Below are 288,358 nucleotides of genomic sequence, written 5' to 3'. Positions count from 1 at the left end.
ATAGAAAACAGGATTGAAAGAAAATAAATTTAGATGATGTATGTTTCTTGAGTGCAAATTTTATAAAGAAATGGGATAAATAAAAGTACTAACAGTAGAAATAGGAAAATACATAAATATATAGGAAGTCTTAAAGAAAACAATAAACTTATCAAGTGTACATGAACTCAAGCAAATTAGGCCCTAAGAAGAGCTTCTGCAAATTTCAAATGACTGAAATCATTCAAAGTAATTTTTCCTGGGATGCCTGGGTGGCTCAGTTGGTTGTGTCACACTTTGACTCAGGTCATCATCTTGTAGTTTATGAGTTCCAGTCCTGCATCAGGTTCTGTGCTGGGGGTGCAGAGCCTGCTTGGGATTCTCTCTCTCTCACTCTTTCTGCCCCTCCCCGACTTGTGTGTTCTCTCCCTCTTTCTCTCTCAAAATAAATATATTAATTAAAGAAATAATAAATAAAACAAAGTAATTTTTCCTGACTGTTATAGAATTAAATTGGAAAACAGTAATAAAAAGATATATATATATATATATATATATATATATATAGAGAGAGAGAGAGAGAGAGAGAGAGAGAGAGAGTCTGATTGCCTGAAATTCAAATAATTAAACAACTTTAAGTAATGTATAATTTGCAAGGACAGCAAAATTTGGGAAATAAATAATAATAAATTGGCATGTCAAAACTGGATATATGCTGCTAAAGTGGTACCCAAAAGACTATTTAGAGGAAAAACAAGAAACAGACTCTTAACTATAAAGAACAAACTAATGGCTACCAGAGGGGAGGTGGGTAGTGAGATGAGTTAAATAGGTGATGGGTATTAAGGAGGGCACTTGTGAGGAGCATCAGATGTAGGCAAGTGTCGAATCACCAAATTCTACACCTGCACAATATGTTAACTAACTGGAATTTAAATAAAAGCTTGAGGGCAAAAAGGCACATATATGAATAAAAAGTCTTAAAAATCAATGATTTCAGCTTATAACCAAATACAACCAAGAAATGTAGAGGTCAACATTCATGGCAACGGAAGACATGCCTCCTTTAACAACTAAAATTTGACATCCATTCCCAAACAAAAGTGCCTCTTTGGAAGTGGATTACAGCATCATAGACCAAAGGACCTGGGAGGAGTATCACCCACCTGTACAATGGGTAACAGGCAGACAGACCTCTGTATAGACTGTGGTACCAGCTCCTCTTGGACAGGTCTGGGAACACACGGAGAAGGCTTACTTGGGCAATCACCCATGGACTAGAGCTCTGTAGAAGGCCAGGTTTTCAGGTATACATGTATGTGAGTTTGGATGCATTAAAGTGGGTAAGAGGGGCTTTACCAGCATCACTGTTCTTCCCAAGGTAGCACATTTTTTAGCAGGAGGCCAGAGATCTCTACCACAGAGGAAAGACAGTAAGTATGTGTCTGGCTTCTCCAGCTACTTAGGATCCTGCTAAAGACACTTAGATGGCATCTTCTTCCAAGAGAAGGCTTCTTTGTTTACATTGAAAATCTTTTGTTTATTGTAACCATCTTCATTGATTATCTAGATCTTCTGGACAATATGCTGCATCAGTACTTGCTACTTCACCTTGCACTTTAATGTTATGGAAATGGTTTCTTTCCTTAAATCTCACAAACCAACCTCTGCTAGCTTCAAAGTTTTCTCCTGAAGCTTCCTCACCTCTCTCAGCCTGCACAGAATAACAGTTACGGCCTTGCTCTGGATTAGGCTTTGGTTTAAAGGAATGTTGGGCCTGGTTTGATCTTTAATAAAGACCACTCAAACTTTCTCCATATCAGCAATAAGGCTTTTTTTTTTTTGACTTTTAATCATTTGTGTGTTCACTGGGGTTGAATTTTTAATTCCCTTTAAGAATTTTTCCTTTGCAATCACAACTTGGCTAATTGATGCAAGAGGCTTAGCTGTGACCTATCTCATCTTTCAACACGCCTTCCTTATTAAGCTTAATCATTTCTAGCTTTTGACTTAAAGTGAGATACGTGTGACTCTTCCTATTACTTGAAAACTTACAGGCTGTTGTAGAGTTATTAATTGGCCTAATTTCAGCATTGTGTCTTGGGGAATAGGAAAGCTTGAAGAGAGGAAGAGATATGGTTTTGGTACTCAGTAGAGCAATCAGAACACACACATTTATTGATTAAGTTTCTGCTTTATATGGGCATGGTTCAGGACACCCAATTACAATAGTAACATCAAAGATAACTGTTCACGGATCATCATAACAAGTAAAATAATAATAAAACAGTTTGAAATATTGTGAGAATTACCAAATGTGGCACAGAGACACAGTGAGCAAATGCTGTTGGAGAAATGCCCTGATAGACTTCCTCAACACAGAGTTGCCACAAACCTTCAATTTCTTAAAAAAAAAAAAAGAAAAAAAAAATCTGCAAAGCTCAATAAAGCAAAGCATGGCAAAATGAGGTATTCCTGTATTGAACAATTTATGATGAATTTACATCTTAAAAATAACTTGATCTTGTCTTTGAAGAAAAATTCAGAGAATTTTGAGGGGATAGGCAACTTCTTTGAAAAACACAAATTATTAAAATTACTGAAGAAAAACTCTGTAGATATATATCTGTTAAATTAATTAGTAATATTCCTGTGGTTATTTTCTCAAATCTATCCCATATAATATATCAAATTTACTGCCATAATGTTGGTTCATATTTTTATTATCCTTTTAAATTCTGTAATCTATATAGTGACAACCCTTCTTTTTTTCTGATGTTGATAAATGGTCTTCTCTTCCTCTCTTAGTTGCATTCAAAGATTGCTATGGCTTCTTGATGAATTTACATTTTTGTCATCATTAAATGTCTGTCTCTATCACTAATGAAACATAATTTTTTTGATATTAATATCACCAGTCCTCCTTTTAATTAATGCCCACCTGATATACCTTATTCTGTCCTTTAACTTTTAATCCATCTTTCTCTTGTTATATAAAGTGCATTTCCTATAGACAGAATACAATTAATTCTTTTAAAAAATACAGTCTGACAACCTCTGCCTTATATTTGGTGTGTTTAACCTACTTATATTTAATGTAGTCACCAACACGGTTGGATTTGAATATAATCTCTTACTATTTGTTTTTGTCCCTTCCCCCTGCCTATTTCTTTTTTCTCCTTTCCTTGTCTTCTTTTCGATTAATTGACATTTCAAAGAAGAATCAAATTTTGTCTAGTCACATGGTGTTCCATTCTTTTTTGGACCAGCTATTTGCATTTTGAATCAGATTCTCCCCAAAATGCTTCTTGGAATCCCTCTTCTTTGATACTATGGAATTACTGCCTAAGCAAAAAGCTAGTCCCCACTTAAATATCGTGCTCATACAAAATTTTCAACAATTGCCTGAGGGGTTCAGCACTTCAAATTTTTGGACATAACTTGAGAAAGGAGGTCAGAATTTTGAAAAACTTTTATTATACAAGGTCTTATATGTTCCCACTGATATTTCATTGCTCATTCATATTCCTTTTATAATACCTTTTAAGTCATAAACAAAATATCAAAACTGTAATTTAAGACATTATTACAATTTATGACATACTTTTAGTAAGTCTTTAAAAGTCTTTAATAATATCCAAATGACTAAGTTTGTATATGTTAAATTTATGTTGTAAGTAACTTTAAGGAACATTTGAATGCTATAGAGTACATTGTACTCTAAAAAATAAAAGGCATTCAGATGAATCATAGCTCAATTGAAGAACACTTAAATTTTGACTTGGGTAATAAATAAACATGATTTAAAGGAATCAAGTCGCTCTTATAGTAGAACACATAATGTTTGGTGTGTTGGAATTTGATGGTTATGAATGTATTTTTTAGTCCCAAAAGACTATTATTAGTTACATTTCTTTTTTAAAAAAAGTAATGCTACAGATGAAACAATTATGCAGCATGATAGGACTCAGTTTATAGCTGTCAGCCCTTTCTTTACATTAGGTTCGTTACAGCTCTTTACTAGTCCTGTTTTTTTTTTATTCTATTCATTTTGCTCATATTCTTGCTCTCTTAGACCTGTAAGAATTATGTAATTTTATTTGAAGAATGGTTATTATTATTTGTCTCATAAGGTGTCTTGGTGCCTTGAGGAAGCTCACTGCTTGTATGAGGCTCCAGGGTTGTGTGTTGATAGATACCAAGGTTAGTAATATAGTGAAAGAAAGACAGTGTAGACCTCTATTTCAGAGATATTTAGGAGCACCTGGGTGGCTCAGTTGGTTAAGCTTCCAACTTCGGCTTAGGTCATGATCTCATGTTTTGTGAGTTGGAGACCTGCATCAGGCTCTCTGCTGCCAGGACAGAGCCTGCTTCCGAGCCTCTGTCACCCTCTCTATCTCTGCCCCTTCCCTTCTCTCTCTCTCTCTCTCTCTCTCTCTCTCTCAAAAATAAGTAAACATTATTTTTTTAAAAAAGAAAGAAATATTTAGGTTTACATATCCAATATGTAATTAAAGTTAAATCATTGAATATCTTTTATATTTAGTCTCTTCATTGTTTTAAGTTTATTTATTTTGAGAGAGAGAGAGAGACAGCTTGAGTGGGAGAGAGGTAGAAAGAGAGGGAGAGAGAAAATCCCAAGCTCCATGCTGTAACCACAGAGGCCCGACACAGGGCTCAATCTAGACACGACCTGAGCCAAAATCAAGAATCAGATGCTTAACTGACTGAGCCACCCAGGCATCCCAAGTCCCTTCATTTTTGAATCAGTTTTACATCACACCACCTCAAAGAGATTTGGTTAAATTTGATGATGTAACCCACATCAAGTGGGTTGACAACAAGTACAAGTACAACAAAGCTACCGTTTTTATAGGTCTTCAATAAATTACAGCTACTTTTATATTTTATTGATACAAAATATTTATTTTTCGTATTTTAGAATATCTCAAACTGCGATGGCTATTATAACTGATGTTTACGGAGCACCTTGAAATTATACTATTGATATTAAATACACTAAAAAGGTCAAGATTATCAGCATGTGCTAATGTTTAATGTCATATCATTCTAAATATTCTGTCAGAAATTTCAAAAGAATTCTTGTAATGAAGTAAAAGTTTGGAGAAGATTGTATTAATTAAATAGACAGTTTCTTATTTAGTGGTACATAAAATAATAGTGTGAATTATATTTTATGGCAACCTCAGGTGAAATACAGTGCTACTAATAGCAATTATACTACAATGTGCAAAATACCCCTCCTTCTGTCAGAAAATACTATTCTTAGTAAGTAGTTAGTGGAAACCAACTATATCTGATAGTATGCTGAACCTTGACTGCCAGTTTATCATAGTGGCTACAGCCAGATAATCTGTACTGAAATCCCCCATCTTCTGTTGTATAGTTGTGTGACCTTGAGCATAATACTTAACCTCTGTGCCTCAGTTCTTGGTCTGTTAGAAATTGGATAATAATTTTACTGACCATAAAGCGTTATGATAAGATTAAATAAAATAAACCTATGTGAAGCACTAGGAATAGTTAGTATCTCATATTAACTGCATAACAAATGTTGGTTGTTATATATGTCATCCATTAGGGTGGAGATTTTAAATGCACAGTTAGTTCCTACTAAACTTTACTCTCTGTCTATATTAGATAAAACTCTGATACCTTGATATTATCTTTGAGAAATGAAGCTTTATACTTTTATTTTGCTGCTGGTGCTTGGTCCATATTAGTTGAATTACGTGTCATTCTCCAGTACAGTGGAATCAAAATGAGGCATGTGGCTGGATAAAAAGATAATTTTGTACTAGACAAAAAATATTTGGTTAGCGCTTGAATATTTTACTAGCATGTCTTTGAATCTATACTCTTTAAAAGATGCATGTAATTGGATAAAAATTATACTCTTCTTCATTAATTAAAGGCGACACGTTGGGATTTCTTTTGGATAAAATATGTTATAGGGATTATATCAGGAAAAGAGAATTGAATATGTGCTCCATTTCTGTAAATATTCTCTTTTAAGTTTTACTTTTTAAGGGGAAATGACTATACGAAACAGGTGGGTTTTATACTGATGTTTCTTTATTTTATCCATAGGGCAGTAAAAGAGACAAATCTGACTTAGGCTATTATTTCTGAAATGGAAAGGAATAATACATATTTTTGACTTATAAAATAAGCAAAGACCATGAATTTTAAGAAAATTTTGAAGGAAATTTTTCTTGTCATACTCATTTTAGTAGTTAAACATGTATCCATAAACAATAAGGAATAATATAGTTTAATGAAAATAAGTATTGTATCCTGGTTGAAAGGACTGTCAGACTATCCCTGTTTTTGTAAATCCAACTAGACAATGAAAGTACAACATTGTGTCATAGCCATTTTGACAGTACTGTTGTAATGTGCTAGATATTTTGACTAAGCCCTTTTAATAATGTAAAACACAGTATTTTAATACCAAATAGTCAGTACAACAGGCATCTTTGACACATTGTCCCTGAGACTTGCTCTTTCCTGAATTTTAATCCATGCAATGAGCCAGGGAAGTTAGGTTATAATATAAATGGGTATATTATATAAAATTGCAGAAATGTAGAAAATATTTTGTATTAGTTTTACATGTAAATGTATATTTTAATATAAGCAAGAAAGAGAAATATGTATGCATATTTACACATGTGCAAATGTAGTAATTATAATTGTTGACTTAATCCAAACACATTGGTCAGGGATGGGGTTTAGGGAAATTATTTGCATGGGCACCAGCAATAGAACAAATGTATTCCAGCCATTTCCTCCCATGCTTGTATTTGTCCAATTTAGATTCAGAATTCTAGGGAAATGATCTGGTAATTCTAACTTGAGTCTCCCATGACATCTAGTTTATAGAATCACAAATGCTATATACTGTAGATAAGAGTCAATGCCCCAGAGTTAATTGGGGTTGTTATAGGAAGAGGAAATAGATATTAAGTAAGAAAACAAACAAGTAACAACAATAGCAAAATACCAAGTTTCTCAGCTTTGCCCACAAATTTAAAAGCATAAATAAAATGAGTGATAGATACAACAAATCTAGCCAAAATAAAAATAAATAGAAACCCACCACCATAATCAGCAGCTAAAAGACTAATAATCATATAATACACAAAGGCTTTTACAATTCAGAAAAGCAAACAAATGAATAACCAATAAGAAATGTAAAAAAAGATGATCTTCAAAATTAAGACATTATGTGGTTCTTTTGTATTTTTTCTGAGCCAATGACCTCACTTCTTATTTCAATAAAAAAGTAAGGCCGTAAATGGTTCATTACCTCAACATCTTATAACCAAAGCATTAAACTTTTCTACATCCCACTGACCCTTTATTCCTTTTGTCCTTTTTTTTTTCTTTTTTGAGAGAGAGAAAGAGTGAGCACACATGTGTGTGTGGGAGGGGGAGAAGCAGAAGGAGAGAGGGAGAGAGACAGACAGAGAGAGAGAGAATCTTAAGCAGGCTCCATGCCCAGTGGAGACAGGCCCATTCTCAGGACCCTGATATCATGACCTGAGCATAAATTAAGAGTCGGACACTTAACCGACTGAGCCACCCAGGCACCCCTCTTTTGTCCATTTAAATGTCCTATCTAATGGAAGGTAACTCCCATGCAATTTTAATTCTATTTATATATATAGAAATTCAAAGATTGTTATTTGTCATTTACTATAAAAATAGTCCTTTCAAGAGTAACTTGAATCTTTTATTTTCAAATACTGTACCCTTCTAATCTTTCATATTACCAGTTTTCAGATATTATTTTGTTTTTTTAGTAAGTTTTATTGCTTTAGTATTATAACTTCAAATATAATGATGTTGTAACAAGTTAAACAATACAGAATGTATAAAAATGAAAAAACAATAATCTTTCTCTTACTTCCCCCAATACCACTCCTTAGACTATGCTTATTTACATATAATATTTAGATATAAATGTTATTACATACATTATAAAAGTTATGTATATGCAGATATGTTTTGTTAGACAGTTTAAAAAAAAAGTATGTTATGTATTCATTCATAATTTCTCCATACTTATCCAGAAAAAATACACATATATGTATATACATATGTGTGTTTCTGTGATTGTATGCAAAGAAAGAGAGACAGAGGAATGTGGGAGAGAGATAGAGAGAGAGAGAGAGAAAGGGAGAGAGAGATTTTCTTTTTTAAAGATACTGGAGGGAGTCCAGCCAGTTGAGCATCTGACTCTTGCTTTTGGCTCAGGTCATGATCTTGCAATTCATGGGTTTAAGCCCCACATCAGGCTCTGCACTGATAACACGGAGCCTGCTTGGGATTCTCTCTCTTCCTCTCTCTCTACCCCTCCCACTGCTTGTGTGCGTGCTCTCTCTCTCTCTCAAAATAAATAAATAAAACTCTTATAAAGAGATTGTAAAATACTATACTGATTATTTTGCAATATTTTAAACTTGATATATCATAGATCTCTTTCTGATCTAATGCTTGCTGATCTAATTTGATCCTTTAAATCATAGCTTAATGTAGAAAGATGATACTAAACCATAAAATACATATTCTTTCCCTGTGATAAACTTGAAGTTGTCAATAATTTTTTTGTTGTTTTGTTTTGACAAAACAAATATTGCTGCAATAAATATTGTTCCCATATATCTTGATAAATATTGCTTTTATTTTGGTAGGGAATAGGCTTCAAAGTATAATTATGGAATAAAAGCTTAAGTACACTTAAAATTTAGATAGTAATGATCTGAAAATTTTATAAATATTTATAATTTACTTCCTTAACAGAAATGAGTATGTATAACCATTTCCCCACATCTTTGCAATCAAAGTATTTCAACAACTTTTTTTATTAAGTTCATCCAATAGTTGAAAATACCTCACTGCAATAATATCTCACTAGCAGACAATGCTAGTTATATCTGTTCTAAAACCTCTCATTTTCTAATATATTAAGCCTACAATTGCCACCATTAAAGATTAAAGTTGTCTACCTTAAAATTAGAATTCAGGAGTAGGGACCTGGGTGGCCCAGTTGGTTAAACATCTGACTCTTGATTTAGGCTCAGGTCATGATTTCACAGATCCTGAGATTGAGCCCCATGTCCTGGCTCTGTGCTTACAGAATGGAACCTGCTTGGGATTCTCTGCCCTGACCCCTCATAAACTAAATAAATACACTTTTTAAAAAAGGATTCAGGAGTATATTTCACTTTCCTGAACTCATTTACTAAAATCAACACCCAATTATATGGGTGTAAAAGCAGTTTCTTCCTTGATTTTCAGTAGAGGGAATTGTTCAGCAGTTGAATGGATTGTTAAGGAATTACTTGCATATGATAGAGACCAGAGACAATATTTAAAGGGAAAAAACTTGGGGACAATAAGAGAAAATTCAGGCAGGTGGTAAAATCCTTATAGGTGTATCCTACATACACATTAGTAGGTCAATAGAAATTATGGGGTCATGGAAGGAGTCACTGATCACATTACCCAAAGCTTTTTTTTGGATATCCTTTGCAATATCAGAAAGAAAAAATAAAGAATTAAGGCAGGTAATGGTGTAGTGATGTATGGCAGAAGAGAGTGAAGGCTCAGCTATTGAAATTGTGGATTTAGGTACAGATTCTAGGCCTTAGAAAGACTTAGAGAAACAAGATAGTATCTCAACTAAGGTACTATGGTCTGAATGACTGTGCCTCACCCCGATCCCCTAAATTTTTATGTTGAAAACCTAATCCCCAAGGTGATGGTATTAGGAGTTTGGGCTTTGGGAAATGATTAGGTCATGGTGGTAGAGCTCTCATGAATGGCATCAGTGACCTTATAAAAGAGGCTCCAGAGAACTAGCTCATCCATTCTGCTGTGTGAATGTATGAGAAGTCTTTGATCTGGAAAGGTACCCTCACCCAACAATGCTGGTACCCTGATCTTGGACTTCCAGCCTCTAGAATTGTGAGAAATAAATTTGTTTTGTTTATAAGCTATCTAGTCTGTGGTATTTCATTATAGCAGCCCAAGACATAAGGCAATTTCATATTTAGAAAGAAATGAAACAGAAAACCTCCTGTTGATTCAAAAGCAAAATTTCAAGGCCTGGCCATTAATAACAAGGGAAACATTCAATTTCTGCTCTGAAGTTAAAGACAAGAAGCTTATTGTCAATCTGGGTATGCCAACTAAATAATTACATTCTGCATTAAATATAGAATGAGTGTTCCTTATGCTTCTTAACAAAACCATCCTGTTCCCCATGAGTACACTTAAAATAATTTAAAAATAGCATAAGTACCAAAGAAATTAATTTAAATGGGTTATTCAGACAGTGCCATCTGCTGATATAATAATGAGAAATTCAGATTAAGAGGAAAGCGTATAAGATTCATTGACTTTTCTGATATATGAAAGTTTATAACATATTCCCTAGAAAGTCAGTAAACATTAGGGAATATATCTGTTCTACAATTGAGATTCTCAAACAAATCTATTTGGGGAAAGTTTCATTTTGAGTAAAAAAATCACATCTTGGAGAAAGTATCATTTTGAGTGAAAGGAAACCACATTTTCCCACTACAATATCATTTTCCTCTCTCACCGTAGACACAACATCTTCTGAAATTATTATCTTCAATCTTTTATTTCATTAATATTTCTATGTGTACCTTAAACTATCATGATTTCCATAAGGTAACAAGAAAGAAGAGAATAAAAATAATTCCAACATGCAATGTAATGTAGCATTTAATTGGAAAGATGAGTCAGACAAATATGAAATGGGAAGGAAATGGTAATTTAGAGATTAAAAAGTAAAATATAAGTGCCAACTGAATTTAAAGTGGATGTGTATAAAATCAATCAGAGAGCTTCACATCCCAGCACGCATATGAATTCCTAAAGAGGATAAGGGAATCCCAGGAGTTAATGTGGCATAGTTAATAAGTAAAATGATACACAAACCTAGAAAGGCCCCAGCCAATCTCATGATAAATCTCTGAAGCCAACATATACAGATGCTACTCTCCATTGATCAACTCAAATCCTATTGATAGACCAAAGAATTACGTATCTATGAAATGTATATGTCCTCATTTATATTTGGCCAACTAATCCTTAAAATTCCACAATTTTTTACACTTTGATATCAGCCTTTACTTAGTGTTAAATTACCAATATTTCAAGAAGATAAAACACTGTGGCAGTTATTTCTACCTCACATGGATAAATTAAACAGAATGTGAATTTTGTCAGAGGAGAGTAGAGAGTACATAAAGGTGATAGACATGGGAGGTGTATTTGTAGCCAAAATTGCTTTGAATACTGAGTTTATTTTTTTTAAAGCTAAAAGGACATGCTTTAGGAAATGAAATAAACCCCATAGGTATCTATATTGACTAAAGTCCAGCTCATTCATAAATTTAAGAATATTTATTTATTTATTGTTTTTTTTACAAGATTCATTTATTAATTATCATACATATCACACAAGGCCTTTTCAGTTTTTACACCATTCCCATTGAAACGAGTACATTACTTTGTAACAAATACATGATTTTAAAAAACAAAACCACCTCAGTAGAGATGCCTCAGCCTTGGTTGATGGATGACCATGCACTAATCAGGCAGGAGCCTCAAAAACCCACATGTTTAAAAAAAAAGTCTGGAAATTAAGCAAACATTCCTGACACCAATTAGAGGATGATTTCCTGGTTAAAGCCCCTAAAAAACAAATAAATAATTGTTATACTTTCTTTATATAGTTCTCCACTTTTGCTGCAAAACAGAAATTTGGGCACATGGCCAGATTACTAACACATTACAATACTTTCCCTGATGATGAGTGATGTTGACCATCTTTTCATGTATCTGTTGGCCATCTGGATGTCTTTGGAAAAGTGTCTATTCATGTCTTCTGCCCATTTCTTCACTGGATTCTTCATTATTTGGGGTGTTGAGTTTGGTAAATTCTTTATAGATTTTGGATACTAACCCTTTATCCGATATGTCATTTACAGATATCTTTTCCCATCCCATCGATTGCCTTTTAGTTTTGTTGATTGTTTCCCTTACAGTGCAGAAGCTTTTTAGCTTGATGAGGTCTCAATCATTCATTTTTGCTTTTAATTCCCTTGACTTTGGAGATGTGTCGAGCAAGAAGTTGCTGCAGCTGAGGTCAAAGGTTGTTGCCTGTTTTCTCCTCTAAGGTTGATGGTTTCCTGTCTCACATTTAGGTCTTTCATCCATTCTGAGTTTATTTTTGTGTATGGTGTAAGAAAGTGATCTAGTTTCATTCTTCTGCATGTGGCTGTCCAGTTCTATGAATTTTTAAATAAGATTCATGGAGTAGAACATGAATGAACAATTTGTGTAATTGTGATTAAATATATGTTCTAGAAAGAGATTTCTCATTCTCCATCCACTGACTCAGGGTTTCTGATAAAGGAAGATTAATAACCACTGGTTAGAGGTTATTCAAGAATCAAAATATTACATGCATTTTATTAAAAAATATAAAGCCTTAAATGTGAAACACTATCAAAGTATATTTTTAAATGTTAAAATATAGCACTTTATACAAATATAAAATGAACACTTCTAATACATTTATCACCTCATTATTGAGAGAACCAATATTGGTGAAAGGAGTATTAGATGGAGCAGAAGTTGTAGATTTCATCCAAAAACACATTTCTAGTTGGAGGCAGATGTGGTCAATGTACTACCAGCAAACACAACAATAATCTACAAAATCGTTTTCCTACCTGACAAAAATTATATTTTTGCAGGACTAGATGTACAAGTAACTATGCAAACTCATGAATGAGAGTATTCAAGTAATAATAAACACTAAAGTGAGACTAAATCTTATTCCCCTAGATAATTAAGTAGATATTTTAAATAATGCTTAGATAGAAAAATCAAGAATGCACAGTATGAGACTAGAAGTACTTGTTGTATTCTCTTGTGCATTATTTGCAGGTTTGGGGAAGTTTCTATTAACAACAACATTTTCTTTGATTCTTCTTAATAAAAACTATACCCTGATTGGACAGTGTGTAGTCTGAACAAAGTTTGCCATGTGCATTATGTTTAGGAGCATAGCTTATTTCATTGATTTTAAATGAAATTACTTTCACACTATAAAATTGTCTTCTTCAGGTTTATCTGCTTATATATTTATATTCAGCATATTTCATCCACAGTCAGCAAACTATGACCCAATTGGCCACCTGTATTTATAAATAAAGTTTTATTGGAACACAGCCATCACCGTTCATTTACATATTGTCTATAATGCCTTGGAGGAGTCAAGAGTAGATTCCAATAGTTGCAACAGAAATTGTGGGCATGCATGCCTAAAAGATGTGTCATCAAGGTCTTGGGAAAACATTCACCAATCCCTAAAAGAACAGATATATGAGACTTTATATTAAAACTTGGAACCTATTCAGTTAAAAAAATAAAGCAGTACTTAAAACTTTCTACCAAAACTGTGAGGGAAATAGAAAGCAATTCAGAACTTTTGGGAAGAAGGAAACTTGTCGACTCTTTAAAGAGAAACTTTCAGGTTATTTCATATAGATTCTCATAGAATATATGATCATGGGGTTATTTGGGCTCAGGTTCGATTCTAAATTATACAGTTTAAGATACTCAATTATTTGGGTATTCTATTTAAACAGTTCTCTGAGAAGAAAACCCAGGTTTTATTCTTGATTCATTTTTCTTGTTCTATAGCTACCCTCTAAAATCAGATCAAAAATCTAAAACATAGTTGTGTCACTTAGAGCTTTCTGAACTTCAGCAAACTATTCACTTTTTTAAAAATTTCAGTTTACTAAACTACTTATTATGAATTAGATGTCTATATAAAGCATTACTGTGATGTTCAAAATTTTAAAGTGCTTATATAGTGAATCACAAGAAAAAATGGTTAATGCTTGTTATTCATGGTTTTTTTTTTAATTTTTGTCAAATGTGGGGCGTCTGGGTGGCTCAGTTGGTTAAGCGTCTGAGTATGGCTAAGGTCATGATCTCACGGTTCGTGAGTTCGAGCCCTGTGTCCAGCTCTGTACTGACAGGTTGGAGCCTAGAGCCTGTTTCGGATTCTGTCTGTCTCTCTCTCTCTCTCTCTTTCTCTCTCTCTCTCTCTCTCTCTCTCTCTCTCTCTCTCTCTCTCTGCCCCTCCCTGGATCACACGGTCTCTCTCTCAAAAATAAATAAACATTAAAAAAATTAATTTTTGTCAAATGTGAATACTATGATTCCTATTATAAACATATTTTAAATGTCTTAAAGTTATCTGAATCTTAAATCTCATAAATACTTCTTTACATAAAGGATTCACCTTGTTTGCTTGGGTTACTATAATTTTTTAAAAACTTTAATCCTGTAGTATTTTTTAAATATCTACTACATATTATTATCTATTCTCTACTCTGCAGACATAATATTTTTAAATACATATTTCTTGCATAATGCCTTAACATATTTGCCTAATGGTCTTCATTTAATTCTTATTGTTCATAAGATAGTATCCAAAGTATTGAATATTCTTATAAAGCTGCTCAATTATATAAATTATATCTCAAATACCTATTTCTAAATCTCTAGGAGTTGCTTCCTACAGCTCTCAAAGTTCCACTTAGTATAATCAGCCCAGGTTCCTTTTCAAATCCATGGCATTTACAAAGTTACTAAAAACCATGTGAGTTTCTATAACTTGAGTTTTTGCTTTGTGAAAAGGTATGAACTGTGAGAATCCAGGTAAATCTGGAAGCCTGGGTCTCTGTTCTTTTTCTCCCTTATGGTGTCATGTCCAGCTTTGTCCCATCTTGAGCCTCAAGGTCTTTTAAGCAATGAGTCTAATTCTAAGCAGTTAAATGACTAGAGAATCACATTCATTATCAACCATTTTCAGGGGTCATATCTCTATCATAGTTAATAAATTCTAGTACAATATACTTTACTAGATTTTATACCATGACAAATGGAACCATTTCTGGAGGAATATGAACTAAATAAATTTTGATCTAACAAATGTTGAATTTTTTTGGTTTGACAGTGACAGGGATCAGATAGCCAACAGACAAAATAAAAGTTTTAAAAATCACTTTGATGCTGCTACAAACAAATGTAGGGACTTTTTTGATGCATTCCCTCTCCCTCATTCGCTACATCTAATTAATCACCAGTCCTTCTCGAGTTGTCCTCCAATCTACATCAACTCTCCTCAGTTCTTCCTATCCCCAATGCTATCATCTGTACTACTATCCCTAACTGGTTGGGCCTTCCCATCTCCACTTGGGCTCTTCTTTAAACAGCTATTTACAAAAGAAAAAACAGCAATTGTTTTTGTTTAAAGTGCAGATCCAAATATATGATTCTCCTTAAAACCTTCCAATGGTCCTCAGTGATACATGTGACAAAACCCAATAAACCTGGGTTTATTAATATACATTTATATTTATATATAATCAGGTACCCTATGTCTATTTTATTATGTGGTACAAACTAGATTAACAATTATGATCCATATAATTAGTGTGTATTGCAAGCTTTACAAATGATTGTTAATCGTAAGTGGCTTGTATGTAATTTTCAGATTAAGATTATGATGTTATTATTTTTAATAAGAAATATGTATTGGTCTCTGCCCATGGCTGCTGACACAGGGTTCTTGAAAACTCTGTATTTTCTTAAGTGATAAGAACATGAGGAGCATTTCTTGGTCTAATATGTGGTCTTTGACCCATCCCTGGAACAGGCCTCCTGAAACCCTTATAATTTCCTGGGTGATAGGAATGTCTTTTATCCTGATGAGGTGATTCTTGGTGGGCTCCTAGATGGCTCCTGGATGAGGCTGGTCACTGGAAAGAACAAGCCACGACTGAATTTTTTTTTAGTTTATTTATTTATTTTGAGAGAGAGGGAGAGACAGAGTGGGGGAAGGGCAGAGAAAGAGGGAGAGACAGAGACAGAGAGAGAGAGAGTGGGATTACCAAGCAGGGTCCTCACTGTTAGCGCAGAGCCTGATGTGGGGCTTGAACTCACAAACTGTAAGGTTATGACCTGAGTCAAAATCCAGGGTTGGACCCTGTACTGACTGAGCCACCCAGATGCCCCGCACTATTGGAATTTTTAACCACATACCCCCAATTCTTAAGAAGGGAGAAAATCTGAAAATGGGGCTAAAGATTGATCATGCCTACATGAGGAAGCTTCCATAAAATCCCAAAAGTATAGGGTTTAGAAAGCTTCCACATAGGTGAACACATCTATACCAGGGAGGTGAAACAACCTGACTGGGAAAGAATATCCCATGCTCAGGACCCTCCCAGACCTCCCCTATTATCTCTTCATCTTTATCCTTTATCATGTCCTTTAATAAATTAGTAGATGTAAGTAAATATTTCCCTGAGTGCTGTGAACCACGCTAACAAGTTCATTGAACCTGAGTATGGGAACCTCCATGATAACCTCCAGTGTGTAGCCAAATTGGACAGAAGTTGTGTGTAACCTGGAGATGTAATTTGAGATTGGCATTGGAAGTAGGGCAGGAGCAGTCTTGAGTGAGTCCTTAACCTGTGAGATCTGACACTATCCCCAGGTAGCTGGTGTCAGAACTGAGATTGTAAGATACCCAGCTGGTGTCACAAAGAAAACCTCTGCACATTTGGTGACTCTAAGTGTCAGAGTGAAGTGCTCTCTGTGAGTATGCTTCTACTTTGAGTAGTAAAGGAGATGCATAGGAAAAAAACACACAGTAGGGAAAACTGGGTTTTTCCCTATACAGGAGGTGTAAAAGTAAGCTTTTCTAATTTAAAGACATGGTAATAATCCACAAAAGTAATTTAGACACTATGTGAAAGGGATATTGTGACATTTAAATTTTTATTATTTCCCAAAAATAAATGTAATGAAAACTGTCAACATTATATATCCAAAAACTGATTTTATCATCCTTGTGGAAAAAAATCTAATTATGAATAATCAATTAAAAAACATTCTCTCAATATAGTTTCTACCCAGATGTGAACAATTGGAGATATATATCTATCTCTGAAACACTGTTGCTTTAAGACTGTATGAGTGTTTAAAATTTGCAAATTTCTAACTGTACATATTGCTCAAATATGCATGATTTTGAGAATAAAAATAACATTTTTTTTAGTTTTAATGATTGCATATGTTCAGTGAAATGGTCTGCCTTTTAATCCCACTTTTATTAAGTGAAATAGGTTCTAGGTCACAGCAAATTACCGGGACAATATCAAAATCAATTAAAAAATTCACATAAATGAGTATCAAATTTCCTTTCGCATGGATGTCAAGTGGATGATGAGCACTAAACAAGTGAAAACCCCCTTTTAAATTATATCACATCATAGGTAGGTCTTAAAATTAATGCTCTTGCAGGGGAAACAAATCTCATTAATTTCTCAGGCTTATTGATAAACAAGGGTCATACAAAGGACAATAAAGCCAATTTAGAGTCATTGTGGCATCCACAATTGTAACAAAGATATATTTTTACCTGGGGAGATATTAAATGACTTAAAACATGTAAAGCGTTAGAGCACTTAATAAGCACCTAGTAGTTGTTAACGACTTTCAGTAGTAATATTCTAGATATGCTCTTTCTGTTCCTCTTAGTACTCTATTAGTGGATTTCTATTAAAACTTTTGTCAGTAAAAGCCACAAAGAAACATTTCTTTATCCTGTACAGAGAAAGAGTAGCTATTTTAGCAACTAGGGTGGCAGTCTTAGCATTCTTGGAGATAGTTCAAGTTTTTTTTAATATTAAAAAATATTTTAAAAAATTTAATGTTTAGTTATTTTTGAGAGAGAGAGAGAGAGATGCAGAGCATGAGCAGGGGAGGGGCAGAGAGAGAGGGAGACACAGACTCAAAGGCAGCTCCAGGCTCTGTGCTGTAAGCACAAAGCCTGATGCAGGGCTCAAACTCATGAACCCTGAGATCATGACCTGAGCCAAAGTCAGATGCTTAACTGACTGAGTCACCCAGGTGCCCCGAGATAATTCAAATTTCTGTGGTTAGAATTGATAGTATGCTCTAGGGAACTTTTGAAAGTTAAAGAAAACTATGCAAAAGTACAAAAAAGTTTACTTGTGAAGAAATGAGCAGTGTGTAGAGTGACTTCAACAGATTCTTTCTTCAAATCTATGAACTTCCTTCTTCCTTTTTAATAACACTGTTAAAAACAAGACAATAGGCCTAAAATGGAGTCACTTATGTTAGGCCTCATGTCACCAAACTGAGACTTAATACTTAGTGTTTTGGCCTCTCCCAGGAATGAATCTTAAACAGCCAATCAGGAATTACCTCCTCAGTACTAGTGAGGTAATCTGCCTGATATAGGGACCATTAATGCCCCAAAGGAAGGTGACCTTGTCAAACAATTTGTTTTTTGCTAGTATGACTTCCTTGTCTCACTCCCTTCTGCCTGTAAAAGCTTTTCATTTTGTATAGCTCCTCAGAGTTCCTTTCTATCAGCTAGACGGGATGCTGCTGGAGTCATGAATTGTTGAATAAAGCCAATAACATCTTTACAATTTACTCAGTTGAACTTTGTTTTTCAACATTTCTTATACCAAGATTATTAGGCTCACAGCAGGCTGCAACTCTGTCTGCCTAATGCCTCCCATGTGTTCAGTTGAGTTTAATTAGTGCCTTTGAGTGGTAATGGTACTTTGTAAGGTAAAAAAAAAAAAAAAAAAAAAAAAAGTAAAAAGTTGCTAAATCAATCCCTGGTGTTTTGTAAAGTAACTATATTATCAGACCATGGAAAGGAAATCAAACTACAGTAGTCCCCCCCTTATCTTTGGGGGATACATTCCAAGACCACCGGTGGTTGCCTGAAATGACAGATAGTACTGAAACCTATATATATATACCTATATAGGTATACCTATATATACATATATATGTGTGTATATATATATATATTCCCCCTATACATACATGCCTATGATAAAGTTTAATACATCAGGCATAGTAAAATATTAACAACAGCTAACAATAAAATAGAACAATTTTAACTATACTGTAATAAAAGTTATGTTAGGGGCACCTGGGTGGCTCAGTCAGTTGAGCATCCAACTTCTTCTCAGGTCATGATCTCCTGGTTTGTGACTTCAAGACCCACATTGGGCTCTCGCTGCTGTCAGTGCAGAGCCTGTTTTGGATCCTCTGTCCCCCTCTGTCTCTGCCCCTCCCCCACTCATACTCTCGTGCGCTCTCTCTCAAAAATATTTATTTTAAAAGAAATAAAATTTATTTGAATATGGCCTCTCTCAAAATATCTTATTGCACTATGCCTGCCATTCTTATTGTGATGATATAAGATGATAAAATGCCTGTGCGATCAGATGAATGGGATGAATGATGTACCTTCTACTGATGTGATTGACCTTCTGATGATGTCAGGAGGATTATCTGCTTCCAGACCACTGTTGACCCCAGGTAACTGAACGTGTGGAAAGTGAAACCATGGATCAAGGAGGACTACTGTAGTTACACAAAATAATGAAATGTTTTTCAAAGAGATTGTTATTTGAAAGAGACAGTATTCGTAAATGTAAAGAGCCACGCCATTGCCATCATGAGACTTATTCACTTATTCTTTCTACACATATTGACTGTGCACCTAAAAAAATGTGCCTCTCATCATTTCAGTGAACTTATAAACAAGGAGAAGAGATGAAATTTGTACATAAATAACCCATAAATGTACCATAAATGGTACTAAAATAACAATTGTATAACCAAGATAAGATAATAAAATAGCACCTGATTATATACAAATAAAATTAAAACTTTAATTTTCATATTAAAAAACTAAATGTACTTTGAAAAAACATCTAAAATGAAAATTATTTATTTATTTATTTATTTAATTTTTTAAAATTTGCTTAGAGAGAGAGAGCACACACAAGTAGGGGAAGGGAAGAGGGAGAGAGAGAATGCCAAGCAGGCTCCATGCTCAGTGTGGAGCCTGATGTGGGACTCAATCTCACAATGTTGAGATCAGGAATAAAGAGTCAGACGCTTAATGGATTGAGCCACCCAGGCATCCCCAAAATAAAAATAATTTATAAGAAAAAATTACTGCTCACAAAATAATGCATATACCCATTATCCAGAAATAACCTCTGTTAATGAAATGTCAAATTAATTCACATATATTCTTCTATGTATATTTGTATGTATTTTAGAAGAAGCCATAACAAATATGTGTATCTATTATATAATTATGTGTCATAAGTACATATTTTATATAAATAGAAAACTGGGATTTTGTCATGTGTTATTTAAAATAGTAATTAATTTTCCTTTTATTTTCTGTATTTGCTAGCTAACATTGTAGTAAATACCAAATATTTCCTGTGTTTTTAGCCTTGTCAGGAATTTTGTAAATGTATACCCAATGTGGATTTCATCAGTAGAATGTGAAAATATTTGATGCTCTACATTCTTGTCAAACGGGGTGATATTATGCATACAGACATGGAGATTACAAACATATGTAAAAATTGTAGTACATGTACATGTAGAAACAGATTAAATATAAATATAAAAATTTCAAAATCAGTTTCAATAATAATAAAATACAGAAACATAAATAAGGATATGTAAATACATGTATTAATGCTTTATACAGGCTATGAGTTTATGTTTTAAATGAGCAATGACATATTTTCATTGTTTCAGATATATTTTTTGATGTTTTGAACACTTTGGTGATGTTTATTCTGCTATAGATGCATTAGTCTTCTATTGCTGCATAACAAATTAACACAAAGTCAGCATATTAAGTTAACATACATTTATTATATCACAGTTTTTGTGAGTCCATCATCCAGGCATGGGTTAGTTGGGTACCCTTCTCACCAGACTGAAATCAAGGTTCATCGGGTGAAATCAAGGTGCATGCCTTTCTGAAGTTTTGGGTCCTCTTCTAAGCTCATGTAGTTGTCAGAATTCAGTTAGATGAAGTTGTAAGACAGGCATGCTGTGTTTTTCAAGCTTATAGCAAGGGTTACTGTTAACTCCAAAAGGCTGCTCCCAGTCCTTCCCATGTCTTCACAGGACTTGTCACAATATAGGATTTCCTTCTTCAAAGTGAGCAAAGCAATCCATCTCCAGTTAGCCAAGATAGAATCTCAGGAGTGATTATTCCAACACATTTGTTTTATAACCTAATTAAGGGCATGGCTACCACATTACCTTTGACAAATTCCTTTGGTTAGAAGCAGTGACAGGTTTAGCCATCACCCAACGGGAGGGGATTACATAAGAACATGACTCCTTTGGAGCCATCTTGAATTCTGCCTACCACAATGGCTGACATAATGATGTATTTTATGTCTATTTTGCCTAGGTTTCTGTTTTGGTTTATAATAATTTCAGAAAATATAATTATACACTTTTATTATTTTATTTAATTTTCATCCTGGCATTTGTTTTAGGATTTATTATGTTTTGGTTTTTTTTTTTTACTTCCAGACACTTACTGATTTTTTTCTTTATAGGTTTTACTTTTGGTGTTATGTTTAGAAAGTTTATTTCCCACCCATATATATTTAACCATTCAATTTTTACATATTAACATAATTTGCAATATTATTGCTTCTTTATGTATGTCTGTGTGATAATATCTGTCATCTAACATCCTATGGCTCTAAGATGTGGTAAGTTCTCTCACATAGGATGCTAGCACAGATAGAAAAAAAAAAAACAGAAAATAATAGCCACATGGTAGCTTTAAACACAACTATAACAATAATGACACTACATGTAAATGGTTAAAAGTAGAGTTTGTCAGGCTTGATTTTAAAAAGAAGCAAGACCCAACTATATGCTGTCTGTAAGAAATCCACTTTTCATATAAGGGCGTTGATAGCTTTAATGTATAAGAATTGAAAAATATGTACCATTCTCACTCTAGTCAAAAGAAAAAGTGGCTACATTAATTTCAGAAAAAGTAGATAAGAAAATGATATTACCAGGAATAAAGAAGCTCATTTCATAATATTAATAGGCCATTTCATCCAGATGGCATAGCAATCCTATGTTTATGTATGCATAATAAGGCTTAAAAATACTTGAAATTAGAGGCACCTGGGTAGCTCAGTTGGTTAAGCATTCCACTCCTGATTTCACTTCAGGTCATGATCTCAGAGTTGTGAAATCAAGCCCCTCAGCAAGCTCCATGCTCAGCATGGAGCCTGCATAAGATTCTCTCTCTCTCTCTCTCTCTCTCTCTCTCTCTCTCTCTCTCTCTCTCTCAAAATAAATAAATAATAAATAAATAAATAAATAAATAAATAAATAAATAAATAAAATAAAAAACCAAAACTTGAAATTAAAACTGAAGGAAGAAATAGATAAATCCACAACACTTCTGACTCAATAATTGACACAAGTAGAAAATTAGAAAGAATATAGAGCACTTGAACAACACTAATAACCAAATTGGTATTTATAGAACATTGCACCTAACAGATAGACAAATAGATATTCTTTTCAAGTTTACATAAAAAAATTTAATAAGACAGACTATATCCTGGACCATGAAACAAATATTTTTTACTATAAATAGTTTTTATTTTAACTACAGTTACTTAACATATACCATGGGACAAATATTGATATATATTTAAACACTGAAATCAGTCATAGTATGTGTTCTGAGGGTAAAATAATTGCATTTTAAATAAAAGACAGAATGATACTTGGGGAATTCCCAAATATTTGAAAACTAAAAAGCACATGCATAGGGAATTAGCTTTCATCAGGACACCATGAGGGAATGCAATGAGCCTCTTCCCAGTAAAACTGGTAGGAACTATTTAAAAAGATCAAATCGAAAAAGTCTTCTAGAAATTATCTTTGGGTAATCAACAAATGAAAAACAAATATTTTCAAAACCATTTATGAAAATTCAGTAGGAGTGGCAAGATTCTGTGGTATTTGAACCAAGACCACTCAGGATATTATTGAAAATAAAAGAGCAACCAGCTGCAATCTGTAGAGTTTAGGAGGTATGGTAAGGAAAAGAGAAGAGAGTCCTACTAGTAACAGTGCCATCCCATGGCAACTCTGGAATGCTTAAAGCTGCACCTCCCAGAGGAATATCAGAGTCTAAATATTGTGATGGGGAAATAGTCAGTAGCTAAGCAAATAAACAAACAAATGTGACAACATGATCCAAAAGGGCAGGGAAGTCTCAAGTCACTGCAATACATTATATAAAGAATCTAATTAGAAAAATATGCATGAAAAGAAATAGAAAAATATTATTCATATACTTGGGTGGAGGGAGTGAGGAAGGCAACAAAAATTACCTGTCAGAAGGACCAGATGTCAGCTTTATCTGAAAAATAAGTACTTTAAAGTAGCCATAATAAACATGCTCACAGAGCTAAAAGATAGCATGATTTAAGAAGTAAAGGAAGATATGATACCGATGTCACATCAAATAAAGAATATCAACAAATAGTAATTGTGAATAAGAATCAATTGGAAATTCTGGAGTTGAAAGGTACCATAACTGAAGAAACTTAGGAGAAAGACCTAATAGTAGATTTGAGCTGGCAGAAGAAAGAACATGCAAACCCAAGGCTAGTGAATAGAGATTATGAAAGTTGAAGGAAAAAAGAGAGAAAAGAATGAAGGAAAACTGAAGTGGAGCATGAGAGAAATGTGGGACACCATTAAGTGTGCCAACACAGGCTTATTGAAAATACCAGAAGGTAACCTTCCTCTTTAAGGTGTCAGATGGAAAAAGAGCAAACCAAACCTAATGCAAGCAGAAGGAAACAATAGTAGAATTTAGAATGGAAATTAATTGAGCATAGAAAAGCAATAGAGAAAATTAAAGGAACCAAAAGCCGATTCTATAAAAGACCAACAAAACTGACAAACATTTAGCTACATTGACCAAAGAAAAAAGACTCAAATTTCTAGAATCTAAAATGAAATAGGAGACATTGCCCCTGATTCTACAGATATGTAAAGGCTCATAATGGAATCTATGGACAACTGTATGCCATGAAATTAGATCACTTAGAAAAGGACAAATTCCTAAACAAGACACAAATTATGATAGCTGACTTGTGAAAAAATTGACAATCCTGATAGACCTATAAAATGTGAAAAAAATGAATCAGTAATCAAAAAACTACACACATAACAAAAGAAGAAAGAAAGAAAAGAAAGAAAAGAAAGAAAGAAAGAAAGAAAGAAAGAAAGAAAGAAAGAAAAGAAAGAAAGAAAAAGAGACGAATCATAACACAGACTCTAAACTACAGAGAACAAACAAGTGGTTACCAGAGGGGAGGTGGGTGGGAGGATGTGGGAAATAGGTGAAGGGTATTAAGGAGTACGCTTCTTTTGATGAGCATGAGTAATTGTTGAATCACTATATTGTACACCTGAATATAACATGATATGTTAACTACACTGAAATTAAAAATAAAAAATGAAAAACTACGCACAAAGAAAAACCCAGATTTGGATGGGTTCACCACTGGATTCTATCAAACATTTAAGAACTAATATCAATTCTTCACAAGCTCTTCCAATAAAAAAATACTTCCCTACTCATTCTGTGAGGCCAGTGTTACCCGGATACCAAAACTAACAAAGAAAAATTGTTCGACACACATTTAATGGAATATTTTTCAGCAATAAAAAAAGAACAAACAATGGATGCATAAAACAATATGTATGAATTTCTGAACCAAATTTTACAAAGATAAAGTAGCCAAATAAAAATGAATACAGACTATATGACTCCATCTAGATAAAATCCTAAAAAATAGAAACATATATGCAGCGATAGAACAGATCAACATTCCTGCGGAAAGAATGTAGAGAGGAATGCATTGCAAAGGACACAAAGGACCTTTTGAGAGTGATAGAAATAACTACTATCTGTGACAATAATTTCACAACTGTATGTGCATGTCAAACTCATCTATTTGCACAATTTAAATACGTCTCCCATTCTGTGGGTTATCTATTCAATATCTTTATGATTTATAGTACATTAGTAACAAAGAAAGAAACTACAGATATTTGTAATCTAATGGAAGAAGAGAAAAAAAAATGTTTGCTGTTACTTAAAATTCCAGAACAGAGGTGACACTGTTTTTACAAAGAAAAAAAGAGAGAGAGAGAGAAGAGAATACCAAATGGTAGGAAGTATCACAGCTATAGCATAAAGGTTTTTCTATGCTTGTTGTTGCAATCCAAAGTTACCTAGGGACATTTACTTCCCTTACACTATAGATAGCCTTTTATATATAGTATTATCTTCCTAATGTTCAAACTTGTACAAGCACATCAATCTGCTTTTTCTTGTATTAATATCAATTCTTTAAATCCACTGTAATATGACCAGCCTTCTTTACTGCTTTCCCCTTTTATAAATCTTCCACATGTGTATTTCTCCTTGACATGATTCATATGATAAGATATCCATTTGCAGGGTTTGGCCACAATTCAACCATATTTTTTAATCATTATAGAATTGCCTCTAGCACCAATACAGATTTTTCCTAACAGTTTCCAATGCATATTTTGAAGAAAGTTGAGAAGGTGACATCAACTAAGCAAGTTCCAGGTTTAACTTGATGTTGAAATAACTTATTGCAATAAAATTCAAACTCTACCTCTAATTTATACATCAGATCAAACAGTCTCAGGTTGTGCTTAAGATCTATAGACCACTTAGGATGTCCTAAAATAGCAGGTTTAACTATTGTAAATTAAGATCTTCTTTGGCTTGTAACCGCAGGGCCTCTCAATGACTTAGTCCATATTCATTACTTTCTGTTGCAAAAGAAGCAAAAGCAATTTACTAACAGTTGAAACATGTTAATATGCTTTTAAATTTCTTCGACTCCAAAGGAAAAATAATGGAGCTAAAGAAAATTGTTATTTTGATTTCAGTGCATAGAAGAGGAGATAGTGTTCTTTTGAAGCTGTACAATGGTGCCAGAAGATTGAAGCAAAATCTATTACAATATCAGCAGGGTATAGACATAATATTTTATGGATTTATTATTTGAGCTGCCAAGAAAGAAGTTGCTTATAGGTATCTATTATATTTGGAACATTCTTAAGTTGGAAAAATAACCAAGATATTAATTTTCACCAAAGATAGTTTTATCATATCCATTTTCACTATAGCAGTGAAATGTAATTTCATTTTTAGGCTAGGAAAAAATTGTCAATGTGGTGGAGAAGGTTTGTGATGACATGGGGGAAAAAAAGTCAAGAGCATTGGCTTTCAGCCTACTTTTTTTTTTTTTTACTAAACTTTAAACTTTGGATGGCTATTTAAATTGGCTTAGAATAACTTTTTACAATAGTACAACTGGGACATTGGACTCGATAATTTTTATAGTCCCTTTTAGCACTCATAATCAGCGAGACTCATTGTCACAAAGGGCAGATTTAACATGATATCTCCCTCCGGGATCATGATGTGAATCTGTTAAATACAAATGGTAACAACATATGTGCATCTATTTAAGAATCTTGTAACCAGCTGTTGCTGATCCATTGTCCTAGTACTTCCTAACTATGGCCAAATGTATGTTCCCAACTGAAAGTCCAAATCAGCTTTTCTGAAATTGAATCTTACTGCTTAAAAAGTGTAGATATTCTTTAGGCAGGCTCTGGTAAATTTTATGGTGATACTATCTTCTTGATGCTTGCAAATGTTTGTATTCACATGTTTCCTTATTGTTACAACTCCCCTACGATTGTTGTTCACTGTAGAGAGCAAGATGGAGTCACTCATGTCAAGCAGTGACTCATGTGGAGCAGTGATGTACCCAGGCAAGAGTGTTGCAGCTAAGTCCAGATATCGCCAAAAACAACACAGTCTGATAACACCCACAACTGATAGCAAGCAGAATGACAGGAGACCTGCAAAGGTCCAAGAAGGATTAAACCTCTTTAAAAAGGGAGAACTTTTGCAGCAAACTGTCAAAGTCTCCAGACACTGAACCTTTCACATCTGATAGCATCAAAAAGGCAAACGCCACAGAAGGCTCTGCCTGATTGATCTCTGAACAGAACAGAGATCCTCCCCTGCTGAAACATTAAAAAGCAGCATGGGCTGAGAGCTGACCCGGACCAGACTGAGTCTACATCTCAACTAACTCAAGAACTGACTTCACATTAGGTTCATTAACTTCTTACCCTTTGTTGTTTTTTGTTTGTTGTGTGACTGTTTTGTGCTTTGCTTTTGTGGCATGTATGAAGCCAGGTTAAACGCATAGTATAATGTCATTGAGCTTGGACTCCTGAACCTACCTTAACCTTGCTTTATGATTGAATAAAGCGGACACTGTGGAAAGACACAACTTAAGTGTGTGCCTTCATAGCATGCTTGCGGCACTCACTTGGCTTATGATTGCTTGTCTTAGATCTGGCAGTGTCCATTCCCTAAATTTCTCCTGTGGCTTCCTGATGCCAGTTTGTCACGTTAATGTTACTTACTGGTCTCTTGGACACGGATATTGCACTTGCCCTGCTCTTTGCTCGTCATTCCCGTCTTAGATTCTTGTAGTATGCTATGCCTTTTAATCGCATCCCCAGAAAAACTCAGTAAAAAGAAGTCATTTTGCAAAGGACCAACCAACTAAGAGCCACTTGATTTTTAGAAGAGTTGATATAAAATCAAAATGAGACTGTCAGAGACTCCATTTTGCAATTGAAGGAGAACAGATGCATCAGCCAAGGAAAATAGTGATGGAAATAATCAAGAAAATAAATGATCTGGCTTTGAGACACACAAATTAATCAGATTGTATGGTCTGATAGTGACTGAGTTTTGGCAATAATCAAAATTATAAAATTAAGTAAAGCAAGATTAATGAAACTTCATGTTCCTTTAAAGTAAATCATGTTAAATTTATACTGGTTTGTTTCCTTCAATTCATCATTCATCCTATCTACTAAATTTTCTCTTGAAATTATTTTTATGGAATCATACTTTGTTTTAAAGTATTTTCTTTGAGTTTTATCCCCTGCATCATTTGTGCTTCTCCTTTTGTTGGAAAGAATTTAGTTTGTGAATATAATGCTGGCTTGAAACACTCTTTTCAAATCCTAACCTTTCATTACAGCTTTTAATGAATATAATTTCATGCAAAGTTCAGTACATTTTTAGAACTTCTTATTGGTTAAGTTGAATGATTTGAAAAATTCTGCAGATATTTCTTGAAGGAATATTTCAAAAAGATTGGCACTTAGATGGAACACAATGTATTTCTAGAATATATCTTAAATTTGAAAAACACATCATTGTAGAAATCATAAAACTATCATATTTGATAAGCTTCCTATTGTATGTGGCTGTTAATTATTGCAATATCTCATTACTTCATCTCAAATGGTAAAACAGCAAAGCCTTAGGAGACAATTTTTTTTCTGTATTTCCATATCTTTTAATGTTCGTTATTGTTAAAAGTTAGTAATTCTTTGTGGGATTTTCTCTTCACACTAAAATCTTGAGTTCAATAATCTCCTTTTTTTTTTTTTTTTTTAACTACACTGGAATCCAAAAAGTTTATCTGGTATCATCTCCACTCTCCTTTCCACTCAGCATTAGGAGGAGATTCAGAATTTCACACTCAGTAGAAAAACTAAGCAATGTCTATTGGAATGGTGCCACACTTTATTCTTAAGTGTTGCCTGTCATACCGAAAATAAGCGAACAAGGCACTAATCTCCAAAGACATCTAAATATATTCATCATGTCACATTTGAAGATTTATGAATTGTGGTACCAAGTAATAAAAATCCAGGAACCAATCTTGCTAACTGTATGAAAGAAGTTTGACGTATTGATCTGATTTGGAGCTAATAGATATATATTCAAACAGGCTGAGGGTCCAAATAGCAAAATTCTAGATCAACTTGTGATGGAGAGAGGTGAGTGCATCTTTCTGCCACTGTAGGTTGCTCAGAGCAAAGCAGCACCTGTGTTTTATTTTATTTGCTTGTTCCTTTTTTTTCTTTTTTCTTTTTTTTTTTTTTGCTTCCCTTACTAGCAGAGCAATTGGGGCAGCCAGGGCAGCAGATGAAATGGCATCTAGGGGTAGGGAAAAAGAGTTCTGTCATTATCATACTGTGATCAAATCTGTTTTTAAATTATGCTCAGATGCAGTGTTTAAGTTTTATTCCACGGGTAACTTTTAGTAAACTGGTTATCATTTTTTCTCCAAATATTATCTTTCCCCAGATGGGCCTGCAGTAATCTTGGGGACTCTCACTTGTTGTGAGCCCTCTCAAACTTAACGATACAGTTGTCTTAGTTATACAGAATGGAAGGCCACACGCAGAGGAAACGCAAGCAATCTGACTACTTTGTGAGCTGTATCCATAGTCACTAAACATGCACACGTAAATTGCTCTACTTCTATTTGCCTTAATTTCCTCAACAGCGTGGAGGAGGTAATAATAGTTTCAACTTTATAGAGTTGTTGAATAATTAAATGAACGATTGAGGTAAAGAGCCTAGCAGTGGACACATAGGAAATTACCCATGACTGCTATTTTGGGCTAACGGTTATCATCCTTAGTTATTGTATTAGTCACAATATGGTAATATTGATAGACTAGACGCTCAGGATATAACACTGAATAAGAATACTCTTGTCCCTTTGGAAATGCAGTCATGTAGGAGAGTTAGACGCAGTATTTTATGCAAAAGATGCTTATAGAGAAGGTTGAAAGAATGTGAATGAAGAAGTTAATCCTACTCAATGAAAACAAGCATACTTTTGAAAAGAAAGTGATATTTGGTATGTGATTCCAAAGTATGTAAAGCAAAGAGGAAATTAGGAGCAAAGTCTTGAGAGCACTAGAGTGTGTATTATTTGAGGGAATATTGAATAATTTAAAGTTCAGAGTGTAAGTTTTATGGAGTTGAATCTGGGGGTGCTGATTGATTTATAATTGAGCCATAAGGAAGCAATAATCTATTAAACATTCTTAAGTAATCATCAAACTGTTTACACTACTGTTAAAGACATCATGACTGGAATTTGTATGCACACTTTACAAATATTATTTTTAATCCTCAACAACCAAACAACACAACATGAGGTACATTATCTTTAACAATACCATAAATCATCTCTGTATAAAGAAAAGAAGAGAGGGGTGCCTGGATGGCTTAATTAGTTAAGCGTCTGACTCTTTTTTCAGTTCAGGTCATGATCTCACAGTTCGTGAGATCCACCTGGTATTGGATTGGGTTTATGAGCTCAAGACCATAGCTGGGCTCATGCTGACAGTGTGGATGGAGCCTGCTTGGAATTCTCTCTCTCTCTCTCTCTCTCTCTCTCTCTCTCTCTCTCTCTCCGCCTCTCCTTCTGTGCGCACTCTTTCAAAAGAAATAAATAAGCTTTAAAAAAAGAAGAAAAGAAAAGAAGAGAGATATTTGTCAGGAATGTAATTTAATTTTTTCCAAATTAAAGTAAAAGAGCTTTGCCGAGAGTGGATGACCCTTAAGGTGTCTTAATTAAGACACAGGATAAGACTATGTGGCAACTGTACATTTTATTATGAAAGGGAGCAGAATTTGCCACCCCAAAATATGCCTTTTTGGCATAAGGATTATCTTGAGCAGATTATTTTTAAGAAACAGATATAGGAAAAGCTCTGAAAACCTGATAGATGTTATCCGTTCCTTAAGAAACATTTACATTTATAAAGGAAATCTCCAATCGCAAGGGTGCCTCCTTCTCTGTACCAGGAAGAGAAGGATGACTAAATCTCCAGAAACTCTTATCAACGGAGAAAGCTCGAGGACTTAAATCTGCATAACAACCATACACTTGTTTACTCTACTTTGCCAGAAAGTCTCTCATAACTGGCACCACCAAACCCAAAATCTTGTCTTTTGCTAGTGATGGTATTTAAGGTGATGGCTTGGGCCATTTCAGAGAGTTACTCAGTTTTCCTGGTTATCTCCCATATATGCAGGAGTTATAAGTGTTGTTGGGTTTCTGTGGGTTTTTTTCCCCCTTCTATTAATGTCATGTATTATAGGAATGTCTCAGCCAAGAACTTAGAAGGGTAGAGAGAAAATTATTTTTCCTGTCCTACACTTACTCTTAAAATAGTATTTGAGACCTATTTTTAAAGTACTTGAAAATAATTATTTTCACTTCATAATACTGATTCTGTTTTTCTCAAGTTCACAAAAAAGTCTGTATCTAAAAAAACTCTAATATTGTGACTATAATTATTTCTATGTACAATGGTAAATGTTGAGTTTTAATTTAGAATTCCAGTTGTAAATGTCTCTTCTGCGACTGACAATGTTTTTTTCACCTAAGATGTTGCATGTGCCTCTCCCATTTATCCCAATTGCTCATGAAACTCTCTGACTCATGCACTGTTCTCATATTTTTTCCACTGACACTTCACCACCTTATTTCCATTCTCCTGTATCATGTTGGACTTACTGTGCCCCACTTAGATGATTTACATCCTCTTTGCTCCTACAAATACATATTTTATCACAGGTTTTTACTTTTTTCCTTTTGTTCTTTAATATTTATATGGTGACATTCATATGTCATTTGTAGTCAGGTTTTCATTTCTGTTCTTGTACAGATAAAAACTCAAATTTACCTGCTAGACTTGCTATTGTAAAGATAGAGTTTTATAGCTCTACAAGGTTCGTTGATACTTATTCGATGCATAAACATTTATTGTAGTTCCATTGACAAAAAATAAGTCACTTGACTATTGGGTATAAGCATGGTAGTGGTGAATTGAAAATTTAAACCACTTATTAACACGTAGTGATAAATAAATCACCTCTTATATCAGACTGTAAAAAGTACTTTATTATGAAATAACATCCAAAAATGCTAACACATTTTAGCAGAAAATAACATGGAGACAACAAATAACAAGGACAACATATTTCTTGCCCTTGATATTTTGACAACTCACAAAAAAAATATATATGAATAGATATGTTACCATAAAAGTAAGAGTCCCTGCAAAAAATGACTTCACTGGGGAATAGCAGAGAGTTATAATCCAGGACAAGAATGCTATGGCAAAACTGTAGGCAAGTCTGGAGAACAAAGGACAAAAATGCTCTTTTACAGAGGAAAAGGGGGTTAGTTGGGAGGGTGGTTATACACAAAAAAAGCCATTGGAGTAAAAAGGGAGTTGAAAGTATAGTGGCTTTTCTTTGGATGAGTTATGAGCCTCTCATTCATTGAGCTATTGGTGGGGGAAGAGGAAAATCATTTTTCTTTCTGCTGGTGTAGTAAAGTAGTATCTAAAGTAGTATAGATTTGCAAGGTGGGTCTCTTCTTTTGGGGGCTGCAGTTGATGACAGCTGGTAGGGCATGAGAGCTCCACCTGCTGGCCTCCGGATTCCATTCTAAATGTGGTTTCCTTTTTTTAGTTTTCACAGATAAATACATATATAAATTTTTATTGTTTAAAATCCTAAAATCTGTTTATACCACGATTATTACTAGTTCTAATGGCAGACACTTAACTCATTTAAATTTAGAGATCAACTTTTTCTACACTTCAGTGTTTTGTTTTTGTTTATTATATTTCAATTTTTTTATTTGTTAATACTTTTTCTCTCATTTCATCTTTTTCACACTGGAGGTTTATTTTAGAGAGTAAGTTTAAATGATACTAATGTAAAAATCTTGTTTAATCTAAGCATACCTTTTTTTCTTTTTGTTAATTTCAAATTTTTGGTTTTACCACTCCGTTGTATTCATAGGGCAATTTTTATGATTGTTAGTTTTCATCTAACTCCTTATTAGACTTGATACTGAAAGATAACAAATCTATGCATACAAATGGGCTCCTGATCTCTATCTCTATTTTTTTAATAATAAAGTATACTTTAAATTAAAAAAAATGTGCACAGACTGACAAATTCCAGATATTTGAGAAATTAATGACCCATAAAATGAATCTACAAGTCTCAGCAGTAGAGATTAGAGGACAAATCATCAAGATTGAGAATGTTGTCTCACTAACTTTTCCCTTCTAACATTAGAAATAAAAATCTCCATTGGTTTGAGGTAGGAAGTCCAGAGTTTTTGAACCAGGTTGCCTCACTTAACTTATTGGTTGTCTTCATTCATACAATTTTCTTGAGGTCCCCCAGAATTGTTCCTCTTTCAGTCTCCACTTAAGGTGTGATGCCACTTCCTGCTAATACCACCTTCTCTGGAATAACTTTAAAAAATTAAATAAAAACACTTTCATACAAGTATGAAATATATTTTATTATAGAGAGTAAATTAAAAGTACTAAAGAAAAATGAAAACAACATGATTAAGATTCAACCAGATTTTTTCCAATATTATTCATTACAGTCATTACAGTCAACTAGAAATATTTTTGGTATTCATCACTTAAGAATTCATAGGACTATAATTTGAAATGAATATGAGCACAACTGCAGAAGCAAAAAATAGCACGATGTCTCAATTTAAAATATATTCTCTTTATTTCTTAAAATTTTCATGAATGTTTTCTACTAAATATCATTTTTAAAATGCTATAAATACTGGAAAAAATAACCCATCCTGTTGTCCCTTTGCTAGTATTCTATACCAATACAATATGATCTCCATTATAATAACCTACTTTATGAAGATTAAATGCTTTTGCAATTCAAACATGGTAAAATTGGCTTAAAGCAAAATCAAACACTAGTTTGCTGGTTCAGAATTTGAATAGTGGAATGAGAAATCTCTCTTATATTGCTATTGTGCACTGGTCAGCTAAGAAGTAATTGCTTTTTATAAGGCAAATTTGCTTTTACTTTTCTAAGGTAATGAAATGAACCTGAAACATTTCCTTTGAAATCAAAGTCACTATCCCTGAAATGTCACCAGACAAATTCCATCATATAGTTTCAGCAAACACATAATGAGAAAGTTGGGCCTGGAGTTGATTGACAGAATTCTATTAGAAAGCCTTCTCATTCATTCTTCTATAATTATCTGTGTTGTAAATCAATACTGATTTCATTTCTTCATATTTGTGTGCTGCTGTGATGGAGGAAAACCCAAATCATACGTGTTTCTGGGAGACATAGCTAACACAGACATGTTCTGATGGGTTAAGATGCCCCCAACTAGAATCCTGCCCTGTCTGTGATATAGTATATAAATGCAAAATGATCCAGTGTGACAAATAGTATTTTAAAAGCCCTTAACAACAACAACAACAACAACAACAACAACAAAAACAAAGCAAAACAAAAGCATATAATTATTAAATGTATAAGAGAAAAACAATTGTTTAGCAGTATTAATTTATATATAAAGCCAAAAATAGGAGCTTCTTTCTAAATGAAATATGATAGCTCACATTGGTCACATTCTTGACTTTTTAAAGATAAACTGTAATAGATAATACATCCATGTATGTGCTGAATATAAGTGTGTAAATTGCAGTATATTAAAGTGTTTAGTGGGATTAGGATTATCTATAATGTAAATTTAGCCATAACAGATGATGGGTAGGATTGAATAGTTCAAGATCAAATAAAAGATAATAGATCAGAATAGATAAACAAGAAATTTTTGGATATATTCTGTATTAAAATATTCATGTGAAGTGGTACCTAGACAATTCTTCATTTCATTTTCTGAAAAGTAGATAGTTTATGATAGTTGTATTACACAGATTTTTTTCAAAAATGTAAACACCATAAGGATGCTTTAATTTATACAGCTTTTCAGCATATGATTTTGAAATAATTTCTTTACCTGAGAAGAAGTTACTACATATAATGATTAAATGGGCTGGTAAGCAATTTTCTCTTAGTTCTTTGTAATGTCTCAACCTTGGTGAACTATTTTGTAAAAGCATGATGTTAGTATCAAACATCTATGTGAATGGAATAGAAAAAGTTAGCATAATTGAAAAGATAGTAAAAAAACACATAACATCAGGCAGTGCAAATACTTTTTAGCTAATGTCAAATCATTACTCCAGTCACATTTTATACACTTATTGAATTTTCTATTACCTAATGTTACACACAACTAAAGGCATATGGTAATGTAGACATCTCTGAATACTCAGTTAGCTACAAGGATTCAATCTCTATAAATTTCATATAATTTGGCCTGATCCCAGGACCTGTGGTAATGGAATGTTCTACTTTATTGATTTAATTCACACTTTGAGATATGAATTCTTCCTTTTCTTCCAGCTTAAAACTGAGCAAGACATACTTCTGTTTCATACTTCCAAACATGATGTTTATAATCACATGATTTATAGCTGTAAACACTTTATATCAATAATTATTTTTAAGTTTTAAATGTATGCAGCCCCGTAGAAATAATCAAAGGATCATTTTCCCTAAGTAACTGCTCACTTATAGAAATTTCCTCAAAATGCATATGTACCTAATATACTATTATCTATAATACCAATTTGTTCTTCAAAGTGTGTATTTACATGGAATAAACACTGTAGTGTAAGGAAAGAGTCCTGGTAGGAAAACTGACATAGGAGAGCATGACATTAACTGTGTGATGTAATATACATCTAGTTCATGTAACTTCACTGAATCAGTTTATTTATACTTAAAATATAATAATAAGATTAGCAATAGCCTCAATTCCTTTATTAATCTAAGTTGCCATCACTTTCATTTGATATGTATTCTCAGCTGATATGTTTAGGTGAATTTTTACATTTCCCAAAACAAATTATTCAGTTACCCTGTATCATCTTTCTAGTTACAAGTCTACACTGAAAAACTAATGTATATAATTGGAAAGGTCTGTGGCTACATAATGAAACAAATTAGCAAGGACATGGTTTGTACATGATCTATGCAGACATTTTGAAGATCTGACTTCAAAACGACTTTTCAGCTTGAATGAGGCAATCAAACTTAGCCCTAAAAATTAATGAAAACATCCATTGTTCGGCCAATTTCTATTAATTGCTTATATAAAATACACATAAAATAATACCACCTGTCCCAGACTGCAATGTGCCTGAAAGTGTAAAATGCTTGATTTCAAATGTAATCTGAAATTTCATAGATGGGAAAGTGCTTAATATATTCTCGAATAAAATTAGATGCTTTTCTATGAGAAGCAAATTTCTAGACAGCTCAGTCATTTTTTTTCAGGTCAATTGTATTATTTAGCCGCTGATTCCCATTAACAAAAGGGACACTCACTCAGCATGTTGAGTGCTCTCTCTAAAAGGTCATTTTGTGATGACTATAAAAGTATCATCTATATATGCTCAGGTAAATTGTTGAAAGGAATAACACCACTTAAAACACTTGATTCTCAATTTTGTTTTCAAGTGAGATCAGTCGGTAAGATTTTCCAATATGTGATCTGAGCTCTGCTATGCTAAGTTGATATTTAAAAAACAAAGGTAGTTAGACTACCTGCATGGAAGAAAGCTAAAGTAAAAGTCGGTTTATTTCTAATTGCAATCTCTAATCTATTACACCTGCTTTCAGTGTATAAGGGGCTCTGCAAAGATCAATTAATTGCCATGAAGTCCTGATATAGCAGGGCCGGATTGACCCAGGAAAAAAAGCAAACATTAGCCTAAAGACTTTTTTGAGTGAAAAATTAGATTTCTGTAATCTGAGAGCACTTTCCACGGTCTTCATTAGATGTCTTCTCTGTAGAAAAGTTGTGTATTTTGACTCTAAGTCAGGGTGTTCAGGATTTTAATATTTATTTAAGAATCATAATTAGGTATTCAAAAGTATTTTTTAGCCCAATTCAGGTGAATATTCATATAGTTTTAGAATTTGTACTTTGATTCTTTGCTAAGAGAAAAAATAATTTTTTCATATTAGAAATAGAAAAAAATGATAACTATACTTGCAGACATCTTAATAAAATTTATTCAGAATACATTAAACAGATTTATCTCTCTGTGTATTTATGAATATAATAGATACCACTAGTGTATTTCTAGAGTCTAGTCAGCTTTATAATTGAGGTATCTATTTGAAATAAGATGTGTGAAATAAAATGCATAATAAGTGCTAAAATTGTTTAATTTATAGTTATAATAGTTTTTTTTCTTTAGTGATGGATTGAAATTAATTATGCTAAATATGACTTTTGAGAATGATTCAAAACTTACTCCAAATGTAAATAAATTCATTGTGATTCAATATTAAATATATTTGTTGTGGCATTTGAATAAGTCAAATTTTTTTTATCATATTTTTATCACAAAAGATTTTGCAATAGTAAATAATTCAGTAAAAAATATGCATAAAGAATGAGGGCAAAACATTGTTGAGAAATAGATGGTTAAAATAATTTTTTACTTTGTTTATCAAAAAAATTTACCAGGAGCCACTGTTTAATTGGTTTGGATGGTTTGATAGTAGAAAAATTCCTTTTTATTTTACAATTTGTTTCAAAGAATGATTCTGTACATTAGGTATTTTTCCCATTTTTTCCTTTCAGAACAGAGTCTATCAAATAAAAACATTAATATCTGAAATTTTTTAATGCATTTACTGAAATTGTAAATGGCAGTAGTGAGAAAAGTGAGATAATAAAGCAATCACATTATGTGCACTACCCATTGCCCATCTTTAGGCTGCAGGGAACAGCTAGAGCAAAGAGCTCTCACTCTGAATCCCTTAATAGTTATTCTGGGAAGTGACTGTTGAGCAGAACCTAGGTGCCAGAGCTGGATGCACTTATAAGCATTACTCCATTCCATGGCCCAGAAAAAGAGATGCTAGCTCCTACAGAGCCCACATGGGAGAGAAATATTGCCTCCATGCTGGAGGATGGTGGAGCCTACCCATGAGGGGATGACTGTAGATAAGTCTACAGATCTGTGAACGCTGAAGGGAGTCTGAGTTAGTATATATAAGTTTTTGAGGGCTACTGTAACAGAAGACCATAAATTTGGAGGCTTAAAACAACAGAAACATATTCACTCACAGTTTTGGAGGCTGGAAATCTGAAATCAAGGTGTGGGCAGGATTGGCTCTTTCTTTGGGGCTCAAAGGAGAATCTGTTTCATGCCTCTCTCCTAGTTGTGTTGGTTGCTAGACAACTTTGGCATTACTTGGTGTTGTGTGTGACTGGACCAGCCCTTGTAGTTCTTACTGTGATTGCAAGCTGCCTTCAGTAATCACCACCAGGAAACTTTGATAAAAAAAAAATGTATATTACTTACAAGTCCTGGAAATTAAGTGGCACACCAGGGGCCACACAGCCAGGTTGCAGGATGAGACAGAGAGAGTAAGTGAGCACAGGCCTGGAGTTCTACACTTATTGGGGTCAAGGATGGGGTTCTAGGGTTTCGTGGACTCACTCTGTATTGGTGAATTTAAAACATAAGAGTGGAAATTTAAAGCACAGGAAGAGAAAACAAATCAAGTTGCCCAAAAGGTGAGAGTTATCCAAATCAACCAAGAGCTTTAAAACAAAGAAGGCTGGTTGGGAGTGGGGTGGGGAAGGCTGGCTCTTTATCTGGTCCTTTGTTTGGCAATGTGTTTATACAATAGCGATCTCTGAAGTGCATGCCTTGCAATCAAAGTTTGAGTCAGGTACTTGCTTTACAAAAAAGAAAAACAAATCTCAGGGCTTACACTACACTTGATAGTGGCCACAAAACTCCTTGCTCTTCCTCTGTTGTCACATGTTCTCCCTGTGTGTCTGTTTCTGTGTCCAAATTTACCTCCTCTTGTAAAGAAAGTAGTCATTGGATTAGGGTCATCCTTAATCCCTAATGCAATATGACCTCAGTTTAACTTGATCCCATCCACAAAGACCCTATTTCCAAATAAGATCACATTCATGATTCTGGGGATTGGGGCTTCAGCATGTCTTTTGGGGATACAAAATTCAACTCATAATAGTCATCAAGGAGAAGATAGCCAGTGCTCTCCAGGGGCATTACATGAACGAAACAAAGAGCATTGTGTTCATAGCTACAGACTACAACATTAGAAACCAAAAGAGATTTCAGTAATGAGGCAGACAAGAAATGTGGCCTGGACCACACCATTTGAGGACAACAACACAGTCTAAGACCCAGAACAAAATATAGATCCAGGCAGGAGGTCCAATGCTTATTATAGCTAGGGGGTTGTTTTGAAGAAAAATAATACAAGATTGTGATTCTAAGATTAGAAATAAATGCAAATATTTATTTAGAAAGAAAATTTCAAAATTACAGTAAATAATTTTCAAAAGGCTGAAAATACTACAAACATCACAGAATCCAGAAAGATAACATAACAGAAAACATACCTCTATAACATTTATCTGCATATTATAGCTTCATACTCCTTGATCTTCTATTAATAATCAATGTAAATATTTTACAGAAAGGATAAGATGGTAAATTATCTTTTCTGTAGAAGAGGTAATCAAAATTTTACTTTTTATTTGTGATGATTTAGAAAATCATTGTGACAAGAATATTACTGATAATATCATTTCAATATTCAGAACTGCTATCAAATGTGAGAAACATTTCTTTCATATATGTACTATAGGAATTCAGAATATTGTTAAGTTATCTTTTTCTAGTAATTAAGTTTAAACACACTTGCGTTGGTTATAAATATCAGTCATTTTGGTTATTGTCACTATTGGTTACATGTCGCTATTCTATAGGGCGTGGTATAGAGGACACTAGATTTTTCTAGAAGCTTTTCCTACACAGAGATGCCTAACCGTACTTTAACTGCACACAGACTTGACAGAAGAGCAGATATAATTTGCTATATCTAAACAAAATGTATCTTCAATGTAACCTGCTCTTAGTGAATCCTCATTTTCTACAGCCCTTCCCAAAGAGATGTGTGATGTAAAGAAAGTTGGAGAATAAAAATTAAGCAGCCTTAACAAGTTGCAGCTAAAATATCTTACTTTTGAACATTTTATAAAACTGTATGTCCATGTGAATATGAATGCTCTAAGGCATATTGGAGGGCTTTAGAAGTGGTTCACACAGGGAATCTGAGACATAAGTTATATCAGTTCATGGTAAATCTGCCTCTGACAAAAGCTTCTTTTTCAAGATGTTAAATATGACATATGTGGTACACTGTCACATATTTTTAGTCTTAGGAAAGAGAGGACCTTTTAGAGAGTCTGAGCAATTTCAAATGGAACTGTTTAGATTCAGATGTAAGCTTTACAGAAGGTGGAAAAATTTAATACATTTTCTACTCTAGGCAAATCAGCTTTAGACAGTATAATATTACATCTCCTCTAGAAACACACAAAAAGTAACAGTTAAATAAATAAATAAATAAATAAATAAATAAATATCTTATTGAAAAAAAGATCTGTTAATCTTACATAATGCAAAGGATATGATGTAAAAAAATGCTAAATAAAAATAATATAATCCAAGTATATAGTAACCAACCCAAAAAAGAACATGAAGGTAATGAGCTTCAAGAATAATTATTGAATGAGAAATTGAAGTATATTTCAGGTGTACCAAAAATATGGAGGCAAGTGTTCTTTATATCAATAAGAATATATTAAGTCCAGCTGATAATGTAAGAGGAAAAAGAAAACAAGGAAATTACAGCCCAAATATAAAACATAGTAAAAATAATGGGAGAATTAGAACAACTGGTAAATGATTAGAAAGAATCATACATACGGAAATATTATTTCACATACCACAAGAGTTGGGACATGATACTAAAGAAAAAAATAATAATGAAAACATTTAGGCTAGATAGCTAAAATGGTTTATATATTTAATATATATAAGATACTGTTCAATAGCTTACCAATTTTGGATACTGTATAGACAAAGCATAGGAATCTCAGTGTAATAAAAGAAAACAGAGATCACCATATTGAAAAAGCCTAAATAGAGAAGAAAATGTTATGGTGTAGGGAGGGGCAGAGTGACAGAGCATAAGGTAAGATAGTAAATCTTTTTTACTGCAAAGTAAATCATATTCATAAAATATTGACTAAGTTTTATAAAGCAATAACACATGTTTAAATTTATTATTTAAGGACACAAAAGTAACCAGAGAGAAACCAAAAATAAACTTGTGATTATATTTGCAGAAGGGTTTGGGAAAGAATGGTTAATAGGTGAGAGTGGTTGATAGGAAGGAGTAGGGCCCAGGAGATTTACATTTGCATTGTCTTATTTTGCTTTTCTAGAATCTTTATCTACAAGGATGAATGATTTTGATAAATAAATGTGTATGCTCTCTGTGTGTATAACTTTGAAAACAAACTACAACATTCTGTAAGCATTGTTAACACAAAATGTACAAAATTATTAGAAATCAACTTTACCATTAGTTTCTGAAAGTGTTACAGTATTTAAAAATACAGTTTCAATTTTCAGTAGAATAAAAAAGGTTAATGAGCTTTAAAAATGACTAAGGCATAAAATATAATCTGAATTTTCCTTAAACTTCATTACTTGAGATTTCCCATAGTGATCCATGAATGGGGTTATTACTAGGTTTTTTTTGTTTTTGTTTTTGTTTTTTTAAATTCAAGTTAGTTAACATATAGTGGAGTATTGGCTTCAGGAGTAAAATTTAGTGATTCATCATTCACATATAACACCCAGTGCTCATCCCAGCGAGTGGCCTCCTTAATGCCCAACACCCATTAGCCCATCTCCCCACCCACCTCCCCTCCAGTACCCCTCAGTTTGTTCTCTGTATTAAAGACTGTCTTATGGTTTGCCTTCTCTTCCCTTATACTCATCTGTTTTGTGTCTTAAATTACACATATAAGTGAAATCATGATATTTATGAAATCATGATTTTCTCAGACTGATTTATTTCACTTAGCATAATACACTCTAGTTCCATCCACACTGTTGCAAATGGAAAGATTTCATTCTTTTTGATCACTGAGTAATATTCCATTGTTTATAGATACCACATCTTCTTTACCTTTTCATCACTCAGTGGACATTTGGGCTTTTCCAATAATTTGGCTGTTGTTGATAGTGCTGCGATAAACATAGGGGTGCATGTGCCCCTTTGAATCACCATTTTTGTATCCTTTGGATAAATTTCAGTAGTGCAATTGCTGGGTCATAGGGTAGTTGATAGGGATTGCATTCAATGTGTAGATTGCTTTGGGCAGTAGAGATATTTTAACAATATTTGTTCTTCCAATCCCTGAGCATGGAGTGTTTTTTCCATTTCTTTGTGTCTTCAATTTCTTTCATACACTTTCTATAGTTTTCAGCACACAGATCTTTTAGCTCTTTGGTTCCTAGGTTTCCTATAGTTTTCAGTGCAATTGTAAATGGGATTGATTCCCTGAGTTCTCTCTCTGCTACTTTATTATTGGTGTATAGAAATGCAACCAGTTTCTGTACATTGATTTTATATCCTGTGACTTTGCTCAATTCATGTATCAGTTTTAGCAGTTTTTTGGTGGAGACTTTTGGGTTTTCCATGTAGAGTATCATATTGTCTACAAAGAGTGAAAGTTTGACATCTTCTTTGCTCATTTGTATATCCAGGGCTTGGCACATTAGGAGGTGTTTGTGGAGTGTGTTGTGTGCACTCTGATATTGGTATTTTGGCTGCTCTATCCCACTGGTAAGTCCTCTGCAAAGCTCCTCTTTGCTTATAGTGGTGGAGTGTTTGGACCTTCAACCAGGTGTGCTTTGATTTGTTCACTGAAGTAACTCTGGAAAAAAAAAGGAAAGGTTCAGAATTGGGGAGGCTGATACCATACCAGGAGATAAATGAAAGAGGAGAAAAGACCAAGCAGAGAGTTAAAAGAACTATAAAGCTTAATCCAGAGAAAGAGAAATGACAATAAAGAAGACAAAGATATAGAAAAGATGTAAAAAGTATAGACTAAAAATGCCTGATTAAACAAACAAGATAGTAGCAAATTGAATTCAACAGTATATTAAAAAGAATTACTCACCATAATCAAGTGGGATTCATTCCTGGGCTCCAGGGCTGGTTCAATATTTGCAAATCAATCAATGTTATACATCACATTAATAAAAGAAAGAATAAGAACCATATGATCCTTTCAATAGATGTAGAAAAAGCATTTCACAAAATACAGCCTCCATTCTTAATAAAAACTCTCAAAGGGGCGCCTGAATGGCTAAGTTGGTTAACCGTCCGACTTTGGCTCAGGTCATGATCTCGCGGTTTGTGAGTGCGAGCGTCGCATCGGGCTCTGTGCTGACAGCTCAGAGCTTGGAGCCTGCTTTGGATTCTGTGTCTCCCTCTCTCTCTGCCCTTCCACTGCTCATGCTCTGTCTTTCTCTGTCTCAAAAATAAATAAAACATTTAAAAAATTTTTTTAAAAAAACCCTCAAGAAAGTCAGGATAAAAGGAGCATACCTTAACATCATAAAGCCATATTTGAAAGGCCCACAGCTGATATCATCCTTAATGGGGAAAAACAGAGAGCTTTCCTCCTCAGATCAAGAACATGACAGGGATGTCCACTCTCACCACTGTTGTTTAACATAGAGTTGGAAATCCTACCCTCAACAATCAGATATCAAAATGAAATAAAAGGCATCCAAATTGGCAAAGAAGAAGTCAAACTTTCATTCTTCACAGATGACATGATACTCTACATGGAAAACCCAAAGACTCCACCTGTATTTTCTAGAGTGGATACAGGAATTACGTGAAGTCACCGAATATAAAATCAATGTACAGAAATTGGTCGCATTTCTATACACAAATAATGAAGCAACAGAAAGAGATATTAGGGAATTGATCCAATTACAACTGTATCAGAAATTATAAAATGTCTAGGAATAAATCCAATCAAAGATGTAAATATCTGTACCCTGAAAACTATAAAAAGCTTATGAAAGAAATTGAAGAAGACACAAAGAAATGGAAAAACATCCCATGCTCATGGACTGGAAGAACAAATATTGTTAAAGTATCTAAGGGTGCCTTGATGGCTCAGTCAGTTGAGCATCTGATTTTGGCTCAGGTCATGATCTCATGGTTCTTGGATTTGAGCCCTGCATCAGGCTCTGTGCTGACAACTTAGAGCCTGGAGCTTGCTTTGCATTCTGTGTCCCCCCCCCTCCCGCCCCTGCCCAGCTTGTGCTTTCTCTCTCTCTCTCTCTCTCTCTCAAAAATAAATAAACCTAATTTTTTTTTAAATACAAATAAATAAAATGTCAATAGTACCTAAAGCAATCTACACAGTCAGTGCAATCCCAATTAAAATAGCACCAGCATTCTTCACAGAACTAGAGCAAACAATCCCAAAATTTGTATGGAACCACAAAAGACCCTGAATAACCAATGTAATGTTGAAAAAGAAAACGAAAGCTGGAGCCATCACAAACCCAGACTTTAACCTGTATTACAAAGCTATAATCATCAAGTAAGTATTGTTTTGGCACAAAAACAGACACATAGATCAATGGAAAGGAATAGGGAGCACAGAAATGGACCCACAAATATATGGCCAACTAATTTTGACAGAGCAGCAAAAAGTATCCAATGGAAAAAAGACAGTCTCTTTAGCAAATCGTGCTGAAAGAACTGGACAGAAACATGCAAAAGAATGAAACTGGACCACTTTCTTACACCATACACAAAAATAAATTCAAAATGGTTAAAAGATCTAAATGTGAGACAGGAAACCATCAAAACCCTAGAGGAGAAAACAGGTGGTAACCTCTTTGACCTTGGTCACAGCAACTTCTTACTTGACATATCTCTGAAGTAAAGGGAAATAAAATAAAAAATGAACTATTTGGACCTTATCAAGATAAAGTCTTCTGCAAAGCAAAGGAAACAATCAACCAAACTAAAAGGCAACCAGCAGAATGGGGGAAAATATTTGCAAATGACAAATCAGATAAAGGGTTAGTATCCATAATCTATAAAGAACTTACCAAGTTCAACACCCGTACAACAAAAAATCCAGTGAAGAAAATCTATGGGCAGAAGACATGAATAGACACTTTTCCAAAGAAGACATCCAAATGGCCAACAGACACATGAAAAGATGATCAACATCGCTCACCATCAGGGAAATACAAATTAAAAGCATGATGAGATATCACTTCACACCAGTCAGAGTGACTAAAATTAGCAATTCAGGAAACAACAGATTTGGCAAGGATGTGGAGAAAGGGGAATCCTCTTGCACTATTGGTGGGAATGCAAACTAGTGAAGCCACTCTGGAAAACAGTGTGGAGGTTCCTCAAAAAATTAAATATAGAATTACTCCATGACCAAGCAATTATACTATTAGGAATTTATCCAAAGGATACAGGACTGCTGATTCAAAGGGGCATATGCACCCCAATGTTTAGAGCAGCACTATCAACAATAGCCAAATTATTAGATGAGCCCAAATGTCCATCAACTGATGAATGGACTAAGAAGATGTGGTATATATATACAATGGACTACTACTCAGTGATGAAAAAGAATGAAATCTTGCCATTTGCAACAATGTGGATGGAACTGGAGGATATTATGCTAAGAGAAATAAGTTGGTCAGAGAAAGGCAGATATCACATGGTTTCACTCATACATGGAATTCGAGAAACTTAACAGATGATCATAGGGGAAGGGAAGGAAAAATAAGAACAGAGAAGGAGACAAACCATAAGAGACTCTTAAATGCAGAGAACAAGCTGGGGGTTGATGGGATTGGTGTAGTGTGGAAAACGGGTGATGGGAATTAAAGAGGGCACTTGTTGGGATCAGCACTGGGTGTTATATGTAAGTGATGAATCACTGATTCTAATCCTGAAGCCAAAGCTACACTGATGTTAACTTGGGAATAATAATAATAAAAAAAAAAAAAGTGGAAAAAGAGAAAGGAAAAAAAATGGTTTAAAGTTTTTAAATGAAAATAGCATAAAAGAAAATAAAGAAAACAAAATAGAATAAAAAAATTGTTCTTCCTGTATCCAAGAAAGAAAAAGAAAGGAAAAAATGAAAGCAACATAAATAAAAACAGAAGCAAAGAAAATGAATGATAAAATAAATGAAACCTGAATGAAGCTAGATTTGATTTCCCCTAGAAATGAAACTTTGCAGCACACTATGGTGCATGGGTTATTTCTAAAAGTATCATTAACTGAGAAAAGTCTGAGCTAGTCATTGTTTATGGAATCATATATATAACATTTTTGGTGGTGCTGGTTTGAAATCAAAGCTAATAATTTAAATCTGTTAATGCTTAATGCCTCTGATGCTCATGGCATAGAAATTTGTTTAGAAATTAATTTAACACATAAATTTGATAATAAATTTCCACCCAAAGAGTTTCACAAATAATTCATATTTCTGAGATATTTGTATTTCTTTGTATGCATTGCCCTATGTGTTAAAATGACTGCATATATTTTTAAATATCAGAAACCTTCTATAATTTCAGTAATATATTCTAGTAAGATTAAGATCAACCATGAGTAACAAAGACTCAAAATAACAGCCACTTAAATAAACAGAGAAATTTATTTCTCTATTACATGAAAATCTAGTGGAAGCTTTCATGAAAGTTATTACACAGAAACTTACAATTGGAAAAATTCTATCAGTGAGGGAAAGAAAATGAGCAAGCTGGATTAAAATAAAACAAAATTTTGTTGGAAACATTGATGAGAAATCAGGCATCCAACATTTAAAAACTCAAGTTCGTGGGGCACCTGGGTGGCTCAGTCGGTTGGGTGTCCAACTTCAGCTCACGTCATGATCTAGCAGTTTGTGGCTTCGAGCCCCACGTGGGGCTCTGTGTTGGTGGTTGGAAGCTGGAGCCCGCTTCAGATATGGGTCTCCCCCTCTCTCTGCCCCTCCCATGCTCATGCTCTGTCTCTCTCAGTCTCAATAATAAATAAATGTTAAAAAAAAAATCAAGTTCTTGGAGAGAATGGAGAACACTGAGATGACCCAACATCAGAAGCCACTTTTCCTAATATATTTGTTAATTGAATATATGAGTCACAGATATCAAGCAGAGAGCAGTGGATAAGAGTTTGAGGCAGTATCACTTGACCAGAGAGATAAATATTAGATACTTTTTTAAACCCGAGGGGATTTTTTAGTTATATTTTCTTAAATTTTTTTTAATGTTTATTTATTTTTGAGAGAGAGACAGAGTGTGAGTGGGGGAGGAGCGGAGAGAGAGGGAGACACAGAATCTGAAGCAGGCTCCAGGCTCTGAGCTGTCAGCACAGAGCCCGACCCTGGGCTTGAACTCACAAACCGCGAGATCATGACCTGAGCTGAAGTCGGACGCTTACAGACTGAGCCACCCAGGCGCCCCTCTAGTTATCTTTTCTTAATTGAGATATAATTGACATAATAGTTTCAGTTGTAAAACATAATTGATATATGGATATTTGCAGAATGATCACTACAATAAATCTAGTTAATATCCATATAGTTATTTTTAAGTTATTAATTTACACTGTGGCCAGAGAATATACCTTTAATTCTTTCAATCATGTCATAATAGCTGAGGTTTGATTTATGAAGAATAAAGTTATATATATTATATTCATATTTTATATCATAAATATATATGATATAATAATATATAGTTGTTCCTTGTGTACTTGATAGATGAGGCTTCTGTTAGTTTATATATTTTAATCATGTCATGTATTATTCACATTTTTATATACCTACTGATTTTCCTGTTTTTAGAATAATTAAGAGACATTTTAATTTCTTTTCTATGATTATGGACTTATGTAGCTTCATTTTTTTAATTTTGGCAATTTTGCTTCATATCTGTTGATACCTAATTTTTGTATGCATATGAGTTCAATTTGTATATTCCTGTTGCATTGGACCTTCATTGTACTAACACATTTTCCAGGTTTTGTCTAGCCATGCTAGCCTCTAAATCTACTTTGTCTAACATGACTCTAGCTACAGCAGCTTTCTTTTGGATACTACTAGCATGCTTAATATTTTTCTATATTTCTACAGTCTTTCTCTTACCTTAATTTTCAGTTAAGCCCCTTGAGAACAGCATACATTAGGTTTTATGTACTTAGCTTTTTAGTTACATTTTAAAATTTTATATATTTAAAAAAATTTAATGTTTATTTTTTTTATTTTTGAGAGAGAGAGAGAGCGACAGAGACAAAGTGTGAGCAAGGGAGGGGCAGAGAGAGAGAGAGCCAAAGCAGGCTCCAGGCTCTGAGCTGACAGCAAAGAGCCTGAAGTGGGACTTGAACCTATGGACGGCAAGCGAGATCATGACCTGAGCTGAAGTCAGATGCTTAACTGACTGAGCCACCCAGGTGCCTCCAAATTATATATATATAATTATCATTACTGATTTGAGTTGACAAGTTTCCTTTTTTTTTGTTTTCTATTTCACACCTTCTACCTTAATATCACTTTTTCTTTCCTTTTTAAGCTTCTTTTGAATTAGTTGAATAATTATCTATATATTCCTTTATCAACTTACTATGTGTACATGTTTTTACTTTCTTTTTGGTATTTATTCTACAAATCATAAGAAGGATGCTTAATTTTGGGGGGAGGGGGTCAGGAATAGAATTTAGTGATTCATCACTTACATATAACACGCCATGCTCTTCCCAGCAAGTGTCCTCCTTAATGTCCATCACCCATTTAGCCCATCCCCCCACCCAATACCCCACCAGCAACCCTCTGTTTGTTGTCTGTATTTAAGAGTCTCTTATGGTTTGTCTCCCTCTCTGTTTTTATATTATTTTTGCTTCCCTTCCCTTATGTTCATCTGTTTTGTATCTTAAATTCCACATATGAGTGAAATCATGTGATATTTGTCTTTCTCTGACTGACGTATTTCACTTAATATAATACACCCTAGTTCCAGTCACATTGTTTCAAATGACAAGATTTCATTCTTTTTGATCACCAAGTAATATTACAGTATGTGTGTGTTTATATATATATATATATATATATATATATATATATATATATCACATCTTCTTTATCCATTCATCAGTCGATCGACATATTTGGGCTTTTTCCATACTCTGGCTATTGTTGATAGTATTGTTGGGGTACGTGTGCCCCTTTGAAACAGCACACCTGTATCCCTTGGATAAATACCTAGTAGTGCAATTTCTGGGTCATAAGCCAGTTCTATTTTTAATTTTTTGAGGAAACTCCATACTGTTTTCCAGAGTGGCTGCACCCCTTTGCATTCCCACCAGCAGTGCAAAAAAGATCCTCTTTCTCTACATCCTAGTCAACATCTGTTGTTGCCTGAGTTGTTAATGTTAGCCATTCTGACAGGTGTGAGGTGGTATTTATTGTGGTTTTGATTTGTATTTCCCTGATGATGAGTGATGTTGAGCGTTTTCTTATGTGTCTGTTAGCCATCTGGATGTCTTCTTTGGAGAAGTGTCTCTTTATGTCTTTTGCCAATTTCTTCACTGGATTATTTGTTTTTTGGGTGTTGAGTTTGATAAGTTCTTCATAGATTTTGGATACTAACCCTTCATCTGATATATGTCATTTGCAATCTTCTCCCATTCTGCCAGTTGCCTTTTAGCTTTGCCAGTATCCTTTTAGTTTTCCTTCGCTGTGAAGAAGCTTTTTATCTTGATGAGGTCCCAAAAGTTCATTTTTGTTTTTGTTTCCCTTGCCTCTGGAGACATGTCAAGTAAGAAGTCGCTCTGGCCGAGGTCAAGGGAGTTCTTGCCTGTTTCCTCCTCTAGGATTTTGATGGCTTCCTGTTTTAAATTCAGGTCTTTCATCCATTTTGAATTTATATTTGTGTATAGTGTAAAAAATGGCCCAGTTTCATTCTTCTGCATGTTGCTGTTCAGTTTTCCCAATACCATTTGCTGAAGAGACTTTTTTCCATTGGATATTCTTTTTTTTTTTTTTTTTTTTTTTATTTTTGGGACAGAGAGAGACAGAGCATGAACGGGGGAGGGGCAGAGAGAGAGGGAGACACAGAATCGGAAACAGGCTCCAGGCTCCGAGCCATCAGCCCAGAGCCTGACGCGGGGCTCGAACTCAGGGACCGCGAGATCGTGACCTGGCTGAAGTCGGACGCTTAACCGACTGCGCCACCCAGGCGCCCCCCATTGGATATTCTTAAGAAGCATTCTTAATTTATAACATCTACTAGATATTATAACTTCAACATTTCTAACACCTAAACATAGCCTAATAAACTGCTTAAGAAACAAAGTAAAAAGATCTTCTAAGAAACCAGAGAAAAAAAACACCTGCCAGGAGCAAAAATAAGGATGATAATTAATTTTTAGCAAATATTAAGTAAGCCAGAGGAAGCAATAAGATTTATTTAAGTGCTGAAAGAAAAGCTAAAATATCAATCTAGAATTTTATGCCATGTCAAAGTATTCTTAAAAATTTGAGACAAAATAAATGCAAGGGAAAAAATACTAAGGAAAACTGATAGCAACTGTGTCACACACATAAAAAAACAAAATTAAAAGAAAATTGGAAAGAAAAAAATTCTTAAAGCAGAGGAATGTAAAAAGTAATTAGAAGCATTACAAAGAGTAAATAAGTTTGAGTAACTGTTAAGTAGACAAAAACCAGTAATGTCTAATGTAATTTAAAACATGCAGGTTCAAAATCATGAGAGAAATTTAAACATCTGAAAGGACATTAATTCAATTCGATTCTACTAACATCCTAGTATTGTTTTAGAAGTGGTAAAAGTAGTAATTTAAGTAAGAATGTAGTAACTCAAGGATGTATACTGTAATTTCCAGGGTAACCACTAAGAGTATGGGTGCGTGTGTACACACTCCCACACACACCCCACACATGCACACAATGAAAGTTAAGACAAGGGAAAATAGAATAATAAAAATATTTTTTTAATCCATAAGGAGACAACAAAGAATACTAGAGAACCTAAAGAGGGAAATAGCAAGACTATACTATAAATTGAGAAATGTTAGTTAAAATGTACTGAAGTAATAATATCAGGAACAACAAGTAGGATATATACATAGTTCTTAGAGATATTGAAAATCACAATAGGAAGATATGTTGAGGGGCACCCAGGTGGCTCAGTAGGCTAAGTGTCCAACTTCGGCTCAGGTCATGATCTCATGATTCGTGGGTTTGAGCCCCGCGTTGGGCTCCGTGCTGTCAGGTCAGAGCCTGGAGCCTGCTTTGGATTCTATGTCTGCCTCTCTCTGTCTGTGCCTCCCCATCTCGTGCTCTCTCTCTCTCTCTCTCTCTCTCTCTGTCTCTCTCTCAAAAATAAAATAAAACATTTAAAAAAAGAAAAAAAAAGATCTTGAAAATCCTTATGGCAATATATTTGATTATTAAATAATCAGATACATTTCCAGGAAAAAAAAGATTATAGGTGATATGAATATTTAGTTCTATTAGAGAATTTAAGTCTGCATATAAAAGCAGGTTGTCAAAGAAATCTCCAGGCCTAAATGGTCTCATTGTAATTTTTCCCCAAACACTGAAGAAAGAAACTATACATAAATTCTATGGGAAAATAGAAAATGTGAGAAAAGTTAACTCATTCTATGAGACCATTATCACACTGGCAACAACAGTTTTACAAGGACATTAAGAGAAAGAAATACAAGCCAATCTTTATCTTAAATTTAGAGGAGGTCAAAGTACTAAGTGAACTGTTATAAGCAAATCTCATATTGTAAAGGAATTAACATTGTGCCTTGACCATATGGGTTGTTTCAGGTTCACATGGTTGCTTTAACATTAGAATATCAAGCAATGTATTTCACCATATTGACAGTTTTAAGGGAAGAAACCATTTTAGTAGATGCAAAAAAAAGCGTTTGACAAAAAAGAAAAACATATTAAAACAACTTTTTTCTCAGCAAACCAGGAAGAATAGGGAACATCCTTAATCTGATAAAGAGGTTCTGCAAAGCAAAACAAAAAAGTAAACAAACAAAACCTTACAGAAATTACATGCTGGTTACATATGTGTGTTCATTTGTGAAAATTTCATACATTTAGTTTTTGATTGATCGTGTTGTTGTGAAAGATAAGGGGCAATTTTACAATGACATAGCTGAACATACTTTCTATTCCTTCTTTAAAAATTTTGTATACCAGAGGCACCTAAAGGTAGGCTACTCCATAAATACTGAGGTCCTAGGCAGCCTGTTATTGTGACAGCATATTTTATAAAAAACCATAAATAACACTGCCGGCAGCATATCAGAGACAATTATCCTGTACCATCGGCCCCATTGTTTTGATTTAGTGGGGTCTTATAAGCAAAAGCAATACTTACTTGTCACATCTAACTGCAGGAGTCTAATATGTTTGAAATTTTTCTCAGGGTTCATTATGTTTGGTTTTCTTTCTATTATTTTAATGCTTGTTTTGTGTTTTGAAGGTGTACACAGAAAGTCTTAGGAATTTTCTGCCTTTCATGAATATAAGAAAGGTGTGGAAGGTGCTAACTAGTATATATAATCTGATCTTTCTGATCTTTTTTTGGAGGAGAGTGGAGTCTGGGAAGATATAAGAGTTTCATATACATCTTATATGTATATGTATTCATGTACATTTGTATATATTGTATCCATGATTTAATATCTCTAAAAAAGTTTGCATTTTAAATATCCAGCCCTACCCCCAAATTTTGCTTATAGATAAAGGACAATTTTTCAACCCAATTCCATGCTCACCATTTATATTTGTTCAATTCCTTCTCTTCAGCCCCTAATATGTTGTATGTGTTAAAGCAACACAAGTTTCTAATCTGTGTTTGCCAAGTTCACAATACATACTTTTTTTATGATGAGGGAATAAGAAAGAGTTTAAAAATCAAATGATAGAAGTAAAATAAAGTTTTATATACAGAATTTAAACATATATTTTCCTCACATTATACTTTGACTATTGTTTACCAGAAGTCCCTAAACACATGCCATGCTGCATGGAAGCATATGGTTCAATGCAAGTTCCTGAGCTCTTTCTGGATCTAGATGGTCAAAGTTTAAAGAAAAAAAGGCTTATTTTCTGCGAGAGAATGAATTTTTCTTATTTATAATTTAAGTGATTCCTTTGTTCCTACTTCTAAAATAAAACTTATGTCATACTTAAGTTTTATTATGTAGCTTCTACATGAATTATGCAACTAAATTTCAAATATGTCAAAAAAAACTAGTAATTGTTATTTTTACATGAGTGCCATAATGCCTGCAAGTGCCAATATGAGCCTACATTCCTAAAATAGTCTTCAGATAGAAATTTTAATATATGTCTGTAATCTTTAGCACTAAAACTAAAGCTATTATCTTTCCTGGTGGTCATTTTCTTTCTACATTCCTTCCTTTTCCCCTCTTTCCCTTTCTCCTCCCTCCCTTCTTCCTCTCCTTCATACTGGTAAATGAAGAACATGCTTGCAAGTTAGGTTAGAAAATCTTTGTTCATTGATCTATATTGTACTCCATTCAATACATACTCTGTATTAGGCCTTGAAATGGGTGCAAAGGTAAATCAGGTTCTCTGCCTCACGAAACCTATGATCTATAAAGGGCGTAGTAATCTGCAAGTTCAGTGGAAGGTAATAGATTCAATGGGCCATAAAATAGAATAAAGGCTGTTCAAAGAGGAAAAGGTTTCTTCTAAAGAGGACATCAGAAAAGTTTCAATGAAAGTGGTATTGGAGCTGAGCCTTAAATAATTGATATGGAAAGGGATAATGGTTTTAGGTACATAAGAAAAAATAGTGTAATAGTGCATATAAAATCATTGAGAGATATCTGTAAGTGTACAAGTTATGAATAAAAGGTCACCATGAAGTGCTAAATTTGTTTTAAAAATTATTTAGTTTTGTAAAAATTGAATACTTTTTATGGTTTCACAGGTGTATACATATGTCAAAACTTATCAGATTCTACCTTTTAAATACTTGCAGTTTATGTCAAGTGTGCCTCTACAAGCTGGAAATTTGTAAAGCATAAAATGTCCTTCCACCTCAAAATTTTAATATTTAAAGACGACAAGTTTAATGTGGGCTTATTCTATTGCACTCCACAGAGAATCAAAAGCAAAAACCTGATTTTTTTTGTTTATGAATATAAAAGTTGACTATATCTTAGCCTTAGGTACTGTGTTTCAGTTTACTGAACTGATAGATATAATAATACAGGATATTTTTAACTGTTGGTATTTATTAATAAACGGTTTATTCCTTACTGTCTTTCCATTTTGCATTTGCTGTACACACTTCAAGTGACATATTTCAATAACATAAGATTTTCCCAGAGGAATTTTCTTCCACATTCAGTGTGTTGATGACATCAGTGACTCTTCTAAGTGATTTCTATGTTATATTCATTGTGATTTCTCTGTAAACAAAATTGAAGCACTTACTCATAGGATGAATTTCAAGATTTTCAAGCCTCCACTTTATTGATATTTTCCTTTTGGTGGTGACATTTATATTCTAGGAGTTAGAAGGAAAAGATGCTGAGAAATGCTTATTCTAGGCAACTTGTAAATTGAGATATATCTCACCTCCATGATCAAGAGGTTTTTCCTCTGTCACTAACTTCAAGTCTATGATACTCTTGCCTCCTTTGCCAGACCCTGAGTTCTGAATTAATCCGCTTGTCCAGTGATCAGAATTCCCTCAAACTTCACTCTGCTACCTCAAAGGGTCATTGTGAGGGGGAATGAATTTCATTTATGATGATGACAGTCAGCTATTATAAGCATCTTTTCCTACATTGCCCATCCTTACAAGCATCATGTGTGGTCATTACTTTAATGAGCCTTATTTTATTTTATTTTATTTTATTTTATTTTATTTTACTTTACTTTACTTTACTTTATTTTATTTTATTTTATTTTTTATTAAAGTTTATTTGTTTTGAGAGAGAGAAACAGAGCACATGAGCAGGGAAGGGGCAGAGAAGGAAAGAGAGAGAATCCTAAGCAGGCTCCACACTGCCAGCACAGAGTCTGATGTGAGGCTTAAATTCACAAACCATGAGATCATGATCTGAACCAAAGTCAAGAGCCAGATGCTCAACCGACTAAGCCACCCAGGCGCCCCAACTGTCATTTTATAAGTAAGGAAATTAAGGCACCCAGAGAACTTAGGTAAGTTTCCCAAGGTCACAAAACACATAAAATGCAGAAGTGAGATTCAAAAAGTCTAGTCTTATACTTGATCATGGTTTATACTATCTTTCAGTAAATTTGAAAAATATAAATCAATATATGAGTTAACTAATATAGTCTCCTACACATATTATAATGCTTTAACACCCAGATAAATCTAAAATTTTCCAGAAGTTTAATTAGTAGCCCTGTTAATTAGAACTTTTAAATATTATGGCAATAACAATGGAGAAAATTGTTTTGTTATGTTACATCTTTGGTTTTGGGACATGCTTCTGTTGACCACATAAATCTAAAACAGCCTACTCAGCTGACAATCGGCTTACCTATAACTCTGATACACTTCTTCCACTTTTCTTCTTAAAAATAGTTATGAAAAGAAAATCATTTACTTACTATATAATACATTTTAATCAAACAGGAAATAAATATTGTGATAATAATTGCTATTATTATTATAAAGAATACATCATCACCAGCCTCTCATGACATTACTCCACCTCTAATACCAATTTGTACAGAGTCTCTACTTCCTGTAAAACATCATGAAATGCTCATTACAAACCAAACATCCTAGCATTTATCTTTGGCATTAATATCTATCTCAATGTAAACAGATAAGGAATTTGAAGCTTATACCTTTTAAGGAAATTTTAATGTCACACAAGGATTTGGGTTCATTAGAAGAAAATAACTGGCCATTAGAAAAATTAAAAATTTCAGCACTTTTCAGGGCAGCTGGGTGGCTCAGTCAGTTAAGCGTGTGACTTCGGCTCAAGTCATGATCTCGGGTCCGTGAGTTCAAGCCCCATGTCAGGCTGTGTGCTTATAGCTCAGAGCCTGGAGCTGCTTTGGATTCTGTGTCTTCCTTTCTTTCTGCCCCTTCTGCACTCATGCTCTCTCTCTCTTTCTCTCTCAAAAATAAATAAACATTAAAAAATTTAAAGAAAAATTTCATCACTTTTCATGTGCCTGTTGGCCATTTATATGTCTTCTTTGGAGAAATGTATATTTAGTTCATTTGCCCATTTTGTAATCAAATTATTTACCTTTTGTTTATTAAGTCATCACACTTACTACCAGGGAAATGCAAATCAAAACCACAATGAGATGTCATTTCATACCTGTTAGGATGGCTATCACCAAAATATTTGGTGATGATGTGGAGAAAAAGGAATCCACATCCTGATGGTGGGGATGTAAATCAGTAAAACCACTATAGAAAACAGTATGAAAATTCTTCAAAAAATTAAAAATACAACTCCCATTTGATCCAGCAACTCCACTTCTGGGTATACAGCCAAATGAATTCAAATCAGGATCTTGAAGAGATATCTTCACTCCCATATTCATTACAGCATTATGCACAATAGATAAGACACAGAAGGAACCTAAATGTCCATTTATGGATGATTGGATGAATAAAATGTGGAATACACATACAATGGAATATTACACAGTCTTTCAAAAGAAGGAAAGCCTGCCATTTGTGATAACATGAATGAACCTGGAAGACAGTATGTTAGTGAAATAAACCAATCACAGAAGGACAAGTAATACATGACACCCCTTTTATGAGGAATCTAAAATAGTAAAATTCCTAGTGGCAGAAAGTAGAATGGTGATTTCCAGGGGCTAGGAGAAGGGTGAAATGAGAAAGTATTAGTCATAGGATTCAAAGTTTCAGTTATGCAAGGTGAAGTCCTAGAGATCTACTATACAGCATAGCGCCTTCAGTTAACAATATTGTATTGCATACTTAAAAATTTGCTGAAAGAGTAGATCTCATGTTAAGTGTTCTTATCCTATAATAATTGTAATAGTATTATTAATATATTATTATATAACATTATTATATTAATATATAATTATTATTATAAATAAAAAGGATTGGAAGAAAATTTTGGTGATGATGGATCTGTTCATGTTAGATTGTAGTGATGTGTTCATATCATTTTGAACATACGTTTGTTTATATAAACAAAATCTATTTGTGATTGTTATTTATTTGTTATTTTAATTTAATAAATACATACATTTGTTTATGTCAATAAAAAGAGTCCTCATGGTTATGGATTTAGAAATTTAACATCTAACTCATATATTGTCACAATGTGTAAATATATAGAAGTAGTTATATAAAGAAACTGGAAACTAAATTATTAATGCATAATTTTCATATAGAATGAGAGCACTTACTTATCAATAAGCCACAGTTAAGTGGCACATTATTTGTCATTTCCTTATATTTCAAATACCAATTGTTAATAGTAAGATGAATCAACACTTTGATCTCAGTTACACATTATTTTAAAAACTGCTTTTCACCTGAAGCCAAGACTGGTTACACAGTATTTGGAAAAAGAGACTAGAAAGTCATATTTTGCTTTTTTAAAAAAAAGTGACAACCTGTGGTACAGAACTGTAACATTTCTATAGTAGCAAACTCTATTAGGTGGTTTATATGCTTCTCAAGTACGGTAGGTAAAAGCATGGTCCTTTGCCTGTTGCTGAATTTGGCATTCTTAGGAAGTTTTCTGCTACTGATAATTAATGTTTCTAATAAAATCAATGTTTTGCTAACTGTAGTTTGGTGACAACATCAGGACCTTGAAGGGATAAGAAGGAAAAGAAACGAGGAGGAATATAACAAAGAGGAAGAAGTGGAAGGGGAGGAGAAGGAGGCACTTGTTAGAGGAAGAAGAGGAAGCAAAGAGGAGGAAAAAGATGTAGAAAGTAAATGATGTAATACTAAAAGTTGACTAGGACAAATAGCAAAGTGACTCATGTGCAAGTACCAAAGTAATACTGGGCAATGCACTTTCAGAATGAAAATAAATGATAATCTGTAAAATGTATTGAACTGTGATGTAAAATTTAACTTTAGTTACCTGAATATCTGATATCTACCTAATAAATTTTATTTATATAAGATAAAATAAATAATATAATAATGAAATTTATGACATGATCCTTCTCTAAGAGAGATCCAATGTCAAATTGGGGAACCAGAAACACACACAAAAAATAATAATGTTATAACTGACTTCCCTTAGTCATATACATTGGTTCATAACCTCTTTGTGAGCTTCCTGGATATAATCTGAAAGCAGTCCCCATTCATGGAGGATAAGGAGAGAGGGAAGAAAGAAGCAGATCACTCCAGATTTGTAGGTGGCAGTTTTATTGAACAAGGGAACTTATTTACCAGGCTTATCTTTGCAAGCTGCCAAATGAGTAGTTTTCTACACCAGCCCACCAAATCTTAAAAGTGGATTTAGTCACAAATACTGTCCAGATCTTCTCAACATCACATTGTTTTCTCAAGTCTGCATCCTTGAAAGTGGCTCCCACTGTAGGAATGGTGGACACCATACATTCCAAGAACAGAGGTTGGAGTAAGGAGCCTTGATTGCTCAGGTCCAACTCGAGTGTCAACTTGTGGTCATGTCTTCTTGATGACCTCCTCCAATAATACACAACAGCAAATCCTGTCAGTGAAGTGCAGTCCATTTGCAACCATGCTATTCCATTTCACCACTGACATCTCATTTCAGATTCATTACTATTTGCTGGAATGTCAAAGCTAAGAGTGATCTCCCTGCTTCCGCACTTGTCTATTCACAGTCTTTTCACTGTGTTGCAACTGGAATAGAACTGTCCTGTCATTGCTTTGAATCCCCTTCTCTGCAAAACTCCAAAGTCTTTACCATGTCCTCTAAGCAGTGATCTGAACTACTTCTCAACTTTGTAGCCTTCCTCTTTCATGTGCTCCAGTCACAGAAACCTTTTGTTCCTTTAATAACCCAGGCATGTCTTTACCTCACAGTCTTTGCACCTATTTTTTCCTCTACCTAAAATATTCTTAATTTTTTAAAAATTTTTATTTATTTTTGAGACAGAGAGTGAGACAGAGCATGAGCAGGGAGAAGGGCAGAGACAAAGGAAGACACAGAATCTGAAGCAGGCTCCAGGCTCTGAGCTGTCAGCACAGAGCCCAATGCGGGGTCGAACCACGAACCGTGAGAACATGACCTGAGCCAAAGTCGGACACTTAACTGACTGAGCCACCCAGGTGCCCCATAAAATATTCTTAGTGCAGCTATCTACAAGAGTCTCTCCTTCATGCCACTTGGTTCATCTATTTCTACATTTACAGTTGAGGGAAACAGATCAAGTAACATACCAAATGACAAAAAGTATGTATGACAATGTGTGACACAAGTTAGATGAAAACTTAACTTTCCCAGACAAGTAAATAATCCAGTATAACAACTTGCATCATAATATGTTAATTGATATTTATTTCAAGGTCATTTTGTAGTTTGAATTTACATAGAAGTTTATTTTATGGTCTCATTTCTGTAATTGTTGCATATCAGCTTAATTTTGATTCTACAGATAATAATATTTAATGAATGGACAAAATCATAGAGATTAGACCAATTTATTCCAAATTTTAAAATCTACTCTAAATCAATTCCTATAAATACCATAGAGTTCACGAAAGCCATCAATGATGGGAAAATCACTACTTCATGAAGCGTTTTTTTTTGTCTTTTGCAGTCTTTTTGTTGAAGCCCTGATGCAAAATTCTTCCTTATATTGAGGTGAAATCTAAATTCCTGAATTTTCTTCTTTCTTGTTTTTGTTGTGGAAGTGTAACTTTCCTTGCTTTCAATTAAAGCAGTGTGTGTATTTTGCAAATTTTGTTTAAAACCTAATTTTACTAATAATTTTTACATAACTAAAGATCAACACGGCTGTTATGGCCAATTTCTGTAATGACTATAAGATTAATTTCAGATCTATTTATTAGTTCTCCCTTTCAGATATTGCTCACACATAATATCAAATTATATTATGAATTCTCCAATCTCTAAAATTTTGCCCCTCTGCAAATCTTCTGGAAGGTGAGATGCCGTAGGCAACAAGTTGTCTATGCTCAAGACATTCAGGAGCAACCCAATCAGCCTTCAGCTGACCTCAAGTCATTCCAAGTCAGTCTATCCCTAGATTATTGTGACTGGGAGTCAATTTATTCTTGTATGCCACTGAGGATTTGCGATTAATTAAACAGCACTGTGTGCAATATATACCTAATACAAATAGTTAAAAAGTTTAATTGGTAAATAAATTTTCACATGATGTACTCTAAAATATGATGTTAAAACTAGAATAGAACACAGGTAACATTTATGTACAGGAATTATTTCAAAGCCTTTCATGCTTTAATTTATTCAATGGATATTTATTACCAGACAGTAGAGATGCCAAGATGTTGCCAACATATGTGTGCCAGGACAAGCCATGGGAAATAGATTTAATCATTTCTTCATCAAAAAAAATTATCAAATTTGTTTTGCCTAAGCATCAAAATGGGTGCTTGTTAAAAATTGGGAATATAATAACCAATTTTCAGACTCAAATTTTTGTGTGCAGTTTAAAAACTTCTCTGGCAAAGTGTACTCCAGCTGATTCTAGTATATTTTGTTTTCAGATTACACTTTGAGAAACACAGATTATAAAATGTACAAATGGACCTAAAAGTTAAAAAAGATCAATGGTGGAGCTCTAAGGAAGACAAATACTTAAAATATAGGAAGAAAAATAGGCCAAAAAAAATTGAAGAGGACTAGTCTTAACATTATTGTTCAAATGTTACCTTTCAATTAGGCCTTCCCTGGCACTTTATCAAAAATTTCAACCATCAAGTCTCTCTCTGAGACACTTTCTAGCCCTCATTTCTACCTTATTTAAAAAATTTGGTTGTCATAAATTTCTGATATGATATTATTTAGTTCAAATAGTATATTTAACAATATATTTTTCTTGGGTTATTACTGTGTTCTGTGAGAGCAGGTATTTTCTCTACTCAGTGCATTATCTCCAGTACCCAGAACAGAATCTGGCACAAATTAGACTCTCATTATTTAATTGTTGAGTAATTATGAGTTAGAAGGAAAAGCAGTGTTTTGTCTAGAAGATCTTTGTCGTTCCACAGCTAATAGCCTTTGCACCCAATTGTCATCAAAGCAAACCTTCATATAGATGGGCGTCTTCTCAAAAAGAAGCTATGGAATAAAGAGAGAAGAAATAACAAGAAATAATGAGTTACACACCTAGATGGTTTGCTGCCTGTTAAATTGGTGTATCTGGAGAGCAAATTCATGAATGTTTTTGGACATTTTAAATATAGGTATTTTGGAAGGCTGAATTCCAAAATGGACTAACTTTCGTCCCTTAATCCCTGGAATGTGGCTATAATAAGATGTCATATTTGTAATATTTCCAATGTAATTAAAATTAATAACCATTTGACTTTGAGTAACTAAACATGGAGATTCTTCAGATGAGTCTAGTCTAATTACATGAGATCTTAAGTCAGACAGGTTTTTCCTTTTGGTTGCAGAATAGGAAGTCAGAGAAAACTGAAGCATGGTAAGAATTTGACACCGCACTGTTATTTTGAAGATTTGGGAATCCATGTGAGAAGACATGACCCTAAAGATTTATACAGCAATGAGAACATGTGGATACTTTTTTTTTAATTACATTTTTAAAATACAACAAAACTCTTGGAAAAAGTAAAAGAGAGCTAAAAATCCATAAATCCAAGAAATTGAGACACTTCCCAAAGTAAGTTGACAATATTTAGTCATTTTTCCCTGGAGACATTTTCAAATTGTGGGCAAGCATAGAGAATCTGGATTGCAAATATCAAAGAAGAAACAAAACTTTTTAGGAGTTTGATAAAGCTGATAATCTAGAAATTGAGGGGACACAAAGAAATGGCTGGCTTCACAGGAGACTGAGAAAGTAGAAAACAAATCTTCAAAAAGGCAGAGTGAAATCACATCCAGTCTTGTGATACTTATGAACCCAAGACTTGACAGAGTGGGCACTTATTTTAAAAACATTGTCAGCAAGACATGTGCACAGTTGTGAAGCCACAGGACCAAGGGAAGACTGTAGAATAGGGGATAATCTTTCGATGAGAATTGAATCTCTTGTAATCTTTTGGGGTAAAGGATATTCACTTGGAAAGCTCTCAATCAAAAGCTTGTGAGAGGCATTTTTACAAAAAAAGACAAACCAGAGTTATACAAAGTCTTATCAAGACTACAACAAAGGCCAACTCATCCTAATTTCTGATTGGGTTTAGGTGATTAGCTACTCAGGTATATGTCTTAAGGAGGAAAGGTAAACTTTATTAAGTGTAATATAGTATTATCTAGAACCTCTAGAATTATGTCATTGCACTGACTGGTAGAAAAAACTTCTAAACAAGGTATGAATAAGAGAAAATATGACTAACAATCAAGGAAAAGGGCAGAGAACAGTTGTACTCACACCAAAGATCCATATAGTAGAATTAAAAAATAAGTACTTAAAAATTACTATGATAATATGTTAAAGAACCTAGTGAAAACATAGATGAAAAGTTCATGAAATTTACTAAAGTATTAGAACCTCTCAAAAATAAAAAAGAATCAGTTGACACTGCAAAAAGAAAACAAAATCTGATATCTGAAATTATGAATAGTGGATAGTTTTAAATGGACACATTAGAATAAAGTGTCAGTTACCTAGGAGAAGGTCCACAAAATACACAAACTGAAGCAGTAAGAAAAAAAAAAAGTAAAATAGAACAGAGCATAAGAGATATTTTGGACACTCTTCAAAGGTCTACTATAATTACAATCAAAGTCTTGGAAGGAGTATTCAAAAGAATAATGGCTAAGAAGTTTTTTAAATGGTAAGACTCACAGGTACAAGAAATCTAATTACACCTTAAGCAGTATATACAAAAAGAAAGTTTAACGAGGCACTTCACAGTAAATCTGCTGCAAAGCAAAGAATAAAAAAGTAAATCCTAAAAGTCAGACAGAGGAAGAAAGATACCTTCCCTTCAAAGAACAATGAGCCATAAGAATGACAGCTGTCTTCTCACCACTAATGATGGAAGTCAGAAAGCAGTGGAATGACATCTTTGTATTTCCAAAGAAAAAGTACTGTCAACCTAGAATTCTATAACAAGTGAATATATTCTTATCCTTCAAAAATAAAAGTGAAATAAAGATGTTTGCAGACAAAGACTGAGGGAAGCTGTCAATAATAGGGATATAGTTAAAAATAAAAGTTTAAATTAAAGCCAGTTCTTCAGGCAGGAAAAAAACCTATCTAAAATGTGAACATAGAAATAGAGAATGGAATTAAAATACACCGACAAAAAGGTAAATAAATGAGTGAATAAAAATTGTAAGCACCCATAATGTAATATATATATAAACCTATAAAAATATTTATGCACAAATTACAAATTAGTCAAGTGAATGATGGAATAGTAAAAAACTTTTCAAACCAAAAAAATTTGAAATAAAACAAAAAGAGAGCACTATTATAGATACAATGGGATAAGAAGAAAACAAAGAGCTGGATGATATACTTAACACAACTTCACAATAATTGCATTAAATGTAATAAATATTCTAATTATAATATTAAAAATGAGATATTGTGTCACAGAAATTACAAAAGAAAAAACAAGATATAAATATATGCCGTGTGGAAGTATGTCAATAAGACATAGATGGGTTAGAAGTAAAAGATTAAAAACATATATGCTATGCAATTTCTTATTATAAAAGAATTGTTTTAATGTTTATTTGAGAGAGAGAGAGACAGAGACATAGTGTGAGTGGGGGACGGGCAGAGAGAGGAAGACACAGAATCTGAAGCAGGTTCCAGGCTCCACACTGTCAGCACAGAGCCGGATGCAGAGCTCGAACTCAGGAACTGAGAGATCATGACCTGACCTGAAGTTGGCGCTTAACCAACTGAGCCACCCAGGCACCCCACAATTTCTTATTATAGAAAGCTAGGGTATCTGTATTATTACCTACATATTTAGGAAAAGAATGGCAACAGATAAAAATATTTTATGATGATAAAAGTCAACCAGAATATTTAACAACCAAAAACAGTATGCATATATATAACTAATTATAAAACTTCAAAATATGTTATATATAAATACATATATATTATGTATATATTTACTGTATAGATATCATTATACATAATATCTCCAAAAATATTATGTGTATTATGTGTGTGTGTGTGTGTGTGTGTGTGTGTGTGTGTGTGTATACACATATATATATATCCAAAATGATTTGGGGCGCCTGGGTGGCTCAGTCAGTTAAGCATCCGACTTCAGCTCAGGTCATGATCTCGCGGTCTGTGAGTTCAAGCCCGGCGTCAGGCTCTGTGCTGACTGCTCAGAGCCTGGAGCCTGTTTCAGATTCTGTGTCTCCCTCTCTCTGACCCTCCCCCGTTCATGCTCTGTCTCTCTCTGTCTCAAAAATAAGTAAACGTTAAAAAAAAAAATTAAAAAAAAACAAAAAAAAACAAAAATGATCTGAGATATAAGTAAAAGCTAAAATTTGAAACTTACACACATGGAATCAAATCATTACAATCTTTGGAAGATCATTTTAGGACTCAAAAATAATTAACCAAATATGAAAAAGAATAAAAATTAAACTTTATCTAAGTTTTCTGCTTTTCAGAAGGCATCATTAAGAAAATACAAAGGCTAAAGTCAGGCTGGGAGAAAATTAGCAATCCATTTATTTAATAGACAAATAATATGTATCTAGAATATCTAAAAAACTCTTAAAACTTAATAGCAAGAAGATAACCTGAACAAAGCATTTATAAAAAGAAATTATATACATGTCAATAAATACATAAAAAGATATTTGACATAATTAGGAACATGTTATTTAAACGAAACTGAGATTCTACTCCATTCAAATATGGTTGAATTAAAAATAAATAAATAAAGCTACATATACCAATTGTTGGTGGGGACATGAAACAATAGAATGTCTCATAAAATGTGGATGGGGATGCAAAATTTTAACAACCTCTGAGTAAATTGGTAGTCATTTTTGAAGTTAAATGTAAAGTTACTATATGCACCATTATTCTACTCTTAGATAATTCCCCAAAAGAAATGCTAATGTGTTCATACACAAAGTACTTGTGTAAAAAAGTTCATATTAACTCTACTGGATAATCATTAAAACAAAAAGGTGAATGAATAAGCAAATTGTGGTATATCCATACAATAGGATTCTACTCTGAGTTAAGAAATAACAAACTACATATAGTTTCACTCTTATGTGGATCCTGAGAAACTTAACAGAAACCCATGGGGGAGGGGAAGGAAAAAAAAAAAAAAGAGGTTAGAGTGGGAGAGAGCCAAAGCATAAGAGACTCTTAAAAACTGAGAACAAACTGAGGGTTGATGGGGGGGTGGGAGGGAGGGGAGGGTGGGAGGTGGGTATTGAGGAGGGCACCTTTTGGGATGAGCACTGGGTGTTGTATGGAAGCCAATTAGACAATAAATTTCATATATTGAAAAAAAAGAAATAACAAACTAATTTACATAACAATACAACTGCATCTCAAAACTTATGCTTTGTAAAAGAAGCCAGACACAAAATAATTGAAGCTGCAAGTTTCTATTTATCTGGCAATCAAGAAAAGACCAAACAAAGTTATAGTAACATGAAGTAGATTATTTCCTAGTGCCAGAGGTTATAAGAAGTTGATTGCAAAAAGGCACGATGGTACTTTCTTGGGATGAAGAAAGTGTTTTACATCTTAATTTGGTGATAGTCCTGAGTGTATACATTTTTTAGAACTCATGAGACCTATATTGAAAATGAATGCATTTTAAAATGTAAATTATATCTCAATAAAGCAGATTTTTTACAAAAGACAACAGATGTGTTAAATAGGAAATAATAAACTGGCAGCGAAATGAAATATCAATTATTTAATAAATGGGATGGATTTAATACAAGTAAAAGGTTAAAATATTTATTTGTATTTTGCTTATTAAACATAGACTTTAAATAGACAGTAATATGACAAAAAGAACCTCAACACATTTAAAATAATTTAAATCATGCAGACTTAAAGACACTTTACAAAGGAGTATATTCACATGGCCAGTAAACATATGAAAATGTTCTCAGTGTCATTAATCACTAGGGTAATACAAATTAAAAACTATAATAGATAACATCCCACATTCACCAGAATAAAAATACAAAAAAAAAAAAAAGTAAGTTTAGGTGAGGATGAGAGGAAACTGGAACTTTCACACACATCTGGCTGAACTGTGATTTGAACAACCATTTTAATCATATGCTGAGAGGTATACATATAAAGGCTAAACATGAGACTCCTCAATCATCCAGTGTATTCGTTTTTATTGCTTCTATAAAATACTGCCACAAATTTAGCAGCTTTAAATAACACAAATATATTATCTTACAATTCTGTAGGTTAGAATCCATGTCAGATCTCAATCAAGGTGTTGGCAGTGCACAGTTCCTTTCTGGAGGATCTAGAGGAGAATCATTTCCTTGTGCTTTTCAGTTTCTACAAACTGTCATTTGTTGGCTTTTGGACTCCTATATTCATCTTCAAAGTCAGCGAGTTTACATTCCACTTTACGGTTCTTCTGTAATCACATTTCTCTTTCACTTGGAACTCAGCCAAGAAAAGTTCTCATATCTTAGCAATTCTTGTGAATAAATTGGGCACATCTGGATAATCCAGGATAATCTCCCCATATTAAGATCTTTAATTTAATCATATTTGCAAAATTATTTGCTATTTAAGGTAACATATAGTTCCAAGGTAACAAAGGTTCCAAGGATTAAGATGTGGACATCTTTAGGGGGGCATTATTCTAACACATCCATTAACAAATCCAATGCTAGTTAGGTTTAGCGTTGGATCGAAGACTAGCAAAGAGCATACATGTGTTAATTGAAAGACCTAAGTACTCGAATGTTGAGAATGACACTGTGTAATACCTAAATAACAAACTACTCAAATGCCTATCAGAAAACAATGTATCAAAAATTGTATTATATTCAATGGAATATAATGTAGAGTAGAATATTATGCTGGAATAATATAGAACAATAATAGAAAACATCCATAACTATGCACAAACATATGGATGAGTTTGAGAGACATAATGTTGAGCCAAAGGAGTTAGACACAAAAGAGAATCTAGGCATCATTTAATTTAAAGTACAAAAACAGATAAATATAATTTATACTCTGAGTGGGCAGAATAGGAATTATCTAAGAAGTGATACAGTATAAATGAGGGTCTGTGCTGTTAATAATATTGTTTCTTGCTATGGATGTGGATTTAACAGGTATGTGCAATTTGTGAAGTTTCAGAGAGTTGTTCACTACTTTGTACAGTATATTATAGTTAAAGAAAATGTTTACAGTTTTTTTTAAATCACATATTGTTTAGATCAGTTTTCAGCACAAATAATAATCTATGTCATTTATTAAGCTCTTATATGAACTGCTATAGTAAGTACTTCTATTTCTCAAACCAACTGTGCAATTTTGGTGTTACTGTTATTTTTCTGTGAGTTTAAGTAACATGACCAATGTAAAATAGACAGTGGTTGAGGTCAATTAAAAACCTTACAAATTTGGTTTCCAAAGTCAATGGGTAGGTATATAGATCTTGAATGTATTTATTTAAATATTGTAATTACTATAAATCTAAAATTTTCATAGATTATATAGATATAAGTATCTATATCTGTCTCTATCTATCTATATATCTATGTGTATTCATATATCAGAATGGCTAGAAATGTGAAAGTTCTCTAAGGTCAATTACTCTTACAAAGTATGATAACAGAATAATCACCCTGAAAGATGTCCATGCTCTAATCCCCAGAGCCTCTAATATGTTTTGTTACATGACAAGGTGGGGGAGAGATTAATGTTGCAAATGAAATTAAGATTGCTAATCAACTGACGTTAAAATAAAAAGATTATCCTGGAATACTTGTGTGGGCCCAATGTAATCACAAAGTCCTTTAATGTGGAAGAAGAAGGCAGAAGGAAATAACAGGGTCAGATGTAAGGATGCTACATTGCTCTCTTAAAGAGGGGGCCAGTAGTTGGAAAGGGTAAGGAAACAGAATCTCCCCTACAGCTTCCAGGAAGAACACAGCTCTGTCTATACCTCGATTAGCCCAGCAAGACCCATTTCAGACTTTGGATGGCCATATATGTAAGATTATGAATTAATGTTGTTTTAAGCCATGAAATGTGTAATAATGTGTTATAGTAGCAATAAGAAACTACTGCACTAAGTTCATACTCTAATTTGAAGTGGATGCTTTACTGCCATTACCCTAGTTATCTGCCTGCTTCCATCCAGTTACCCTAATTACCTGCATGCTTCCATATGGCTGTTCTCTCTGGAAAGGAAAGTTCACAATTCATAGAATTTTGGAGAATCCCTCAATTAAATATTTGAAACAATGTCAACAATAGTGATTTTCTGTGGCATGTGACTTACTGAAGAAGGCAGTCAATTGTCTCTAATATTAGACACAATTAGTTCTGTTGGAGCTTGGGCTGCATGAAGAGAAGAACCCTACGTTGTGAAAAAGATCTAAAATTGCAGAAAGTGGAGTTGGTAATCAATTGACTGAAACAAGTGCCATAGAACACTTATAGCAACAGAAGAAAATTCAAAGAAATATTTCTATAAATAGGGTATAATATTCAGTAAATGTTCTGTACTCTGAATAGCAGAACCCTCAAATTATTTCCAATCTAAAGTTGTAAACTTGTTAAATATACAGTATAATGCAAACTTTGCACACTTGGATAATATAGCTAAATGATTCATAGATGAATAAAGTATAGTCAAAATGTTCGGCTGTTCATTAAACATTAAAAATTTTTTTGTTTTTTTTTTTTGTTTTTTGTTTTAGACTAGAGAATTGGTCAAATTGGAACAAGAAAGTGTAGACATTACCTGCAGGAAACAGCTCCACTCCAGGTGTAGCAACTCTGAGAAGCATTGGCAATATTGGAGGTAGGTACAAAAACCTTGAGCAGTCAACATTTAACTATTGCTGTAATCAACCTAAACAAGAAGTCAGCCATGGAAAAGGGACTGAAATTGTAGATTCTGGAAAACCCACATGAATAATATAGCTTGATCTTATGGTCTGGAAAAAAAGTGAAAGGTAATGTTTCAAACTGAAATACCCTACTATAGAATGCATAATTTCAGAGGGGAAGAAGAACTATTAATATGTAGAGCAGTCATAAAATATATCGGGAAGAAAATGGCTTATTTAGCTCTATGCTATGATACTATTTAGATTCCCAGTGGTAGGTGAAGAAGTGCAATCTGTCTGAAAGTTACAATGTCCAGATGTGACCTTCACAAATTTAATTTCTTTTATTCTTCTGAGGAACTGTCTTAAATTTTTAACTGCCCTACTTGTCAGCACCACCTGCCTGTACATTGTTAGCCCCCAGAAGATTCATTTCACTGATCACTTCAGAAACATAGTCTTTTTCATTGAAAGGGAACATACTTTTTCCCCAAAGGGACAATGGTAGTCATATCTCATCATTTATCTGAATAGTAGGTAAAGCTTAACCAATTCTAACACTGGGCTGCATCAGTTTAATATAAATAAAGAAAGATTTAAACATGTACTCCACAGAAAAAAATTAATAAGAAACATATATGAAGACTTGGATTGCAAAGCTAGGATATTCAAATTAATAGAAACACCTTATAACTTGAACAAAAATGGCAGAAACGAGGAAGAATATAATGTTCAAGTTACAATTTATGTGAAGCAGAAACGTAATTCTTGAGCTGACAAGGTTAATTAGGACTTTATTATTATATCCTATATCTATATTACCTATATCTATCTATAGTCTAAATTAAACTGAAGTGAAATGATCATATCTAGTTATGGGAATATCATTATTGAAGTAATTTACTTCTATGTTGTTACTGAGTCAAGCATATATTAAACCCCTCTTTCACTTATTTATGAAAATGAATAAACATAATGTTTTAGTATGTCTTCAATGGTAATGCTTCTATTTTTCAGTTTTCACAACTCATAAGGAAACTGAGGGGAGGAATACCACAGAGGGTGAGGCTGAGGGAAATTTTTTTCCATAGCAATATTTCTTTTCAATTTGAGAACAAAATAAAGTAGAAAACTATCCTCTTTTGAAGAAGTAATTTATGTAAGGATTTAAAAGGGTAATCAATGAAAATGTTGTTGGGTGAATCAAGGAGACCTTGGGCCCTAAGGCCTCAATCCAGCCCCTTCAGAGATGTTGCCAGAGGTTCTTGGTCTTGCCAGAAGAAAGAATTCAAGGGCAGACACAACACAGTTGATAAGCAGTACAACCAGGAAAATTTATTAAAGTAAAAGTACACTCTGGAGATGTGAGAGTGGGTGACCTCAAAGGGGAACGGAGCCCACTGGGGTTTGGGCTTCTATTTTTTTATTGACAGTTGTTGACAAAGGGGTGAAATTTTCATTTCTTGAGGCAACGATTTCTTGGAAGCAGGGTGTGTCTTCCAGGAATGTGGGTTATGCGCTTTTCCTTCCTTATTTGGTGAGGGTTTTCCCGTCATGGCACCTTCAGAGAGGAGATTTTTGTATGTTAATATAGTATAATGAAGGAATAATATGAACTTTGGCCTACTGTATCAGCCATCTTGGGCCTGTCTCCTTTGATGGTGTTTCTTGTGGTTTTGTTTGGAGTGTTGCCAGGACAGGCCCCTGACTTCCTTACAGTTGGCCATGATTTCCTTTTTTGCTGGAGTCCAGGCATCTTGTTAGAACCTAACTGCCAGAACTTTAACAAAAATATGGATTTTCTAACAGATTCTTATATTTTGCTCTATGAGATGAAAAAGATTCATTCTTGATATCTAAATATCTCTATATAGATAGAGATATATTTCTGTTAATTACTAGAGGAAGTTTAAGTATCAATGTCTCAAATGCTAAAGCAACAATTGCAATTAGAACCTATCAGTATCAACTACCTCAATGTAAAATAAAGAAGCAGATAAATCCAACACCAAAGACATACGGACAAGGTTGCATTCATGGAACATTGAACATGGAAAATCTAAATTTTAATTGCATGCTGAATAAGCTACCCTTTCTGCAACTGAGGAAGAAATAAGAAAATTTTGAGAAATGTTCTGAATTAGAATGTGAGATCAGAGTAGAGGCTTTATCCTGGGGCAGGAAGCAGGCTGTAAAAGCTATGATAAGAAAGAAATTGGTGGAGTTTGCTTCACTTCTTTCCATCCATTGCCGTGGGAAAATGAGTTACATCCCATATTAGCAGTAACTCAAGTCTCCAGTGCTAGTGTATTCCAGAGTAAAATCAGGGCTGTAAGAAAGCCCTGGAAACATGAAAAGCTGATAAAAACATTGGGGCTGGCTAGATGAAGATATGTGATTCTCTTCCCTCTCCAAACCTCAGAGCCTTGTGAATTACAACCTATGAAGTGTTTCCCCCTAAACTGTGTATCCTTTGAAAACAAAGATCTGATTTGAGGAGTTATTTTCCAGAATTTCAAGTGATAAACTATTCTGATTTCAGGATGGGGGTTGGGATGGGGGGGTGGATCTCCATTCAAGGGTTCATATATAGTGTCCTACGTCTTGAGTTTTTCAAGCTGACCCGGACTGCAGTCTGGCCTATCCCCAGTACTCAAAAATCTCATCAACATAATCCATGCTTTCCCTTAAACTTCTTGTAAAGCTGTAAAGCTGCTAAGGCCAACACATTATGTTCTTAGAAGGTCTATTGTTTAAGAGAAGCGATTTGTAGGACATATCCTTGAGATCCTGAGGGGAACATTTTTCTAACAGAATAGTTCCCTGAGGAACCATCTTATGCCTTTCTGACATTTTATAAAGTCCCATTCTGCACTTCACCTTTGCTCTAAAGCCTTTTCTTAATTTGAAAACATGGGAAGACCTGGAAATGTGAAACTTAATTTTATTTTTGAACTCTATAAATACTGTTTTTCTATTTCTTATAAATTTTACTTAAAAATGGAATAATTAAATTTCAGCTCATCTCTCTCATCTATCATTTTATCATAGCCAGTGAAAAATTTCAAGTGGTGATTTAAACATTCTACCTTGAAATATTTGCTGAATCATTAGTCATATTTTCTATTTTTCAGGTGATATGGTTTATTTTTCTATAGTTCCTAACAATTCCCTATTAGCATGCTCTTCATATTCTTTTAAGCTTCTATTGATCTCTTCTTTAAAAAAAAAATAATGTTTATTTTTTATTTTTGAGAGACAGACAGAGAGAGCACGAGTGGAGGAGAGGCAGAGAGAGAGGGAGACACAGAATCTGAAGCAGGCTCCAGGCTCTGAGCTGTCAGCACAGAGCCCAGTGCAGGGCTCCAACTCACAAGCTGTGAGACCATGACCTGAGCTGAAGTGGGACTGAACCACCCAGGCACCACCCCCACCTCTGATCTCTTCTTTACTAACACCAAGCTTCTGCTAAATGACTTCCTGAGGTTCTTTTCACTTTTGCTAGCACTCTCCAAATATTGCTTGTTTCACCCAACCACCTGGTCCTTAAAAAACTTCCACATCCAGGTACAACAAAAACCACTCTCAAACTCAGAGGCACACATTTTTTTGTCTCCTAAATATGTATTTTGGCAGGGCTTAGCAAAGAATATTTCATTTCCACTAAACTCATCACAAGATGACAAATTAAATATATGATTATAATTGTAGATCCTTGTGCAAAATGTTTTCCCCTTGCTTATCTATCAGTTTTGTTTCATGTATCGTAAAGCTCCTTGTTATATGTTTGACCATTTAGGATTGTTACGTCCCTCTAGATGAATTGATCCCCTTATCATTAGGATAGAACTTCCTTTATCTCAGGTAAATAAATGTCTCTTCTCTGAAATCTGCTTGAATATTAGCATACTAACTCCAACTTTACCTTTGAAGTAGGTAGGTCTTTATATTTAAATCTTCCTTTTTTATTTAATTGGGGTGCTTAGACTGCTTCCATTTAATGTGATTACTGACATGGTTAGGTACAAATCTATCATTTGCTGAAATCTCTTCTTTGTTCCACTTTTTCTTTTTTTCTGCCTTCTTTGGAAATAATTTAGTATTTTTATGATTCCATTTAGTTTTTTTTTTTGTGGCATATTAGTTATAATCCTTTTTTTTTTAAATGTTGTAGTTTCTCTAGAGATTATAGCATTCATCATTGAGCTAACAGTTCAGTTCTAACCAATAGGATACCATTTTAAGATAGTATCAATAGTGAACTTTGCAAGTGTATGTTTTGATTTCTCACTTCCTGATATTTATGGGTTTTTTTGGGAGGGGGGTTATTAACTTTATATGTAAATATTGCCTAAACTCCACAGTGAATTGTTATTTTTATGTATTATTTTATTTTGAATAATATATTGCCTAAAATAGATTTAAGTAATAAAAAAAATTATACATTTACCAAAGTAGATAGTATTTCTGATGCTCTGCTTTTTTTTTGTGCAAAACCATTTTTGCATCTGGTGATATTTTCTTTCTTCCTACTGGATTTCCTATACTTTCTTTTATAATGTGAGTCTTCCAGGAATGAATCTTTTACTTTTTGTATGTTACAAAACACCTTCTTAAAATTATTTAGTTTTGAAATATATTTTCACTGGGAATAGATTTAGGCTGGCAAAATTTTTTTTTTCCTTACAGATATTTAAAGTTGTTGATTTGCTCTCTTCTCATTTGCATCCTTTTTGATGAGAAAGCTGTTGTCATCCTTATCTTTATTCCTTTGTATGTAATGTGTCTTTTGCTCTGGCTGCTTTAATATTTTCTACCTATCACTGGATTTGAGTGATAGATATGATGGTGTTTTCTTCATGCTTCTTGTGTTTAGGGATCATTGTAGTTCTTAGATTTGTGTTTGTCATTTTCATCAGTTTTGGGAAATATTTTCCTGTTATATTTGCAAATGTTAGCCCCTGTCACATGTCAGGGACTTGAATTACATGTTTTAGGCCACTTGAAATTGCCCCACAGCTCAGTGATGCTTTTTATTTTTTTACTCATTTTTAAATCTCCATTTATCATTTTGGATAACCTCTATTGGTATGTATTTAAATGCACTAATCTTTTATCCTGTAATGTCTAAGCTGCCATTAAGCCCATCAAGTTCATGTTTCATGTCAGATTAGGTAGCTTCATATCCAGAAATTTGATTTGAATCTTTTTTTATATCTTTCTTGTCTTAACATATTCGATCATTTCTCTAACTTTTTGTACACATAAATATAGTTATACTTAGTGTTTTAAAATGTTCGACTGCTAGTTCTATTATCTGCGTTATTTCTGAGTCAGTTTACCCTAATGACGTTTATCTTCATTCTGGCTTTGTAATGCTTTTTTGGGAAGCAAGCTATTTTTTATTGGATTCCATACATTGTGATTTTACCTTGATGAATGCTGGGTATATTTGTATTCATATAAATGTTCTTGAGCAGTAATTCAGTATTATTGTAAATGTTGTTGGATACAGTTAGTTTGATCCTTTTGGGTCCGGCTTTAAAAAACAACTATAAGTAAAACTAGACTAATTACTCTCCACTAGTGATGTGAAGCCTTTATGAGGACTACATTTACTCTTGACTCCATGAATTATGAAATATTCCAGCCTGACTGATAGAAATAGTCACCATGCTCAACCCCATGTGAGTGCTGAGCTCTGTTTCCTCTAATCCTCTCATTTGGTTCTTTCACTGGATTTGGGCAATTTCTTCATACATATGCATAGATCAACACTCTGCTGAATGATCAGAGGGAATGGTCCAGTCCACAGATCTCTGGAGTTCTCTGTGCAGGTCTCTCCTCCCTGGCACTCTGCCCTGAAAATAGTAGCTGCCTGGCTTTCCTCAGACTCTCCACCTCTTCAACTCAGACAGTTTGCTGGGTTTTGCCTGAGTTCCTTTTCCCTGTGCATTTCCTGGAAATTCTCTTCAGGTAGGAACCCAAGGCAATAATAGATCTGGAATTTTTGTCTTGTGTTTCTCAGGAATCACTGCCCTTTGTTGCCTGATGTTCAGTGTTTTGCAGACCGTCATTTTATATATATTATCTGCTTTCCTCTTGTTTCAGGTGGGAGAATAAACCTGTCCCCTTTTACTCCCTTTTGGTTGATTAACCTCAAGTCTTCTCTCAAAAATAACTCAAGATAAAACAGAAAAGCAAAGAGCTGGTCTCAAACCTATAAACCTGGTCTATTTCAGTAACTGCTATATCTCTGTTTCTCTCAAATTCTTGGATTCTTCAGTCATTTTCACTGCTTTTTCACTTTCTTCATATCCATGGCCATCACTCCATTGACTTCATTATTTCCAAGGTCATCAGAGATACCATTATTGCTAAACAAAATTAAACATAAACATTAATCTGACCTCACCTCACTTGAGCTCTTTGCAATAACTGAAACAATTGGCCAGTTCTTTTTTTTTTTTAATTTTTTTTAATGTTTATTTATGTTGAGACACAGAAAGAGCATGAGCAAAGGAGGGGCAGAGAGAGAGGGAGACACAGAATCCAAAGCAGGCTCCAGGCTCTGAGCTGTCAGCACAGAGCCCGATGCATGGCTCAAAATCATGAACTGTGATATCATGACCTGAGCTGAAGTCAGCCACTTAACTGACTGAGCCACCCAGGTGTCCCTGGCCAAGTCTTTAAAATATCATATCCCTTGACACTCTTTCTACTTCCTTGAACATTCCATGGTAACTTTTGTGAATCTTTATGAACTTATCTGTCTTTACTGAAATGTTGGCAGTCTTCAGATTCTTCATTAGATCTTCATTTTCCCTCACACTTTACAGTGAACACTGGAATTCATCCACTTACCTTAAAATGATGATTTTCAAATTTGTTTATCTGCCATCCTTGTTTCTAATTTGTTGCTTCTGCTGTAACAACTACAAATCTGAGAAATAGCAATTATTCTTACCTTCTTCTTTTTCTACCCATTTATAGAAAATAACCAAGTCTGAAAATCTGTCAAATTAGTCCATGAATCCCATGTAGCTTCTAAAATCCACTATTATTTCTTAAATTGCTTGAGAGAGATCTTCCTAATTAATTTCCTTGCCTCCAGTTTTATATTTCTTAAACTTATCCTCTACATTGTAGTCAGAGTTATCTTTCTTTAACAGCTGTTTGATCATTTCACTACCCTGCTGAAAACCATTCAATGTGTCCCTGTTGCTTTTAGATAAATACCCAAATCATTATATCTGGCCTAAAAATTTTTTACATGGTATGAACATTCCTCATGTTTTCATCATATCTCATCAGTGACCTCTCTTTTCAATCTATATTCACCAAATTTAGTGACTTCAGACATGCTTTATCTCATTTTCATTCTCCTGCACTTATTTTTGATGTGCCTGAAATACTTTCCACTGCCTCATCCTGTCATCTTTCATCTTGCAAATATCCATTCATTTTTCATGTTGCATATTCCTCCTCGAGGCAATCCTCACGGATGCCCAAAAAACAATTAGCTGACTTTCCATATATTCATGTAATATATTTGGCCTCATATATCATATTTTGTATCATTTGATTAATTGCCTTTTCTTCCCTGTTTTGCTTCAGTAAAGATAGACACTCTACTTATTTTATTTGCTCCTTTAAATATACCACATGATACAGTACCTACCACAAAGATAACCCTCAATAAATGTTTTTGTTTATCAAAAAGTGTTGAGCATCTACTGTAAGTCAAATATTTGTTGTAAGCACTTATGTTACTTCGAAGACAAAAATCGCTGCTTTTATGGAATTCATATTCTATCTGGCTACACAGACGATGAAAAAGAAGCATAATAAATGGATACTGTTATATTAGGCCATAATATTATAAACATTACAATGGAAAAATAAAACAAACCAAAATTTAGAGCATGGAATGATCAGGGAAAGACAATGGGTGAGGGAAGGAGCAATTCCACAGAATTCTCACTGAAAAGGTGAAAATCAACAAATAATTGAAGGAGATAAGGTATTTATCTACATATTGTACCAGGGAGAAAATATAAGTAGAAAACAAACCCTTAAATAAAGTGTGACTGCTGTATTTGAAAAATAGGAAGGGACTCATAGTGGTTGGATGAGAGATAGCAAGAGAGGAAATCAGAAAAGTAAGAGATCACATAATTTAAGGACTTTAACTTTTACTCTGAGTGAAATGGGAAACAATGGCAGAATTCTCAACTGAGAAGCTTACTTATACATAGCTTAGACATGATCTTACTTATGTGTAAAAAGAACTCCTCTGACATTTGTGTTGAACAGGAACTTCAGGGCAGGCTGAGTGGCTCAGCTGATTAAACACCTGACTCTTGATTTTGACTCAGGTCATGATCTCACATTTCATGAGATCAAGTCCTGAATCAGGCTCTGCGCTAAAAGTGAGCCTGCTTGGGTTTCTCTCTCTCCCTCTCTCTCTGCCTCTCCCCCACCACCCTCAAAATAAATAAATAAACTTAAAAAAAAAAAAAAGAACATGAACTTCATAGATATAAAAGTAAATATATGTTTTCATCTTTGAAGGTATATTAAGTTTCTATTGTAACAAATTAATACAAACAGTGTCTTAAAACAACACAAATTTATTCTGTTACAGTTCTGGAGGTTAAAAATTCTAAATCAGTTTCACTGGGCTAAGATCAATGTATTATAAGGACTGCATTCTTTCTGAAGGCTCTAGGGGAGAATCTATTTCTTATCTTTTCCAGCTTCTAGAGTCTGGCTATATTTCTTGGTTTGTAGCCCCTTTACAAGCAACGGCATCACTCTGACCTCTGCTTCCATTATTACATCTCTTTCTGTGACCCTGACCCTCCTATTCCCTCTTATAACCCTTGTGATTACATTGGACTTCCCCACATAATCCAGGATGATCTCTCCATCTCAAGATCCTTAATTTAATAAGGTATTCAAAGTCTTTTCTGCCATGAAGGTAACAAAAGAACAGATTTGGGGGATTAGGAAGTTGATGTCTTTGGGGAGGGGTATTATTTTCCCTACCACAGAAGGCTAGCATAGTTATCTAGGAAAGAGTTTGCTAATAGGACCAGAGCTGGAGAAATAGATGCAGTAGAAAGACGGATGCCTAGGTGTAGAAATAGAAATAGAAATATAGTTTTTATTCAAGTATAGCAAACATCTGGTAAAGTAGGTCATCTTAAGTATATATTCGATGAATTTTAATACATATAAACATCTACTTAACACCTCTTAGATTGTGTTGTAAAACATTTCCAGAATTTCACAAAGCCCTTTCATTCCTTCTTCCAGTAAACCACTCCCCTCAAAACAATCACGACACTATTTTGTCATCTATTGACACAGATTAATTTTCCCTATTTCGATATGTATGTAGGCTAAACCATACAGTTTATATTATTTTGTGTCATTTTTATTTATTTACTTATTTATTTATTTATTTTTATTTTATTTTTAATATAATTTATTGTCAAATTGGCTTACATACAACACCCAGTGTTCATCCCAGCATTTTGTGTCATTTTTAAATTTTAAAATTATATCTGGAAGGTTCATCCATGTCATTGCTAAATAATATTACACTGCATAAATATAGGATCATTTCTTAATTTATTAATGATATTCAGACTTGGGCTTTTATGACTAATTATGGTATGAACATTCCTGCATGGGTCTTGTGGTGAATAGAAACTGAAAACATTTCCCACACCATAAAAATCAATTCCACATGGATTATAGACCTAAAAAGAATAAATATTCTACAAGTAAACAGGGGAATATCATTACCACATATAGAAAGGTTTTTAAGCAAGAAACAAAAATTAATAATCATAAACAAAAGACTGGATAAATTGGTTATATTTCATAATTAAAGTCAACAAGATTTCATGACAAAGGGAACATGGATTGTGAAAGAGAGAATCAGATTTGTTCCTAGGTTAGGTTTGAGTAACCGGAAGGCAGATTCAGACAGACAATTTGAACTAAGGTTTTGGAGATGGGAAGCCACTTAATTTTGGACATATTGAATTAGATAATCTATTAGATACACAAGTGGAGATATCAGATAGACAACTTGACATCTGACTATGGGGTTTATAAGAGTTGTCTCAACTATAGACCTAACTTTGGACAAGAGAATGTGCAAAATCACCAAGATGGTGTGTAGAGATAGACAGGAGGAAAAAAAAAAAAAATCAAGGGACTTACTTAAATCCAAGATATTCCAATGTAAAAAGGCCTAAGGGGGAAGGAGGAGACAAAATCAAAAAAGATCAGTAAAATAAGACCAACTAGTCCTCCAAGGTAAGAGAAGAAATTTAACATTGTTGAAGGAGTGATAAAATGTTGTTTTGTGCTCAAAAAGCTAAATCTGACAGTGTGTGGATTGTGGTTATGCTTATAAAAATAGTTGCAGTGGAGAGGTGGCAGCAAAATCCTGTTAGGGAATCTTGATTGGAAAACGAGACTAAAAGAATTAAAGACATTAGTATAATCGGTGGAAGTAATGAAATGGGGTGTTATTTGGTGGCAAAAGTGTGCTCAGAGAAGTTTTGTCTTTGTTTTAGCTGGGGGTTAACTGGAATTAACTAGTGTTATGATTTTGCCAGAGAACTACAACAAAAGTGAAAGGTGGCCACGTTGTCAAAAGTGTATGGAAGGGAATTATTTTAATTACTGAACACGGAATTTAAACTAGGTAAGTAAGGGGGTGAGGATGTCAAAGGATATGGCATAACGAAAAGAAGATAGGGCTTTGGATAACAGAACTAGTGTGGTGGGAGAAATGTTAGGTTTGTGAAGTGGGTGAATTGTAAAGATAGGAGACGGTTATCAGGAGTGAGATGTAGATTATGAAATGATTGAGATCTTTGGAAAGAAAAGGCCTAGCTTTATGAGCATAGAACTATAAGGCTGATGTAGAGTACTGGATCATTGGAGGAGGGGGGTGTAAGAAACAAGAATCTAGGATATGGAAACTTTATCTACACTGTGCCTTTGGAAAGTACCCAGCACTTTTATGAGAGTAGTGTTGGAGAGAGTGACAATGAGGACCTAAAAATCCCTGAATAATAAGGACAAATGATCCAAGTGTTAGTTAGTTAGTAAGAACAGTTAGGCATAGTTACTTATATCATCTAATGATATGCGATTCAAAACTGGATAATTTAGAAATAAAGAAAGAACAACATTCAGAAAGCAAAAATGAGCTAACAGGACACTTACTACACCTGATGCCCACTGTAACAAGTGATACAGGAAGAGGAAACAGCCATATCTTCAGGGGGCTTCAGGGGACAAAACATCCTGATAGAAGATACAGATAGAGGGGGGCAGGTTTTTAACAGACCTGGCAAATTAAGGGGGAATTCAGAGAAGAAATCACTAATTAGCATAGAGAGCAAGATTAAAGTTTGAGTGTGCAGTGAATGCAGGGGACAGAATCAGGATGTACTGGGCTTCAAAGGGATAGGATGGGAGCACGAGAAGCAAAAGATGACCTGGGATTCAGGGACTTGCTACATTCATTGTTAAAATCAAGGAATAAGATCATGATGATCTTAGTCCTGATGGATTCAAGGAAAATAGCAGTGAAGATACTGACTGAAGATACTTAGCTTTGGAATTGGTGGTGGCAGTAGGAACATGAAGACTCATGCACATTGTCACCTGTACTCCTCTCTCACTGTTACTCTTCAGCCCTAATCATGGGTGGGGGGAAATGAATGACTTAGTTGCTAAGAAAATTTATCTTTAAAAAGGAAAACCTACACAATATTTCAAAATCAGATGGAATGTAATTTCATACAGGGGAAGTTGGATATTCTAAAAGACCAGTGGCTTTTAGGCTATTGCAGCATGGATATTATTACCTCCCTTTTAATGTAAGAAAAGGTTTGTACTAGTGTATCCTTGGAAACCTCTGTGAACAGGCATTTCAGGGATGGCAGTCAGCTTAACAAGCCACAGTGGTACACAGGCAATTCTTAAGAGAAAAGATTTCTAGTTGAGAGAGGTCAGCTCTGTTTCCTACGGGCACATACTTCTTGATTCCTAGTGGGGAATATAATCTCTCCTTCTCTGAATCCATAATACAACTGTCTAGGGTGAAGGAGAAACAATGCTGTAATACCTTAAGACCAACCAGGAACATAACCAATGAAGAAGTGATGGATGAACTGCAGAATTCTTTCTAAATGATGCTTTGGAGATGAGCTTTTCTGTCACCTTTTACAAGCTATTATTTAAAAGAGAACATGTAAATATGTGATTTTTTGTTATAGTAATATAAAGAATAAATAAAATGAGAATGTGGTGATGGAAGAAATGTTACCATGATTTTGAAGACTGGAAAGTGACAAACCTCATCACAGATTAAATCACAAAGAAACAGAAACTAGAAGAAAGATAACTGAGATGAAATGATTGGCCACAAGCAGTGTTAGTCAAGGAAACAAAGAAAAAAGAATGTCTATATATGAAACTGTCAGACTGAATGGAAACATTATTATTGGTTTCCAACTTTTGTGTAAGTGTGGAGCAAAATGCCAAAGTCAAAGCAACCAGCCAATTATGGAGTTAGTGAACTTGAAAGGGGAAACAATTTTGAAAAAGTTTTTTCTAAGGAGGATCTTGAAAAGTTATCATTTACCAGCATAAAAATATCTTCAGGGCAATTATCAAGAGAGTGGGTAGATATCATTACAAAAAGGAAAAGGTTAGAGAGTTGAGATAAACTTGTTATCTTTGTGTTATTACTCTTTGTTATTTGTAAGAGTGTTACATCCCTGGAGCAGAAAAAACAATTTAAATATTAACAAGTAGAACATTCATCAAAAAATTCTGGTAATGGAAGAAATAACCCCAAACTAAGACACAGCAAGGGCAATTGAAACTATATTATACATTTGTAAGAAACCTTTATGTTTTTTCCAGTCAAAATAATGATACATGTTATGGTAAATTTTGGGAAAAAATAAATGAATATTATATCTTAAGTATACTAATTTAGGAAATTACAGATTTTGGAATCACATGAGAATACTGATGTTTATCACAGGACAGCTTACACAGCACTCAGAGATTATTTTTAAACAGTAAAGAATATGCATTAACTGTTTTGCTACTGGAACTGTTTAAGGTTCTCTAAGAATATAAATATTACTAAAAATGTATTATTACTATCATAAAAGACATGTGCAGCTCCAAACTAAGCTATGCTAAATCTTAGAAAATGAGTACAGTTATTGAAAAATTAAATTAAGGGTGCCTGAGTGGCTTAGTAAGGTAGGCATCCGACTCTTGATTTCCGCTCAAGTGACGATCCCATGGTTTGTAAGATCAAGCCCTGCCTTGGCTGTGGGGCAGCGTGGGGCCTGCTTGGGACTCTCTCTCTCTCTCTCTCTCTCTCTCTCTCTGCCCCTCCCCTGCTTGCCTGTGCATACAGTCTCCCTCTCAAAATAAATAAACATTAAAAACAAAATAAAGCTTAAATTAAAATTTTGTGGGGGTGCGTGGATGGCTCAGTCAGTTAAGCATCCAGCTTGGGCTCAGGTCAAGATCTCACCATTTGTGAGTTGGAGCCCTGTGTTGGGCTCTGTGCTGACAGCCTGGAGCCTGGAATCTACTTCTGGTTCTGTGCTTCCCTCTCTCTGCCCCTCCCCAGCTCATGCTCTGTCTCTCTCTGTCTCTCAAAAATAAAAAGAAAATTAAAAAAACATTAAATTAAAATTTTGTGCATAAAATGAAAGTTAACTGGGAGATCTTCACATGAACAAGCCTGGGGCAATGGCTTACACGGCATAGGCAACATAACAGGGAGAGGCCCAGAAAGAAAAAAAAAAAAAAAGTATATTGTGGGAATTGTTGTGTGGTTCAATACTTAGAGTACATAGCATAAAAGAAGTACTTTGGAATAAAGTGCACTGTATTTTTACTTCAATCCTAATTATTCTCTTTTTTTCAGAGTCATTATACTGCTGTGTGTTCTTCAGAAAACCATTCACTGCATTCATCAAATGTATTTACCTATTTAAAATAATCAAATATACATTGACCTATTTAATATCTAAGAATGATATAGTAATTAATTGAGGTAAAGTTCTCACATGTAATAAATTAATTGTATGTATAGAGTAGAATATTATACTGCAGTGAAAATGTATAATGATATCTCTATGTGTTAATATGAGTAATTGTCAGGAATATAATCCCATGGAAATAAAAAACATGTGGCAAAAGGATAGATTCACAATAGACCCTTCGGTATGAAAAACACAAAATAATAATGTATGGATTACAAAGACATATGTAAATAAAACTATAATAAAGAGGAAAAACATAAAAACAAAATTCAGGGTAGTGGTTGTCTCTGTAGAGGGGGAAGAAGATGATAGGATCAAGAAAGACAAAAAGGGATATAAATTTATTATAATGCTCCATTTCTTGAGCTGGATATTGCATAAATAAATATGTGTTAATTTCAATGTAATTAATTTCATTGTAAATTCAGTGTAATTATGTCTTACACAAATTTTGTGAATGTGATTTTGTATGCACTTACATGTAATAAAAATAATTTAAAATTAGGTGAATGACTTCATAAATACTGATAGAATAAATAAAATAAACAGTTCACAAAATTATTGTATGAAAATATCCAGTATAAAATATAGGGATGGAATGTTTTCAAAGACTGAATGGCAGATCTGGAGCAATAGGATAGTAGATTAAACTTAGATTTTTGTAAGGTTAAATATCAGTAGGAACCTACTTTCTATTAAGTGTTACTATTCTTTTTTTTTTTTCTTTTTGGTAAAGCTTGATTCTTCTTGTATATACTATGTTTGGTAGTATTATCCCAGACCACTTAAAAACTTGTGGCTTTAAGAGAAGCTTAGAACTAATTACAGGACTTTTGTAAATCATCTGTCTAGAAATAACTAAAACTTGTCATTAGGTGTAGAAGGATTATCTGATGCTACTGTCATAAACTTTAGTGCTAGCTCTATTTCAGACACTATAAACAGAATCTTGAGGAAGTCAATCTCTCTTAATTTTTTAAAATATTCCATTCAATATTCAATGAGTTTATTACAGAAGATCTCATCAAAGCTTTTCTCTAGCTTAAAGATTCTATGTATTTCTGACCTTCTAGGGTATTAAGGATTGAAACTGCCTCTTTGGGGACCACCTTAATTTTTAATTACTGTACTGATACTACTCTGAGACAGAATGCTGTTATGCTTTTATCTGCATCACTCACTGAGAAAATGCAGTGTTAAATAATGATGCACGTTTTAATAACTCATTGAATAATGGCGCTAGTAACTCAGGAAGTTGTATAAATGAGAGAAACAGTAACAAGTCTCTGTAATACAAGGGCCAAAATGAGGTATCTTTGATAATTCATTGTCCTGCTATATTCATATTCAGTTTAGAATTATGGTCTCACACCATTATATATGCATCTATAATTTATTATTAAGAAAATATGATGGGTAAGGTTAATAAATGTCCATAAGAATGTTGGAAATGCAATTAAATTATCTTCATTTTGTATATTTAGTCTGTTTTAGACTTGAAATGTATTGTCTATATCTTCTGTTTACAGCTTTTTTCTTGGAAAATGCAGATTAACATGTAAATGAAATTTATTATACAAAGCAAAAAAAAATCATAGCTTCATTACTCTAAGAGAAAACAAAATTAAGCTACATAATTTTAGACTTTTATAATATGCATCCACAATTACACGAGAGAAAACCCAGAAACCTATAGGTATTAGAATAAATAAAAATACTACTTGGTTTATACTTATATCTATAATTTCTCCACTTGTAGGTAAATGTTAGGTAAAGTATATGTTCTTTTAATGTTTATTATTGTTCCATTAGTTTTTTTAATTGAAATTTTCTATATTTCAAAAGAAAAATGATTCAAATTTCCAAAATGAGCCTATATTAGCAGAAATAAATATTTAATTTAATTTAAAAATGTTGTCATTATTAGGGGCACCTGGGTGGCTCAGTCGATTGAATGTCCAACTTCGGCTCAGGTCATGATCTCACGGTTTGTGGGTTCGAGCCCCACACTGGGCTCTGTGCTGACAGCTCGGAGCCTGGAGCCTGCCTCTGTTTCTGTGTCTCTCTCTCTCTCTGCCCCTCCCCTACTCGTGCTGTCTCTCCCTGTCTCTCAAAAATAAATAAGTAAAGTTGAAAAAAAAAAAAAAGGAATCACTGGATCACTGGGACATCTCTCAGGGATTCCCATGTCTGTTCTCAACTGTGAATGGGAAATTACAGCAACCACAGTCTGAGAAGGGCACATGATTCTATGAGTCAGTCCCCAGGCAAAGCACTTTGTACTAGTGAAAGTAAGGATTGATGTACAAAGTAGAGGTATTAGTGAAGACGGGAAGTAATCTAGGAAAAGTGGTAGAGGAGGGAGGTATTGAATATCAGTTTTAGCCTTGAGGACTACTACAGCAAACTGTAGTACAGCTTTTCTCTCCAACCTCCTTTTGACATTTTACAAAATGTATTTTGAAGAGCCCTCTGGAAAAATTTGTGACAGGTTGGAGCAAATGGAAGGTGAGATGAGAGTGGACTGTAATAAATATCAGTGTTCTCCCAAATCCTCTCACTGAAGCTGCTCTTGTGTCACAATCCACCCCATCCCTGCTGCCTTTCATTTCCATTGGGAGCAATTGCAGCTCTTTGTTGGAGCACTGTCTTCGGGCTGCTGGAAACTGCTTCCCTTGCACCTAGGAAAGACACAAAAGTACCTAGGGCTTTGCAAACACCTGGGCATTCCTAGACGAATTCCTGACAGATGGGCGAGTATGAAGACTCCAGTCCCTTTGCCTCAGGTCAGGACAACTCTGAGTTCTTGTTCTGGGCTACACTCCTTGTGATAAAGGCTGAAGTTTCCATCTGTGAGACTTTGCTGAAGAGAAACCCCATTCTTTGATTCATCCATTTTACTGAGGTGTTCCCCTCTTCCCCTAAAGGTTTCCGTAGAGGATATTTCTATTAGAAAGCATGTGCCTATGAGATCTTTTCTTGAGATTCCCTTAGATTACTCCAGTAAGTAAGGCATTAATCTGCCCAAGCCCAAATGTAAATAGTTTCTTCCTCTTTCTAACCAACAACGATCTGAAGCCCGTTAAAACTAATTGCCCCTCCAGATTAATGTGGATGCTATAACATATCTAGTGTGATATTTTAATTCATAATAAGAAATATATATTAGGTCTTCATCTCTTTTTCTGGTACAGAGCTCCTAAAACCCCAATAATTTCCTGAGAGGAGACCAACAAAAGTGTCTTTTGTTATGTTAATGAGGTGACCTTTGACCTCACCGAGGATGGAGGGCTGGTTGCCAGGAGAATCAATCATTTGATCAGAGGGTTAGAACTTTCAGTCCCACCCTTCTAACCTCTGAGGAGGGGAGACTTTGGAGGTTGAATCAAGTGCCAATGGCCAATGGTTTAATCCATCGTGACTCTGTAATGAAGTCTCCCTAAAAACCTCAAAGAAGGGTTTCAGAGAGCTTCTGGGCTGTGAACACAAGGACATTCCAGGAGAGTGACACACCTGGGAGAGGTCAAGAAAGCTCTGCATCCTCTTCTCTTGCCTTGCCCTTTGCATCTCTTCCATCTGGCTTCTCCTAAGTTACACCCTTTATAAACCAGTGGCCTAGGAAGTAAAATGTTTCTCTTGAGTTCTGTGAGCTGTCTTAGCAAAATGATCAGTCAGTAAGAGAGGGCCATGGAAACCTCTGATTCATAGCCAGTCAGAAGTACAGATAACAACCTAAACTTGTGAGTGACTAGCTTTGAAGTTCAAAGAGGGGATTGTTGGAACTTCTAATCTACAGATGATTGGGCTTGTGGCTGATGTCCCAAGTGGCAAGGGGGTGCGGTGAGGGCAGTCTTGTAGAACTGAATCCTTAACCTCTGGAATCTGATGCTATTTCAGGGTGTCAGACAGAGTCAGAAATGACTTGAATTCTGGGACGCCTAGCTGGTACCAGGACCATTGTTTGTTGGTCCCTTCCACAAACTGGAATCTTGATACTTTATCTACATTTAATCTTTTTTTTTTTTTTTTTTTTTTTGAGAAACACAGAGTCTGAGTCGGGGAGGGGGAGAGAGAGAGAGAGAGAGAGAGAGAGACCCAAGCCGACTCTGAACTGTGTGGAACCAAGTGGGGCTTGATCCCATGAACCATGAGATCATGACTTGAACTGAAATGAAGAGTCATATGCTCAACTGACTGAGCCACCCAGACGCTACAATTTAATCTTATTTTAACCTATAAATGCATTATTAACCTTGGATCTTAGTCAATATTGTTTTTTAAATAATTTATACACATTTACTGTTATATGCTGCATTCTGGATAATTTATTAAAACATAATTTCCAGTTACTTATATGCTTTCTGACTTTGTTGTTATAGCTGCTAACTAATTAGAGTATAACTTACATTAGAAAAAGTAAACAAAACAAAACAAAAAACCCTAAGCATGCAGCTCAATAAATTATTACAAAGTGAATAAAAAGACACAACTAACAACTAGGTTGAAACACGTAACTTTGCCTCACTAAGAAGTCCTTTTCCTTCCCCTTCCCATATACTCACCTTCTTCCTCCCCATCTTTAATACTATTTCAAAATGACTATTTTGAAGTTGTATAAAAAAAAAAATTGAATCTTACAAAATATTTTTGTATCAGGCTTTTTTCAGTGAAAATATTTATGAGATTTATCCACATTTTAGCTTGTATCTGTGGTTTATTATTTTTATTGCTATATAATATTTCCCATGTGTAAGTATACCCTCATTTACCTGTCCTACAACACATTTTACTATTGATGGGATTTATTTTCAGAATTTCTGTATTATAGATAAGCATTGTACCCATCTTTTGCTGCAAGGGGTAGACATTTCTTTTGAGCAAAGATCTAAGAGCAAAGGTTTGCTGGGTCCAAAAGCAGATATTGACAAATAATTTTCTGAAGTCATTGTGTTAGGTAGACACTAGACCTGAGCAGTGGAAGGAATGCTGGAGGCAGAGTCCCAAGTCCTTGAAGGGGAATTATAGAGACATGAGCTGGAGGCAAAGACAGTGATAGATAAGCTGTACATTAAAAACCCCTGGGCACAACATCCCAAACTTAAGGCTTCCAAGACCTTGGGGCTGACAGATCCAGAGCCATAACTATGGAGCTTGTCTTCTCCTCCTCCACCTCTGCCCGAGGGCAAACCCTATACTCATTACATTATAATACGTTTGCATTGCAGTTATAGCCCCCTTCCCCCACCAGAGAGAAAGGCTGCCTTGATGGTTCCAGTACAAACTTTATAGGTTTGTGGGAGTAGTTCACCCAAATGATTGGAAGCAACCTCCATTAGAGACCACCCCAGTGTACTTCCCAGCTCTTCCCATCCCAGAGAAACCCATTAATATCGAATTCCAAAACAATCTAGGGGCCGGTTCCACCTCTGGGAACCTACCCATTCTCCAACCTTGAGAGTGTACTTTAACAAACTGCTTTGTGCTTGCTACTTTCCTTCTGACTGTCTTTATTCCAGCATGGATCTCCATGGAAATCTTATAAATCATCTCCTGGGGAATCCAAGGACTGAGAACTCCACTGGTAACAACTGTACCGATTTATACCCTTTGCTAGTGGTTATTGAGCATTCTTTTGTCTTTCAGATACTTGAGAACACTGGCATTGTCAGTCAGCCTTTTGAGTGTTTGTCATCTAGTCTCATTTGTAATAGTGTCCCATGTGGTTATAGTTTGCATTTCCCCAATGATGACACTAAGTCACATTTTTGTATGTTTACTAGCTATTTGGACATCCTCTGCAAAAGGTCTATTTAGTTTTCTTGACATTTTCCATTGCATTATCTGTCCTTTTGTTTTGTTTTCTTTTACTGAAGGCTCTTGTCATTTATAATATTACAAATATGTTCTTACATTCTTTGGCTTCCCTTTTCACACTGTAATTGATGCCTTTTAAGCAAGAATTCTTAATTTTAACTCTAGAAGGTTTATTGGTTTTATCTCTAATGTTTATATCTGTAATCAACCTGGAACATTGTAAAACATGAGTATGCAACTAACCCCTCATCATGGTTTGAGGAGATCATTTTTCCTCCAGTTTGCAATGATATATTTTCCTTAAGCCTAGAGATTAGATATGTGTCATTCTGTTTTTGTATACTCCACTTCATCCACTGGTCTATACTTCTACCTTTAGCCCTATAATCACAATAACTTACACACTGTATATCTGTACTCTTGGTAACTGTTGAATAACTCCAACTTAGTTTACTTTTCAAGAGCATTGTGACTATCATTGATTCTTTGTATTTCCTTATACATTTCAGCTTGTTAAGCTACCTGTTGTAATTTTTATGTCAGTGAATCAATAAGTTAATTTGCAGAGAAATAACACTTTAAAAATTGAGTCCCCAAATCTAGGAGAATGATATATACTTCCATTTGTATTTCTTCTCCAATATTATTCAATATATATTTTTTCCATATAGAGGTCTTATACATTTATCATAATATTTACTCCTAGATATTTAATAATTTTGATATTATTATAAATAACATCATGTATATGGCTTCATTTTTAAAATGTGTATTCTGATTCCATTTAGTTTTTGTTTAAAAATATATATACAAACAATTTCCAGGTTATTTCCAAATTTATTTGGTAGTTTATTATCTCCTGTTTGCAAACTCACTTTCTAGTTTTAAACATGACAACATATTTATTCAATATTTTGTGGCAGACTATTTCAAGACCTAACGCCTTTTCCTGATGTGTTTTGTTGATTGTCACAGACAGTGCCTTATTTATGTGTGAGGTGTGTTTTTTGTTTTGTTTTTTGTTTTTGTTTTTGTTTTTTTAATTTAAAATTGTGATCTCATTTTTTCCAGGAACTTTATCTGTGGGGACACTTTGAAATCCAGGTTGAACCTTGGTTCTTTCAGAAAGTATTTGCTTATGCTTTGTTTCAATCACCTGCAAGCACTATAATAAATTTAAAACAAATTTTGCAGTTTGGTGTCTTTGAAACACTCATTCACATATAGGATAACTTCATTAATTTTCTAACATGACTCAAAATTTTATGTTTTTCTTAGGTATTTACTAATATACTATTTATTAAAATGTGCATTTTCTGCATGAACAGCTTTGATAATTCTTTTTCATGATTTCTAGATTAATTAGATCAAAGATAGTTCATATTGTCAATTCTATTACATGGATACCAGCAGTTCACGGAAATGTGATTTTTATAAACTGCTAATTTAATGCGTTAAATGCTTTATTTAGCATTGTAATCTTACATTTCCTTAATTAATAAGATGGTTAAAAGTTTCCCATATGTTCATTTGCTCAGTGTATTTCCTCTTTGGTGGATTTTGTATTACCTTTAACATTATATTTATTGTGCCCTTTTAAGAGTTGCTTTTGTAAATTAAGATGTCATTATAGAGTGGCTTTTTCACAGGTTGCTGTAGCAATAAATGACTACCACTGCACTATGATATCAGACTTTCCCTTGAAAGCCTAAGCTAACTTTTATTTTAAATTACTTTTTCATCTTTTAATATTTTATTGCACTTTTAAATCTTGAATATTAAATGTCAAGCCTTAAAAATTTAGGAACAATATGTATTTCACTTTTCAAAGTTGAGCCTATTTTTAAAGGATTTTTTAAGGTAAAAAGATGTTTTGTGGCTACAAACTGATCTTAAGAGTCCAAAAAAATAATCTGACTGTGAATTTTAACTCTATCATTTAACAGCTTTTAAAATTATAAGTTGTGCAAGAGAAACAAAAGCAAAAAAAAAAAAAAAAAGGCAAAATTTGGTGAGACTACACCAAAATAAAAAGCTTTTGGACAGCAAAGGAAACCATCAACAAAACAAAAAAGCAACTGGCTGAAAAGGAGAATATAACTTCAAATGATATATCTGATAATGGATTAATATACAAAGTATATAAAGAACTTACACAACTCAACACCCAAAATACAAATAATCCAATTACAGTCAGAGGACCATAATACACAATTTTCCAAAGAAGACATACAAATGGCCAAGAGACACTTGAAAAATGCTCAACATCACTAATCATCAGGGAAATTCCTATCAAACTCAAAAGAAGATATCACCTCACACCTGTCAGAATGGCTAGAATAACAAAGATAAGAAATAACAAGTATTGGCAAGATATGGGAGGACAAATACCTTCATACACTGATGTTGGGAATGTAACTGGTTAATTGGTGTAACCACTATGGAAAACAGTATATAGACTCCTCAAAAAATTAAAAATAGAAATACCATATCATCCAGTAATTCTTCTACTGAGAATTTACCCAAGGGAAATGAAAATACTAATTTGAAAGAAATAATGCATCCTTATTTTTATTGTAGCATTATTTACAATAGCCAAGATATGGAAGTAGCCAAAATGCTCATAAATAGATGAATGGATAAAGAAGAATGTGATATATATATACACACACACACACTATATATTCCATTATAATGGAATACATATATATATACTATATATATATACATTATATATATATATACTATATATAGTATACTATACTATATATATACATTATATATATATAGTATACTATATATAGTATACTATACTATATATAGTATACTATATATATATATAGTATATATAGTACTATATAGTATATAGTATACTATACTATATATATAGTATATAGTATACTATATATATATACTATATATATAGTAGTATAATGTATAGTATACTATAGTATACTATATACTATACATAGTATATAGTATACTATATATATATAATGGAATATTAATCAGCTTAAAAAAGAACGAGTTCTTGCCATTTGTGACAACATGGAAGATCTAGAGGGTATTATGCTAAGTGAAATAAGTCACAGAGAGAAAGATAATCCCATATGATTCCACTTACATGTGCAATCTAAGAAATAAAACAAATCAACAACAAAGAAAAAAAAGAAACAGACTTATAAATACAGAGAATAAACTGCTGGTTTCCAGATTGGTGACGGGTAGGGAGATGGAAAAAATAGATAAAGGGAATTAAAAGGTAGAAACTTTGAGTTATAAAATAAATAAATCATGGAGATGATAAGTCCAGCATAGGGAATATAGTCAGTAATAAGTTTAATAACCTGGCATGGTGACCAATGGTAATGAACACTGGGTAATGTATAGAATTGCTGAATCAGTATGTTGTACACCTGAAACTAATATAATTTTTAGTGTCAATTACACTTTAATAATAAAAAATAAACAAAGCAGAGGGAAGTAAGATTAATAGATTAAAAAATTATAGGTCACTCTAACCTTTAGTTTCTATTTTTACAACTGTGTAATAATGTGTTCAAGCATTTGTTTAACAAATTTTTACTGAGTAGTGGCTATGTGCCAAGCACTGTTATAAGCTCATAGAGTGAATGAAATACACAAAAATGTATGTAATTTATATTTATGTTTTATTTATTTAACATTTTATTTGTATTATATTTATAATATAGAATTTATATTAGCCCTAAAAAGTAAATTAACAGATTATGATGCAATATGTAAATAATAACAATGTTGTGAAGAAAAACAATGCAGAGAAAATAAAGAGAAATTTATGGAAGCTACTTTTTTGGTTGGACAATCAGAAAAAGCCTCTCTGAGGAAGTGATGCTTGAGCAGCTCTCTAAACAAAGTGGACACTGAGCTGTACATACAGCCATTAGAAAATTAGTTTAGTGGAGGAGAAAGGGAAACAGCAAGTGTAAATTCCCTGAGGTGGAAGTATGATTATCATGTATGAGAAAAAGCAAGAAAACTAGCAGTTGACAAAAGTGATTAAGGATGGTAAGCATGCTTAGAGCTGAGAAAGGGCAGACCCTGGTTTAATGAGGCCTAACAATTAAATAATTTGGGGCAGTTCTCTTAAGAATTGCAAAAAAAAATTATAAGAACAAATTACATAAGAAAGTGAATATTGGGACACCTGGGTGGCTCAATTGGTTGAGCATTCAATCTTGATTTCGGCTCAGGTCATGATCTGAGGGTTGTGGGATTGAGCTCTTCATCACTGCACTGAGTATGGAACCTGCTTGGGATGCGTCCTCTGTCTCTCTCTCTCTCTCTCTCTCTCTCTCTCTCTCTCCCTCCCTCGGCATCCTTCCTCTACTGGCACTCTCAAAAACAAACAAACAAATAAACAAACAAATTTAAAAGCAAAGTAAATATTTAATTAGATTGAAAAATATTCTAGATTTAAAAACTCATAATACCACAAATGTTTTTCCATATAACACAAATAAACATAGCTTTGTGCTCTGTGGCATCCTCAAGATGTTTTAGGATTTTTCATATATTTATCCAGTCTGTAAGCCCGTCAAATGTAAGTAATATCTTTCTTGTTGAAAAAAATTGCCATCCAAACAATATATTCAAACGTGGTTTTGAAAAAATGCTAGTGAAGAGCTGATATACTTGACTATTATTATTAAAAATCATGCATTTGGGGCGCCTGGCTGACTCAGTCAGTTGGGCTTCCAAATTTGGCTCAAGTCATGATCTTGCAGTTCATTAGTTCAAGCCTAGCGTTGGGCTCTGTGCTGACAGCTCAGAGCCTGGAGCCTGCTTCGGATTCTGTGTCTCCCTCTCTCTGCCCCTCCCCCACTCATATTCACTCTCTCTCTTTCTCTCTCTCAAAAATAAATGAAACATTAAAAAAACAAAAAAATTAAAATCATGCGTTTAAACATAGCTGTTTGGTTTGGCTCTCTGTAAATATAAGTGGGATAATATGTTAAAAATACTGGCTTTCCATGAAATCATTGCTTTTTTAAATAGTCATGATAAAAGAATTGTTATACACCTCAAAGGATACATAGAATTAAGTTCTTCACCTTCACATGTACTCTTGATCAGCCAGTTAATATCTGTCTTTATATTAATTTTCATCTTCAGTCTGCTTATAATTTTCCAGTTTGGGTGCATCCTGATCATTTGCTTTTCTGCTGTTCATTATCATTTCATTATCTGTAGTTTCTTGACTATAATGATGTTTTCCTTTACCTTTGTAATTTTGAACATGAGATTTTTTTAGTTCCATTGCTTTATAAAAAGAGACACTTTTGATATTTAGAAGTTTTTGATAACTTTTTTTGCCTGTTTATGCTTTTAGTTTCTATTTGGATAATTCCTTCCATTCACATTCAAATTTTGGTATAAATGATAATTATGAAACATACAAAAATTTATATTAAGACATGATCAAGAGCATTTAAAATTTTGACTACATAACGTTGAATTGTGTGATCAAATTCCTATTACACTATATACTTGACTTAATTGATAGTTATTGGAGTTTTATCACTTGTACACTTGTTTCTCAGTCAGTTTCCTCATATTAGCAAGGTAGCATGCCATATTATTGGAACGGCCAAATTTTATCGAGAGAATTGGTGAGTCAAATATTCCAAAAATTCCAAAAATTCCCATGGCCATTCCATCACTACCAGCAGGGAAAATTGTTTGGAGGGAAAGTCAGAGAAGAAAAGACGGTAGTCCTAACTTTCTACTCTTAAAATATCTCTCTTTTGCCAAATTATTTTTTAAAAGACATTAAAATGTTAAAATGCACTGCTGGAGACCCACACAACACTGGCAGGAGGTTGTACAAGTGAGGAAACCCATAGCTTACGCTTCGGTAACTTCCCAGAAAATTGGCATATAGCAATAATTGGAAGACAAACTCAGTGGTCAAGTTATATTAGGTCAGGTAGGAAATGTTAAGAGTCTGGGGTTGTTTTTAAGATTAAATTATGCAACACTCGGAATGTTTAGAGAAATTTCAAGCAAGTGCTTAACACATGAAAACAGTCAAATGATTACCATAATCATTATTATTAGACCACAAATAAACTAATATAACTATTTTAACATGCTTTCTAGAATATACTCACACACATACACACTTATGAACATCTATATAATTACATATTCAGTTATATAAAGTTTAAAGTGTCTTTTATTTCTCTCTCTCATATATATGTGTACACACACACACACACACACACAATATGTAACATGCCATCTGTGCATACTGCCAACTTCTCCTATCTTCACAGGGCAGAAAGAGGTAAGAATCAAGCTCTCTAGTAACTTTTATAAGGGCACTAATCTCATTCACTAGGGCTCTACTCTTATAACTTCATCTAATCCTAATTACCACCATAAGGCCCCACCTGTTAATATCATCACAGTGGTGGTAGGATTTTGACATGAACTTTGGGGAGATGCATTTAGTCCAGACAGGTAACTTGCCCTCTCAGCATGCTGTAGCTTAACTCCAAATAATCATTTCTTTTTTCACATATTTATATTTCTAACATATCTGTATTGTCTTAGAATTGAGAAAATGCTTAAAGAAGGGGCAGGGATCTGAGAAAAGCCTTCTCATAGCACAAAGAATTCTTCAACCTGACTTACGTGATGAGTTGATAATATACACATAATTCTCTTAGTGTCGTAAGTGTAAATTGATGCCCATATAGCATATAATCACATTTTGTGCCTTTCCACATTTGGATTTTTGGAAACAATGAAATTTTAATATTCTTAGAAGAAAGATTAGACTATAAATCAAAGTCAAAATGATTTTCTGGTTTATGTCCTGTTGTGTGGGAGGGAACTGAAAGTTATTTAGAAACTGTCTAGGTCTCTAATTACATTGTTTTTGCACAATTTTTAAATTAATCAAATTTTCCACTTGGATAGAGTTTGAATAGAATTTTTTTTTATTAACATCTAACAAAAACAGAAAAATAACATAACAAAAGGGAGATACGGACTTTGGAAAACAAATGTTGAAAACAATTTAAGCCTAATTGTGAAATGAAGAAAGCCAATTTTCCTATAAATGACTATTTTCTCTATATTTCTACTTTATAACTACTGTGTTATGAGAATAAATATGTTATTTCAGAGGAAATACAAGTCTGAAAGCAAGTTTGGGTTTTAGTGTCCATGTAGGGAAAGATAACATATTTCAAGCTCACATGAACTGAGACTAATAAATTCAGAATCCTTAGTGAAAGGATGCCTGAAAAACTTGGCCTATTATCTCCAATAGGAGATATGTAAGATTGTCACAGTCAAAGCTCTGAATAGGAAAAAATATCTCATAGGAAATCAGGACTTCAAACTTAATCCTAATATAATTCTGAAGTAAAAAAAAATGTCATGATCTCTGAAACAGAGGATACCCAAATTCCTCCATAATAATATATAACAAGTGATTTTTATAGTGATTTTTCTGGAGCCCAGATCAGATAAAAAACATAAACAAAAATTTCAAAATTAAGTTTTTTATAATTAAGAACCCATGATAGGCACTCTTTCATACACATTAGCATAGAAACAGAAACATAGATATAACAAAATCTGAGTAAAGTGATTTATTATATGCTATTAAATTTAAAATGTTTAAGTTAGATATGCAATTGAATTTTACTTGAACTTCCTGGAAGCTATTGCAAAAGTTCAGGGTGAGGAAAAAAAATGGCCAATAAACTAAAATTACATGATCATCATAGAAGCACAACTGGTATAGGATTTTTAAATAATATATTTGGTATATGTCTATTATATTTGATAAATTATATTTGATATATGATAATGTCACAGGTATTACAAAAGACAAGACTAGAATTTATACAAATGATCAATTATTCAAAATAGCTTCAATAATAAGACTATAACTGTGTTTCTATTATGGTCTTATTGATTCAAAATAATTTTGGATTTTATATTTTTCCAATAAGTTTGTAAACCATTTTATTTGTTATCGTTAAAGTCTTTATTTTACCATTGTCAAATACTTTTTAATGTTCATTCCTTTCTTATATTTCTGTCTGAAAAATAAAAGCATTTTGTTTGACTGCAAGTTTAATATAAATAATATTTTTTGCCTTTTTCTAGGAGCTGCTTTACTTTTTGTATGCTCCAAAGATTTCTTGAGATTAAAAATGAGTGAAATTGATTTAGAAGAACATACATTCAAAATAAATGAAAAGTCATACATCAAAGAGTGATTCGTTAACATTCTTCTTATAGCTTTAGGCATTAAATCATCATCTTCATGTCCAGTTACCTTATATTAACAACTAAATTTGAAGGAAATGCAGGTGCTTCTTCAGAAAAATATTGTCCTAAGATTTTCATTTGGATATGGACATCATCTTCATGATGTGGGTGGTAAAGTCCAAAAACACGTTGAGTTAGCTATATGTTCATCAAACCTTTCTTGGAAAACTGTAGTAAAAGGTTTTAGTCTCCTATGTGTACTCTCTTTAGGCAGAATGGCTCAGCCTCTATTTTGCATACGTAATTTGCATACCCAATTTACAGTTTCCTACCTTTTCTACTTATCATGGCGACTGGCTGTTTGGTGATTTTGTGCACATTAACAAAACCACAAATGGCTAGCACATCAAGTTCTCGGGCATGAACTCACATGATGCCTCTCAAACCATGAACTCCCACAGTGAGCTGATACTAGGCACTAATGGCCAATTACAGTGTATTATAGCTTATTTTACTGTGCGCCTCACTGAAAGGGAGGTGTTAATTAGTTCTAAGCATCTGAAAAGTGCTCAGAAAAGAGATAATCATAAATTATTGTGAGTTGTCTATCATATTTAGCCATATGTAAAAGATCATTTTTTTCATTATGTAAATATCTCATGACAGAAGCTGAAAACATAAAAAGGAAATTTAAAAAACCCATTTCATTCTTTTTCTCCAGTTTTAAGCAATTTTATTATAGTATGTGTCTTTATTCAGTTGCCTTCATGTTTCATGTTTTTATTCCTTGGTATTGTTTGACCTTAGAGCTGTGGGTTTGTAGTTTTCACGAATTTGGGGAAAATTTTGACCATATTTCCTCAAATATTTCCTGCTCTTCCCCTCTTTGGGACCCACATTATATGTATCTTTAAAGTTGTCTTACATTTAACTGATGCTCTCTTCTTTCTCTTTCCAGTCTTTTCTACCCCTCTGTTTCATTTTATGTACTTTCTACTTCTATGTCTTCAATTTCATTAATTTTCCATCTATTTTTTAATCCTCACTTGTTTCTCTATAGTCTATCTTTCATCTCAGTCACTAATTTCCATATCCAGAAGTTTCATGTGTCTAATATTTAATTTTTTATTTAATACATGTAGTCTTTCCTGTACCTTGTTGAATACAAGGAATAGAGTTGTAATAGCTAATTGAATGCCATTTTTTCTAATACTATCATATATGTTATTTCAGAGTCACTTTCCACCAATTGACATTTCTCTTCATAATGGATCACATTTTATGCTACTTTGCATTGCAGGTAATTTTTTGATCAGTTGTCACTCAATAAGAATATGTTGGTGATGGTTCTTTTGTATCCATATTTACTTTATGCATATTTTTATCGGTAATTTGTCTATGTGTATTATTGAGATTTGTTATTGGATGAAGTTAATTCATAACAGCTTGATAATTCTGATTTTGCTTCAGGTTTTGTTTAAAGGAACTAGAGAAGCATTTATTTTAGATCTAATTGTGCCCATTCTTGAAACAACAGAATCAGGGCCATGAACAGATATAAACTTTGGAGATCCTTCTTATTCATTTAGGTCCCAGACCCACCTTTCCCTATTAGCCCTTAGAAGTTCCCTCATAGGCATGGGTTGACCAGTATTCAGTTGAAGACTTGACCAGGATCCTCTGCATATCTTCAGAGCTTTCTCTTTGTGCATCTCTCTCTAGACTGCTACACTGCCCTGCAAAACTTAGCCACTTCAGACTTTCTGGACTTCCAGCTCCATACTCTCAACTCAACAGTCTCCAAGTTCCGCTCAGCTTCTCCCTTTATTCTCAGTGGCCTGAAAACTCTCTGAAGGTAATAAACAGACAATTATACATTTTGCTACATTTGATTCCCATCTGTCTGGGAACACTATTCTTTATGTGACAACAATGTTAAATAACTTGAAACTATTGTTTCACATGTTTAGTCTGTTTTTAAAAAATATTTCAACCATAAGCACAAATTCAGATTCTGTTATTTCATCCTGGCTAGAAGCGACAGCTTTTCCCATCATATTATAAGATAAGTAGTAATAATAAATAAAAATATAGGAGTGCCTGGACAGATCAGTCAGTTGAGCAGATGACTCTTAATTTTGGCTCAAGTTATGGTCTCAGGGTGGTGGGATTGAGCCCCACATTGGGCTTCACGCTAGAAATAGAGCTTGCATGGGATTCTCTCTCTCTTTCTCTCTCTCTTCCTTTTCCCCTCCTCTGCTCTCTATTTCTCTCTCTCTCTCTCTCTCTCTCTCTGTAAAATAAAATAAAATAAAAATAAAATAAAATAAAATAAAATAAAATAAAATAAAATAAAATAATAAAGAGTTCTCACCCAGATGGCAATGTAGGAGCCTCCTGAACCTACCTTCTCACATAGACACACTGAATCAATAGCTACATATAATCATTGCTCCTTGTGAAAGAAATCCAGAAAATCAAGGAATCATTTCCAGAAAATCAAGGAAAATGAAGAAACAGAGGAACATATTCTGAATGAAACAATAAGAAATAAAAAAGAACTTAATAAAACAGAACTAAGTGATTTATCTATTAAAGAGTTCAAAATAATGATCATAAAGATGCTCACTGAGATTGGGAGAAATGAATGAGCAAAGTGAGAATTTCAACAAAGATAGAAAATATAAGAAAATACCAAATGGATATCACAGAGCTAAAAATTGCAATAACTGCACTGAGAAATTTAATAGAGGGATTGAGTAGTAGACTAGATGAAGCAAATACAAGGATCAGCAAACTTAAGGATAAGGCAGGCAAAATCATCCAATCAGAACAAAAAGGAAAAGAATGACAAAGAGGATAGCTTGAGATGGGATAACCAATATTCACATAATAGAAGTCTCAGAAGTAAAAGAGAAAGAGAAAGGGGTAGAAAGCTTATTTGAAGTAATAATGGGTGAAAACTTTCCTAAAATATAAAATATGGCAGAGTAGAATAAAAATGTAGAGCTTTAAAATGAATTCAAAATTATCATCTTAAAATAGACTGTAATCACTCTAAGACATTTTATGTAAGAATCCTGGTAACCAAAAAACAAAAACCAATAATAGATTGACAAAAGAAAAAGAGAAAGGAATCTAAGCATACCATTACAGAAACCCATCAAATCATAATGGAAGAGAGGAAGAAAGGAATAAAGGGATTATAAAACAGCCAGAAAACAATGAACTAAATGGCAATATTAAGTCTATACCAATCAACAATTACCTTATATGTAAATGGATTAATTCTCCAATAGAAAGATATAGAGTGGCCGAATGGATGAAAAAGCAGAATGCAAGTATATGCAGCCGATAAGAGACTCACTTCAGCTTTAAAGACATAGACTGAAAGGGAAGGGTAGAAAAAATATATTGTGTGGAAATGGAAGCTAAAATAAAGCTGAGATAGCTATACTTATTTCAGAGAAAATATACTTTAAGACAAAGACTGTAATAAGAGACAAATCCTCAAATAATGATAAAGAGGTCAATACAACAAGAAGATGTAACATTTGGAAATATTTATGCACCAAACCTAGAAGCACCTAGGTATTAAGAGAATATACCTGAATACAGTAAAGACCGTATATAAAAAGCCCACAGCTAACAGTGGAAATCTGAAAGCTTTTCCTTCAAGAACAGGAACAAGGCAAGGATGCCTGCCCTTGCTTCTTATTCAACATAGTATTATAAATCCTAGCAAGAGAAATTAAGCAGGGGAAAAAAGGCATCCAAATCAGAAAGGAAAGAGTAAAATTGTCTTTATTTGCAGATAATGTATTATATACCAAAAGCCCTAAAGAGTTCACCAAATAATATTAAGACTAATAAATAATTGCATTAATGTTGCAGGATACAAAATCAGTAAATATATATATATATATACATATATATATATATATACATATATATATATGTATATATATATATATATATACATATATATATACTGATATAGTATGTATTTTTATACACCAACAATGAACTGTTACAAAGAGAAATTAAGAAAACAATCTCATTTACAATAGAATCAAAAACAATAAAATAGTAATAAATTTGGCCAAGGAGTGAAAGATTTGTACACTAAAAAGTGTAAGATAATGATGAAAGAAATTGAAGATAAAAATAAGTGGAAAGATATTCCATGATTATAGATTGGAAGAATTAGTGTTGCTAAATTGTCTATATTACCTAAAGCAATCTACAGGCTCAATGCAGTCTCTGTCAAAATCCTAAGTGTATTTTTCACAGAAATAGAAAAAAACAATTATAAAATCTTTATGGAACCACAAAAGACAGTGGCCAAAATAATCCTGAAAAAGAAGGATGAAAGAAAAAATAGTCTCTTCAATAAATGCTGTTGGGAAAACTAGAGAGCCACATGCAAAAGAATGAAACTGGGCCTTTATTTTAGACAACAAACAAAAATCAACTCAAAATGGATTAAAGATTTAAATGAAAGATATGAAACTATAAAATTTCTACAAGAAAGCATAGGAAAAAACTTCAGGATGTTGGTTTGAAGATGATCTCTTGTCTATGACACCAAAAACACAAGCAACAAAAGCAAAATTAGACAAGTGGAACTATATCAAACTAAAAGGCTTATGCACAGCATAGGAAAAATCAGAGAGTAAAAAGGCAACCCACAGAAAGGGAGAAAACATTTGCAAACTAAATATCTGATAACGGAATAATATACAAAATGTATAAGGAATTCATACAACTCAATAGAGGAAAAAAACAAATAACCTGATTAAAAAATGGCATAGGAGGGGTGCCTGGGTGGCTCAGTTGGTTAAGCGTCCAACTTAAGTTCAAGTCATGGCCTGGCAGTTTGAGAGTTTGAGCTTCACATCAGGCTCCACACTAGCAGTGTGGAGCCTGTTTGAGATTCTCTCTCTCTCTCTCTCTCTCTCTCTCTCTCTCTCTCTCTCTCAAATAAATAAATATAATTTTATATAAGAAAAATAGCACAGGACATGTCTCCAAAGAAGGCATACAAATGCCCAATAGATATATGGATAGATGCTCAATATCAATAATTATCAGGGAAATGCAGATCGAAACCATAACGAGTTACCACCTATACCTGTTAGAATGTTAGAATGACTATTAAAAAAATGAAAGATGGTGAGAATGTGAAGAAATTAGAGTGCGATAAAATGTAAAATGGTGCAGCTGCCGTGGGAAATAGTATGTAGGTTCCTCAAAAAGTTAAAAATAGAGCTTCTGAGTATATACCCTAAAGAACTGAAATTTGATCCTGAAGGGTTATCTGCACCCCTATGTTCATAGTAGCATTATCACTACTAAGATATGGAAACAACTCGTGTTTATTAACAAACAAAAATATAAAGAAAATGTAGGATACACATAAAATGAAATGTCAATCAGCCTTAAAAAAGAACAAAATTCTGCCATTTGTGGCAATATCCCGATTTTTGCATTACTGTGGTTTGCGCCACTGTAACTGTCAGTTAAAATCAAGATTAAACATCTTGAAATAGGAAACCATGTCTAGAAACACTTTTGTGCTTTTTTTCTGTGTGCTTTTCCTTAACATAAATTCAAATATATTAGTAAGGGTCAAATTATCTCCATCTATTGAGCAGAATTATTCACGGATACACCTGCTCATTTAACCACATGTAGATGTGATTTTTAAGATGAAACCTAATTAAATATTTCTTACTTTTAAAACCAAGAAAATGCAATAGCACATCCCTGAAGGACCAGGGATAACAAATGGAAATTTCTAAAAACCTACTTACTGAGATACAATGGGCACATGTGCCAAGAGTCTAAGCCATTATTATTAAAATATCTATTACAACAAAAAGATCTTATATTCTCTGGAAGCAAAGAATGTACCGGAAGATAAAGTATTTAACAGTTATCTTTATTATTTTTAGGCAGATTCTGATAATTATTTTGCTGATGAAAGATGCATTTTTTTTAATTTTTTTTATTTTTTTGCTAATTCGGGTCAATGGCATATATGGAGAGTTGTGATTGATCTAACCTCGTATTCCTTGTTGGCCCATATCTGGTATCTCACACTGACATACAAATCCCAGACCATCTGGCTACTAGCAGAACAGGTCAGAGGTCAAGGACTGTTTTAGCATAGGATAGTATGCCAGCTGCCTTGTCACAGTCTTTTATTGTTATTTTCATCTCTGTTATATGAAGGTGTCATTTCCTGTTGCCTTGGAACCTTTGAGATACAACAGTCTTTGTTTCATAAAATTGAATCAATTGAATAAAACTGACCTTTTCAAATGTTGCACGAGAGTAAAATAGTGCAATTAGAAAATAGATATAATGTATGTAAAGAATGATGATGATATATTAACATTCCTTGGTTAACTATAGTAATTCTCCAAACATCATTTTTAAAAATTATACTTTTCAAAAATACTTTTAAAGAGATTATTCTTTATCCAGCAAAATATTAAAGAGTAAACAACTTACCAAAGGACAAGACTCTTTCAGATACATTCGTGGCTATGAACGACAAAAAAAAAAAAAAAAAAAAAAGTAACTTTGTGCATGGGAAGATGTCAAACTTAAAAAGATGAAGCTTAAATTAAACTCTGGTCAGTAGTAAGGATTACTGATTTTTAAAAATTACAAATTTTGGGGTGCCTTGGTAGCTCAGTCAGTTAAGCATCCAACTCTTGATTTTGGCTCAAGTCATGATCTCACAGTTCATGAGTTTGAGCCATGTGTAGGGCTCTGGGCTGATAGCACAGAACCTGCTGGGAATTTCACTCTCCCTCTCTCTCTGCCCCTCTCTGGTCTCTCTCTCTCAAAAATAAATAAGTAAAAATAAATTAAAAAAAATAAAATTACAAATTTTATGCTAATTGCAATGCAAATGGATTATGTATTATAATGTAAGCATATTATTTTCTACAGAACAAAATTAGGTTTATTAAAATTGTTAAATTGCAGTGTTGCCATATATATGAATAGGAAATCAGTTTCATAATCAAATATAACCAGACACATTTTAAGGGATTTTAACATTTTAGCTCATTTAAATATTATTGCTTATTTAAATGTCATTTCTTTTGAGACTTTTTTATTGAATTAAATACATGACATCATGTATCTAGCCACATTCTAAAGTGACATATTAATGCTATATATAAATATATATGTAATATCAATGATTAATGAGTAATTTTATAGTTGTCTTTCAAACTTTTCATAAAACATTGCATTATAATGTAATACATGTATCTTTTGTAAAGGAGTATTAAAAAATACCGATAGGTTCCAAAATCATTCTGCTTTTGTCATTAATCTAATTTATTCACATAGTTAATATACTTCTACCTTGTGTCACATACTGTTCTACATTATTAGGATCCTTAAGTCAATAAACACACCAAAAATTCATGGATAGTAGAGTAGGTTCTTTTTGATATACGAAATTTATAATAGTCAACAGGTTGATTTCAGTGGAAAGGAATAAATGGATATAAAAAAATAAAAGGAAAAACAATTTATCATTCTATTATAAAAATAAGTGAAGATTTGAACACAATTGAACCTAAAAAGAAGTAATTTAAAAGGGTGACAACTTTTAAGAACACAGCTGCAAAGAAATAAAAATTAGGTATATTAGCTGATTTAAAAGAAAATGAATGATTTTTAAATATTATCACAGTCTCTACATATCATAAATATATATCCATACACATAAAATTTTATATAATATCTGTAGTCTCAAAACAATGTATGCAAATAATATTGTTACAAATTGAATCACATATAAAATGTTTGACAAGACTCATTGTTCTAAGTAGAGTGGTGGCAAATCTTTCTCCCTCACTCACTCCTTTCTTTCCTTTTAAGTTTCGGGGCACCTGCGTGGCTCAGCCAGTTGAGCATCCAGCATCCTACTTTGACGCAGGTTGTGATCTCATAGTTTCAGGAGTTTGGGCCCTGCATCTGGCTCGCTGCTGTCAGCACGGAGCCTGCTTAGGATCCTCTGTCCCCCTCTCTCTCAGCCCCTCCCTGCTTGCACACTCTCTTTCTCAAAAATAAAATAACATTTAAAAATAAGTAAGTACATTTTATATCCATGTCTTATGATACTATCTCTGTGTTTAAGTATCCTAATTTGGGGGCACCTGGCTGGCTCAGTTGGTAGTATGACTCTTAATCTTAGGGTTGTGAATTCAAGCCCCATATTGGGTGTAGAGATTACTTTAAAAAAATCCTCATTTGTCAAAGAAATTTTCCTCTGTAAGTTTAATTAATGTAGCTAATGTACAGAGTTGTTTTTTTTTTTTAATATAAGTATGGTGCATTATACTTTTCAATGCTCTTTTAGATCTGCTTTCTTCATTTCCAAAACTACTGTTCAAAGAAAGATGGTATGTCATGGGATCTTATTTTAACTCCAGGCCGACTTTGGGTATTTGAGTTTCACAATTAATATTGCCAGTACTGCCATTATTCTACCATTCTCTGAACATTAATTTCATATTTAAACTTGGCTAGACTAGGCTACCCAATGTTGTCAAACATTAGTCTAGATATTGCTGTAAAGGTATGGTTTAGATGTGATTACCATTTATAATCAGTTGACTTGAAGCACATCAGATTACTCTTCATAATGTGAATGGGTCATTTCAAGACCTTAAGAGCAACACTGAGGTTTTCTGAAAAGGAAGGAATTGTACCTCAAATACACACCATAGAAATTCCTTAAACTGACCCTCTTTCTTTTTCTCTCTCTCTTTCTCTGCCCTCCCTCCAATTCAGTCTGTTTTTCTGGAGAACCTTGACCTAATGGAGATGCCAAAGAATAGAATAAGAGTGTAAATCCTGATCCTACTTTTTAATGTATGAGTTGGCTTGCATTTAACAAATTCTTTCTGCCTTTATGCGTTTTTAAAATTTGTGAAAGTGATGTTTTGACCATTAAATAAGATAATCAAGCGATGTTCTTAACATGGCACCTACTACTCAAAAATTGTTCAATAATTTTTATTTCATTATTATCTTTATCATAATACTACTGGGTGTAAAATGATAGAAACTAAGTAAATATTCCTAATTTACTATTTTCTAGAAATAATTTAGCTGAAACTCACAGAATGTAGACACTCTAACATACACAGTCCTGTTTTCCACTAATGTTAAATCCCAGTTGGATAACAGACAATGTACATTTTTTTGACAATGTTCATTTTAAAGAGTTATCAAAGTAAACTGCCTATTAATCCTCAATTTAAGAATTTAAAACTATTTAGAAACAAGATTTTCCAGCTCATGACATTTTAACAGGTCTCAGTGGGTGGATAAATGAAGAAGGAAGGAAGTCTGTTTGTTCCTGGCCAAATATTTTCCAAAGAATATAGTTACAGTAAAAGTTGTTTAAAATTACTCAATCTACATTAATTTAACGGAGCCTCCTCCTGTGCTTGATGACATATTAACATATTTTAATCTTTCCCATACTTTGCTTATAAGAGGCTAAGTCATCTTCAAACTATTAGAATTTACCTTGCAAACATGTATTTCTTTATTTTAATAAGATTTTAAGTAACCATAAAAGTAGGTTGGACATAACCACCATTTCTAAAATGAATCTGAACTTGATAATTTAGTCTAATATACTTTTTTAAGGATGGAAAGTAGAGTGGGGGAAGCCTAGTTCGTAATTAGTTCTGTATCTACTACAGCAGATGGACCACACTGTGATCTATTTCGGAGTCATAAATCTCTATGACTCTTCTGCTGATGTTAAAGCAAGGCCTATTTGGCAGATTATAAGGCTCTTCCAAAAGATATGAGTGAAATTTTCTTGCTTGCTTGATCACAGATCAGTGGAAATGAGCACAGTATGTTCCATGGTATAATTTACCAAATAAGGCTGCCTATTTTAATTTTATTTTTTCAAGACCAGATTGAGATTATTATGAGCATCTGAGCCAGCACCAGCCAGTTGTGTTATAATGTTTAAAATATGTTTTCATGTTTACTATAATTTTATAAAAGAAAATTAAGCTTGTGAGATAAGAATGGGAGCTCACGGAAAATATGTTAGCAATGTGTCTATATTAGGAATGTGATTAATTTTAAATTATGTATAACATTTTGGACAATGCAGCAAGAGACATGCAGTTTCATCTCTGCTCCTTACTGTGACACCTTGGGTAGGCTCCTCATCTGAGCTTCCTGTTCATCTATAAAATAAAGAGTTATTGTCACCAAATCTGTTCATTATTTTTAAAAACACTCACTTATTCTGAAATTACATAAAATGATAATAACAACAAAACAGTAACAACAGCAACAGCTTGTGTTACTGATCAGCTGCCCACTGTCAACTACTCCACCTGGAACCACTCATATGTTAGCTCACCTTGATCTTACCAACAACCCTAACTGGATATAATGCTCATTTTATAGATTAGGAAGGCCATGTATTATTTTTCTATACACTTAAAGAGTGTTTCTAGTATTGAGGCTATTCTTCATGTCCCACAGATATTTTTTACGTAGAATGATAAATTTCAAATTCTCTTTTGTGCCCCATACCTGAGACCACATTATATTTGGTCAAGTCTCCTAAGGCTCCTTCTTGCTGTAAAGTTTTCACTAACTTTCCTTGTTTTTGATGATTTTCATAGTTTTGGTGGATACTGGTCAGGTATGTTGTAAAATGTTCCTCATTTCGGATTTGTATGATCTTTTTTTCTCATGTTACCCTGGGGATATGTGTTTTGGGGAGATGGACCATAAAAGATAAGTGCTAGATATATTTTATTTTAAAATGTCATTCTTTTTTAATAGTATTAAGGGTATATAATATCAAAATATATACAGGATCTGATTGTGGTAAACTAATCAAAGAAGATCTAATATGTGGATATATATTGTGAATTTTTTTTAGCTTGCTTGGCTAGAGATTTATCAATTTTATTGATCTTTGTAAATAATCTGCTTTTGGTTTGTTGATTTTCTTAATTGTTTTCCTGTTTTTAATTTCATTGATTATCTGTTCTGAATTTTATTGTACCTCTTAGGCTTATTTAACCTTACTCTTTCTGATTTTTTTTTCTTTTTCTAATTTCTTAAGGTGGAAGTTTAAGAAGTTTAAGTTGATAATTTTAGATCTTTCTTATTTTTTAATATATGCATATGATGTAAATTTTTCTCTCAAGTACTGTTTTAGTGCACCTCACAAATTTCAATGACTTGCATTTTCATGTTAATTTAGGTGGAAATTTTTGTTTTATTTATAAGTGTGGTGTTTTATTTCAAATATTTGCAAATATATCAGCTATCATTCAGTTCTTTATTTATTTATTCCGTTATCTGGGAACTTACTTTTTCTATGATTTCCCTTCTTCTAGATTGTTACAGTGTGTTTTAGATCCTAGAACGTGGTACATCCTGAAGAATGTTCCATGTGAGCTTGAGAAGAACATGTATTCTGTTGTTGGATGGAGTATTCTATAATTGTCGATTAGATCACATTGATTGGTAGTGCTGTCTAGGTCCTTGCTGATTTTCCACCTGCTTAATCTATCAATTTTTTACAGAAGGATGTTGAAGTCTCCAAATAATAGTGGATTTGTCTATTTCCCTTTTTTGTTGTATTTTGACATTCTTTTAGGTGCATACACATTAAGGTTTATTATGTCTTCATAAAAATACAAAAAAACAAAACAAAACCTGGTCCATCTTCATCACTAATAATTTCTCTTGTTCTGAAGTCTGCTTGGATTGAAATTAATGCAGTTATTTCTGTTCAGTTCAGGTTAGTGTTTTGTTTCTTTCCCCCATATTTTTCTGCCCTCTCTGATTTTATTTAATTATTTTTGCCTTCTCTGATTTTATTATTTTATTTTTTTAAATGTTCATCTTGAGAGAGACAGAGAGAGCACGTGCATGCAAGCAGGGGAGGGAAACAGAGAGAAAGAGAAAGAATCCCAAGCAGGCTTCACTGAAGCCTGATGTGGGGATTGATCGCACAACCATAAGAACATGACCTGAGCTGAAATCCAGAGTCCAACGCTTAACCAACTGAGCTACCTGGGTGTCCTGACTTGTCTGATTTTAAACGAATACTTTACATGGTTTCATTTTATCTGCTCTCTAATGTATTGTTATACTTGAAAAAAAACCAAAAAACTAGTGCTTGTTGAAGAATTTGCAATATACACTTTTAACTAATTCAAGTCCATAACTGAATGACTCCATACCCCTTCATTTACAGTGTAGGTACCTTATGACATAGTATTCCTGGTCCATCCTTCCAGTATTTTGTAACATTGCTGTCATTTCACTTATCCTTATGTTATAATCACACAATACACTCTTGCTATTATGACTCAAACAAATAGTCACCATTTTGGTCAATTCAAAAAAAGAAAAAAAGTATTTTACCATCATATATTCCTTCTCTAATTCTCTTTCTTTTTGTAGATCAATGTTTTGATCCATTTCATTTTCTTTCTTCCCTTTGGAACCCCTTTTAACATTTCTTGGGATGAGCTCTTTCAGTTTTCATTTTCTGAGAAATTTCTTATTTTTTATTCACTTTTGAAGGATAGTGTCACTGGACGAAGAACACTAAGTTGATTAACTTTTTCCTTTTATTTTTAAAATATTTTTATATTTTGGACTGTTTCCTTTTAACATATTAAATATTTCACTTGTTTTTTTTTTCTTGCTTTTATGGTTTCTAAGGAGAAGTATACTGTAATTCTATAGGTAGGGTGATTCTCCCCCCAATGTTTGTCTTTAATATTTTTTTTTCTTTTTCTTTACTTTTCTCTTCAAATATGATAAGCTGATTTTGTTTGTTTATTTGTTTTTGGTATTTATTGGTTCTGATATCCATTAAGCTTCTGGGATCTGTGATATAGTGTTGGTCATTAATTTGGAAAGATCTCGGCCATTATTACTTTCAATATTTCTTCTGCTCCATTCTTTTTTTCTTCCTGTTCTCATATTCCAATTATGCATATGTGACAACTTTTAACATTGTCCCACCATTCTTGGATGTTTAGTGTTTTCTTTTTCACAGGGGAGGGTAAGAGAGAGGGGGAGGCACAGACTCTGAAGCAGGCTCCAGGCTCTGGGCTGTCAGCACAGAGTCCAATATGGGGCTTGAACTCAACGAGCCATGAAATCATGACCTGAGCTGAAGTCAAATGCTCAACCAACTGAGCAACCCAGAAAAGTTTTTTTTTTTTCTTTTTTACATTCTTTTTATTCATTCATTGAATTTCAGTTTGGGATGTTCCTATTGACTGAACTTCAAGCTCCCTGATCCTATAATTGGTCATGTCCTTGAAAGGCATTCTTCATTTCTATCATGGTGTTTATGAGTTCTAGCATTTCTTTTGACTTTTTTAAGAGTTTCAGACTTTCTGCTTGTGTTACCTATCTGTTGCTATATGCTATATATTTTTTCCATTAGATATTTTAAATATTAATCATAGTTTTAAATTCTCCTTTTAATTCCAAAATCATTGCCGTATGTGAGTTTGGTCTAATGCTTATTTTGATTCTTCAGACTGTGTTTAACTTGCCTTTTGAAATGCTTAGTAATCTTTTATTGAAAGTTATGCATGTTGTCTTGGATAATAGGCACTGAGTCAAGTAGATGTTAAGTGTGAGGATATATATTAATCTTGATATGAGTTGGGCTATATTTAATGTTTACTGTGGCTACAGGTTACAGAGGCTTCTAATCTTTGTTTTTGTCTCCCCTCTTGACTTTGTGTTTCTCAAAGTACTCCTTCTCAGAGAAATTCTGTCTTAAACCTCTTTCAGCTATCATATTGAAAGTCTGTTCTTACAATTGTAAAGTCTGGGACAGGGGAAATGTTCCATAATCCTCCAATTAAATCTCATAATTTAGTCATCCTGTGTGTGAGGCCTGTGACCCCACAAGTGTTTCTCTAATGTTATAGACTCTACTCTTCTTCATTTGCGATGTTCCTAATAGGTTTCTCCTATTCCCTGAACTTTGCTACATGTCCTTTGCGCTTTAATGAATCAGGAAGTCAAGATCAGGTTGGAGTGGATGAATGCTCTTCTCCCATCTAGGATAAAACTAAAGCTTTGATTCAGTTCTTTCTCTGGAAAGTAGAACTTTGTCATGGAAAGTGATCTAGGCATATTTAACATTGATTTCTCTTCTCATTCTCCTGCCAGAGCAAGGATATATTTCTTGGACCTTCATCATTAGAAGATAGAATTCCTTTTTATTATTTTCCATTCATCTATTGTTAAGGCAGGTGTAATTTGCTTACTCAATATTTTGACTTGGGCAAAGTATCTCTACTTGGGCCTGTGAAATTTAGTTCTCAGTGTTACTATAATTAGTCTAATTTAGATTTTATCTGACATAAATACATGAGAAAATTTCACCCACAATACAGAAGAAAGAATCCACCATAGTTCTACATTTATAACAAAGAGGTATCAACTAAACATAAAGGAAATGCAAACAAATTAATTAGAATAAACTCTTTTCTCTGTACTCCATGATGTTTTCCTAAGTCAAGTTTATAATGGCAACTATAATACAAGCAATGGTATTTTTTTTCCTATATATGCTTTAGATACACTTTTGATACATGCTATTGGTCTTTCTGAAAAACTAGAAAAGCATCTATCTACCAACTATCTATCTATCTGTATCTGTGTATATGTGTGAATATATATGCATATAAATGTACATATATATGTATACACAATATATATGTATACACACATACACACATATTTATATCTATCTATCTTACATATGTACTTAGTTTAAAAGCAAATTTCCTAGTTTGTCATTCTTCTAGGAATTTTATATTTCATTTAAGGAATAATGTCTCCATTTGAAGATAAATGTACTTAATTAAATTTTTAAAAGAGAAATGGGAAACATTCCTTTAAAAAATGTTTATTTATTTAGTTTTGAGAGATAAAGAGAAAACGTGAGCAGTGGAGGGGCAGACAGAGAGGAGACAGAGAATCCCAAGCAGGTTCCATGATGTCAGCCCAGAACCTGATGTGGGCTCTAACTCATGCACTGTGAGATCATGAACTGGGCCTAAATCAAGAGTCAGATGCTTAACTTACTGAGCTACCAGGCACCCCAACATTCCCTTTTAAATGTAAATCTAACACAGAATTATTTCCATTCCCTTGATATTTTAAAAAAGACTTAAATGGATGAAAACTTTTGATTTATTGTTTTGCTTGTACAAATTTAAAAAGAAAAAAAAAGACTGATAGATAAAATTGGACAGGTCTCTGCTATTGTCTAAACATAGTTTTTGTGTGAACATAACTGAGTCTTATCTGTAATCTAAAATTTTAAAAGAGTATACATACATTTATATGGCATATAATGCCACTAGTCATAGTTATTCCTTCTTTCAAATTTAGATTTTTTATTAATAACCTGGTAAAATTGAACTGGCTGTAAAACATGAAACTTCGGCTGGTCTCACACATATAGGTAACTGTATTAGTTATCTATTGCTCTAGAATAGTATTAATGCAAACTTAGCAACTAAAAACATACATTATTATCACAACTTCTGTAGGTCAGAAATATGAGGTCCTCTACCTCAGAGTTTATCACAAGGTTGCAAATAGGTGTCAACCAGGATTGGGTCTCATCTGACACTCATGTGGGGACAGGATCTGCTTCTACCCTCATGAAGTTGTTGGCAGGATTCATTCTCTGTTGACCTGAAAACCACTGAGGTGGACAGAAGCCACTTTTACCTCCTTGCTACCTAGGACTATGCATTTGGCAGCTTACTTCTTTAAAGCTAGACAGTGAGACACTCAACAGAGGATTGGCTAGCAAAAACTTAAAATCTTATGTAATGCAATCTCAGAAATGATATTTCATCACTTTTTTGTATTTTCTGGAAAGAAGAAATTCACAAGCCTCACCCATATTCAAGGGGGAGTGAATTATGTAAACCCATGAATATCAGAATATGGGATAGTTTGAGACCATCTTAGAGCTTGCTTACTAGAGTACCTTAGCAAATGCAGTTAAATCATTGCCAGTCCAGAAAAGTCTAAGTAAATCATTTTTTACTAGAAATACTTCAGGAGACTAAGGAAAAAATTGTACCTGTTTTGTGCCAACCTTACATTTGCATTAATAACTTTTCCTGCTAATCTCTAATATCTTTGAGTGAGATTTTTTATTCCAAATTAATTCCTCTAAGTGAAGAAAATCATTGTAGATAAACTATTTTTCACTAAGCTAATATTATATACTAAGTCCTATTCTAATTGTTGAACATATAATGGTTAAATAGACACATAAAGAACAAAAAGATAGATGTTCAAGATATTTAGATCAAAAAATATTAATTATTCTGCCTAAGCTCTTTTGTATTATAAGTAAATAAGAGCTACTCAAGTTATATCAAGAAGATTTTTTGGATTGTTCCAGATAGGGAAACTATCAGAAATGAAGGAAATAATAAAAATAGCTGTTCTCTCATTCTCTTTTATAGAAAATCCTTTTTATCTTCAAAAATTCTTTTTTTCTTCTAAGTTCTTCTTATTATTCATGGATTCTCCTTCTGTCTCGTATGATCATCATAGCTTTCCAGGCCCTGATTTTCCCCTAATATGTATAAACACATATATTTAATTGATAAGTTATAGTAGCAGAGATCTCTCACAAGTACTGTAACTTAGAGATAAGAGAATTTTGTTTTAATTCCCCCATATTGTTTACATAAACATGTTACACACCTCATAGAATTATACAATTTCTGATTTATTATTATTTTATATTAGTAATTGGCTACCTTCTGCTTCACTGTGCAATTCATTTTAAGTACCAATTTATTTACTTTGCCTGATTGCTTTCCTTTCATCTTTTTATACCCATACTAATTATTATTTTAAATGCACACAAATAATTGTATTTCTAAAATTAATAGAAAGCATTCTACTTATACATTCTCTGAGATGATCATCAATGATAAACTCTGTCATTATTGCACCGTATTGAAAGTAGAGCTTCTATAGAAATATTCATTCACTTTAATTAATTTTATTTAATGATTTATATTCAGCTCTTGTAGCAAAAATATAATTCTATTTTTTTTAGCTTAGAAGGCTCTCAACAGCACTTCAATTTTCACCCCTCATTTTATTCAGTTCATCCATAAATAAAAACTCCAGAAATGCAATCCTAATTTGAGACTGAAGTAAGATCATCTGTCAAAATATTTTTGTTTTTAAGGAGTTTATTTTATTTGACTTCAAAACAATTCTCTGAATAAATCTGTATATTTCCTGTGAGCTTTTTTATTTCCTGTTTTTTCCTATTTTTTTCCTATTTTTTTCCTATTTTTTATTTATTTTTATCTCTCTGCCCCTCCCCTGCTCATGCTCTGTCTCTATCTCAAAAATAAATATTAATTTTTTTAAAAAAAGAACAGAATTCTGACACGCGAAAACATATTTTTCTAAAATTTTATGTGTAACCATGTAGTTTTGAAGTCAGATTATAAGCCTTTTATGCTGGTCTAATATGTTGGTCTGCCCTTTATGTTGGTCTCATAAAAGACACCATATGTCTAATTAGTTGTATGATAAATATTTGTTTTAAAAACTACACACTCAACCACTAACTTAAAATATATAAATATTTTTAACGGGGCAAAAATCAAGATAAAATATACTAATCTTTTGCTAACTGCATTACCTTTTTAACAACTTTCAATGAACCTTACATTTAGACATGAAATCAGTATATTATTATACTCCTTGTGATATATCTAATTGTTTTAGTGAAATATTTTTGCAAATCAGTAATCCTTTGTTGGAATTTTCACAATGAAGACCTACAGTTACATAAGAAAAATGTTAATTTGAATAAATAAACCCTGTGAAAATATAATGGTTACTGAATTGGACTTGATCATTAAGGAGGGTCAGCAAGGAATCTGGGTTCGCAGATGATATTTTAATTTCTTATTTCATTCAAAACACCACTGCTGGTTACATATAGTTAGTTTTGCATGTGGGCCATTCTTTAGGTGTTGGATGTGGAATATGGCCGGGTAATATGATGCAGCAAGTAGCATTATGTAAGCAAGGTTAACTTTCTCAGGTAGAGTTTGAGCTGGAAGAAGCTCTCAAGGTAAAACTTCTCACTGTCTCACAACAGTACACAGATAGAAGCCATTTCTTGATTGGAGCAGCAAAACCACATAGAAAGGAAGAGTGAATTTTCCAAGCTACATAAAAGGAAGACTTTGTGCAGCAGTTGAAGCCTATAGAAATAGATGATTAGGACTATCTGAACACTTCATAAATTATCATGAAGTTTCTGAGTTAATTAAGTAGACATTTCCCAGTGGATTACTGAGGTATATGCAAGCGGAAAGTAAAATAAAACAGGGAAGAATGATGTGAGAAATGGATCTTTGAAGGAGGAGAGATTAGGAAGTCAGAGTTGTAAGTAGTATCTCCCAGAATTTTTTCTAATTAGTCTTAAAAGGATTTCTATCAAAATTTAACATCTATATGTGTGTATATAATCCCCTGCAAATAGATACTATATTCAGAAGTGGTTTTTAACTCTGTTGTCCTAATATTTATCCTCAAAAAAATAAAAATAAAAACATGGAATAGCCCAATATAAAGAACAGAATTATGGGGGTGCCTGAGTGGGGGTGCATGGGTGGCTCAGTCAGTTAAACTTTGGCTCAGGTCATGATCAAGCGGTTCATGAGTTTGAGCCCCTCGTTGGCTTCTGTGCTGACAGCTCAGAGCCTGGAGCCTGCTTCAGATTCTGTCTCCCTCTCTCTCTGCCCCTCCCCTGCTCATGCTCTGTCTATATCTCAAAAATAAATATTAAAGTTTATTTTTAAAAAAGAACAGAATTCTGACACGCTAAAACACATATTTTTCTAAAATTTTATGTGTAACCATGTAGTTTTGAAGAGATATGCTTTATAATATGTGCTAAATATGAATCTGTTATTTTACTAATTGTGAAATGAAAATCTGATTTTATGATAAATGTGAAAATGCAAAGGCTTGGGTAATTGATATAATAATTTGTGTTCTTAAAAAATGTTAAAAGAAAATTATTTTAAATAGTCTATGATTTTAACTTTTCAAATGAATTATAAAGTTGAAAATCCTTGGCTATATATATATATATATAGGCAGGTATATGTACAATTTGGCTTGGTATATTTGCAAGACAAATTCATGTAAGGATGTATAGTGGTATACATACATGAATTCTAAGTAATCATTTCTACAATTAATCAAGAAGAGATTTAAAACCTATTATTATGATAACTGTTCAAATTTGCCTAGACGGGGGTAAACTGCAATTTATTTCTCTTTTTTCCTCGGATTTAGAATATGCTCAAACCAATTGTTTCTTATATCATTCTCATATATGTGAATTTCTAGTATATAACTCAGGTTGTATCCATCCCTCAGATATTTCTATTGGATGTGGCTTAAGTATTACTAGAATTTACAAACAAATACAGAAACTAATAAAGAGCTTGTAACTGTTCTAGCTAGTCCTTTTAGGAATTCTCTTCTTTCACATGTATGTGTTTCTTTTTTCTCCCTTTTTTGTTTCTCCTTTTCCTCTTTTTTTGTCTTCTTCTTTTTTTTTTTTTTTTTTTTTTTGGTCATACTAATCAATTGGATATATTTAAGGAAACTTCATTACCTTCTTTTTTATTTTAATATGAAATTTATTGTCAAACTGGTTTCCATACAACATCCAGTGCTCATCCCAACAGGTGCCCTCCTCAATACCCATCACCACCCCACCTCCCCCCACCCCCATCAACACTCAGTTTGTTCTCAGTTTTTAAGAGTCTCTTATGTTTTGGCTTCCTCCCTCTGTAACCATTTTTTTTTTCCTTCCCCTCCCCTATGGTCTTCTGTTAAGTTTCTCAGGATCCAAGTAAGAGTGAAAACTATGGTATCTGTCTTTCTCTGTATGACTTATTTCACTTAGCATAACAGTCTCCAGTTCCATCCACGTTGCTACAAAAGGGCATATTTCATTCTTTCTCATTGCCACGTAGTATTCCATTGTGTATATAAACCACAATTTCTTTATCCATTCATCAGTTGATGGACATTTAGGCTCTTTCCATAATTTGGCTATTGTTGAAAGGGCTGCTATAAACGTTCCCTTCTTCACAAACTAAATGAAAAATAGTTGTAATACAATAGTTTCTGTAGTATAAGCTATAAGATAGCAGTTTATTATCTTGACTGTATCCACAATATATAGAATAGTGCCTGGCACAGAAAAGGCACTCAAATATTAGTTGTTGAATTAATATAATACAACATTTAAACATGCTGTACAATCTTGCCATTTAGGTATTTAGCTAAGAGAAATGAAAGTATATATCCATGAAAAGACATATACTGGAATGTTCACTTTAGCTTCATTTATAATAGCCTCAAAATGGAAATGATACAAAATGTCTATCTTCAGGTGAATAAAAAAATAACCTATGCTATATCCAGACAGCAGAATACTACTCAGAAATAAAAGGGAATGGTATATGTTACAATGTGGATGCATTTCAAAAATAGTTACACGGAGTGAAAGAAACCAAGCCAAAACAAATATACTTTATAATTATTTTAATATAAATTCTAGAAAATGTATACTATAGTGATAAAACAAAACAAAACAATTCGTTGGTTGGCTCAAGAGGTAGGTTTTAAAGAGGATGGTAGGGACACTTTTGGGGATGATGGATATATTCATTATCATGGTTGTGGTTACAGTTTTAAAATTCAAAATTTATCAAATGTACACTTTAAATATTTGGTTTATTGTATGTCAGTCATACCTCGATTAATGAAAAGATAAAAGCCAAATTAACTGTGGGAATGATTCAGTGTTGTTATTGACCAGTAATGACCAAATACCGATTTAGTGGGAAAAGTACAAATTAGGAGATCGCCAAAGGCATTGCTAAAGATTCTTCAAACTTTAATGTCAGCATGCAGTTTTGTTTGGTCTGTGCATTCTAAGCTGACTTTGATAAGAATCTCTGTCAAGGGACTGTATTGAAAGCTGTTTCTGTAGACAGCCTGGAAGAAGAGAGTTAACAGCTGGTTTATGCCTAATTTCTTGCCTGAGTAATGCCTGAGGTTTGAATCTTAATTGCAACACTAACTCAAGACATTTATAGAATTAATCCAGATGTAAGTTAAATAAGTATTTGGTGAGGTTAACTATGAATTTAATTAGGCTTCTGTATCTCGCAAAATTGTTTCTCAATGAAAAATTGATGAGTAAACTTTGTGAACACAGTTCAACTAGAGAATAAGGTCTAATTACATACCAATATAACGGCTACCTGGCTAGCAAGTATACAAGCTGAAGTGACCTCAGAGATGATAACTTTCTTAGATGCTATCTCCGTGCTCTCTCAGGCACATCTCTCATGACAATAAGTGTACCACATATAGAACAACTTTGGGATAGGCAGGTAGTCATGAGATACCCACTCTAAACGTATACTTTCTTTAAGCTGTGTAAACTTTGTCCTGGGTAAAGCTTATTGCAACTCATGAGTTTTAGTTTCAGTTCAAACTCCAGACCACTGTTTCTTGTTGAGTAGAGTACACATTGTATCTGACACATGCTAACTTTTTCCATCCAGTTTTTTAAGTGTATTGAATAAAGCAAATATACCTTCTGTTGACATTTACATTTCTTTCTGCCTCTGGGAATTGGAATAATAGTAAGATCTAGCACTATTTATAGCCATGTATGTATCCATTCATTATTCATTTATTCTCTCTTTCATCTTTCTTTAAATCAAAAAACATTTCTTGAAATACCTACCATATTCCAGGCACTGTTGAGTATTAGGAGGGAATCAACTGAAGTAACATACTTGCAATATTGCAGGACTACAAAGCAAACCTCACTTTTTAAATTATTATCAAAGTTTTTCTCTTTTAGTCACCACGGATTTTACTTTGATTGTTATTAGGTTATAATGCATATTATTTTCAAATGCTTACATGAAGAAATATTATAATTGAGTTATATTGGGCAATTTCATATTAGTGATAACAAAATAAAATGACTTAACTATGCCATTATTTACCATTTTATGGCTTGCTGTATTTTAATAATATATAAAATGCTTTTTCTTTCCATTAATAGATTTTTTAAGCCAATTGGTATTGCGAGTGTTCAAAGATTTTAAAAACACGGCTTGATATTTATCTGTTGCTCTAAGATAGACAAGTTTAGTACATAAAAATAACACTTTGGGCTTCAAAATGACCCATCTAGACAGTACCCTGAACATGATTTCTATGTGGAAGACTTCTGTTTGAAATTAGATTATTTTGTGTATGTAGCAGACAGATACAAGCTCCATAAAGTCATGAGAAATTGTTTAGGCAAATAGAAAAATGTGAAAAAGCAATAAAATACTGGGACAAATCTTGGCTTAACAGCTTATTCATAATTAAAGCTTCTCACACTTGCTCTTCCCACTGGAAAAAAAAAATAGTTTTTTCAGTGCTGTTTTAATAGAAAAAAGTTTAATTTTTTTAAATTTTTCAATATATGAAGTTTATTGTCAAATTGGTTTCCATACAACACCCAGTGCTCATCCCAAAAGGTGCCCTCCTCAATACCCATCACCCACCCTCCCCTCCCTCCCACCCCCCATCAACCCTCAGTTTGTTCTCAGTTTTTAAGAGTTTCTTATGCTTTGGCTCTCTTCCACTCTAACCTCTTTTTTTTTTTTTTCCTTCCCCTCCCCCATGGGTTTCTGTTAAGTTTCTCAGGATCCACATAAGAGTGAAAACATATGGTATCTGTCTTTCTCTGTATGGCTTATTTCACTTAGCATCACACTCTCCAGTTCCATCCACGTTGCTACAAAGGGCCATATTTCATTCTTTCTCATTGCCACGTAGTACTCTATTGTGTATATAAACCACAATTTTTTTATCCATTCATCAGTTGATGGACATTTAGGCTCTTTCCATAATTTGGCTATTGTTGAGAGTGCTGCTATAAACATTGGGGTACAAGTGCCCCTATGCATCAGTACTCCTGTATCCCTTGGGTAAATTCCTAGCAGTGCTATTGCTGGGTCATAGGGTAGGTCTATTTTTAATTTTTTGAGGAACCTCCACACTGTTTTCCAGAATGGCTGCACCAATTTGCATTCCCACCAACAGTGCAAGAGGGTTCCTGTTTCTCCACATCCTCTCCAGCATCTATAGTCTCCTGATTTGTTCATTAATTTTTTTTTAATTTTTAAAAAATGTTTATTTATTTTTGAAGGAGAGAGAGACAGAGTGTGAGCATGGGAGGGACAACGAGAGAGGGAGACTGAAGCAGGCTCTAGGCTCTGAGCTGTCAGCACAGAGCCCGATGCAGGGCTCAAAATCATGACCCATGAGATCATGACCTGAGCTGAAGTATGACACTTAACTGAGTTACTCAGGACCCCCTAAAAAAAAGTTTTAATTTTGAGACCTAAATGTGGAACAATCTTAGTTTGTACCAATATTAGAAGATGCTTTTAGCAGAAGTTATTTTTATTTTTGTTACAATATGAAAAGTGAGTAGTATTCACTATTGTTTTGTTTATAAATTGTTTTAAGACCTCAAATAGTTATTGTGAGAATTTATCAGAATTTTGTAAATAATAAATATTAACTGTAACTATTATTACATATATTATAACACTTTGGTAAATGCTCAATAGGCATTATAACTCTTAAAACACAGAAGCTAGGCAGGTTACATAAATAATTTTAAAAGATATAATTTTAAAGAGTGGTGAGATACTCCTTTGACAATAAGAGGGTGCATATTCAACCTATATACATTTAAAATCAGAATTATTGTAAATCCCTGAAAGCCTCAAAGATATAAATACATATACACTTAATATATAAATAAATTACTTTCTGAGGCAAAATGTCTTTCCTGGACATCAGTATGCACATTCTGGAAATTTTCTCATGAGCCAAATCATTTTCTTATAACCCTTTATAGAATGAAAACTTACTCAATATGTGTCTGTTGACCAACCCTCATTCTATTAATCTATCTCAATCTAGTCATCTGTAAGACAAAACTCATTAAGCCATTCTCTCTACTTCCATGAGCCAAATGCAAATCTAATCTTTCTCTTTGACAATAGGAGTATTTTCTTTCTTGTTAATGATGCCATCACCTAGTCAACCGACTCAGAAGCTGAGAGTCAATCTCAAAGTTCACCTTTCCCTAAAGTCCAACATCCAAATATGTTCATGAAATCAGCGATGCTGCCACTTCCTCTGTCCTTTCTTCCATTCACATTGCTATCCTAATTTACTGTTTGTCATGTAATAGTCTCTTACATGATCTCTTCACCTCTAGTTTTCTCCCCTTCTAATTTATCTCCTAAATATTTGAGTAATTGTTCCCAAAATAAATTTGATTATGCTTTACCAGTATGTATATACCTATCATGTTCTCCTCTTAGTAGAATATCATCCAAATTTTGCAGTGACTTGACAAACAAGACCTTCTCTGACTGGACCTCATCTACTTCCTTGTATTATTGTTATACTATCCTCCTCTGTCACCTATCCAAATCAAGCCATAGTTTCTCAAATGCAATGTTATTTCATTTCTGTAAACATTTGCAGATGCTCTTACATCTGTTTGAAAACACTTGCTTTTGTCCGCTTAATACACTTCCAATATTTTAAGACTGAAATGAAAATCTTCTTATTAAAACCATCTCTGAGAAGCCAGGATAATTTCCCATTAGCAATTACTTTTAGATAGCTCTATAATGGCACTAGATACTTTATACTGCATTACTGGTTTCATCCACAATTTCTGTGACTTAACTCTTCACTGCATGCCCCGTGCAATGCAGAAAACATATTTATTAAATGTTCACATTCATTCACTTGTATATCTGTACTCCAATCAATGAATAGTTAATACTAGAAAATATTCAATACAAGGAAAAACTTCTTGCTCATTTAAAGATCTTTATTTTTGTTCTTACTCTCTTCAATTGTAGTCTTATGGTACTCTTTTTTAAAACACCTTTATAGTAAATGAGGTTTGTATTAATTGACAGCAGAATTACGGACAATGAAAAAAAATCTATAACACATACTATGAAAAATTGAAACCAAGGGTCAAAGAAAGGTATCATTTTCCCTGTACTTTTCATAATATTATACAATTTTTAAAATGGAGTTTTAAATGTGACTGGAATTGCCAAAAAAGAAAGAAGGAAAGAAAGAAAGAAAGAAAGAAAGAAAGAAAGAAAGAAAGAATGAATCTGAACTAAGATGTACCATATGCTAACAATTATAATGATCTGTTGAAAACTTAGTTCTAAATATTACAAATGGATATATTCTAAGAAGTATAAGCTTTTTTGTGTTGCAAAAATGAGAATTCTTACACATGTAATATGGAAATATTTATATTCTTGGTTAAACTTTCTGAAATTTATCCTGACTTTCAACAATTGTTAACGATAAATTACAAAAATTAATTTAAAATAAATTTTATCTGGAGAGCTAATATGGCAACATAGTAGGAGAACCCTAGGCTTGCCTCATTCTTCAAACACAGCTAGAAAAATATCAAATCATTCTGAGGACCCAAGAAATCAATCTGTGGACTGATAGCATGAACTACACAACTAGAGGGGGAGAACAGGACACACTGCGGAAAGTAGGAGGTGTGGAGATGTGATTTGGGAAAGAAAAGGGTCATGAGTGCTGTGGAGGGGAGGAAGTGCTGATCATGGACAGAGAGAGAAAGGAGCACACAGGGGATTGCACAAGGAAAATACTTTCCCAAAGGCATTGACTGGAAAACTGAAAGGGGCTAATTTTTGTGAGTTTTTATAGCCAGCAGAGCACGAAGACTGGAGTTTTAGAGGTCATATTGTGGTTGGTCTGGAGGCCAGCAGCACTGCAGTGCTCCTGTGGAGAAGGAGGACAGAGAGCCTGAGAGCAGTTGGTAGGATCTGAGAATCCCCTGGGATGTGCTGGGAGAGACAGTTTCCCCCTTCTTAGAGTACGTATGGGAGAAGTATCTTGCCTCTCCAGGAACAAAAGAGCCTGCAGACACCATTTAAAAAAAAAATTTTTAACGTTTTATTCATTCTTGAGAGACAGAGCATGAGTGGGGGTGGGAGAGAGAGAGAGGAAGACACAGAATTCGAAGCAAGCTTCAGGCTCTGAGCTGTCAGCACAGAGCCTTATGTGGGGCTGGAACCACAAACTGTGAGATCATGACCTGAGCCAAAGTCAGAGGCTCAATGGACTGAGCCACCCAGGTGCCCCTGCAGACACCATTACATTCCCCTGCTCCTCAGCATAGGCACGAAGACATCTGTAGAGGGGGTTAATGACACTGGCTCTTTGCTGTGCTTTTTTCCAAACTCAAGCTCCTGTACTTTGGTGCAACTGCCCTTCTGGGACAAACTGCATCAGTCCCAGCACAACAAGACCCTCTGGGTCCATGACACATAACCAGCGTGGGTCCATGCCACACTTCTAAAGTTTGGAGTTTGAAAACTCACCCAACTTGCCTGGGATAAAGCACTGCCCTGCTGGGTGGGCAGATTGCCTGGACACAGACAGGGTGAAGGCAAGGATCTGAGGGACACCTGGGAGATATGAGGGGAAATTGTTCACTCTTATGTGAGGGCTTCTTGGACAGTGGTGGGTGTAAACTTCCCTCTCTGAAAATGAGGGAGAGGCTGGTGCCATTTTCCTCCACCACTCCTTAGCATAAACTAACTTCGGAAAGCATCCCATGCCAACAGTGGCAGTCTAAATTGCTTACACCAAGCACGGCCCCCCTGTGCTCTACAGGTGGTGCTTTCTTAGGGCAAGTGTGTATGAGAACTGGTGCAGCACGCCCGTCTCCCAAAAGACCAGGATAAATCCCTCACACACACCACGTCTATTGACCATAGAGTTCTGCAAAGCTTCAGTTTTAGTGGAAATAGCATCAGGTCTCTTAAGCAGACAAGAGCACACTTGGTTAAAACTTACCACACTCTGACCAAGGTCACGCTCAGGCAAGGAGAAACTCTGCAGAGGACTGACCTGAGGGGAAAAGCAGTTAAAACAGAGTGTACACAGCATACATCAGAAACACTTCCTTTTGTTTTGTTTTGTTTTTTTTAATATTTTAAGTAATCTCTACACCCAATGTGGGACTCAAACCCACAACCCTGAGATCAAGAGTCACATACTCCGCTAACTGAACCCATCAGGTGCTCCAATAATATTCATATCCTAGGAGTACCAGAATAAGAAGGGAGGAAAAAAGGGGAAAAAGATTTATTTGAGCAAATTATAGGGGAAAGAAATATGGGGAAGAAACAGATATCAAATCCAGGAGGCACAGAGAACTCCCAAAAAGCAGGCAACTGCCAAAAGTAAGCCAACACCAAGATATATTGGACAAAAATTTGTAAAATGCAGAGATAAGGAAAAAATCCTAAAACCAGCAAGGGAAAAGAAATTCCTAACTTACAAGGGAAGACAAATAATGTTGGCAGTAGGCATATCCACAGAAACTTGGCAGGCCAGAAGGGAATGGCATGGTATATTCAATGTGGTGAATGGAAAAAATATGCAACCAAGAATTCTTTATCCTGTAAAGCTGTCATTCAAAATAGAAAGAGAGATCAAGAGTTTCCCAGACAAACAAAACCTGAAGGAGTTCATGACCACTAAACTAGCCCTATAAAAAATATTAAACAGGCCTCTTTGAGGGGGCAAGAAAGATGAAGAGTGACAAAGACTAGAAGGGAACAGAGAAAATCTCTAGAAATGACTTAACAAGTAATACAATGTCACTAAATTAATATCTATCAATAATCACTCTAAATGTAAATTGACTAAATGCTCCAATCAAAAGACATAGGGTATCAGAATGGATAAAAAGTCAAGACCCATCAGGGCGCCTGGGTGGCTCATTCGGTTAAGCGTCAGACTTTGATTCTGGTCATGATCTCATGACTCAGAAGTTTGAGACCCGCATTGATCTCTGTGCTGACAGCTCAGAGCTTGGAGCCTGTTTCAGATTCTGTCTGCCCCTCCCCTGCTTGTGCTCTGTCTCTCTCTCTCTCTCTCAAAAATAAATAAACATTAGGGAAAAAAAAAAGGACCCATCTACATCCTGCCTACAAGAAACTCATTTTAGACCTAAAGACACCTGCAGATTAAAAGTGAGGAGGTGGAGGACCATTTATCATGCTAATGGACATCAAAAGAAAGCCAGAGTAGCAATATTTATATCAGACAATATAAATTTAAACCAAAGAGATGAAGAAGGGCACTATATCATAATAAAGAGGTCTATCCAGAAAGAAGATCTGAAAGTTATAAATACTTATGCCCCCAACTTGAGACAAGCCAATATGTAAAACAATTAATAACAAATACAAGGAATTCATTGATAATAATGCAATAATAGAAAAGGGTTTTAACACCCCACTTATACCAATGAACAGATCATCTGAGTGGAAAATCAATCAGCAAACAATGACTTTCAGTGGTACACTGGACCAGGTGGACTTAATAGACACATTTAGAATATTTCACCCTAAAGCAGCAGAATACACATTCTTTTTGAATGCTTATGAGACCCTCTCTAGAATAGATCACAGACTTGGTCACAAATTAGGCCTCAACAAGTACAAAAAGAATTGAGTTCATACCATGCATATTTTCCAACCACAATGCTATGAAACGAAGTCACACAAGAAAAAACCTGAAAAGACCATAAATACATGAAGGTTAAACATCATCCTACTAAGAAATGAATGGGTCAACCAGGAAATTAAAAAAGAAAAAAATACATGGAAACAAAGTATAATAAAAACATGATGGTCCAAACCTTTGGGATGCAGCAAAAATTGTCATAAGAGGGAAATGTATAGCAATAAAAGCCTACCTCAAGAAACAAGAAAAATGTCAAATATGTAACCTAACCTTACACTTAAAGGAGCTAGAAAAATAACAGCAATTGAAACCTAATGCCAGCAGAAGAAGGGAAATAGTAAAGATTAGAGTAGAAGGGCGCTATGTGGCTCAGTCAGTTAAGTGTCTGACTTTGGGTCAGGTCATGATCTCGTGGTCTGTGAGTTCAAGTCCTGCGTCAGGCTCTGTGCTGACAGCTTGGAGCCTGGAGCCTGCTTTGGCTTCTGTGTTACCTCTCTCCTTGTCCCTCCCCACTCATGCTCTGTCTCTCTGTCTCAAAAATAAATAAACATTCAAACATTTTAAAGATTAGAGTAGAAGTGAGTAATATGGAAACAAAAACCAGTAGAACAGTTTGATGAAACCAGGATCTGGTTTTTTGGAAGAATTAACAAAATTAGAAAACGACTAGGCAGACTAATCAAAAAGAGAAGAGAAACGACCCACATAAAATCATAAATAAGAGGAGAAATCACAACCAACACCACAGAAATACAAATAATGATAAGTGAATATTATGAAAAGATATATGCTAAAAAAATGGGTATTCTGAAAGAAATGGAGATATTCCTAGAAACATATAAACTACCAAAACTGAAACAGGAAGATATTGAAAACTTGAACAGACTGAAAACCAGCAAATATATTGAATCAGTAATCAAAAATCTCCCAACAAACAAAAGTCCAGGGCAAGATGGCTTTCCAGGGCAATTCTACCAGACATGTAAAAAAGAGTTTATACCTATTCTTCTCAAACTGTTCCAAAAAACAAACAAAAAAAAAAAAAAAAAAAAGGAAAGAAAACTGCAAAACTCACTTTATGAAGCTAGAATTACTTTTATTCCAAAACCAGACAAAGACCCCATCAAAAAAGAGAATTACAGGTCAATATCCCTAATGAACATTGATGTAAAAATTCTCAACAAGATATAAGAAAATCAAATTCAACAGTACATTAAAGGCATCATTCACCACAATCAAGTAGGATTTATTCCTGGGTTGCAAGGGTGGTTTAATATTCACAAATCAATCAACATGATACAACACATTAATAAAATAAAGGATAAGAACCATATGATCCTCTCAATAGATGTAAAAAAGCATTTGACAAAATGCTCCATTTTGATAAAATCCATTCTTGATAAAAACCCTCAACAAAGTACAGATAGAGCGAACATACCTCAACATCTTAAAGGCCATATATGAAACACCCACAGCTAGTATCATCCTCAGTGGGGAAAAACTGAGAACTTTTCCTTTGAGGTCAGGAACAAGACAGGGATGTCTACTCTCACCATTGTTATTTAACATAATACTGGAAGTCCTCAGAAATCAGACAACAAAAGAAATAAAAGGCATCCAAACTGTCAAGGAAGAAGTCAAACTTTCACCTTTCACAGATGACATGATACTCTAGAAAACATTAAAGACTTCACCAAAAAATTATGAACTTTTTGATATATGAATTTGGTAAAGTCAAAGGATACAAAATCACATACAGAAATCTGTGGTGTTTGTATACACCAATAATGAAGCAGCAAAAACAGAAAATGAGGAATTGATCCCATTTACAATTGCACCAAAAACAATAAGATACCTAGGAATAAACCTAACCAAAGATGTAAAAGATGTGTATTCTAAAAACTATAGGACACTTATGAAAGAAATTGAAAATGACACAAAGAAATGGAAAAACATTCCATGCTCATGAATTGGAAGAACAAATAATTATAAAATGTCTATAACCAAAGCAATCTACATATTTTTAACAGTTTATTTAATTATTTTGAGGGAGAGAGAATGTTGTGGGGGAGGGACAGAGAGAGAGGTAGAGAAACAAAATCCCAACCAGGCTAACCACTGTCAGTGCAGAGCCCCATGCAGGACTTGAACTCACAAACCGTGAGATCATGACCTGAGACGAAATCAAGAGTTGGATGCTTAACCTACTGAGCCACCAAGGCACATCAAGCAATCTACACATTTGATGTAATCCCTATCAAAATACCACCAGCATTTTTCACAGAGCTAGAACAATCCTAAAATTTGTATGGGACCACAAAAGACTCCAAATAGCCAAAGCAGTCTTGAAAAAGAAAAGTGAAGCTGGAGACATCACAATTCTGGACTTCAAGCTATATTACAAAGCTGTAGTCAACAAAACTGAATGGTACTGGCATGAAAACAGACACATGGATCAATAGAACAGAATAGAAAATGCAGAAATTATTTTTGACAAAGCAGGAAAGAATATCCAATGGAAAAGAGACAGTCTCTTCAACAAATGGTACTGGGAAAACTGGATAGCAACATGCAAAAGGTGAAATTGGACCCCATACACAAAAATAAATTTGAAATGGATAAAAGCCCTAAATGTGAAACACAAAACCATCAAAATGCTAGAGGAGAACACAGGCAGCAACCCCTTTGATGCTGGCTGTAGCAACCTCTTACTAGAGATGTCTCCAGAAGACAAGGGGAACAAAAGCAAAAAAACAAAAACAAACAAAAAACAAAAACAAAAACAAAAAAAGCTGTTGGAAATTCATCAAGATAAAAAGCTTCTGCACAGTTAAGAAAACAATCAACAAAACTAAAAGACAGCCTTTGGAATGGGAGAAGATATTTACAAATGACATATCTGTTAAAGGTTACTGTCCAAAATCTATAATGAACTTATCAAAGTGAACACCCAAAAAATAATCCAGTGAAGAAATGGGCAGAGGACATAAAGGGACATTTTTTCCAAAGAAGACATCCAGATAGCTAATGGACACATGAAGAGATGCTCAACATCACTTATCATCAGGGAAATACAAATCAAAACCACAATGAGATACCACCTTATACCTGCCAGAATGGTTAAAAATAACAATACAGGAAACAACAGATGTTGGCAAGGATGTAGAGAAAGGGTAACCTTTTTATACTGTTGGTGGGAATGCAAACTGGTGTAGCCATTTTGGAAAATAGTATGGGGGTTCCTCAAAAAGTTAAAAATAAAACTACCCTATGATCCAGCAATCACAATATTAGGTATTTGATCAAAGGACACAAAAATACTGATTTAAAGGGGTACATACACCCTGATGTTTATAGAAGCATTATCAACAATAACCAAATTATGGAAAGAGCCCAAATGTCCATTGACTGATGAATGGATAAAGAAAATATGGTATATACATACACAATGGAATATAACCCAGCCATAAAAAAGAATAATGTCTTGCCATTTGCAATGATGTGGATGGAGCTAGAGTGTATTATTCTAAGTGAGATAAATCAGTCAAGAAAGACAAATACTATATGATTTCACTCATACGTGGAATTTAAGAAACAAAACTGATAACATAGGAGGGGAAAAAGAGAGAGGTGAACCATAAAACAGATTCTTAACCCATAGTGAATAAACCAAGGGTTGCTGGAGGGGAGTTGGACAGGGGTATGGGTTAAATAGCTGATGGGTATTAAGGAGGGCACTTGTGATGAGCACTGGGTGTTATACGTAAGTGTTGAATTACTAAATTCTACCCCTGAAACTAATATTACACTATATGTTAACTAACTGGAATTTAAATAAAAACTTGAAACAAACAAAAAATAGATCTACCCTATGATCCAGTAATCCTACTAATGTTTTTTTTTTTTTACCCAAGGAATACAAAAGCACTAATTCAAAAAGATATGTACGCCCCTATGTTTATTATAGCATTATTTACAATACTCAAAATATGGAAGCATTCCAAGTATTCAGTGATAGATGAATGGATTAAAAAGATGTAATATGTATACGTGTATATATATAAACATACACAATGGAATATTACTCAGCCATTAAAAAAAGAATGAAACCTTGCCATTTGCAACAATATGGATGGATCTAGAGAGTACAATGCTAAGTGAAATAAGCCAGTCAGAGAAAGTCAAATACCGTATGATTTCACTCATATGTGAAATGTAAGAAACAAAACAAGCCAAGAGAAAAAGACAGAGAGAGAGAGAGAGAGAGAGGGAGAGGGAGAGGGACAGGGAAAGAAAAAGAGAGAAGGGGAAAGAAAAACTAAGAAACAGACTTAACTATAACAAACAGATGGTTACCAGAGGGGAGGTGGGGTATGATGGGTGAAATAGGTGAAGGGGATTAAAGATGATGAGCACTGAGTAATGTATAGATTTGTTGAATCACTATATTGTACACCTGAATCTGATATAATATTGTATCTTAACTATACTGGAGTTAAAATAAATATTTAATAAAAAATTTAAAAATGAAATAAATTTTAGAAAATTTTGTTCAAAATTTGGTAACTCGCTCCAGATAATGAAAGTAATTAAAAATCTATTTTTTAAGAATTTGTGCCCTATTTTGCATCAGAAATATGTATTTAACATTTTATAAAGCTGGATCTTATGCTGAAAGAAACAGCTGTTTTATGTGCATAAGACATCCAACAAGTTTTATCATCCTAAAATGTGAGACTAAGAAAATTTCAATTTGATGTTGTGCCTTCTTATTTAGATTTTATGTCAATATCAGAAATGCATAATTTTAATAACATCATCAATGCCAGACCTTGTGCGTAGTTAGAACCTGTCAGCTCAAACCTGACTCCAGGTTTTTCTCTCACTATCGTCAATCACTTCAATGTAAGAATGATTCAAAGAATTTTTGCCTTAATTAATATTTTGCATTAGAATTACCAAGTTATGGACATTTGAGTTTTCTTTCTCAGCCTCCTCACTTAGGTGGCAGCTCATAAACATATCACTGCCTCTGGTGCTCATGTTCATAATGTAGAGCAACAATAATTATCTGCATATTAGATATTAGAAATCTATACATAGAATTCCAGTGTTGACTGCCTCTATATTTGGGAGAGGCCCATGGAGTACCAAAGATAAAAGAGGTACTCCAGGAAACTAGCCTTATTTTATAAACCAACACTAGAAATACAATGGATGACAGAGATCCAGGAGAGCACCCCTTTTGCAATCAAAGATAAAATGTAAAAAAGCAATATATTGAATAAATGTCAGAGTTAAAACTCAAACCTGGACTTCTACCTCTAATTTCAGATTTTATTGTTTCATTAAATCTAAATATCAATGAATGGCATATTTTTGTCAACTTATAGATGAATCTTATTTTCAAAAATTGTCTACCAGGTAAATCTGGGCTGAAAATGATATCATGTGGCTTAAAACATTTAGCACCATTGGGGTGCCTGGGTGGCTCAGTCAGTTAAGCATCTGACTTTGGTTCAGATCATGGTCTCAAGGTTTGTGAGTTCGAGCCCTGCATCAGGCTCTGTGCTGACAGTTCTGAACCTGCAGCCTGCTTTGGATTCTGTGTCTCGTTCTCTCTCTTCCCCACTCTCACTTGTACTTTGTCTTTCTCTGTCTCTCAAAAATAAGTAAATGTAAAAAAAAAAAAAAACCATTTAGCACTGTTTGTCACAGCTTTGTCTTTGCTGCTGTAACACAAATTCAAATAAAATGTTCTTGTTTTTTTTTTTTTTGGAAGAGTTTGAGAGAAAAATTATACAGATTCCATTTGTATCCATTTGTTGGGTGGTGGGGGGTGGGGAGTGAGATATAACAGGAGAGTATTGTGTCTCTGCAATATTCTAAGGTAGTAATACTATTGTGTCCTTGTGATATTCTGCTAACTGGTTTTAAGAACCATTTTTTGGTCACATTTCACATCTGTGAGTTTCTTTTTTTGAAAGTGTTTTATGTGTCAGGGGCAGCAACTATTGTAAGCAATCATTTCCTAGAGGTCAAGCTTACTGAGTCTCAGCCATGTGTAAATAAATTCCTCTGAGAGATGCAGGGCCAGAAAGACCCCAGGAGGACTTTCCATCCTGATATAGAGACAAGAGGCTGCAATGAAACTTTTCATGTCACATCTCATCTCTTATAATTTTTTTGAAGGTGATTCCTTTCTTTGTTAGTTCCCATGTCTATAAATATTTCTTGTTAAGAAGGCAGCTGCCTGAAAAAAAGCAGAAAATCCCTAAAGAAACCTAAAAAGAACTTCTGATATAATTTAACGAATTATTTACCATTTTTATTATTGGTAATAAGACTGTGTCTATTAAGACTCCTAAGCTACCACAGTGAAAAGGTAGCAGAGTATGGTGTGTGCCCTGGGAAGGTATCTCTACTCTGCTAGCCAAATTGATTCAACATCTTACATTTTGGCACATGGCTTCTCAAAAAACAAAAACAAAACAAAACAAAACAAAAAAAGTGGCATTTTGTAACAAGGATAAGCCTTCCAGCTACCCAACCAGAATCAACAGTTGTTAGGATTAAGGGAGAGTTGTTTTCCAAGTTGTCTAGTGCTACCTTTAAAGTCAATAGCATTAATTGTGATAGAAAAAAATGGAATCACTGAGCAACTTCTCTGAAGCTACCATTGGGACTGATATATTCTGCAGAACTCCCTGACATTTGAACAAGTATTTGGAGATAGTACTAAGCTAAAAGTCTCATGTAATCATAACCTGCACCCTGTCTGGATATAGTTAGTAAGTGAAAAGACAGCAATGGAGAATGTATTATTAAGCTAGTTGAGCAACACAATTTTGAAATTAGGTAAAATGACTATTTTAACTGTAGAGTAATAGATAAATATAAGTAGTGATTCAGTCAAGCATAAGATGAATCATTAGATCCTTTTATATATGAATGGTGGGTTGAAGACATTTTTTTAGGTAACTCCTATTTTTTTTAATTAAAAAAATTTATTTAATGTTTATTTGGTTTTGAGAGACAGAGACAGCGTGTGAGCGAGGGAGGTGCAGAGAGAGAGGGAGACACAGAATCCGAAGCAGGCTCCAGGCTCTGGGCTGTCAGCACAGAGCACAACATGGGGCTTGAACTCACTAACCGCAAGATCATGACCTGAGCTGAAGTCAGACACTTGACTGAGCCACCCAAGAGCCCCATAACTCTTATTTTTATAAGACCTAAATTATGGTCCTGTGAGTCAAAATTTTGGATGCTACTTAATTATTATAATAAAACAAAACACAACTGCTATTACATGAGCTGCAGGCTGCTTTACCAGGCAAAGTATGAGTAGATGAAAGAAATAATGATATACCTAATGGGTGTGTTCTAATTTAGTTGTCAACAGTTTTTCCTCTGGGTTGTTCCAATTCTAGTCACTGATTACACAGTATTCATCAAGGCCATGACACTGAACATCCTTTCTTAAACACATTCCTGCTTCTCCTAATGTATTTACCACTGTGTTGAATAACCCAACACAATGAGATCAGAAAACAAGAAAATTGTATATTCTAATATTGTCCTTACCAATACTCGGACAATTAAATATCTTGGACACTTTTGGTCACAGAACAAGGTCACAGCTCTCTCCCCTAGCTTGGTCCTACTTCTTACAAGAATCATGGAGAAAGACTATGATGTGGGGGCAGGTTTAGCTACTATTTCTCCATCTGTCAAACTTCCTCTTCTCCCCAGTTTCTTACCAAGGATTCTGACTTCCAGCATAAGAGTGGGTTTGCTGGAGTTGGGGGTGGGAAAGGGGAGGAGTAAGGAATTTAGGGGGATAATTAGCATGAGGCAAGGTCTTATGAAAGTCTTATCTGACTGGTGAATTTTTTTTATCTGAGACAAGTCAACTCTCTTCTCTAAAGATCCTTTTATTTTGTATGGGTTGAATTAGTTTTTGTCATCTTCCTAGCAAGTTCTGCCAAAGCAATCTAGCACCAAACTTTGGAACACATAAAGAGCCCCATTTTAACATCCTGTATCCTGTGTGCCTTCCTTGCTGAAATCCCTAAGGTTTCTGACCCATAGGGTCTTCTAATTTTTTTCTCTACTATTCCTGCTAGGAACGTTTGTCACACCACTGATTTTTCCAGGTAGGTTTGTGACTACTTTGAATCATTTCATGACACCAGTTTGGGGGAAAATCACATGCCATATATAAATACATGAGGTTTTTCATATATAAGATTTATTTTGAAGAACATAAGCTGCTCTGCTAATCCACAGAATTAATAGTACGGTGTCTCTATAACCCACAATAATTAAACATTCAGATAATAGGGTTGATAGAAATAACATTAAATATATATATTAATTATAAATAAGTAAAAGTTCTTTAAAAATATGTTATTATTCATTTTAACTTAATTTAATTAAGTTAAATTAAGTTAGGTTAAATTAACTTAATTAACTTTATTTAATTAAGAAATAAAGGACTTAAGCAGTGGAATATTAAATATAGAGAATAATTTAGATTAATAAAGTATATTCACTTTTATTTTGACTGATCACAAATTGGGTATTCAGAAAAATCAAACAATCCATATAATGGACAGTTGCAAAAATTATCTTTTATCATTATAGAATGTCCAAAGAAATAAAATATGAAAAATCACTGTTAAAATAAATCTATAGTGTAATTTATTTCTCTTTGTTGAATCATGAGAATCTTGCCACAGAATTATGACTTTATTTATTTACTTATTTATTTTTAACGTTTATTTATTTATTTTGAGAGGGAGAGAGAATGGGGGTGACCATGAGCTAAGGAGGGGCAGAGAGAGAGGGAGAGTGAAAATCCCAAGCAGATTCCCTGCTGTCAGTACGGGGCCCCAGCAGACCCATATCCCAGGAACCGTGAGAACATGACCTGAGTGAAATCCAGAGTCAGACGCTTAACTGAACCACCCAGTTGCCCCAGAATTGTGACTTTAAAAATAAGATGCTATTGGGGTGCCTGGGTGGCTTAGTAGGTTAAGCATCCAATGAGTTTAGCTGTTTGCTAAACTGTGGAATTTTGCTTTAGATATATATTATGTAAAGTTCAATAAAATACTATGTGCATTTGAGCTAAACAATGATGTAGATTACAAAAATAAAAAAGCATCAGTAAAAATTTACCTAAAGGATGATATGTAGACAAAGACAATTTTTGAGGGAGTAAGATTCACTTTATTGATTTTTGTTCAATAGTCTTCCCTTTGTCTTGAGAGATTAAATTTGTAGACCTACCTTGATTTCTTTACAAGTAGAAAACAGGAGAGAAGTGGCTGTACACCAATGAAGAAGGCAGTTAGGTTATAAGTGCTATTTCTCTTTAAGAATAGCTTCTTCAGTCACCGGTCATGAACGTGACCTTACTGCTCAAAGCTAACTGGGTCCTTAATTTTTTGATTTCAGAAAGCAGATGAGTTAACCCAACCATACTATCAATGTCACATGTATTGTCATGTTCATCATAGGTCAGTAAGAAGGCAATGCCAAACTCTGTCTTCCATTAGAAGTCTCTTTGTGTTCTTATATGGCCCTTACTGAATATCTGTACTTTGGTAAAATCTTAACTGCACTATTGCTGATGTATAGACATTTACAAAATATGAAAGGTAGAATTTTTCATTATTTAATTTTCCTAGCCATTGAAACAGTTCATAGTTCATCAAATATTTGTTTCTTGGTAAGTTGTTCATTTTAAGTTTGGGAAAGTACATCATCACAAAATTAAAATGGTTGCATTAAATATATAAAGAAATATTAAATGCTGGTTGTTTGGATATCAAGACATCAGCTGATAATGCTTTTTGAGAGATTAGGTTTCATTTATTTGTTAAAAGAATACCATTTCTATAACTTTTGTAAAATCATTGCAACTTATTAAAGGGCCCAACTTTCAAAAAGTTCAAAATTACTTTCAAAAGTATGCATACAAACAGTTTAGTAAAATATCTAACTACTCTGTTTAATTTGTACGTGCAAATTATCTTTTTACATGGAAAGTTTGTGTATGTAATTATACAGCCTCATCAAAATTCAGCCTTAAATGTCAGAACTATTTATCTACTCTCCTAGAAAACTTTATAATTGAAAATTAGGCTGAGTATTTTAATTATTACAGATTTTTAAAATTTATCAAAACATGACAAATAGAATGGTAGAATTAATAAACAACAACTGTAAATAATCTTTTCCACCACTGCCACTTTAAGGAAATGTATGTGGACTGCAGACTGCTCTGGTAGTAATCTCTTCCTCAGTGAAACAAGAAACAAAAATCAGAATGCATAATGTCAATTATATAAACAATACAATTAGGTTAATGAAGAAATAAGAGAAAAATGTATAGTCTTGCACATTTACTCTCTCAAATTTTATTTATTGAGCAATGACTAGATATTAGTTATTGTGATATAATTTGGATATATAGATATGAATAAAATTTGGTTTCTGAGATGTGTAATTTTCTGAGTGCAATCAGATAATTACAATAAAATTCTACAGTGATATATGAAGGTTTTAACATAATTCTTTAGAATGCCATCGATAACTTAGACTAGGTTGGTAAATAAGTCTGACAATAAATAAAGCTTGGGCTAGTTCTTCAAAAATGATTTAAATTTGGTAGACAGATAGATAAATTAGATAGATAGATGATAGATAAGCAGAAAGAAAGTTCTAGTTTATAAGAATAGTGTAAGCAAAGCACAGAGAAAAAAGGCATGATGAGTTTGAGGAATACGTGTATTCCAGTAGAAGCAACAGATAAGAAAAAGTGGGAAAGTCTGAAGCTGAACAAATTTATAAGGCCATTTTTTTGTCAGCAGAAATATTCCAGACATCATTTAATGGGTACCTAAACAAGAAAAATCACCAGGCTCTGATGTGACCGTCTCTGTGCTTGTATGTATAATTGTTTTGAAAAGATTTTGGGGAAAGAAGAAACAGTAGTCTAAGATGCCATAGGAGTGCTGAGAAATAGATACTGGGAAGGGAAAATGCAGAAAGAGACTTATTAGGGACCCTTCCCCTAACCAATTAGTCAATAAGACCCTTTTATGATCAATATGGATGGGGCTATAAAATGAGAAGCAGTGCCCTGTAGAGGTAAAGCAGAGACGGTAACTGGCCAATGCACATGCAGATCTGAAGGCACCCTGCAGAATTCTCTTTTTACTCATCTTGCTCCTGGGCATCTAAGCCCTTTGATTTTTATTCTTTTTGGTTCAAATACCTCATTCGGATTTTCTTTAAATCCTAACTCAGTTGGACTGCTGCACATAGTAAACATTTTGTGAAAATGTGTTCAGTCTTCTGACCATTTTTCTGATACTATGTCCCAATGTTTTCTTTTCTGATCAATGCTCCCAGAATATTTTTCATTGTGCTTAGCCCCAAGATCATACTTGTTTTATATCATATATGTGTAATTGTTTTATAGAAGGCTTAGTCTGCTTTGAATTAGAAAATCGAATAACTCTACAAGATTAATGGGCACTGTCATAAAAAACAAACAAACATTTCCCCAGTCATGATTCATCGCTCACCAATATTTTCATTCTCTTCATCTTTCCCCATCTTGATGTTGCTGTTCTTGTTCATTGCTGTTTGAGAAGTGTATTTTTCCATGAATTTGGCTCAGATGTGGTACATGGTTGATATACTGCTGCTCCTTGCTATACTCCAGTATCTTTCTTTCATCCTGACAGATAAGGTTTCATAGTTTTCAATCTTTTCTCTCAATAGACTGTTGATATCATTCAAACCTCATGCTTACGACACTACAGTTGAGAGGTCAGGCACCACTCTGTTGTACATATCCTTTTGCCCATAACTTCTACTTTATATGCAGAAGCTTACAAAATTTTCTATTTATCATCAGTATTTAACAATGTTGCTCGTGCTTATTTCTTTTCTCACCAATCCAGCCTGGAACACAGTAAGTCCTTTCAATCCACAGATCCTGGTTTTTCTTCAGTTCACTTAAATTTTCTGCTAGTGTTTAAGCTTTGCCTCTCCTGCATTTGTTTATTTTCACTCTTCCTGGAAAAACTTTATATTCCAACACCAGGTCTCTTGGTTCCCCCTCCCAAATGCCTTAACTTTCTCTCATCTCTTTATCTCTTTGCTGTTGCTTTCCAGTATCTCCTGTACTTGATTCATTAAGGTATTAAATATACCAAAAATGTTCAAAATAATAGTAAAAGTCAAGATCTCAAAAGATACAGAGCAAAAGTCAATATTGACTTAAAAAGTCAAGCTTTAAAAATGTCATTATTTTATGAGAAACTATTCTTATTTTTGAAAAATGAAAAGAATATAAGAGTTTTCTCATATAAGTCCAGTTAAGATAGACTTTTAGTAATTATTACAAATCATGATATTCATTTTTTTACAAGGATGTAGGTTAATGGAATGCTTATAATGATGGTGGCAGTATAAGCCTGTGCAAACTTTCAAAAGGATTTTAAGCTGTGAGTATCCAAAGTTTTTATATTGCATATTTTCAACCCAGTAATTTTTTCCTCTAAAAATTTACATATAAGGAATAAAATGAAGGTTATGTAAAGAAGTGCTTATCATAGCTTTGTTCATATTGGGAAAAATGTAATGTTTATTATGTTTTTGTAGTATGTATAACATACATGTCATTTCCCCCCTCTGATTTATTTTCAGGAATTCTCCCAAATATTGTTTGTCAGCAATGTGATTATGACGCGACTCGGGACTGTTTTCTTTAGTTTTATTCTGTTTGGGGCTCACTGAACATTTTGTTTCTGTGGTTTATACTTTTCATAACTTTTAGAAATTTTGTGAACATTATTTCTTCAAATATTTTTTTCTTCTGCTTGACATTGTCTAATATGTCAATTAAGCCTTATTTAACTCTTCAGTCCTTTTTCCTCTTTGTATGCCATTTCAGATAATATCACTGTATCTTCAATTTCACAGACCTCTTTCTAAAGCTTAATCTGCCATATCATCTATCCAGTGAAGTTTTATTGTATACATAGCATTTTTTATTAATAAAAGCTCCATTCAAGTCTGCTTTATATCTTTATTCACTCTCTTAGTTATGTTTTCATTCCCATTCTTGACAATATTTACAATATTTTTGTTAATTTTTTTATTTTTTTGTCTGCAAATAGGTCATCTCTCTCATGTCTGCATCTGTTTTAATTTACTGAATTTATTCTTGTATCATTAGTCATATATACCTGTTGCACCGTGTTGTTTTTTATAGCTGGTAATTTCTGTTGGCTTCTAGGCACTATGAATTTTATTTTGTTGCTTATAGAATTTTGTTGTTTTCCTTTAAATAGTGTTGGATTTTTGTTTTGGCATGTAGTTAAATTATTCACAGATCATCAGGCCATTTAAAGTATGGTTGCCAGAGGGGGACAGGGGGCTGGCGGTGGGCAAAATGGGTGATGGGGAGAGGGAGGTACAGGCCTCCAGTTATGGAATGAGTAAGTCATGGGAATAAAAACATTGTAATAGAGATGTAATGGGACAGATGGTAGCTATACTTGTGGTGAACATAGCATCATGTATAATCTTGTAAAATCACTAAGTTGTACGTTTGAAATTATCTATCTATCATCTATCCGTGGATAGATGATAGATTTGAATATAATTGTCAGCTATATTCAAATAAAAAAAGTGTGTGTGTGTGTGTGTGTGTGTGTGTGTGTGTGTTTTAAGGTTTTTTGTTAAGGCATGCTCAGAGTAGCCTTTATCTAGGGCTAATTTAACCCTGTTTTTTAAGGCATTTTTCTGATTATTCTCCCCATTGCTCTGTGTAAAGAGGTATGGGCCCTCTGATATGGCTGATGGTAATGCAAACTCTTCCCTGATCTGTGTAGGCTCTCTTACGGTTCCCTCTCCTTCGCTGTGACCTAGAAAGTGCCTCTGATAATAAGCTGAAAAAATTATATAACACCTATCTTTTTTTCGCCTTCTTTCAAGATCACAGTCTTTATTGCTTGTTGTCCAACATTTGGATACTGTAATTTCACATATATTGCCTGGTTTCCCAAATGTTTATGGTAGAAAGGCATTCTTGTAGCATTTAGTTTTCATGGGCAGAAATAGAAGTCAAAGTTGGAGTCAATGGTGGATTTGCATCTAGGGCCCAGAGGCAAGTAGTGGTAGCTACTCTAGCATTGTTCAGTGGGCCAGTGTTGGAGGGCACTGTGATGCCAGCTTCCAAAGTGAAAGTATAGTCTTCTTCAACTTATAGTGTGAGTTGAGGCATTGTTTCCCTGGCTTTGGGGAAGTTCTGAATGTACGATGACCTATTCAATATCTTTGAAATTAATCATGTTTTTACTCAAATTAGCAAGAATTTGCTAATTTTGCTTCCTACTAAGAATCTTAAAAGTTATAATGTCATTCATAATTTTATTAAATTAATGCTGTAAAAAAAATCTTATCCTTATGCCTGTAGGCTCAGGAAACATTTTTCCCCATTCCTGGCATACCATCAGTATTTAATTTTATATCTAAAGGGCATTTTAGCTTTGGTAAATTTCCTCAGGCTACTATATAAAATTGCAAAGCTAAGTCATTCATTTACAGCTAAATATATAACTGTAACAAGATGCAAATTGGTTTGTTTTGCATTACCAGTTGAGTGTCCACCTTTAGAAAATCTGTAAAATGTTTCATCAGATTCCAAAAACCTGCTATAAATGTGTGCAATCAGAACACCACAATTATTCTGTTCAAATATTTAATGGCATCAGGCTAAGCCAGTCTCATATATATCCATCTTTTATTAAGGATTATAATATTCAAATTTATTGTGTTCACCATTTTTGTATGCATTACTACATTGAGTAATGCCTAGCCTGTAGAACTACAATTTCCAAGTCTTTTGGTCAAAGCCCCATTCTACACTGGACAATGTTTGGAGAATTCTATCACTCACTTTACTTACTCTTCTTATTCTCTGATTATATGATAGACTAATTCACATTTGTTTGCTTTACATTTATTTTTGCTTCTGCTAACATATTCCATTAGGTTACAATCAAGCCTTTGAGATCGGGAATTTTTCCCTTTTTTTTTATGATTACTTTGCTTTTTGTTTCGTTTATAATGCGTTGTTACTCTTAATCCTTTGGAACAAACTTTCTAATCCATAAACAACAATAATCGTAGCTAAGGACAGAGGCACAATTTGTTTTTGTTTTTGTTTTGTTTTGCTTTATCTGAAAGGATATAGATAAGAGAGAGACATTGACTTTCAAGTTAACAAAATATAGTTGGATTGGTAAGCAGCCAGTCATTTAAATGGTTTCATCATGAAAGAGAACCAATCAGAAGGATTTGCTATTCAAATTAACCTAAATTTTCTGTCTGTGGAAGTGTTTGGGTGGCTGGCCTAAAGATAAACAGGGAAAAGCAAGTAAAAAATAAAGTAAGTAGAAAGATATGCAATATATTAATAGATTATAACTAATAACAGAAATAAAAACTGCAAGAATGAAAAAGTGGGAATGGATAGAAAATATACGTATATTTATTGAATGGCTAAAATGTGTCAGACATTATCCTGTATGTGATACATGTCAAATCACTTTTAAATAGGATTTATTGTCCTCATTTTACATATGAGTAAAGGGGAGACCATGAAATTTGCATCAGGTTGTTTAGCTATAAGTTGTACGTCTATGATCTAAATTCAGGCAATTCCACTCCAGATGCCAATATGCATTACCTTAGTATGAAATCAAAAGTCATTTGTTACTCTTCAAATATCTTAAATTAAAAAAAAAATGAGTAATAAAACACATTTTTTCCCCCTAATAGAATAATATAAAATCAGAGAAGTAACAAATGACCCTGGATTTCATACTAATTTTGCCTGGTGGCATCTTGAGCAGAATTGCTTGAGTTTAGACCCTTAGTGAATAAATTACAGCTGAACCACTGTATGCAAGTTCCATAGCCTCCTCATTTATGCATATGTAAAACACAGATAATAAGAAACCCTATCTAAATATGCATTTTACATGTAAAAAGTTTCTGAAAAAGTGTGACACATTTCAGGTACTCAATAAATGTCAGTGGTGTAATTATTACCTGACAGGGTTAGTGGGAACTAAAAGTTGGTATCATGAATAAAGAGTAGAAAACCAGTTTTGTGCAGGCGTTGATAGTTATCCGTATAATTGTGCTTGAGTTGCTTGATAAAATTCCAGGAGAAGGTATAGAAAAAATGTAGAAATGTGAGTAAAGAAAATTAAATACCAAGTTGGGATTTATTGCTTTCATGTTTGTCTGTATAGAAGTGATGGATAAACTTAAAGAAAATAAGAGATCAACACGGAACAAGAATAGAGAGAAGACCAAATAGGGAGGGTTTGTTGCACATCAGTCTTATTCTAACTCAGTCACTGTATTTACCATCTTGCTTAGCATCTTTGAAAAGCACAAAATATTATAAATAAAAAAGGATTGTTAGTGAATGTATTTTTATATTCTTAGATAAAACAGAATTATTTAAAATGTTATTTAAAATTTTACATAGTCCAGGGACGCTGGCTGGCTCAGTTGGTAGAGCACCTGACTCTTAATCTTGGGGTCATGAGTTCAAGCCCTACACTGGGCATGGAGCCTACGTAAATAATAAAATAAAATAAAATAAAATACAATAAAATAAAATAGTAAAATTTTACACAATCCTTAAAAACCATAGACATGAACAGATTCTTTGATATTTAATGAAATATTATTGATAAACAAATCAACAGATAAATTGGTAAATAGACTGGTAAATAAAAAACATATACAATTATATATATTATGGACATTGAGCTTGAATAAATATAATGTTTGTCTATCTATTTATCTATCTACCCATCTATCTTGACAAAAGCAAACAGTTCTACAGTATTGTATTAAGTCCTGAAAATAGTCACTATTCAGTGTGACATTTAATAAAGAAATAGCTCATATCTGAAGTTGAAGCTAGAGTCACTAATACATGGAATCACATTTAAAAAATCACATTTAAAGAATAAGCTCATATTTAAAGAATATTTTTAAAAACATTTAAAAATATTTAACATTTGAAGAATAAATTTTAAAAAAATGTTTTTAAAGGGGCTCCTGGGTGACTCAGTCAGTTGAGTGTCTGTTTCTTGATTTCAGCTCGGGTCATGATCTCACGGTTCATGAGATCCAGCCCCACATCAGGCTCTGCTGACAGTGCGGAACCTGCTTGGGATTCTCTCTCCCTCTCTCTTTCTGCCCCTTCTCTGGTCTCATGCTTTCTCTCTCAAAATAAATAAATAAACATTAAAAAAATGATTTTAAAGAAATCTTCTGACAGATAATTTGTCAACACTGAAAATGAATAAATAATAACCCTAGCTTTTTACTCATTTACCTTACTCATTTCTGGGCAAATTGGGAAGACACTTGTGTGTCAATTGCATACCCATCTCAGCCCTTGGAGATCTTCAGTATTCCCATGGATTGAGGTCACTTTGCCCTTAGGCATTATGTAAGATAAAATTATTATAATACATAAGAAAATTTATAGTTTATATATCTTATATACTATATATTATATATAGTACAATAATATATAAATTATAGGTAATATATACTTATATATAAGCTATAATATAATTATATATATCACCTATACAAATTTATAGAGAAATACCTAGAAAGAATGAAATAGTAAAGACTACAGATGATGTAAACATCATCATCAACACTGAAGAAGACTCAATACAATATCTGCATTGTATATATTCTTTTCAAGTGTACACTGAATATTTACCAAAATTTGTCTGCAGCAAGTGTGAACAAATTTCTAAATATAATAAATCATATAGAGTGTGGTCTCTGTCTTTACTGGGACTAAGCTACATACTAAGCTAGAGAACATAATGTGTTTAAAAACTAAGCAAAAATTTCTAAGTAAATTATGGCTAAAAGAAATCACCATGGAAACAACAAAATGTTTAGAACTAAATAAATACCAAAATATGACATGTAAACCTTATAGAATGGAGCCAACACTGTGCTTAGGGGGGAATCTGTAGTCTTTAATAAAACCTTTATTTTATTGTGAAAGATAAAAAGGTAAAAGCCAATCACCTAAACATTGTGTCAAGAAACTGGAAAAATACATAGAAATTAAATCTACCATAACATATAAATGGAAAAAATAAAATAAAGTAAATTATTTTATTAGAATACAAATATAAAACAGAAAAGATAAACAAATTGGTTAATTAAAAAAATAAATGAAATTGATAAACTTCTGCCATGACAGACCAAGATAAAAAGGAAGAGAGCACAAATGATCATATTAATATGCAAAAGGGGACAGTGCTACAGATACTACTAGAATGAATCTGAAGATGATATTATGAATAACTTTGATAATTTAGATGAGACACATAAATTCTCAGAAAATCATAATTTACCAAAACTGACAAAAGAAAAACTTATAAATTCTAATATTCCAATAAATATTATAAATACTGAGTCTGTAATAAAAAATCTCCCATAAAACTAAACACTCATTGGTCTTCAACAGTGGAATCTAGCAAAAACCAAAAAAAAGTAATAATGCCAATATTATGAAAACTTTTTCAGATAATTTGTCTTATGACAGAAAACAATATCAAATTTGACATTGTATATCAAAAAAGGAAAATCTTTATTACCATAGATGACAAGTTATAAACAAAACATTAATAATATAACTAATAACATATAAAATAAATCAGTTTTATTCCAAGAATCAAAGGGTAGTTTAATATTTGAAAATCAACTAGTTTAATTGCCATGTGATCAAGCAAATCCCACTTCTGGGCATATGTTCAAAAGAACTGAAATCAGTATCTCAAAGAGATGTCTACACTCCCAAGTTTATTATAGCATTATTCAAAATAGCCAGGATATGGAAACAACCCAAGTGTCCATCAACAGATGAACTGATAAAGAAACTGTGGTGTGTAACTACAATGCAATAATATTCCACCTCAAAAAAAGTAAGGAAATCCTGATATTTGCAACAACATGGGCAAACATGGAGGACATTATACTGAGTGAAATAAGTCAACACAGAAGGAAAAATACAGCCTGATTTTACTTATATGAGTTATCTAAAAATCAAAAACTCATAAAAGTACGGAATATAATATTAGTTGCCAGGAACTGGGGAGAGGGGGTTAAAGAAAATGAGGTGTTGTTAAATATATATAAAATTCTAGTCATGATAGGTCAATTAGTTCTAGGAATATGTTGAGCAACATGATTCCTATAGTTAACAATATGGTATTGTGCACTTCAAAATTTGTTGAGGGTAGGCAGCATATGAAGTGTCAGTAATGCACCAAAAAGGGGCACAAGGAAACTGAGAGGTGTTGGAAAAGTCTATTACCTTGATTATGGTGATGGTATCATAGGTGTTTGCACATGTTCAACTCATCCAATTGTACATATTAAATATGTGCAGTTCCTTGTATATCAATTATATCTTACTAAGGGTGTTAAAAAGAAGAGAATGTGTTACCAGTGTAAAAGTAAAAAACAAACAAACAAAAAACAGAATAGAAATCCAAAACCACACATATGTATATCTTAACACTTCATTTAGGACAAACTTGGCATTCTGAAAACAGTGTATCAAGTATGGACTTTTCAACATATTGTGATAGATTCATCTAGTTATCTGCATGTAGAAAAATGACAGTTGAGACGAATGGATAAAGAAGTTGTGGTTTATATATACAAAGGAATACTACTTGGCAATGAGAAAGAATGAAATCTGGCCATTTGTAGCAACGTGGACGGAACTGGAGAGTGTTATGCTAAGTGAAATAAGTCAGGCAGAGAAAGGCAGATACTGTATGTTTTCACTCATACGTGGATCCTGAGAAACTCAACAGAAGACCGGGGGGAGGGGAAGGGGGAAAAAAAGTTACAGAGAGGGAAGGAGGCAAACCATAATAGACTCTTAAATACTGAGAACATACTGAGGGTTGATGGAGGAGTTGGAGGGAGGGGAAAGCGGATGATGGGTATTGAGGAGGGCACCTGTTGGGATAAGCACTTGGTGTTGTATGGAAACCAATTTGATAGTAAAGTTCATATAAAAAATAAAAATAAATAAAAAACAAAAAAAGAAAAATGACAGTTGCTCTCTGTATTTTACCACGCACAAAAAGAAACCCCTGATGATGTTATTATTTAAAAATAAAATGTAAAAATGCTTACCTTATAGAAGGCACTGGAATAAAAAAGATTTCTTTAATAAGATTGAAATTATGGGGTCCCTGGATGGCTCAGTCGGTTGAGCATCTGATTCTCAATGCCAGCTCAGGTCATGATCTCACAGTTTGTGGGTTTGAGTCCCATATTAGGCTCTGCACTGACAGCATGAAGCCTGCTTGGGATTCTGTCTCCCTCTCTCTCTGCCCCTCCCCTACTCTCTATCTCTCTCTCTCAAAATAAATAAAAATAAACTTAAAAAAAACAATATTGAAATTATATTACCTTAAAGGAAATGTTAAAATTAAATCATACAAAAGAAACAAATAAAAAGAAATCTCCTCATAAAAGTTGACATTAAGAGAGAAGAGTGATAACCAATAGGATAAGAAAATATATTTTATATATAACTATTAACATTTACTCAAATCAGTCATTAGGAAAATGGCAGGTTGAGCACCATCTTGATTGCTGAATTTTAAACTCTGATAATTCTAAGTTTGACACAGATATGGAGTAATGAGAGCTCTCAACCACTGGTGATTGAAGAACAAATTGATAAAGATGACTTAAAATCATCTCCATGAATGTTTTTTGGCAGAATCTTCTAAGGTTGAATATGCAGATCCTTTGTAACCATATATACTCAGGTATACACTCAAATTGAAATTTGCATATGAACACCAAAGACCTACAAACATATTCTTAGCAACATTATTCATAATAGCCCAAACAGAAAAGAAACCCATATTTCTTTTTGACATTTTAAGGAACTGTAGCATATTCGTAGAATGCAATTACATATAACAACATATGCGTTATAGCTATATACTATAACATGAATGAAAAATACCAGCATAATGGTGAATAGAAAAAATTAAGGAAAAAAATACATATGCCTTGAAACAAAATAGTATGTAGAGTTAGACATCAAGATAGGGCTGTCTTTGTGGTAGAAGCTATGAATAGGAAGTTATTTTGGGGGTGCTAATAAATCTCTACTGTTTGACCTGGCATGGTTAGAGAAGTGTATTCATTTTGTAACAATTCATTTATTTCAACAAGTAAGATTTATATACTGGTGGATTTTTGAAATTTCTATACATATATATGTATGCTAAATTTCATATGTATACGTTATGTATATATGCATTAATAACAAATAAGGAAATGGCCAATCAGACATGATTCAGTAAAACAATACATGTAAAGATTTATACATCACCACATACATAAGATATTGAAATGATTTAATACTGAATATAAAGTAACTGCACATAAAATATGTAATGGAAATTTGAGGAACTTACTAATGACTAGAAATATTTTGTAAGTATACCCACTGGAAATTTTATGAATGAAAAAAGTAGAATTGTTTATAAATAAAAAGTATGCTCTACTTTGTAGATTAGAAAAAGCTGGAGAGAGATTAATGAACTAGAAAGTAGATATGACAATAGTGCAAAAATTTTGGCAGAGAAAAAATATGGAGAATATGAGTGACTCAAAACTATTGAGCAGAATGAAAATATCACATATAGTTCATCACAATTTTGAATGGTGACACTTATCTCTCAAATTTCTCTCCTTGAGTATAATAGGCTGAATGATAACCTCCATAGATGTTCACATCCTAATCCTCAGAACCTATGAATATGTTACCTTGAATGATAAAAGGGACCTTGCAGATTTGATTAAGAGTCTGCAATGGGTGATTACTTTGGATTATGTGGGTGGTCCAATGAAGCAAAAGGATCAGACTCAGTATTAGGAGATATAAGCACATAAGAAAGAATTTAGAGTGATGTGTAGAAGGAGCCATGGGCCAAGGAATAAAGGAGCCCGTAAAAGCTAAAAAAGGCGAGGAAACAGGACTCTTTCCTGAAGCCCCCAGAATGAACACAACTCTGTAAAACTTTAATTTGAGACTTCTAACCTCAAATACTCCAAGAGACAAAATCGTACTGTTTTAAGCCACTGTGTTTGGGGTAATTTGTTGCAGCAGCAATAGAAACCTAATACAATAAATTTGCTAATACATTCTCATTTAGCTACCTTTTTTCTTCAGTGCAAAATCCAGATGGGTCAACATATAATCTCACCCAAATTCCAAATATTGTCATTCTGTTTTATACATCTGAGACTTCTAATACATCTCATGTACCTAGCTTATTTAGCCCATAAAAAATTCATCTCTTTCTCTCTCTCTTTTTAAATAAGATGGCAGTAGACTGAAAGGGTAGGCCCTCAGGTCCCCTGCCCCAGCTTTAGGCAGAGTATCTTCTATTTTTTGAACATCCACTAACCAGTCCCTTAACTAATCTTGATGTAAACACGCCAATATCCTGATAAATACTTGTGGCTAGTCAGCTACTCTCTAATATGCCCACACAGTTATGGTCTTGTCTCACAAATTCCATGTTACCTTACCAAAAGTTAGTTATGTTTTTCTAAAATCTTTTTGTGTTTGTTGTACTTGTTTTCATAGGTATATTTTTAATTAAGCTTAATTAAAATTATATGAACCAACACAATATGAAGGCAAAAGAAAATTTTTTCCACAAAAGCTAAGTTATATGCACCGAAAAGATTCAATAAAAGCTGGTCACTAAAAATATTGTTTAATTAGATTAAAAAATTAGGGCAAAATTGAAAACTATCCAAAGAGGTTTATGCACTTAGCTTTCTTTTTGCAAGTGTAAAAGTTCATCTCTTAATGACAGTTGCAAACCCAAATGCTAGATTTTGGTCCTCCAAAATTGCTCATTTTCTATCAACACAGCTCTTAGAAATGAAGGTGAAACCCATGAACAGAGTCTGTGAACTGATTTGTAGTCCCTGACCTGAAAACACTTCTTTCCTCCCACTTATATCATTAAAGAAAAAGTAGTAGTTTGCTTTTATTTGAGAGGGCAACAAAATGTTGTCAAATCTTAAAGTCTTATCTCAAGAAATAGAAACTCTTTATCTTTCATGACATAATCTGGAGGAAATTTGTGAGCCTCAAAGATCACTACTCCTGTCCTTTATGTTGATAATGCTATGCTAGTTGGAGCTGGTGAATAGTAAATATGAACACTGAATTGCTTAACAAGACATATCTACACCAGAGGTTATGAGATAAATGCCTGAAAAAGTTCAGGAAAACTATCACGTCATTCAAATTATCAAGAGTCCAGAGGTCTGGTACCAGTCAGGTTATTCCCTCTAATGTGAAAAAAACATGAATTACCAAGGAAAATTATATCACGTTATGTGGGTCTTTTTAGATTTTGGAGAAAACATATACCACATTGCACATTTTTCTTTAACTCCTTTACTCAACTTCTTTGAGGACGCCAATTTTGAGTGTGGCTTGCAGAAAGAAAGGACCCTACAACAGATTCAAGTTATGACACAAGCTTCCCTGAGCCTTGGCCGTAGAGCCTAGAATATTCAGTAATATTGGGATTACCTATGGTAGAAAGTAATTATGGTATATTGTTTCCAAATATGGTCACTAACAATTTCACCAAAAAATTGTGCATGCCAGTCTCCCATCAAGAGAGGAAGACTCTTTTTCCTTCCTTTGAATCTGGGTTGGACTTTTGATTGGCTTTAATCAAGAGCATGAAGTAGAAGTAATACAGTACCAGCTATTAGCTGACTCTTAAGAGGCCTGGCAGCATCCATCTTCATTTTCTGAAGGACAACTATGCAAAAAGTTTCAAACTAGATCCCTGAATGCTACTGGCTAGGTGAATTGACAGACTGGATTCCAACAGGAACCAATTTGGTTCCAATTTGTCAATTGACAATTTGAAACAGTAGATTACAAATGCAAGGCAAGGGGCAAGTAGGACTATATTTGGAGTTAATTAGGGTGCCTCTTAGTAATTCCTTGCCGGGTATTTCCTAGGTAAAAAAGTCAAAACAACACACACATATGCACACACACACACCACATACAAGTAAGACAACCAACAACTCCTGCCACACCATCAATTAAAGAATCACAAACAACTGAAATGCTCATAGAAGGAGGGCACCTGTTGGGATGAACTCTGGATGTTGTATGGAAACCAATTTGACAATAAATTTCATATTAAAAAAATAAATAAATAAAATAAAAGACAAAAAAAAGTTAATGGGAACCTGAAACAGGTAGGGGATAAAGGTATCTATACTAACCAGTTTAGAGCTCTTTACCCAGCCTTAGAAGCAAAGGCGGTAGTGACTAGTATTTTAGGTTTTATGTGGGAATATGACAGAACTGATATCACTCCAAATTATAAGGCAGTTAATCTGATTTGTATCGTGTGTTGGGGACGTAAACTTTTCATCCAATTGAAAGCCAGGTGCTGAGGGGTATAATGTGTGAACAGTGTTGAATATCTTCTGTTTGTCCATTCTACTCTTAATTAATTATCTTTGCACCCTGCCATCTACTCCAAGAAGCTGACCTATATGATTAATCAATAGGATCTCTTAGCCTACACTCTTTTTTTCATCCTGAAAGTGTACATTTTTTCCTTCTTCTTTTGTTTTTGTTTTTTCCCCATAAATGTTTTATTTAGTTTTAGTAGTTAACTTATAGTGTAATAATGGTTTCAGGAGTAGAATTTAGTGATTCATCACTTACATATAACACCTATACTGTTAAGTCCAATGTTATCAAAAGGAATCCTTAGCATATTTGGAAAGAGGAGAGTAAGATCAGGGTATCAGTTTCTCTAACTCCTTCCGTGTTTGATAGATTTAGGCTGGCTGTGCCTCTTGAAAAAAGCCACTGCCCCAAAGTAACTTTTCCACAAGACTCTCTCCTTAGTTCCAGTAACCTGCACCCTTCCTTCATCTCTCATGACCATATGGATGATAATGGCCACTTTAATACTAGCCATGCCTGGTTTTATGTTGTGCAAAGCTCTGTAAATAACTCATTTTTGATACTTTCCTTATATATCCTAATTAGTTTGTGCTTTCTGTTACCTGATAAGATCCTGGCTGATACTGTAGTTATTTTAAAGGAGGGAAAGTAAGGCATATGGAATAAAAGAGCCACTAAAGTTGACAAAAATAATTGGTAACGTTTTAGTTTCCCACACTTCTTTCATTACCCCTAGGAATCAAGGTATTTTATATAATACATTGCAATAGAGTACAAAAAAGTATTTTCTAGACTGTATCATAGTCTTAAAATTCTATCTATGTCCTTCCATGAGATGTTTTTTTTTCCTACTCATCATTATCTGCCTCCCTCCTACCTTTTACATCCTGGCTTACTACTGTCAACTCAGGCTCATCTTCTTTTGCCCTCTCTTTCACCAATACCTTCCAATCATTTCATTTCTGAGCCCTTCCTATCCATTGTAATTGATCTCTGTGCTTTTTACATTAGTCAGTGCCAGTGTAACTAGTAGGCCCTGAAATGTTAAAAATCATTACACAACATTGATGTATCTCCTTGTATTCCTTTCTCACACAAAATCTGATGCTGGCTAGGACACCCTCCAAAGCAGCAATCCTCAACACAGTGCTTCTAGTATCTGGACTGTTTCTATCTTACCCCACAGTCATCTCAACACATGAAATTTATGGTCACTACTGAAAATAATGAGAGAGATTGAGGAGGTAAGTTGTTCTTAACTGCTTTTCTCAGAAAGGACCCATATCATCTCTGTCACAGTCCATGAACCAGATGAAGCATGGTTCCAAATTAACTCAAGAGAATCTATGAAATATAAAATAACATGGATCTATCTTTTCTGCATCCACAATTGCAAATAATTCTGGGTATACTTTTTTATTATTATATGTTGATAAACAAAAGTCTGTCTTCTCCAAGCCTTCACATATAAATAGCAGAAAGAAGACAGAAAGATGTACAACTAAATTATTTTTTAAATATTTATATACTTAGGCATACATTTTTTCCCTATACACTTCTGCATGTGAATTGAGCACAATTATATAAAGAAAAAGATCTGCTAGCTAAAATCACATATTAATATATTTAGGCGACTATCTACAACCTCCCCATCAATCATTTTTTATAATAACTTAGTTGAAGTAACTAATTCTTGTTAGATGTGGTAAGAATAAGGAAACTGCATGTTTCCGAAGTTTCTCTGGTAAAAAAAAAAAGTTACTTAAAATGTTTAAATATTGATTAAATAAATAAATAAAATAAGTAGTAATATTCTAGTGTGTACACTTGCCTTTGCATATCAATGGATATGCTTAATTTTTAATGACAATATAAAGTTGAAAATAAATTTAAAAAAAAGTAAACCAACTAATCAGCAAAACAAACAACACATTGGAAGTTAGTAATGCCTCCAAATCCAGTAGCTCATCTTGTGATCTAAAGCAAGAACTGTGACTGTGGTATACTGATATTTCAGGACTTTGTTGGATTATTCCATTCAGCTTTAGGGAAAGAGAGCAATTTATCAGACCTCTCTTTACTGCATCAGCTAAAATCTGCCCTCGTCATTTCTATCCCCCTATACTAATGAAACCCAGTAGCAGGGTATCAGGACCCTACCTTTCAAAGCTTTTATCTATTTAATTCTGTTTCCCAAATCAGACAGTGACATGATCCAGATGACTGTTACAGAATACCAATCTCTTTAGAAAGACTTCCACTGGCATGTCTGTACAAATCCTATGATTTTTTATACTTCCCCAATGCCTCTACAGTCTGAATCCCAAAGACTTTACAAACAAAACAAAACAAAACAAAACAAAACAAAACCCCACAAAAACCCTCAACCCTAACTTCTATAAATTCATGTGATTTTATTAGATTAGAGAAGGTAGAAATTCTATATTTTGAATAATTAGACTTATACATCCTTACTTCTCACACATATATTATTACTTTATATCACTTACCTTGTGGAATAAATTTTTTAAAATGATCTCATATTGGAATCAATTTTCAGCACAGTTACAATTCAAAAATATAGATCTTATAATTAGGTAAAACTGAAGTACAAACTATAATGATTTTAATGTAGAAGTAAAAAGGTTTTAAATACTAGTAAAGGTATTTCCTGAATGTTATAAATTGTAAGGGGATAGTGCATTGTATACACATATGTAAGAGAAAGATAAGGAAAGTCCAATTATATATTTGACTACTTAATAACTATATATGCTTCTAAAATTTTTCAAGAAGGCACTTTTAGGAAATGTTATTACAAGCTAAATTGCATGAGGGCAATATTTATTTTCATGTACATGATAAGATTTTTTTTGTTTTAATAAGAGAACTTTTTATGTGTGAAAAATATTGAGATTGAAAAACAAAGCACTATACTCCCTATTAGTATAAAAGCACTGGATTTCAAACAGAGAACATCTTTTGTAAATCACAGTATTCATAGTATTCTGTGGTGGGTAGAGAAACACATTATCTTTTTCCATTTACTGCCACAAACTTTTATGCACCAAAAATTTGTAAAATAAAGTGTAGCTCTTTTGATCTTCCAAAACCTATAAAGAGCCTGAAATTCCCTATAATTTCAATTTTTAAAATGTCCATTTATTTATTTTGAGAGAGAGAGACTGGGGGAGGGAGAGAGAGAGACAGACAGACAGACAGACAGAGAGGGAATTCCAAGGGGCTCTGTGCTGTGAGCACAGAGCCCCGATGCGGGGCTCAATTGAGATCGTGACCTGGGTCCAAAATCAAGAGTCGGACTCTTAACAGACTGAGCCACCCACGTGCCCTCTATAATTTCATTTAGAATGAGCCTTATCTACTCGTGCCGATTACCAAGGAAGTTTCCATTAAACAAAAACAATTTAAATTTTATTGTTTTAAATGAAAACTTCGGAAATGAATAAGGCATTATACATTGTGGTACATTACATTACACAATATACATTACACAATAAGTGGTAATTTTTAATTTTTAGGAAATGGAAAATAATGACAGCAAATTCAATTTTGCCATGATGTTCTTATGTTTTTCTCTCTTCTCGAACTCAGATATTCTACTTTACCTAAGACATACTGAATAGCAAAAAAAAAAAAATATGATTTGTAGTGTGTTTATTTCTTTAATATGAATTCCTTAAAGGCCTAATATCAAGCGATTATCAAGTAAAGGGATTGCCTTCATTTTACATGCTCATTCTCTCCCATGATTCAAAAGGCTATTACAATGGTAGATTTTTGGTTTGGGTGATTTCATTAATCACTTACTCTAAAAAGCTTTTTATTTGGGGAAAAAATGCAAACTGACCTTCACAGCATTAGTCGTGATTAGTTATCATAAATTAGGGTTTTTTTGTACATATGTTTGTATATATACATATGTTCTATATGTATAAGCAAAAATAAAATACTTAATCTTTTCCGAATATTTTTTCTTTTGAAGTACTTAAAATCACCATTGATTCCCCAAACATTTAATTCTATTGTTTGAAATTATGATAATATATTTTAGCAGTTCTCTACTATGTCATATAGCATATTTAATTTTCCTTTTTTCCCCTAGTAACAAAAATGCTGCAGTAAAACTCACTTATATATTTCCAGACTAATTGTTTTAATATTTTTTATGGTAAAATCTTGGAGGTGTACTTTTGTGCTCAGAAAGTATACACAACTGTATGCTTTAAAATAGACGTACATTTTGATAAATCACTGTAAAATAAAGCTATAAAAATTTGTCCTTCTGCAGCATGAGACAAAAGTGCCTATACAACCACACTAAGGACATTCATCAATATTGTATATTGTCATTATTTTTTAAAATATTCTGTGATATTTAAAAAAAGATCTTGTGATACAAAATGTATTGCAAATATCCCTTCTCATTGTGTGTTTTTCATTTTCTAATCTTTAGTGGTGCCTTCCTAAGAATAAAGGTCATTTATTATTAAGTATTTAAGAGTTTTATAGAGGCATAATTGGCACACAATTAACTGAACATAATTAAAGTATGCAACTTGATAAGTTTGGTTATATGTATATATCTAAGAAACCATCGCCAAAATCAAAATAATGAATATATTGACCATCTCCAAAAGTTCCTTTATTACAAAAAAAATTATGTATATATAAGTTATACAAATGATGATTTGATAAACTTAGACATAGTATAATGATTACTATCTAGCCCAAGATTTCTACATCAGGAACTATAAAGTATTTTTGAGAGAAATACAAGTTCTCCATCATCAGAGGGTTCTGCAAAGGTCCTGAATTGCAGAGGACTCAAGGTTAAAAAAAAATTATAAAGCCTTTTGAGGAAAACATGGGAGTTGTCTTTAAGATCTTGGTAAAAGCAAAAGGCCCTACAATTGCCTTTTCAAATGACTTGTACTCAACTCTTTACTCTTCATGTTGTTGGCTATGACTCTTTCAGCTTCAGTTTAAATAACTATGTCTTTTAAAGGCCTTACCCAAGTATATTCCAATACCAATTCTCATTGAAGTCTGTTTCTTTAATTCTAATCATACTTGATACTTGGATATTGTGGGTTTATATGTTTTTCATGTGTCTACGCATGACAAGAATTTCTGTGAAGGTAGGACTGATGTTTGTCTTCTTCAAGATGGTGTCCTAAGGATCTAGCACAATGCCTAGAAGAGGGTACAACTTCTTAAGTGTGTGTTTAATGAGCAATTAAATGCTCAAGACTAAACAATCCTAAAAACAAACAAACCTCCCCAACTCTTCATTCCTTCAAATTCTGATATATCTTGGGGCTTTAATTTGTATTTTTTCCTTTTTGCAATCTATATGTGCCTCCAAGGCACTTATTTTTTTTTTTTTCTACTTTGGCTTTAATTAGCATTTTAAGTTGATAACTTCCAAATCATTGCTGCCAACTTGCCATTTTTTCTAAACACCAAGGAAGTATATACCACATTTTTCTGGAAATTCTAAGTTATTTCTTCCACTGAAAACTTAAATTCGGCAAGTCCAAAATTGAGCTAATTACCTTCCCTTCCCTGACTTCAAACTCCCTCTTTTCCAGTAATCTCTTGATCTCAGTGAATGAAATCTGTGGCTTCCTATTTGTCATTCAGAAATCAAATGTTACCTTTGCCCATTGCCTACCATGTCTTTGATCACTCTATATAGCCTATCACATACCCTATGATCTTTCTGATGCACATGACCATGCTATATCCTTCTCAGAACTTTTCTTATCATTTCCTATAGCTTAAAGTCCAGACCAAATTTATAGTGCCACATCTTTCACATTCGGGCTCCTGATCTTCTCGTCTATCTGGCTAGTGTTTCTGCTACCCCCGTATATTCTGGTCCTCAGACATACAGAGTCCTTCAATTATAGAAAATAAAGATTGATGACTTCCTTCCCAAATCATTAACTGTTTACTGTCTGTGATGTTCACACTGTATCTCCAATGTTACTGTCCATCTTTTCCACCTTGCTCTTTGAAGAGACTAATCCTAGAATCTACTTCAGGAGATCCTTGCACATCAAACTGTTGGATTTGGCAATAGAAGATACCTTAGAACGGAGGATTAGAAGAAAGAGGATTTAGGGCATTGATTTTCCTCACTCCCTTTCTGCCAGGTTACATTCAGTTATCCATTTAATTCCCACAGCTCCTGACCCTTTCCATACTGCTACACTGGGTTTGAGTAATTGGTCTTTCCTCTAGCTCACAGAGGCCTAATGGTGCCTATACTTTGACCTCTAGAATACCGTATCTCCCTTGTTGGTTTCCTTTTGTAAACAATTCCTTTATTAAATTCTCTGAGTTTGATTGTACCATCTGTTTCCTGCCACAACTCTGAGTGATAAAGGTACTAACATATGTATGAATTGGCAAATAATTTTAAGTGAAGGAAGTAAATTTTAAAAATGCTGAAGTTTCTGAATCTAAATAAGCCTGAACTTACTTTAGGTCCTAAGAACAAGGTTTAATTGTAGAGATTTTAAAAATATTTAGTTATATAGAATTTTATGTGTTAATAAAAGAATTTTTAAGCCTACTTTGTTACAGGTCTACATATGAAGCTTGTTTTCTGTTAAGAATAAGACAAATTTCAGTATAATTTGGGATCATATAATTTCATTATCATTTTCATTAATACTTTTGAGCCACCGTGCCTTGTTTAATATACTATTAGTTAACAGAATAAATTATTTGTGAAAACTAAAACAAAGTTAGGGACAAGAGCTGCCCATAAACACAGGATTGGTTTCCCAAATAATTAGTAATGTCACAGACATTACCTAGGAAAAATCTAACAATTATATTAAAAGTATTAATTATTATGGCACTGTATGTTAAAATAAATTTATAATAAAATGCACTTGACTAGCTATAAATGCTTTAATTTCATGTAAAATGTAAGAACTAATTTGTTTCCATTCCAGAAAATATCGGTAGGCATGATTACCAAATTTATTGCTTATAAATTCTATCCTAAGGATGAATTTATTTATTTATTTATTTTTAATTTTATTTTTGGGACAGAGAGAGACAGAGCATGAACGGGGGAGGGGCAGAGAGAGAGGGAGACACAGAATCGGAAACAGGCTCCAGGCTCCGAGCCATCAGCCCAGAGCCTGACGCGGGGCTCGAACTCAACGGACCGCGAGATCGTGACCTGGCTGAAGTCGGACGCTTAACCGACTACGCCACCCAGGCGCCCCAAGGATGAATTTAAAGTACGGTGCATCAGAGGTGGCTGGGTGGCTCAGTCAGTTGTGTTGGCTCAGGTCATGATCTCACAGTTCGTGAGTTCAAGCCCCATGTTGGGCTCTGTGCTGAGGGCTCAGAGCCTGGAGTCTGCTTTGGATTCTGTATCTCCCTCTCTCTCTGCCCCTCCCCTGCTTGCACTCCATCTCTCTCTCTCTCTCTCTCTCTCTCAAAAATAAGTAAAAACTTGGGGCACCTGGGTGGCTCAGTTGGTTAAGCATCTGACTTTGGCTCAGGTCATGATCTCACTCTTCATGAGTTCAAGCCCGGCATTGTGCTCTGTGCTGACAGCTCAGAGCCTGGAGCCTGCTTCAGATTCTGTCTTCCTCTCTCTCTCACACACTCACAGTGTGTCTCTCTCAAAAGTAAACATTACAATTTTTAAAAAAAAAATAAGTAAAAATTAAAAAAAAATTAAGTGCAATGCATTATTACTAATATACAATTAATAAATTGCATTTTACTTATTTATTATTAATTAATTTATTTATTTATTTTGCTTTTCTGGAGATTTGCATTGCATAATTCTGTGTGTTCAGAGCACCCAGCTTACATAATACCAATGATTTTTTTCTTTTTGGTTTAGATGTGCAATTCTTTAATCTCTCTCATATGATGACTATAGCTTTTACTCTACTTTCTCTTTTTCTATTTGCACATCAAATCAGGTCTATTTTCACAGGGCTGCATGCATAGTTTCAAGTCTTTTCTTTTCAAATTGTTTTTTTTTACCGAAGCTACTGTTTTTATTTACTATGATTACAAAATCACATTAATAGTATATTTACCAAACTGAGACCTGTATCTACATATTAATGGTGTTTTCAGCCAAGGTAGTGTAAATTTAGAACATGCAGACTTAAACATAGCTGAATAATAATTAACCATACTGTATTGTTATATATCTTCAGATGATACTTCTCTTTTTACAAGTTAATAATAAATGATTCCCCAGTCTTTTTGCTTGTTTCTTTGTGACCATTCTTTGCTCTTAGAGTGTTCAGAAAATTGATCTTGAAGCCAAACTACCAAGGAGATTACATCATAACTTACAGCAGCTTATTTTAAGTGACAATTGTGACAAGGCAGTATCACCTTGCAGTTGCAGACGCAGTTAATGTCCTATGGTTTTCTATTATGCTTTCTCTAATGCATCTTGATTTGTCATTCTTGTGGCATCCTCCATATGGAAATAGATACAAACATTTTTTTTCTATTAATTAGCAATGGTATGGATATATTGAGTAGACTACAAATAACATACATGCATTGTGGAAAAAAAGAGTGTTTCTGTATATTTTTGTTATATAAAATTTTTAAAGTATTCCTGAGATATCTGAAAAGTTTATATACCTATGAAATTCAAAGCCTAAACTAGCTTTTGAGAGTATATCAGTCTTAGAATGTAATAAGAAATGTAATAAGATATGTGAAGTCATACGAAAAGAATTAATCTATGATGTAATGGGCTTAGTAATGAAAATGGAGAGTAAAGATAGAAGCAGGTTGTTAACTCTTGATCCCTCAAGATGCAAAACTCAATTGAAAGCTAATGTCATTTTGTTTCATCCAAATATAATCTTCACCTCTGTTACCCAAATTTTCTTGCCTCAAGTTTTATGTGGAGAAGTCTTCAAGGTAGGCATAAATGTATTTTTGTGTTTTTTTGCTTTGCTTATATTTTCTTTGTTATAAGCCATATTTTTCTAATGAAAAGGGTAAGATATAAGGGCATAATTTAATTATTTTTCTTTCTCTTTGCTGTATGTTCTCATTTAACTCTGCAAAACTGAGGGCAGAGAATATACTGTAAGAAACACCCGGGTGAATAGATTTCTAACATTGTAGCACAAAAATTTTTTTAAAAAGCAAATTTAAGAAAAAAGAAACAAAGATAATGAGAGAGGAGATGAAAGCAGACTGTGTCAGTAAAACATTGGAAAGTATAAGGAAAACAGATAAATAAAATAACTTAGCATATCAGATTTCTTAAAAATTTAAATGAAAATTAACTGCCTACATGGTGGAAATAAAACAACAGTGTTTTGTAGAGAATCCTAGAAAGCATAGAGAATTAGAGTTTTGGATAATTTTAAAATCTGAATATTAAAATCCAAAAATAGGAAGATTGATTAAAAATGTGGTTAAGGAGAAGATTAATCCCCAGATCCCCTGTTCTAGTCCTTATTATCATGTGACCAGCCCTCTGGCTCCCAGTCCTACCTAAACATTAGCAGAAGTAAATAGTTTACTCTCTAACACTGGAACAGATAAGTGCTAGAATATGAACACTAGACACAGAAGAGAATGAAAGTGATGAAGTGCCCTATTAAATATAGGCAGATTAAGTGAAAATTATCACAATGAATTCTGATGCTTCCAAGTTCTCTCTTTTGAATTCTCTCAAAATAATGAAATCCAAGTTTAGTCAATGCACTGAGAATTCCCTTCTGGGGAAACTAATTTGGCCAAGAGAAAACAAAACAAAACAACAATATACTGATTTTAGTGGATTCTCCAATAAAAGACCCAGTGTTCTGACCTATCTGTTTCTGTGGTGAGGAGCACCAATGCCCAATGAAGTTCCCAATAGCACACTAGTATTTCATTTATAAACCCTCCAACAGAAAAATGTTTAGGCTAAAACAGAAAGAAATAACTAAGAGAAAAAAGATGAAAGAGATCAGATACATAGTTGGAATATATTTGCATTTACTTAAGTTCTCAAGAAATCACAAAAATGAGGACACCTGGGTGGCTCAGTTGGTTAAGCATCCGAATCTTGATTTCAGCTCAGGTCACGATCTCATGGTTCATGAGATTGAGCCCCAAATCAGGCTCTCCAGAGAAAGATTCCCAAGCAGCCTCTGTGCGGTCTCTATTCTTCCCCCACTCTCTCTCACACACACTCTCTCAAAATAAATTAATAAATAAAATTTTTTAAAAATCACAAAAACATATTCCTTTGGATTTTTACTCAGATGGCCACAAAAGGATTTGTTCCACCAAAATAGGAGTACTCGAGGAATTATTAAGTAATTAAATAATTCAAGAAGACATAAGAAATTTAGGAAGACATGTGTTTTTGGAAAGACTGATCCAACCCAAGAAAAGCAAGAAAGACATCTCCTAATGAAGAAAGATTTCCCTAGCCATTTAAAGATTTCCCCAGCCATATAAACAGCAGGATCAGAAAACACATAAAAACACATAAAGGAATGCTGGAGGATGTTGGAGGGGTAAAAATGGAACTAGTGGTTTTCTTGAGGAATTTTACCTAATTATAAGAAAAGTTGTATTACTCTTAGAGTTTGTGGATGAATAAGTGTTAAGCTCTGGCACTGGGAGAAAAAGTATGACCAGTGTGAAATAAATCCAGAGGACTCTCCAAAAGAAAGGCCTTGGGGGAGGTGACTTTATCAGAGCCTTATCAGACATGGGAGAAGGAGCATTACACAAACCCAATTCCTTTAGTTCTCTTGTCTAGCCTAAGAGGAGGGGTTGGAGAAAGGGAACACTTGTGAATGTTACCATGCAGGGATGCTGGCTCTGTGAAAGACTGAGATTTAATCATAAGATTATAGAATGCTTATGTTCTACCCCACATTGCCACCACACAAACAGAACTTCCTTAAAATAAGTGGATTATAATTGTAAGAGATTTAAGACAGCAAGAAACACACGCTAAGAGGAGTGCTTAAAGTCCACAGGTGCAGGGGATATGAAACCACTAGACATGAGAGTAATTTGAAGCCTCTTAGCACCTACAACCATAAAATATGAAACAGAACACACTCTTAGCCATATTATAATAAAGGCACACAGTAAAGGTCTGTTTATTTCAGTTTCAATTACCTAAAATATTATGTTTGTCTTTCAACAAAAAGTGTTAAAGACAAGAAGAAAATACTGCCTGAATAGACAGAGTAAGAATCTAAACCAGACTCAGATACAACAAAAATTTTGGAATGATAAGACAGAACATATAGAGCAACTATGATTAATAAGTTAGGGCTAGAGTAGAAAAAGTAGAAAACATGCAAGAATGAATAGGTAATGTAAGCAAAGAGATGGGAACTCGGAAGAAAAAAAGGAAATACTAGAAATCTGAAACACTAAAACAGAAATGAAGTATGCTTTTGTTTGGCTGTAGACTGGACCTACCAAAGGACAATATCAGTGGGGGTGAATATTGGGCAGTAGATATTCCCCAAGCTGAAATGCAAATAGAAAAAAAAATAAATAAGCAAACAAACAAACAAACAAATAAATAAAGGTGACTAGAGCATCTGTAGACTGTGGGACACTTCAAAAGGCATAACATGCATAATTGGAATACAAAAAGAAAAAGAAGACAGCAGAGCAGAAATATACTTGAAGTAATAATGGCCAAAACTTTGGAGAAATCATTGATGACAAAAACCATGGCTCCATTAAGCTCAGAGAAAATAGTATAAGGAAATACCAGAAAATCTACAACTAGGTACATCATATGTGTATTATTAATCAGGATTCTTTGGAGAAACAAACATATAAAAGATTTATTATGGGAATTGGTTCATGTGATTATGGGTGAAGTCTCACCCATTATTTTATTATAAATTACATCATCGTTATAAAAGAAGTCTCACAATATGCCATTTGCAATCTGGAGAACCTGGAAAGCCAGGAGTATAATTCAGGTGAGTCCAAAGGCCTGTGAATCAAAGGAGCTCATGAAAAATAACTCCCTGTCTAAGGCTAAAGGCCTCCAAAATGGGGAAGGGCAGGGCAGAAGGGGCAGTGAGAGGTGCTAGTTTAAGTGTCAAATGTCAAAGGCCTGAGAATCAGGAGCTCTGATATCTGAGGGCAGAAGACAGATATCCCAACTCAAGAAGAGAGAAAGAGAATTTTCCCTAGGTTCTAAAAGAATCTTTTTGTTCTATAGAACCTTTTTGTTCCAACCACACTGGTGAAGACATCTTCTTTCCACAGTCTAAGGACATAAATGCTAATCTCTTCCAGAAACACCACTGTAGACACACCCAGAAATAATGTTTTACCAGCTAGTTAAGTTGACCCATTAATCATCATAATATGCAAACTTCAGAAAAACAAAGACAAAGAGGAAAGTTTCCAAATAAATTAGACTGGGGGAAAAAAAAACCAACATTAAAAAAACTGTATCTCACATATAGAGAAAAAGGAAAGAATTCATTCTATTTTTTTCAGAAACCATGCAAGCAAAAAGAGAATGTAGTGAAATATTTAATATGAAGAAAGGGGAAAAACATGATCATAGAATTCTATATCAAGCAAAATTTTTCTTTAAATTTCAGAGAAAAATAAATGTATTTGTAAACAAACCAAAACCTAGAGAATTCATTGTTAGCAGACATGCCGAGCAAGAAGTGTTAAAAGAACTTTTTCAGGTAGAAGCAAGTGATGTAAGTCAGAAACTCAGATCTATATAAAGAAAGGAAGAGTGTTAGAAAGGTGATTAATAAAGGTTAAATAAAATATTTTGCTTTTCTTATTCTTCATTGATCTAAAAGATAACTGTTTTTAAAGTAAAATAGCAACAATACATAGGGTGATTACAGTATATGAATAAGTGAAATTAATGACCACAATGCCATAATGGATGGGAGGGAAGCACTGGGAATATCCTTTTATGAGGAATTCCAAAAAGGAAATAATTAGGTTCAGTTGGTTTCTACGGTGAATTTGACCAAATATTTAAGGAAGAAATGATATCAATTCTCTACAGGATCTACCAGAAATAGAAGCAGAAGGAACACTTTCTAACTCGTCTATGAGTTACAGTTATATTAATATCCTATTAGTACTGCCCTAATACTAAAACTATAAAAACATCTTGTAAGAAAACAAAACCACAGAACAATATTTCTCATAAACATGCTATTCATATGTAAGAAAGTCAATATAAATATACATTTCATACCATATATAACAAATATTCATGAGTAATGGATTCAACTGCCACAAAAAAAAAAAAAAAGGATTGAAGAATAAAGATGTAAAGAAGGTACAACCTAAGGATCAGGAAAGACTACCTAAGCCAGAGTAGAAATTTAAAGTTTGTACAAATAAGATACTGACAAGGATGCAGAGCCAATGGATCTCTCATACATTACTCATGAGTATGTAAAATGGAATAACCATTCTGGAAAACAATTTGACAGTTTCTTATAAAGTTAAACATACAGCTAACATACAACATGACAATAACACCTTCAGCCATTTATACCAAAGAAATAAAAATATATTAATTAAGTGCATAAATATTACAGACAGTAGAATATTAATATTACATAATATATATTAATGAAATACATCTCCAATAGCAAATGTTAGACTTGCCATCTCTACTATTTCAGCTGATAATTAAAGAAGTACACAGGGGTGGTTGTAGGAGTGAACCTTGGTCAAAAGTCCTATTATGAGGAAAATGTCTGATGTGTATGTAAAACACCAAGGAAGCTGAAGTCTTTTAATAAGAAGCAGAGCAATAGATAACAATTTCAAAAAGATAATGGGAGAAGAGAAACTTTGAAAGAACTCTTGCTTTTACTCTAAGTCATGTGGAAAGCCTCTAAAAAGTTGGGAACAATGGCATGCATGACATTATCTGAATTATACTCCTAATAATTCCCCTTGGTTGCCATTGGATAGGAGAAAGTAATAAGGCAAGACCAAAAGGTGACCAATTAGGGTATTGCAACAAATCATGAGATAAAAATATGGCCACTTGGGCAAAAATAGCAATGGAAATTCTAAGAACTGATCAAATTCTGGTATATATTTCAATAGAATCCACAGAATGTACTGGGAGATTGAATGTAAATTGGAGAGGAAGTATGAAAGATGGCATCTGGATTCAACTTGTGCTACTAAAATAATTGAATTCACAGTTTCAAGGGAATGTTCAGAACTCAGTGTTGGACACTTTAATGATGAAAAGTGTATTACAGGCACCTAAGTGGAAATATACAGTAACAATTGAGTATGTAAATCCAGAGTTAAGAGGAGATAACTTGGATAAGGATGTACATGTAGGAGCTGTCATCATGTAGATGGTAGTTGAATTTGAATGACATCACCAATCACCTGAATAGAAAGAAAGAAGAAAAGAGGTCTATTCAGAGTTTAGAGAGGGATATTTTTAGGCACCATAGCAAATAATAAATAACGAGGTTGATCCCATAATATCTGATTGATAAACAGTCTTCCTATTCTTCCTTCCACAACTATGAAATGATACTGGTTGGCAGGCTTTTATGTGAAGATTTGGAATTGTTAGAATATAATTTTCTTTGTATGAAGAACTGTAGGCTTAAAGGAACAAAAATATAACACATCTTGGGTGTCTTAAAATGTCACACAAAAATTCTTTGCAAAAATTGCCTTCATTTTCAAAGTCTCCTGTTTTTCACTTGACAGTGGTGAAAAATTGTCTTTATTCTTTTAAGTGTATACCTGTTTAACATAGTAAGACTTTTAGGTTATTTCCTTTAAGCATAGAGTAGTCTTTATGTTAAAGTGACGGATTTGTTGGTGTATAGGGAAGAGAATAAACTATGTATGTACGAACGAATGTACTGGTAAAAGTAACTAATGCGCATTATATCTGTAATTATTTATTTTTCCCATTTTCTTTTGGATACTTCCTGGCCTTTATAGAAAAGTTTGTTGTTACTTTTTTGATGGAATTTTTCCAATATTAGATCAGATATTTAAAGAGATTTAGATTGAGGAAATGGCCTTTCCTGTATAGCACATCTAGTTTGCATTTATATGAGCATATCTGCAACTTTCAATCTGGTTAAACATAAAGTTCCTCTTGGAAGAAACTAGGTATTAGAACTTTCAAAATGTATTAGACTAGACTGGTTTCTAGTCTACTTAAATCTTATAAAAAATATCAATTTTCTATGTGACTTTTTTTATAACCCCCAATTTTTTTGTCATTATATCAATTCATTATTTAAAAAGCTTGTAGGATTTAAAATATATAGAAATACAGTTAAAATGTAAATGTCCTTCAGATAACAGTAACAAAAAATTAGGGGAAAATGGCCATATTCATTAATTTGGCATGAAATAAATTAAATATTTGTATGACCAATGTGTTTATTTAATTGGCTAATTTTTTCAGATCTCAGGTGCAAATTTGGATAAAGCATACTGTTAGTTTCTTGAGAATAATTCTAATTTTTAAAAAACCTAGCATATTTATTCAGATATATATGTAAAAACACTGCCAAACAAAAAGCATAATTATCCAAGAACCTATTTCCTAGATAATAATCTCATACCAACCTATGTATTTCTCCCATTTTCCCCCAACAGATTTGTAGTTTTATTTACTTATTGTTTTACTGTTTCCTTTCTTTAAAAATGCTTAATCATATAAACACATGCACTTAGAAGTTTTATGTTATATCTTTCTATCTATATATCTATTAAGCAGTTTTACTTGTTAAACTTTACAGACCCTATCATACTACATATATTAAAATTTATCTTTGTTAGAACTTATAGAAGAGGTCATTCTTTTTCATGATGTAATATTCTATTTTGTGAATATACCACGATTCATTGATCCATTTTTACATCAATGGCTATTTTGATTATTTTCATTTTCTTTCTTTTTGTTTTCTGCTCAGTAATGCTATAGACATACTGCTACAGTTATTATTGTAGTTATGTGCTGAAATTTATTTTCAATTTGTACGAACTAATGACTTATAAAATGTGTAATGTTAAAGTCTAAATATTAATACAAAGGCCAAGAATATAAAAATAAAGTTGCCAAAATTTATTATGAAGCCATAGCAATCTAATGGTATGATACTGCTACAAAAGTAGATAAATAAAACAGTGGAACAGAACAGAATACATAAAATGACACACACATATATGTTTATCTGATTTTTGAAAAACAATGTTGCAGTGGAGAAAGTATCATCTTTTCAATAAATGGTGCTGAGTCACTGGTTATCTTACATGGAAAAAAATGTATTTTGACCCTTACCCTATAGTATACAAAAATAAGTTCAGATATATTTCAGATCTGAATGTGAAAATAAAATGATAAAGTGGTGTGAAAAAGAAAAGAGAAAAAAAGTATTTTCATGACCTTGGAAGTTAGGCAAACAGCATGAAAAGTAATAAAATGAAGAACCTCTATTTATCAATAAACATCTTTTAAGAGATTGAAGAAGCAAGACAAAATGAGAAATGTTATGTATAATACATATATGCAACAGAGGTTTCAAATCCACATCATTTAAATACATAGTATAAATCAATTAAGAAAAATAACAAGAAATTAAATAAAACCTTAAAAAAATTCAAGACTGTCCAGACATATCAGAAGAGAGAATATATAAAAGGCCGATAATCTTTTTTTTAATGTTTATTTATTTTTGAAACAGAGGGAGAGAGAGAGAGCGCACAAGCAGGGGAGGGGCAGAGACAGAAGGGGACACAGAATCCTAAGCAGGCTCCAGGCTCTGAGCTGTCCCCACAGAGCCAGATGCGAGGCTCAAACTCCCAAACCGTGAGATCATGACCTGAGCTGAAGTTGGACACTTAACCAACTGAGCCATCCAGGCACCCCAGAAGGCCAATAATCTTTTTTTCCCCCTAATGTTTATTTATTTTTGAGAGAGAGACAGAGCATGAGCAGAGGAGGGTCAGAGAGAGAGGGAGACACAGAATCCCAAGCAGGTTCCAGGTTCCAAGCTGTCAGCACAGAGCCCAAGCCCGGGGCTCGAACTCATCAACCATGAGATCATGACATGAGCCAAAGTCAGATGCTTAACCGATTGAGCCACCCAGGCACCCCAGGAGGCCAATTATCTTATGAAAACATATTCAGATTCATTAGTTATCAGAAAATTGCTAATTAAAACCACAATAACTTATTCCTATATACTAATCAGAATGTGGCTATATACATTTCTATCAGGATCAGCTGTTGCTTTGTTGATTTTCTAGGACCTTATCTCTTTCCTGTTATTTATAATTAACAGCAGAATTGTCATACTCTAGTATTTCTAGCAAAAAAGACATATTAAGCTTCCACATAACAATAACATGAGCGTATACTAGGAATTTTCTGAAGAATTTCTATGAGGTTCTTAATATTTATAAATACATGTTTGAAATTGTCTCCTAAAACTGAACGCTAATGCTTGGGTTCCCAGAAAACAAAATGTCTTCTGATTTCCAGTTGTATTCTTTATTCATTACATAATAACTTCCAAAAATATTTAAGTATTTCTATCCAGATGAAGTAATAACTACCAATCAGACCAACACAGCCTATCATGAAAAAAAAAAAAAAAGAAAAGAAAAGAAAGAAAGAAGAAATGTGCAAGCCCCACATCACTTTCTAGGGGCTTGCTAACTCTGGCAATTGTAAGAATTTTTGTTGTTTTGTTTCATTATTTTCTTTTTCAGTGTCCACATAAGTTTTCTTAAAACACTTATAAAACGTTTATAAAACTAGCAATAGTTTTGTCTTCTTTAGATGGTGTGAGAATTTTTTATTTTATTATTTATTTTTAAGTTTATTTATTTATTTTGAGAGATAGAGAGCATGAGCAGGAGAGGGACAGAGAAAAGAGGGAGAGTGGATTCAAAGCAGGCCCCATGCTGTCAGTGTAGAGCCTGAGGCGGGTTTTGATCCTATGTACCACGAGATCGTGACCTGAGCTGACACCACGACTCAGACACTTAACTGACTGAGACACCAAGGCACCCTTATTTTATTTTTTTTTAATGTGTATTTATTTCTTTTGAGAGAGAGAGAGAGCTTGAATGCCAGCAGGGGAGAGGCAGAGAGAGAGGGAGAGAGAGAATCCCAAGCAGGTTCCACACTGTTAGCACAGAGCCCAACTTGGAGCTCCATCTCACGAACTGTGAGATCGTGACCTGAGCTGAAACCAAGAGTCAGATACTTAACTGGGCCACCCACATACCCCTACTCTGACAAAGGACATGTAAATATAAATAAATATTCAAGTTAATTATTACAATTTTACAAGTGGATAGAATCAATGACATACTTGTAATAATGATTACAGAGACGTTAGCAATTAATTCTTGTATTTCACTGTATCACACATAAGTGATTATACTTACTATATCAGTGAGTCAAATTCTTATTAGTGGCTCAGTAGTTTAATAGTTGCTTCAAGATGAGTGAGCCAAGCATCTTCTCTTTTACTGGATAATGATAGTACCATGATCACTTTGGTGCCATTTTCAAATATCCACATAAAACAGTTCATAATTTCATAAAGACTACTAAGCAGATAATAGAATACTATGAAACAGCCTCTTTGTCTAAACTTCAACAGAGTTTTGACTTAATGCCAATTATCTTTCACAAAATTTCCTCTTCCTGATATCAGTAATCATTTGCTTGTTTCTTCTAAAAATGAAAAGGGGATCTCAAATCATATAATGACCAGGCACATCTTTAATTTTCTAACGGAAATATATGTTTAACATTCTTTGTAGCCAAGGATTTTATAAAAACTGGTAAGTATATTCTGTTTGATTTGAAGTCAAACATTAACTTAATAGCTATCACAGCATGGCATATAACTAAATTAGTAATTTAGAAAAGATACACAGTTGGTCTTTTATCAAGTGATTACACCAAAGAAAAAAATATTTAAATAGTTACTGAAAAATATATCCTCCTGGAACTAGTAAGTTTATAGTAATGCTGTAAGATAAAAGGTTAATATACAAAAGTCAATCACTTTCTTCTATACAAGTGATTCATAAGTGGAATGTGAAAGACACAGTATTATGTACAAATCTAACAATGAAGTACAAATCTAACAAAAAATATGTATGAGATTTGTATATAAGAAAATTACAGATTTTAATAAAAGAAATCAAAGAACTAAATAAATATAGAGCTCCTCCATATTCATGGATAGACTATATTGCCAAGATGTTAGTTTTCCTAATTTTTGATCTACAGACTCAATGCAATTCCAGTTAAACTTCCATATTCTGCTATTTGTATATAATATTTACTATATTCAAAATATATATTCAAAAATTTTGAATACCCTGATTCTTTCAACTACATGTTATAGCTTATTGTGTTTGTATTTCACAACTGTGTAAATAATACTACTTACAGTCCTTCCAAAACCTTGTTCTCTTTTATACCTGTTTATTCCTTCTCTCCAACTCTATCTAAGAAAGTCTGGCAATAGTCCATGGTTTCTATAAATTCCTATGGTGGCCTTATTTTTTATCCAAAATTAGTATTCTCTCCAAAACTAATACATATTCTTATCAGCAATTAGAGGTAATACTTACTTTTAAATATCATAAGTATTTTGGTTTTGCTAATAACTTCTACAAACTTTTTATGTCTTTTATATTTGTTTCATTCCCTCACCTCTTCAGAATAATATTCTGACTTAGGAGTATGCGCTAATGAATAGTTATAAATAGGTATAATGTACTTACTAGTAGATTTTTGAAGCTGCAAAATTTAGACTATTCTAAAAAATTTAATAATACAAATTCCAGGATAAAATTTCTTTTTTTTTCCAGGATAAAATTTCCTGAATCTCGATCTTAAAAGATCCAAAGTCTTAACATTTTATTATTATTATTATTATTATTATTATTATTATTTTATTAGTTTTAATAACCTCTTACTATTTTCATTTTTTGAGAGAGAGAGCATGTGCCCATGCGAGGGCAGAGGAGGGGCAGAGGGAGAGGAAGAGAGAGAAGCTTAAGCAGGTTCCATGCACAGTGTGGAACCCAACACGGGGCTCTATCTCAGGACCATGAGATCATGACCTGAGCTGCAATCAAGAGTTGGATGCTTAACCAACTGAGCCACTCAGGTGCTGTAAGTTTTAACATTTGAAAGTGGTTAATCAAAGTCATATTGGGTTTTTAATTCAACAAATATTCTTCTGAGATCATGGTGAACGTTTGGTCCCTTATTTAACAATTACGGTGTGTCTTTCTTTTCTGCTTTCTGTTCTCAACACTTTAGCAAATACAACTTCCTTGTTAAAAAATACTTCTCAATCCTAAAACAAATAATTATGTATCCACTGAATAAATCATAAAGTTAAGAATATTGTTTACGCCAGGGGTGCCTGAGTGGCTCGGTCGGTTGAACGTCCGACTTCGGCTCAGGTCGTGATCTCACTCACTGTTCGTGAGTTTGAACCCTGCATCAGGCTCTGTGCTGACAGCTCGGAGCCTGAAGCCTGCTTCAGATTCTGTGTCTCCCTCTCTCTCTGCTCCTCCCCTGCTTGCACTCTGTCTCTGTCTCTCTCAAAAATAAATAAATGTTAAAAAAATTAAAAAAAAAGAATATTGCTTATGCCTCTGCAAAATTTTATTTGTATGTAAAAATGTGATCCTTGACCTATATTAGAAATCATTTTCACACGGTATTTGAATAAATGAGTCTATACAGCAATCATCAAATATTCACTTTAATTTTGCTTTGGAGTATAAACACCTGTGCAGTATTATTGATGGTCTTGATATGCATATATATATATATATATATACACACACACACATATACATATGTATATATGTGTATATATATATATATATACACACAGACACATACACTCACACATATACATATATATGCATATGTATATGTGTGTGTGTGTGTGTATATATATATATACACATATATATTTACTACAATAAATTTAAACTTTAAACATTTAAATGGGAAATTTAAACTTTTAAGTTTGTTTAATTTGGGGGAAAACAATTTACTTAATATTCAAAAATATGAACACTGTTGCTGTTATTTGAAGTTGCATTACACCAAATAATTTGATAACCAAAGTGCTAAAGATGTAACAAGTATTTAAATATAACTCCTGCCCCTAAGAAAAACATAGAAATAGCCTAACATTTGGGGTATTGTGTAACATGGTGTTATCTTACAGACAGATTGGGACATATCTATGTCTATCTCCAAAAATGCCTAGAACTCTGGTACTGACACTGGGTCAAGTTAAGAATAAGATGGGCTACTCAGTAAGTTTAAATTGTTTAAAGTTTGGGACTCACCTGGAAGAACCTAGGGACAGTTCTGTTTTGTTTTGCTTTATTATTTTTAGAGTTATGTAGATAGATGCTACCTTATACTTGGTTTAACTGGTTAAATAAATAGTTTGGCAACATAACTAGTGAGTCATAAGAAGTCCTTCTGGAAACTTTTGTCCAAGTTGTCCTGAAACAAAGATTCCATGCACTTATTTTTAGTGGTTCATAATTCAAAGATGAGGTACCTTTTGTGTGGTTAAGGAGAGTTCCATCTGGGTGTATCCTGGGCCTCTGACGCTTGCCTCTGCTTTCTCCAGCTTTACTGTATCCTCTACCTTAATTAAAGCACTATTAAGTATGGTCTATGCAATCTTGTGAGTCCTTTCAACTGTATAATCCTGTGAAATCATTGCAACTGTGAAATAGAGAGGATAATAAAATAAAAACTATACAAATAATAGTGATAACAATAGGTTTTTATTATACATAATTAAAACAGGAAAATAGTGAAATGAAACAGGAGACAAACAGATATTTTAATGGGAAAAATTATTGGAGAACATAAAACTCAATAACTAAATCACTAAAAGTAACTAAAACTTTTCTGAAAGCAGCTCTAGTGCTATATTGGAAAGAAAAGGAAAGAACTAATTCAGTTCCAGAAATTACCAACATCCTTGGCTATAAAGCGAAGATAATAAAATTACTGTCATGGGATTATGTTAAAATAATGATTGTAAAAGAGCATAGCATATAGGACTTTGACTATAATAGAACACTTAAGGGGCGCCTGGGTGGCTCAGTTAGTTAAGCAGCCGACTTCAGCTCAGGTCATGATCTCGCGGTCCTTGAGTTCAAGCCCCGCGTGGGGCTCTGTGCTTACAGCTCGGATCCTGGAGCCTGTTTCAGATTCTGTGTCTCCCTCTCTCTGACCCTCCCCCGTTCATGCTCTGTCTCTCTCTGTCTCAAAAATAAATAAACGTTGAAAAAACAATTTAAAAAAAATAATAGAACACTTAAAACATATTTCCTTATTTGTTCAGTTTACAATTATATCTAACTTAGATTGGAAGATGATAACAAGTTAATGTACTACAAATTTAAATATTGCCAAGAAATAAATTTTCCCAAAATTAACCTACAGGTTTAATGCAATCTTTGATGTACTTTCTTTCTTTTAAAATTATTTTTTAATGTTTATTTATTTTTAGAAAACACAGAGAAAGATTGTGAGTGGGGAGGGGCAGAGAGAGAGGGAGACACAAAATCTGAATCCGGCTCCAGGCTCGGAGCTATCAGCACAGAGCCCAACGCAGGACTTGAACTCATGAACTATGGGATCATGACCTAAGCCAAAGTTGAACCAACTGAACCACCGAGGAGCCTCTGATGTACTATATTTCTAATGGCATTTGACTTTTCAAGGAAATTAGAAAGGCTATGGTTAGCCAAGAAAATTTTGGAGAATAAAGATAAAAGCTGAAGATGATACAACTACAAGTAAAGATCTAGTACAAAACTGCACTGTTAGGAAAACACATTATTGGTGAAAGAATGAAAGCAAAGCAATGGAATAATAAAGAATCCTGAAACAGACACACACACACACACACACACACACACACACATATATATATATGTATAGAAACAGACATATATATATATATATATGTATATAAACAGACATATATATATATATATATGGACCATTTATTATGATAAAGAGAGTATTGCCATTTATTTATGGAAGGTAAGAATTGCAGAGCCAGAGTTAGAAAAATAACTTTTTTAGTGAATACTATATGGTCTTTGGTTATCTATATTAATAAATTAAGGGTCGCCTTGGTGGCTCAGCCAGTTAAGCCTCTGACTTTTGATTTTGGCTCAGGTCATGATCTCACAGTTTGTGAGTTCAAGCCCTGCATTGGGCTCTGCACTGGCAGTGCAAAACCTGCTTGAGATTCTCTCTCTCTCTTTCTGCCCCTTCCTCGCTTGCTTTCTCTCTCTTTCAAAATAAATAAATAAACGTAAAAGAAAATAATAAATACAATTGAATTTTTATCATTATCCAATATACATGTAAATTGATTTCTGGTGGATTATAGACCTAAATATATGTATGTCCACTAAAAAGGGAGGGGTATAAATTTGGAATGACAGTCAAACTCATAAGACATTGTAGGCTTGGTTTGGTACCAAGTTTACTGAAACTTAAGAAAGGGTACAGGCCAACATCATATCAGAGTTCTCCCAGTTCCCAGGCATAACTTCTAAAACTTTCAGACAGACACACACATTTGCACATCCATGCACACACAAATACATACCAGAGAACCATTAGAGACAAGGCTAAATGGGTGCAGACCATCTTGGCACAGGGTAACTGAGTTCTGGGTCTCTCCAACTTTGCTGTCTTACTAGTCACAGAGTCCCCCTGGAGTTATGTGACAAGCTTGCACTCTTTGGTTCAGCTACTCCTCATCAATTACAAATAAATATACTAGACAATGTTGATAAAATACAAAAGATATAGTGTTCTTACCTATGACATAAATTTCCAACAATCACTGTACATCCATATAGTCATTGCTGTAAATGAATTCTATATGTTTAACTCAGTAAGACCATCATTTTCCTTAGTTGAAATAGAAATAGAAAATAGTTCAAACAAGAGTCAGATCCTCAGGCAACTCTGTGGCTGGGGAAAATATGGCCTGTCAGTTAAACATTTATTTCCAATATGAAAAAAAAGCACAACATGGCTTCAAAAAACAAGTAGGAGAATAGACAATGCCCTTTTTGTAGACAAAGATTTCTTAAATAGAACACGAAAAGCACCACCATGAAAACAATATTGACAATTTAAGCTACATCAAAGTTAAAAACTTCTAATGATTAAAATATCCCATCAAGGGGTGACTGTGTGGGTCAGTTGGTTAAGCATCTGACTCTTGGTTCTGGCTAAAGTCATGATCTCACTGTTTTGTGAGTTCCAGCTCCATGTCAGGTTCCAGGCTGACAGTGTGGAGCCTGCTTGGGATTCTCTCTCTCCCTCTCTCTCTGCCCTCCCCCACTTGCATTGTCTCTGTCTCTCTCAAAATAAATAAAATAAAATAAAATAAAATAAAATAAAATAAAATAAAATAAAATAAAATAAATAAAAATTAAAATATCCCATTAAGAGATTGATAAAAGACAGTGTCAAAATATATTTTCTTTTTTTTTCTTTTTTATTTTTTTTATTTATTTTTTTTTCAATATATGAAGTTTATTGTCAAATTGGTTTCCATACAACACCCAGTGCTCATCCCAAAAGGTGCCCTCCTCAATACCCATCACCTACCCCCCCCACCCCCCATCAACCCTCAGTTTGTTCTCAGTTTTTAAGAGTCTCTTATGCTTTAGCTCCCTCACTCTCTAACCTCTTTTTTTTTTTCCTTCCCCTCCCCCATGGTCTTCTGTTAAGTTTCTCAGGATCCACATAAGAGTGAAAACATATGGTATCTGTCTTTCTTTGTATGACTTATTTCACTCAGCATAACAGTCTCCAGTTCCATCCACACTGCTACAAAAGGCCATATGTCATTCCTTCTCATTGCCAAGTAGTATTCCATTGTGTATATAAACCACAATTTCTTTATCCATTTGTCAGTTGATGGACATTTAGGCTCTTTCCATAATTTGGCGATTGTTGAAAGTGCTGCTATAAACATTGGGGTACAAGTGCCCCTATGCATCATCACTCCTGTATCCCTTGGGTAAATTCCTAGCAGTGCTATTGCTGGGTCATAGGGTAGGTCTATTTTTGATTTTTTGAGGAACCTCCACACTGTTTTCCAGAGTGGCTGCACCAGTTTGCATTCCCACCAACAGTGCAAGAGGGTTCTAAATGAGGAAAATTCTTAAAGGTACTTCATATAAAAGATATTCAAATGGCCAAACAATCCTAAGAAAAGATAATAAAAAATTATGCTTAGAAGTTTATAATTAGGTCAATATATACTACATTAATATGATAATATATGACCTACCTTCTAAAATAGCTTTATGATAAAATAAAACAGTTTATGAGAAAAACCAATACTGAAAGTTGCCAAGAGTATACATTAACTAACAGTTTTATACACTGCAGATGGAAGCATACATTGATGTAAATGCTTTGAAATTCTATGGCAGTATGTATTCAAGTTGAACATCAGCATACTTTATGACATAACATTTCCAGTCCCAGGTATATACCTAAGGGAGAAGTATACATAAGTACACCAAATACCTTTACATTTGGCAGAATTACTCAAAATATCCCAAATCTGGACACAATCCACATATCCATAACCATGAGAACAGATACTTAAAGTATGCTATATTCAGATAAAGAGAGAATTACCCAGTGATGGAAGGAACAAAGTACTACTTCCAGTAACACCAAGAAAGATTCTTATAAACAAAATTCTAAGCAAAAAAAGAAAAGAAATACTCTATAGAGTTTAAAGGGAAAACAGGCAAAATTAAGAAATACTAGAATTAAGGATAGGGGCACCTGGGTGGCTCAGTCAGTTGAGTAGCCGACTCTTGATTTCGGTTCAGGTCATGATCTCATGGCTTGTGAGATAGAGCCCCACGTTGGGCTCTGCACTGACAGGACAGAGCTGCTTTGAATTCTCTCTCTCCCTCTCTCTCTGTCCCTTCCTCGCGCTCTCTCTCTCTCTTTCTCTCTCAAAAATAAATAAATAAAAACTTAAAGAAATAAGGATAGGAGTTCCCTTTAGAGAGGAGGAGGGAGGTAATGATTGGAAAAGCACAAAAGTAGGAATAAAAATTTTATAAATCTGATTATTTGTGGAGAGTATATGCGTATGCTTACCTTCTGCTAATTCATCAAGTAGTACTGTGAAGAGATTATATTTTAACTATGGAGTAGGGAATGATTGCTTATACATGACAAATATGCACGTTCAATAAAAGAAAAGACTGATAATTTTTTTACCAGATTTACCTTAAGATCTTTTCCTCACTAAAACACTAATATGAGAAGGAAAATAGCAGCTATAGAGTAGGAAAATTTATTTGCAATCTGTATAATCAAAGAGTTATAAATTATATCCATAATATAATTTAAATTCCTAAATATAAGTAATAAAAATTCAGACACCTCAGTGGAAAACTATGTAGAAACTTAATAGGTACTCCACAAAAGATGATATCCAAAGTCTAGTAAATAGTTAAGAAGGTGTTTAACCAAATGAAATGGAAATTTCAAATAAATGATGTATCAGTGTATATAAATAGGTTGATTAAAAGTTAAAAATGAGTAAAATATGAACAATAGTCAAGAATATAGGACATCTGTTACTCTCATATAGAGATGGTGGGAATTTCATTCCTACAAATACTTTCAGAATCTCCCAAGCATTTTGTAACAAATTTAACTCTGGAATTTTATCTATTTGAATATAATCAATAGAAATGCATGCATATAAACACCAAAAAAAGGCACAAAACAGTCTATAGCAGCATTATTTATAATAGCTCATGCTTAAAAGAACCCAAGATGTCCATCAAAGAAGAGTTGATAAATACATTTTTTGCATATTTAAACAATGAAATACTATATAGGAATGAAAATTTAAAACTGCAGTTTTGACTCACAACTACACAGACTCATATTACACATATATTGCTGAGGGATAGAATAAAAAGTCAAAAACTACATACTTACTGATTTGATTCATCTAAATCTCAAAACCAATCAAAACTGAAATACAGATGTAGACATCAAGGAAGTGGTTAAATTTTGTTAAATTAAGGAAGGATGAAATGTAATCATTGGAAGGGATTGTGAGCAAGGCATGTCAGGTGCATTGTTCATATTTTTTTTTACTGTATAGTGGTTACAGAAGTATAATCACTGCATAAAAGAATATTTGAGCTATATAGTTATGATTTTGGTGTCTTTCTTTATGTTTATGTTATATTTCAATTTAAAAAAATCTTTTTGCTCCTAACTTCAGGCTGGAAAAGGGTGGCACAGCGTCAGATCTCTAGTCCTGATCTTCTGCTGCCTGTCCTATTTCCCTAGAAAGCTGCACCTGGTTTGTGTAGGCTTGAATTTGGAGCTGGGAGGACAAATAAAGGGATGAAAATATATTGCCTGTTTTCTATTTCCATGAGCTGATATATTGTTTTCAAGAACTGGCAGATGTTTAAAGCTGATTCTTTCTCTCATGGGACACCTTCCTGGGTTCTTTGGAAAACCTTCATATTTAGGTACCTCTCACTTTCAGGGTGTTTGTTTAATGTTGGCAAATGAATTTCATCTAGTCGGTAGCTTTGTGAGCCCCTATGTATCAAGTGCTATATCATCAGCTGTTCAAGGCTAGTGTCAATTCGCTTCTCTAAGTAACTCTGTTGGACAGGATTTAAACCCCAGCCAGAGATAGACATCCTTTCCCCTGAAACACTGGAAGTACAGACTATCACACTGAACAACTTCCCTTTCCTTCACAACAATTACTTGAGTCATGCACCATGTATTGCATTCTTTAATTTTTAAGTAACAGATCTCAAATTTCCCAAGAGATTCTACTGAATTTATTCTTATTTGATTGAAATAAGAGATACACTCCCCTAAGCCGCAGACCATGGAGTGGTGAGACTCAAGCCCACAAGTTCTGTGAGAGAGATGTAATCAGTTGTGTTGGGAACAAAGAATAAGGGAAACTAACATAGACTGGAAGTAGACATCAGATTACATCCACAATCAATTTAATCTGTCAACTGAGACTTTCATGGGGTGAGCCATTTCACTAGGCAGACTTGGCTTTTGGAATAGTTTGAAATTGATCCTTCTCTTAGTATGTTACCTTGGTATCAGAAGAGTTATATGTAATTCAGTTTTCTTTATAGAAGACAAAATTAGTCAATTAGAAATGAAGGAAAAAAAAAGCACAGTCCTAACTTGACACATTGTGCATCCTAACGTAAGGAAGTGTTTTTCACCATTTTACTAACTCAATGTATAACGTTGAGTTTGTCCAATCTTCCTACCCAATTGTGTGTGTGTGTGTGTGTATGTATGTGTGTGTGTATGTGTGTGTGTGTTGGGGTGGGGGTTCTTTTTATTGTTCCACTTCAATTTTACACATCAACAGGCTGACTTTCATGAAGCCAACTGAAAGGAAAAAGCAAATTGTCCACACAAGTTAAGCCAGGTAGGGTTGGCTTTATCTAGAGGCAAACTCAGCCTGTAATGTAACAGTGATTGGAGAATTGGGTAGTCATGAAGACAGCAATAAGAGGCATAACTATGTTAATACTTTGAAACCATTAATGTGAGAAGTCACTTGAATATCAATCAGTGTGATGGGAAACTTGGAAAAGATAATGCTTGTTTAACAGATAATGCTTGTTTCAACATTTTCCTGGTCTTGCCACCTTGATACCGGTGATATTTCCTTTTCTCAGAATTATCTGTTAAAATATTTCACTTTCCACTATCACATTGTTTTGTTTTTCAATATATGTATCAATATAATAGCCCTTTAATGTTTCTGCATGGCAAATATATCCTTTCAGTTGCTCTTCTCTTTAATCTATTATTTTGTTCTATCTCAGCAAATATCACTACCTTTTATGGAATTATAATTTTAAAATATTAATTAGAATCTTAGTGACAATTATTTCCAAATTTCTATTCTACTTCAATATCAGTGGATTATCCTTAACCCTTTGTGTTCTCACATGGTTTTTATATTTATTTATTTATTTATTTACTTACTTACTTACTTGTTTATTTATGCTGAACTGTCAGCAAAGAGCCTGATGCAGGGCTCAAACTCATGGACTGCAAGATCATGACCTGAGCTGAAGTTGGATGCTTAACTGATTGAGCCACCCAGGTGCCCCTGGTTTTTACTTTTTATTTTATTTTTTTGAGAGAGAGAAAGAGAATGAGAGAGGCATTTGTGAGCAGGGGAGGGACAGAGGGAGAAGGAGAGAGCATCCCAAGCAGGTTCTGCACTGTCAGCCCAGAGCCCAAAGCAGGGCTCAATTCCATGAACTGAACCGCGAGATCATGACCTGAGCTCAAATCAAGAGTTGGATGTTTAACCCACTGAGCCACGCAGGGTTCCCTCTCACATTTTTTTTTTTTTAATTTTGTGTGTGTGTGTGTGTGTGTGTGTGTGTGTGTGTGTGTTCTCACATGTTTTTTTGCTATAGCACATCAATTTCCACCAAAAATGATATCCTTAAATTGACATTACCTTGAATTTACATATTATTTGGGGGAAAACCAAAAATTTTTAGAGTATTTTATCTCTATGGCATGACCATAGACTATCATGTCTTAAAGATGTCTTTAATCTCTTTCCATAAGGTTTTGTCATATTATTTTATGAGGGAATGTGGGGCAGGATGAGGACAAAAAACAGGGTAGCATCCCCTCCCCCAGGTGGAATATGTGTGATATTCCTCGGACACTCCTGGCTACCCAAGAACAAAGGAAAGGGGATTAAGTGCTTTCCATGGTGATGTTGGAGACTAAGGCGATTGAAAAATTAAATTCCCTTACTGCCTACAGCCCACTGACAAGTCCTTGAATCCGGCAGAGTGACCTCTCTCTAGAAGCCCAGCTGTCTTGATGATGACACTGTGCTAGGGGCAAAAGTGAATCTCACCTTAACATTATCCCAACCTTGCATATCCTATAAAAAATTTTTGGTTTTCCCCAAAACAATATTTAAATTCAAAGTAAAGCCAATTTAAATATCTCATTTTTGGTGGAAATTGATGTACTGTATCTAAAAACCACATGAGAATGGTTTTTAGATACTTCCTTTATCTCAACTGCCCCAAGATATATGCTGGCAATCATACTCCAAGCTTATGCCCCCCTGATATATATCTGAAGGGTCTCATGACTATGGTTTTATTAAATGGTAATAACAGGCATTTCCCTAGCAACAGCTAGCCCATCAAGGTCCTGGAAACCTTGCTTCCAAAATACTTTAGAGACTTACTCTATCCCTGACCCCCTTCCAACCTGACAGTATATATAATGAGTTACCTGTCACGACCCCAATGCAGCTCTTACTGCCCATGGGTCCTGTGTCCATGCTTTAATAAAATCACCTTTTTGCACCAAAAACGTCTTCAAGAATTCTTTCTTGGCCATCAGCTCCAGACCCCATGAACTCCCCAACAGCCCAAAACTTCATCATTATCAATGAAATTTTTCATATCCTTAATTACATTCATTTCTACTTACTGTATCTTTAAGATTCACTTGTTAAATTCTTTTTTATCGTGACACTCAGGAATAGACTCTGCCTATTTTAAACACATGCATATACTGCTTTGGTAAAATTAAAAATAGCTTTAAGGGTTAGAAACAATACATCTTCACCTTTTCAACCTTCAAGTGTGATGGCAGTCATGGATATGTCTGTGGTCTCACAGCAAGGATGACCAGAAATCTCATGACTAGTTTCTAATCTGGTCAGTAGTTCTCTTTTTCTCTTATTGGTCTGATATCTGGTTAACTTTTGGTTTTGTTTTCTGAATTAGGACTTCTAGTCAACTTTTCTCATAGTGCAATGAGTCATTTACACATTATGTGATATATGTTTCATATTATACTAGATATATGGTCTTAATCTAAATTATGACACCACTTTATTATTCTTTTTTAAGGTAAGATTCTTCCACAAATCTAGTTGATCCGGCGAGTGGCAGAAATTCAAATACTCAGGCTTCTAGAGTTCTATAAATATTCTCTTTCTGCCATTGGAATCATGCTCTGCCATTCTTCCCTTGGAATTTTTTGCTGCTTCAAGGGTGGACATAATTTAAAATTCATAAGAAGGTGATTTTTTTTAATGTAAGTCACTGTCAATTGAAAAACAATAAAGTTCACTATATATCAAACAATGTTTCAAAATTAGAAACCTGCATTTAAAACACACACACACACATACACATGTGTGTGTGTGTATTTTTAATACTGTACATTTTGACTATTATTGAAAATTGCTTTTATCGATATACATTTTCAGCACCTCTTGTCTTTTATCTTTAGTGCTTAACTCTATGGATTATACTGAATCACGAAGGGTCAAAAATGAAACTGTATCTCTCCTCATATTGGTGCACACTTGGGTGTGGGTGAAGGGTAAGGGGAAGTCTAGGAGCCAGATGCCCCTTTGGGAGCAGGTTTCACTGTTCTTACACATTTGGAGACATTTACTAATTTGAAAACCTGACTTCAGCGAGAGTAAACACAAATTTGAACTAAAGCTAAATATGGTACAATACTGCCTACCATTGGTATCATAAAAGCAATCATTACTTTTATAAAGGCAATTCCAGAGCCAATGACATAAAAATAGTAGAGGTTAAATTTTCACTTGAATAAAAGTTTCTTAATGAATTTGCATTTTAAATTCTATCATTGCAAAACAAGGCTTAGAAACTTAATTTTTTTAGGAGATCAAGGGGACTCCTATTTAATCCCAGTAAAATTTCATAGAATTGGTAAGACAATTGAGTTTTAAATATAAATATAGAGTCCACTACAAAACATCAAGAAGTAAGAACACATTTTACTGCATTTTGATGTGATAATGTTGGTTTGTTTTCCTTTTAGCAAAATCGGTGAGAGGAGTAGGAATGTTTTCTATATACGTTATGGGTTTCTTGTCTGCAAATCCTGGAGAAATAAAGCCTCCATGGGTTTCTGTGTTCTTTTATAGAGGCCTAGCCTCTCCTAGAACTGTTTTCACACACTGTAAGGTTCAATGGGTTGTCCTGTGTTTAAGACTTTTTTCATCCCTCTAATAGTCCAACAGTTACAGTGTGGGAGGGACACTTAGGTTAGCTAAGAAGGTACCAGGGAGACTGGAGTATTATTTTCCTAGCTATTTACATTTGATCCAGACTTCTCTGTATTGTAAAAGCCAAAACCCCTGGGGCTATCAGGCTCCTGGAGAGATTTTATTTACATACAAAAGGACTGGAATAAGGAAGAAATCCTTTCAGGGGAGGAGGGGGACAGGTGCCCCCACCTATCCATTTTTATAAGCAGAGAAAAATTGTTTCTCCTTCTCTCACTGTGGAGTGTCTGGAACTAGACTTAGTTAACTGACCTATCTTTCACCACAGGGCCGTAGTGATAAGGACTAGAGCAAAAAGGAATGGAGGTAGTCAATATTTACTGTGAGAAATTTAATAAGAACTCTTTTCTCTGGTGCAGAACATGTCATGTGCCCATTTGGAATAAAAATTGATAAACATGAAAATTTATAAAACAATGTAAATGTTTATAATTAATGAATAAAGAGGGTAAATAATTCAAAAAATTGAATTAAATTTCTTGAGTGCCAGGCATTGAAGAAGATTTTTAATAATCTTTACAAATGTTGTGTATATATATATATATATACACACCAGGAAACCCACCAACCCCTTAGTACCTCATTAGACCTCTTTTTAAAATGCATTTATTTACAATTTAAGGAGTTTACTTGATTCCTGGAATTTATTCAATTCCTCAAGTTTCTCCATAAATCTTAAGGTTTTCCGTTAGATTTACAATAGTCAGTTAAAATTCCAAACCCTAAGGAGTTTTGACATAATGTGATAATAATAGCAATGGCAAATATAATATTACCATACCCCAATTTTGAGTCTTTATGCTGTTCCAGAAACTATGCTAAAAATCTTTATAAATTGTTTTTCAATCATTGTGCACAACAAATTCTCTATTCTAGAGACATTGTAGTTTCTACTCTTCAGGTCTGACCCAAATTTCCAACTCCCCCAAGAGGCTTTGCCTGAACATCCTTTTCTATATAGTTCATGACATTGTTCTTTATGTTGGTACTCTATCTTCTCTTTGCAAGCTCTTACCAAACTCTATCATGAATTCATTAATTGCTTTAAAAAAATTTTTTTTAATGTTTATGAAACAGGGTGCTGTAGAAAAAAACCACCAGACATCGAATAGAAGTGAGGCAAGTTTTATTCACTGCCAGGCCAAACCTGATCTCCTGATCTTAGGGAGAAAAGTGCACAGAACACCCCAAACAAAGGTAGCAGTGAGCTTATATGGATTTTAGCAAGTCAGAATATGTCATTATTTAGTTAACCAATTACAATTTACAGCATTTCATGGTAGCCAATTATATTGTGACACACAGATGTTAGTTTTGGTGGGAACCTATCAATTTAAAGTTCTTTGTCCTAAGAGGGTTTAAAATGACCAATCATAGTTGGTCACCTAAGATACCATGGGGCAGTGAGTTCTTGACTTTTTACGTGTTGGTCTTGCCTAGGCCAGATCTTGGTAGAAGGGGTGGGGGAGCGTTTTGCAACCTAAGTTATCTATTTAGCAACCAGATGAAGTTACAGAAGTGAGATAAGGCAGTTAGTAATTTCCGATAACCCTAATAGGGAACTACATAAGTTTTTATCTCAATTATTCATGAAAGGTGAGTTTAAGCCAAACTTAAATACAATAAGCTTTCTGATATCTTATAAGTTGCCCTATTACAGTTTATTTATTTTTGACAGAGAGAGAGAGAGAGAGAGAGAGAGAGAGAGAATGAGTGGGGGAGGGGCAGAGAGAGAGGGAGACACAGAATCTGAAGCAGACTCCAGGCTCTGAGCTGTCAGCACAGAGTCCAATGCGGGGCTCGAACTCACAGACTGTGAGATCATGACCTGAGCCGAAGTCAGATGCTCAACCGACTGAGCCACCCAGGCGCCCCTCATAAGTTGATTTTTAATTGGATGTGATATACCTTTCCCAAAAGAATGGATGCTCCAATAAGGAAAAATTTTGTTTGACTTTTACAAGATTTTATTCCCATGAGATAGCATTGTGTTGATCCAGCATATGTTCACTACCATTTTTCAAATGCATGAATGTATGAATGAGACCCAGCAGTGTTAAATAACTTCTCCATGGTCCCACAACTACCAAGGGACAGAACAGGGATGCAAGCCAAGCTTGTCTTACTGCAAAACCTCCTTTCTTCATCATTATACAAAATGGTTTTATCTGGATTTTTTGTAATTGAGATTCTTGGGTCTCAAATATGACAAACATCTTAAATTCTTCTTGTAAATTCTTTCATACAGATCCTAAATATCTGTCTCAGTTTTTCTGGCAGTTTTCTGTGCTATTTCATGATGCACAATGTTACTTATACCACCTCAGCTACTCACACATTATTAGCAAGATTTTCTCCACTGGGGTAGTTGAGTGTAAAATGAGATACATTTTTTGAGAATTGTAGTACAGTTGATATTGTCTTCATTGGGAATGAAATAACAATGCATACATTTATAGATCCTCTGTTTCTCTCTTTCTTTTGTGTTTATTGCCAAGTTACTGCTCTAAGAGAGGTGGTGATAACATGTTTGGCCTTGGCTGCCACTTTCCGTAATATGTTTTCTGTCTGATTTGAATGGTGACATGGAGGTCTGGTAATGAATGACTATGGTACTTGGAGATATGAGGAAATGATACAAATCCTTTGCAACTAATTAAAAATCTGTAGTGTGTTGACATTGGCTTAATATATGTAGTAATTCCAGAAGTTGATAGCAGACTACCTCTAAGGGACAAGGGTCTGATGCAACCTCTTTAAATAAAGCAATTATGAAGTGTAGTGGCACAGATACACTTGGAGATCATCCAAATAAAGTCATAAAATATGCTAATTAGTACTGAGGATTAGAACTCAGTAAAAAAACATATTTACAGCCCTGACTATTTTACAGTGGAAGCAACTTTTTTCTTCCAGAGACTAAAAGTGTACCTGAGTATTAGCAAAAACTGTCCATGGGTATTAATTCTTGTTACAATTTTAAAGTATCATAGATTGTAGTTAGAGTCAAACAAGTTACATAAGTGGCTTTTAATTTACTTATTTAGTTAACATATAAAAAAAGAATGGTATCACTTTACAACAAATTGATAAGAATTCTACCCAAATGTAGAATAAATACTTTATTAAAACAAAGAATACACTAAAACACTGGCATTTAAATAAAAATATTGTCTTAGTTAATAAAACATTTTTTATGTATATGTGCATATATTTTTATTTGAACTTGATTAAATATGGCAAAAGGTTTTGTTTGATTCTGTTTTTATTTAACTTGGGTGTATACCTAGGAGTGGAATTGCTGAGTTATATAGTAATGCTATTATTTAGCATTTTGAGGAAGTCCACACTGTTTTCCAAAGTAGCCACATCATTTTACAATCTTACCAGAAGACTATGAGGTTCCAAATTCTCCACATTCTCATTGATTATCTATCTCCTGTTTTGGTATTACAGTTATCCTATTGGGTATAAAATGGTAACACATCATAATTTGATTTGCATTTCCCTAGTGACTAATGATTTTGAGTATCTTTTATGTGCATGTCCCCATCAGCTATTTGTAATATTCTTTGTAGATATGACTACTCAAACTCTTTGCCCATTTTTCAATTGCATTATTTGGCTTTTTATTATTCAGTTATTATCTATTTCTATTTGTTATTCAGTTGTAGAGTTCTCTCTGTATAATGGACATCAGTCCCTAATTAGATATATAATTTGCAAATATTTCTCCTAGTCTATAGGATGTCTTTTCACTTACTTAATGGTATCATTTACAGCAAAAATAAATAAATAAATAAATAAATAAATTTATTTTGATTGAGTCTTTGGATTATGAATGCAAGATATTCCTCATTTGAATGCACTACTCTAGCCTATTTTTGAGTGCCCTAAAAAGCTGCTTGCCTCCTGTGAGGCCCAGAACAAGAAAGGCTCTGTTACAGGTCCAGGCTGCCATCAAGCTGTTCTGTTCTGCCACTTGGGCCATATGATTCAGCAAATCCAACGGTGCTTAAAGTGTCAGTGGCAGAGAGGGATGCTGTTCAGAGCTTTTGGCAGGTTCCTATACATGAATCTCAGTGGAAACTGTAACACTGCAAGGCAAACTCCTGCCATCCTCTGCAGATAAATATGCTCCTTTTGAGAAACAGTACTTGGCTTGATACTGCCCTGATCAGAGACTGAATGCTTAACCATGGCCAGCACATGCAACCTGAGCTGTTCATCATGAACAGGATGTTATCTGACACACCAAGAGTGTGTGTGCAGAAACACTCCATCATTGATATGTGACCTGGCCTGAGCACAAATAAGTTATGTGAAGCGGTCTAAATATCTGGTTTCCACTCCTGATATATGGTCTCTCTCTCCTAGCCTGAACCAGTGGCCTCATGGGGAGTTCCCTATATTCAGTTGACAAAGGAAAAGTCAAGCCATGTTTACTCATGGTTCTGTATGGTATGTATGCACCACCCAAGAGTAGACAGCTATAGCACTACATCTCTCTCTGAGACATCCCTAAAGTACAGCAGTGAAGGGAAATTCTTCTGATGTGCAGAACTCTGAGCAGTACACCTGGATCTTCATTTTGCTTAGAGAAAGAAATGGCTAGATGTACAATTATACAGTGATTCATGAGCTGTGGTCAATGATTTGACTGGCTGCTTGGGGCCTTGGAAGGAACATAATTGGAAAATTGGTAACAAGGAAATACGTGGAAGTGGTATGTGGACAGATCTCTCTGAACGGCCATGTGTTCCTTGTGAATGCTTACTTACCAAAGAGAGACATTGCAGAAGAAGATTTTAATAATCAAGTGAATAGGATAAGCCAGATAGTGGATATCAGTCAACCTGTTTCTCCAACCACCCTTGTTCTCACCCAATGTGCTCGTGAACAAAGTGGCAATGTTGTCAGTGGCGGAAGTTATGCACGGAACCAGCCACACAGATTTCCATTCACAAGGCTGACTTGGCTATAGCCACCCATTGAATGCCCAGACTACCAGCAGCATAGACCAACACTAAGATCCCTATTAGCACTATTCCTCAGGGATTTCAGCCTGCAATCTGATGGCCAGTTGATTGTATTTGATCCTTCCATCATGGAAGGTGCAGCATTTTGTTCTTACTGGAATAGAAATTTACTTGAGATAATTTGCCTTCCCTAAGGATAATCCTTATGCCAAAACTACCATCCATGGACTTACAAAATGGCTTATCCATAGTCACAGTTTTCCACAGAGCATGCTTCCAATCAAGGAACTCACCTCACAGCAAAACTGTGGCACTGGGCCCATGCTCAAGGAATTTAATGGTCTTCCCATGTTCTTCATCATCTTGAAGCATCTTTCTTGACAAAATGATGCGATGGCCTTTTGAAAACTCAGTTACAGTGCCAACCTAGGTGACAATACCTCATAGGGCTGGGGCAAGGTTTTCCAGAAGACTGTGTATGCTCTGAATTAGTGTCCAATATATGGTATTGTTTTTCTCATAGGCAAAATTCACAGATCCAGGATTCAAGGTGTGGAAATGGGAGTGGCACTCCTCACTACTACTCCTAGTGACTCACCAACAAAATTTTTGTTTACTGTTTCTGAGAATTTATGCTTTACTGGCCTGCAGGTCTTAGTTCCAGAGGAATTAATTTTCTACCAGGTAACTCAAAATGAATCCATTAAACAGAAAATTAAGGCTGCAACCCAGCTACTTTGGGGTCCTCCTACCTCTAAATCAACAGGCAAAGAAAGGTATTAAGGTTCTGGCTTTCGTAATTGAATCCGACTGCCAAGGAAAAATTGGACTGCTACTCTACAGCAGATTAGGAAGAATATGTCTGGAATACAGGAGATCTCTTAGGGCATCTTTTAGTGTTACCATACCCTTTGATTAATGTCAATTGAAAGCCACAACAACCCAATGGGCCAGACTCTAGGAAAGAAGGTTTGGATCACACCAAAGGTAAAGAACCATGATGAGCTGCAATGCTAGCTGAAGGAATAGAGAATACAGAATGAGCAGAAGAAAGTAGTCATAAATATCAGCTACAATCATGTGACAGAAAAGAGGACTGAAATTGTCATGAGTATTTCCTCCTTTATTTTGTAATAAATGTATGTATGTATGCATATACACATCTTTGATATCTATGACATATGATAAGATGTATATGTGTATCTATATGTGTATATATTTTTTTCTTTCCTCTGTTTTTAAAAAAAATTTTTTTTAGGTTTATTCATTTTTCAGAGACTGAGAGACAGAGTATGAGCGGGGGAGGGGCAGAGAGAGAGGGAGACACAGAACCTGAAACAGGCTGCAGGCTCTGAGCCGTCAGCACAGAGCCTGACATGGGGCCCGAACTCACGGACGGCGAGATCATGACCTGAGCTGAAGTCGGATGCCCAACCGACTGAGCCACCCAGGTGCCCCTGTTTTCATTCCTCTCTTATTCCCTTATTATGTAACATGAGATGTATGCAGTAGATATCAAAGTACTTAAATATTGTTAATTTTATATCATACTATTTAAGTTGTGGGATATCAGTGAGAAGAGAAAACATCACTTAAGGTCTTTACCTTTTTTCCTTGAAAAGGTATAAATACATTTTCAGTTGTATGTAGGATAGTTGTATCATAGTAGGTGGAATTTTAACCTTGTCATGGTTCTTATTTGAAATTAAATACGGTTTAAGGAGATGTGTATGGATACCAAGATGGCAAGGAGTGAACTTGTAATGATCAATTTTATGTATAAAACTTGCCTGTGCCATGGGGTACCCAGATTTCACCTTCTTTCTATATTTCAGTAACAGTTTTGAATTGTTGCTTTATATTTTTTTATCCCATTGTTTTGGTGTCTTTTACTTGCAGAGGTGTGTTTTGGGCTGACTTGAAGGTCTCTCCATGATCCACACAACTTGGTATTCATTCTCTTATACAAACTCACCCATATGAGAATGGATGACACTTGTGACTTTATTCTAACAAATATATGGCAAAGGTGATCAGATAACACTCCCATGTGTTGTAGACTCTACGTCTAAAGTTCTCTCTTGGCCAGCAAGAGAGCAGACTCAGGATTAAAAGTAAGAGATGGCTAATGTCCGGGAAAAGACAAGAACCCTGAATAGGGGTCGTTGCCTCGTATTTATTAAGATCAGAAGGCTTACAAACGTGATGGGCGTGCGCAAAGAGACAATGAATCAGTGAACATTAATTCATGGGCATGAGGGAAAGGGAGTTTTGAAGATATACGGTGTTTGGCATTTGGGTCAATATAAAACAAATACTGGCGCTGGGCAGATAGGCAGATGGTTGTTAATGGCAGACAGGAGGCACCGTGTCTGTTTATCTTAGCTAGTCTAGGGGATAAGACAGATAGGGCAAATAACCTCGGGGTTAACAAGGTACCTTTTCTTTTGTTAACCAGCTCCCCTCTGGGCAGCATCACCTGAAGTACAGCAGCGGTCTATAGCCCTATATACCTGTTCACCTAACTTGGCCCTTCCCTCCTGTGAAAGCAGCTTTCTTGTATAGTACTAAATTGGAGGGTATTTTTGCCCTGAATGCCTAATCTTGCTTGCCTCATATACCTTTGTATCGTGGAACTTTGCTCCCCTCTCTATTCTGGGGGCCCTGCCCTTTCATATTTTATTCTGGGGTCTTATCTTGTTCACCCAAGCTTGAGTGAGAACACCCTATGACTTTGTAATTTTTTATGCCTTGTTAACCCATTGGTGTAAGCCCAGGGAATTTCTAAACTTATTCCCCACACCCATGATAATATTACATTATATTGTAACACAGATGAGAAGTAATCATGTTAGATAAGACATACTCTTTTCAATAGAATTACTTAAAATTCTGAATAAGCAAGTCTCCATGAGTCCTACAGCCAAATGGAAATGAATTCTGCCAATAGCTCCAATGAGCTTGGTAGAAGACCCTTCCCCTGATAAGTGTCTTGATAAGAAACCAGCCCTGGCTAACACCTTCCCCAAATTACTACACCCCATCACAATGAATACTAATTCCTCAATACCTACATTTGAACCAGGGTTTTGTCTCAGATAATTTTGGTGTTTTTAGACTTTAAAAAAATTATACTGCATTTTGCTATTGTAGCTCCAATAAATTTGATATATTAGTCTCTGATGTTCAGGATTCAATCAAATGAGCTATTGTAATTTATTTAACTTTCTCTTTTCCACTGGTCTTATTAATAAATGGGAAAGGAGACTCCAGGAAGTTTTTCTTATGTGTATTTGTCACAAAGTTCACTTGGGTTAGAGGTTATGTATCTTAAAGTTATATTGCATAGATATTTTCCATGATATACTTCTTTATTTCAAAATTCCCTGCCACAATGGCTAGAAAAAATATCTGGTGAAATAAATAAATAAATAAATAAATAAATAAATATCAGCACTGTATATTAAATACCTAATGGTTATGACTAACATGATCATGTACTGCTTATACTGTGTCTTCTTTTTTTTTTTAATTTTTTTTTTTCAACATTTTTTATTTTATTTTTGGGACAGAGAGAGACAGAGCATGAACGGGGGAGGGGCAGAGAGAGAGGGAGACACAGAATCGGAAACAGGCTCCAGGCTCCGAGCCATCAGCCCAGAGCCTGACGCGGGGCTCGAACTCAAGGACCGCGAGATCGTGACCTGGCTGAAGTCGGACGCTTAACCGACTGCGCCACCCAGGCGCCCCTGTGTCTTCTTAATCTTTATTTCCTTTCTTTTTCTTTCTGTGTTTTGTTCATAACCAGGTTACAGTTCAGGGCAATATTAACAGATAAAAGTAAATTTTATTAATTAACATTTTAAAATTATTTATTAATTAAAATTTACTCAATTTAATGCCTATTAAATTGAATTAAATTAAATACATACAGTCCCCTTTGTCCTAGTAAATGTTTTGTGCTAATATTATCAAATTCCATTCCATTAATTCAGTATTATGAACCTCCATTGTACAAGGTATTAGTTATAGAAAGGAGAATTGGAAGATAGGACATTTGTTCTCCTGGAACTTAAAGTATTTGAGTCCACTACCTCAATTGCTTGCACATATGTCTAGTTAGCTAAGGGAGAAAATGAAAATCAGTAAAAAACATAATATACCCCATTTCTAAGAACTATATTCTGTTAACATGAGATTGTGAAATGCAGCAAATTAGAAGCTATTTGAAAGAACAGTTTTCCATTCCCACTCTCTAAATATTTATAAAATGAATGGAGAATGAAGAAGGTAGAAAACTGTTAGAGAATGTGAATTATATTACTGCAATGCCATCGCAAATGCATTAGTTATGAGCACATTTTTAAGAGAACATAATATTTATTTATTTTTTTAAATTTTTTTTAACGTTTTATTTATTTTTGAGACAGAGAGAGACAGAGCATGAACGGGAGAGGGGCAGAGAAAGAAGGAGACACAGAATCGGAAACAGGCTCCAGGCTCTGAGCCATCAGCCCAGAGCCCGATGCGGGGCTCTATCTCACAGACCACGAGATCGTGACCTGAGCTGAAGTCGGACGCCCAACTGACTGAGCCACCCAGGCGCCCCAAGAACATAATATTTAATGTCAATTATCACTTCTCAATAAGGAAAAAAAGGATATTTTTGGAACCTAATGACATAGATATATAACTCTGATTATTCATAATGCATTTTTTATTTACTTGAAGTTTAGAAAGAAAGCATATTTTTCAGCTGAAATTTTGGTAGCTAGAAGTAATAATCATTATTGCAAGAGTAATGGCAATAAAAGAATCACTTAAAAAAAAGGAAAGTTTTGAGAGTTAAGTAAGATGAAATGTTAGTAACTCAGAGAGAAAAGGATTTTAATGTCTCTGTAGAGATCAAGCAGTTTAACTATATATCTCTGAATCATTCAGATTTTGATACTAAATCCTCACAATAATAGTTTTCTATAAAATATAAATGTTGGAAATCAAGTTCTGCAAAAAAAAAATTCCCTAATGTCTCCCTATATAATAGGTTTATTCCAATTTGGGGAAATACACAATATTTTTCAATATTATCACAGACACTGCTAAGGAAATATTCCAGCTCTTCTTTCTAAAAGCAGTAATGTCATCTGAAGTTAAATTTCCTGTAGGGTTTACATGAAAGAAGATTTGTGAAAAGCATAATTAGAAAGCTGTTACTATTACTAGTTGAACATTTAAGGAATAATTTATTTGTTGAAAAAAATCATTAGTTTTGATCATTCCCTAAGTAGGATACATTGTTCTACAACATTTAAACATGAATGGGGTGCCTGGGTGGCTCAGTTGGTTAAGCATCTGGCTCAGGTCATAATCTCACAGTTTGTGGGTTCGAGCCCCACATCAGGCTCTGTGCTGACAGCTCAGAGCCTAGAGCCTGCTTCAGATTTTGTGTCTCCCTCTCTCTCTGACCATCCTCTGCTCACGCTGTCTCTTGCTTTCTCAAAAATAAATAAAACATTAAAAAAAAATGAATGAGATTAAGAAGCTCTTTGCATTTCTATTAGGGGAATGTAATGTTTTCTTGAAGTGTGCTACCCATATTTCACCTCATTTTCATTTACTTAAATCTGCCCTAAGGTTATAATTCCAATACTGTTGATGAACCCTATCATTTAACAATTGTGGTAAACTATCTAGAGCCTACTCTACATTTTAGTAGACACCTATTTTATTATCATTTTTGGAATTCCTCCAAATTCCTCACCAAACCTTTTTTTAGGGGGATAATTTTTTTCCACCTGTAACTACAGTGCTTCAATAGGAGCTATTAATTGGCAACCATATACATCTCTGGACACTTGAATGGCTCTATGATCTGACTCAGGCCAGCCAGAATTCTTCCAAGTTTAAACTAAAGGAAAAGTAACTCATCCTCTCTGGTGGTGGAGCTGTAAAAACATGAGTCTAGAAGTCATTGGTATTCATGCTTCCAGTTTAGTTGAAAAAGTCAGCATAACAGAATAAAACCAAAACACAAAACAAAATAGGAAGGAAGAAATAAAAATAAAAAAGAATACTATTGGAATTGTACTGGCTGAAATAATCTATACCTCTGCCTTTTCCACAGTTGATTGTGTGAGCTAATTGCTTATGTGTTTTATTTTGCTTCTAATTTTGTTTGGTTTTCTACTTTTGGTATAATGGACTCCTCCCCAAAGTTCAGCTTAGTGTGGATCTATAAGGACCCATGAATCCTCTTAGCGGTCATCTTACAGTACCTAAATGTAAAATTATTATGGGCATACTAAATATTTGGCATAACTGTCACATCAATTACTTGGTGTGTGGGGTAAGATGTCTCATAACAAAGAAGGCAAAATAAAGACTGAAACTACCATTCTGCCAAGATAGTAAATAGAAAACAGTAAGTCATCCTAGGCCACATAGTATAATTTAATAAAGATCAAAGGATGCAGAGGCAATGGTCCCCATGATATCTCCACTTAATTCACGACTCTGGCTTTTGCAGAAAACAAATGGATCTTAGAGGGTGGCTATAATCTACTACGAACTCAAACAAGGGGCAGCCCCAATTGCAGTGTTAGATATGTGGTCCTTGTGAGAATAGATTATTATGGTCTTAGATGTAAGAATTCATTGTTGATTTGGTGAGTGCTTTCTTTTTTATTATTTATTGTTAACAGAACAGAGGATTAGAAACATTTTCATATTTACATGGAATAGGTAACAATACACATGTACAGTTTTGCCCCAGAGCTATATCACCTCTTCTGTCCTCCATCATTTAATGGTACTAAGAGATCTAAACCATTTGGATATCCCAATATATCACATTGATCCACTACATTATATTAACTAATATGAATAATCAAGAAATATCTAGCACCTAGATATCTAGCACCTAGGGGCCTGAGCAAGACAAATGCCTTCCAGAGAGTAGGAAATAAACCATAGGTAGATACAAAAGTCTGATATATCACATTTAGTGGGAGCAGACAGGACTTCTCTTCTCAAGCTCCAAAACCATGTAGAAAGTAATAAATATACATTCTCAAATTTGAATGAGATAAACTCATATTTGAAAAATTAAGTTTCAAGAGAGGATGTTTTAAAATAGGAGCTAAAATAAGTAATTTGAAATCATAATATTTGCATTATTTGTTGTTCTAAACAAAAACATTATGATTCAATCTCTTTGGTTTCTACATGAGTCTGTATTAAAATACATTTTAATGGTTTAGGACTCAAACTCTTTTAACATTTGGATTTGATTGCTGTAGTATTAATCAATGTACAAAATCAACTTCAAATTCCATATAATTAGAACTGCTTGAAGGAATAATATTGTTAGAATTAAAGATTCTCCAATGTGAAAATAATTAAACAGTTAAAATTTTGGCAGAGGCAATTAGCACTGTTAATGATTCTAACTTTGCTGGTCTTATATGATTTAATGACAGCTTTTGCATTTAATAAAAATAATAGACCAATATGTGCAGAGTATGTATTTTTAAAAATCTAATCATTGTCGCTTTTGATTACCTAGGTTAATCACAGAAAACAGGAAGTTTAATAATTTAAACCAAAAATAATTCTCAAATAATTAATATTTTGCTTTTGAAGTACATTTTTTTCTATAAATTTAACTTCCCAATTACATCTTCTTAAGGTAAAATTAAAACCAATTTACAGTTTAACTTAAATGACTTCACCATTATACCTTTTCCAGCTCTATTATTTAGGAATATTTACTTTCTTTACTGTTACCCATCTTTAAACACAAAGCACATTCTGGTCTTTGTTATATTTAACACAAAAAGTATTTTTTAATCTTAATATTAAAAAATGTTCTGGGGCTCCTGAGTGGTGTAGTCGGTTAAGTGTCCAACTCTTGGTTTCAGCTCAGGTCATGATCTCAAGGTTGGGGAGTTCTAACCCAGTGTTGACAATGCAGAGCCTGCTTGGAATTCTCTCTCCTTCTCTCTCTGCCCCTCCCCCACTCGCACTGTCTCTGTCTCTCTCAAAATAAAGAAATAAACTTAAAAAAAGTTCTAATAACATTGTTCTTCCATTATCCTTTTGGTGAGCGGACCATGAAAATCTTTTAAGTTTCACACTTAAAGTAAAAAGAAAGCAAGCGTATTATAGTATTAAAAAATTGAGAATATGCTCTGACTTTTTAATTACATGAAAATATTTAGCACTTAAGTATCTTTTATTAAAAAGTGAATGCTGCTGGATTCCTCATGCTTCAACTTTTTTCATAATATACTTTTAGCAATTTCTAATAGAATTGAAAACGTCAAAAGGTTTTGAAGACTGCCATTACATACAAAACAATAAATGTACATTCTAACTGATATACGGAATTCTTACAATTAGTATGAATTGATGGAGCCAAAAATATTTCCATTATTTAATTTGAGCCATCTGTAATTTGTGACATTTAAACTATGAAACATTTGGAAAGAGAACAAAGAGATCTAATCACAAGAAATCATCCTGAACACATGAAACGATCTCCTTGATAAAATTATAATTGCCTTAAGTAATTTCTTTTCCATTAAACTTTTAATCATAATAATGTCAATATCAGTGTTAATAGCTTTTATTATTTTTTTCTTTTTTACCGTAAGTGGGTAAAATCATGAATCTTATGCTTCTTTGCGGTGTTTAACTTCTGGGTACATGGAGTTTTAACAAATTTTTTGTCTGTTTAAAACAAATTATGACATCCTTTTGCAAAAGAATTATTTTTTTATTTCCACAAATTCTTTTAGAATCTTTATGTTTGGTATGATATAAATTTTGATCTTGAGTTCTACACTGATATTCTTACACACGGGATACAAAAATTTGTTAACATTATTTTATTCCCATTTATAGATAACTATTTCTTAAAAGAAACACTATAAACTCATAGCGCTCTCAACCAATTATTACTGGCAGTACTCAAGAAGACAGAGGAAATGACAACCCCACATCCCTGGAACAAAATATTTAGCAAAAGTGAGCTTTGGCTGTCTTGTAAATATTTGTTGAAAATTCAAAATGTTTACAGTTGTTGAATGTTGTCATTGGTTATGGCATGGTTTTGTCATATGGTTATGTATATAATAGATATATTGTGTGTATATAACACTCACACACACACACACGCACACGCACACACGCACATACACTGAAATCAATACCACTAACAATTTCAATTAGAACTTAAGAGCTTTTGGGAAAACTTAAAGGAAATCCAACCTTGACACTGTTTTTTATTGTTGCTGTTCTTATTTTCCCCCTTCTACAAGTCTTGATAGAACACCTCCTATTATGGAAAAAGCAACCTTTGAAGAATTATTCTATTACAGTTTGGACCATTACGGCTCATAAAAATGCTCTTGACTTTCAAATTAAACAAAGTAAAGTACTCCCAAACAGCAAAATGCAAAAGAAAAAAAATCACATTCTCATATTTATTTTCTTTAAAATAAGTAAATGGAAGATTAATTATCTAAAATAAAATAATTTAGAAAGAAAATGTGAAGCCTTCTTTGAAGTAGTAATTATATTTTTATTATTTTTGGATTGTGTTAGTCTAAAATATTTAAATGCTTTAATTCAGCTATATGCTTAGTTTAGTTTGGATTAAATTAAGTACAGAGATTCTCAAACATCTATTGTTGAAATGAGTAGTTTAAAATAATTAATAATAGCAGGGTGTGTAAGAAAGGAGAAAATTGTGATTAATGATCTTATAAATATTCAGCCAGTTTGGAACAATTAGTAGAATTATAATACAAAATAGAAGGTAAGTGTTTTAGTAGCTAAACAAGTAGAGGTTATTGTAATAATAAGCTAGCCTTTGCTCAAATTAAATGAATGAGAAATAAAGAGCTTCCTATATTTCGTTTCTACATTGTATTTCTCCATATACAATTTGAGAGTAGCCTCAAGTCAAATAAATAGGTCAATCACTGAATTACTTAGTTTCTGGTCCCTCAGCCACTAGGTTTTCTGACAACATCATCTTGTCAAATGTAGCCTTTTTATTGACTAATCTATTGATTTCCTGATTAATGTACAACTCTTTTATTGATGTTTACTACAGGAGACATAATTTTAATGTTTGTATGATCAATACCTCCATCAACATTAAGAATTCCTACTGTTAGTTTGAATGGCTCTAACTACAGGGAATTGTATTTTTCTTGATAAATATAGGAAAAACTAGTTAATATTAGCAAACCAAAGAAAATGGATATTCTATGTGGTGTTCTATTATATTTTACTCCCAAAGAAAAAGAGAAAAACAAAAACAAAACAAAACAAAAAAATCTTTAAAGTAATTCCTCATAAATAATACAGTAGATGCTAGTTATTGGGGATAAATAGAATGTATGGAAAACAAATGCTTTTATGATCTTTATTTTCTAGTCTTTTTAGTGTCAAATATATAAATACATATTCCAAAAAATATAAGGTTCTAAATTTTCAAATGGATCTAATCAATTTAATTACAGTAATAGAATTTTATGGTAATACTACCTGTTAGATTTAAAACATCCCATATATTAAATGAAGTACCTCAGAGGGATTGCCTAAAATATAGTAAAGTTGTACTTAAATAATTATAATAGGTTTACATTTGCCTGAATTTTGCTAAATGCATATTTTTATTTATCATACCAAAATTAAATGAATCAAAACCAAGTGGGATTAATTTCATGTATGCAAGGTTGGTTCAACATTTAAGAGTTATCAGTGTAATCCAGTATATCAACAGGTTAAAGGAGAAAAGCCATATAACCTCATAAATTGATACAGAAAAGGCATTTGATAAAATCCAATATCCATTTATGAAAAAAAACTCTCAGCAAATTAGGAGTAGAAGGGGACTCCTCAATTTGGTAAAGAACATCAATAAAAAACTTTCAGCTAACATTATACTTTATGATGAAAGGCAAAATGCTTTTTTATCTAAGATCATGAACAAAGCATGGATGTCTACTATTATTCACCACTACTTTTAAGAACACAATCAAAAGTATGATCCATAAAAGGGAAAAAATAGTTGGCTGTTTATTAAAATGAAAAACTTTTGGGGCACCTGGGTGGCTCAGTTGGTTAAGCTCAGTTGGTTTCAGCTCAGGTCACGATTTTGAAGTTTGTGAGTTCAAGCTCCATGTCAGGCCCATGCTGATGGATCCTGCTTGGGATTCTCTGTCTCCTTCTCTTTCTGTCCCTTCCCTGCTCAAGCTCTCTCTCTCAAAATAAATAAATAAACTTAAAAAAGAAATAACTTTTTTTTCTGTAAAAAATACTTTTAAGAGAATGAAGTCAAGCTACACACTGAGAGAAAATATATGCAAAACATTTATTTCATTAAGAACATATATACAAAATGTATAATGAACCCCCAGTACCCAACAATGAGAAAACAAAACAATCCAACTATGTAATGTGAAAAGGGTCTGACCAGATGCTTTTCCAATGAAGATATACAAACAGCAAATAGCATATGGAAAGATGTTCAACATCATCCGTAATTAGATAAATGTAAATTACAACACTGTGAGATAGCACTAAATATCTAAATTGGCTTCAATCCAAAAAATGGAAAATGAAATTGATGGTGAGAATGTTGAGCAATAGAAACTCTCATTCTTTGCTGGTGTGATGCAAAATGGTACAGTCAGTTTGGAAGAGAGTTCTACATCTTACAAAACTGAACATAATCTTACTTTGTGTTCCAGAAATTGTGCTTTTAGGTATTTACTGGTTTGAAAACAACAAAACCTGCATATGAATATTTATAGCAAATGCATTCATTATTTCCCAAACAGGAACTAACCAAGATACCCCTCAAAAAGGAATATTATTCAGCAATAACAAAGTAATAAGCCATGCAAAGACATAAATGAATTTTAAATGAATATTAGTAAGTGAAAGAAGCCAGTGTAAAAAGACTACATACTTTTTAATTACATTTATATAACACTCTAGAAAAGAAAAACTACAGAAATAGTAACAGATGAGTTGTGATAGGAGTTTGAGGTGGAGAGTTAATCGGTAAGGCACAAGGGATTTCTAATTGTTCTAAGTGAAATTATTCTCGGTAATACTGCAATGGTGGACACATGACATTATCCTTTTGTGAAAACACAGAAATTTTTAGCACTAAGAGTCCGCCTTAATGTACTCAAATGAAAAAATCATTTAGGAGTCAAGGAATTCCAAGATGAAATCTAGAATTTGACATAATAATGTAACTATTGCATATGTATAAAATAACCTCTCTGAAAAAATGGAATAAAATGTTGTCTTCATTAAATGGAAATGAGTGGATTCTATAAGACTAAAGGCAAAGGAAACCATACATTAGCACTTTATTCTAGTTGGTCAAACATATATATATATATATACATATATATATGTTTTGATTTTCACTTGCTTCTTTTTACTTTTTTAATGTGTTTAAGAAAATCTTATATATGTGGCTCACATTTGTGGCTCACATTGTATAACTATTGAAAGGTGCGATTCCAAGCTGTCATATGTACAAAACGAATTCCAAATTTCTTTTTAAAAAAGTTTATTTTGAGAGAGAGAAAGAGAAAATCCCAAGCAGGATCTGCACTGTCAGTGCAGAGCCCAACATGGGTATTGATCTTGCAAACCATGTGATCATAACCTGAGCCAAAATCAAGTGTTGGACACTTAACCAACTAAGCCCCCAAATTCCAAATTACTGAGGGTTCCACTGAATCAGCAAGTATAGCTTTATAACAGTTAATATATCCAAACTTATTTATGAAGGTCCCATTTTAATAGTTTCTACCTAGGACTTATTGAACAGTTAAGTAAAAGGATATCAGGTGATGGGAACCAGGTTTCTTGCTGTTGGAGGGGGAGGTTACAGATAATCAAGGTGGGTAAGGCTAGAGTGACCATGTGGTAATGAGCTAGACTGGAGACATTAGTATGAGCTAATGCTTACTTTCATATAGATGGCTACATACAAAAATACTTATAGATATGTCTAAGGCCACAGCTTACTATACCTTCATATATATTTCCTTTCTCTGTCAACTCACAGTGTCTATGTACAAAGACACTTTAGTAGCAACAAGCACGCTTGGACCCAAATTCTGGTCTCTAATGTTATTCTCCAATAAAACAAACAAGAGCTCCTTACCTGGTTGATTTTAGAACTGAGGCATAAAATACACACTATTGGCCGGAGCATATCATGGTCTCAGAAAGTAAGGAAGTGCTTAAAATACACTCACATACACATACACACATACTCACACAATGACAGGGCACACCCAGGAGACAGCTGAAAAAGTTCCCAGTAGCCAAAGCTGAAATAATTCAAACCTAAAAATATAAAGTAATACCAGGGGGGCCTGGGTGGCTCAGTCAGTTAAGTGTCCAACTTTGGCTCAGGTCCTGATCTCACAGTTCGTGGGTTTGAGCCCTGCATTGGGCTGTGTGCTGCCAGCTCAGAGCCTGGAGCCTGCTTCAGATTCTGTGTCTCCCTCTCTCTCTGCCCCTTCCCCACTTGCACTCTGTCTCTCAAAAATACATACAAACATTAAAAAACAATAAAAAATATGGTAATACTGGATTATAACACAAAATTTAAATTAACTTTCCATAAGTCTATATTGATATAAATAAATAAATCAATGGAGAGAAAAGATAAATCTCCCATGCAGAATTCTGATAATTTATGTAGAAACTCCACCCTCAAGGAGGTAGATTATAAAGTCCTACTCCTTAGGCCATGCATAGTGACTTCTTTTCAAAGAATGCATTATAGAAAGGAGCAAAAGGTATAATTTTACAGTGGAGAAAGCTGAAAAGTCCTGCTTCAGCCAGGTGACCAAAATTAACACGAACAGTAATAAATTATGATAAATCATGCTAGGTCATGTACTCTTCATTTGAGATAATGAGATTTTCACTTTGTTTCTGTGGTTTCCTCCCCCAAAACTATAACTTCATTTTAATAATGAGGGGAGAAAAGATCAGACAAATGTCGATAGAGATGCACCCTGCAAAATATCTTATCAGTAGTCCTCAGATCTCAAGGTAATGTTCATAAAAGAAAAGCCTAAATGTAATGTGGCATCCTGGATTGTATCCTAGAACCAAAAAAAGACATAAGCTATCCAAAACAAACAAACAAACAAACAAGGAAATCTGAATACAGCATGATTTTAGTTATAGTAATTCTTTATTCATGACAAATGTACCATATTGATATAAGATGGTAAGAGAAGAAATATTGTGGGATATATGGGAGCTCTCAAACTATATCTTTAATTTTTCTATAAATCTAAAAATATTTTGAAAATAAAGTTTATTAAGAAAATAAATGAATCAGAAAACACAAAACTCCCACTTCCTAATTAATCATACAACATAATTTATAAATCTTGTGAATTTGATATCACTAAATAAATAATGAATTAATAAAATCTTGTGTTTTAAATAGAAATCACACAGAGAATTAAAACTAAAATGCTGAAATTTAGCTATGATCTATGCTCTAAATTTATAATGAAAAAATCATTCTGATCAAAGTATAAAATTCTAGATCGCATTTCCAGTAAGTTAAAGTGTTTCCCTTTTACTTTTCACCTGTTTGGCGATAGATCTCATAAATCTTGTGAAAGAAACCTGGAAAATCCCCATTCAAATGTTAGGTAACAAGAGAGTTATTTAGAACTAGTATGCAAGTGTAAGATTTGTTAATGCCTCTGTAGGTGTCAGTATCATACTAAGAAGCATATGTTACGATTACTATAGGAGTATGAATTGGATAGCATTGCTTTTCTGGTATTTCACAAACAAAATATTTAACCATAACATTTTTTCAATAAGAATGGACTGTAATAAATATCACAAGAACGTCTTACTGAAAGCTCCTTCAAGTTTTCAAATAATTGGCATTTATATGTTTGCGTTTTAACACATTGAAGTTCACAGAGTAAGTTCTTTGATGCCCTTTTTGCAAATGAGGAAAACACTTACCAGAATTTAAGTGATTGGACTGAGATCACTTATTCAATAAGTGGTAGTGCTTTGACTTAAAACTAAGTCTTCTAAATAAAATCTTGTGATCTTCTCTCTGCTCTACTTTATGTTTCTTTTGCTATCTTACAACAGCCTGCATAATCACAGGACAGTAGAGATGGACTCTTAAACAAGTCAGCAATGTGTGACCTTAATGAAAACAAAGGTAATAGGATAGGTTTAACTTGGAACATCACCATTTTTAAAGGCATTTTGGAAAATCCAGTACACTGACATTCTGATTGGTGCATGTACAATTATAATTCCTTGTTTATTTTCATTCTATTTTTCTCTATTTGAGCAAGACTAAATTTTAACTAAGAATTGAAATTCTTAATGTATCCTACATTACTTTATATATAAGCTTGTTATTTTATCTTCATATTTATAAGTGTAGAATTTATTGACAAAATGGCGCTATTAAATCAACCTTTCTTTTCCTACTCATCTTCCTTACAGCTTCATTGATGACATATTTTTCCCAGACATCTACTTTTTTACTCCCCTATAAGCAGTAATTAGCCAGATGTGGCAAGTTCCTTTGTTTATTTGCTAATTTTGAAGTATAATTGTGGAATTCCCTTATTGGAGGTAGGAATTTGTTGGGAGTGGTGAAGGGATCTCTGTCTGCCATGATTGCAAAGAAACAATGCCTACTACTAATCTAATCGGGGTATGCAGATCACATGTCCCTATACTGTTAAAACCATTCTAAGTGACTGTGGGATGGTTACTGTGTCTTCCATGAAAGAACACAGCACACCAACTTTTCATTTGAGGAAAAATTATTCCACTTGTTAAGGTGACTTTGATGTTTAGAATAATCTCAGCAGTATTTGGTTAAGACTTTGTGATTCTTTTCTGGGTCTGGCTTAGGTTATGAGACAATTAGAGGTGGAATTTGGCTTTGAGGTAGAAGTGACAGCCAATATATTTCATCACCCAAATGACAGTTGTTCTATTAAACTTAGCCCAAATATAATCAACCCTCACTAAGCAGGATCACCTCTTGGTCTAACCCATTCTCAGTGATTATTAATTCTATAATTTCCACAGAGTCACACTATCATACATACCTACCTGAAAACATTTGCAGCTATGTAATCAGTTTTTTCAACTATTGTCAGAAAATTAAGAATATCCTTTACTTGTCACAAATTGCTCTGCTCTAACCAGGCAAATAAACAACAATTTACTCACCATTAAATGTAATACCAAAGAAATCGGCCAGAATTTTTTGAAAATATCAAAATAATAAAACTCTATTGAAAAATGAACCATGGGAGCAACCGAGTGGCACAGTTAAGCGTCCAACTCTTTATCTCAGCTCAGGTCATCATCACACAGTTACATGTTCTGCTCTGATGGTGTGGAGCTTGCTTGAGATTCTGTCTCTCCTCTGGGGCCCTCCCCTGTTTGTGCTTTCTCTCTCTCTCTGTCTTAAAATGAATAAATAAACATTAAAAATTTTTAAAAAAGGAAAAACGAATTGCAGCAGAAAGATTTCTAAGATGATTGCCAAGGTGCTTGCCCTGTTACATGCATCCTGGATAATTCCATCACATAGAGTATGAGAGGTATGTTGTGAACATGGTAGGATAATCATTTCTGTGGGTATATGAGGTTATATAAGATTCTATTGTAGTGATGGCTAAAGTGAAAAATATAAGAAATAACAGGGGTTGGTCAGGATGTGGAGAAAAAGGAAGCCTCATGCATTGTTGGCAGAAAAGTAAGTTGGTACAGTCACTATGGAAAACAGTATGGAGTTTCCTAAAAAATTAATAGAAATACCATATGATCCAGTAATTCCACTACTGGGTATCTACCCAAAGAAATGAAAACACTAATTTGAAAATTATGCACTGCTATGTTTACTGCAGCAATTTTACAATAGCCAAGACGTGGAAGCAATCTAAGAATCCATGATAGACAAATGGATAAGGAAGATGTGGTATAAATACACAAAGGAATATTACACATTTTCAGCAACATGGATGGACCTAGGGGGTATTATGCTAAGTGAAATAAGTCAGATTAAGAAAGACAAATGCCATATGATTTCACTCAAAGTTGAATTTAAAAAAAAACAAAAGAATAAAAAAGAAAAAAAATAAAACAAAACAAAAACAAACAAAAAGCAGAATCAGACCTGTAAATACTGATGGCTGAGAATAAACTGATAATTGGCAGTGGGGAGGTGGAATGGACAAAATTGTTGAAGAGGAGTGGAAAATACAGGCTCTCAGTTATGGAATGAATGAGTCACATGAATAAAAGGCATAGCATAAGGAATATAGTTAATGATATTGTAATACCTTTGTAGGGTGACAGATGGTAGCTACACTTGTGGTAAGCATAACATAATGTATAAACTTGTTGAATCACTATGTTGTACACCTGAAACTAATGTAACATTGTGTGTCAACTACACTGCCATAAAAAAATAAATAAAAACACATTAAGAAAAGATTGGGGGAACGATTATCTTGCTGGATTTAACAACTTTAGTTGCCATGTTGGGAATGGCAATGTGGCTAGGACCTGAGGGCAAATCAAGTTGCTGAAAGTGTCTTCCAGTTTAAAACCCTCAAGAAAGTAGGACCCCAGTCATACAACCATGAGGAACTGAACTCTGCCCATAACCAGTGAGCTTGGAAGAGGACTCCAAGCCTCAATGAGATAATGGTCCATGTAAACCTTGATGTCAGCCTAGTGAGATGCTGAGCAGAGGACCTCATTAGCCCTATCCATATTCCTGACCTAAATGTGAGATAACATTTGTATTAAGTGGCTAAATTTGTAGTAATTTGTACACAACAACAGAAAATTAATGTGAGTTATAGTATTTAAGAAATACAAGAATTCAATTAATTCAAATACAATAATCATATTATATAATTAATTTTAGTATCCTCTTTTTCACAGTAGTCTCAGTTTTGACAATAATTTATATGGTTAGTCCATTCATGTGTCATATTCAGTTTGCTAGGAAATTCTGTTAGCTCTACCTTTCTCAAATTCCAATAACCTCTCCCACTTCCACTGCTGCCACCTGAGCTAAGCCATCATCACCATTTATTTGGAGGACTGAAAAAGTCTTATAATATGCTTCTTTGTTTCTAACCTCATCGACCTCCATCTACATATCCACCACATACTGATCCTCAACACAGATGCTAAACTTAACACAGATCCCCTCACTCAAAATTCTGCAGTACTTCCTTATTTTGCTCAGAGTAAAAGCCAACATCTTTGTAATAGTTATCAAGACCAATATGGTTGAGTATTGTTTATCACCAGTTCCAGTCTTTGAACACGATCTACTTGGACTTGATAACCTTTCTTTGCTTTGGTTGTTCTTTCTGCCTTAAATGATGTATCCATAGATAACTAGATAGCTAACTAACTTTTCTTCTTTGTAACTCCACCCCAAACTAGAAAGTTTGGGCCAAATTAGTACTCTCATCTCTTTTTTACTGTATTGTACTCCCTCATCTGCTCTTTTAAAATAGCACTTAGTGGTTTTTAGCATGCTATATTATTTACCTATTCATTGTGCTTGTTTTTCTTTCACTGCTAGTATAGTTTCTATGACTAGAAGAAATATTAATAATTTTGGAACACTGCTGTTTTCCACTTACCTGGAATTGTGTTTGGTATCCAGTAGATACTCAATAAACATGCATTGAATAAATAAATCCATGTAGGAAAAATTTCCTTTCTCATCTATGTCAATAGAAACCCTCTGACACTCGCCTTAACTTGAAACAACCCCTTCTTCCATTTCTCAATGCTTCCATGGATTAGATCACTAATTCTTTATAAATTTCAGGTTGAGTTTAAACATACCCATAAAAGTCATTCTTTACTTCTTTTAGATTTATATTTCCTTGATTATTTATTATTGGTCTATGAGGGACCTTGTCTTTCCCACCATTTGGCACATATCCTTGCACAGGTAGATGCTGAATTATTCAAATTATAAGACTTGCATGCAAGACGTAGGTGAAACTAGAAGTCATTCCTTAGGGAATTTTTTAGAATTTGTTTAAAATATTCACTTAGAAAACACTGATGAGATGTTGAAGAGAATCCACCATGATAATATTTGACATAAATTGATTTGGATTTTTTAAAAAATTGTATTATTTTGGCAATTAATCAAATGGATGAGTCACATATGTATAATTACAAATCAATTGTACTGATATCCTTTTAACTAGTATGGCTGAAGAATAAAATGACCTTTTCATGAGAAATGTTTTATATTTACATGTTTTATATTTAGAGGATATTCATATTTAGAAGCATTTTAAATTTATAGCAATATATTTAGAAAGAGTCCTCCAACTTCATGTATTAAAATACAGTAATGCATTTCTTCTTTTTAGTTTATAGGGAGCAGGGAGGGTTTTGAAAAAAAGTAGCTTGAGCTTCCGCAAAGAAAGATGAGAAGACCTAGTATGTATGGGTCTACTATTTATTTTACTCATTTTGACATTAGCCCTTTTTTCATACAGAAAAATAAATTCAACAGCCTTCCTGTTTCTTGGTCAGTCCCTCTGTAAATTACAATTGCGCTATGGAAATGACACAACATAAATCCTATAATTCCCTTAACAATACTTAGGATCTTTTCTAGATAAATTAACACTGTCATTATTTAAAAGTAGTAATGTGATGTTATCACTTAGGGCTAGACTTATTTTACTAAGTTATTTTAATATAAGTTATACTTTATGAATCACCTATAAGATATTAAATTTAATAACTAAGTCAGATGACAAAAACGGCATTAAGATGTCTTATCTGTCAGGGATGTATTATTGACTTTATTTCAGTGGGACTATAATAGATTTTAAATTAAAGGTAACTGAGCTATGTGGGGTTTATGCTCCTACAGGGAATAATGGACAAATCACAGCACATCCGTCTTAGAAGTCATTAAATAATTCCTCATTAAGGGAAATAGTGCTGAGAAGGCAGAGAAGAAAAAAAAATCATTCAAATTTAAATATTAGCTGCTACATATTAAAAAAGAAGAAAGGCAAAGAAAATAAAAATCAAAAATAGGGAGGAATGACCTTAACCGGGAGTTTAAATTCAACCTAAAAAATCAAATACAATATGATATAATCTATGGAAGAGTGGGAGATGAAGAAAGTGCAGGTGGTTCAAGCTGGGGCAGGTGGCATGGGGTTGCCACAGGCAAGGAGTATTATTTCAGCCTCAGGCATTTTTAACTGACAGCTGGGTAAGGAGAGAAAAATCTAAGGTCATTTAGGTATATTATTAAAGTTTTGAGAAGGAACTGGTAAAAGTTTCTGATGACTTGGGTATCAAGAAACCCTAACTGGCTAACAATTATCAGAAAAGGGTGATCATCAGCAGATGATGATACATACATCAATGCAGATTGTATCCCAGTCTATAATCATATGCAGAGTTTGGGTGATGAGAGTAGATGATGAACATACTGAATAAGCACTTTTTACCCATATAAATGAATTAAATATCTACAGAGCTAACAAGAAAAATATTATGTAATTATCATTACTATACATGGTTTCAAGATTTTCTGGTAACTCTCTTAAAAGGAACTTATGGGGAAAAAAAGGAACTTGTGGATAAACTACTATGTAATCATTTTTTCAGCATATTTAGTTAAATGTGTGGCATAAATTTTATTTAACTCTCTCCCAACCTTCTGTAGAATGTTTACACTAATATCTACATAGGCATTACTAACAAGGTAAATTAGTAACAAGTATTTTGATATTAATACATGAAATTTAAAGTGCAGTTTTTTGCAAGAACAGTCTTTTTTAAACACAATGGCCATCTGTAAAATGCTAAATTTTCTATTAACCTAAATATAAGAAACTGAACAAAACCTCAATATTTCCCTCACTGTGTAGCAATCTCACATATCTTACAATTTAAACATAAATCATCACATAACGTATCATTTAGGCATTGGTTCATTTGTTTATCCCTGCCCCCACCCAATAGACTATAAACTATGTTTTCAGATGAGATCTCTAGGGCTTAGAACAGTAGACACAGGAGGCACTTAAAAATAAATACACCTAAGACATGTTACCATAAGACTTTTCCTGCTTAAAAGGAATTGTTATGTCACATTACTCTTCCTTTCTATATTTAGCCATATGAATAGGGAGAGAGACCAGGAGGCAGTCTCTGAAAACAGTTAAATCATAAAACAGACCTAGACTACACTTGACTTTGGAAGATAAATGATCAAATTAGGCAAAATCTTGGCCTAGTTTTGGAACATTGTTAGTTAAAGACTTTGATGATGGGATGCCAAAGCATAAGTTAAAATGCATAGTCCCAAAGATCCATTTGCTTCATGTAGGAAGTAGGAAGAGTAGTCATTTACAAATAAAGAATAAAAAGGTAAGGACAGGAAGTGTTTAGTCTTTGGTGTAAATGAGAATTTTTACATGTATGCAAAATTAATTGGGGTTGGGGAAAAATCTTGCTTGATATTAATTATCACGTAATGGAAGAACATACTTAACATAGATTTGCTATGTTATATATCATTTTCCTGTGCATGACCATAGTCATTGGTTGAATGGTTTAAACAGTTTGGGCATTACAGTGAAAACTTTTACTTTATTTTATCTTTTTATTTTTTTAATTCTTAAATTTAATTTAATTGTACTTTTTTAGACAGAGATAGAGAGCATGAGTGGGGGAGAGGGGCAAAGGGAGAGGGAGAAAAAGAATATCAAGCAGGCTCCATGCCCAGTGTGGAGCCTGATGCAGGGCTCAATCTCACGACCATGAGATCATGACCTGAGCTGAAATCCAGAGTCAGATGCTTAACAGACTGAGCCATCCAGGCTCCCCTTTATCTTTTTAAAAAGAAATATGAAAAAAAGTAACTTGTCTTAATGCATTTCTTTAATCAAACCAACAAGATTACTGGTTCTTGAAAATATTCCTACCAAGTATCCAAATTGTGGTAATAGTGTCTAAACCACCATATGCTTAGAACTGCAAATATTAACCCTATGTTAATAAGAGTTGAATTTACTGAGCACTTACTATGCATATGTGCCAGGAGCTCTTCTAATTGCCTTGTATATGCATATGCTCATTAACCCTTGGAAAGCCTTGTGAAAAAACATTAATCTTGCTTTTCAGATAAGGAATCCAAGGCAGAAAAATACCTAGTGAATTGCCCAAAGGCACAAATAACCAAGTGGGAATCCGGGGAAGCCTTTACTCGGAACTTTGGTCTTAATCTTCATGTTTTATTGCCTCCCATTAAGTTACTATGAGCACAAAGCACAATATATGTTGCCATTTTTCTATTGGATTTCAGAATATATTAAAGATGTAATGGAAAATGGAATTATCAAGATTTAAATGAAACTATCTCATGTATTATTAAAATGTTTCCAAATTTCTACTTGGGGTAAAATCCTACATTTAAACTTGAAATTTCTAGTTAAGATGATGTTATGAGTTTACATATGGAAATCCAACTCTATATCAAAATAATGACAGAATATGTGAGTACACACATAAAGATAATGTTCATAAACAATAGGAAATGATGAGACAAATAGAGTTAGATCTTAATAAAAAAAAAAACTCTTGTATGAAGGATAATGAACCTGGATATCGTGTGTGTATGTATGTGTAGATACTGAAATACAGAGATGTGTTGATACATACGAAACAATTATGTTTTGAAAATATCCTCAAACCTGAGATATACTTCAAACAAGTCACAAACAAATAAATATATATAACATAGGAATTCAAAGATACAGAGTTCAGCTGAGAGGTTCCATACAAACCTTCTGCATAGTGAAAGAAACAATCAATAAAACTAAAGGGCAGCCTACAGAATGGGAGAAGATATTGGCAAATGACACATCAGGTAAAGAGTTAGTATCCAAATCTATAATGAACTTATCAAACTCAACACCTGAGAAACAAATAATCCAGTTAAGAAATGGGCAGAAGACATGAAGACACATTTTTCCAAAGAAGACATCCAGATAGCCAACAGACACATGAAAAAATGTTCAGCATCACTCATCATCAGGGAAACACAAATCAAAACCATGGTGAGGTTCCATTTCACACCTGTCAGAATGGCTGAAATTAACAACTCAGAAAACAACAGATGTTGGCAAGGATCTGGAGAAAGTGGAACCCTCTTACACTGTTGATGGGAATGCAAACTAGTGTAGCCACTGTGGAAAACAGTAGGGAGGTTCCTCAAAAAGTTAAAAATAGAACTACCCTGTAACCCAGTAATTGCACTATCATGTATTTACCCAAAGGATAAAGAAATACTGAATTTGAAAGGGCACATGCACCCCAATGTTTTTGTGGTATTATCAACAATAGCCAAATTTTGGAAAGGATCCAAATGTCCATCGACTGATGAATGGATAAAGCAGAAGTGGTACATACAAGGAAATACTACTCAGCCATCAAAAAGAATGATTTTTGCCATTTGCAATGATGTGGATGGAGCTAGAGTCTATTATGCTAAGCAAAATGAGTCAGAGAGAGACAAATACCATATGATTTCACTCATATGTGCAATTTAAGTAACAAAAAAATGAACACAGGGGAAGGGAGGATAAAAGTGACAGTGAAGCAAACGTTAGAGAATAAACTGAGAAGTGATGGAGGGGATATGAATAGAGAATGGCTAAATGGGTGATGGAAATTAAGGAGGGCACTTGTTATGAGCACTGGGTGCTATATGTAATTATGAATCAGTAATTCTACTCCTGAAAACAATATTATACTATATGCTAACTAACTAGAATTTAAATAAAAAATTGACAAAGGAGCAAATATAAAGCAAATATAAAAAATTGTTAGGATTCATTAGTTCCAAGAATTTAAAAAAATGATATTTATTCTTTTAGTCATGGTCTGTTTTTCTTTACTTTGAATTTATGTTTTATTTTTTATTTTTATTTTTTGCCAAAAGGAGAAGGAAGAGGAAGAAAAGGAGGGGGAGGAGGAGGAGGAAGAGGAAGAGGAGAAATGCATTGTCTATCATTCCCCCTTCACTCTTTGGTTTCATTTTCCTCAAAATAAATTATGTTAGTGAATAAGGGCACTCAAAGTTTTAACTCTGCTGCAGACATCAGAAGAAGAAGGAGAGGGAGAGAGAGAAGGAGACGGAGAGGGAAAGGGAGAGGGAGAGTGAGAGTGAGAGGGAGAGCTCGGGAAGGAAGGAGAGGTAGGGGGAGAAGGAAGAGGAGGAGGGGGCAGAAGGAGAAGAGGAGAAGAAATATAAACGATGATGAATAGGCCTCTAACAAATAGTTTGGATTGGAAACAAAAAACATATATGAAAAAAATATGAATCACTGCTTCATTCAATTTTGGGAAGACAAAACACGATGAAATTCTGATGTTGAACTCTTGTCTGTGAAACATTTTAATATACTGAAAAATATACCTTCAAAGTGTACAGGCAAAGATAATTTCAGGGGAATCAGTTTGAGATCTTTGTACTTGTGCTAACAATAACCTTTCTCTCATGGTGAAAAAGAAAGACATATTCTTCATTCATCTCAAATCTCATTGTGCTCTGGAATATGAAAATCTCTGGGACTTCAAGCAAATAGGATATTTTCTTTAATAACTAATAAATGCATCTTAAGTACATAGAGCTATTTGTCTTTCCCACCTTATAAATTTCTGTTAAGTGTAGATAGATGGAAATGGAATATTTTGACCTGTGATGGGATATTTTGAATTTAGACCTAAGTGGTGGAATGCTGCTGCAGGGCTGATGCTAATTTTTGCATAATGAAATAATCTCTTCCATTCCATGACTATTGTCAAAGAATGGATCTCTCATGAGAGTCCCATGATAGAAAAGTATCATAAGAACTCTTTTATGCTAAAAATGGCTATTTCCCTCCACATTTAAAAATTTTTTTTAAATGTTTATTTTTGAGAGAGAGAGAAAGAGACAGAGCTCAAGAGGAGAAGGGCCTGAGAGAGAGGGAGACAAAGAATCTGAAGCAGGCTCCAGGCTCCGAGCTATAAGCACAGAGCCCAATGCAGGGCTCGAACTCACAAACCGTGAGATCATGACCTGAGCCGAAGTCAAGCACTTAGCAGATTGAGCCACCCAGGTGCCCCACCCCCCCATGTTTTTTAAAGTAAGTATTTTTTCCCCAGATATTGTTAAAACCTATTCCTAGGCTAGGTCATTAGCCGGGAAGAAAAGCACCATTTGCCAGCCAAGGCAGAAAAGATGAGTAAAGCTAAATTCTTTCAAACATAACTGCATTGTTTCCTAGGACAATTAAAAATTTAAATATATGTGTGTTAAAACCCAAGGACAAAACTTTCAAAGAACTGTAGTTTGGGTGTATATTATTGAATAAGATATTTAAAACCATTTTGTCAATTATATTTTGAAATAGTCTTATTAAAGACAATCTTCATCATTTCCCTTATTAACAAAAACCAAAATTATGTACAACTTCCCATATCTGTTATTTTTTTAGCATAAACACCTTTCTCTTTTATCGAATATTTAGTAATATTTTGATAAAATTTCATTGAATAGAATTTGTTCTGATTTTACACTAGTTTCCTATTTATTTAAACCAAAATGTATAAACTGGAGTCCAATATATTTCACCAACACACAGAGGCAACCTTATCCTAGTTGCGATTAATGTTAAGAATGCATTTTTATATGGGGCACCTGGGTGGCTCAGTCACTTCAGCTCAGGTCATGATCTCAGGGTCCATCAGTTCAAGCCCTGGGCTGACAGCTCAGAGCCTGGAGACTGCTTCGGATTCTGTGTGTGTCTCTCTCTCTCTGCCCCTCCCCTGCTGGTACTCTGCCTCTGTTTCTCTCTCAAAAATAAACACTAAAAATTAAAAAATAAAAGAATGCATTTTTATGGATCTCTCATCATTGGTGGACCTTATCAGCCATCTCAGAAGAATGGCGGTATGGGCCTAATAACTAAAGAGTAGCCTCAGGGAAGCAAGGTTGAAATAATCCTATTTCCCTTTGCTGACATTAGGTCTTCTGGGGTCTTCTGAATATCTGCTGTGGTTACTAAGTAGTTACTCTCACTTGCAACAAATTTGTAATGAAAATACAACTTTTATCATTCCATTTTTTCTTTTCTCTCAGATACTTACTCTATTTGTAATAACCTCTGCCTTCTGAGATAGCAAGATTACAAATTGGCTACATATCTAGCAGCCAATGTTATATACATGGCTGCCTCTACAGATAGGAGATGATGGACTTTCCATTTCATTCACTACTAAGACCATTAATGAATACACTCTGTTCCATCTTACGTAACAGTATTATTGCCACAGCCAGAGGGTCTGGAATGATTCCCACATTCTCATTCTAATGCTACTGGCAACACTACTCTTTTATCAAGACTGAATTGCAAGAGGATATTTGCAAATATCTTAGAAGCCAAGATGGATTTACAGTTATCTGAAATGGTTATAGTTCTCAGACATCACCTGAGAAACCCAACAAAGTAGATTTAGTAATGTTGAATATCAGAATGAAAAAAGAAATAATTAATAACAATCATTCTGCCTATCTCTTCATTTTAGACCTATTCCTTTATTTCCCCCCAACAATTCAGCATGTTTGTCCATTGTTTTGTTTTATTTTGTTCTAATTGATTCTGGATCAGGTTTATATTAACTAGTCTAAAACCAAAGGTTTGTGATCTGGTATTCAGACCTAGTAATAAAAGAAATCAGCAACTAGGAGAGAAGAGTTTCATTCATTAACTCTATAGACAGCTCTGTAACTAGAAACTTTAAGGAGTTTATCCTTTTTCTCACAGTATCATCTACTCAGCTCTTACTAAAATTATAGGTCGTGGAACTGGGCATGCATTCTTGGAAACCAGTCTATATGTCAAATTTCTAGGCTTATCTATAAGATATGGGCTTATATTTCCACATGCAATATCCAGAGGCTTCAATATTTTCTTAGCCCTAACCTACATCCCATTTCAACCACAGGCTTATACTTGCTAATCCACGGGACTACACAAAAGGAACTGGATACAGGTTTTTCCCAGAAAACTTATCACAGGCTAAAATTCAGCCTTTGCTTACTGGAACTTCTGTGAACTACTACACATGCAAACAAGCATGGAGAAGTTATACATGAGACCAATCAACTAAGTAAACGAGCTTGGCTTCCTGTTGTCACCCTTGACCTTCATGGAGAAGCAAAGAAAATTGGTCAATTCAGCAGCAACTATCTAGTAAGGAAATTTCCTGGTTAAAGGAGCCTGGAAACATTGTCTCCTATAAAATAAGGTGGTAGGGAGACCAGATAAACCCTTAAGGATCTAGTTTAAAATAAGTAAACAAATTTGGTACCAATGTTGAATGCATTTGTGATTTACTTCTAATTACATCACTAACCTATAGCTTAAGTGATCGCCTGCCAAAATCTGTCTTCACTCAAATATTAAATAATTTCTATGAGAAAAGTTGTATTATACTACTTTGAACCCCAAAAACCTTACAGATAAACTATTATATAACAGATTGAACAAATGTAAAAGTATATACCAAAGAAGAAAAAAAATTTAAAGATGGTTTTGAGGTAATCTTTTCCTTATTACAATTATAAAAGGTCCATACTCTTCAACTTAATATAAAATTCTAAGCTTAAGCTTAATTCTTAAGCTTAAGAATATAAAATTCTAAGTAATTTCAGTGATTACTTAGGATCAGCAAATTATGAAAAGACTGTGGTGGCCTTGAATGCTAGACAAAAGCATTTGTATTTAATCAGCTGGCTAATGGCAAAACATGGATTGAGTTTGAAAAGAGAACTGTGGTGACCCAAGCCAGTCAAACTGTCTGTAATGTAGGAAATATTTGTATACACAGCCAATACAGAAGTCACTGATCACATATGGCTACCAAATGTAAAATAGTGATAGTATAAATGAATTTTAAAATTTAAAAATGTCCATCGTCATTTTAAATGAGTGTAATCACTACCATATAAAAAAGTGTTGATCTAAGCTTCAATTTAAAATGGTTAATCTGATAGTTTTTAAATCTAAACTAGCTTAGATTAAAAAATAATTTAAAATAGTTATTTGTTCATTTTTTGTTATAATGTTCAGCTAGAAATAGTAAGTTTGGAGTTTTGGAGGAATGGTATTGGCAGCAAAGGAGAAAGAAATTCAGGAAGACTAAATCTTTATATAAATAGAGACAGATGAGAATTTAGTATTAGAAATATTACATATGAAGTGCTGGAGACACAGTCATTTGAATTGTAAAGATAGATTAAGTCATCCACTTCTTCATGACAGTTGAAGCATGGATATATAGAAGATTACTGTTATCTTCCAAACGTACTAAGAGAGTCTAGGGATAAAACTTTGTTGAAACTTCCATATACAGATCAGAGTTCCAGCTAGAAACAAATGTCATATACAAATGGTATTAGTGGAAGAGTTTAATGAAGAGGCCATTTAAAAAGTTATGTGAAGGATAAGGGTATAGCAACAAAGAAAGGAGAGGTTTTAGAGGGGTGTCTTTGTCTTTACCACTCTTGGGCCTGATAGGACAAATGAAAGGTGGCATTGCCAGAATACGGAGAGAGCAACAGCTAGAGTTAGAAGCAAGGGTTGCTGGAAAGTAACATATGACTTAAAACAGAACCACTAACAATCTTTATAATGGCAGAGACTTCAATGAGATAATAAATGCTTTGGCCACTTCCTTCCTTCAATTGTCTATTAGTATCTATTATTGAATAAATCCAATCAGGTGATAGGGAGCAAGAGGGTCAGTGTGGCCCACAGGGTAGTTCCCTGCTCAAAAATAGAAAAACAAGACAAGTGAATGGACTTAGGATGGCTGATATAGAAAATAAAATACACTATGTTTAAGTGGTAAGACAGGGGAAACAGAGAACATAGAAATGCTTTGACAAACAAGAAAAGTCTATGTGTGAGTTATCATTGATCCATTTATTTAATTTTTTTTTTTTAACATTTATTTATTTTTGAGACAGAGAGAGACAGAGCATGAACAGGGGAGGGTCAGAGAGAGGGAGACACAGAATCTGAAACAGGCTCCAGGCTCCGAGCTGTCAGCACAGAGCCCGACGCGGGGCTGGAACTCACAGCCCTCACGGACCACGAGATCATGACCTGAGCCTAAGTCGGCCACTCAACCGACTGAGCCACCCAGGCGCCCCTGATCCATTTATTTAAAAAAAAAAAATGTATCCAGGGGTGCCTGGGTGGCCCAGTCAGGTAAGCCACTAATTCTTGGTCTTGGTTTTGGCTTGGGTCATGATCTCACAGTTTGTGGGTTTGAGCCCCATATTGAGCTCCGTGCTGGCAGCGTGGGGTCTGCTTGGTATTCTCTCTCTCCCCCTCTTTCTCTGGCCCTTCCCTGCTTGTGTGCACTCTATCTCTCTAAAAATAAATAAATAAATAAACTTAAAAAAAAAATGTATCCAGAGTCTTCTATCTGCTAAGTACAAGTTGAAATAATTAAAATCTGTAAAAACGTCATTGAAGATAATGGCTTCGAAAACATCACTGAGTTTGGTAATTTGGAAGTCACTAATAACTTTTAATTTTTTGTAAATGTTTATTTATTTTTGAGACAGAGATAGACAGAGCCTGAACGGCGGAAGGTCAGAGAGAGAGGAAGACACAGAATCCGAAGCAGGCTCCAGGCTCCGAGCTGTCAGCACAGAGCCCGATGCCGGGCTCGAACTCACGAACCGTGACATCATGACCTGAGCCGAAGTTGGACGCTTAACCGGCTGAGCCACCCAGGCACCCCAGTCACTAATAACTTTTAAAAGAATGATTTCAGTACTATTTTTGGACACAAGCAACACTGTAAAGCACAGTTTCTTTATAAAGACAAATGAGGGGCACCTGGGTGTAATGTAATGTAATGTAATGTAATGTAATGACTCTAAGAAGCAATGAATAGTCTTAGACAGAAGGTTAAAGCCAGTGGGACAGCAGTGTGGTTGTTATGAGATCTCGTCATTTTTTTGTGGGTGCTTTCCTTAGTAAAAAAAAATTAGAACTTACATATTATGACGATGCTGGTATAAAGATGAATATAAATTAGGCTAGATTCATGGTTATATATTATTATTATATTCATTTTCTTCTGATTTTAAAAGTTATTAAAATGAAAATGCAAAGAATGAAGGAATTTATTAAATAATGTGGTGAGCACAGTGTAAGTGACCCCCAGTGAGCCACACTTTAGTACATTCCCCTTCCCTGGAGTGCAGGTGGAATCTGACAAAGATAATGGGATGTCACTCCCATGACTGTATTTGTTGTGTAAGACTTCTAGCCACTGGAGAGATTCTCCTGATGGCTTTGAAGAAGCAAACTTCCATGTGGTGACAGGGTCTGTGGGAGGACCACATGGCAGGAACTATGGGCAGTCTCCAGAACCTGACAGTGGCCAATGTCAGTAAAAAAAAATCCAGGGACTCAGTTATAGAGTCACAAGGAATTGAATCCTGACAACAACCTAAGTGAACTTGGAAGAATATTCTTCCCCAGCTAAGTCAGCAGAAAAAAAAATACAGGCTGGCCCATACCTTGGCTATAGCCTTAAAGGTCAGGAGCAGAGTCCAGCTAAGCCATGTCAGGACTCTTGGTTTATGAAACTGTGAGACAAAAATGTATATTGTTTTAAGCTAGTAAGTTTTGGTCATTCATTATGCAACAAAATAAAATATATAAATAAGAAATCATAGGTATAAAAAATAATTTGGGAAATGGTAACACTCAGATATTTAAATAAAAATTCACCAACACACAGGTGATGAACAGAATAAATACTAGATACAAAACAGCTGAAAAAAGAGTTAGTTAATTGGAGACTAAATATAAATAGTCTGAAATTAAGCATGTAGAGATACAAATGAAAGTATATATAACAAATGGTGCAGAGATACTGTGGTTAGAATGAATCGCTCTGCCACAGAGTTAAAGAAGTAATTGAGGGAGGGAATACTGATAACAAGGGAAAGGAGTATTTGGAGATTACCTGAAGGTGAAGGAATATTATGATCGAATATCTTCTAGTACCAAATATATTTGAGTTCTTCAACTAAAAGCATTACTAAGTTACATTAGCTGAGTTCAGTAAATTTTAGAAAAATTACCACTTAGCCATCGCATACTGAAATTACAGAACATCAAATATAAAGATGAATATGAAAATTAGTCAAAGAGAAAAGACAGATCTCCTGCAACAATATGACAATCAAATTAATATAGAGATGTTTTATAAACAGGAATGAATCAATAAACATTGGAGTCATAGCTTTAAAGTGAAGTGGAAAATAACATTAAATTGGAAGGCAATTATTCTCTACTGTCATTTAGGTGGAAGGATACATTGTCAACATTTGTGGAAATGATGCAGAAATTTACTACCTAGAGCCTCTGTGAAAGGGCTACTAAAGACTATCATTCATTAAGATGAAAAATTAATTCAGTAGAAAAATTAAGAGGCACCTGCGTTGCTCAGTCAGTTAAGTGCCAGACTCTTGATTTTGTCTAGTCATGATCTCAGGGTCGTGAGATCGAGCCCTGCATGCTGCTCCATGTGGGATGTGGAGCCTGCCTGAGACTCTCTCCTTCTGCTTCCCTCCCCCCTATTCTGTCTCTCTTTCTCTCTCTCAAAAAAAAAAAAGAAAGAAAGAAAGAAAAAAAATTAATTCAGAAATAAAAAAGTGAGGAGAAGCTATGGTGAACAAAGAATTCACATAGCAAATCAGGAGATATTAAAATTTATAGTGAATATTAAATAAAAAATAATAAAATTGCAAATTTCCTATTCAAAATAAACTGGAATTAAAAATATAGATATAAATAACACAGCAAAGGGAGACAGAAGTTCAAAGAGAAATCATTCCATTTTGATTTTCTTTCTTATTCTATAAAAGGCCAAAGATTCTAATTAATTTTAAATAGAGATGAACATTTTTATGCTAAAATGTTAAATGTGCTATGGGTCCTCTCATACACAAAAGTGTATGTTTTATGAACCATTGAAAAAAGGTCTATATGAAAAAGACTTTATCAATTCTGAAAAATCAAGAAATTGAAAAAAAGTAACAAAAACACGGCAAATAAAACATGATTTAGGGTGATAATAAGGGCCAATCCCAATAATCACTACAGTCACACGTGATCTATTAAAAATCAGAGAGCTTCCCTTGAAACTATGTACTGTGTTAAGTAATAGAACTAAGAATAACTTCACAGAGTAAGTGGAAATTAATGGATTGAGGGAGACACACTGAAAAATAGCAACTTCCTCCCCAATTCTTGTGTTTCAAGATCTATATTAAAAATATAAACCGAGGTCAAAATTTTTAAGTAAGAAGTTCATACTAAGAGTATACAAGTACTATTTTAAGAGTCATAAATACATATGGAACTAAAACATAGTCAAATTATAAAGAAAAAATACATATTAACAAAACCCACACATTTATGAGAAATTCACAATTCCAAAATTATAATTAAAAAAACACATCATCCCTGCCAAAAATTATTTAGTATATAAAAGATTGGTATGACATAATTTAAATGCTATCATGTGCCTATGAACTACATCAACAGATTTAGGAATATTATTTATGATACTATTCTTGAATCCCAGCACTATTCAGTGATGAGGATGTCAAATCTATAAAGCACATCTTGCATTTTATAGGATTGAGAAGTAGATATATTTTCTTACAGGTGTACTTATAGCCAATCAATATTTTAACACTGACCATTATCAATTTCCATATACTATAACAATTTAAGAAGAATAAAATTGAAGGAGTCTACTTAATTAAAGATAATAATTTCTGAATTTAAGCCTGAATATTTATTATCCAATGCCATTACACAATCTTCCTAACTGAAATAATTAATTGCATTATCAATTCTTTTAAAGGCAAAGATAGTAGTGTTTCAAGTGTGTTTATTTTTGCCATACATTAGACTCAACTTCTCAGGGACAACTTAGGACCTTAGCAAACAAACTGTCAATATGTGAAGAGTGCTCATGCGATAGATTTTTGAGACAAAATTTAAACATTCTAGTGGTAACACAAATGTACAAACATCTTTATATTCCATTGTATCATCAGCCCTAGAGATGGAAGAGATCTTTGTGGGAGATATGAACTTTACCAGCTAGCTGCTTCTGTATTTTTTTCAGCAATATGGGAAAGTAAAAAAAAAAACTTGTTAGGATTTATATTACATAAGGGAAATTTAAATATGTGCTCTATAGAGTAACCCCTGAAATTCCTACCACTTAAATGACCCAGGAGATCTCTATTTCAACAGAAGAATCCAAGTATTTAGAAAAGAGATGACATCATCTATAGTCACATATTAACATATTTTCAATAAACTAGTCAGATGAGTTAGCCAATCATATTTCAGGCAAAGTAGATATATTAGTTTCAATGCAATGGAAGTAATGCAATTACCATATTATGTGAACACAAGTCATAATGAGTTGAGGAAATCATCTATGAAAAAAAGCAAATGACTCCATAGGGGCAAAATGATTAAAATGAAAATAGTAAAAAGAAAGATAGCAATCAATAATGATATTATATACTGTTTTGAGTGCTTACCTTCAGTGGGTGATTAACTTATTTTGTTACTAATAATTATCACATAATCTTAAATAATACCTTAAGACTTTTTACCCACACATATACGGTCAATTAACGTATGAAAAAGGAGCCAGAAATACACAAAGGGGAAAGGGCAGTCTCTTCAACAAATGATGTTTGGAAAATTGGACAGCCAAATGCAAAAAAATGAAATTGGACCACTGTCTTATACCATATACAAAATTCAACTCAAAATGGATTAAAGACTTGAATGTTAAACCTGAAATCATAAAACTCCCAGAAGAAAACATAACTGGTAAACTTCTTTACATTGGTCTTAGTAATGTTTCTTTATCTGACTTCAAAGGCAAGAGAAACAAAGCAAAATAAACAAGTGGGCTTACAACAAACTAAAAAGCTTCTGCACAGCAAAGAAAGCCATCAACAAAACGAAAAGACAACCTACTGAATGGGAGAAAATATTTGTAAAGTATATACCTGCTAATGGGCTAACACTTAAATATACAAAGAACTCATACAACTCAATGACAACAACAACAACAAAACCCCACAAACAACTCAGTTAAAAAATGGGCAGAAGATCTAAGTAGATATTTTTCCAACGAAGACATACAGAGGACCAACAAGCACATAAAAAGATGTTCAACATCACCAATCCTCAGAGAAATGTAAATCAGAACCACAATCCGATAAAACCTCACACTTGTTAGAATGACTATTTTCAAAAAGACAAAAGAAATAAGTGTTGGCAAGATATGGAGAAAAAAATGTAAATACGTGCAGCTGCTATGGAAAACAGTATGGAGATTCCTTAAAAAATTACAAGTAGAACCACAATCTGATCCAGCAATTCCACTTCTGGGCATTTACACAAAGAAAATGAAAGCGCTAATTTGAAGAGATATATGCACCCCTATGTTCATCCCGGCATTATTTACTATAGCCAAGATATATAGCCTAAGTGTCCACTGATGGATGAGTAGATAAAGAAACTGTGGTATCTATCTATCTATCTCTCTATCTATCTATCTATCTATCATCTATTTATCTTCTACCTATCTAACATTCCTGAAAAAGAATGAAATCTTGCTATCTGCAACAGCATGAGTGGAACTTGAGGGACTTATCTGAAGTCAAATAAGTCAGAGAAAGACAAATACCATATGATCTCACTAATACAAGGAATAAAAAAACCAAAAACCAAAAACCAAACCCAGACTCATACATACAGAAAAAAATTGGTGGTTGCCAGAGATGGAGGGTGAACAATGGAAGAAATGGGTCAAGGGGGTCAAAAAAGTACAAATTTCTAGTTTTAAAATAAATTAAGTCATGTAGAAGAAATGTACAGCATAGTAACCATAGTTAATAATACTGCATTGTACATTTGAAAGTTGCTAATAGAGTAAATCTTAAATGTTCTCATTACAAGAAAAAACTTTTTGTAATTACATAAGGTGACAGATGTTAACTAGATTTATCGTAGTGATCATTTTGCAATGTATTTAAATATTGAATCTGAAACTAAAAGTGTTATATGTCAATTATACTTCAATTAAAAATATGAGATTATAAACATAAAAAAATGTTTTTACTCCAAAATATAGTTGAAGAAATTAAAGGTTAGAAATTATTGCCAAGGATTATGGGGAGGGAAATTGAGGAAACTGGGATTCTGAACCACATACACTTGATTTCAAAGCCTGAACTGTTTTCAAGAATACCTTGTCTCTGAAGAAATTGATGATGAATATAACATACAATTTAGTTGGTGTGTTAAAAAAAAAAAAAAGGGCTGAGTGGAATTTAATCACCAGGTCTTACGAGCTGTGTTAGTCTGATGAGAAACTGCTGTCATCTTTTCCAAAGTTTCTTGGAAATAAATGTTTTCTGAGGCATAAGATGAGATGTAATAACTTAATAATAAATATTTTAAAAAATTGATTGACGATGTTTATTTTGGTTATTATTAATTTGCTAACCATTCTATGTTAAGAGGAGGAGAAAGAAAAAACAAGCATAAGAGAGAGAAAACCTTACACAAACTATCCACTGTAGAGCTAACTGCTGGATTAGGTGAGTGCATAGATTCCTTTTATTTCAAGTTCCTATACTTATCAGTGAGGGCCAGACTGGTCCTTCATAGGATTCCTAATTTCTAAAGTCTTAATTATTCACACTTGTATTACGACGAAATATTTTATAGGTACAAATATTTGTTAATGTGATGAGGGTGGTAGGGTGTGTGTCTATAGATATAGTTCTTTACATTTCAACCAAGACTATGTGATACACCTACTGAACATGAATAATTCACATGAGGACTATATGTCTATTTTCTTTGTATTTGTACAACAATTTAGTTCCTTTTGGTGACACCAATAAGTCAACATGGAGAGGCTCTGCCATCTTAGTTGCTCCTCTGAGGAAGCAAACCCTTCTAACTTTAAAGGACAATGTATTCATCTGGAATTCTTTTCATTTATTATTTAAATACTCCCCTAGAACAATCCATATATCCCTTTATTTGATAAAATATCAGGTTAAGAATAGCTGGGGAGTAATTTTTTACATCAGCCTGAATAATTGTGGGAAGACAGTGTGACAGCAGAAGTTTAAATGATACATCTAAATTACTGTCCTTTAGAGAACTGCAGGAGGAATTTAAATTACAAAACAGGCAACAACCTAAATATTGTCAGCTAAGCAGAAGCCTCCCTCAGTGCCTCTGATCTCCTGCTGAGAATTCTCTTGTTATGGGTCTCAGACTAGTTTCCCAATGACAAACTTCAGATTTTAAACTATTCATTTTTCTTATAATTGCATTACTCTATAGGACCATTAAAATAATTAAAAGGGCAAATGAAGAATGTTATATGAAGCAAAAAGAAGGTAATTGGTTTTTAACAGGAAAATTTGTGGTAATGCAGAAACTAGGTATTCAAGGCAAGGCAGAAAAAAACATGAAGTTACCTATGTAAAAATAGCAAATTATAAAAAATACTATTTAGATATACTGCATTTACAGTAGAGAAGTGTATTAGTTAAGAGAAGAAGGTAAGCCATGTTAATTTCTTCTGGCTCTACTTCCTATCATAATCTCTGCCTCTCTCTACTGTGGGTTTCTGGGTTTTTTTTCCCCCCTGTTGCATACATCCAGATTTATGCACACCACTGCAGTCTTGGGTCATACTGGAGATTGGCATATTTATTGACAAATTACTGAAAAACCATAATACACCAAGAAAACAACACAGGCAATTTCTTCGTCTTGTACCTTTATTTATGATGGATCTTTTATTTGTTTGGTTTGGCTTTGGTTTGTTTGTATATGATGAAATAGCATAATAACCATCATTTGGGGGAAATACAAATGTAAAGCAGAGGCTGCTTCAACAGGCTGATAGTAAAGCGGTACCGATAAATGTGCAATCACTACTTTTCTTGGACACAGCCTGTAATTTACCTCTATACAAAATTGTTACACACACACACATACACACACACACACACACACACACACACACACACACCAGCAATAGCCTCATTATCAGAAACACTAACTACTTCTTAAGATCTTTATGAAATTCATAATGCGAGTATCAGAGTAAGTCCATCCCAGGAAAGGACTGTCACTTATGTTTCAGACTTGGCTCTTTATCTCAGGTTGTTCTCCTCTGATTAGTTTCATGACAATGAACACACAACTATAAGCTCATCACCTGCATGTGATGTGAGGGAAGGGGGCCCTAGCCAGTGGCAAGTGCTGGAATCAACAACAGTCAGTTGCAGGATATACTAAATGAGGGTAAATGCTTATATGCAGATCTCCTACTTTTCTGGGAGAGAGAACATCTCAGGCAGTAAGCTTAGTGATCATCAAGACCAGAGAGTATAGGATTGCTATCAAGCACCTCAAGATTTTTTCTCCTTCTAAGGTTTGGTGGGTGTAATGGTCAATACCAGAAGGAATCAGCTGTTTTACTCTCTACTTCAGTCTATCCAATCATACCTATTCAAAATTATAAACCAAATCTTACATCATCCTAGCTAATTTTTCAGATGTTCTCATTTCCCAGGTGTTTTTTAAGAACTTCATTTTTTCTGGAGCAGTTTCAGGTACACAGTACAACTGAGAGGAAGGTACAGAGACTTGAACTGACACTGACATCCCATTATCATCCAAAGGCATAATTTATATAGTTTATACTGTTACAGTATGGTACAGAGTATTTCCACAGCCCTGAAAATCTTCTGTGCTTTGCCTATTCATCCCTGGCAACCAATGATCTTTACTGTCTAGATAGGTTTACCTTTTACAGAATATTATGAAGTATGAATCATACAGTCCATATTATTTCTATAAAAAATATTTTCCTACACTGTCTTCATAATCCTATTCTTTTATGCATCCACCCTAGAGCCACCATCATGAATTTGAATGTAAAAATCCATTTAAATATTTATATGTGTCTATGAATAAATAGATCTAATTTTTTATAAAATGCTCATAAGTGGTATTTTCTCATAACTTGCTTTTTTTTCATGTAACACTATTCACTTTGAAAACTATCCAGAATGAATAAATGAATATCCAAAATTTATTTAACTAGTCTCATACTAACGGATATTTAGATTCTTTTCAAAGTTTATGATTACTAAAAAAACTGGAATGAGCATCTTTATGTTTCCTTATTTAAATCCATCAAATATCTCTAGCATATATTAATAATTTGAATTAGTGTATATGGGTTTGCACAGCTGCAAAATAACACTCCAAGGTGGTAAAGTGATATTTTTCAAAACAATTTACTCTCACAATTTTCAATAGATCTTATTTTCAAAAGGTTTTTATCCCCCATATAAATTTTCTACTTTTTTCCTTTGCTCATTTTTTGATTGAGTTGTAGATTTTTCTTACATCTTTTATCAGATTTTTAAAATGTGGATGTTAATCTTTAGCCTGCAGGTGGGGATATTACTCATAATAATATCTTATTTATTTTTGTATTCTTTATTAATTTTCGATCACTCTGCTATAGAGCTATCTATTTGTTTCAGAAAATCACCTTTTGAAATTGTTGGTCCCTATTTTATTCCACTTCAGTATTTTTATTACTGCCTTTTGTTTTTATAAGGTTAGTAATAATTATTTTATTACTTGAAAACTGAGCTCATTTTAAATATTATTTTTTAATTGATGGATTAAAATTATAATTATAAAGTTTCTTTTAAGTTCTGTTACATCATAAGACACAAGCTTATATGTCATATAATGCCTTTCCTGTCATTTGCTAAATATTGCAGTGTCCAGTCTAATTTTCTATTAATCCATGAGGTATTTAGATTTTAATACTTTCTTATTATATTGGATTCTGAGTCAGAGAATATGTCTTTCAAATTGTATCTTACTTTATAGTCTATCTCATGGCTTTATTGTATCAGTGTTCAATGTATACTATTTTTTGAATGAAAGGTTCTAAAATATATTTTAGGCTAATTTTATTCATTATGTTGTTAAAATCCTCTGAATCCCTGGAAAAGCTGACAGTTTTATCTATCAGTTTTCTATTGAGCTCTTTTAAAATCTATCACCATTTTTTTATAGTTCTTTCAGTTTGTGGGATGTGGTTTATCTATTTCATGTCTTTCTTTTAGGTGAATAGAAGTTTATAACATAATATCTTTTTTACTGGCTGTCTTATTTTGTGGTACTCCTCTGCATCCCTATGAATTCCTTTCCACTTAAGTGCTAAGAGTTTATGTTTATGGGATTGTTAGACCAACTTTCATCGATTTAAGTTCATTCTTGCCACTTCAGTAACTGGTCAATTTGTACTAATTTGCTGAACGGTCCACTAGCCAAATGACCATTTCTCTGAACTTTCTTATTTCATCTAACAATGTGGTTTCAGGTAACCAGCTTTCATTTTTTTCTTCATGATGGAATGTAAAAGAGTGTTCAATTTATCTATGTTGGCTTGCTCCTGCTGCCAGAAATCCGGGGGCACAGAGAGGAAAGGATTAAAAAAGTATGCATCAAAGTTAGGTACAACAATGGTACTAATCAAAATTACCTTTTGATTAGTTTTACATTTTTCTTCAACATATACTTTTTTATAAGTAGAACATAATCATAAGACTTTTCATATTAACTACATCTAGAAAATATTTTCATAAGTGTACTCATAAATTTGTATCTTTATGAGAATGGTATAATATTGTGCTCCTCAATCCCACATCTCTTTTCTCCAGTCTTTCCCAGTGATAGCAGTAGAAATTGTGTAGAAACCAGTGTAGACAAATAATGTGTAGTTACAATGCTTCCTAGTAAAGGCAAAGGGAATCTGGTCAACTATACACAACGTTTGAAAGTAAAATTGCAGAATACCTGAGTCATTCATTCAGCAGATTGATTGTCTAAAAATTATCTACTTGGAGATTTGTCAAATTCTACCTTTCTTTGATTTTTAATTGTCCACGTATTTTTCAGTTATTTATTGTTTAGCCTTTATCTTTTATTGAAATTACATAAATAACTTAAATAACTTACTGCATTTTTATAAATTTGGTATTTGATAAAGCTGGGCATAATTCAATGAGAAAGTAAATTCAGTGGTAGATAACCTGCCACATTTAGAAAAATATGAATTTCAATCTCTATGTCGCTACATTTATAAATTTTCAATTAGATTAAACAAATGTTAAAAAACAATAATTTTAGAAAACTCCAAGACATTTCACATAATTGTTTGGGAATCTTAATCAAATTGACAACTCTAGATGTTAACATGATCTGACAGACTCTAAAAATATTTTGAAATATATTAGATACCAAAGGTAACTAAAACAAAACCAATAAATAATCAGTAAAATACAGACATAATTATTTGAAGCACTAAAGACAGTCACTGAACTAAAACTATAATATTAGAAAGAGCTCTTAAAATTGACCAAGAAGATATAGAGTTACCTTAAATGCATACCTTAAATGCAAAGGGAAAAACTATGGAGATAGTAAAAATAACAGAGGCTGTCAGGGCTTCAGAGGAGGGAGGGAGGAATGAATAAGTGGAGTGCAGGGGAATTTTAGGGCAATGAAAGTATTCTGTATGATATTGTAATGGTGGATACATGTCATTATGTCTATGTCAAAACACATAGCGTTTACAACACAGAGTGAACCCCTTGAAGTCTTGGGGTCAACTCTGACTTCTCTTGTTTCCTTGCCCATCTCTCTAAATGCTATCAATCCTTTGATGCCTAATTGATCCATTTTTTTTTCTTTTGTTGCTCATGCTTTTGCTATGAAATCAAGAATTCACTGCCAAATTTGAGGTCATGAAGATTTACTTGTCTTTTCTTTCAAATAGCCTTATAAATTTTTCCTCTTATACTAGATTGTTGATGCATTTTGAATTAATTATTATATATGGAATTAGGTAAGCACTCAACTTCATTTTTCTGCATGCAGGTATCCAGTTTCCCTAGCATCATATGTTGATAAGTCTATTCTTTCTTCATTGCATGGGCTTGGTATTCGTCAATTGGCCATACGTATTTGGGTTTATTTCTGTACTGTCAAGTCCTTTCAATTGGTCTATATATCTATCCTTATGCCAGTACCACACTGTTCTGATTACTGCAGCTTTGTTGTGAGTTTTGCAATTGGGAAGTGTAATTTCTCCAAATTTGTTTTTGTTTTTTTCAATATTATTTCAGCTATTTGGGGCCCATTGAAGTTTCACATGAATTTGACTACTGGGTTTTCCATTTCTGTTAAAAGGCAACTAGGATGTATATCAAGATTTGTGTCCATTTTATCTGGCATATATAATTTGTTGTTTCACAATTGATTATAATATTCTCTTATGATCCTTTTAGTTTCTATAAGGTGGAGAGTAATTTTCCCTTTTTTATTTCTGGTTTTAGTTATTTGGGTCTTTTATTTCTTTTCTTTTCTCTTTCTTTCTTTCTTTCTTTCTTTCTTTCTTTCTTTCTTTCTTTCTTTCTTTCTTTCTTTCTTTCTCCATTAGTGAATTTGGCTAAAGACTTGTTCATTTTCACGATCAACATTTCCCAACAGAACAGTACATTGTTACAACTGATGAGACTATATTAACACATTATAATCACCTAAAGTCCATAGTTTATATTAGGTTCATTCTTGATGTTGTACATTCCATGAGTTTGGACAAATATATAAAGACATGTATCCATCATTATGGTATGTGTATCATACCATAATGTATTATGGTATGACTCATACCAATGACTCATATTATCACTGCCCTAAAATATCTCTGTGCTCTGCCTATTATCCTCCCCCCATACACAGCCCCAACCCCTGGCTACCACTGGTCTTTTTACTGTCTCCATACTTTTGCCTTTTCCAGACTGTCACATAGTTGGAGTCGTATGACAGCCTTTTCAGATTTGCTTTTTTCTTTTAGTAATATGCATTTAAAGTTTCTCCATGTATTTTTATGGATTGACAGCTTTGTTTTTAACACTGAGTAATATTCCATCATCTGGATTCATTGTAGATTATTTCTCCTTTTACCTACTGAATAACCTTTCAGTTAATGCCAAGTTTTGGCAATTATAAATAAAACTGCCATAAAACATCCATGTTTAGATTTCTGTGTGGACATGTTTTCAAGTCCTTTGGATAAAAACATCAAGGGCAGTGATTATTGGATCATATGGTATGAGTCCATTTGGTGTTCTAAGAAACTACTAAACTATCTTTCAAAGTGGTTGTATCATTTTGCATTCCATCAAAATTCCTGTTGCTCCACATCCTTACCAGCATTTGGTGTTGTCAGTGTTCCAGATTTTGGTCATTCTACTCAGTATGTAGTAGTAAGTATCTCTAGTTCTAATTTGCATTTCTCTAATGTCATATGGTATAGAGTATTTTTACATATGCTTATACGATATCTGTATAACTTTTTTTTGGTGGGGTGTCTGTTAAGGTCTTTGGCCCATTTTTTATTAGGTTGTTTGTCTTCTTATTGTTGAGTTGTAAGAGTTTTTTGTATATTTTGGTTAATAGTCCTGTAGCAGATGCGTCTTTAGCAAATATGTTCTTCCAGTTTGTGGCTTGTCTTCTCATTCTCTTAATTCTCTTCAGGCAGTTCTTGCCAGCTCAATAGTTTTGGTGAAGGAATTGATTCCTGGGGCTTCCTATTTGTTGTCTTTCACAATGTTATCTTCCCATATTCTCATTTTCTTTCTTTGCTAATGAAAAACTCATTTTTTTAATGGTCTATACCATTCTCATTGTCCTACTTGTATTAATTATTTTTAATAGTATGAAGTTTGGGGAAAAAGAAGACACTTAGCTATTTGTTTAGTATCCAATTATTTTATAGAAACACTTGCTATCTTAGCTGCAAAACACTCTCTGCAGCTACTGTTCTTTATTTTATCACTGTTTGTATTGCCTCTTAAAACCTACGAAAAAAAAGTTAATTATACCTTTTCACGACTGGGAAACAACTTTGGGTCTTAGTTGGAAGAAAAATGCATTGGAGCCAATTGAAGAAAAGAAAAAGGGCACTTTTTATTTTCAGAACTGCTCCTGGTCACTGGTCTTATATAGTTTACACTTCTTCAAGACCTGAACAAGCCCTCCAGCTATTCCTGGATTTCTGTATCTAATTTCAAAGCCTGCTCCCAACTGAAGCAAAGAGATTTAGACTTAAAAGATTCCCACTGGTGAGGACTGGCCTCTGTTTAGTTCCTTAGAGACTTTTCTTCCCAATCATATGGGTTATGTGAATATTGTACTTGCTTGTATCTTAGAATATCACAAAAAGCTAATAACAGAAAATTTTCTAGAAATTACAAGCTCAAAAATTTTGAAGCAGGGGAGTCACTTATTTTCACATAGAATTTACAAATACATGTTTATGTGTAAGTATTTTAAGTTTGTGTGGTAGTGTGTGTGTGTATGTGTATGTGTGTGTGTGTGTGTGTGTGTCTGTGTGTGTGTCTGTGTATAAAAATAGGACCCTTCAGATGACAAAAGAGCTCCATCCACTCACTATCCTTATCCACTTAGTCCTTTCAGTCAAGTCTGGAGATTCTTTTGTATAACCTTTTAACAAGTCTAAACACAATTGAAACTACTTACATAATTTGATATCTACTTGGGTAGTTTAGGAAACTAATATACAAAAGGTAGTAAGTTAACTTATTCAAGATCGCAAATGGAATAACAAATGAATGATATATACATTCTAGGCATATTGACCATTCTAGTTTTGTTGCTGTTATCTTTATATAGTTCTTGGTTGAACTAATTACCTGCAGTCTACTTTGGAATACTAATCTCAATCATCTGAAATGATGTGAGAAATGTTATGTATGTATACATAATCAAAATATTAGCTTCAGGCAAGGTTTGTGGACTATAAGTAACAGAATTCAAGCAAAGGTAAGGAAGGAAAACATATTGAAATATCTCTCATAATTCAAATATAATAGAGTCTCACAAATGACAAGAACTAGAAAATCATCAGAAAGCCAGAACCCAAGCTTTTTTCTCTTTAAGGATTATGTTTTTATTTCTACTTTATTATTTCTCCCAGCATTCATGATGTAATTCTTCTCCTTATACATGGGAAAAATGTAAGCAGAACATAGTGTCTGGTAACAGTCCCACTAGTTTTTATCATCAATTTCTGCAATCTATCCCAAACCAATTTCAAATTTCCAAAAGAAAGAATCTGATTTGGACTGGCTCAGATGAGATAACTTCCATGCTCAATGAATTGCAGCTAGGGAGTTTGCTGTAAGGTCTAAACAAGATAGTTCATCGAAAATTCATAGTTTGCTGTCTGGTAAAAAGTAAACATTGGGGATGAGGGTGGAAAATGAATAGAGAAAGAATAGGATTTTTAGAGCAGTGGAAATACTCTGTATAAAATTATAATAACTTTTCATTATACATTTGTTCAATCCATAAAATATATAACACCAAGAGTGAACCTTAAGGTAAACTATAGGCTTGGTGTGATTATGATGTAAATCTAGGTCTATCCTCGGTAAAAAAAATATAATAATGTACCATTCTGGTGAACGATGTTGATAACAAGAGGAGGTCATGCTTCTGTGGGGGCAGAAGCTGTAAAGGAAAAATCTGTACCTTCCTCTTAATTTTGTTTATAAACCTAAAACTGCTCTAGAAAAATAAAGTATTTAAAATATAATTAAAAATAAACCATAAATCCTCACTATTATCATCTTATTGCCACCATCATACTCACACCTAGTTAGAGGCAATCCTTCTAACTCTAACTTATGAGTTTATTTTAAGGTACATATGCAAACCCAGTATTCTAAATGTTCTCAGAAATAGAAAAATCCAAAAGGTAATACTCCAGTACTATGCTCTAAAAAGTGAACTCTGCAAAACATGTTCAGAAAAATATCTCAATAATGATCAAATGTAGATAATTTCAATTTATCAAACAGATACCAGTTACTGCTAGGATCATATGAATGTATAATCAATAATATCTATCATCCTTGAGGATAGGAATTCAGTCTTGACTTTATTTTCTTCTTACTGTCTGTTATTTGGTTTCTGACTCATTACAGTCTTTGGAAAAACCTTAGCAGAAGTGTTTGTACTTAACCCAAAATAAGATCTGCATATCATAAGTGTCCTAGGCAACGTGCTGTTTAAAAGTTAAAAGATGGCTAATTATTTGAGGATGCTCACATGGTTGAGTCTGAATGTGAAAGTCAGTGCTGCTGCTCCACAAAGCACTGAGACAGTATGAACAATTTTGAAGGATAGAATTGGAGGACCCAGAGCATTTGCAGCCTAAGGCTATGGCACGAAGCAGCCACAACATTACCTCGCCTAGAAACCACCAAACAGTTTAAAGTATTGTTGTGGGAGTATGGGGAAAAAGTGCTTAGAAGTGTTTGATTTTTAATATTTCTGAGTACACAAAAGATAAAAAGTATTGAAATGCAGCATTACCATATCTGAATCAATTTAGTGTCTGTATTACAAAATCTCTTTGGGTTTTTATAAGAGAAACAGTAGTGGAAACATCAAGGGAAAAGAGTATCACTTTTTTTTCACATTAGAACATCCTGAGAGTTTACAACTGAATATGTATTTTTTTTAAATTCAGAAACACATAGATACAGGGACAAAGACTAGCTAGTGCCTTGCTTTCAAATTTAATGGCATATTTAACAAAATCACATCCAGTAAAACAGGATATGAAGCTCCATTCCTCTGAATTGCATGATTATATCTCATTAAACGATGGAGATCAGTTATGCTTTTTTAGTATTTGTGGCTTCAGTCTTTTCAGTGAGTTGCTGGCACCATATAGTCTCTGTCGCCCTGGAAGCTTTCTTAAAATGATTGCAACTTAATAGCCCTCACATTGGAGTTGTTTACTGCCAATATTTGAAATTAACTGTAGTGCCTGTTAGTCCAAGAGAAACACATTTTTTTAAATTAGAGCCTCAGCACTTTTCATTTCTCATGGAGCGCTTACATCAAACATATTCATAAAGAGGTATAGAAGGCACTGAGAGGTTCAAATTGCAGTCAAGTTTTAATAGGATACTATTGCTGTCTCCTTTCTGTAAGTAAGATTTCAACAGTAGCCAACAAGGACAACAACATTAAAACTCAACCCCTCTTTCATTAATATTCAATCAGGTGTGCAGATTGAATCCTCACAGGGCAGAACTTTTTTTTTTTTAACTTAGAAAACAATGCTGGCAACTTTCTAGTGTTGAGTGAGAAAAATATACAAGATCTGACAGGCAGAGTTAGATGAAGCTCCTTTTGTTTATTACAGAAAAAAAAAATGATGCAGGTTCAAGAGGCCAGTTTTATTTTCCTAGAGAAAGACATACCAAATATCTCAAGCAGATTTGATACCATTAACTGAATCATTACTATTTGCTAGAAAAGATACAACCTGTTTTACCTACTTTATCTCCATGGGCTCTAATTCATCATTTCAGGGCAGGTTACGTACAATTACCTACATTTTATTTATTTATTTTATTTTATTTTATTTTGTTTTGTTTTGTTTTTTAAATTTTTAATGTTTATTTTATTTTTGACAGAGAGAGAGAGAGACAGAGTGTGAGCAGGGGAGGGCAGGGAGAGAGGAAGACACAGAATTTGAAGCAGGCTGCAGGCTCTGAGCTGTCAGCACAGAGCCCGACAAGGGGCTCAAACCCACCAAACTGTGAGATCACAACCTGAGCTGAAGTTGGACGCTTAACCCACTGAGCCATCCAGGTTCCCCATACCTCGATTTTAGAGATGAGAAAACTAAGGTGCAGAGAAATGAAATAAATCGTTCAAGGTCAGATACCCAGTTGATGGTGCAGCTGTGACTGGAACTCAAGTCCACCTCACTCTAAAGCCATAAAGCATGTGTTCTCTTTTTATGTCAAACTATTTTATATCAATTTTCTTCTATCAAAATAGCCATGTTTTGATGTATTTGAATTTGGTGTATTTATAGAATTCTAAAGGCATCACCACATATTACCAAAATCAAATTTTAGAACATCTCCATCATCCTAAAAAGAAATCTTGTGCCCACTTAGTATCACTCTTCATCTCTACTCCTCTTCCTAGGTAACCATGTTAGACTTGCCTTTCCTGGTCAGTTCATATAAATAAAATCATGCAATATATATTCTTTCATGTCTGACTTCTTTCACTGAGCATAGTGCTCTAAGAGTTTTTGAAGGTTAATTTACTTTTTTTTAAAATTTTTTTTTCAACGTTTTTAATTTATTTTTGGGACAGAGAGAGACAGAGCATGAATGGGGGAGGTGCAGAGAGAGAGGGAGACACAGAATCGGAAGCAGGCTCCAGGCTCCGAGCCATCAGCCCAGAGCCTGACGCGGGGCTAGAACTCACGGACCGCGAGATCGTGACCTGGCTGAAGTCGGACGCTTAACCGACTGCGCCACCCAGGCGCCCCGAAGGTTAATTTACTTTTACTATCTGTGCTTAAATATCTCATAGAGTAATATTCAAAAACTGAGTTCAGAAACATTAAAGTTGCAATCCTTTATGTATGCAGTTTTATCTCTCTAGGGATTTAAAATAATGTGTAGCATTAAAATTTAAAGATAGAGTTTATGCATTTTTTTCTCTAATTACATTCTTATAGTCAGTCATATTTAGCTGTTAAGACACTTGATTGAAGTGTACTAGAGACCAATGAAACCTAGGAAAATGAGAATCAATAGGATAGAATGAGCAGAAATTAGATAAAATAATCCTTATATTCTTCTTATTACCATAACATATATAAAGTTTCCTTCTAATTATAAAATTATGTATTTCCTTAAAATATTCCTCTTTTGTTATGTAAGCTCTTAAAGTTACAAAACCTAAAAAGGTATCTTTTAACATTAATTTATTTGAAATGTATGTGGGTGGGACTGAAAACAATGAAGGTGGGTGCTATTGAGAAATTGGCATTTATAGCTATGTAGTAAGAAAAAAAGCACAAATGTCAAAGCAATCTTGAAAACAAAGAACAAAGCAAGCTGGTATCACAATCCTTGACTTCAAACTATACTACAAAGATACAGTAATCAAAACAGTATGGTACTGGCACGAAAACAGACACATAAATCAATGGAATAGAATAGAGAACCCAGAAATAAACCCACACATATATGGTCAATTAATCTATGATAAAGGAGGCAAGAATATACAATAGGAAAAAGACAGTCTCTCCAATTAATGGTATTGGGAAAACTGGACAGCTACATGCAAAAGAAATGGACCACTTTTCATACCACATACACAAATAAATTCAAAATGGATTAAAGACCTGAAATGATTAAAATCTTAGAAGAAAACATAGGCAATAAGCTCTTTGACATTGGTCTTAGCAATGTTTTTTTGGACCAATCTCCTCAAGGAAAGGCAAAAAAGATAAACAAATGAAATTATATCACACTAAAAACCTTTTGTACAGTGAGGGAAACCATACACAAAATGAAAGCAACATATTAAATGAAAGAAGATACTTGTGAATCATATATACAATAAAGGGTTAGCATCCAAAATATATAAACAACTTATACAACTTAATATCAAAAAACCCAAATAACCCAATTAAAATATGGGTAGATGAATTCAAAATATATCCCCCCCTAAAAAAAACCATACAGGTGTCCAACAGACACATGAAAACATGCCCAACATCACTAATCATCAGAAAAATACAAATTGAAACCGTAATGAGATATGACTACATCTGTCACAATGGCTATTATCAAAAAGATAAGAAATAACAAGTATTGGCCAAGATGCAGAGAAAAGGGAACCCTCATGCACTGTTGATGAGAATGTAAATTGGTGTAGACACTATGGAAAACAGCATGGAGGTTCTTCAAAAAATTACAAATAGAGCTACCATTTGATGCAGCAATTCTGCTTCTGAGTACTTAGCCAAAGAAAATGAAAACACAAATTTAAAGAGGTATATGCAGCTCTATGTTCACTATAGCATTATTTACAACAGACAAGATATGGAAGCAAACCTAGTGTCCATTGATACATGAACAGATAAAGAAAATGTGAGATATATGTAAAAGAAAACAGAAAAAGACAAATAACCTATGATTTAGCATATATGTGGACTCTAAATAGCAAAACAAGTGAACAAACAAAACAAAACTGAAACAGATTCATAGATACAGGGAACTATTGGTTACCAGAGTGGGGAGCAATTGGGGTGAGCAAAATAGATGAAGGGGATTAAGAGGTACAAACTAGTTATACAATAACAAACCAGTTATACAATAAGTAATTCACGGTGATATAATGTATAACATAAGGATTATAGTCAATAATATTATAATAACTTTGTATGGTGACAGATGGTAACTAAACTTTCCATGGGGATCATTTTGTAATGTATCAAAACATCAAATCACTAAGATGTACACCTGAAACTAATAGGATATTGTGTGTCAATTATACTTCAATAAAAAAGAAAAAAGACATAATTGTTTTAGTCAAAAATATTGGTTAATTGTTCTTCATTAAAAATTATGAGTAAAGCATATTGGTTGCTTCTAATTCTCAATTCAGCAAAACTTTAATTAAATGGAGGTTGCAGTTCTGATAACTGCAGCCCCAAAATCATCACTGTTAAATACAAAAAGATGAAGAAAAATACTGACAAAGAAATATAAATATATTCCAAAGGAAAACAAAATACAAAAGACAAAAAAAGAGACATAACCATTTTCAAAATCAAGAAAAAGATATTCACCAGACAAAACAAACAAAAAAAAAATTAAGTGGAATGAAGCTAGAGGCCCCAAAGCAAACAGAGGTAGCTAAGAGCTAATGGCTTCATTGTCAAAGAAATAAGAAATGCATATAGGTGATGAAGGTTCACTGCAAGAAACTGGGACAGGACTCCTGTCCAATAACAAGAGGCCGAACGAAGCTGTGACCATAGCCTAGGATTACGGATTCTATAATGCTCCAATTTAGGGAGGGTACAATAACACAGACATGGTCTTAAAACCAGTATTGGTCAGGTGTCCTGGATTTAGGGGGTATCCTGTGGTGTCCAGTAGATTTAACTATAAAATAAATCTTGTAAAGCTTGCTTATTCTGTAGGAAGATGTATCAAATGAGATAAAATATTTTTTGACTTGGACTTCCAGGTATCAAAGGAGTCAGTTAAAACAACATGCCAAAGGGGCGCCTGACTGGCTCAGTCAGTTAGGCGTCCGACTTTGGCTCAGGTCATGATCTCATGGTCCGTGAGCTCGAGCCCTTCGTCGGGCTCTGTGCTGACAGCTCAGAGCCTGGAGTCTGCTTAGGATTCTGTGCCTCCCTCTCTCTCTGACCCTCCCCCGTTCATGCTCTGTCTCTCCCTGTCTCAGAAATAAATAAACATTTTAAAAAATTAAAAAAAAAAAACATGCCAAAATGAGAGTTAAGCCTTTACTCACTTCCTGCAATGGTGTAGGCAAGACCCTTAAACCAAAGAACAGGCTCCTCCTATGCCATTTTTCCCCATGGAACTTTGCACTAGTCAAGCGTCAGATGAATCAGCATGGAAGTAGAGGTAAAAGAGTTATCATAGGGGTGCCTGGGTGGCTCAGTCGGTTAAGTGTCAGACTCCAGCTCAGGTCATGATGTCAAGGTCTGTGAGTTCGAGCCCTGCCTTGGGCTCTGTGCTGACAGCTCAGAGCCTGGAGTCTGCTTCAGATTCTGTCTCCCTCTCTCTCTGCCCCTCCCCCACTCACACTCTGTCTCTCTCCCTAGCTCAAAAATAAATAAACATTAAAAAAATTAAAAAAAAAAAGAGTTATCAAATACCATGCATACATCCAGATTCCCTTATTATGTTTTGGAACTTTTATGGGATACAATTGACAAATAAAATTGTATGTATTTAACACTTACATGTGAAGATTTGATATACTATGTATTCGTTGTGAAATGATAACCACAAGTAAATTAACACATTTATTAGCTCACACAGTTACCTTTTTGTGTGTGTAAAAATGCTTAAGATCTATTCTCTTGGCAAATTTCAAGTACAAAGTGGAGTATTATTAACTCTCGTAACTATGCTGTACATATTGAGGTTTTGACTAGAATGTACCTATGTCATATTCTGACTTCACCAGAAGTTCTGTTTTCATTAATTATTTAATCATCTCAAAAAGATTTGAGGAGAAAAATATGTGGTTTACCTTTTTTTTTTTTTTTTGCTTTTTTTTTTTTTTTGGTAGCAAAACCGAAATTGTGTAGCTGAGACTCAAATCTAGAGCCATCTTCTTCTATTTACATGTTTTTAACAACTATAAAATAGCTTCCTCCTAAGTAGAAACACTCTCAGCTTTTTGTATAACTGCCAAGTTTTTTTTCTCCTTTTTCCAGAATACTGTATTTGCCACTACTACCTGGTAGAAAATAGGAAAAGAACATGCAGAGTTATGTGATAAAGGCACTGGATGTCAGAGCAAAGTCACTCCCTGGAGAGATTCATGATGGGCACAAAGCCCAGCAAAACGAAGAAGCTCATTCATTCATTTATGCATCCTTGACTATTTATTAGGTGCACACTAAGCATCATCTTGAGTGTCAGAAAAGTGTGAAGAGTGACTAAGCCATCTTCCAGATGCGCCACAAAATATTTAAAGCACTGCATGTCTGTCTAATTACTTTCTTCTAGTCTTCAGGCCTGCAGGACTATTTTCTGATATAATTAACTTTTAAGGAGAAAATATTATATTTCCAAAATTAGGGAGAAGAGATTATTATGAGATGTGTCAGGTCTAGATAAATAAACACTACGCTTGTGTTTTAGTATAAATAAGGGCCATTAAAAAAGAAAATGGTTTGCTACAAAACACTGAATGTTGCATTCTTTTAAGCAAGGTTTTCTCTGGTTCCTTAAAGCATCTTAAAAGATTGCGGATTCTATTTATGTAAGCTGTTTCATAAGCAAAAAACATATGCACTGTTTGTTAGAATGATGTATGTCTTCTTCCTTGTGTATTTGTAGAGAAAATGTTCACAGTCAACAAATACAGTGTATTATAATTTTTTCTACCCCTAAAAAAGTTAAAGACAAATGCAACTCAAGTTAATGAGTCCCAAACAAAGAATACCCCCAAACAGGCCCTGGAAATGTATGCAGATTTTTAATAGTTCACTTTGAGTGTAAGGAGACTGATATCTAGTTAAAAATCTATGCGAGGTTTCTCAGGCCTGACCACAGACTGATACAAAGGCTTTCCGAACAGGCTTCCCAAGGGGAAGCTGCACATCCCACACCAGATCTGGTGCACAGTCACCCACTCAAGTCTCTTAGAGTCACAATCAAGGACACAGACCCTTCTGTGAATTTGTATATCCACATATTTGCACTCTTCACCCATGCAGTTTCATTCCTATGTCTCTTTATCTGGGTCCTCCAGAGGCCTCTTTGTGAGATGCAGGGAGGGGAGGAAATGTTGAAGATATCGTTCTCTTCTCTGATCCAGTACTCGGTACTTTCCCTCTCCAAGGCCTCTCCTGTCCCTTAGCCCCATCCCAGGATCCATAAAACTACAGGAGTCTTTTGTTCGGAATTCCCTGGTCAGTGAGAGGACCCCTACACCTGTGCTGACCCACCTGACCTTCACCTGTGCACTGGTTCATGTTCATGGGGTGGGGGAGATGGGACAGGGCAAGTAGGTACAATCTCTGGCTTTAGCTTTTGCTTATACTATCAAAGTAATTGATGAAAGTTTTGCTTGTTACTTTCATTTTAGATTTCTTTCTCTGATCAGCCACCTGAACACCTGAGAATTCAGCTCTTTTCAGCTCAGCAAAGCATCTCACAAAGTTATACACATATTCTTCAGAGGTTTTAAAAAGTCATTCTAAAAGTATCACTCTTGTAAGTTTTCTGTTTTCACTGAGCAGATATTTATTTATAGAGCACATCCTGTGGCCTGCACCCTGCTAAGTGCTGGACCACAAAATAGAAGAAGGCTATATCCCTACTTGGGAATTGGAAAAGCCAGTTTTCCCAACTTGGGAAAGTGGAGAAAAGACCTCACAAAGGAGGATATGCTTATAAACCCTGGCGACAACTTATCCAAGAAAATGTAACAAAGAAGGAAAGTCAGATTAACAGTAAAGGGAATATAGTGCTGTTTCATAATTGTGATTGGGATACTTTTACCCAGAGAATGTTTTGCACATTCATGTTTTGCACAGGAAACCGACGCTGTCATACATGGGTAAAAAAAATCAAATGCAGACTTCTCTTCTGCTCCAATGCAGATTACACAGTCTCCATGGATTTTCTGACCTGTGACTTGAAATGTTTCTATAAATATATTTATTCCTTCCTTGAATAAAGATGCTCTTCATTGTGATTATTTCAGTGAGGTTGGTCTTACTAAAATGTGTATAACTGGCCTTCACTTTATTTAATGTGAAGACATGTTTAATCAAATGAATACTAGTTAAGATAAAGGATTAGAACTATAGTCTGGTGAGGAGAAGAGCTTTATATCTGGATATAAAGCTGGGTGATTGTGGAAAGCTAGCATTGGATGAAGAGGGGCAAGGGAGTCAGCACTTGACCGCTGTTATTTGGAGAAAAGTCAAGGGGCAGCAAGCAAAGCATAGGAAGCATGCATGGAGAGGAGGCAGAAATCAAAGGGAATTCATTACTCTACAATTTTAATAGTCCCCATCTTGTTTGTAGCAAATAATATGGCCTCAAAATGCCAGTTACTACAGGGCTAAATCTAAGAGTTGCAGAGTGCTCACAGGAGTTCAGGTATTCAATGTCAAGTTTGCTCTAGTGGTTACCTACATTTATATGCTACACATGAATATATAAATATTATGTAGGTATGTATTCTTATATTCACGGTGCTGGGAGAGAAGAAACAGGGAAAATAGGCACAACCTCTGGTTTCAGCTTTTGCTTATATTATCACAGTAAGTTGTTAAAGGGAAGTTACACACACACACACACACACACACACACACACACACCACACACACATAAATATTTAACTATGAGTAGCCATAAGGCTTATAATGAGAGTTACCCCAAAATAGCAATATCATACTGGCACCTTGTTTTCCTTACTTATAAGGAAAACTCTCTAATTGATGAGTCATAACCTGCTAGAATTCTCAGACTCATATGATCCAAGAAAGTTTTCTGGAGTTATGTGTTTGGGTGCTTATGCTGCCAACATTCACAGCTCCCGTTACAGCTGGTATATCCCAGCTCTCCCAGACACCCTGTCAAAATAATGAGATGGTGAAAATGCAAAGTGTGCATCTCAGTGTTCAAGACCCAAATCTGGCACTTGAGCTTCTTTGTGCAGGTGTCACAGAGAAGCTGTGTCCAAGGAATGATTTTTGATTTGACAGAAGTCTTCCACCTGCTTACCCATCACCACTTCAAAAGTACAAGACCACTCTGATGGTATATTTGAAAGTTCTAGGCCAAAGAATACAAGTTGGGTGTACCTGAATGTAGACCGTAAGTAAATGCCCATAATTTACAGAATGGAAAAATGCAATTTAAATAACAATAAGATATAGAGGAAAATTTTCAGCCATTAATGTACATTTTGGGAGGTATTATAAATCATAACACCACATGCCAGAATTTTACTGTCTCAGATTCTTACTCCTAAGAAATACATTTCCATATAATCCAAAAATATTTTGGAACTACTTTTAGAAGCATTCTATTTCTCTCATGATTTTCTTCCAATGAATTATTTCCCTCTCTCACATCTTTACAGCCCATAGAAGTGCTTACGTACAAGATCTTCTTCAGTAAGTCTTTTACAATTGATTTAGGTCTTCCAAAATTTGTCAAAAATCCATCTATTCTTGGTCTATGTCTCCTCACTATACTTTCAAAACTGTCTCTTTCAAAAACTTGGTTGTATTCCTAGCACTTTGATTGCTTTCTTGATAGTTACGCCTTGTCATGGCCAACATTTAAAAAAAAATTTCACATTCTTTAGCTTTGTCTTGATATTTAATGATATTGCAGGTACATCTCAGTCTTTCAAAAATAATATTTATTTTGCCCTTCTGCCTTTCCTCTACATGATGTGGATTCTCCTGTCCTTTAGGTTGATTCCCTGCATTTATTATTAGGAAAGGATTGGGTCCTTATTACCAGTCCAACTCTGATCACTGAAATGAGCCAGTTTATGGTGCAGCCACTCTGGAAAACAGTGTGGAGGTTCCTCAAAAAATTAAAAATAGACCTACCCTATGACCCAGCAGTAGTACTGCTAGGAATTTACCCAAGGGATACAGGAGTACTGATGCACAGGGGCACTTATACCCCAATGTTTATAGCAGCACTCTCAACAATAGCCAAATTATGGAAAGAGCCTAAATGTCCATCAACTGATGAATGGATAAAGAAATTGTGGTTTATATACACAATGGAGTACTACGTGGCAATGAGAAAGAATGAAATATGGCCCTGTGTAGCAACATGGATGGAACTGGAGAGTGTTATGCTAAATGAAATAAGCCATACAGAGAAAGATAGATACCATATGGTTTCACTCTTATGTGGATCCTGAGACACTTAACAGAAACCCATGGGGGAGGGGAAGGAAAAAAAAAAAAAAGAGAGGTTAGGGTGGGAGAGAGCCAAAGCATAAGAGACTCTTAAAAACTGAGAACAAACTGAGGGTTGATGGGGGGTGGGAAGGAGGGGAGGGTGGGTGATGGGTATTGAGGAGGGCACCTTTTGGGATGAGCACTGGGTGTTGTATGGAAACCAATTTGACAATAAATTTCATATATTAAAAAAAAGAAAAAGAAAAAAATAAATATTAAATGTAAAAAAATAAAAAAAAATTTAAAAAGAAAAAGAAATGAGCCAGTTTATCTGGTTTTATTTTTAGTAAAACATATCCAATCATGCGCCATTTGTGCTCTTTCCACATCTTTCCAGATGATCTTATCATTCATTTGTTCCAAGTGCTAGAACATGTTTCTGCCTCCCTATTATTTCCATGTCTTGGTACTCTGGCTCACCAGCTACATTTCAAGCCATGCCGTTTGGGTTATCAACCTTGGTATTCTTGGATTGTTTATTTTCTGAAGTTTTGGCTCACACCCAGATCCAGACAAGTCATTCTTCTTCTATAGATTTGGCTTTAAAGATCAAGAATGTGAGACATTTTTGAACACTGAAGGACTATCCTAAATGAAGACCACAAAATCTGTATGCCTACTTTAGTGTTTAATATGAGTAAACTTAAAGAAGTTCCACAGTATTTCTAAGAAGTCAGCTGCAGCACAAATTGTTTTGCTTTTGTTGCTTTCAAAATTTTCTGTCTCTGTCTTTCAACAGTTTGGGCTGTCCAGCTGTGTATGTCTTATGACATCCTCTATGGTGTCTGTTGATTTTCTTAGATGTGTACATTAATGTTTTCTTCAAATTTAGAAAGTTTTCCATCATCATTTCTTCAAATATTTCTGTGCCCTTCTCTTTCTCCTCTTCCAGTCTATCCACTATGGGTGTGTTGCCATGCTTCCTGGTGTCCCATAGTTTCTGAGAAACTATTCAGCTTAATTATTTCCCTGTTCTTCAGATTGCATAACTGCTTCTTGTCTGTCCTCAAGTTTACATTATTCCTTTGCCAGCTGAAATCTGCTGTTGATCCCCTACAGTGATTTTTTTTTTAATTTAAGGTATTGAACTTTTCAACTTTAGAATTTTCATTTGGTTCTTTTTAACATAATTTTTGTCCCATGCTGATATCATTAATTTCTTGAGTCACTGTCAACAAACTTTCCTTTAAATCTTAAACACGGTTTTCTTTGAATATATTTATAGGATTTTGTATTACACTAGTACTATATTATTTGTACTTTGAACATATTTATAATAGATGCTTTGGTTTCCTGCTAAGCCTAACATCTGGGCTTCCTCTGAACAGTTTTTCAAAAACAAACACAGATTTAGCTTAAAAAAAAAAAAAGAAGTGATTTTTAGCTAAAAAAAAAAAAAAGAAGTGATTTTAGAGATAACTAAATAAGCATAAAGTCATCTATCCTAAGAACTGAGATACAGGAATAGTGTGTTCGTAGGGAAAAAAACTTTTTTTTAACCATTTTAGGGATTTTTTTTCTCAGCACATTTTTATGTATTCACTTTCCTTTTGTGTACCATTGAAAGAATCAGAAGAAATAGAAAATCTTTAATCTCCTCTCCACAAAACTGTTCCTGTGACGCCTTCTACTTTTTTGCCATTCTGTGCTGTGAATCATGCTATGATTAAATATACAGATTTGTATATATCCACAGTTTCTAGATACCTTATTTTGGATCAGGCAAACATATAATTGAAAATAAGAAACAAACTAAAAAATATAAAATGTGTAATGTGTAGATATACGAATGCTTTATATATTATAAATAATTAAGAATAAGCCATGTGTTTTGTTTTCTTCTCTGGAACTTACCTTATTGGACACCTCCTCCATAACAACTCAGGATGTCAGCTCTTCAAATGTGCTTCATTATGTATCGATGAGCATCATTACATTCCGTCTTCAGGTCCACTGCCTGCCTTCAGGTACAAAAGATACAGCCTGTCCTCAAAATCATTTTGTCCAAGGCCAAAATTTTTGTTTGTGCCTCAGTTCATCTATTTTTTATGGTAAGTCCTCTCCCATGAATTTCTTCATCAATTAATTTCTGAAAAGCTGGTCTTAGAATTTTTTTCTGAACTCTGAATCCAAGTGGTGGATATCTCCTTTTCAAATTAAAACTCCCCATCACATAGGTCTTATTATATTTTCATATATAAATTTCTTTAACCTCAATTTCTAGCTTGGTACTATAATCGAATAATACCTGAATTTAAAATGGTGAGCACTTTTAAAGCATCCTTTATAAATATCTTAAGAATGTAAATTGAGCTACAGGTATAGACAGGATAACAGAAGTTTATAAACAATGTGAATTTATTCACTGGCTATAATGAGCACTTAATACATTTGATTATTTTAAATTTAAAAAGCAATTTTGGTCACCATTAACATTTTGTATGTTTCTTTCCAAGAATTGTTTTCCTTAATGCATATGTATGTGTGTATATATGTATATGCATATTATATGTATATTTATGCTTATATAAATACATTTCTATTTATGTAATTGAGAATAAGAAGATATATATAGTTTTGTATCTTTGCATTTTCATCTGATTTGTGCCTTCAATATTTTACTCATCATTAAATATTAACCAAAACTTGATTTCTACTTAATATGTAACAATTCATATACGCAGCACATTAGTCAAACATTTCCACATTGTTCACTATTAGTTTTATTTTTCCTTTGGAATTTTTTTTTCGCATAAATATCACTCTGATGAACCTTTAAAACAAACTTTAGCTTGTATCCCTGATTATTTCTAGCATTACTTCCAGGGAAAAGTCTTGATTCGGTAGTTAAGGCTAAATAAAGGTTTCTGATGCATAATTCAAATGTGGTCAGGTAATATTTTGTACTCCCAAAAAATATTATGCAGAGACTCGTCCTTCTCCTAGTTTTCCAAAGTGTTTGGTTTTTACATAATAAAAAAACAAGAACAATAAAACAGCTCTACATACTGTTTACTTGGATTAATAGTTTTTTCAAATCAGCTCTGTATTCTCCGCAAAAAAGCATGAGCCCAAGAGGTGAAGAAATTAAAGCTCAGATTATTAGTATTGCTTTCCAAAAAAGCATTTAAAATTCTCTGCTATTTGTGTTTATATTAGGAAACATCCTTTTTAAATGTCAGTGAGCATGCTTTCCAAATGCATTTCCTTAAGCTTCCCTATTAATATTTCTCATCTTATTTTAATAAAACATATCTAATCAAGATGTTTTATATTTAATCTAAATATTGTGTATAAATCAAAATATATTAATCATGTGCATGCAATCAAAACACTAGAAATTGTAGAGCTACATAACTTGATTTATTGAGATATGTCAGCCACCAAAAGTAGCAAGTAATGAGGTGAGTCAAATAATTTATGCTGGGTAAATTCTAATCATATTTCTTAAAAATTATTGTGTAGGTAAATGAACATGCACAACTATGATGAACTAATCTCTCTGAATGGAACAGTCTCAGAGGTATTTAAGATACTGATATTTTTATCTAAAAAATATTTATAGTCCTTCTTTAAGAAAACTTATTTTAAATATTGTCTCATTTCCAAAGGGAAAAAACAAGGAAATCATCAAGTGAGATTATTTCCATTATCATTCTATTTTGCTGATAAAATGGCAAGAGACATATTAAGCTTAACAAATACCATAAAATAAGATATGCTTTTTGACTATATAGAGATTTTTTTATGTCTTACCTTTTTTTCTTGGGTAGCAATGGGGCTTCATTTTGGGGGACCAATTTCTAACTCCAGAGTTGTATACATATATTTCTAACCACAGAGTAATATAGTGTATATGTGCATATATATTACACATTATGGACACTTAATATAATATGTAATATATCTATACTGCATATATTTTATGACACATATATATATATCTCTTATGAAACTTAAAGTGGTAAAAAAAAAAAGGAAATGTTGATTGAAGGCAAATTATCTTGCATTTTATAATAGCATCTAATTTAAAATCCTTACTTTGGGTGGTGCCTGCGTGGCTCAGTCTGTTAAGTGTCCAACTTTGTCTCAGGTCACGAACTCATGGTTTGTAAGTTCGAGCCCCACATTGGGCTTTCTGCTGTCAACATGGAGCCCCCTTTGAATCTTCTGTCCTCCTGTCCCTTTGCTCCTCTCCCACTGGTTCTCTCTCTCTCTCCCTCCCTCAAAATAAATAAATAAATTTAAAAAAATAAAGAAATAAAATCCTTACTTTGGGGCCTAAATCAATATTTTGAGTTTTAATTGACATTAAATAATATATTCTTCAGCATGGTAATATGAGCAGATTCAAATTTAATATTGTATTTCCTAGAAAGCACATATTATTCACTCTTATGAGTATGTCTGTGAAAAGTAAGAAAAGTTGTGTGATTATTTAGAAATGAAACCAAAATGAATGTGACTCATATCAAAGCATGCCAATAAATTTTTTACTTTTTTAAATTCATGGTTCCCATGTGAGGTGATTAAGGTAGAATTCAAAAGACATATGTTATATTTTTTTAACTTGTAAAATATTATCTGACTTAAAAGATGGCGTAAAAGTAATAAGAACATTTGTAAACATTTATAAAATGATTTCAGCTAATGTTATTGTGCCTCTATGTATTAAAGGAGAGTGTATGTAATGAAGCTGTGATATGTATCTTTTTATATTTTTGGTTTTCAAGGTGAATATAAGGCACATAGGAGAAAGACTGATGTGGTAAATGTGCATTATTTTAAGGATCATAAATTTCATTATCCTCATTTTCTGCCTCTTCTCAATCACACATATCTTTTCTGCCATTATGATTAATTTTGCAGAAACACACAAGATTGACAGTGAATTAACCACAGTTGTAGGTTTTTCAGTTACACAAAGAAGAAACCAGACAGTACTTAAACACTCCAACAATACATCAGACAGACAAAAAAGCCAAAGCTTATATTAACTACTTTGGTATCAAGTTGATGAAGTAAAAAAAAATAATCATTAATTGGTTGAATTTTTCAATTATTTGTTAATTATCTTTCCTTTTGCTTACTTTGTAATATTTTTAAAGGAATAATTTTATAATATGGCTGTGTAATCAAAAAACATGCATCTTTTGAGTGTTCATAATGACAATATTAATGTTACAACAGTAAATAAATGTAAAAGCATGTCAGGTTTTGTGTAGCAATTCCTAGTTTTAGACTTTTCACACATTGTATACAAGTCACAGTTCTCCAAAATGCTGTGAAATTAGGTAAAAATTAACTTATGAAAAATATATAAGACATAAAGATGTTTACTTAATTTAGGTAGAGTGAGCCTAATAGACATAATGGAAAACTCAGAAAATCTCAGAGACATGACAATGGACACTGCCTTTCATGAGGAAATACTTCTTTCTAAAATTGTTGTTTCCTTACCAGTTACCAGATTACATATACTTTATATGAGATAAACAGGAGGAAAGAAAGAACAATGAAATATACGAGGCTTTTATAATTGTATGTTAAACTGAGTGATAGTAATCACAAACAATTTTAGAGAAGTGGGAAATTTTTATGGATTGAAGTCAGTGGCGACATCTTTGTGGAGCAGAGAGGCATTTGATTTTGTAGAACATATGGTGATTTGCATAAGTAAAGATCAGGGAAGTACTGTATCAGTAAATGTAGAAAATAATTAATGAGTACATGAGGAAGTTAGTGAAGGAACTAGTTTGGGACATATGAGCTGTGGAGTAGAGAAAATATAGATCAATAGGCACATAATGGGATTAAAGGTGTACTCATGAAGTAATACATCTGCAGATAAAAAGTACCTTTATATTATGTGTAACTGATTTGATCTTCAAGGACAACTTCAAGGCAGTGGGAATATGTAATTTTACTCTAGTGCCTTAAATACATTTATTTTAAAGGTTGGTCAAAGCAATGTTTATTCTCTTGAGTTCTATCTCTCTCTGCTCCTCTCCAAGGTGATGTGGAATATTGACTTCTCTGTGCTATTAACAGCAGAAGAGAAAGAGTACCTGAAAACCTCACAGTCTTTGTTGCCTGATCTCTGCTGTGGAGTCACTGGTCTGATCTACTCTGTGAACTGGTAACCACTAAGATATAAATGGTCTTGATCACAAGCCCTTTCCAGGGGTTTTCTGCTGAATCTGTGAATATTGAAATCTGTGGACTTGTAACTTTACACAGGACTAATGCAATCCATGGCTGATTGGGTCTTGCTTTAGTTGTCACATGTTCTAGGCATTAGCCAGCTCTTTCCCATGTTGTAGGCAGTCACTGCTTCCGGTCTCCTAGCCTAGGCTCCTTCATATGATCCTTGTTTTAGCTGGCCTCATGCACTTTTGGTGGTTTTAATTTCTGCTATTTTCTGTATTATTAATTGGAAGCATTTGGGAAACTTTGGGTCTTATTCATGCCAAAGAATTTGATGGTGATTCCTAAAAATGATTTAGTAGTTGCCTTCACTCTACATAATGATTCTATACTGTCAAATTAACTTTGAGATAACTATAAAGAACCTATCCCAGGTCACCATTAAGAATGAAATGTTATTTCTTCATAGAGTCAAATTACACTGAGGCAAAATTTTCATGTTCTCTATATTCCCTTCATTTCACCTAAAACTTTCCTTCAACCAAAAGCAAGAGAATGGAGAGACAAAACACATCAATCTGTCTTTACTAGTTCTCTCTCTGTTTTTCCCCCCACAGTTCCTTTGGTGAGAATGGGCACAATAGCTCCCTCCCAGTTCCCGTATTCTGAGGAACTTTCTTGTATTAATTTCATGTTAGGTCATCAAAGTTTACCCTAATAGATTAATCACAATTAGTGATTAAATTCATCTTTCAGGTAAAAACTTTAAAGATCATGTATTGCTTCATAGTTCTATTTATAAAGTTAGTGGTGTGTTAATTACTTTTTATTACTTCTTTTTATTTCCCCTTTAACAATTCTACTGGCTTCTCTACCTCCCTCCATTTCTCTCTCCCTGATTCGAAAGCAGACAGACATCTTTAATTAATGGCAAAAATATGTACACAAAATATGGAAGATAAAAACACAATGATATATTTAAAATATTATTCAAGTTGCAAGATATTACTGTTAGGGTAAACTAGGTAGAAGATATGCAAGATCTCTTATTCCCTACAATTGTATGTGTATCTACAATGATCTTAAAATAAACCATCTCAGGACACCTGGGTGGCTCAGTCAGTTAAGCATCTGACTTCAACTCAGGTCATGATTTCAGTTTGTGAGTTGGAGCCCCACATCAGGCTCACAGCTGTCAGAACAAAGCCTGCTTTGGATCCTCTGTCTCCCTCTTTCTCTGCCCCTCCTCCACTTCCTCTTTATATATAGATATATGTACACACCCAATAAGATGGTTCCTGGGAAAACAAAACAAAACAAAACAAAAAACAACAAAGAGCAACAAATATTGGTGAGGATGTGTAGAAATTGAAACCCCTGTGCACTGTTGGTAGGATGTACAATGGTACAACCACTGTGGAAAACAGTATGGTAGTTCCTCAAGAATTAAAATAGAATAGCCATATGATTCAGCATTTCCACCTTAGGGTATGTACCCAATAGAATTGAAAGTGGGATCTCAAAGAGATATATGTATACTCGTGTTTATAGGACCATTATTCACAAAAGCTAAAATGTGGAAGCAACCCACGTGTCCATTGGTGGATGCTTCTATAAGAGAATGCTATATATATACATACATATTACATATATATATATATATATATATACACACATATATATGAAATATGTATGTATATATACACATAATACATATATATGTACACATATACATATATGTGTGTATATATATACATGTATATATGTATGGAATATTATTCCACAATGGAATATTATTCAGCTTTGAAAATGAAGAATGTTCTGCAATATGTTACAACATGGATGAAACCTGAGGACATAATGCTAAGGGAAATAAGCCAGTCACAAAAAGGCAAACACTATATGATTCCACTATATGAGGTACTTAAGAGTAGTCAGAATCATAGAGACAGAAAATATAAGGGTCATTTCCAGAGACTAGGGAGAGGAGAAATAGGGAGTTATTGTTTAATGGTACAGAGTTATTGGTACAGTTATTGTTAAATGGTACCTTTTATAAGGTAAAAATACTATGGAAATGGATGGTGGTGTTGGTAGCACAACACTGTGAATGCATAGTACCATTGAACTGTACACTTAAAAATGGTCAAGACGGTGGTGGAAGGCGCACCTGGGTGGTTCAGTTGGTTAAGCGCTGACTCTTGATTTAGGCTCAGGTTATGATCCCACAGTTCATGGGTTCATGGGTTTGAGCCCGCAACGGGCTCTGTGTTGACAGCGCAGAGGCTGCTTGGGATTCTCTGTCTCCCTCTCTCCGTCTCTCCCTTGCTCTCTCTCGTGTGCTCTCTCTCTCTCTTTCAAAATAAACATTTTTTAAAATGGTCAAGATGGTACATTTCAGGTGATGTGTGTGTTTACAACAAAAAAAGTTTGTCTGGAATATCTTTTACACATAGCAACATGAATAAACCTCGCAAACTTACTGCTTAGTAAATTAAGCAAGCCAGCAACACATAAAGATTCCAATTATATAATGATCAAAGTAGGCAATGTAAACTATTGTATTTAAAAATTGCTGTGTCTGTTGTAAAACAATAAAGAAATGTAAGGAAAAATGATTATAAATATTGTAAGTGAGATCACTTCTTGGGTACAAAGAAGATAGTTAGGAAGAAGAATGAGATCACCTTCATGGATGCTGGCAATGTCAGTTTTGTTTTATTTTTTTTATCTGATCGGTACTTCCATTGGTGATTGCTTTATAATTTACTGCTCAGCTGTATGGACATTTCAATTTTCTTCGACTTTTCTGTATGTGTGTTTGTCCTGGGTGGTCTCTTGGAAGTTCACCATCACTTTACGCTCTTCCAGAATTTATCAATGAGAAGTAATCTAACAAGATTTGTACACGAGGAAGAAAGAGGTGTCTCAGGCAGATACCGATATTAAGTTCACAGTTGGTTATCTGGATAACTGTTCACTTTTGTGGCCCAAACCACAAAATTTGTGAAGACTTCCCAAAGACCCTTGTAAATTGCAGCAACTTTTTAGAGAGTTATTAAGAGTCACCTGTCTTCATACCACTAGCTGAAATTGTTGGTAAGTGACTCCTCTCACCTTTGCTATTTTTGTAATATATAGTCTTCTGCATGCTTGAAGAAACCTTGACTGATCTATATCTGTGTCTGTATCTGTACTGTCCATAGCTACATATATCAGGGTATTTATAAATTATATTTCATATTAAAGTATATGGAAATATTTGTAGCATGTTTTCTTTTTGAAAATCTTGACAATTACTGGGAGAGTGAAAAAGAATAATTCATAGCCATGTGATCTTCTATATGGGCTTTCTTGTTATATTTTAATTATTTTTATGTATGTATAAATGTACATATGTATATATTTTTACTTAATTGTTTTAGCATTAACTGGGCAGACTGAATCTGAAATTCACTGATGCTTACTGCATTTAAAATGCCTCTTTATATCTTTAAAAGACAAGGATAGCATGAATAACTGTGACCATGAAAATGTTAAAGCATAGATTCCTGAGATGGTTCTTCCAGGGAAGATATTTAATAGTGTGACACAAAAGGCACCATTACATTCATGTTTCTTGCAAGGGAAAATCTATTTTTAACCAAGACCTAATTGAGATGTATAGGATGGAAAGTAATCACTCCACTGTTTCATCATCAGAAAAACTATGGAAGAACACAGAAGTGAAGTAACATGCAGAGGCAGCTACTGAAAGCAGGGTGGAGCTCAGGGGGTGTTGTGGGTGTGTCATTCTCACTGAAGAAGCACAGAGGCGGACATTCTCATCACTGCATCTGAAGCAGAGGAAACCTCTAAGAAGAGCTAAAGAAAATTATACAAATAAATTAACAATGGCTATATTTTAAAAGCTTTATCTTTGAATTCAGAATAGGAGGATGTGACTAAAGTGAACTAATAAAAAAGACATGACACAATAAGGGAACCATTTTAATTTTAAAAATGCAGAAAAAAGTCTAGAAACAAGTTTAACAGACACCAAAAAATGAGAGTAGAAAAAGACAATAAACTTACTTTTGGCACCACTGTTTAAGTATTTAATTATGTTGAGAATAAATTATAAAATATAAGAAACTCAGTACATATGATATTAATGTGTTATATAGCATTAAGCTTAAGATGGGGGGAAAATTGTATATAATTCTCTTATATGTATGCAATAAATCCCAAGTCTTCCTCTACTTTCTATACGAAAGAGAACTTTCATTATATTGCTACAGATCTCTGGGTCCCTAACCCAGAACATTCATCTGATATAGACCAAAGTTTTAAATACTGTCTCCAAGTTAGAGATATGATTGAAAAATCATCAGGTTACATTTTGAATACCAGAGGTGTATTTTATAGGACTTTCCAAAGTATGTGTCATCAGAGTAGGTGCTAAAAGGCTCAGCTTACCAAAAATAAATTCCATTTATCTAACTGTGTTAAATTTTTGCTGCTATAATTATTCTTTATACTTAATTCTATGTATTCATAGGGGAACCTATTTAAAAAGCAACTGTATTATTTTGGAAGAAGAAATTGTAAGCCATTAATATCCATTAACATATTTTTCCAGACTATTTTTTTATATTAATGAACTTTAGAAACACTAAGGGACCTGAGGAAATAGATGTCAGGTAGGTATGTACTTATGGGGGTTATTGCAAAAAAGGCAAAATTATATCCACCCACCATACAGAGCAGTGCTTGAAAGTCTTGAATAGCTATGGAGCAAAATGGCAAAACAGATGTCATGGAAGAGATGAACTGAAAAAAGATAAAAGGAAAGAAGAAACAAACACTTGACTAATTTCCCAATTTTTCCTAGGGCTAATTCTTACCTATCACTGTTTTTGGGTACCTCATTCCTTGAGTATTAGTATACAGAGTTATGTGGAATCTGAAAAAAAAATCACCAACAAAATCATAGAGACAAAGCTCATATTTGTGGTTGCCAGAGGTGGGGACAGGGGGATGGGAGAGCTGGTTGAAAGTGGTGAATAGGTACAAACTTCCAGTTATAAGATAAATTAATTCTGTGTATGTAATACAGTAAAACATAATGACTATAGTTAACAATACTATGTTGTATGTTTGAAAGTTGCTAAGACAGTAGATCTTGAAATTCTTGTCACAAGAAAAAAAAACGTTAACTATGTTAGGTAATCATTTAGCACTATATACCTATATCAAATCATTATGTCATACACCTTAAATTTACACAACATTATATGTCAATTATGTTTCAGTAGAGTGGAAAAAAGTAAGATATGTAACACTATCATGTTTTTTAACACCTAACTATCTTAATTCATTTTGATCACCTTTCTACATATGGTGAACACCTGTTACATATTGTCACTTCAAAAAATATAAAGTAGTTCAAAACTTGTTACTTTAAAAAACAAAGATATATAGTCTGGTCCTATGAAAAACTCATTAGAAAGAACACGTACTGTAACTTTTTAAAAGTTATTTCTTATGTGAGACTATGTAGTTTAAACAGATTCATTTTGGAAGTCTTTGTTATATTACTAGTGACAAGGGCTGTTATGCAAAAGAATTGAAGGAATTGAAACAACAAAAGTCATATCTTTCACTCAGTGTTTGATATGCAAGCCAAGTATATAGGGCAAGGTTATATAGATGTCCTTTCTGACTTCTGAAAACTATTTCAAAAGTTTCTCTCTTTCTGATATGTGAAGACTTGAGAATTTGCTGTCCTGGTGCTTTTGACACTAAACTAAGCCAACATTACAGGGAAGTGAACACATCTTTCATCATTGGTTAAGATTAGCTTAAACTGAATCTACAGGGTATCCGTTATAAATACATAACAGGTCATGGCTGAAAAGAGAATAACTTAACCCATTTTACTCACTTTAGGCTGCCCAACTATAATTAATAAAGATATGTTTGCAAGATTTTGGAACAAATATTAGAAAACCAAAACATCTGACTGAGAGTTAAAGCTGTTTAATAAATGAAAATCCACAATGGGAGCTAAAATAAAAATTGAACTTGGAAAAAATAATATTTAATCTCAGTAGATATTTTCAATTTTATAAAATGAATTAATCAAGCTAATGTCCTTTCTAATGTGTTGGGATTAAATTTACTGTTTTCTTATAATCCTAAGAACAAGATCCTTACTGCTTTCATTAATTTCTAGAATAAATACACTTAAAAGTTTATATGTTGCCATATGATACATATGGCAACACTTATAAAAAGAAGAAAATTATCAAATAATAAAGTTGTACATGAAAAAATATGTATAACAAAAAAAATCTCAAAATATCTTACTCATTTGAGGTTAAGAAGATGAAATGATATAAAAGAAAAAAGGGTTTACATTTTGAGTGTCAGAAACAGTAATCATTTTTAAAATTTCTACTTTAGCAATACAGGCATTTGCTTGAGAGCCTTATAACTTGTACTTAAAAATTCTAATCCCATTTAATTTTTATTATAAATCCCCTTGAATTATACCCAAGCTAGTACCTCTGTCAGGCTCCCTTCTTAAATTTCTCACTTGAGGAAACAAGAAAAATAACAACAGAACCCAGTGGTATATACTTTTGGGAAAAACTTGAGTTTTTCTTTCTTTTGAAATGTATTTTTCACACGTTTTACAAAGCCTTGTGAAGTGGCTGTCATTTGAACTGTGTTTCTTTATCCTTTGGTATTGGTGCCTGAAGAAAGAGCTTCAAAAATAAAATGATAAAAAATAAAAGATTCTCCCAAAGATTTGATATCTTTAAATACTCCCAATTCTCTTATGGCTACAAATTGTAGTTCCAATATGCAGTTGCTGTCTTCTACTCTCACAATTGTCTTTAGGTATTGAGATACTGAATGTAAATGCAAAGTTTCCTATTGTGTTCTTAAACCTTTTTTTTCATAGTTTCTACGGACTGCGCCATCCTTTTGCTGCATGATGTAGTAGCTAGCAACATTTTAGAGTTTGTAATTAAATATTAAAATTATATATAATTAATGTATAATGTACAATAATATTAATATAATTAAATATTAAAATTATATATATTATATATACATACATAATGTATATACATATATAATACATATACATTAAAGTTTTTTGTTTTTTTTTTTTTGAGATCAACAGTGAGTAGGGGAGGGGCAGAAAGAGCAGGAGGGAGAGAATCCCAAACAGGGTTAGCACTGTCAGTGTGGGACATGGGGCTCAAACCCACGAACCGTGAGATCATGACCTGAGCCAAAATCACGAGTCAGATGCCCAACCGACTGAGCCACCCAGGCGCCCCTAAAATGATATTTTTTTAATGAAAAGAGACATGTTCCATCATCAGCAGTGCTTATAAAGAACTTGTTATATTTAAATGAGGGAATAATGGTTAATATATTGAAATATTTTGCTTATCTTCAACCTCAAATTGATAAATTTATCATAGGTAATAGATCACTTGAGAAATACATATTTTAAACATATTATGACATTTAAAACATGTTTGACCAACTCTAGTACCTTAGGAAACAGGTAGGTAAAAACTGGGTGCAGAAATTATTCATAATGGTAGCATGGTATTTAAGTGTGGCAGCATCACTGGGGTTCGGGCATTAGCAGTGAGAGTCTAGTGCCAAGTGGGAATCAAATGTCTCATATGAGCAGTTGCAATGACTAGTTTCTGACTCTGGATACCAATCCCTTTCTCTTTGGGAGTTGCTGTGGTTGGTGCTTGTTATTTATTTATTGACTTCGATGAACTTAATTTAGTGAAGTCTATTTTTCCCCACAGTGTGAAACCTTTGATGCCAATCCTCACAGAGGACAGTCTTATCACACTAACCATGGAATGACAGTGTTTTTAGCAGAGTGTTGTCTCTTTCCTTGATCTTTCTGTTATGTTGTCTACTTCTGTTGGTATCACATCCAACTGTTAAGACTCCGCTAATTGCCAGCTGAGCACTCTACTGTTTTTGACATAATTTGGACTCAGGTTAAAATAGGTGCCTTTGCATGTGTATTTCGAGGTCAATTTTTCTTCTGACCACAGGGGGCGTATTTTTAGCTGTCTCTTTTCCTAGTTCTCTTTTGGTACACTAGTAGCTTATGATTAATTTATTGCTGTCATGAAACTAGCAGCTTTATCTTCATGGCTTATCGTCAAAATCTATACCTTTTCCCCCCCTTTCTTTATAACATCCTTATGCTTGAACTTTTCCAAACTATGTCCCAAAAATACAGTTCCCTGGAGGAGAGTTCTGGTGTTCTCTGTTCTTCTAGCTTGCCTCTTTCTCTGAGCAAAAAAATCTCTGAGTTTCTGTTCTGGAGCTGAGGGTAGGGACAGTGGCTTACTTCTCTTGGAATGACTGGGTGTTATACAGAGGTGGTTAAGCCTGGTCTTCTCCTCCTGCATCTCTCAAGGTGGAACCTGTACACTGTAAGTGAGCTGGGGTGAGGGAAATTGGGGCCAAAGTATTTGCCCCTGCCACACCTGGGTAAGACGCTCACCCTACAAATTGGGGTAGGGTGGGACAAAGTGGCCCCCAATTTATCAGCTGCAGTTGACTGAAGTTCACCCTGTGCAATTTCATCCTTCTGCAGTTAGCCAAGGTGGGGAAGGATGGAAAATGTCTGACTGTCTCAGAGAGATACCACAGCCCTTAACTAGGAGCTGGGAGAAGACATAGGCCCCAAGGGCCATGAGGTCTAGTAGATTTTTTTATTTTTAAAAACAGTTTATTCATTTTCTCCATGTTCTTAGGAAAATTTGCAGAAACTTTACAAGGTCACTTATTTTGTAATTTTTATCTGTTATGGTTATTCTGCTAAGATAAAGGCCATAGAGCTCCTCACACAGCTGTTCTGGAGTAGAGCTCCCTCCAATGCCATTTTTATCACAGGACACTAATTATTTGTAATTCTGAAAAATACCACAAAGTTTGAAAGAGTTTCTAAGTTTTATAACAAAAATTTAAATGCTTAAAAATATGGCTCAAATTATAGTATATTTTTTGACATGGTACATTTTGAATGCATAGTATAAACATATATGAGTGTGCTTATCAAGGAAAAAAGAAATATAATCTTTCAATTAATCAGTGAGGCATCTGACAGGCATTTCTATTGCTTCATATTCATTTCTGAAATGAACTACTTTCACCAAAATCTTGATATTTTTAGTATGGGCTTTGAAAATATTGATGTTAATATTAAAAAAAAAAACACCTGTTGGGATTATGATAGTAGTCCTATATGATGGAAATGGTCTTCTATAACATTCTTGTTATTTTCCACATGTTGATTTGACTTAGTTTATCACAGGTACTTTCTCTAGAATTGTATCACCCTGAAGTAGTTCAACATGCCATCCCCAAATATGCCGCTATGATAGGTTGGTAATTTGGAGCTAAACAGACTTGAAAGGCAGTAAATGCAGGAAGAGCCTTTCTCTGAACTCCCCTGATCTGCCTGAAAACCAGATCCTCCAAAGGGAACTCAATTGTCTGAAATCCCCTCCCCAAGAGTATCATCTAGCCAGATGAACCCCTTCTTTCAGGAGAGGGGACTAGAAGCGCACACAGCACCCAGACAAACTTAGTCACAAACCATCATATCTTCCATCTGCTGGAGAAGTTCAGGGCAGCTGCTCTTGACAAAGGTCCATATCTGAGAGGAGCAGAAAATATTTGAACCCAGGAGTCCCTCACACAGATGTACTTGTCTGCCTAGAATTTCGGGGAAGTTAGGGTTTAGTTTCCTTTTCAAAGCTGCCTGACCGAATGGTGTTGGGGAGGGGTTTGAGGAGCAGTCCAAAGCTAGAGGCCTCAACACAGTCCTCCAGAACGGCCCCTCGCACCCTGCAGCGTCCAGGGCTCAGGGGAAGAACTTCCCCATATATTCTGCGCGGTAGGGAGTTGCTTCTTAATGCCGTGTGTGTGTGTGACAGGAGAGGAAAGTGGCTGTCTGGCCTCTTCCTCCTTTTCCCATTCCCCCAAAAGAGAGCCCCAAGCTGGCCCTCCCCGGTCTGGCACACAGAGCCACCGGTGATTCTTCCCTTCACCCCTCTGGGCGCTCCAATGCCGCACTGCCACCTGTTCCCCACTCTCCTTACAGGCTCCGGTCCACCCAGCTTAATAAAATGGTTTGTTTAAAAAAAAAAAAAAAAAAAAAAAAAAGGCAGCACTCCGCCAGCCTGGGGTTTGTCTCTTGCTTCGACAATGCTCCCTCTTGCTCCGGCAATGCTCCCAGGTAACAGAGGCCGAGACTCCCCTTCTTCTAGCCTCTGACCAACCTCTAACCTCCTGTCCAGTCACAGCCTCCCAGACCATCTTTTCTGCTATCATCTGCCATTGGGACCAAACCACTTTGTTTATTTGCGCTTAATTTTTTGCTGCCCACCAACCAGGAGCTCCCAGATTTCTCAGAACTACCTGCACTCAACTAGCTGGCCAACCTGCATTTGTAGGCCTCCTATACTTACCTTTCTCTGGGCTTCTATCTGGCCTGGAGGGTGTGGCTCTGCAGGGAGTGGGCCACTTCTGCCCGTTGGCGAGGAGAAGCGAGATCACCCAGCGTCCCTTGAAAATGCGTGGGGGAGGGGGCGGCTGCGTGCCCTTTTCGGGAAAGTACAGAAGCCGTCGCGAGAGGAGTGGGGGTAAAACCCTGGAGGCCAAGGAAGCCGCCAAGGTTCTGGGGAAGATCCTGAACCAAGCCCTTCGGGATCTGCGTGCGCGTGGAGAGAGCCATCTCTGTGACTTCCTGGAGAACCACTTCCTACAGGAGGAGGTGAGACTTTTCGGGCTGGGCTGGAGGAGGGTCTCCCAGGAAGGTTCACCCTCAAGCGTGACTAGGAGCCTCGGGAGCCCAGAAATTTTTGAGGGGCCCTCTGGCATCATCGCCTGAGGTGTCCCGTCTTCTGTCTGAGCCTCTCCCTGAAGCCCTTGCTCAAGACCTGGGTCAAATGAAAACAATAAAACTTTCTGAAGAAAAGGAAAAAAAAAAAAAAAAAGCCTTAGAAAAGGCCCATTCATTTTACCTAAACACCCTTCACCGTCTTCTAAGTTGTTTACATTCCTCCTCCTCTTCCCTTATTGAGATGATATATAAGCTCTCAAATCTCGCCATTATTTTGGGTATTCACTGTTTTTTCCTGTGATACTCCATGCATGTAATACTAAAACTTAATCAATTTATATATCTTTTCTCCTGTTAATTTGCTTTTTTGCTAATTTCATAGACCCAGTTATTGAACTGAAGGAAAACAGAATATGCCACCCCAAAATACGTGATTTTGGGGTACAGATACTTTGCAATGAAGGCAATTTAGAAGATATAAGAAATGCCCCTCTCCTTATTAGCTTAAAAGCAAGACATAAATTTTCAAAGATGTCCCTCCACCCATCTCTACCAGGAAGAAAAAAAGTTAATCACCCCAAAAGTTAGACACTATCAGCCTGAAGAAGGTATCAAAGGAATCTATACAACAAACTTTACTAATTGGCCTCTAGCTCATTCCTTGGAGGCCCCAAACAGATTTCCTGTGTCCTGTCCTTTCTCCACAAGTGTATTATTCTTTGTTGAAGATGCTATGTAATCTGGAATTCTAAGCCATCTCTGAGTTGCTCATTTTCCCTGGGTATCTCCCACATATACTTGGAGTAAACATGCTAATGAACTTGTTTGTTTTCCTCTTGGTAACCTGTCTTTTGTTATAAGAGTTTCAGGAAAAACTCCAAAAGGTAAAGGGAAATCATTTTCCCTCCCTTACAGAAGCTAAGAGGGTAGAGGAAGTCTTTCCTCCCCTATACCCTCTGTGTATGAAGATTAATTCTCAGGTTAAATCATAGCTGTTCTTTTTAGATGCACAAGTGTCTAACAATTACTAATCTACATGTGATTTTCTTAAACACTATTAGGAAGATCTGAAGAGTAGACCCTGTGAAGGAAACTAAAACCAAAACCAAATCAAACCAAACAGAAAGATACGTTGGAAGGATATGTGAAAATCTAGCCCTCCTCACCCTCTTCGACACACACAGTCATAAACACACACATGGTTTCAGGCACATGTGTACACAGACACATACATATTAAAAGAAGTAAGATTATTCCAGTGTGTAGCATGAGGTATCTCTGAAAAAACTTCACTACAACAAATAGTAAATTTAAGAAAACACTTGATTTTAGAGTTTTATCTGCTTCGAAGTAGCAAATATTTCATTCTCAGATTCTTTATTCACAACTTTTTAAATACATAATCTTACTACAGGAGGAAAATAGCAGTCAATAGTGGGAAAAATACAAAAATGCTGGTTCTGATTAATGGGGTTCTGATTAAGTTACTTGCCTAACTGAAGAATAATAAGAAACAAATTGTAATCATTCCTGTTATTTGTTACAGCACCGAAAAATATTTTGCTAAAGTATCCAGAAATTATCCTAATGTGCTCATTTTCTTTCTTTTTTAAAAATATAATTTATTGACAAATTGGTTTCCATACAATACCCAGTGCTCATCCCAACAAGTGCCCTCCTAAACGCCCATCACCCACCTTCCCCTCTCCCCCACCCCCCATCAACCCTCAGTTTGTTCCCAGTATCCAAGAGTCGCTTATGGTTTGCCTCCCTCCTTCTCTGTAACTTTTTTTCCTCCCTCATGGTCTTCTGTAAAGTTTCTTAAGATCCACCTATGGGTGAAACCATATGGTATCTGTCTTTCTCTGACCGACTTATTTCACTTAGCATAATACCTTCCATTTCCATCCACGTTGCTGCAAATGGCCAGATTTCATTCTTTCATTGCTAATGTGCTCATTTTCTAGGGCTGCCATAACAAAGCACCACAACTGGGTGGCTTAAACAATTGACTGTCTGAGAGTTCTGGAGGATAGATGTCTGAAATCAGTGTCACCAGGGTTGCTTACTTCTGAGAGCTGTGTGGTAGAATTTGTTCCATGCCTTTCTCTTAGTTTTGGTGGTTTGCTGGGAATCTGTGTCACTCCTTGATATGTAGATACGTCAGTCCAATCTTACCTTCACCTGGTGTTCTTTCTGCCTGCATACATTTTAGTGTCCAAGTTTTCCTCTTTTTTTACAAAGATGCAGTCATGTTCGATTAGGGCCCACCCTAGTGACTTAATCTTAACTTGATCATGTGCAAAGACCTTATTTCAAGAAAAGGTCACACTCATAGATATTGGTGGGCTGGAATGTCAATGTCTTTAGGTGGATGCAATTCAACCTGTAACACGTAGGGACTTTGACACCAATAGTAAAAGTGAATGTGTATGAAATGTGAGAAAATAAATAGGAAAAGAAACACAAACATACTGGTTAGATTATGGGGGGCTTATGGGCCCCAATGACTCTCAAATTTCTTTATAAATATCTATTACTAATTCATTTGTAAAAAATGTATGTAATTTATTTGTGATACAAAAACGGCATTTCATCAATTCTAAGACACACTTTTTTCACATTTTAAAATATCTTAATCATGATGCATATTAAAACTTGTGAATATATGTAGTTATAATTGAAAACTTTTTTCCCTTTATTAATGGTACTAAAAATGTCTTAAAATAGATAATATTGTAGATTCCATAATATATAACAATGTTTTCTCTAATAGCATAAGCTGAAACTTGTCACCATTAAGTATAACTGTACTTACCCAGATCAGATTTGTATTCTTTCTTTGCCTAGCTTATTTTAATGACATTTAATACTTTAGGAAAGAGACATAGTCTTTCTAAATAGATATGAAGTTAGAAATCAATATGTTGTGTGCACATAATTTGATTACAAGTATCCTTCTATCAATCAGGTAAATATATGATCATTGACTGTAACCAAAACCTCTAACTGCTTTAATTATGCCTTTTTTCTTTGGTCCTAGTCACCAGTCACCTTTCAAATTTTTATTAAATTAATTAAACTTCACAATATTCAACCCCTTAATTAATTGTCACTAGTAGCACTAGAATTGTCACCACAAATCAGCTTTATGTAAATTCTTCCTAAACGAGTTTGTAGATTGCTTATTTTTTTTTACTTTTTTTAAAGTTTATGTATTTATTTTGAGAGAGAGAGAGAGGGGGAGAGAGAGAACATGAGCAAGGCAGGGGCAGAGAAAGAGAGAGAGAGAGAGAGAGGGAGAGAGAATCCCAAGCAGGCTCTGTGCTGTCAGCACAGATTCTGACATGGGGCTTGAACTCACTAACCGTGATATCAGCACCTGAGCCAAAACACAGTCAGACGCTTAACCCACTGAACCACCAAGGTGCCCCATGGCTTGCTTATTTTTAAGAACTGTATGCATCATTTGAATTATGTGCACCACGAAAGCTATATAAAAATGCAAAGACATGGCCATTATTTGTGGCCATTTTTATGTAATTCTTTGTATTACAAACACATTTTATTTCCAAATTATCTTCCCCAAAATATTTAATCAATCATTTAAGCATCTGACTCTTGATTTCGGTTCAGGTCATGATCCCAGGGTTGTAGGATCCAGCCCCATGTCGGGCTCCATGCTGAGCATGGAGCCTGCTTGAGATTCCTTCTCTCCCTCTCTGCTCCTCTCCCCCATTCTCTCTCTCTTCTCAACAATTAATTTGACTTACAGTATTTCAAAATACTGCATTTTCCTCAGATAAATGACCTGTTGGTATTTTATTAATCACAATCTGACCTATCTGCCATGTTTCAGTTACAAATAATATTGGTGAATGTTATTTCCACAAGCACCATTCCTTTGAGAGAAAAGCTTACAATTTTCACTATATTCATCAGCATTAGTGTTCATTTACAAAGACATACATGTGTTTATTTTATCTTGTTCTGGTAGATTAACATCATAAAAAGATTGACTTATGAAAAGGTTGGGTCATATTTAGTCAATACATTTCTCTTAGGAACACTTTATTCTTAGTTAAGTGAAGAACAAGAGGCCAAGGGCACTCTGTTTTTTTGTTTATCTCTGTTTATTTTTGGAGGGTCTCACCATGGTTGACTAATGTTCCACTGTAGTCTCATTTTTATTTAGGGCTGAAATTTTAATTAGTCTTTTGAGTTTTAGCCAGTTGTCTTTTGGCAACTCAATGCACATGTCTCCAGTCTCTTTGACACTTATGTCCTGATACTCTCCTTCCTAATTAATCCACTTACATAGCTTTAAATAATTAACTTACTACTGTGAGGCTGTATTTATAAAATATTTTGAAGTATCTTAAAATTTGTCGTTTCTATTGTTATTGTTACTATTTGCTATTAAACTTTGCTAAATACAGCTCAAATGCATCATGCTTCATTAGCATTATTCAGCCAACTATTATTTCATGTAGTGCTGTACTGTTATGCTTGTTTATATAATTTCCCTTCATGATATTTATTGGCATATAAGGAAGGCATTTTAAAGCACTTTACCAATAATATTACTACTATTAATAGCAGTCAATTTCAAAAATATTATTACAACCTTTAAGATAAGAAAACTGAGAATTGTAGCTTGTAATAGAGAATTTTTGTTTGCTAGAAGGTGCACAAGTACAAGAAGTTAGGTATTAGCCTGTGGTCTAAAAAGTTGCTAGAGATTAATGATATGATTCATTTTCTAAGAAAAATAGAGGCTATTTAGTCAGTTTCTGAATGAAATGGTACAATAGCTAACATACCTTTCTGTTGCTCACTGACTGAGTCCTGTTCAGAAATAATATTTGATTCTTACAAAAGACATAATTAGTTGAGTTGGTCTCCAACCTGGGAGTAAATTAGCCAGTGAAAAGTCAGCTGAATGTCTACTATTAACAGCTTTACTGGAGATGCACCAGTCAGAAACAGTGTGATTCTGATTCACAGAAGAGGAGATACACACACACACACACACACACACACACACACACACACACACACATCTAAGACCTAGTCTGTAGAGGGAGAGCTATAGACAATATTTTGCTTATTTAGATACTGCTTTTTGATACTAAGCTGTACCCAGAGGTTTTCCTTGAAATAACCTATAAATAAACTAAAATGGGTATGGTCATGCTATAGTCCAAGACAGGAAATATACACTGAACAAGAACATCTGAAACATGATTAAATCCTAATAGGGAATAAGGGTTAGAAGGAAGGGAAACTGGCAACTTATTTCTTCTCCATTTTTGCCATAAGACCCAACTAATAAACTAATTGTCTTCCTATTGCTTTTTTTTTTCCTTCAAGTGTACATTAAACTTGAAGTTATAATTCTTCAGAGAAACAGTAGCAGAGGGATATAGAATTGTGAGGGTTAAGGGTTCAGGGGTGGCAAGTCCATAATCTATAAGGCAAGCTAGATTCTTGGCCAGGAGCTGCTATTGCAGTCTTAAGGAAGAATAAATTATTTTTAATTAGGGCTTATTTTTAAAAATTTTGAGTTTAATTCAAATGTGTATCATTACTTTTCAGGGGTGCCTGGCTGGCTCAGTTGGAGGAGCATGTGATTCTTGATCTCAGGGTCATGAGTTCGAGGCCCACATTAGGTGTAGAGATTACTTAAATAAGTAAACTAAAAAAACAAAAAAACAAAAACCTTCCAAAGGGATATTCAGGACTCCAGGGCTGGATAGGAGTGTTACTAGATTATGAATGTTGTACAGTAAGCTTTGTTAATGTTGCCAAAAATTTCCCTCATTCGTAGTTTCTTCTCACATTCCTTCTCTTTCTCTTTCATGTCTCTCATTTGCTATGAGCCAAAATGGTCTGTAAGTGGTCACAAATTTGACCAAGGCCTTGGGAATTCTAATAGCTGAATATTTTCCCATCCTGGTGAGTTCTTCAGTGAGGAAAAATCAGTTCTATTCTTCCCCAGGGAAACCCCTGTTTTGTTCTAAGTGCTTTCAACTGATTAGATGAGGCCCACAAGAGTTATCGAAGATAATCTATTTGAAGCTAATCAATTGTAGATATCATTTACATTCCCAAATTTCTTCATAACAACTAGATTAATGTTTATTATTTTTTTTAAACTTTTTTTTTAATGTTTATTTATTTTTGAGACAGAGAGAGACAGAGCATGAACGGGGGAGGGTCAGAGAGAGGGAGACACAGAATCTGAAACAGGCTCCAGGCTCTGAGCTGTCAGCACAGAGCCCGACGCGGGGCTTGAACTCACGGACCGCGAGATCATGACCTGAGGTGAAGTCGGCCGCTTAACCAACTGAGCCACCCAGGCGCCCCTAGATTAATGTTTAGTTAAATAACCTCATACTATAGTTTAGCCAAGTTGACACATGAAACTATCCACCACATTTCACTCCTTGTCAACTTGGCACTCATACACGTGTCCTTAAAACATACTTAATCTCCAAAGACAATGACAAAGTCATACTTCTACTTACTATGACATACTTATCCTGTATACAACCAAAAACTGTTAACCTTTTCTCCAGAAAAAGACAAAAGTCATTGGATAATATTTGCTCTTCTCCTTGATAATTCCATAACTTAAAAAATGTGATATGAAATTGTTATTAATACATACTATTTTTAATGATAAGGAGAAAAGAGATGGAATAAAAATATTTGATAAATAAATATTATACACCCACATATCCATAATAAAATAAAGGAGAACTACTTATAACAATTACATAATGACAATCCACGTTTCTTCTATTGGTCACAACATTGTAGCTGGTGTTTATAACTACCTTCTTCTACTACCCATCCCATATTTACTTTGTCCCCAACAAGCCACTCAGCTGATCATGGCTCTTTGCTTAGTATAGGGACCTAAACCTTCATTACTGAAGGGTGTGGGGCATTAGTTGTCCTGCCTGGATTGGATTGCCAGAGTTTTCCATTGCCTCTCATTAGAGAGCATGGTAGTACTAAGACATGCCCTAAGTGATCTCTTATATACCAGACATACTCCTCTTTAAATCCATTGTGTAGCAGCAGCCCAATTTCATCTTAATAGTCAGGGCCAATCACCCAAGACAGGATTACACACCCTTCTAATCCTGATTCAGAGACATGAGGAGCCCAGAGTGGCCAGGTGGCTGTCTTAATCACCAGTTCAGTGGAGTCATTGTGTGTCTCTTGATGGAAGCATTCCTTCCATTGAAACTAAGACCTCTCGACCAGAAGAATAAAAGTTTGCAGGGACAAGAAACAAAATTTTTGCTAGCGGTTCACAAGGAATAATGGTGAGCATCACCGCTCCCATTTTCACCTCTTGAGTACTGAGCCACAAAATCCTGGCTATGGAAAAACTAGCACCATATATAGGATACATGTTTAGAGCTTATGCATATGGAGAGTGTCCCAAAGCCTTGCGATTGCCACCTAGCTGGTGCATATACCAATTTAAATTTCTTACTTTTGACAAGTCTTCTGTGGCATTGTAAGATGTTAACTATAGAAGACACTGGTACAGGATATTGGGTAATTGTCTGTACTATCTCTGCAACTATAAGTCGCCACGTTGAAACGTAAAACTAAACACCATGAAGTATAAATTCTCAACTTGCAAGTATGAGGTAGGTGAACAAAGTCCTCACACCAGTCTAGAAATCATTCTGAAGCAGAATTGTAGTATTATCTAGACTCATTTCCAAGTGTAGGATGTGTGGGGGGAAATCCCTATTCTATTAGTTAGCTGTTGTGAGAATTTCAGCAAATTACTTAATCCCTTTAGCCATCAATTATCTCATCTACAATATGGAAATAATAGTTCCTACTCCATAATGTTGCTACATGGAAGAGAATTTAGAATAGTTCCTGGAACAGAATAAGTACTCAGTAACCAATATTAATATTATATCACAGCATAAACACTTTAAATTCCACAAATGAAAAAATATGGAAAACACACAATGGAGTGGAACCTATATGCACTTAGCAGGGACAACTACCCATACCTTTCATAAGTTAGTTTCATTGCTTCTGTAAAGCAATGTTAACAATATTCATCTCAATGGATAATAAATAAAACCCAAATATATTTACATCCATGCACATATAAGTGTTATGAAAATATAGTCTTAAATCATATTATAATATATGATTATATGACAAATTTTATTTGTTTAATTTATTGCAAGTAAATTCTATAGCCTATTTCAAGCTTCCTTGGGAAAGATTTTATCTTAAATATGTAGTCAAATAATTAGCAGTACATTTTCATTTTTATATGTTAGTATTGTTTTAAAATTTGCCTTATTCATGAGTGAAATATTTTAAGGGAAAAACGCCCATACATATATATGTATAAATGTAGCATTGTACATTCTAGAATTGCAATCACATTATAATCAGTTAACCTTGCTAAGGAGATCCATTTCTTCTCATAAATAAGAGCTAGACATTTTTACTTAAGCTCATGGGAACATATTTAACTAGAGAAATTACTTTGAGAATATTTCTACACAATGCATATAAAGAGCTTCTTATTGAAAAAAATTAATATGGTATAAATGGGTTTATTCCCAAGTGCATATGGTGATAAAGGACAAATTTACATTAATTTTTGGAGATAGGTAAAAGGCATGTATCATTTACTTTCTACATAGTTCATTATATGGAAATGCAAATATTAATCTAAAACAGTAATACCTTTCTACATACTGTCTGAATATGCTCAAAAGAGCAATGAGATTTTTTGACCTCTTTTTTAAAAGCGTAAGTCATATTGTTTCAGGTGTCCAGCATGCCATTGCAGTACATATATATATTAATCTCAAATTCCCATGAATATTTAACTTTGCAGCCTTTATCTTATTACTGCAAATATGCTAAACTAAAGCAGCTATATTTTGATCATTGGTTAGGCTTTTTCCTTTTATTTTTTTAAATCAGTAGGTTTAGGAATCTGGAGAATAATGGGTCACTGACCATGTGGGAGGATGAATTCTTTTTCTTTCTTTTTTTTTTAAAGTAGAAAATGATAGAACCATTTGACTCTCACCATCAAAATGTTGTCATATCCGTTACTTCTTGCTTGTGTCCTACTCCTATGATTAAAATACTTAATACTTGTCCTTTTCCTCTTTTCATTGTATATATTTCATTATATATATGAAACTAAAATCATGAAAGGTATTACACTACATAGCTAAATTTCAAGCAAACATTTTCCAAACCCAAACATATAATTTTATCATCCTCAAAGAACAAAATGTCCTTTGAGAGAATAAATACAAGGAGAAAAACCTCATTAGTTGTGTATAATCCCCTCACTGTTGGTTTACAAACTCCTTGGGAGCCTCCCTGGTATAATCTGAAACCTGCTCTTGTATGCAGAGGGAGGATAGAGATGGAAGAAAGAGGCAGGACACTGCAGATTGGTAGGTGGCAGTTATAATGAACACAGGAATTTACAAGGCTTGTCTTGGGGGTCTGCAAGTCCACTACATTTCCACACCCACCTGCCAAATCCTAAAAGTTTATACTGAGGCCTTAATCGAGACCGTTATGTACACTGTCCAGAGGGTCTCGACACCACATTTCCATTTCAAGGCTTTGTCCTTGTGGCAGCTTCTGGGAGCAGGGAAGGCAAGCAGAGAACATAATTCAAGGACAGGAGAGAGGATGAGGAGCCTCCCATTTCCTAGGTTCCTCCAACAACCTCCTGATGACCTCCTCCCACACTCCACCCACTCCACCCAGTGTGACAGGCTCTTACAATCCCACAGGCTCTCCCTTTTTTCTGCTGTGTGCCCTGAGCAATCAGTAAGGGGTTGCACTAGCATGAAGGAGGCACCTTTGGCTGCTCTCTAGCTACACTAGAGACAGATGCCACAACAACAAAAGACACATGCAAGAGGAAACATGGGTTAAGACAATAATTAGCCAAATTAGGGGCACCTGGGTGGTTCAGTCAGTTGAGCATCCAACTTCGGCTCAGGTCATGATCTCATGGTTTGCAAGTTCAAGCCCCGCATTGGGCTCTGTGCTGACAGCTTAGAGCCTCGAGCCTGCTTCGGATTCTGTCTCCCTCTCTCTCTGCCCCTCCCCTGCTTGTGCTCTGTCTCTCTCTTTCTCTCTCTCAAAAATAAATAAACTTAAAAAAATAATAATAATAATTAGTTAAATTAGCGACAACTTTTTCCACAAAAAATGGAAAATTACTGGAAATGTTCATTTACTATGTCCCTTAAGCTGGGAGTTGGATCACTCAGGGCACTCAGTTGTGCCCTCATGCAATTTAATGTGACCACACATTAACAGACTCATCATGTATGAACACACACCATTCTGATTGGATAATAGCACAGGTGCCTCCTTGACAGGCTGTAATAATGGCCAAGGCCATTCTATATTGGAGGACAGCTTTTCTTATTAGAGACATTTCTGTGTTCAGTGAGGATAGGCTCTGTTGGCTGTTATTCAATGCTTGCGGGGTGAATTTAGTAAGGTCCTCCAGACCAATGGATGGAACAGAGAGAGCAGCTAAATGATTGTACCAGTGAGAAATGCAACATGCCCATCCTCCTGAAGAGGAGAGGAAGGCTGGCAGCTTTAGGAACATGATCTGGTTGTACATACCATGCATGTTGGCTGGGGAAGTGGCACTGCCAGGTGTGAGGAGATGGGGCAAGATATGGCAGACCAGAACCTTCACTTTCTCCCCTCTTTTAATGGTGCATGCTCCATTGTAGGCATAGTGCATTTTAACAGGTCAGACTTGTAGCAGGACAACAGGATCTCAGTGGAGATTGAGTAGTGCCCCCTCACCACAGAGTGTGAAGTAGTTCACCCATCCCAGTCAAACGTCCCATTGTAAATTCCAGTAGATAATGCCTTTCCCTGACATGATAGGGCTTGGTGTTCTCAGCAGCATAGAATGTTGATCCTTGGTGAGCGTCTGAGAAAAGGGTGTTTCCTGCAACTTCCGTACCTTTATGGTGCTGGGTGCCTCAGCAGGGGTCCCCAATTTGGCATATGAGGCAACAGGTTCTGTTGGCTGAGCATCCAAATATATTAAAGTCTGGGACTGTACTTTAGTCCATTTGGCCAACATGGTTTTACCTATTAGTAATTTAGTTTTTCCTTTATACCAACCCTGGTGCTGGTGGATTAAAGGGAAGATGGAACCTCCATTCAAATGTCACATTTTTTTGACTAGTCTTACATATCATGACTTTTGAAATGTGACCCTAGATCACTCTCCATTTAACAAGGGTATCCATCCATATTTAGAACCCTCATTCAGAGGGAGAAGGTGAATATAATCAATTTACCAATCCCTCCCTAGTTGGGAACTTTAATGCATGGCCCCAACTCTTTTGATAGTTACCTTGGGTATTTGTTTAGAACACACATAACCTATAGCCTGCTATTACTGCATTAACCAAGTTACTGTATTTCAAAGGCAATCCGGCATCCTTGGCAATATGCCATCCCTCCAGGGTTCTGTGGTGGCTGCTTTTTTAAATGCACCCAATCTGCTTTATCTACTGACAGGCCAGTTGCTAGGAATTGTATCTGAGCTAGAACAGCAACTTCCTGATTGTCAGGGGGTATCAATGCCTTATGAGGCAGGATGTAGAAGACAGTGAGGATTACCTCAGGCTCTTGCAGATGAACCCAATGTCCCTTCATACGTCCTGACCCCACAAGGGCCCACTCATGAATTATATACCCCTCAGCTTCTAATTGTCCAGGACTTCAGGTTAATCTCATTAGAACAACCCAACTGTCAGTGCAAACAGTTAATGGCCAGAAATCATAAGTGATCACCAACCAGACTGCTCTGCATTCATCCCTTTGGCTGCTGTGGTTCATTCCTTCCTGACAGGGTCCATCTAGAGGAGCACTGTACATTGCTAGGGACTGTTGTTCAATGATAGTATATCACATTTCTGCTTCCTTCCAGAGCTGGGACCAAAGTCCTATGGTCACTCTCCCCTTCTGTTGTCTCTGCCCCAGTGCCCAACCCATGCCTCCCAGAGTCACAGACACAACTCATTCAAATGGTAGCCCTGCTTGAGATGTCTACAGCTTGAATCTCTTTCACTAGTAATTTTGCCTTCTCAAAGGTGCCTTGCTGTTCTCATCCCCAGTCCCACAAATGCCCTCTTTTTACCAGGCAGCATATGGATGGAGGCACCATATCAGGTGGAGGATAAAAATTCTCTAAAACCCCCAGAATCTCCACAAAGGCTTGTATTTCCATTACATTTTTGAAGTTGGATAAGTTTACATTTATCAAATACAGCTTCTGGGACAACATATGTCTTGCCTGACAGAATGACTCCCCAAACCTTATGGCAATGTCTGGGCCTTAAATTTTCTGTGGGTTCCCTGCCCATATGATTCTTCACAGATGTTCCAACAAAATCTGCAGAGTGTCCTGCAGCAGATGCCAAGTCTTCACATGTTAACATTATGTCATCAGTGTAATGGACCCATTTTACTGATGTGGGGAAGGAGAATAGGGACAGATCTCAGGCTACCATCCCATGGTATATTGTGGCACTGTGTAGGTAGTCTAGGGGAATCACTTAAAAGGTTCATTATTGTCCGTCCCACAAGATGGCAGATTGATCTTAGTTATTAGAAACCAGTACTGGTCAAAGTCTTTTTCATGATTCTTGTTGAAGATGAACCACTTTGGCAGAAACTTTTTGCCAAAGCATCAGAGTAAGATAATAGCTGTCTACAAAGATACTAAAGATACTATGAGAGTTTATTAAAATGCCGTTGACAAGGGAATTTGGTTATTTCTGCAACATACCTTTTTAAATTATGACTGATAACATTATGCCAAAACATCAGATTTTGGGGAATTAAAAAAAATGAAATAGAATGAGTCAGTGCAGCTCCTGGGTCAACTGGTGGTCATGTTTCTCAATGACCTACCCCACACTTACTAAAACACAAAAGGATTAATAACACAGTTTCTAACAATGCAAGTATTTTTTGAAGCACATATGTGTTTAGTATGTAGTGAGACATTGTGGTGGGGTGCTAATGATAGAGAAGCAAATGATAATAGAATAAATAGGTGTTACTCATGGTAATGCTCTTGGAAGGACTTATAATAATATACAAAGGTTAGATAGAAACACATGTATCCAGAAAAACATATAAAAGTACTGATCCTATAAAACTAAAACAACAGTGCTTCTGTGTCTTAGTTCAGAGAAAACAGAGATAGCCTTGCCTATAGAAAGATGAGAAGCAGGAGGAAGCAGGAAGTTATTGCTTGCATGCATAGGGAAAGGGAGAAGTTCACCTAGAAGGATAATTATAGTATATATAATAATTACTTTTCATTTTATTATTATTGTTATTATTTTAATTTTAGAGACAGAATGTAAGTAGGGGAGAAGGGCAGAAAGACAGAAAGAGAGAGGGAGAGAGAGAGAGAGAGATTGAGAATCTCAAGAAGACTTCATGTTCAACACAATCCCGATATGGGGCTTGATCCCACCACCCTGGGACCATGACCTGAGGGGAAATCAAGAGTCGGATGTTCAACCAGTTGAGCCACCCAGATGCCCCTAACAATTACTTTTAAAGAATAGTTAATAGAGCTGGGGCTTTGCATGCAAGTTATTTTAACTTATATAAACTATCATTTGTGAAACCAGAGTGGGAACTCTTCTAAGACTGATAAATCACTTACCACATTTTGTTCTCTTTAACCAAAGAGTAGTGTTTAAAGTGGGAGAGAGCAATTGCCATTGGGCAATTTTACTGCATTCCTCAGCAGTAATAAAAAATAATAGAAACATGACTGTGCCTTCGGGGAATGGAAATATTCATATAAGTTTTGCCCAAACTTATTTTACAAAACACAAAACCAAATGCTATAAAAAATTATTTTTTTTAAAAAAATGGGAACACTGCATAGTCTATTTTTTTAAATGAATCGTGAGATATATGGGCATATTAAAGACTTAAGTTCCACAGTAGAGAATTCTATTATAAATAATTTAAATAATTATTTTCCAAGTTTATTTGACAGTGGAATACATAATCTGTCTCTGTCTTTATGACCAAGCAAAAAACAGTATATGGTGTCACTATCATACCTGTTTATCTAATAAAAAAACACACTTTGGGGAAAAAAAAAACAATATCAAAGCAAGAGAGCTTCATTGATGACTATTCCTGGAAACTAGAGATTAATTAACAGTAGGCATACACAAAATAGGTGATAGATGATCCCTAATTTACAGACTTTCATATATCCTTAAATTATACTCCAATTCGAGTTAAGAGAGTCACATGAAAGAATTTCAGCAGCACCTAGAGCATAATTTCTTCCTCCCCCCTCAGTTTTACTAATTATCAGCTAATGATAATTACCACTTTATGGCATGATTATTCTATTTTTATAATATTTTTGTTTATCAACTTTATTCACATACAAAATTTACATATAAAAATGTACTGATTAGTTTTGGCAGATATATACATTATGGCATCCACTACCAGAATCAAGACAGAGAATATTTTCAATGTTCCCAAAGGTCCTTTTAGATCCTAATGAAATACATCCCACTATCACCCCAGTCCCAGTTAATCACTGACCAGGAAAAAAACTAAACAAAAACAGTAAACACAGTAGTTAAGACATGTATCCGTGGTCTATATCTATTACAATGACAAAATAAATAAAGTGATACAAATACTGGCAAAGTGTTGTATCAATTTCTATACAGCCTTGCATAAGATATCAGTCTCTCTGGGGAGTTTTGAGTCTATGAGGATGATGTCCTCATTTTCATAGACTTAAAATTCATCTAAAAGTGGGATCTGTAACTTCGTACAATCTTCCATTTGGAGTATATTTTTCTCTTTATGTCTGAGAAGGGCAGGATCCAGACTGAAATATTTTCAGGAAAAAAAATGTCAATCACGTGTTAACAAACAAATTCGGCTAAGAAAGTTAGAAATTTTATTAAATGGGAAAGCAGGAGTATGATAAAGTTTCTTTAATGGGGGATGAATAAATGAAGCATTTATGTGTGCTAGTTACTTAAAGATTAAATAACCTCTTCCTTCTCCTTTTGTTAAAAAAATTAGGCTGCTTATGATTTTTGGTTTGCTTGTTTTGTTTTATTTTTCTTTTCCCAGGTAAGGAAATTTTAAGTACAAACTGCCTCTCTATACCATTTAGATAATTTAACTATTATATGTGTCCCTATATTTCATTATCCTCTAGTCTTGAATCAGGTGTTATTTATACCTTTGGCTATGATTCTCTTCAGTCTCTCATATCTGTCATTTCTTTGACTTTTGATTTTTTTTGGCTTTCTTACCTGTTCCCATATAAATGATTGAATTTAATTGAGCAAACTAATTCACCTTGATTTTCTCCTCAGCTAATGATGCCATTATGCATATTATTCACCTACCAAATATAAACTAATTTCGAACATAATGACGGTATCAACTATTGTGGGGAGGTAGATGATCTCCGAGTCATATTAGATTGTGCTCCCAGTAATTGTATCCCAGGTGAAAAATTTACTGTTAGGCAGAGCTCTACTGTTTTTGAACATAAAGCAATAGTGAAGGAGTTATCTCTGTTTCATATCTTGAAAATAATGAGTACACAATTGCAAATAAGCAAATTTGCAAATAAGCAAATTTGCAAATTTGCAAATAAGCAAAATTCCTGTGCAAATAATGCAAAAGCAGTGTAACTTTTACACTGAAATACTCGAATTTTGAAACAAAATTAATAAAATTTTGAGTGTGGGAAATGCATCCACTAACACTCTATGCCTAAGCATATTTAAGAAAACAGTATGAAATTGCTTAGACTGTGAAAATACAGACTTCACAATTGATATATTTATGGTCTCAAAATGCACTTTTTCCTGAAAAGAATTAAGTATTGATATTTGCTTAAATTTATATGAGATGGAAAAAGAATGTGTGGAAGAATGCACCAAAATTTGAACACCTGCTATTCACAGAAAGTGACATTTGCAGGATGAAGTAGAGATTAATTTTTTTAAAGAATAACCTTTTGTTTTATCTTTATGAAAAAGTTATAATAATAGTACACATATTTCACATATATCCCACATCTACTTTTTTCTGTATTAACATATTACATTACTATGGTAATTTGGCACAACTGATGAATTGATGTATTGATACATTGCACAATAATGTATTGAAACATTATTATTAACTAAACTTCATGCTTTTTTTCAGATGTCCTTAATTTTTTATCTAAAAATTTATTTATTAAAAAATATTTTTAATTAACTAAACTTCATGCTTTTTTTAGATGTCCTTAATTTTTTTTATCTAATATCGTTTTCTCTGCCAGGGTTGTTTCCAAGGTAGAAATAAATATTTCTGTATGTATCCATCTGTGTCGGCACTAAGCTAACCATGAGTTCACATTATCTTCATCTCTAATCCATTAACATATGGATCATTCTAGCTTTCTCACCTTGCTTGTCTGAAGCTTCCCACTCCAACGGTGAGAAACCTGGCTCCCAGCATCTGCCATCCATTTATTTCATTGTCGAATTCTACTATGTATGTATGGTAGATATGATGGTTTCAGAACAATTAACACAAATCCCCATAGTAAAACCACTTTACCAAATATAATACAATGACTGTGTGTAGTTTCATTTATTTGAAGTCTTATAGTCTTCATTCATTTTCAGTTACTACTCCCTTAAGTTTGGTTATTTCATGCATTTATAATACATTTAAATTCCTCGATCACAGTCTGTATTCCATACATTTAAATGATTTTTAAAATTTGCATACATTAAGATTCACTCTTTGTGATGTAAAATTCAATGGGTTTGACATGCAAAGTCTCATGAATCCATCATTATGGTGTTATACAGAATCATTTTGTCACCCTAAAAATCCTGTATGCTTCATCTATTCAAACCCCACCTGCAACCCTAGGCAACTATGATCTATTTTTGTTGTTGTTGTTGTTGTTGTTGTTGTTGTAAAATTGCTTTAATTCGGTTCTTTCTGGATTACAAACTGTTGTGATGGGTGGTGAAATGTGCCATGCTCCCCATCACAATTCTGAACCTGTAATTGCAATTATCAAAATATACATCTGTGTCACCTTTATAAAAAAAAAAAAAAAAAAAACACACTTGCTGCCCCTTGTTTTACAACAAGCACAAAACAATTATAAATTTTTATATCCTTGTTCCACCCCAACATGGGTCTGTGCCCAAGGAAGGGAGGAGCTGGCCAGCATGGGTCTGCTCTCAGGGGAGCCCTCTGGACCCATGAGAGCAGGATATTATACAGAAGACAGTTAAGACTCAGGGGCCAGGGTCCCACTTTCTGGGGCCCCAGCAGTAGAAGCAGACATGAAACAAAACTTTGGCCCAAAATTTACAGGAGAAAGGAAACCCTGAAAGTTTAAAACTGCTTGTCTCCTGGACAGAGAACAGTTGGTGTGAGTAAGGCATCTTGAGGTGTCAGATGAGGCCAGCTTGTACTCCTCCAACTACTATCTATTAATTGTCTTGATCACTTTGTCTTTTCCAGAATGCCATATAACTTGAATTATGTAGCATATAGCCTTTTCATACTGACTCCTTTCACTTAGCATTATGCGCTTAAAATTTATCCATGCGTATCTTTTTGTGCCTTGAAAGTTCATTTCTTTTTATGGCTTAATAATACTCCATTGTATGAATGTACCACAGTTATCAGTTTATTTACCATTCTCTGAAGGAGATCTTGGTAATGACAAATGATGTTGAGTATCTTCTCATATGCCTATTTTCTGTCTGTATATCTTCTTTGGTAAAGTGTCTTTTCAGACATTTTGACTGTTATTTATTGTATTTTTTTCTTTGTTAAGTTTTAGGCATTCTTTGTGTATTTTGGATACAATCCTTTATCACTTATGTGTGTTTTGTAAATATTTTGCAAATATTATCTCTTAGTCTGTGCCTTGTCTTTTCATTCTTTTTTTAAAATGTTTATTTATTATTGAGAGACAGAAAGGGACAGAGCGTGAGCATGGAAGAGGCAGAGAAAGGGGGAGACACAGAATCCAAGGCAGGGCTCTAGGCTCTGAGCTGTCAGCACAGAGCCCGATGTGGGGCTTGAACTCACAAACCGCGAGATCATGACCTGAACCAAAGTTGGATGCTTAACAGACTGAGCCACCCAGGATCCCCTTGTCTTTTCATTTTCTTAACAGTCTTTCACAGAGCAAAAATATTTACTTTATATTATTAACATTTTAAAATTATAATTCTATATTGGTGGATTCTTATCTTCATTATGTGTTATCTTTGTTCACTTAAAATAAAGCATACAATAAAATAAATGTTTAGAATTGCTTTCCCAAATGCTTGAGTTCTAAATTATATTTTTGTATATCTTTGTATATGATTTTATTGTATTTTTGCAAGTAATGTTTACAAAATGACTAAATAGTCACTCAATTGATGTTTGCTTTATAAATTCTCGTATTTTTCTTGTCATGAACAGAAGATTCATATGCAACATTGCCTTCAAATTTTTATAGTCCCAGTGTGCACATCATTCAAAACATATATTATAGTTTTTAATAAAATAACCATAAAATTTTATTAAATATTTTTTTCTAATTGACACAACAAAATTTCAGAGATTCGAGTTTCAAAATATTTCTAAGCAGCACCTTTTACGTTGGAAGCTTCACAAATTTCAATTAGAAGTACTTCTAATTCTCTATTTGTGACCATTAAATATCATTTTGATCGTTTCAGTTACAGAAAATATACAATATTTCAAAATGGGATTTAGAAAGTTTTCATCATTCAACTTAAATGTGTTTAATAATTAGAGCCTTTAAATAGATTTTTTGAACTACAGCAATTTAGGTAAAAAAAACACTTAGTTTTCATGCTAGCTTAAAAGAAAATGAAGACATAAAATTATCTGTTCAAATTACCTTATTTTCAAAATCACAGATATATCTTTGTGTTCTAAAGGCAGTGTTTAAACGTGCTCCTTTTATTCTAAGGTCTTTATAGATTTCCACTGTGTGTATGATTAAGGTGCATGAGTATGAGAGGTGAGAGACTTCTAGTAAATATAATTAACTGTGCTTGACAAACCTTGAAGAGCTTGAAAGTGTCACAGTGCTATAACCTCAGGTTGTAATTCTGACATCACAAATGTTTCCTGGGAGAGAGCAAGAGAGTAAGCGAAGTCTTATATACAGAAATTATAGGAAGCAATTGAAGGCTAGACTGAACTCTTCACTGAAGTGATAAAAAGCCTTCAACAGTAATTTTTGTTATGCTTCAATTACTTACATTTCAATTACACTTTCTCTAATACCAGATCTCCTCTTCATCCTGTTAAACACACATTCAATAGCTGTCCTTTTCTTATTAACCATACACTGGAAAAAGCAAAATATTTTCTCAAAGGCCTGTAGAGCTAAGAGGATTGATGATGGACATAAGTGATACTTACATTTAGGACAGTATCGCAAATCAGTCTCAGACTCATACAAATAGAGACTAGCTATCATTGCTTATGTGAAAGTTATTTTGAAAGATTTTTCAAGGGAAGCATTTGTATCAGTTAAGAATAAGCAAGCTTTTATCCAAAGCTCATTGCCCAGCAAAGCAATTTAAATTAAACCTAGCAGCATCACCACGATGGTCTGAAAATATTAAGAAACAAAGCTCACTCCGTTAAATTGCTATTTATCTCCTTTCTTAGTGTATATCTTTTTATTATTTAAATTCTAAGGTTTTACCTAATTTTGAAATGTGACCACTCATAGGAGAACATTCTCTACCTATTATTTATTTCTCAAGAATAGTCTTGGAACCCACTGCATCTTTGTTACCTGGGGAAGATTTAATTTAAGGATACCTGTGCTTCAGATGCTTGGGTGGCTCAGTCAGTTAAGCATCCTACTTTGGCTTAGATCATGGTTCCTGGGTTTGAGTCCTACATCAAGCTCTCTGCTCTCAGCCCAGATCCGGCTTCAGATCCTCTGCTTCCCTCTCTCTCTGCCCTTCCCCCCCGTCTCGCGCTATATCCCTTTTTCTCTCTCAAAAATAAATTTTAAAACCTTAAACACATTGTCTACGAAAGCTACTTGAAAAATAGAAAACTTTCAGTTAAAAGAAAAAAAAAGATGTGCTTCATCTCCACTGAATCAGAAGCAGGTGATGAAGTTATTGTACTCCGCATATTTACCTCTGTTTACAATTTATGTGTGAACAAAAGAGAATATCAGAACCAATCTTCTAAACAACTCTGCATTGAGAGCATATTGATTCCAAACTTTAATTAGTGAGGTAGTACAAACGTTACTTTCTTTGTTAATTCATTTTATCTTAAACGTAAATGAAGTAGGTTCTAATTTAAAAAGTAAAATGATTCCTTCAGTTAACCTTTTCTTACTGTGATATGCCCTGGGTCTGCTGAATATGAAACACTGATATCCATTTTATAACCTACCCCATATTGTTCTTAATTCTTAGCAAAGAAAGCATGTTTCAAGCAGTTGTATGATGCTTAAAAATGATTATGTGGTGGGTATATCCTAAGCTCCATTAAATTTTCTTCTGATTTTCACTTCTAAGAAATGTGCTACGTCTTTAATAAAATCCAGGTTGCCCTAAAATGACCTCACAGATATATGCAAAATCTTTTCTAAAAGATTTGATAAAAATCTTCAAACAGTGTATGTAAATGTGTACTATTTATGATACATAAATTATACATAAATAAAATTAATTTGACTAAAAATGTAATTATTTTGTGAACCTCCACATCCCCAATTTCCTCTGTCCTTTCACAGGATGCGATCATATTCTGCATAAATTGAACATTAATTTAAAGTTTATAGTTTGATAAAATATATAAAATCTAAATATATTTGACTTCTGTTAAACTTGATACGTATCTACAGAATCTATATGGCATGAAATATCCTTTATTTTTAAAAAAAGTCTGAAAACTTCATTTCTGTTGTTTTGTATTTCAATTATGGCTAAGATATAATTACTTAATCTTTATATATTTTGAATATAATGGAAAATTTTAAACTTCCACACATTTATAGCCAACAAGATAATTTAGCAACACTTCAAGAAATATTAGCTACCAGTAAAACCTGTGCTACCAACAAGCATTTTTATTTTATAGTGGCCCACTTTAAAGTCTTGGTTACAGGGGCGCCTGGGTGGCTCAGTCGGTTGGGCGGCCGACTTCAGCTCAGGTCATGATCTCCCGGTTGGTGAGTTCAAGCCCCACGTCGGGCTCTGTGCTGATAGCTCGGAGCCTGGAGCCTGTTTCAGATTCTGTGTTTCCCTCTCTCTGACCCTCCCCCGTTCATGCTCGGTCTCTCTCTGTCTCAAAAATAAAGAAACGTTAAAAAAAAAAAAATTTAAAGTCTTGGTTACAAATGAGTAACCTGTCTGTAACTAAATTAAATATATATATATATATATATGTGTGTATATATGTACACATATACACATATATATACACATATATACACACACACACACATATATATATATATATATATATATATATCACTTCAACTTACTCTAATTGTAATGTTCAGGATCCAAGAGATGGCAGCAGGGAACTAACTGGATATTTTCTCTGTATGGGGATTTACCAGCAAAACAAGCATGTGTAGACAAGACAAGAAGCAATACAAGGTTGTAGAGTGGAGCCAGGAAGACAAAATTAGATCATGGTAGGCAATCTAGAAAATATCAGTCTGGAGTCCTTAAATAGAACATCCTAAAAATATATCAAGTTAGCACCCCAAAGATCAGTTACAGAGGCTAGAGGAAAAGAAGCTGATAACAAAGCAAGAAATCCAAATCCAAATCCTATAATAGTGCCTGACATTGCAGATAGTAAGGTTTAAAGGTATCCAGCAGCACCTGTGTGGCTCAGTCAGTTGAGCACCTGACTCTTGATTTCAGCCTAGGTAGTGATCCCAGGGCTGTGGGATCGAGCCCTGTGTCAGCTCCTTGCTCAGTATGGAGCCTGTTTGGGATTCTCTGTCTCTCATTCTGCCCCTCTCTCCTGCTCCCTCTCTCTCGCTCCCTCTCTCGCTCTCTCTCGCTCCCTCATGGAGGCGAGAGAGAGCGAGAGAGGGAGCGAGAGAGAGAAAGAAAGAAGGAAAGTAAGGGAAAGAAAGAGATAATTCAGACTAATTACTAATGTCACAGTTTCATTACTGTGACACCTTGATATGTGGTCTTGAAAGATGGTGGTTATCTTATATTGAGTTCAGCTGTGCTGACAGCTCAGCGTCTGGAATCTGCTTCAGATTCTGTGTCTCCCTCTCTTTTTTCCCCTCCTCCACTCATGCTCTGTCTCTCCCTTTATCAAAAATAAATAAACATTAAAAAATAAATAAAGATAACTAATAAGTCAAATTTTTCTTTAGCAAAAATATCTGAAATTTTAATGATTAGCTCAGTATTGTAATATATACTGAGGCATAAATATAGATAAAGCTGTGTCACTTCTAAACTAATAACTTAGATAAAAAGCATCAACAAGGACCTGGTAAGAATCTTTTGAGAGAAAATTGAATTTGTCAAAGAGCTCTAATGACTTTAAAGTATACACATCTAAAAATATAAAAATAATTAAAATAAGGATATAGGATGTTATAGGAAATAACTAAAAATCCAGCATCATTGTGTACCACTTTAATACACTTTTTCATCTGTTGATAAGTTGAGCAGAAAACAATCAGAAAATATGCAGAAAAAGTAACAATAAAATCAACAAGCTTTACTTATGCACGCATATGGAATTCTGTATCTACCCTTAATTAACTTATTTCTTAAAAAATGTTAATCTTTACAAATCAGAGTGTCATTCTATAGAACTTCTGATGGTCTTCTTGATGTTTTACAAAATATCCAAATTTTAGCTATCAGTAAAGATGTTATCAATTGTAGGACACACCATTTAGGCTTCTATAATGAAAGGACACCATTCTCCTAATTCAAATATGATACATCACTGATTAAAAACCCATTCTGATTTTTAAAATGTTAAAAATTTGGGGCGCCTGGGTGGCTCAGTCGGTTGAGCGTCCGACTTCAGCTCAGGTCACGATCTCACGGTTCGTGAGTTCGAGCCCCGCGTCAGGCTCTGGGCCAATGGCTCAGAGCCTGGAGCCTGTTTCCGATTCTGTGTCTCCCTCTCTCTCTGCCCCTCCCCCATTCATGCTCTGTCTCTCTCTGTGTCAAAAATAAATAATAAAAACATTTAAAAAATGTTAAAAATTTAAAAACAAATTGATAAAATTGATAATACAGCATATTTATGCATTTATTTTGGGGGCTATCTTTTTTAATTTTTAAATTGTTTTAAGTTCACTATTTGTCAGTAACCAAAATATCCAGCCAGATATCCAAATACACACAATAAAAAATATTAACAGAATTAGTCTGTTTCAGATAAAATAAATCAACTGTCATTCATGTTTTTTTCTTGAAAGAGATAATGATGATCCAACAGAAACATTTAAATGTGAAATTCATAATCAACAAGTAGGAAAGGAATTATTTATGTATTTTCAGTGTGTAACTAGAAAAAAGTGATTGTAAAGAAATACTAGGAAGATCTCTAAAACCACAAATTTATTCAACAACTCTCTTACATTTATACCTAGTATTTATCACTCTCTTATTTTACATTTTATATGTGGATTTTTAATCCATAGAAATATAACATTTTATGGGAATGCAAGCTGGTGCAGCCACTCTCGAAAACAGTATGGAGGTTCCTCAAAAAACTAAAAATAGAACTACCCTACGGCCCAGCAATTGCACTACCAGGTATTTATCCAAGGGATACAGATATGCTGTTTTGAAGGGACACATACACCCCCATGTTTATAGCAACACTATCAACAATAGCCAGAGTATGGAAAGAGCCCAAATGTCCATTAATAGATGAATGGATAAAGAAGATGTGGTATATGTATACAATGGAGTATTACTCAGCAATCAAAAAGAATGAAATCTTGCCATTTGCAACTACGTGGATGGAACTGGAGGGTATGATGCTAAGTGAAATTAGTCAGAGAAAGACAAAAATCATATGACTTCACTCATATGAGGACTTTAAGAGGCAAAACAGATGAACATAAGGGAAGGGAAACAAAAATAATATAAAAAACAGGGAGGGGGACAAAACAGAAGAGACTCATAAATATGGAGAAGAAACAGAGGGTTACTGGAGGGGGTATGGGAGGGTGGATGGGCTAAATGGGTAAGGGGCACTAAGGATTCTACTCCTGAAATCATTGTTGCACTCTATGCTAACTAATTTGTATGTAAATTTAAAAAAATTAATTAAAAATTAAAAAAAAAAGAAATGTAACATTTTACATGGCAAATGGTCGTTGGTAGTTGTGTATCAACCACTGATTTTCCTTTTTTCCTCTTCCAAATAGCATCCACAATTTTCTTTGGAGGCCACCACCCTTATGCTGTGTTGCAGTAGGATATGTGTATGTGATTTGTCAAAAAAACCAAGACTGTCTAGCTGTTACTGGTGTTCACTGCATTTAGGAATTGATTTGGTGCAGTTCACTCTATGTAATTCTTGGAATTCAACCATGAATTCTTAGCTACTAAGACAATTATCTTTCTATGAGAAATTTGAAATAATTTTATCCAAAAAAAATTTGCACTGAAATCATGGTTTTTTTGTGATATTTTAATGAGATGATTTATTTTTTTTAATGTTTATTTTTGACACAGAGAGAGACAGAGCATGAACAGGGGAGGGGCAGAGAGAGAGGGAGACACAGAACCCAAAGCAGGCTCCAGGCTCTGAGCTGTCAGCACAGAGCCCAACGCGGGGCTTGATCCCATTGACCGCAAGATCATGACCTGAGCAAAAGTTGGACGCTCAACTGACTGAGCCTGAGCCACCAAGGCACCCCGAGGTGATTGACTTTTTTAATCAATATCCAGGTTTTGTTTCCTGTCCCTTATTGAAATTTTATAGCTTCTGAAGCTATTTAATTAGATTTATAGTTTAAATTATAGTTTCCTATAGGATTTTGGTTCTAAGTAAATTCTGAACTAAATTATAGTTTCTTAAATTATGCTTATAGAATTCTAAATGTGGAAACATCTTTATAATACTAGAATATAATCTCTCTGACCATCCATATATTATCCTTTTGACACAGTGCTGAATTCAATTAGCTATTCTTTTATTTAGAACTATAACTTCTATAGTTACACATAAAAATCATCCCCCAGTTTGAATATATATATGTTTTACCATCTTGTTCAGGTTCCACTGCTAAGGTTAAGTGATCTTAATAAAAATATTAGGAGAAGTTTGCATATTTTTTAAGTCAACTTTTGTTTTAAGATCTGAGGAAACATCAAATATCATTGACTTAATGTTTAGAAACCTAATCTACTGCCTTCTGCATTTGACCATCTATTTAGACTATTTTATTATTCAGACTTAATACTTTTAATTGGGTCAATTTTGACATTTTATACTTTGATGGAAAATTATCTAATTTGTCTAGATTTTCAAAGTTCAGGCTGGAATATTAATGATGCACTAAATATCTTAAATATTTTCAGTATCTGAGTTTTTCCCATTTTTATTTAAAATGTCATGTTTTTATTTTTTACTTATATTTTCTAGGTTTTTGTATGTTTTAGTGTTGTTACACGAATTTTGAAAATCTCTTTGCTGTTTTTAAACTAAGATTTTTATTGTTTTCATGCATTATATTCAGATTATTATCAATTCCTGACTTCTATTTTTTATTTGATATTTTTTCCTAAGTTGAATCATTAACCCATTTATTTTCAGATTTTCCTTATTTTAAAATACAAAATGCTTAAGGTAGAATGCTTCTTTATTAGTTTATTCTCATATTCACATTTTTAGTGTCCATTCATGGTTCTTGTTCCTCTTAAGACACCTACCCCAACTCATGAGAAGGATATACATCTACAAAGTGGTTTCATGAGTCAATCCTAAAGAAAAAATGTAATACTGGTAATAATAATAATAAACATAGAAGTATCAGAATTGTGTCTACATGCCGAATACCACATTTTCACTGAGGAGTAATAAGGGTTATGCACAAAGGAAGCAGAGAGAATAAATCTACCAGAAAATCTGGCAGAATCTACTGAATAGAAGACTTAAAAAAAATTGATTCTTGACACTATTGAATTATTTTCTTTCTATCTGAATCCTTGCAAAAGAAAAAAAGGAGAGGTGGAGAGCAATCTAAGGATGTGACTCTCATGCCTGCTTGCCAAATTTGTTTGAATTATAGAAAAAAAAAGCCTCTTTCATATTACAGATGAAAGTCAAGTGGATTCTAAATCATTTGAATACAGTGGGCTTGAGTAGAGATCTTATTTGGAGATTTAAAAATTCTCTTATATCTTCTTTGTTAAACATGCAATTTTCTTTCAAAAATAAATAATAAAAACAACAACGTCAATGACAAAGCATACTATTTGACATATTGTTATTATTTTTTTAAAAGTCAGAATAAAGTCAGACAAATTTAACAATTATCAAACTGTAAATATTCATACATGAGCATAATTTAAATTTTATATTGTTGAATAGTGTTGTGCAGAAGACTAGATTATTTCATAATCTAGTAAATAGTTTACAACTTGAGAGGAGTAAACTAAAATGCAAAAGAAAGCAGTGATTATAAATGTTTTAATTGAATAGGAAATATTTTTGTTTGAACTTATATATTTCATACACAGAGCTGTTAAATATATGCCAAATAAACAGAACATTTGGAGAGGGTGGTGTCCTGTCAATCAAGTGAAAGAAGTGTGTCTAGAAGGAGGATGTAACCAATTCTTCAAAAGCCGCTGCTCATCTTATGTGAGTAATGAGAATTTTCCATATAGGAAGCATAATAGTTATTGGCAATCTTGAAAGGGTCATTTTTGTGGAATTGGTGGTATATTCAAAATAAATACAGAGATGAGGAAGTGAAAACTGTAAATATAGCCAACTACTTTGAAGTTTATGATCTATAAAGAAGCTGGGGAACATTTCAATAGTTGGGGTTTTACATCTGGCCAAAGAAGGGATTTTTTTAGGAAAAAAAAAAAAAGAGATTTATATTTGTTTATGT

General features: G+C 34.1%; 1 long non-coding RNA gene across 4 annotated transcripts; it reads left to right on the top strand.

Annotated features, from left to right (window-relative positions):
• The first annotated feature begins 78,044 nt into the window (after nucleotides 1–78,044).
• On the top strand, nucleotides 78,045–215,552 carry LOC122241187. 4 transcript variants are annotated; one of them, XR_006221210.1, is made up of 4 exons: nucleotides 78,045–78,119; nucleotides 98,572–98,638; nucleotides 99,061–99,193; nucleotides 215,232–215,552. It is a non-coding gene; the product is annotated as an uncharacterized LOC122241187 (long non-coding RNA). The 4 variants fall into 4 exon arrangements; XR_006221208.1 differs by having other exon boundaries at nucleotides 78,055–78,092; XR_006221211.1 differs by lacking the exon at nucleotides 78,045–78,119 and adding an exon at nucleotides 83,049–83,186.
• Nucleotides 215,553–288,358: the final 72,806 nt, after the last annotated feature.

Source organism: Panthera tigris, chromosome C1, assembly GCF_018350195.1.
Source record: "Panthera tigris isolate Pti1 chromosome C1, P.tigris_Pti1_mat1.1, whole genome shotgun sequence".
NCBI lineage: Eukaryota > Metazoa > Chordata > Mammalia > Carnivora > Felidae > Panthera > Panthera tigris.
The sequence above is the reverse complement of the archived record's forward strand: the minus strand, read 5'-3'. Positions and strand labels throughout refer to the sequence as shown.